General features: G+C 44.0%; 1 protein-coding gene across 1 annotated transcript; it reads right to left on the bottom strand.

Moving 5' to 3' along the window:
* Positions 1–89364: 89364 nt before the first annotated feature.
* quoa (quattro a) lies at positions 89365–218779 on the bottom strand. The gene is made up of 23 exons (XM_078236058.1): positions 218618–218779; positions 213024–213221; positions 193300–194611; positions 174299–174496; positions 169315–169438; positions 165937–166030; positions 162749–162835; positions 160495–160611; positions 151177–151275; positions 149293–149441; positions 146319–146457; positions 145618–145740; positions 134828–135019; positions 132539–133365; positions 130157–130409; positions 129092–129181; positions 125995–126219; positions 121485–121655; positions 114013–114190; positions 104690–104914; positions 99640–99857; positions 94298–94362; positions 89365–90108 (listed from the first exon to the last, which is right to left on the bottom strand). The coding sequence occupies exons 1-22, from the start codon at positions 218777–218779 to the stop codon at positions 94318–94320; spliced, it is 5226 nt and encodes a 1741-aa protein (XP_078092184.1). The 3' UTR covers positions 89365–90108; positions 94298–94317.
* Positions 218780–288358: the final 69579 nt, after the last annotated feature.

Below are 288358 nucleotides of genomic sequence, written 5' to 3'. Positions count from 1 at the left end.
TTGGGAGGTGGGGGTGGTGGGGGGGGGGGGGGGGGGGGGTTGGGGGGTGGAAGTGGTGTGCGGGAGAGGAGGGGTGTGGAGTTGGGGCACACAACTAATTCCATACTCTTGAATGCCCATGATCACTGAAGCAACAAGCAGCAAGATGTGAATTCGGGATAATTCCAAACAGTGCAAACTTCCAAGTGAATATTTATTTACAGGTGCCAAAACTGTTTACAATGATAATCTACCTCTGCTTCTCATGTGCCTTCTTTTTATCTTTCTTCCACTATTACTATTTTTGGGTGCAACCCTGACACCCGCAGCAGCTGAGGAGGCAACCTGCTAATTATTATACCTTGTTGACTGTGATGACTTTGGAGGGCGTCCTCTGGTGGCTGGAGGCCTAGAAGGCCCCGGTCTGTTTAGGGTTCTTCTGCACAGGTGCAGCTGTACCCTTTTCGGATGACCCAGTGGAGGCGATGGGTTAATTAGCAGAGGGGAGTTTGGGGGAGCGGCACCCTTGAAGTCTCCTGGACTGAAACGTTTTTCTGGTGCTCCTCCTCCTGGTGGGTGCCCGATGGCACCTCCCTGACAGCTTGAGGAGTAGGGCCATCTGGAGGGAAATTGAGGTGCCTCCTCCCCCCCTTTTGCCTAGCCACTGCACTGCACCCATCGCTAGAGGGAGGGGATGCAGGCCTGAGTGTAAATCTGACAGCCACTGTGGGTTCTGCTAGACCTGGGTCTCCTTTCCATGGAGATTCTCAAATGCCCATTAGCTGGAGCCACAAATTCAGACAGATAGTGGATAGGCTCCTCCAGTCTTTGGTCCAGTCTACACCCAGCCTCTGGCATCTCTGATGACTCACTGCCTGTCCAATAGGTCTCTCAAACCCAAGCCAAAGGCTCATTTTCTGCATGGGGCTGAGTAGGGGCCTGGTCTCTGGCAGTGCTCTTAAAAGTCAGAAATTTCAGCTGTCATTTCCTTTGCCAGCTGTGGACCTCTGTCCATGATGTGCTCTGCAGATTGTATCCTTGAGTCGGCTCTAGAATGTGGACCCACTGAGTTGAACGTGTCTGTGCTGGTGGGGAGTGCAGGTTGACGATAGTGATGGCTGGTCTCTCTTGTTGACCACCCCATTCACTCGATGGAATCTGGAGTGGAGGAAAGAAAGATTTAGAGGATACCAAAGCAGGGCTCCCTTCTTAAAGCAATGTCTCGTTCTGTGGGGGCATCTGACAACTGCAGACTGGAGGGATGAACAATAAATACTGGCCCAGCCAGCGACACCCACAAACTGTGAGGGAATAAAATACAATCCTTACTGGCTTATTGTGGGTGTCCTTTCTCATCATCAGTGCAAACAACATCCTGCTCCTTTCTGGTTTGTTCAGGGGGCTCCTTACGCGAAGGGAGGAATATTTGAATAACTGGCGTGCTAATATTGATTGTTTCACAATATAATTGCACGAGCTTTGGAGCATGCAATCAGGAATCATCTCCTTAGCAAGGTAAATCCAACCCAGCCAATTACCAAACCATCAGACTAGCCTTGATCATCAGCAAAGTGATTTAAGGCATCATCAAAATCACTATCAGGTGACACTTACTCAGCAATAACCAACCCATGGACACTGAGTTTAGGTTCTGCAAGAGCCACTCAGCTCCTAACCTCACTACAGCCATAGTACAAACATGGACAAAAGAACTGAACTCATGAGGTGCAGTGACAGTGACTACCTTTGACATTAAGGCTGCATTTGATAGGAGCCCTAGCAAAATTGGAGTCGATGGGAATCAGAGGGAAAACTCTCCACTGGTTGGAGACATACCTGATACAAAAGTAAATGGTTGTGGTTGTTGGAGGTCAATCATCTCAGTCTCAGGACATGACTGCAGGAGTTCCTCAAGGTCATATCCTAAGCTCAACCATTTTCAGTGCTTCATCAATTACCTTCCCTCTATCATAAAGTCAGAAGTGAGGTTGTTCACTACTGATTGCAAGATGTTTACCACCATTTGCGACTCCTGACATACTAAAACTGTCCGTTCCCATAAGCAGCAAGATCTGGACAACATTCAGGCTTGGGCTGATAGGTGACAAGTAATATTCATGCCACACAAGTGGCAGGCAGTGACTATCTACAACAAAAAAGAATACAACCATCTCCACTTGACTTTCAATGGCATTGCCATTATTGAATCCCCTACTATCAACATCTTGGGGGTTACCATTGACCAGAAACTGAACTGGACCAGCCATATAAATAATGTTATTACAAGAACAGGTCAGAGGCTGAGAATTCTGCAGTGAGTAACTCACCTCCTGACTCCCCAAAGACTGTCCATCATCTGCAAGGCAAAAATCTGGAATGTGAGAGAATACCCTCCAATTGCATGGAAGAGTGCAGCACCAACAATACTGAAGAAAAATGGCATAATCCATTTGTAGAAGAACTGTGGCTTGTTTATGAAGATCTGTTGGTGAGTTGATGCCCCCATTCAGGAAGGGCAGATGAGTTTGCCACCTAGTGTAGTCACAGTGTAGTCACTAGGTCTGCCACATGACCAACCATGCAGCAGAAGCTGCAGTGAGGGGAAGCTCTGCAAAGAGGGGGGAGAAGGAGAGCACACCCCAGATGGGCGTACACACCCTGGATTTTGTGACAACACTTCCCATACCTTCATCTGAGCCGGGAACAATGCCCGAGGTGACTCAAACTCACCAAACAGGTAGTTACAACACTGTGCCACCACCTTCAACATGACCTGGAGTTTCACACCAGGGCAGGACAATGCTGTTGGTGGTTGTTAAGCTCAAAGTTACATGAAACCTCTATGTGATCAGATCACTCCAGGCAAATGTGCTGTCTATCCAATATCACCCATTATGTCATCCATTGATGCAGCCTGGCGCTGTCCTGGGACTGTATGCGAGGAGATCTGATTACATTGTGTTCTCTCTCAGGAAGGAGAAACATGATGAAAGCACAAATGGATTTGCCAGGATAGTGGGATTCTTGATTGTGCAGAGCATCAGCAGCTGCATGTATGTGGCTCAACGAGCCTCCCCATATCAATGGAGAGATGTACAGGAATTGCAGGGACCATTCCATCAACATGCATTTTGTGTGTGACCATGCACAGTGCATTTTGTGGTGAATCTTTGAACCAGCCACAATTCCTTCATTTGAAGGCAGTCTGCCCTTTCTGCCATCTTTGTACCTCCGGTAATGGTTGAGGACTGCTGCTTCTAGACAAAGGCAACTCTCTGTACACATGGTTAATGTCCTCATTCTGTCATGTGAGGAAATGAGCAAATAGCACAAACCATGGATTAAATGGAGTTTACCACACAGAATGAAGCCATTCAGGCCTTCCAGTCCATTTTGGTTCTTTGTAAGAGCAGTTCACCTCCTCCCAGTCCCTGCCTTTTCCCTGTAGTCCTGTGTTTTATTCGCCTCTGGTACTTATCCAATTCCCTTTTGCTTGCCACAGTTGAATCTGTCTCTATCGCATGCTAAGGCAGTTCATTCCATACCATAACCACTCGCTGCACGAAAGAAAACATGCTACATTTGTTGCCTTTAGTTTTTTGTCAATCAGCTTAAATATGTATCCATTGGTTTTGGATCCTTCGCCAAAGGCCCAGATAATTGTATCATGATCCTTCATGAATTTGAACACCTCTATTATCTCTCAACCTTCTCCCCAAGGAAAATATCCTCACCTTCTTCTTCAATGCATCCACATCCCTGGACCCATTCTTGTCAACTTTCCACTAGATCTTCTCTACAGAGTGTGCAGCTAACGGAAGCCGAGATGGTGGACGTCGATTGGAACTGCTCGTGTAATCTTGGAGTTGGTCTTCACTTCTACACTGGTCAGGATGGGTTCCAAGGACTATGTGATCTCCTCTGCCACCTTGGAATCAGACACCTTCATGCTGCTTAGAGTAGAGGTTTATAGCATGGAAACAGGCCCTTCGGCCCAACTTGTCCATGCTGCCCCTTTTTTTAACCGCCAAGCTAGTCCCAATTGCCCGCATTTGGCCCATATCCCTCTAAACCCATCTTACCCATGTAACTGTCTAAATGCTTTTTAAAAGACAAAATTGTCCCTGCCTCTACTACTACCTCTGGCAGCTTGTTCCAGACTCTCACCACCCTCTGTGTGAAAAAATTGCCCCTCTGGACCCTTTTGTATCTCTCCTCTCTCACCTTAAACCTCTAGTTTTAGACTCCCCTACCTTTGGGAAAAGATATTGACTATCTAGCTGATCTATGCCCCTCATTATTTTATAGACCTCTATAAGATCACTCCTCAGCCTCCTACGCTCCAGACAAAAAAGTCCCAGTCTATCCAGCCTCTCCTTATAACTCAAACCATCAAGCCCCAGTAGCATCCTAGTAAATCTTTTCTGCACTCTTTCTAGTTTAATAACATCTTTTCTATAATAGGGTGACCAGAACTGTACACAGTATTCCAAGTGTGGCCTTACCAATTTCTTGTACAACTTCAACAAGACATGCTGAGCACTGTCTGTCAGACCTGTCAATGCACCCGAATTCTCATGTCAGCCACCCCATCAATCCTCATCTCCTGTACCAGAACTGGAGAACTGCCTCACCTCCCGGGAAGAGGGACACAGACTATGCTTTTCTCCTGGTCTGGCAGCAACTCATTCATCCCTGCTGATTCGCCACATGCAGATCCTGACTCTATACAAGCCTCGAAGGTTCACACAATATTTGAGTTGGCTATTGCAAGTGTCAGATCAAATGCTAAGTCTTCATCAGTGGTTTTATGTTGCTCTCTCTCTCTCTTCCTGGTGGGGCTTCTGGGGCTTAAGTTGCAGTTCCAGATGTCTTAAAGCAGGAAATAAGAAGGAGAGTTGGAGTGAGGAAACATGGAGGTGGGAAGTATAAACCAGAGGTCCATGGTCCATACCGTCATCAGTTTATATATGACGCCAGATAACAAAGTGAGGGTGAGGTAGGAGTTAAGGAAGGGAATCAGACTGTAAGGTACCATCATCCAGCATACACTCCACAACACTGGATGGTACAGATTCGATCACAGGCAGCCCCAGTCTGCTGAATCTGGTTCAAGAATTATTGTGTGCTGCTCCTCACTGCTTTGACTTTTCTCCTTTTAATTGTGGGCAGCATTTTCTTGCAAGAGAGGGCAAAATGATTGTGTCGCACTCTATTTGGCTGATGTGCCACCATATCTGAATGGCAGGAGGTACATGGAAGCATGTACTTAACTGGTTCCACTCAAATGCTATTTTTTTAATACCATATTTTGTGTAACTTGTGCAGTTGTCCACTGTATTCAGGACCTGAAATATTAATTGTGAATTTTTGATGCTTATTAGTGAAATGAAGTATTGTTCTCCAACTGCGGTAATAACTCCTGCCGTTGAGGACTTATTTCTCTCATGAAAATAGTTTTGAGAACATGACATTTCCTATGGGACCTATTTTTACACACTACTTTTCAGTACTTCACATCTGCTTAAAATAAACCAGGCAGGGCTCAAGTTAGAAATCTTTAGCTGTTAAATTCCAACACTTCAAGCACATGTCCTTTCACCTTAATATGAAAATGTAAGAAGCTGAATGGACATATTTGGTCACATTTAGCGAACTATCAGAGCTACCATTTCTATTGGTTCTGGCTTTGCATTCACAAAAATGCTGGCCTGCCAGCGACGCGCATGTCCCACAAATGAATTAGAAAAAATAAATTGTTCATTGTCATGTTTTAAATTGGATTTACTGTAACTGATAATATTACAGTTTAATATGGAAATGATATTTGATTTTCAATTCTACTTTCCTCCAACAGAATAGAGTCGGGGATACGATAAACAAGAGGTTGCAAACAGAGCTCATTTCCATTCGAACAGTCTCCTGTTCTGAGTAATGAAGGAACTTTACTTTCACTCGATTTTTGTCTGTAAAGGAAATAAATGTTGGTTTAAGAAACAGTTGAAACAAATTTATTTCCCATCATTATGACATAACAAAGTGCAAGATTACAGAATTAACTGGAAGTAACTGAGAAGGTGATTCACAATCCATGGAACACTGCGTCAGCACTGCTTCTTAGAAAAGGATTAATTTCACAATTTGAGGAAAAATGAGTGGGTTTGCAATTTTTGGAGAGCTGTTAAGATTGAAAGAACAACCTGATTGAAACCTTAAAAACTAGAAATTCCTCAGCTAGCACCCTGTTCAAGATGACTTCTGTAAGTTTAACCAATGAGTAATGACAGGCCATTCATATTTGATCAGAGCAGACACTGGTCCTACCCTACCTACCCTGGCATTTATCAATATGCACTCTGCAGCAGATGGCATGCATCCCCTGCACACCCCCCAACCAGGAAACAATGCCAGTGTGAAGCCAGTATGCTCCACACAGAGCCATTCCGCAGCCATGAAGGTTGTGGAATAGATTCACCAAGGCCAAGTGGGATTGCTGCTCCGCACGAGGGAGGAAGTCCCACCTTTTGGAGCTGGCAGCCAAACGCCTTCACCGGCCACTCCGTTATCTCAGTTGTGCCTATGGCCATTGCCAAGGCTGAAGAAGAAGAAGATCAAGGCCTGTGGGTTCCTGGAGCAGGTAAGTCTTGCACTGGGCAGTTCTGGGTAGGTTAGAGAAAGGGCAAGGGTGGGTTTTAAGGGAGGGATGAGGTAGGAAGAAAGGAGGAGTTCAACGTTAGTGGGGGCCACATTGCGAATGCCAAATCGCGACTCCAATCCTTTCCTTCTCACCTTTTAAACATTTCAGTGAAACAATTGGGCTGCCCACTCCTGCCCAGGCTGCCCACTCCTGCCCAGACTGCCCACTCCTGCCCAGACTGCCCACGCCAAATATTTATAGCACGAGCAGCATATGATCAGGGTCAGATCATTTGATAACAAACCTAATCGACCCTTGGTTATTCATTTGGATTTAGCAGGCAGGCTACCTGGCGCTGTCTCATCCACAAGGGCTGTCAAGCTTACGAAGCAAGGTGCAATGCTGAAGCACAACTTAAACGCGAGCTGCGCAAGTCCAGAGCCACCAGCGCAACAACTACAGGGCCTACACAAGTCTGCCCAATATATGCCAGGACATTCCGTGCCCGAATTGGCCTGATCAGCCATCTTCGGACACACCGCATCCAGCCTCAAAATGACTAATGGTGTCGAGGTCCTCACTGACGATGATGGACGAACAACAACAGCAGGCAGGCTGTTGATTTTGGCCCACCCGCCAACCCCATATTGTGGGGTTGGGTTCAGAGGTAAGTAGGAAGCACTACCATGGGAAACACACCCTCTGGGTGCATGTAGAATTCAGCCCTATATCAATATCAGGTTGTGGAACACACAATCTGAATGATCCTTGCTGGAACACACTGAAGGGCACTATCCAGGCGGTAAAGCACCTGAATCTCCTTTTGAGGAGGTACATGTTCTGCACCAAGGTGGCTCATTTCAAAGTTTGCCTCTTGTTATAGCATTCATCGACCTCAGTTCGTGGGTTCCTCACTAGTGGCACCAGCTGCCTCTTCAGTGGGCAATCTTTGTCAGCAAGTATCCATCCATGCTTGTAAGTGAGCAAGGAGGTGGGATAGTGGAGGTGAAAAACAATGATATCTGGGAATAAAAGGTAAAGTAGCCATAGTCCCAGATGACCATAGGCTGTTCTGGTGGTGATTTAACCTGAGGACCACCACGCCTCAGGCAAGGGGCAAGGTGGAGAAAGCAGGGCCTACATGAATAACCTCAGTGAGTATGGGAATTGACCCCACACTTTTGGCATCATTCACCAGATGTCCAGCCAACTGAGCTAACCGACCTCCACAAAGTAAGCTTCCTGGGACTGCCAGAGAATGTAAATGTCATGGCTGCTCCCACGCTAATGATTACACTTCTTCAGTGTGGTCACAGACAGGTTGAAGATTGAGGGAGTTAAGTCCCTTCTGGTTAATGAAGGACCTTGACTGGGGTGCAGAAGCCTTGATGGCCATGTGTTAAAAACCCTGTTGATGTTAAATGTGAGGATATCCCAAAACCCAAAAGGGTAACTTGTAACACCAGTTCTTAGTGGTGTCTATTTTCAGTTTGGTATACTGTGAAGAAAGATATGCAAGCTACGGAGGAACAGTTCAGCCTTGGATTCAATTAATAAAAAATATTTATTAAATTTAAAATAAACACAAGAAAGTCTACAATATACTACAACAGTTCACTTAACTACAATAATTGCAGCACAGTGACACAGTGGTTAGCACTGCTGCCTCACAGTGCCAGAGACCCGGGTTCAATTCCGGCCTTGGATGAATGTGACCTCGGGCGGGATTTTCCCATTTTTGGGGCGAGCACGGCTGGAAAATCTTGCCCTTAGTGTCCAAAGATGTGTAGGTTAGAAGCATTAGTGGGGTAAATGTATGGGGTTTCAGGGATTTGACCTGGGTATGAAGGTCTTTTGGAGAGTCTGTGTGGACTCGATGGACTGATTGGCCTCCCTTTGCACTGTAGGAATTCTACGAATGGCTGCATACACACAGGGCCCAATTTTACCATCATGTTGCGCCCGTTTTTGGGCGCGAAAACTTGGTAAAGTCGGGTGTGAAGCGAGTAGCACAATCTGCGCCGGCCTCCACGCCAGTTCCCCCTTTAGCAAGGCCCGAAAATGGCCACAATCGGGACCACGCCTGAAACGGGCGTGACGGCCATTTAAATGCATTTGAATGCATTTAAATTGAATTAATGGGCTGCACGCCAAACTTTACCAGCCTTCCCCCTTTACCACAGCGTCCGCCAATCCAGAATCGATGCGAAATAGACATGCTCCATATGGTTCCCATTTTCAAGAAGGGGAATAGGGATAGACCAGGAAATTACCAACCTGTGAGTCTAACCTCAGTGGTTGGTAAGCTTATGGAGAAGATCCTGAGGAACAGGATTTATGAGCATTTAGAGAGGTTTAGTATGCTCAAGAATACTCAGCATGGCTTTGTCAAAGGCAGATCGTGCCTTACGAGCCTGGTGGAGTTCTTCGAAAATGTGACTAAACACATTGACGAAGGGAAAGCGGTAGATGTGGTTTATATGGATTTTAGCAAGACGTTCGATTAGGTCCCCCATCCAAGGCTTCTAGAAAGAGTGAGAGGGCATGGGATCCAAGGGGCTGCTGCCCTGTGGATCCAGAACTGGCTTGCCCAAAGGAGGCAGAGAGTGGGTATAGATGGGTCTTTTTCTAAATGGAGGTCGGTCACCAGTGGTGTGCCCCAGGGATCTGTTCTGGAACCCTTGCTGTTTGTCATTTTCATAAATGACCTGGATGAGGAAGTGGAGGGATGGGTTGGTAAGTTTGCCGACGACACGAAGGTTGGTGGGGTTGTGGATAGTCTGGAGGGATGTCAGAAGTTACAGAGGGACATAGATAGGATGCGAGACTGGGCAGAGAAGTGGCAGATGAACTTCAACCCAGATAAATGCGTAGTGGTCCATTTTGGCAGGTCAAATGGGATGAAGGAGTACAATATAAAGGGAAAGACTCTTAGTACTGTAGAGGATCAGAAGGACCTTGGGGTCCGGGTCCATAGGACTCTAAAATTGGCCTGGCAGGTGCAGGAGGTGGTTAAGAAGGCGTATGGTGTGCTGGCCTTTATCAATCGAGGGATTGAGTTTAGGATTCCGGGGATAATGATGCAGCTATATAAGACCCTCGTCAGACCCCACTTGGAGTACTGTGCTCAGTTCTGGTCGCCTCACTACAGGAAGGATGTGGAAAAGATTGAAAGGGTGCAGAGGAGATTTACAAGGATGTTGCCTGGATTGAGTGGCATGCCTTATGAGGATAGGCTGAGGGAGCTCGGTCTTTTCTCCTTGGAGAGATGTAGGATGAGAGGAGACCTAATAGAGGTATATAAGATGTTGAGAGGCATAGATCGGGTGGACTCTCAGAGGCTTTTTCCCAGGGTGGAAATGGCTGCTACAAGAGGACACAGGTTTAAGGTGCTGGGGGGTAGGTACAGGGGACATGTTAGGGGGAAGTTTTTCACACAGAGGGTGGTGGGCGAGTGGAATCGGCTGCCATCAGTGGTGGTGGAGGCAAACTCAATAGGGTCTTTTAAGAGACTCTTGGATGAGTACATGGGACTTAATAGGATGGAGGGTTATAGGTAGGCCTAAAAGGTAGGGATATGTTCGGCACAACTTGTGGGGCCGAAGGGCCTGTTTTGTGCAGTAGTTTTTCTATGTTTCTATGTTTCTAAAAGTCAATTTGAGCGCTCCATCAGTGAAGGTTAATGAGGAGGTAAGTGCGTAGCGTCCACCGACTCTCTGCTGCTTACGGGTGTCCTTTCGTTACGGCTATTTTCTTTCTCGGATTAATGGCGGCTCTGCGATGTGTGGAGGGGTGGGGAGCTGTTGGTCAGCAGGGTTTCCAGTGTCCGATTTGCAGCACTGACCCGGGTCTGAGCACTGACCTCGGGTCTTGCAGTGTTGCTGGGTCCTAACGCACTCAGCACACTTCCAGCTGAAGGATGTACACAAAGCCTTTGCAAATTGTACTGCTGCAGTCTCTCAACCTTTCAAGGAGCTGTGATTGTGGGGAATATGTGGCTGGGGGAAATGGGGGGTATGGACAGTGACTGTTGATGTGTTGATGTGCTAGGGGCAAGCAGCATTCCTTAATCTCTACATGTGTTCCTCTCCAACTCCCCCCACCACCCCTCTTCAGAGTGGTGAGATGGCTTTTGAAACGCAATCAATTGATCTTGCTGTTCTTTTGGTTGCTGCTGGAGCTGAGGGGGAGGAGCTGGAGGAAGAATTGCGGACACAGGAGGCCCGGGCCTTACCACTTGCAGGAGTTGAGGGAGATGACCACCAGAGGCAGGAGGTGGCCGCCATTCACCCAGGGGAGGGGGGTCGGGGAGGAGGGGAGGCACATGAGAAGGAGGGAGCAGAGACCCCTGCAGTTCCATGCATGAGTGTTATTCGATCAGATGTTGGACATCGTGTGCCTCTGATGTCTCCGCCTCCGCAAGGAGACAGTACAACATCTGTTCAACCTGTTGCAGGACCTGGCACCTAGAGGCGGAGGCGGGGGTGCGGGGGTGGTTGGGGGGTGGGGCACCCACTCTCGGTGGCTGTCAAATTGATGGCCACTCTGAACTCTTATGCGATTGGCTCCTTCCAAACCCCTCGCGGAGATGTCCGTGGCACCTCCCAATCAACCGTGTCAAGCAGGTCACAGAAGCGCTGTGTGCCCGGGCTGGGCAGTACATCAAGTTTAACCTGGAGCAGGTGCAGCAGGAAGCCCGAGCTGCAGGGTTCGCAGCCACTGCGGTGATGTCTAATGTACAGGGGGCCATCGACTGCACACGCGTCACCCTCAAGGTCCCCCTACAGAATCCACAGAGATTCATCAACAGAAAGGGGTTCCACTTCCTGAATGTTCAACTAGTGTGTGACCATAATATGAACATTAGGCATGTCTGCACAAGACACCCAGGGAGTGTGCACGACAGCTTCATTGTCAGGAGCTCGGACACCCCGGAGGCATTTGAGGGGGAGCCCAGGCTGCGGGCGTGGCTCGTGGGTGATATGGGTTACTGGCTTCAGACATGGCTGATGACGCCTGTGTGGAGGCCTGTGACTGAGGCGGGGACCCGCTATAATGAGGCCCTTGTAGCCACCCGCGCAATAGTGGAGAGGTGCATTGGGCTCCTCACAATGCGATTCCAGTGCCTGGACCGATCTGGCGGGGCCATCCAATACAGCCCAGTGATCTTTACCTCATTGTGGTCATGTGCTGTGCCTTGCACAATCTGGCTCTACAGAGAGGTGGCATATTGGAGGAGGAGGAGGACTTGGAGGCTGACCAACCGGGCGTCGCTGGGGAGGGTGACCAGCAGGAGGAGGAGCAAGAGGAGAAGGAGGAAGTAGAAGAAGAACATGCCGAGGAACACCACCCAGGCGCTGGAGGGCTGGCAACTCAAATGAGGCATGCGAGGGTGGCTAGGGAGGCCCTGATCACCAGTTGGTTCAGTCGTTAGGGGTCTATGGGTTCCATCTCTGCACCCCCCACAAAAGTCCTTCTACCCCCCTCAACACTGTCACACCAGAGTGGTGGGCCTGGGTACTCTGTGTTAGCGAGTTTTGTGGCAGGCAGGAGGGTGATGACGACTCGCTAAGCACCATTATAATGATGCCCTGGTGCAAACTGACTCCTACTTGAGCTCCACGTGCATGCTGGCACCTGGGCCCATGTCTGAGTAGTGGGTAAGGGATCTGAAACCCCCATACAGGGCCTTGGGACGGGTGGGGTGGGGACAGGAGGGAATCGCTCATGGGGTCTGGGGAACCAATGGCTTCCTTTTCTCAGTGACACAGCATTGCGGGGCCTCTCCAACTGACACCAACATGAAGCATCCCTCCGGCGATCATCAATGGAAGAGGATTCCCATTCGAGAAAAATCTGAGACAAATTAGTCACAGGTGAGTGGTGAAAAAACGTTTAATTGCAATAAAGGTGTTCAAATAATACATTCTAACATATAAACTTGTGAACAGAAAACGTTAAGGTGCTTAAATATCTTTCGCACTAGTGCAGCCCTTCATCCGTGTCATCTCTGTGTAACCACAACTTCTTATCCTTACATGGCCTACCACTACATCTCAGTGACCCCCCAGAATGTACATCGGAGGTGGAGGGGGCCAGCTGCCTACCTTGTCCCCGTTGCCTGCGATGCACATGGCAGGCATCCTCTGGAGGCCCTGGACCTTGAGGGCCCTGGCCTGTTTCCAGGTGTCTGGGATGTTTCCATGACACTCTCTTCATCCCGCTGCGCTGAGAGGGGGGTCTGTCAGGAAAGGGGGAGTCAGAAGGTGTAGCCACAGCCACAATCACCTGGCTGGAAGGCCCCGGCATGGGCTCGAGCCCTTCCTCCTCTCTTGGGGTTCCTGTGGGCCCCTGGGTCACTCCATGGGACAGCAGTGCTTCTGCAGTGAGCTCCAGAAGCTCCGGCGTCATCTGGCACTGTCAGTCCTGGAGGACCACCTGCGTCCTACCCATGGTGGTTGAGCCCTCTGTGATGGCCACTTGAGTCGAGGGCCACCTGTCAATGGCCACAGCAAGTGCCCTCTGATGCTGGGCCATGCTCTGCAACCTCTCAGCCATGACCCTCTGCGACTGGGCCACTCTCTCAAAGGCTGCTGCCGTCTCAGTGCCTCAGTGCTGTCCCGCTGGCTCTTGAGCCTCTCAGCCATGAGCCGCAGAACCTCGAGAATCCTATTCAGTCCCTCAGCTTTGGCCTGCCGTGACTCGGCCATCGCTTGAGCCTGCCACCCCTGCCCCAGGCTTTCCACTGCAGACGACGCCACCCTTGCAGTGTTGGCCTGGGAAGCACGCAAAACAGGCAATAGCTGGTCTGTCTTAAAGCTTTGGGACTCCTCCCAACAACCTCGCAGTTGGTCCAGTGTGGCCATCAATCCCTCCTGCATTCCCTGGCTCTGTTGCTGCATCTGCAGCAGCTGAGGGAGAAGTGATCTCAGAGACCAGCATGTAGCCTGGGGCCAGCTGCGTCCTCGCCTCCGGCAGGCCCCTGCAAGCCAGAGACCTCGGACATTCCCCCCTCCACCCGATGTACATTATCAGACGTGTCATGCTCACCAGAGAGTGACCCAGAAACCTCACCACTAACTGGACCCACCGACGTGTTAGTATCTGGGATGGTGAGTTGTGAGGTAAAAGCTGACGGATAAATGGTGCCACCCTCGGAGATCCGTTCACCCATATCCTCTGAGGGCTTGTCCGGGCTGTCTGGACCAGGATGGGCGGGAGCTGCAGTTCGGGCCTGGAGTCCAGTAGGCCCCGGGGCATCCGGATCTGTCCCTGCAACACAGGACACAAGGTTAAGTGCAAGGGAGGGAGAGGAATCCGGGATGCCAAGCACGTGGTTCACATTTCTCCATTGAACATAGAACAAAGCCCAAGAATAATTACATTACAAGAACAGGCCCTTCGGCCCTCCAAGCCTGTAGCGACCAGGCTGCCCATCTGATTTGTAACCCCCTTCCGTTCTGGGGACCAAATGCCTCTATTCCCATCCCATTCACATAGCTGTAAAGATGCCCATTAAAGGTCGCTATCGTATCTGCCTCCGCGACTTCCCCGGCAGCAAGTTCCAGGCACCCAGTCTCCTCTCTGTGCAAATAAACATGCCTCGTATATCTCCTTTAAACCTTGCTGCTTGCAGCTGAAGCTCGTGCCCCTGAGAAGTTGCCTCGAAGTGAGTGGAGGAATGATAGGTGCTCATGTCTTGACGGCAGCCCGACCATGCTGTCGCTGACAGCCCGCTTCTCCCCTTCTCTGGAGAGCTCCAGCGCCCGCTCCTCAAAGGGGGCGAGGACCCGAGGTCTGGCTGACCACCCCCTGTCTTCACCCTCTAACGGGTGTTATGGTTGCTCTCCTCCTGTGGATACAGAAGGAGCCACGAAAGAAATGATGGCATGACTCCTGCAGAGTATCAGGTGGTGGCCCTTACAGGGCAAGCGCAGTGGGGCTCTTGGAAGGAGCTGCTTGGGGGTCAGGTGCTGGACGCATACAGGGTGCTGGGGATGGGAAGATCTGGGGGAGATTTGGGGGAAGATGAAAGATGGGGTTCAGCACTCACCCTTGCTGCCCGGATGAGGTCATTGACTTTTTTCCGACACAGCTTCCCGGTCCGGGGAGCCAGTGCCTTGGCACTGACCGAGGCGCCGACTTCCTCCCAGGCCGCATTTCCATCAGAGTCCCTGGGTCTGCGTCCTCCTCGGGGGAAGAGGGTGTCCTGCCTTGCCTCTGCTACATCCAGTAGCCTGCCCAGATCGCTCTCAGAAAACCGGGGGAGGGGGGGGGCGGGAAGGTGTGGTGTGGCGGGGGGCTGGCACGTGATTCACATTTCTCCATTGAACATAGAACAAAGCCCAAGAATAATTACATTACAAGAACAGGCCCTTCGGCCCTCCAAGCCTGTAGCGACCAGGCTGCCCATCTGATTTGTAACCCCCTTCCGTTCTGGGGACCAAATGCCTCTATTCCCATCCCATTCACATAGCTGTAAAGATGCCCATTAAAGGTCGTTATCGTATCTGCCTCCGCGACTTGCCCGGCAGCAAGTTGCAGGCAGTTTGGCAGAGTTTTCCAGCAAGTTACATGCAGTTTGCTTGTTAGCATTGAGGGGAAGGCATGTGAGCACTTGCAGTTGTGCTGATGGGGAGGGGGGGCAGGTAGTGGATGAGTGCCTCAATGATTGGGGACAGGGGAGTGAGAGGGAGGTGTCACACAGTCATCGGAGTCTAGGGGAGATGGAGGCCTTGTGCGGGAGGGTCTGGGGTGGGGGAGAGGGGGATCACTCTGCCTGATATCTGTAGGGTGGTGGGAGGAGGGTGGATCTCTCTGCCTGAGATTAGTGGAGGGGAAGGGGGGGTCCGCTGCCACTCTGCCTGAGATCAGTGAGGGGGAAGGGGGTTCCGGTGCCACTCTGCCTGAGATCGGTGGGGGGAAGGGGGAGGAGCCTGCAATCGCTCTGGGTGGCAGGGGGTGGGGGATAAGGGGGTCAGTAATGTTGTGAGGGGGTGGAGCAATGTCTGTGGGGGCCAGATGGAGGCCTTATCCGGCCTGGAAAGGATATGGCAGGGGAGCATTGTTCTATCTTTTTTTCTGCGCATGCGCAGTTGGAGGCGCCAATCGAAGCTGCAGGGTTCCAGGCGCGTTAAGCCCCGCCCACAGGCTTGTGCAGCGCGATTCGGAATCGCAGGCATAGTGTGTATGGGGGCGCCTGAAAACAGGTCTAAAAGTCGGATCTGAAACACTCCCAGTTTCAAGTCCACCCAGCATTTAGAATCAAAATGGTAACATAGGGCCCACAGTATCTCATGAAGTTAATCGTTGTTCCCAGCTCTCCAGCTTTCCTGAACTCTGAGAAATGCCCCTTTCTATGAGCTAAATCGAGCTGTGGTTACCATCTGTAAGTTCTCTTCCAATCTGGGAAAACCTTTCCTCAGTTTCGCGTAGTGTTTCTTCTCTTTGAGAGTTTTAAAACAGCCACTTTTAGCAACAACTTGTTTTCCAGGGAGCCTGCTTTCTCTGGCTGTGTGTGGCTATGGTGGCAGCTGCCCCTCTCCTCCTGCATCCAGTTATCCTGCTGTAGATACATGCTTTCCCTCCTTTCGTGTTACCCTATCGAGGTAACCCCAGGAACTGGATTTTTAGCAGAGAGGTGCAAATTATTTCTGTATCTCTCCACCTTGAACTTCCTCTTCTACAGTTCTAATATCTATTTCTAGACACCATTGTTCACCCCCTAATCACTTAGGTTAACACTTGTTTCACTACTGCTACACTAATTTGCATGTCAGAAACACCTTCAGACAGCTGCACTCATTGGGTCGCCTTTTATCCATTTTTTTATTTTATCCCAATTGATTTTATTCAATTCTTGAATCTTCCTTTTACTCTAGTATCTTGACAATGTGTGTATCTATGAGACCTTGGGACCTCCAGAAATGGTGCTAAATCCTCTGGCTCTCTCAGCCTGAATTGCCGCGTAAGATTGGAAATTGATGTGCAGGTTGACCCTCCTGAAGAGGGTATCTGGCACTAATTTGGAGTGATGTGCAGTTAACTGGGAGTGCCATACGTATCTGAAGTGCACCCCTAAAATGAATCTAAGGTCTATAGATTCAGGACCACTATGACCTTGAGAACCACAGGCATAGGATGCCCACCCCAATGCAATTGGAGCTCACTCCTCCTCCCATCTCAGTACACAAATCAAACTTGGCCTCTCAGGACATTTCATGTGTACGCACATCCCCCTTGCTGGAGGACCCTCCTCTGGTATACATGATGTCCATTCTAGCTGGAGACGAATGGTCTAACTGGAACACTCTCCTTGAACATAATTCAAGGTACCAGTAGGTGATGCAATGCTGCCCAGCCACTCTGCAACACACCGCTCCTCCCAAGAGATAAAGTGAAAAGCTTCACTGCATGCCTGCCAAGTGCAGCATTAACAAGAGTTACTGCCCTGCCATTGCCCGTAAATACCTGCCAAGGCTGACCACCACACCCACAAACTGAAAAATGTGGGGGTGCCCATAAAATTGGGTTTAATTGCTTCCTAACAACCACAGTCGCTCAGTTCAGAATCACAAGTGGTAAGACTGATATAATTGTGGTCCACTTTGATGGCATTGTGGGCTTGACCTGACACTACCCCATATAGTTTAATGGCCCTCTCCAGCCTACCTCTCCCCCCACCCCTGCATTCATTGCCATCCATTTCTGTTCCCTAAAATCCTGACCATAGAATCAGAAACTATTTGGAAATTCATCCCTAACAAAAATCCATCCAGAATATCATTGAATACTAATTCAGATTAGCACAAAGCTCCTCAGTTACAGGTGATTCAGAATAATAATGGTTTATGTCACTACAGTAATTGGCAAATATACAGAAAATAAGACTGTTCGAAACTCTTGCCATTTAGCGGTGGAGGATCGGTGGCACGGTGGCACGATGGTTAGCACTGCTGCCTCACAGCGCCAGGGACCCAGGTTCAATTCCAGCCTCGAGTCACTGTCTGTGTGGAGTCTGCACGTTCCCCCCCGTGTCTGCGTGGGTTTCCTCCGGGCGCTCCGGTTTCCTCCCACAGTCTGAAAGACGTGCTGGTTAGGTTGACTGGCCATGCTAAATTGACCCTAGCGTCAGGGGGATTAGCAGGGTAAATGAGGGTTATGGGAATAGGACCTGGGTGGGATTGTGGTCGGTACAGACGCGATGGGCCCAATGGCCTCCTTCGGGCCTGTAGGGATTCTATGATTCTATGATCAAATGTGCTTTACAAAATGTGACAGGGCTAAGGAAAACGAAACATCCTTCAGGTTATTTGTGTAAATGAAGCTGGCAAGTCTTGTGGAAAATTCCCATTGTCCTTTCCACAACTGAGAAACCACATTGTGCTTCAATCAAGATGACCTGCAACTGACCCAGTGCTGGTGCATAGCATCAGGTGGGATACAATCAATGCAGTGGGAGGAACTGAGTTAACAGTTTCAGTATTCTTTGGTCACTCAAAAATTCTACCTCAGTTATTTGTTAAATGCGATGAATCACTTCTGTTTCAAATCAGACACCGGGGTGAAGTCAGGATCATGTGATGGAAGTGTAACAGTTTGACATTTTTTGTACACAATTTGCTGTAATATCACATTTACGTATTTATAGCTCTGCTAAATCTATAATATAATGTGGAGATGCCGGCGTTGGACTGGGGTAAATACAGTAAGAGTTTTAACTACACCAGGTTAAAGTCCAACAGGTTTATTTGGTAGCAAATGCCATTAGCTTTCGGAGCGCTGCTCCTTCGTCAGATGGAGTGGATATCTGCTCTCAAAACTTGGGTTTTTGAGAGCAGATATCCACTCCATCTGACGAAGGAGCAGCGCTCCGAAAGCTAATGGCATTTGCTGCCAAATGAACCTGTTGGACTTTAAGCTGGTGTTGTTAAAACTCTTACCAAGTCTATAATACACTGTCATTGATAGAGTATCGAACATTTTTGTATATATTATTTGACAATTCAATGTATACTCAATGGTAAATATCATAGAAATCATCATAGAAACCCTACAGTGCAGAAGGAGGCCATTCGGCCCATCGAGTCTGCACCGACCACAATCCCACCCAGGCTCTACCCCCACATATTTTACCCGCTAATCCCTCTAACCTACGCATCCCAGGACTCTAAGGGGCAATTTTTTTAACCTGGCCAATCAACCTAACCCGCACATCTTTGGACTGTGGGAGGAAACCGGAGCACCCGGAGGAAACCCACGCAGACATGAGGAGAATGTGCAAACTCCACACAGACAGTGACCTGAGCCGGGAATCGAACCCGGGACCCTGGAGCTGTGAAGCAGCAGTGCTAACCACTGTGCTACCGTGCCGCCCGGTGAACAATGCCGCTCGATGAACAAAACCAAAGTGTTTGGAATCAAGTACAGTAAAGCAAAGTTTATTTATTAGTTACAAGTAAGGCTTACATTAGCATTGCAATGAAGTTACTGTGAAATTCCCCTAGTCGCCACAGTCCGGTGCTTGTTCGGGTCAATGCACCTAACCAAAATGTCTTTCAGACTGTGGGAGGAAACTGGAGCACATGGAGGAAACCCACGCAGACACAGGGAGAACGTGCAAACTCCACCCAAGCTGGGAATCGAACCCGGGTCCCCGGCGCTGTGAGACAGCAGTGCTAGAATAGTCTAAGGTATTGAGTTTTTCAGAATTCTCACGCATATACACATTGATCCAAGAATAAACACATCACTGAAGTTATTTCAGTAGTATCAAAACATATACGGATAAGAAAGAATGTAGAACTATAGGAACAACCACAGCTTTCTGCACCAGGCTTGACCATAATTCAATAAATCCACATGCTCAGGTTCTGTGAGAAACTCAGAACTTACTCCATGGTACTGGCAGTCACAGGGCCTGAAGTCCCAGGACCAAGGAGGATGCCACAGTCGTATGAGTCAATGAGAGGGAGAATTTGAGGCAGGGCTTGTTCCCACTGGGACTTCCTTCGTTCTTTGACATTAAATGTTGTCCAAAGCAGAATGGCTACTCTGGGCTTAAATTATGCCATTGATCCCATTGTTGGTTCAGGTAGAACATTGGACTTCTTCCCTGGGATAACAGAGGCGAAAGTCTACACCATCTTTTCTGCCTCCCTCTTTGAATGGATGCCTGACATGGCCTCTTAGTGGCACAGGCAGCCACTCAGATCATGGAGTTAGATTACTTCTTCTCGGCCTCAGCAACTTTCATTGTCTTAGGAGATCACCAGCAAGCACCTCCAGGTACTTCTTCCAGAATTAAAGAGCTGTGGGTGACTGTCTGCTGCCTTTCCTCAATGTAGTTCTTTTTTGACCTATTTTCTCACTTCCTGAAGGTACTGTTTCTACCTAGGACAGAGCACTATGGGTGAGAGTCCTTCATAGGAATGATGGCACAGGAAGTGGCAGTGAGGTGTGATTGGAAGATGTGGGAATTTGGAGTAACATGTGGTGACTCAGATAAGCATATCAATAGGAAGTGTCTCCAGCTGAAATTACTTGAGTCTGGGATCACAGATCTTGAGACCGAGTTGGAGAGAATCCAAGACGTTAGAAAAGGAGAGATGATTCTTTGGAATTTCAGAGGGTAGCCATTCTGCTGAGAGACAGGAACTTGGCATTGGAAGATGAAGGAGTGGTGATGAACCATGGGTCCAGAAGTGATTGATTAGGGAAGAAATATTCTTGGGAAAATGATCCTCTCCAACAAATCTGAAGCACTGGCTCCCTGATGAGAAGGTAAGGACACGGCAGGAGTAGCAAATGGATTATATAGGCTTCAAAGAACACAAGGTGACTCATGGTGGGGTTAGCAATTCAGTTTACAATGCACTGGAATTCAGAGATCATTATCTCGCGGAATGAATGTGGTTCATATACAGAGCTCCAGGTGTCTGTTACTTCCTAAGTGTTAGGAGAAGGGTCATTTCAAAAAGACTAGAAAAGTGTTATGTGAGGAGAGAGAGAGAGAGAGAGAAAACAGCAATCATGAAAGACAAAGATATAAAAAGGAATGGTCTGAAGATTCTGCTTAAATGGTGTTACAATCGAAAAAAAACCTGAAGTAATATGTGGATATATTGGATTTTAAAAGGACCTGAGTTGTACCTTGTTTTAAAATGGATATTGGACACCAAAGATGGCTGATAACTTCACCATTAGCCACAGACAGGAATGGCTGCAGAGGGGCTCAATGGAAAATTGGAACACCATTCCTGTGGGTCCAGGCAATTCAAGGTACTTGTAAAACACATTCTAAGCCTGGTTACAATCTCTAGTGAAGTGAAAGGGACATAATGATAATCTCATCTCAAGGTCCCTGGCTATAATGGCCTAACCAGATGAGTACGTACCCCTTGGGATATACATCTGAGGATTAGAAAATCTAAGCTGTCTGCCTGTCAAGTGTTATGATCACAGTTGATGTGATAACTGGATGGTAAGATTCCAGAAAGGAACCCTGGCTCAATGACTGTAACTTTTACTATTCTTTTAATAAAACATGGAGGAACAGAGTCACATGACCACTAATTAGTTTTAACGCCAACAACAAAGTTGGCTTATTATACAATATTCCTTTACTCCTCCTTGTCTTAACAAAACAACACACAGATTTTAAGATTAAAATGGATTACAAAGTGCATTTTAAGATACAATGCACTCAGTATCTCAATGTCCCTTTAAGCACACAGATTGGCTGTGGTCAAATACACACATTCTGCTCTGAACCCAAGTTAGTGTCTGTGAATTTCTCCCAGAATCCTCCCAGATGATTGCCACATGAGAGTTTCCAAACTCCATTCTCAAAAACACGCTTAAAAGTCTTCTCTCCTAATAATGCTTTCCTTTGGAGGTTTGCATTCTGAAATCCAGCCCAGGGTTTTCAACTCGCCCGTTAGGATTTATTTGCTTGACTACTGTACAGACTGTTCATAATTGCTTTAACTCTCAATTTCCAGTCTCTTATTAAAGTGGCATCAGATGTTTGAGTTACATCTGAAGTCTACTGTCCCACTTTAAATTTGGCTACTGCAATTGTCTCTTTAACTCAGAATCCTTTGTTTACTCTTCCTTGAATTCTTCTACCTTGGTCTCAATTTTCTAATCCCCAGCCATTTTAGACATTCTTTCTGTCCCAATTCCCTGGTTATCTGGACTGTATCCTGTTCCTTAGGAAACCTGTATCTTTGCAATTCCCTTGTCCTTTACAGCTTCTCCTGGCAAAATTGAGAGATGTTCACTCCTCAGTGTCCTGACTCCAACTGCAATATATCCAGCTAAAACTAAAATTAACAGCTTCTCAAACCTTACAAGGGCCTCCAGTTGCTAAGTAATACCCACATACATTTGCTGGCTTATTTATTCTTCATGCCACAGCCCTCTCTAAGCACAATGGAGACATAGTTGAACTTAAACAACCCTCACACATGCAAACACATTTGTCCAGGACTCTAACTATGGGTTTTACCTTTCCCAGGCACAGAAAGATTAAATTAAGCATGCATAAAACTATCCCTTATTTTTACTGTTTGACCAATACAAATATAAAACTATCTTTGTTTTCCTAACACAAGTCAGACATTGAGATATTCGAGGCATTAGGGCATTATTTTGGAACTCTCCCTGGATGTGTGTGCGTGCTGAGCAACAACAGCTAGAAGTTACTACACACTTAACGGCAATGCAATGATTGGGAAAAGTAATTTAAATCTCTCAATTGGACCACATGACATTTGAACCATAGGATCAACTATTCATCAACAAAAGCCAACTTTACTAAAAACAAATGCATCAGCCGCAGCCGTCAGCATCTACTCCTTGCAACCCAAGGACTTCTGCATAACATTTATTCATATTTGTTTCTAACCCATATTAATGTAAATGCATGTGTGTCATCATGTCTCCTTACCTTTTTTTAGTAAGTAATAAACTTATTCTCCCTTAACTCAAGAAAGCCTGGTTGAATTATTTCATTTTCAAACATAGCTATTGGGTCTGGAGAAGTTAGCAAAGGGGGAGGATACCTTGTTAGATTAAGGCTTTGTTGCTACCAGCAGAGGGTGGGTAAAATAAACTCACCTGAAGAAGGGGCTTGGGGCTCTGAAAGCTTGTGTGGCTTTTGCTACCAAATAAACCTGTTGGACTTTAACCTGGTGTTGTTAAACTTCTTACTGGGTTAAATAAAGACAGAGAACGAGTCATCCCTCCTCCCCTCAGGTTTGGAGTATCCCAGCCAGACAGTCACAAATTGAGGGATTTCACCTGAATCAATAACTTTTGGGGAACCCCACCTGGGGCTAGCTGTAACAATAGTGAAGGAATGGAAAATTAGGGAGTGCAATAAGTGTCTAAAAAGGGGTGGTCCAAGAAGTAGATTCCTACTTTATGGGAAATTGGCACTCGTTCTGAAATAAGGAATTGAAATGTGAGAATGTGCTATGACTGAACTAGCCGAATTCCAGTTTTTGTTATGCTTTTTCAATGCCTGTGTGTCTATTTTCACTGGATTAAGAGGTGTAAAGAGGATAAGAGATTTTTGTCACTAATCCTAGGAAAGACTGATTTTGATTAACGCTTTTTTAAAGTTGTAAACTGATCAATTCTTTCCTTAAAAGAGATTTTCAAAGTCTCTTTATTTATTGTGTCTGTTTCATGAGTACTGCCAGACTTGTCAGTCACATTGGTTCTGTACATAATGAACATTAGAAGTGTGGGTATGGAGAATGCATGTGGGGAATGGGGGTCATGGGAGAAATGAGAGGGTACGAGGTTTAAAGGCTTAAGGGTCTGACATTCATACTTACAACTGGGTTGATGTTCCAGTAAATGGAAGCGGGCCACCTAGCCTGCTGTTCACCATGTCACCTCAAGCCTACCTCTGGAGGCAGTGGTCCTGATTCCAACCTGCCCCATTGCCCCAGAATGGAAATGTGGTGGGCAAAAGTCTCTTTAGAGGAGATGTATTTGGGAATTTGGAAACTTTCCTGACCCCATGTACCCATTTCCTTGAAGCCTGACCACAAGTGGTGAATGGGAAAGCACAGGCGTAGATGAGCATGGATTACATATGAATATTCTTGAATATCAAAGGCAGAATGGTAACATGTTTTGATTCCATGCAGGTAGGACCTTATAATCGTAGCAGTACTGATGGTTCCATTATGTGGTTCCATTATTTAACAATCCTATTAATAGAATGTGGTATTCTACCATCAAGCAAAAGAGTTGGAAATTAGGACAGATGACAATATTTGTTACTGTAATTGATGACATGTCTGAAATCACACTTTCATGGTTATAGTTTAAAGTTTTAAAATCCTGAAACTGCCTGGGCTCTAGCAATTCTCTTCCATAAATTAATCTTGTGTGCCTTGGTCAGTGCATTTAAGTGTTATTGTTTTTAATTTAAGGATTATTTTATGCAGATGAGCTAAATGATTCATTGCAGATGAACAGCTTGTGCAGAAAATAATCTGACCTGGAGACTGTGTGACCTCCATTAATAAGTGATGTTCAAGGAACATTTTGAATGGGCCATTTTTATTACTTAATTTTTCCCTCAGTGGAACAGGGTCTTTGCATTGTACCATTGCAAAGGTGCACAGTATAATTTAGCTGTGACGTCACTCAACTTAACCTACTTCAGGAGGTGGCCTCACACTGCTTCAAGCTCACATAAGTTACATTATAACCCAGGCAATCTGGAAACATTTTAAATGTAATTTTTTAACATCAGGGGGTTGACTGTAGCATCTGTCAATGACTGACATTAAGCATGTACTTGGGCACCGGTGAATGAGCATTTGCATACACAGCCTTTCCTTGCCAGAGACCAGGTTGTGGTATTGTGAGGGTCAGACACCTTCCTCAAAGTTGTTCCATCTGAGCAATTAGCAATAATTAGAGTGTAGAAGCACATGAGTAGTACTGCGGCACATTCAGCTGTCTTTGTTTTGCACTTTAACTCCGCCATGTCTCAGTGCTAGCACTCTCACCTCTGGGTCAGAAAGTTGTGGGTTCAAGGTCACTTGCAATCCAGTACAACACAGAGGGAGTACTGCACTATTGGAAGTGCCATCTGCTGGATAAGAGGCCCTGTCAGGTGGAATGTGAGAGATCCCATGGCACTATTTTGAAGAACAGGAAAGTTCCCCCTCTACCCTGACTAATCATTAATCCCTCAACCAACAACAAATGATCTGGTCACTGTTGAATTGCTGTTTGCTGAGCCCAGTGTGCAAATCATTTGCTGAGTTTCCTACATTGCAATAATGACCAAATTTCAAAGCTTGGCTGAAAGTACTTTGGATTGTCCTGAAGCTGTGAAAGGTGCTGTAAAATGTAAGTTTTTCTTTCTTACCAAACTCACTCACTTCGCAACATAGAATCAAAACATTTATATAGTACAACAGTGTCAAAAACAAAGCACAGGTACAAATAAACGGGCTGGGTTTTCCTGACCTGACATGGGGCCAGCCCTTGTCAGGCCAGCTCAAAACGCAATGTGCAGAATCCAAGTTGAAGATTCGCACATTGATACATGATTCGTGACATTGATACATGATTGGAAGCTTATCTCGGGTTCAGTTATGGCATCAAGATTGAGAACAGTCTGGTTGAGTCCCAGACTGTTGCCAGGAGAGGGATGGAAGCCATGGCTTGGGAATGGAGTTTGTTACAGGGATCGAAAATGATAGCTTTTGTCTGCCCAATATTTAATTAAAGGAAATTTCTGCTCCTTCAAGTACTGGTTGTCTGAGTTAGAGACTAGAGAAATTGAGAGGTAGAGTGACCAAGCATAGATCCTTGGGGGACATCAAGGTAACGGTGTGGGAATGAGAAGAAAAACAGATGCAGGTGAACCTTTAGCTAACAATAGGTAGATAAGAATAGCCTCAGGCAAGTGCAGGCCCATCAATTAGACAATGATGGAGAGGCACTAGTGAACTGTGACAAAGGCTGCAGATAGAATGTTAGAAATGGATTGTTTACCTTTGTCACAGTCACATAGGGTGTCATTTATGATTCTGATAGGCCCAGATTTGGGAGAGGACAACATATTGAACAACTTTGGAAAGGAAAGGGAGATTGGTGATATGATGGTAGTTTGCAAGGATGGATGTCTTGAGGGTCATTACATTTTGTTTTGCGGAGACAGTCAATGGCAGGTTTAAAGAAGAGAGAGACTGTACATTAGTTGGGTGAACCAATAACCATTTGGCAGCCAGAAAGAGAAATTGTGTAATCGATGTTACAGTGGCAATAGGGTGGAGGGTGCAGGAGGTTAGTCTTATGGACAAGATCAGTTGAAGGGGACACAAGGAAAAACAGGAGTAAGCAACAGAAATATAAAAGTTCAGGTCTAATGCAAGGGGGGACCTGAGAGGAAATTTGATCCAGTGCAAAAGGACAAGAGGAAAGTGGTAGAGTCTGTTGATCAGATGGTCTTAATGGCAATATCCATAAGCTCTTCATACTACATGTGACTCCAGATGTGATTAACTCTTAACTCTCCCTGAGCAAGCCACTTAGTTCAATGGCAATTAGGGATGGGCAGCAAATGCTGGCCTAGCCAGTGACACCCACATCCCATGAAATAATATTTGTAAAAGGCAGGAGAGAGGGGTTAAAGAATATAGTCTGCAGAGAAAATGAGCCACTGTTATCTTTGTCTTTCAGGATGATCATAAAATAATTTTACTCCATTATCACTGGCCCTGCAGCAAGTGGTATTTAATATTCTTTGATTTATGCCAATCCTTACAGTCATGTTTCTTTTCATATTGTTGTTCTTTACATACTGTTGAAGTGCAAGTATGATCCAGCACTGCATGAATCTGCTAAATGAATCTGCACTCATACACTCATTACAGAACTAAAACTCATTCTGACCAGTATTAATTATGTGAACAAATTTATCATTATTTTCATCTTCTTCTGAACATAGAACTCTCTTGGCTATGTGTCATTTCAAGAAACCTGTTACATCTTTTTGTCACGGTTACATTACATCAATACCTAATTCATTTAATTTTGATATCATATTAATATTTACTACATGCACATGGATAATGGAATGTGTCAAAAATTAACAACTTAAGCAAATCAACATTCCTGGGAGCCAAAAACAAAGGCAAACAGCTGTGTAGTTATTCCCTCTGTGAGTCTATGAAATAGCACACAACCCAACAAGTCCTGACTATCTACAAATAAATGGGCCACGTCTATTCTTCATACAGAACCAACCGATCCATGATTAAGTTATTCTTCCTGTCCACAAACTGCTGAGAGGACTGATTTTGGCTTTTGTACTGAAATTTGAGCTGAATTCTTGCTGCCTTGCATTATCCAGCTAACATAACCATATCATATATGCAATAATCTTCCACAACTAATAGAAACATAGAAACTAGAAGCAGGAGCAGGAGTAGATCATTTAGCCCTTTGATTCTGCTCCGCCATTCATTATGATCATGGCTGATCATCAAATTCAATACCCTGATCCCCTCTTCCCCTCCCAATATCCCTTGATCCCTTTAGACCCAAGAGCTATATTTAATTTCTTCTTGAAATCATACAATATTTTGGCCTCAACTACTTTCTGTGGTAGTAAATTCCACACATTCACGTCTCTCCTTACCTCCATTCTTAAGGGTTTAGCCCTTATCCTCAAGGATAGCCCTAGTTCTGGACTCCCCCACCATTGGGAAAATTCTTTCTGAATCTACCCTGTCTAACCAAGTTAGAATTTTATAACTTTCTGTGAGATTCCCTCTCAGTCTTCTAGACTCCAGTGAACATAAGCCGAACCGACTTAATCTCTCCTCATATGACAGACCTGGAATCCCAGGAATCAGCCTGGTAAACCTTCACTGTACTCCTTCTATAGCAAGGACATCCTTCCTCAGATGAGGACACCAAAACTGCACACAATACTCCAGATGTGGCCTCACCAACGCCCTATACAATTGCAGTAAAACATCGCTATTCCTGTACTCAAATCCTCTTGTTATGAAGGCCAACATACCATTTGCCTTCTTTACTGCCTGCTGTACCTGCGTGCTTTCAGCAACTGATGCACTAGGACACCAAGGTCTCGCTGAGTATCCACCTCGCAGTTTACACCCATTCAAGTAATGATCTGTCTTCCTTTTATTGCTACCAAAGTGGATAACCTCATATTTATCCACATTGATCTATAGCATAGTGGCAATTTCCTCTCACCGTGTGCCTCGACTTGAGAGACATGGGAGGACCAATTTTAATGACATTAGATCAACATCAAAAAAAGAAAGTAAGGCTAACATTCCAGATCAGGCTCTTCATCACACCTGTTCTAATCCCCAGAGTTCGAGTGTGAATGTTATGACTGGCTATGTGACTGGGTTATCGACATAGGGGAGAAATGGGGTGGGGGAGGGCATCCACTTAATGATGGCATTGAGGTGAGTATATGTACATATTCAGTGATAATACAAGGATGCATTTGTTCACTAATGTTCCAGTTATTTGCGAAGATCACTGGAATCTAATTTGATTCTGTTTTATGAAGTTTTGCGTCTCTAACCTTTAAAGTTGAATTCCTGAAAGAAATCAGATTTGCTCTGGAGAGTTTTTAGTTTGAAAAGTTAGTGAGAGTTGGATAATAGAATATCTCATGTCCATCTTTAAAAACCGACTCTCCTATTGTCACCAGAAGCGCAGTAAAAAACCCAATTACTGTCCACTGCACTAAAAGCAATGTTATCGAGGCAGAGTGTGAGTAGCTCAGAGGGAATATCCAGAGTTCTTTGGGCAAACTGCTTTTGGCCTCCATTTAAAAAAAATACAATGATGGGGGTTATCATCTTGAAGACACTTAGGTCCCATCCCGACAAGATACATGACTGCTGTCACTTTGTAGTCACCATTTCACACTCCCGACTGTCCCAGTTGAATCGGGGCAGGTTTTCTGCAATCAGCGTTTGCTCCTTAACTTCCACTACAATTTCAGAAATGAAATTACCATTTGGAAGAGGCATCTAAGACTCTGATGAGCTGAGAAGCTGGAGTCTGACCACTTATTTGGCAGTAAACAAGATTCTAGCCACACACACACATACACACACACACACACTATAATTAGCAACCTTCATTTTGCTGAGAAAGCATTGGTTCTGATGCTTACCCTCGTCTTTGAAGACAGAAGAAATCTCAGACACCAAATCCAGACTTGAGAATGGACACCAGGCTGACAATCCAGTGTAGCACTAACAGAAAGCTGCACTGTCTGAGGTGCCACCTGAAACATCAAAGCAAGATCCCGTAGATCTAAGGTGGATGGAAAATATCCCATGGCACTATTTCAAAGAGCAGTGAGGGGAATTTGGGTTAGCCCATTGTTAATGTCCCAAGCAACACCAGAAACAGAAGATCTGGTCATAATACTTCATTGCTGTTTGTGGGATTCTGCTGTGTACAAAATTGCTGCTGTGTTTCTCCTAAAATACAGCAGTGACTACACTTCAAAACCATTTAATGGTAACCAGTTTGAAAGATTTATTAAGTATAAGAGTATTAAGCTTAATCAATTAGTTACTTCTACTTGGAAGTAGAGCACACCGGCTTGAATCCATCTTTGCTTTTTGCCATTCTAGTACCAACAAGAAGCTGTCTTCTATTATGTTCTTCTTCTTTGCCTGCAAACCTTATATCCTTAAGAGGTAGATGGACATGTTGATACTTTCAGAGGGAGATAACATAAATGGTTGTAAGGGACAGGCCCAGAGAACAATTGAAAGTGCAATGAAAATTCGTAAAGTTGAAAAGAAGAGAGAAGTGGTAAACATGGGCCAGATCCACACAGTTTTTACTGGTCAGTTTGCAGGGTTTTACTGAAGGACCCAATGCAGGAATTGCTACTGCTGAGGTTGCTTACTAATCTTGATGTCTCTCAGGCTAAGGTTGAACCCTTGTGATTAACAAGGCAGCCCGACTCATTAAATGTGAAGGTGGTCCTGTCACTGGAAACTGTCATCCTTCCACTCAGACTCAGTGTGCCTGTCAATGTGCTGACAGGTTGGACAATTCCAGCCGAACAAGCAGTGGAAAATTTTCCAGTAACAAGTTGAACACTTTCAGCTGATCAAACTCCTGCAGTACATGGGGCTAGAACCGATCTCTGTCTAAGCTCTTTACACTAGGGGTGTGTTCCTACGGAGACATCATATTGGCAAAAAGAAATGCTCCCTTTGTGGATTTCGCAATAGTTTGGAGACTTAAACATGGTCAAAAGGATTTCCAAGTGTGTCATGCGCTAGACTGACCAAAATAACCCATCCCTTCTGTTTCCTTTGCTTTGGGAGGGACATATTTTATTGAATATCAGATGACCTGAGTCATAATATTACTGTGTCCCCAGTATGTAGGAGTTGAATTAAGTTTTGATACACGCCTCAAGTTAATTTGTGGTAGCCAAACCCTCTGTCATACTGCTGAACTCAGTATGTCCTTCTACTCTGTTTCCCCAGTGATATCATTAATACTCACTGTTCAAACAAAATATACTGGGCAAATAAACAAAGGTGGCAGAAAGACAGCAAGCCCTGTGTATGGAACATTATGTTTTGCCAGTTTTAAAAACTGACTACTGCTGTGAGTCAACTATTAGTAGTGTTCTTTATTCCAACATTAAATAAATTCAGGTATGATCATTCACAATCTCCATCACTGTCCAATATAATAACTTGAATTAAGATGCTAGTGCATTAAGAAAGAAACAAAGACTTAAATAGTATCTGCATTCATTTAAACAGTACCTAGCTACATTCATATAGCACCTATCCACATTTAAAAAGACCAATCACAACCTCAGGGAAGCATTTCAAAGACAATGAATCCCTTCTGAAATGTACAAAATGCAGTAATATAGTTTTGTCAGTGCTATAATGTGGAAAACAAGAAAGGCAATTTGTGCACAGATTCCACAAACTGACATAATGACCAAATATCCATTTTAGTGATTTTTTTTCCAGGGGAATGAAGAGCCAACAGATATGCAGAATCAATCGGAAGGAAGAAAAAGATAGTAAGAAGAGTACAGAGGAGGATCGTTAGTCTAAGTCTGCTCATTCAAAAAAAACCAAGCATATTTAAAAAGCTGAACACATTGATGTTTTCAAATCCATCACTAACGCTGGAAGGTGATTACACTTCATATGAAATGAGTCTTCCTGTCATTAGTTCACATTTTACCTTCATCATTTGGAACCTATGCCCCATTGATTTAGTTTGAATGTTCCAGGTTTATTTTTTCTACATTGTTTAATATTTCATATACTCCTTACGGCGATTCTTTTCAGACTGGCTCCAGCTTCTCTCATCTATAATCAAAGGATTGCTCCTGCCTTCCTGTAAAGCTTCCAATGGTTGAATATCTATCATCTGTCTCAGTGAACAGAAGACAGCACAATATACAAGGTACAGTCCTTCCAGAACAGCAATTTTAGCACAACCTCTGATCTTTATGCTACTTACATGGCAATTTTACCCACTGATAACCTTATATTATTATAGCAATATCTATCAAAACTATAGTTTCCTTTTAAAATATGGAAAGGCATTAAGGGAAAGGCCATGGCCTAGCTAGAATATTAATTCAGAAACTCAGCTAATGTCTGGAAACCCAAGTTCAAATCCTGCCATGGCAAATGGTGGAATTTAAATTCAGTAAAAAAATTATCTGGAATTAAAAGTCTACTGATGACCATGAAACCATTGTCAATTGTCAGATAAACCCATCTGGTTCACTAATGCCCTTTAGAGAAGGCAGTCTGCCGTTCTTACCTAGTCTGGCCTACATGTGACTCCAGAGCTACAGCAATATGGTTGACTCTCAACTGCCCTCTGAATAAGTGAAACCAGGGATGGGCAATATATGCATGTCACCCAGCAACGCCTAGGTTCCATGAATGAATAAAAATAAATCTGGACACTTGAGAGCTGACCTCCAGTTTTTTTAGAGTAGGGTTACAAGTTCTCCATGGACTGTCAACAAGCATGTTTTTTTTAGGTGATCACCTGACCAACATGATACTTGAGGGAGAAGGGCTGTTTGTTTTGAACTGCAATCGCTTTAATTGATGGGGGGGAAAACTGGTAAAGGCAAAAGCTAGGGATTTACTGGGAATCACATGATAGAGACAGGTTTTAAGTTTTGGACCTTTTGTTTTTGAAATCAATGTGTTTTGGGGAATAGGCTAAAAAGGAAAGCTGCCCTAACTCCCCCTCTCCCTGCCTTGTCTGAAGTTCCATGTGTGGTTTGATGCGCTATCAATAAGGCGAAAGACTACCGGTGTGCCAATACAAGTGTAGGCTTTTATTCACAACAGAATCAGGAGCAGATCCCAACAAATAACCGACCTGGACTGAACAAGGGGGAGGAGACAGCCACCTTTATACTAGGTGCCGAGGGGAGGAGCCAAACTGGAAGGGGATGTGTCCAGGTATGACAAACACACACAACGGTGGTCCATATAGGACAAAGGCACAACTGAGGTCCACCACATGGTTATTGATTTGCTGCCAGAGAATCCTCACCAAAGTTAACTCAGCTTCATTTGAAAACCTCAAAAGCTGAGATGAGAAAAATTGATCCAGCTTTATATTCTCCTTCGTACTGAAGCTCCAGACAATTATGAGGACCAGGGGCCCACCTTCACACAAGGAAACTCCAGATCAACAGCATGAAGACTGTATGAAATTTATTCTTGATTTTATAAAGCCCATCCTCCAAAGCCCATCTCTGCAGAGACATATCTGTTTGGCCCTTGTTTATGTGTGTGTGTGTGTTGGGATTTTTTTTTAAAAGGGTAGATAGTTATACTTCTAGAGTACCGTTCTGTGTGGATAGACTTGCAAGCCTGTCAGTTGCTTGTAATAACAGCATCTTTTCAAGTTAAACATGAAAAGTTTGACAATAACACAATACTCCTTCACTCCCGCTTATCTTCACAAATGTGCACAAATTTAAAGGATAACATGGGTTACAAAATATATCTAATGCTATAATATTCTCAGTAAATACACAGTCCCTTTAAACTCACAGGCTGACTGTTGTCAGATACACTTTACTCTGAAATCAAGTGGAAGATACCACCCAAGTGAACCTTTGTGGATTTCTCCTCAAATCTCCCCAGATGATCACTACACCATAGACCACTGCTTTCACATGATTTATTCCAAACTCCAATCTCAAAAAGATATACTGTAGAATTTTCTTTCAAACAATGCTTTCTTTTAATTGTTCCCAACAAGGATCCACTTCCAGGTTTTATAACTCTCCTTACAGTATTCCTTTGGCTTGAATGCTTTCAAGCTTTCACATGAACTCTGAGAGATTGAGCCACAATTGCTTCACAATTGCTTCAACTAATCCTTCACAGGCTATATAAGATCTCACAAACCTTATAATTACTTCAGATATCTCTGGCTTTTCACTAGCCAAATCCTTCTCACTTTTTTCAGCTCTATCTTTACCTTCAATGAACAGTACTCTGTTCCAATGCCAGTTTCTCTCTGTCCCTTTGACTACTGATTTCCTGGAATGTATCTTTCATCCTTTCCTTCTGGAACTAACTGTTCTGTAGTTTTCTCTGGGACTTGCTTGCATGCCCATTCTTCCATTTTTTTTATCTCTGCTCCTGGCAAAACTGCAGGAGTTGTACTCTTTCTAGCTTCCTCATGTCATCTGCCTGGATCCAGTTAAACTAAAATCTTTAAAAGCCCCCCTACATGAAAGTTGCCCCCTGTTGCTAAGCAACAACTCATTCTTTCTCCAAGCTTATGTTTACTTTGCCCATCGTAAACTCTCTCTCAGCACAATAGACATTTGCACTGAAACCAAAACCCCCTATACAAACGAACACCTTTGTTTCACATGAATCTAACTAGAATTGTATCCTTTCCTGTACAAAAATACTAAATTTAACCCACTTAAATCTATACCTTTTTTCTAATATGTAATGATACAATTATAGGTCACATAAAACTATCTCTGTTTCCTGGTGCAGGTAACATTAAAACAATAATTTCATTTAACATTAAATGATGATAATTATAATAATATTATTATAATTATAATTGATAATATAAAAAGAAAGAAGTAAGAAGAAAGAAGGAAAGATAACTTTATTGAAAGAAGAAAACACTTCATATATACAAATATATAAGAAAAAGACTTTTTTTTAAAGCACAAACAATAACTCCAAATTGATCTGTTCTATGACAACTCTCCAAAATGGCAAAGAGAAACCTTGGGCAACATGATGGCACAGTGGTTGGCACTGCTGCCTCACAGTGCCAACGACCTGGGTTCAACTTTGGCCTTGGGTGACTGTCTGTGCGGAGTTTACACATTCTCCCCTTGTTTGCGTGGGTTTCCTTTGGGTGTTGCGGTTTCCTCCCACTGTCCACGGATGGGTGGGTTAGGTCAATTGGCCATGCTAAATTGCCCTTTAGTGTTGGGGATTAGCAAGATATCTTCATGGGGTTACAAGGATATGGCCTGGATGGAGTTGTTATCAGTGCAGGCTCGATATGCTGAATGGCCTCTTTCTGCACTGCAGGGATTCTATTCTGTGATTCAAATTGGTCTGTACTCCGACAGGATCCTAAATTGGTAAAACTCAGAGATATCTGAAGTAATTGTAAGGTTTGTGAGATCTTATAAAGCCTGTGAAGGATTAGTTACTAGTTGGTGTCTCTCACATTTATACTTTCCGTGAATCCATTTCCACTCTGTTGACCACCCCAAGTGTAAGGCCGTTCATTGCCCTGAGCTTGTAGTTCAAGGGTCATCAGAGTCAATACAGTAAAAACAGTTCTTCTTTGTAAGCAATGGTAAAAACAACTTGTTTTGTTGTGATGCGTTGATTATAAAAAAAAATGTTCAGTCAAAGCAGCAGCTGAGAATGTAGTGCATGGAAAAATTCTTGTGAAAAAGGTTCATGTCTAGTTAATAATATTGCCGATTAGATAATTGATCACCAATTAGCAACATATATTAAAACCAAACAAAGCACAATCACACCTAGGTTTAAATCAATGTCTACAAAGTAAGATTCAATTAAGATTTACATAAAAGTCAAAAGTGCAGCAGAAATAAAACTGCAAAAAATTGTAATTGCCAGCTGTATGCTACAATGATGTTGTATACTTTTCCAATTTCCTTTAAATGGGGCCCTATGTTGCAGGATTGGGGCTGGGATTGATGGTGAAGTGTCTCTGAAACTGAATGTAACTTCAGGATGTTAGGCATGTGCAGATTAACACTGAGATGGTGAAACTCCAGTCTGTTGTCTGCTTTAGCTCATCCCAAAGCCAGTGAGATTTCTAACTTTCTCAATGCCACAACCCAATTCAAAACACATTTTGTGTTCTATCAGGTAGAACTGAGTTTTTAATAGCAATGTGATCTATTAAAAATATGATGTACAATTAAGCTGGTCCTGAAAAAATAATGTTTTTCTTTAAGTTTTGGAATATTTAAGCTTCTACTTTCATCTTGTGTATATGAGTAAATCTTCAATTTATTCAATGTAAAACTTTTTAAAAATAATTTGACTTTAGTTTGTTTTGTTTCTTGTTTCGGGGGAGTAAAAATCTTTAATGTGATTGGCTACCTGAATAGCCAGATGACAGTACTGGCGGGGAGAGGGGCTGGTGGCATTGTGGTGGGGTATTGTTGCTGCGTTAGTAATCCAGAGACCCTGGGGAATTCTCTGGGGACCTGGGTTCCATTCTCACCATGGCTGATGGTGAAATTTGAATTTAATAAAATCTGGAATTAAGAGTTGAATGATGACCATTATGAATTGTAAAAACCCATCTGGTTCACTAATGTCCTTCGGGGAAGGAAATCTTTCTTCCATACCTGGTCTGGCCTACATGTAACTGCAGATCCACAGCAATGTGGTTGACTCTTAAATGCCTTTCAGAATGGACAATAAATGCTGGCCTGGCCAGTGATGCCACGTCCCATGAATAAATAAAAAATACACTCCAGCTGCATGTTGGAAAGGGCCAATAAAGGATGCTGAGATCAGTCGCAAGACCAGTGCCTGGTGCTCGAGGGGAAGTTCTCACCAGCAGGATCTCCAGATCTTTCAGCAAGACTTGCATTGACGTTGGTAGCAAGTCGCCTTGCCTCACTGTTTGTCTTTAATCCCAGCTCTTTTTCTCTGTCTCAACCATGTCCATAGCAATTGAATTTCAAGTTCCAACAACTGTCTGAGTGAAGAATATTGACTTGTACCTTAGCAGTAATTTCAAAATTGATGAGCGCTAGTCACCATTGCTGTATCACCTGGTTGGTTTAGCTCAGTTGACTGTGCAGCTGGTTAGTGATGCAGAGTGACGCGAATAGTGTGGGTTCAATTCCTGTACCAGCTGAAGTTATTCATCAAGCCTTATCAACCTTACCCCTCATTTGAGGTGTGGTGACCCTCAGGTTAAAATCACCAATAGTCACAGCCTATGTTGATTTGGGGCTATGGCCTTTACCACCTTAATGCTGATTATTATCATTTTTTAGTTATCTCTAATCACACTCAAACTAAATGGCTTGCTACTCATGTCAAAGGGCAGCTATGAGTCAATAACGTTGCTGTAGGTCTGGATTCATATGCAAGCCAGGCCAGGTAAAGATGGCAGATTTCCTTCCCCAAAGGGCATAAGTAAACCAGGATTGCTTTTAGGATAATCGATGATAGTTTCATGGTCACTATTACTGAGACTAGCTTTTAATTCCAGATTTAATTGGTCGTATTTAAATTTCACCAGCTGCCATGGTGGGATTTGAACCCAGCCTCCAAAGCATTACTAATTCAGACACATTGACACTGCCCTACCGTCACACCTTAATCAAAGTGTGATGTGGCCGGGTGGTCAACAGCAACAGCAATAACAAGAGTGGTTAAGTGCTACAATCAAGCATACTGGGAATTTGGGTCAAGTTAAGTTAAACACTGATACAGGTCAGAGAAGATTGAAGGAAGTCGTGACCTGTCTTGTAAAGACATGACCTGATCACTTCCTGTGTTGATCAAATATGGATGGTTGTTTGGACAGGTGCCAGACAGACCGGCAGTGTTGATTACTGCCTTGTTCCATATACGATGAAGCTATGTAACTACATGCAATTTAGAATGAACATTTGGGAATTGTTTATGAGAAACTCCATTGGCTATAATCAAACATTGTGATCATTTTCCGGTGGGATCATTGGTTGCGTGCCAGAGAGCTTTCTGGAAGGATGCACAAAGTTTAAAATAAAAGGAACTTTGAGTCTTTTACTGAGCAGAAACTTGAGAATCATGGTGCCGATTCTCCCATCGCGACCCGCAAATTTTCTGGCAGGTCTGGTCAGGAGAATCACGTGTCAGCCATTTCATGGGATTCATACATGCGTTCCCGACGCATACACGTCTCCCAGAGCCAGGGAACAGTCGCAGTCGGGTCCCCGCTGGAAACTGGCGGGAAGAGAAGTGAGTGATTTAAATCATTTTTTAATGTATTTTAAATCTATTTTACATGTCATTATCGGGCCCAGCATGGAACTTGCAGGGCCCGATAGCATCTCCCATCCCGCCAGGAGTACTTCACCCGGCGGGGTTTAGAGTAGCTCCCCACATTTGGGTAATGAGTGGGAGATCCCGCCAGAGTGAAAGGGGTCAGGCGGTGGGGGGGTGCCCCATGGGCATGGGCAGCCTGGCAGTACCAACCTGTGCCCCCTGGCACTGCCCGAGAGGCAAAGTGTCCATGCCCAGAGGGCACCTTGGTACTGCCCACCGGGCATCGGGCAGTGCCAAGGGGTGGGGCCTATTGTGGGTGGGGCCTAGGAGTGATTGGTGGGGGTGGGTAGTCCCGCTGCCACTCTGCATTGCGATCAGTCTGGGCTGGAGGGAGGCCAGCGATTGGGGCTGGGGGGAGGCCAGTCTGGGCTGGGGGGAGGGGGGGGGGCTGGGGGGAGGGGGGGCGGGTGGGCTTGGGGGGGGGGTCTGCCTCCTGCGGGTGTCTGATTCCGGGGGAGGGTCAGGGGGGAGGGGGGGTCTGCCAGGGTGAGGGAGGTGGGTGGATTGCCAGTGCTGGGGGGGGCGGGGGTGGGGTGGGGGGGGGCGGGTGGGCTGGACATCGGGGTGCTCTGGCCAGCAAACGGGGGGACTGACAGATTGGGGCCACTGTGCATGCGCAGAGTTCTGGAGTTGTCAGCCTCTGGGGCGAATATCTCCCCGCCTGCCCGGGTTTTTAATGATATTCATGATTATGACCTCTCCATTGCACAGAGTGGGGAGATTCAAGTCTGAAGTTGCGCTGCAAAAACAGTCGTGATCTAGAACAGTTTTCCCACAAATTCAGCACTTTTGGGAGAATCACCCCCCCCCCCCACATTTGCACGAGTGCCCTGAATATCATCTTCAGAGAAGAACAAAGAACATCATAGCAACAAAGGACCAAGAGGAAGGTCTACACTCAAGGGCGGACCTGGCCAGTTCACTCAAGCAGGTAGTATTTGTTTTCATAAAACTTAAAGTTGAATGAGTTAAGGTTAATTAAAAGTTAAACTAGAGTTAGAGTTGAAGTTAAATGAGTTAAAGTTTTGGTTGAAGTTAAATTAATTAAATTGAATAAGTTCAAGTAAGTGTTACAACTAATATACAATTATGTTAAGTAATGTTAAATATAGAGAGAGTTTTTAATGTGAAATCTAAGTCGACATTCTGTCTTTGTTAGTCACACAAGGGGAAAATATCTGGGGAGGAAAGGTTTAAGTATTCCAGTCAGATAACAGTGACCTAAGCTCTATGACAGGATAAGGAGAAGAATACAAAGGCCAAAGTAAAATGAGATGTCTCCATATTATTTGGTTAAATGGGACCATTTTCTAGCTTTCCATTTTCTATTTGCTGTGAAACAAACTAATTTCCTTTTTACAGAACCATCATTCATTCCATTTGGATCAAGACAACCTGAAAAATAAGCAGATTGCTTCTAGGGTTTTCACACTTGGGTTGTCCTAAACCCATTGATGTTGTGAGAGTGATTATGTTATCAGCTCAACGCAGGCAGTGTTTTCTGTAGATCTGTAGAAAACTACAGCAATTGTACATTGGTGTTTGCACCAGCTTGGTACAAACATTTTGCGTCAAATCACAGACCACATGAGCTCGAGAGTTACATGGAATTACATAGGATATACAGTGCAGAAACATGCCTTCAGGTGGTCAGTGCTGGCTTACTTATATGCTCTACATGATGGGAGATCTTTAGTTTCTGAAGATGAAAAGCACAGAGGTGGCTGGCATGTTGGTTTCCTGGCACTGTGCCACCCCAAATCTTTTTCCCTGGAGGTCAAGCATCAGTTAGCCAATCACTAGAAATTAAAGGCAGATTAAAGTCTCTTTTCAGAGGCTGATGGGAATTTTCCAGTTGGCCTCCAGTTGCCTGAGGAATCGGGACACGGGCACCTGCCTGATGGGAGGGGTGGTGGTAGGAGGGAGGCAGTTTGCAGTGCATCTGGTAGGCTTTGAGACCCTTCCCACTTGCTGGCTCATAGTTACAGTCACAGGACAGCCCAGGGGGAGGCTGTCCACCCCTCCTCCACAATGCTGCTCAGTGCACTTCTTGTTTTAAAATTTAAACACTTGGAGGACGGGAACTTCCACCCAAATGAAAAGACTCGGCTGACAGCTGACAGGAATCCCGATGCCCCGTTGGAAGAGGCATCGGTCAAAAATCGGGATTGCCGATGGGCGTTAGGACAATGGTCTTGACAATTGCTCAATAATTGGCCAATTTGGGAAAAATCACTGCTGGCTGACTATTCCCTATATGGTGTGGGATTGTGACTCCCATTTAGCCCTGTGCCTGTGGGGGTCCTGACCCCAAACCCCAAAGTTCTGCCCTGGAACTCCCCATCCTCATCTGACGGCATTTCTACTTCGCATCCTTCTGATATTAGAGGATAGTCACATCGAACTGCAGCACAGGAAAAAACAGCACTTCAGGTTTTTCAAAAGGAAAAGGCAGTGAACCAAAATATTTTTAAATAACTGCAAAACTGATATCATCTAATGAGATATCAATCTCTATAAACTGCTCAAACCCTTGATCTAAGGCTGCTGACTCTGGTGAGGAGCTGTTCTGGGGAAATAAATTATGACGTCCATTGCAAGCTGGAGGTTGCCCAGAACAAACAAACATTTCCTAGCTTGACCAAACAGTCTCCAGTCACAGGGCTATGGTTAGTGTTTTATGCTAAAAGGCAAATTGTTATCTTGTAGACAGGGTTTAATCTGTTAGTAACCACAGAGTTATGTGAAAAAACAATTTTGCTTTTGATGGACCAAAATATCCAATCCTGGCACCACTGGGCATCTACTGTGTGGGAATGTTGGCATTTCAGAACGGAGCCTCACCCTTCCGGGTTGGGTTGGTTTGTCTGGCAGAAGGTATCAAAGTAGCCAGGAGTTACCCTTCGGTGTTGCTCTTACAATAGCAACAGGAATATCGATCCCTCTGAGAGTAGGACATTGTGGGGCCCACATATTATCCTGTTCCGAAATTATCGCAGTAATTCTCCAGCCGTTCACACCTGCCGCCACTGCAAGCAAAGACGAGGAATTTGGCGTTCAGCCAAATCTCTGTCACTGCAGCAGGATGGGAGAATCCCCGGCTGTAAGTGAGGTTGAAGAATCTGGCCCTATGTCTATTCTGGTATAGCATGGAACCTAGCATGCAAAGACCCTGAGACAAAGAGGGCAATGGGGGGGGGGGGGGGGGGGGGATGCGGGGACGATGCAAAGAAACACCCTATGCTTCATTCCCTTCTCAGCAGAATCTGTCTACCTTTTTATAATGAACAGCTTATTACGATAGAATTAACAAATATCCTCTCATCCAGTACTTTGCACTCAAAATTGTAAGAAGTGTTCATTATAAACTATTGATCATTTTGACCAGTGAAAAAAAGAACATACTCAGAAATCACATATTTCAAGGTAAAACTATAAAACATTAATTTACGGTAAGGCATACATTTATAAAGAAATCAGGAACTGGTCTTCAGAGAACTGACACAGACACAACGGCCAGAATTCTCTGACCCTTCACACTAGTAGGATTCTCCAGTCCTGCCGGCAGCGTACTCCCGCCCGCAGGTTTCCCATCGACATAGGGTGACGTCAATGGGACATCACGTTTCTTGAAGTGAGAAGCTTTTTTTTGTTATTAGAGTTCATGGGATATGGACATCGCTGGTTGGTCCTGCATCTATTGTTCATCCCTAATTCCATTTGAACTGAGTGGCTTGCTAGGGCATTTTAGAGGGCAGTTAAGAGTCAAGCATATTGCTGTGGATGTGGAGTCACATATAGGCCTGACCAGTTAAGGTTGGCAGATTTCCTTCCCTAAAAGGTCCCTAAAGGACTCAATGAGATTTGTTGTACAATAATTGACAATGGTTTCATAGTCATTATTGGACTTTCGATCCAGATTTATATTGAATTCGAATTTCACCATCTGGCGCATTGGGATTTGAACCAAATCCCCAGAACACTACCTTGGGTCTTTGGATTAGTAGTCCAGTGACAATGACACTACACCATTGTACTGAAATGCATTAAATAATAATTGCAGGATATCATGTCCAAGTCAAGATGGTGGGCCCGATTTTACCAAAAGTACATGCCCGTTTTCGGGCGCGAAATCGCAGTAAAGTTGGGCGTCGGGCCTTTAACACGATCTGCACCTGAATCCAAGCAGATCGCGCCTTTACCGACACTCGATTCGGGCGCAGGCCGGCCCGTGCCCGAATCGGGCAGCCCGACGATTTAAATGCATTTGCATGCATTTAAATCAACTTAATGAACCACGCGCCCAACTCTACCGCCAAATCCCACTTTACCGTCTTCTGGCCCAATCCGCGTCCGCGCTGTAAGCGACCTGCAAAATAAAAGTCTGAAGTCGCCGCTGCAGCCTCCGAAGAGCGGGTCAGAGACTGCAACGGCTCCCTGACCCAGGTCATCCTCTGGTCGGGGGGGAGGGGGGTGGGAGAAAGGGGGGGTGTGACATTTCATCCTCTGGGGGGGGTGGGAGAAGAGGGGGTGATGCGCGATAAATCACACGGGAGGCAGGATGTACCTGGGAAATAAAGGCTTTTATTGCCAACAATAACGGTGCTACTATATACAATATACAATCCCAGACTAAAGGGTCACCAGGCAGAGCAGTGACCTTTATACCTCTCCCAGAAGGCGGAGCCAACTGGTGTGTACCATAGGACTATATTAACAGGTAGAACAGCCCAACCCTAACCCCAACAGTAACATATCTACAGACTCATAGTACTGGCCAAACCATGGCTCAGCACTCCTGGTGGGAACCAACAATGGTTCACCACAGGGGGTGTGACGTATCATCCTCTGGGGGGTGGGGGGGGGGGATTCCGCTGCCAGTCTGTGACCGATCCCTCCTCCCTACCGGAGGAACGATTCCCTCCGCCTGAGTGGCCGCATGCTTCAAACACCAAGACTGTCATCATTCACCTCAGCGGAATGCAACAGTGCCACACTTTCTTTGCACCACCTGTTCAGGGCACTGATGCAGAATGAAACAACCAGGTTAAATACCAAAGACTAAGTAGATTTGTGATATGAGCCATGTTCGTCCCGAAGGAGTAAATAGAAGGATAAATAATCTTGAGTTATTCATTTGGATCTGAGTTGTCTCTTGGTACCCCGGCGAGGATGGTGTGGTTTTTTTGCACTGTTGAAGCAGCTTTACATTGATAATTCCCACTGCTTGTTCAAGTTCACTCAGTTGACCAGTGGAACGCTGAGGTGAATGATGACAGTCTTGGTGTTTGAAGTATGCGGCTACTCCGGCGGAGGGAATCGTTCTTCCGGTGGGGAGGAGGGATCTGCCGCAGACTGGAAGTGGAACCCCCCCAGAGGATGATACGTCTCACCCCCCCCCTTCTCCCACCACCCCCAGAGGATGATACGTCACACCCCCCCCTTCTCCCATCCTCCCAGAGGATGATACATCACACCCCCCCCCCCCCCCCCTCCACCCATGTGGTCTGTGTGAGAGAGCCGCTTTCTCCTTTTTTGTTCTTTCGCGCCCGGGCGCGCTCTGTCAGGTTTTTTTCAAACTGCGCATGCGCAGTTGAGAGCTCCGATTGGTCTGCCAGCGCTAAGCCCCGCCCACAGCGCGAATCGGACCGGAGCCAGCAAAACGCGTACGGACGTGCTGGAAAGAGGATTCCGGGCTCGGATCTATTTGACGTCCGGATTCGGCACTTAGACTCAAAATGGTAAAATTCCCCCCGGAGTGTGATTTGGAGGGAAAGGATGATGCTCCTAAGATCCTGCTACTCATTTATTTCAGCGGGTGGAAGCCACACATTGGGAGGTGCAACATAATACTCAGCTTGCACTTATAATCAAAACCATTTTTATAAACCAAAGTCACAGACATTTTCTTCATGTTTCCGAGAGGCCCTATTCAGACGATATTCTTAACTAAACTTTGGATGAACCTGACAAGATGCCTTCATTAACTAGCATTCTACCTCACAGTCAGTGATATGAACATGCGGTTGGGCTGAGTGAATGTAATAACAGAGGCTGAGCAACAAATGCAGCTCTCTACATGGCTTATCCACCAAGCTCAAGGGGAAGCATTCAAACCAGGCAAATGCTCTGGAAGAAACTTCAAATCATTTTCCAACAGATTGGTGCTCAACTTCAATCACTTCATGGATCAGAAGGGAAAGATTTCCTCCTTACATTTGGGTAATATTTTTGCCAATTAGGAAAGAAAATTTGCATTTCAATTTTATCTGTTATGATCTTGACACATTACAGAACATCACTTCACAGTCAATGAAACTCTTCTGAAGTGTAGTTCCTATCATAACGGAGGCAATCTTGGTGGCCAGTTTGCATATCTCAAGGTTCTGCAAGCAGCTATGAGAAAAATTGACCAGGGAATTTGGTTTAGTGGAGATGATGACAATTAAATGTTGACCAGGACATGAGGAAAAATCACTCTGCTCTTCAGCAAAATGTGCCATGGAATCTCTTATGTCCACATGAATGAGGAAGTGAGGTCTTGGATTAACATCTCATCTGCAAGACAGCATCCCTGACAGTGCGGCACTCCCTCAAACACATGAAGTGGGTTGAAGCCACAACTTACTGATCTTGGGTTGAATGTGCTACAACTGTGCCAAGGCTGACATTCAGACCTGATTCAAAAGGCAAATTTTCCCACATTTTTGTCAGAGTGTCAGGCTCTGACTGAAAACCAGTGTTTCTCTCCAAAAGGTTTTCAGACCAGATCTTCTGGCACTCAATGTACAGAAAATCTGGGGGCGGGGTTTACACCATCAGTCTGGCAGAGTGGAGCCTGATAGAGCTGGCAAGGCTGGCTCCACAGAACAAAGAACAGTACAGCACAGGAACAGGCCCCTCGGCCCTCCAAGCCTGCGCCGATCACATTTACCTATCTTGACCAACCTCTTATATCCCTCTATTCCCCATTTGTGAGATTGGGACACCATCTCCAAAGGATCTTTAAAATAATTTTCCCCAAACACTCCACGGATATGGAGATCAACCCCCACAAGCATCGGGGCAATCCTTCCACCCACCACCATGTTTGTGTGTGCGGGGGGTGGGTGGCATGCCCCAATGCTTGTGGGAAGTGGGGGGGGGAATGACGCTTGTGTGGAGGGGGGTCACCCTGATGCTTGTGGGGGTGTCTCCCATATCCATAGGGGGGGATTTATCTTTTTATCGTAGATCGAGCGCCCCGATCTCTTTGGAGCCGGATTGGGTCCCATACCACCAAAGTGATGGCAAATACCACGCCCCCAGATTTTCTTTACAGAGTACACTAAAACCTGCAGAGAAAACAGGGCTGTGCAGCGTTTTCCAGCTTCAGCCAGCACGCTGCGCAACATTCTGCCCATCATCAACTTTCCCACCCATACTTATTCACAGGACAGATGGAGGGTCACTCACAAATCAAAAAGCTCTGAAGCTGCGTTACTTCAATCTTTAAAACATGTAACAGATCGCATCTGGCAAACTTATTTTCAGCAAGATATGGGCTGGATCAAAAACATCCAATCACCAGTCATGCAGTTGATCTCTGCCAGGTAATTTGGTTAGTTCGAGATCTGTATTCTATATTATTATGGGCCTCTATCACGCCGACTTTCCTTCAAATGTATTGTAATTTTGAAATACTCTGTAACAACAATACGTAAGGGCCAATAATTGAGTGAAAGGATATTTGTACAGGATGTATTCTTAGTGACCTCCACACAGTATTGTTCTTGCATGTAACCATATGGTAATAATATTAGTTTACTTGAACAGTTAATAGCTTTCTCCCGTAAATAATATGACGCAGTTTGTTGAAAGGTTCAATTTTTCCAAGGAAACACATGAAGAGCAAACCAAATGCCAGGGACCCGGGTTCGATTCCAGCCTTGGGTTACTGCGTGGAGTTTGCATGTACTCCCAGTGTCTGTGTGGGTTTCCTCCGGGTGCTGCGGTTTCCTCCCACAGTCCAAAGATGTGCAGGTTAGGTCGATTGACCGAGCTAAATTGCCCCTTAGTGTCCAGGGAAGTGTGGGTTCGGTGGATTAGCCATGGTAGATGCATGGTAGGGTAACGGGGATAGGGTGGGGGAGTGGGCTTGGGTGAGATGCTCTTTGGGAGAGTCAGCACAGACTCAATGGGCCAAACGGCCTCCTTCTGCACTGGAGGGATTCTATGGATTCTTAAGGGTAGAAATTGCTCCTTGTTCTGCCTGTTTTCCATTGTATTAAATCAGGACCTGAGTTACTCTCTGTGTTGTATGAGGCAGGCAGCTGTATACGTGGTCAGGGCTGTTGAATTAAACAAGTCTTTGTATCCTTATGTACATAAGTGAGGGCTTATTTTCACGCCCATTTCATATTTTCCTGTTGAAAGTAGTTGGAGTATGTGGTGTTTGGCTCCTTTAAGGGGTGATCCGCCAATAGGGTCACATGTTCCGGTAATCCAATTAGCAATCAGAATGGGGGATCACCCTAGTGGATCATGGGCTTTTGCCTCAGTTTGTCCAGGAGGCAGACTGGCAGTGTTAAAGCTGCACTGCAATTAGCATGTTGTGTAAATAAATGTTTGGTGTTTCTACCTATCTGGTGGAGCCAAGTTATTACAGAGTAAGTGCAAGGTCTGCTTTGATTAGCATTCTACAGCCACCGACAAACCATATTTTAAATTTTAGATCCATGAGTAATCAGGACTATAGATTCAGGGGGAGCTAGAGTGCATTCCCCAAGGCCACAGCACCCACAATTGGATCCTGACCCGTTGCTGCTCCATGCCCCACAACCCCATCCACCCCTCCACTTCTCCCACTCTTTGGGTAATTCAATCTTCATTTCTCAACTAAGTGAGTTGCCTGTGGTGGAGTGACCAGCACTAGTAACCAAGTGAGATTATTGAAACCAGGCCCAATTTTATTGACTTTTGACCTCCAAGTTAGAATTGCTGGTTGTGAATATAGCACTGATGCCGAAGCATTGTGGGTGAATGGCACTAATGGCTCGAGTATGGTCCAGGCCCTGAAACAGCCATCACGCCCTTTGCAGAGACCCTTTTGCTGAAACCTGGCTGCCATGTATGCAGCTGATCCAGCCTGAATGTGGTCTAACCAGCTGTCCTTAAAGGGAACGTTGGAGCTACAATCAAAATGGTGAATTTTATTTATTTGATAGATGCCTGAATCTGAAATCAGGAGGACCAGAAGTGCTGTTCCTGTGCTGCATTGTTCTTGTTCTTTGTTCTTTGATCCTTCCAACTCCAGAGTACTCCTCAAGATGACTGAAGGTCCACACTTAGCCCCTCCCTCCTGCCCATTTACATCCCTCCTAACTTCAAAACGTCCTGGTTCACCTGGAAATCTCTCCACTGAACTTAATGGCAACAGCGATGAATATCTCACAGCTACACCTGTGGAGCTACTGCTCCAGGAGGCGGCTGAATGAAGATCACCTAAGTTCAATATTCAAAGTCCCTCTTCCCCTACAGAACAGCAACTTGGCTGATTGGGACATGGTGCTCTGGTAAATGCCCCAAAAGCAGATTGAGCTGCAGAAGCAGCGACATTTATAGTGCAGACAGGGGCTTTTCAGGCCATTGTGACTGTGCCTGCACTTTTCCAAAACAATTCAAAAGTAATCCCACCGCTACCTCAAATACTCAAATACTTATCCCCCACAGTTTCACTTAGCATCATGGCCATGTCAGGCAACAGTGCTGAGACATCTGACAGATGTGACCATATTACATGTCCATTGCTGTCCACACAGAGTGGGAGAAGAGCTGTTGCTGGCTCCTTTTATGGTAGAAATGTTAATTGTATTGATAATGACAAGTGTGTGGAAGCTATTGATTGATTATGTCGCTGGAAGAAACATAAAAAGGTACACCCCCCCTCAAAATTATATTTTAATTTGATAAGTTTTTTTTGACAGTTTTATTTTAGTTACATTAACCCCTTTAAAGGGGGTCGATTATTTATTTACTTAGTTCCCAAAGGATTTTATAAAGATACAGCCCCTAAGTGAATTTCTAATTTGATCCAAAAGCAGAAAATGCTGGACAAACTCAGCAGATCTGACAGCATCTGCGGAGAGAGAATCGAGCCAATGGTTTGAGTCAGGATTATCCTTCATCAGAGGGTTGGCTCTATTCTCTCTCCACAGATGCTGTCAGACCTGTTGAGATTTTCCAGCATTTTCTGTTTGTGTTTCAGATTGCAACATCCACAGTATTTTTCTTCTAATTTGTGTTGAAGTTTTATTCATTCAGTTGCCATAATGTAAAGTGCCCACTTTACTCACCAGGTTCACTCCATTAGGGAAGGAAATCTGCCGTCCTTACCTGGTCTGGCCTCCATGTGACTGCAGATCCACAGCAATGTGGTTGACTCTTAAACACCCTCTGAAATGGCTGAACAAGCCACTCAATTCAAGGGAAATTAGGGATCGGTAATAAATGCTGGCCCAGCCAGCGACACCCACATCCCAAGAATGAATTAAAAAAGAAATAGTTTTATCTTCATTGCCCTCTCTCAAATTAGTATAAAAGGGGATAGCTGGGAGACTGGATGGGTTAAGTAGGAGATAGATATGGGTAATGCTGTATTCTGTGAATAAACCTGTTATCAGAAAGATATTCTCGCAGAACCGGAAAATCATACCCAAAGTTAACGGACCTTTTCTAATCCATCAAAATATACATCCCACCTGCGATGGGCAGGACCAGAAAATTTAGGTCTCAGTGTTTATATATTTCACCAACTGGCCGAGGATTGATTTAACAGTTAGATATAGCACTTGAGACAAAGGGGATCAAAGGATATGGGGGGAAGGCAGGATCAGGCTATTGAGTTGGATGATCAGCCGTGATCATAATGAATGGCAGAGCAGGCTCGAAGGGCTGAATGGCCTCCTCCTGCTCCTATTTTTGATGTTTCTATGTAACAGCGGAGATCCAATGGAGCCAGGTCCCCCAATAAATTCCAGTCCTCTGACCACATTTGGCCTGCTGTAGAACTTCCACACCCACCTACCCCCACCCCAGTGCGACAGGCCCATGTCTATTAAAGGGGAGTGACATGAGCTTTAAAACAGCAAGTCTACTTGCAGCCAGGTCTATTTATATTCAGTGGTGGGGTTTGCTGTCCGTCAATGGTTATAAGCTGACTTACATCATTTGGTCTCATGGTTAGCATTCATGGAGAAGCAGAGTGGAAAACATGAAACACCATGAAACAGTGGCTGTTTTGTGAATGTGTAAAGGCATGAATGAATGAATACCCTTATGTCAGTCAGTGAGCTGATTGACTAATTTGTTTCCTAAATAAAGTTGCACAGGAAGGGCCAATCCCACTTAAAAGTAAAATTGGTAAAAAGCCAAACGATTGGGAGTGTTTTCTGGAAACTGGAGAGTGTTTCCTGCGCTGTGCTTCTGGGTGTTGGTAAGCTGCTTTGTATTTCCCTCTGTACTGCTCTCTCAGCTCTATTCATGCCACACACCGCACTCCAGGCCAGTACACAGATGGTTCTTTCTATCACTGCCCTCTCTCCCCACTCCCATCATTAGACCTTGGCACTGAGTGCCTCACCCAATCCAACAACATGCGCTTGTAAGCTCTCTTTGGGCGAGAGAACCAACACAACCCTGATTTTTTTCCACGACATGATAAATTACAGCAATGCTGTGTAACTGGTATGGGTTGCATTTGATCCGACCATCCACACAGCACATGAAAAACAGGCCATTCATCCAAACTGATCCATGCTCAGATTATCAGGCTGCTTATTCTGACATTCCCGGGGGGTCTGCGAAGGGTCTCCAGGGGGTCCGAGGAGCTGGTGGTCCCGACATGACTGACAAACATTGTCTCAAAAGGAGCAAACACCAATTTCAGAAATAATTACAGCAATGAAATAGGCCAGTCAGAGCAAGACCTCTTGGAGCAGTGGATGCTGATAGGCTGACTGGAGATCCAAAAGGCATTCTTCTGATTGGCCCATTTGAGTTATTCCATTTCACTGTGGCTAATAGCATGGATTGATCCTGAGAATAAAGCCACGACAAAAGGAAGCAGCGAGAGACATGGAGAGACATGGGGTGGGGTTAGGGCGACTGTGTGTGGGGGGACGGTAAGTGTGTGTGTGGGAGGGGGGCCGGTTAGGACGACTATGTGTGAGAGGAGGATAAGTGTGTGTGAGGGGTGAGGGTGTGTGTGCATGGAGGCGAGATGTTTGAGATGGGGGGTGAGGTGGTGAGTGTGTGCGCGAGGGAGAGAGAGTTCATAGAAATCATAGAAACCCTACAGTGCAGAAGGAGGCCATTCGGCCCATCGAGTCTGCACTGACCACAATCCCACCCAGGCCCTACCCCCACATATTTACCCGCTAATCTCTCTAACCTACACATCCCAGGACTCTAAGGGGCAATTTTTAACCTGGCCAATCAACCTAACCCGCACATCTTTGGACTGTGGGAGGAAACCGGAGCACCCGGAGGAAACCCACGCAGACACGAGGAGAATGTGCAAACTCCACACAGACAGTGACCCGAGCTGGGAATCGAACCCGGGACCCTGGAGCTGTGAAGCAGCAGTGCTAACCACTGTGCTACCGTGCCGCTATGTCTGTCCAATGTGCGAATCAGCTTTTCAGCAGCATTCCTCCCATTTTAACGAGAAAAGGTAAGACTGAAGTACTTTTTTAACAGGAGAATGTTTTAATTTATTACCAGATTCTTCACTTCTGAAGCAACATCACTTCCAGGGTTAATGTCAAGGGGCCATGGGAGGGTGGCTTGGCCAGTGGTTAATGTGAGGGGGTCATGTAACTGTTGAATGTATTTGTGACTGTGTGCCTCTTCCTAATTCCTAATATATGCATAGATTTGGCTAGAAAAGACTTGTTCCCATTTGATTTCTGAGTTCACACCTATTCCATGGTCCAAGGGGTGTCGACATTATGAGATTGTGTGAGATTCCTCGATGTGATTGAAAGGTCACTAGGGACTCCATGGTATGAAACACTCTGGTCTAATTGAAAGCTGGAACAGTCTCAATGAGCGGAATGGCCCACAGCTGTTTCAATATTTCGACATGTGTGTGAGTCTGTGTGTGTGAGTGTGTGAGTCTGTGTGTGTGAGTCTGTGTGTGTGAGTCTGTGTGTGTGTGTTTGTGTGTGTGTGTGTGTGAGTCTATGTGTGTGAGGGTGTGTGTGTGAGTGTGTGTGTGAGTCTATCTGTGTGAGGGTGTGAGTGAGTGTGTGTGTGTGTGTGTGTGTGTGAGTCTGTGTGTGTGAGTGTGTGAGTGTGTGTTTGTGTGTGTGTGTGTATGTGTTTGTGTGTTTGAAACAGGTCGAGATGACGGCAGAATTAAAAGCTTATCTTGATTCTGCTTAAATTATTTCAATGTAATTAATCTCAGGAATGAGTATTTTATCTGTCTGTGATATATTGAGTGTGCAATGATACCTGCTGATGTGACATGTAATGGAGCATAATGATTAAAGATCATAATTAGCACATTTTAACAAGTCCAGGCCAGGCCACAAGTTAAAGATATAGGCCGGAATCTTACCACTGTTAACACTGGCGGGATTGTCCCATCCCGCCACTGATTTGGCTGGCCACCAAATTCTAGGACTTTGCTGCAGTGAAGATCGCGTCCAAAGTGCATGTGTGTTCAATGGACTTGGAAGTGGACGTGTATTCCACTTCTGGCCGCCATCACAACTGACACGCAATTTCATGCCAACTCACCAATTAAGGGCCAACAAGTTTGAAATACACCCAGGGGCACTGCGGGCACCGCGTCTAATGCAACCCGATGGATGATATAAATGCAGCAAAGGCAGCTTCCCGAAGGCTGGTAATTGTTAATGGGAAGCCTCATGGAGCTGTCCAGGAGAGATTCTGATAGTTGGTCTCAGTTATGGCCTCAGTACCCACTGGGTACATGAGGCGATAGGGCAATACTGGTGGGTCCCTCACTTCTCAGACGAGTGCCTGCACACTCTAATGGAGGCTGTGAGTGTCAGGTGGGACACTCTCATGTCGCGGGGTGGTACGAGGAGGCTATCTCACCAGCCAAAGAAGGCCTGGTTAGAGCAGGGTCAGCAAGCATGACATTGTGTGTCGTACTTGGATACAGTGCCACTAAATGTTTAATGATCTTCTGTGCTTGGCAAGAGTATTGAGTTGTCAGGGTATGGTGTGGAGATGTTGTGATGAATGGCCAAACTTCATAGTGCTCCAGGGTGTAAGATTCAGTGTGAGGAAAAGAGCATATACTTTGCCTAGAAGGGTGATGTATGCAAATTTGACAGCCCCTCAGCCTGGGGGGTTTTAGGGAGGTTGGTACAAGGTTGTACAGTGTAGGAAATAGAGGATGGACTAATGAATGCACTGTCCTGGAAAAAAGAAGACAAAATGCTGTGGAGCACTTGTGAATGGGTGGTGAGATTACCAACTTGCTCATACTCAGCAGGTTTGAGGTGGATGGCCTCGAGTTGGAATGCGAGCTTGGGGCAAGATCCTCAGGTTATGGCAAGGCAGGGAAAGGTAGGCGTCCACTGGACAGATGTGAGACTGGCGGAGAGTGTAAACAATGTAGGGTAGGTCTCATCTCAAATAAGGAGTTCTAATTAAGTGCCCAAGTGATCCAGCAATCATAATGCAGTTATCAATGTCAAGTAGAAAAGGGGGATTTTTTAAATTATCCTTTCATGGGGCATTGGTGTCGCTGGCTAGGCCAGCACTTATGGCCCATCCCTAACTGCCCTTGAGAAGGTGATGGTGAACCAAATTCTTGAACTGTCATGTGGTGTGGTTATACCTTTAGTGCTGTTAGGGACAGGGTTCTAGTATGTTGACCCAGCGATAGTGAAGGAATGGCAATATATTTCCAAGTCAGGACGGTTTTTGGCTTGCAGGGGAAATTGTAGGTGACGGTGTTCTCATTGTTGAGTTTCTACGACAGGAAGAGAAATCCAACACTGTATGTGAAAACTTTATTCTTAGTGCTATTTTTTGAATGGATTTTCTGCTGAATCAAAAAGGATGGCTGCTACAAGCCATATTAAGAAGTCTAACAACACCAGGTTAAAGTCCAACAGGTTTATTTGGTAGCAAATGCCACTTGCTTTTGGAGCGTGCTGTTCCTTCGTCAGGTGGAATGGGAGATGTGCTCACAAACAGGGCATACAGAGACACAAACTCAATTTACAGAATAATGATTGGAATGCTAATCAAGTTAATCAATGCTAATACAGCTAATCAAGTCTTAAAGGTACAGACAACGTGAGTGGAGAGAGCATTAAGCACAGGTTAAAGAGATGTGTATTGTCTCCAGACAGGACAGCGAGTGAGATTTTGCAAGTCCAGGCAAGTTGTGGAGGGTTACATATAGTGTGACATGAACCCAAGATCCCGGTTGAGGCCGTCCTCATGTATGCGGAACTTAGAACATAAAAACATAAGAAATAGGAGCAGGAGTAGGCCATCTAGCCCCTCGAGCCTGCCCCGCCATTCAATAAGATCATGGCTGATCTGACGTGGATCAGTACCACTTACCCGCCTGATCCCCATAACCCTTAATTCCCTTACCGATCAGGAATCCATCCATCCGCGCTTTAAACATATTCAGCGAGGTAGCCTCCACCACCTCAGTGGGCAGAGAATTCCAGAGATTCACCACCCTCTGGGAGAAGAAGTTCCTCCTCAACTCTGTCTTAAACCGACCCCCCTTTATTTGAGGCTGTGTCCTCTAGTTTTAACTTCCTTACTAAGTGGAAAGAATCTCTCCGCCTCCACCCTATCCAGCCCCCGCATTATCTTATAAGTCTCCATAAGATCCCCCCTCATCCTTCTAAACTCCAACGAGTACAAACCCAATCTCCTCAGCCTCTCCTCATAATCCAAACCCCTCATCTCCGGTATCAACCTGGTGAACCTTCTCTGCACTCCCTCCAATGCCAATATATCCTTCCTCATATAAGGGGACCAATACTGCACACAGTATTCCAGCTGCGGCCTCACCAATGCCCTGTACAGGTGCATCAAGACATCCCTGCTTTTATATTCTATCCCCTTCGCAATATAGGCCAACATCCCATTTGCCTTCTTGATCACCTGTTGTACCTGCAGACTGGGCTTTTGCGTCTCATGCACAAGGACCCCCAGGTCCCTTTGCACGGTAGCATGTTTTAATTTGTTTCCATTGAGATAGTAATCCCATTTGTTATTATTTCCTCCAAAGTGTATAACCTCGCATTTCTCAACGTTATACTCCATTTGCCATATCCTCGCCCACTCACTCAGCCTGTCCAAATCTCTCTGCAGATCTTCTCCGTCCTCCACACGATTCACTTTTCCACTTATCTTTGTGTCGTCTGCAAACTTCGTTACCCTACACTCCGTCCCCTCCTCCAGATCATCTATATAAATGGTAAATAGTTGCGGCCCGAGTACCGATCCCTGCGGCACGCCACTAGTTACCTTCCTCCAACCGGAAAAACACCCATTTATTCCGACTCTTTGCTTCCTGTCGGATAGCCAGTCCCCAATCCACTTTAACACACTACCCCCAACTCCGTGTGCCCTAATCTTCTTCAGTAGCCTTTTATGGGGCACCTTATCAAACGCCTTTTGGAAATCCAAAAACACCGCATCCACCGGTTCTCCTCCATCAACCGCCCTAGTCACATCTTCATAAAAATCCAACATGTTCGTCAAGCACGACTTTCCCCTCATGAATCCATGCTGCGTCTGATTGATCGAACCATTTCTATCCAGATGCCCTGCTATCTCCTCTTTAATAATGGATTCCAGCATTTTCCCTACTACAGACGTTAAGCTGACCGGCCTATAGTTACCCGCCTTTTGTCTCCTTCCTTTTTTAAACAGCGGCGTAACATTAGCCGTTTTCCAATCAACCGGCACTACCCCAGAATGCAACGAGTTTTGATAAATAATCACTAACGCATCCACTATTACCTCTGACATTTCTTTCAATACCCTGGGATGCATTCCATCCGGACCCGGGGACTTATCCACCTTCAGTCCCATTAGTCTACCCAGCACTGCCTCTCTGGTAACATTAATGGTATTAAGTATTTCTCCTGCTGCCAACCCTCTATCGTTAATATTTGGCAAACTATTTGTGTCCTCCACCGTGAAGACCGACACAAAAAACTTATTTAAAGACTCAGCCATATCCTCATTTCCCACTATTAACTCCCCCCTCTCGTCCTCCAAGGGTCCAACATTCACTCTAGCCACTCTATTCCTTTTTATATATTTATAAAAACTTTTACTATCATTTTTTATATTAATTGCTAGCCGAGCTTCATAGTCTATCCTTCCTTTCTTTATCGCTTTCTTAGTCTCTCTTTGTTGTTTCTTAAATTTTTCCCAATCACTTGTTTCTCCACTATTTTTGGCCACTCTGTACGCAGCTGTTTTTATTTTAATACTCTCCTTTATTTCCTTCGTTATCCACGGCTGGTTCTCCCTTTTCTTACAATCCTTGTTTTTTGCTGGAATATATTTTTGCTGAGAACTGAAAAGGATCTCCTTAAAAATCCTCCACTGTTCCTCAGCTATCCTACCTGCCAGCCTGCTCTCCCAGTCTACCTTAGCCAATTCATCCCTCATCCTATCATATTTCCCTCTGTTCAAACAGAGGACACTGGTTTGGGACCAAACTTTCTCCTCTTCCATCTGAATCAGAAATTCGACCATATTGTGGTCACTAGACCCAAGAGGGTCCTTCACAATAAGATCCTTAATTCTACCTACCTCGTTACACAATACCAGATCCAAAATAGCTCGTTCCCTCGTCGGTTCCGTAACATGCTGTTCAAGGAAACTATCCCGACAGCATTCTAAGAACTCTTCCTCCATTCCACCCTTAGCGACTTGAGTCTGCCAGTCAATGTGCATGTTGAAGTCCCCCATGATTATTGCCGTTCCGTTTTTACACGCATCCCTTATCTGCTTGTTTATAGCCCTCCCTACCTCAACATTATTATTTGGGGGCCTATATACCACACCTACTAGTGTCTTTCTCCCTCTACTATTCCTCATCTCTACCCATAATGATTCCACGTTTTGTTCCTCAGAGCCTATGTCATCCCTCAGTACTACCCTGATATTATCTCTTATTAATAGCGCGACCCCACCACCTTTTCCTTCCTGTCTATTCTTCCTAAACGCCTGATACCCCTGGATATTCATCTCCCAGTCCTGGTCACCTTTCAGCCACGTTTCTGTAATGGCCACTAGATCGTACCCACTTGTGCTGATTTGCACCATCAACTCATTTACCTTGTTCCGAATGCTTCGTGCATTCAGGCAAAGTGTCCTTATTCCAGCTTTTATCTGGACCCGCTTTGATGAGTCGCGAACACCCTCTCCCTCTACTCCCTTATCTAAATTACCGCCTTCATTCACTTGCACTCTCTCCTCTACCATTAATTTTGTAATTCCCCTTACCCCTGCATCCTCCACCCCATCAATTAGTTCCTTGATCCTAGTCAACTCTTCTAGCTCCCCTCCCCCCAACCTATCTAGTTTAAATTCTCCCCAGTAACCTTAGCCAACCTACCGGCCAGGATATTGGTCCCCGTGTGATTCAAGTTCCACCCGTTTTTTGTATACAGATCACCCCTGCCCCTAAAGAGGTCCCAATGGTCCAGGAACCTGAATCCCTGCCCCCTGCACCAGTCCCTCAGCCACACATTCATCTTCCACCTCACTCCATTCCTGCCCTCACCTTCCCGTGGCACAGGCAGTAATCCTGAGATTACTACCTTTGCTTTCCTCTTTCTCAGCTGTCTCCCTAATTCCCTGTACTCCCTTTTCATGACCCCTTCTCCCTTCCTACCCACATCAGCGGTACCAATATGTACCGCTACCTCAGGCTCCTCTCCCTCCCACCTCAGGATTTCCGGGACGCGACTAGCGACATCCTGGATCCCGGCCCCAGGGAGGCAGACCACCATGCGAGAATCCCGCCTACCTCCGCAGAAACGCCTGTCAGTCCCCTTCACCATCGAGTCCCCGATTAATACCGCCTTCCTCCTCTTTTCCTTAGCCCTCTGAGTTACAGGGCTGGACTCCACTGCGGAGACACGGCCACTGCTGCTTCCCCCAGGCGGGCTGTCCCCCCCAGCAGTACTCAAGCAGGAGTACTTGTTGTGCAGGGGCAAATCCACTGGGGTGCTCTCAACCACCCTAGCCTTACCCTTCCTGGCTATCAGTCTCTGCTCACCGACTCTGCGTTGTCGTGTGTCGTGAAGGCTACCTTGGAGAACGCTTACCTGAAGATCAGAGGCTGAATGCCCGTGACCGCTGAAGTGCTCCCCAACAGGAAGAGAACAATCTTGCCTGGTGATTGTTGAGCGGTGTTCATTCATCCATTGTCATAGCGTCTGCATGGTTTCCCCAATGTACCATGCCTCGGGACATCCTTTCCTGCAGCGTATCAGGTAGACAATGTTGGCCGAATTGCAAGTGTATGTACCGTGTACCTGGTGGATGGTGTTCTCACGTGAGATGATGGCATCCGTGTCGATGATCCGGCACGTCTTGCAGAGGTTGCTGTGGCAGGGTTGTGTGGTGTCGTGGTCACTGTTCTCCTGAAGGCTGGATAGTTTGCTGCGGACAATGGTCTGTTTGAGGTTGTGCGGCTGTTTGAAGGCAAGAAGTGGGGGTGTGGGGATGGCCTTGGCGAGATGTTCATCTTCATCAATGACATGTTGAAGGCTCCGGAGGGGATGCCGCAGCTTCTCCGCTCTGGGGAAGTATTGGACGACGAAGGGTACTCTGTTCACCGTGTCCCGTGTTTGTCTTCTGAGGAGGTCGGTGCGGTTTTTCGCTGTGGCGCGTCGGAACTGTCGATCGATGAGTCGAGCGCCATATCCCATATGACCAGAGGGTTGATCCCTTGTTGTGAGAGCTACCACGAGGAGTAACAAGAACAAAAAAATTCCTCTCTCAGCCTGCGGAATCTCAAATCTCATTGAACAGACCCCTTGTAATAAAAAAAACAGAATAAGTGTTGATGAATTGGCTACCCAATCAGAATTAGCACAAAAGAGAGAGATCAAAATTCATTCTACTGGAAGAGATGCTAATAATCATTTTGTCTCTCTCCTAAGGGGAAACAATGGAATTCTGGCCAGAAGCACGTAAATTGATTTTTAAGCTGCAATTAACCATTAAAACAACATGTCACATGTATTTTTGTGCGGTTTTTCCATTACATCCTTAGTCTCACAGTCTGCTGTTTAACATGCAACTGGTGAACCACCAAAAACTCCTCAAGCCTATCTTTGCTGGAAGATTTCCAACCACTGCCTGCAGAACCAACCCAGTTTCTGTGTACCTATTTCATCTGCTATATCTGCACCAACTGTAAAGTGAATTCTACCACCCCAGTCTTCAGTCAGCTGAACTGGAAACCCAACCTGAAAGAATTCCTCATTGAACTCTTCAAATTATGTGGAATAATCTCCATTTCTATGATTCTTATACTGTTACTATTCATAGCCGTAAAACTCTTTTTTTTCTTTCTTCCCCCTTCATAGCTCATGTGTGGCTGTGTGTGTGTTTCTGTGTATATGCGCACATTCTTGTGTGCATGAGTGCATTGTGTGTCTGTGTGTGCATGTGTGTATATGTGTGTACGTGCATGCATGTGTGTGTGCACACGCATGAGTGTGCGTGAGGCGTTGTGTGTATGTGTGTGCATGCATGAGTGTGTGTGTGCCCATGAGTGTCAGCGTCTCTGTGTACCTGTGTGTGGGGAAGTTGCAAACACTCCTCCCCTGGGTTTTGAATGTAAAATAAACCAACTTTCCGTATTAATAATAACACAAGTTCGCTGTGGACTATTATCATATTGAATCACACAAAATTAGGTTTGGGAAAACACGCCACCACATATTTAAAAAATAATTCAGAACACCCCTTGCTTATCGACAGATGGCGAGAGGAAATCAGTATCGGCTGCTGTCTCTCTCCTTTCCACCACATCAGGCACCTGCTGCTCCTGTCCTTCTAGGTGGTAGAGGTCGTGGGTTTAAAATGTGCTGTTGAAGAAACCTTGGTGAGTTCCTGCAGTGCATCCAGAGATGGTCCACACTGCTATCATTGTGCATTGATGGTGCAGGGAATGGATGTTGGAGTTGGTATATGGGATGCCAATCAAGTGGACTGCTTTGTCCTGGGTGGTGTCGAGCTTCTTGAGTGTTGTTGGAGCTGCATTCGTCTAGGCAAGTGGAGAGCATTCCATCACACCCCTGACTTGTATCTTGTAGATGTTGGATCACTAGGGAGACCTTAGTGCAGGACTTTGTGCCAGATATGCACACAGATGTATACTGCATCCCTATAGTCATGAGTGGGATCCAGCAGTGGTTAGGCAAGAGGGAAATGGGACAACTCTCCCAGCAACAGTCCTTACTCCTCAGGCAGAGAGAGGCCCGAGGGCACCCACAAGAAGGAGAGCACCATCTGCACACCCTCGGGAAGTCCACTGGGACTCTTTGCGATGACTAGCCATTTCAAGTCCCTACTGCCTGTGACCCAAGCAATTCCAGCTCCTCAGGTCGAGGAGAGTTCACTTGCTCCACAGCAGGAGACCCCAGAGCAGGCTGGTGCCCTCCAGGCTGAGAACTTCCAGAGGATGTCCATCAAGGTCATCATAGCCAAAACCTGCAGCAGACTGCCTCTGCCGCTGTCGGGGAAATGCTGAGATGTAGTGGTGGGGTCAGAAAATCTAAGAAATACGAAGAGCAAAAAGGTGGCATGGGTGTCCACACTTTGTATATACTTTACACAGGTGTCTGGCTGGCATGTCTTGACATTAACTTTATGTCAGCTCACCAATGAGTAGTCACTATGGTTCTGTGATCGTTAGAATGCCATCAGTATGATTGGTTTCTGTCCAGATGTCTGAGACTGCCGCAATTAAAATATGGCTGCCTCATAGGAGATCAATGTCAAGCTCAGCTACACCTGACATGTGCTCTTTATCATCAATGACTTTACTAATTAATGCCTAAATGGAGAGTCCTCATTTTCGGGCCCATAGATGGCAAAGCTAAAGCTAAGCTGGACGACCACATGCTCCAGTGGCTTCCAAGCTTCCCGAGGATGGGAACTTTGTAATGCACAAGTGTAACTTCTCACTCAGAGATTGATGCTCCTCATTGAGATGATGAGGATTGCGACAATATGCCAAAGATCTGTTCAATCCAGGATCATGTTGCAGAATGGGCAATGTTGTACCTCTCTTCTGAAGCATGTTGTGTCTGCCAAATGGGCATAATCAGTCACATCTTTTGTGGGTAACCTTTGTCTCCAACCCTGGATATGCTGAAGTCTCTCGATGACCTGTGGCACCTACAAGGGATTCAAGGCGTAAGAGTCATGGAAAATCCTCGGACATCTTACACAGATCTGATTAATCCACTTCTGGTGGTTACAGATCAGCTGTATGTTGAGACACTGTAACCCGTTTCTGTTGCTGAATTGTAGTAGCTGCCGCAGGGTGCTCTTAAAGCCACATGTGTGCAGCTGAAGGCATCCTGCACCTGTGAGGATCCAGAGTTCACTGCAAATTCCATTGCGGCAGTCTGGTTGGCTTCATCTAGGAAGAACTGGATGTAATTGTGTGCCTTGCTAAATAGGCCACCAAAAACCTCTCAGTTGCACTTATGACCAGATGCTTGAGTTATTCTATAGAGGTCCCCAATGGAGTCCTGGAATGAGCCACTCGCAAAACGTGTCACTTTGAGAGCCACTGGGAATGGATGTCACTAAATGTGACAGTAATCGGGGCAGTGGCGGGGTGGGGGGTTGAGTTCTTTGAGGCATGAAGCATATGAACTTTGCCCTTTACCCTTGTGTGGTGGACCTCAGTTGTGCCTTTGTCCTATATGGACCACCGTTGTGTGTGTTTGTCATACCTGGACACATCCCCTTCCAGTTTGGTTCCTCCCCTCAGCACCTAGTATAAAGGTGGCTGTCTCCTCCCCCTTGTTCAGTCCAGGTCGGTTAATTGTTGGGATCTGCTCCTGATTCTGTTGTGAATAAAAGCCTACACTTATATTGGCATATCGGTAGTCTTTCGCCTTATTGATAGCGCATCACCTTGAAAGTTGCATTTTCCAGGGAGAAAGGGTTTTGGGAACCCCATGAAAAAATCATACCAAACCGGGAATAGCTTCTCGCAAGAAAATGCAATGTGAGTTAAGGAGCCCCAGTGTCTCAATTGGCTTTTGAACGTTCCTAACATGTCTAAGCTATGTTGTGTTCTCTGTTGGTAAAACAGAAATGATTAGGATTCCCCTTCAATTGTCCAAAGATTCAGTTGACAGCTCCTCCCATAAACTCTGACAGTCCTCCCCATGTGACTTTTTACATAGCTTGATTTTCAACTGCGTGATTGTATGAGTTTAAAAAATGGTGGTGCTGAGGTATAAGACCAGCTTCCAACACCTCCCACTCCCTACCCTCCACCCCGGTGACTATGAAAGTCCCTCTTACCGTCCTTGTAGAAATAGTGTGCAGGTTCCCCTCCCTGTGATTACCCCTTTAACCCTGGAGACCACAGTGATTGTCATTAATATCTCTGTCCTCTCCCCAGAACTGTTTGATGTTGACGCCCCAATGCCCCCATGTAGAGCTGACCCCCTCACATTGTGCTGTGATCGACTGAGTGCCCCTGGTGAGAACATCGAGTTACCCTTCCCCCATCAACAGGCTCCAGATGCCTCCCCAACTGTGACTGTGCCATCTGCGGCCCACTATTTGACAAGGAAGTATACTATGAAAGATCTGACATTGGGAAGTTCTGAAGAACAAAGGGACTTGGTGTGTTTGTCCATAGACCTCTGAAGGCAGAAAGGCAGGTTAATAGGGTGGTGAAAAAGGCATATGGCCTTTAACAATCGGGGTATAGATTACAAAAGCAGAGAGGTCATGATAGAGTTGTATAGAACTTTGGTGAGGCCACAGCTGGAGTACTGTGTGCAGTTCTGGTTGCCACATTATAGAAGGATGGGAACGCACTGGAGGGGGTGCAGAGGATGGAAGTTATGAAGAGATGTTGGATATGCTTGGGTTGTCTTCTCTGGAGCAGAGAAGATGAGGGGACGAGCTGTTCGAGGTATTCAAGATTATGGGCGGCATGGATAAGATGGACCAGGAGCAGCTGTTCCCTTAGTTGAAGGGTCAGTGATGAGGGGACACAAGTTAAAAGTGGGGAATGGAAGGTTTCGGGTGGATTTGAGGATAAACGTTTTTACTCAGAGGGTGGTGACGGTCTGGAATGTACTGCCCGGGAGGGTGGTGGAGGCGGGATGCCTCACATCCTTTAAAAAGTAACTGGATGAGTACTTGGCACGCCACAACATTCAAGGTTATGGGCCAAGTGCTGACAAGTGGGATTAGGTGGGCAGGTCAGGGTCTTTCATGTGTCGGTGCAGACTCAATGGGCCGAAGGGCCTCTTCTGCACTGTCAGATTCTGTGATTCTATGAATTCCCCCATGTGTTTCAGTGCTCTCTTTACCAGTGTTACTATTTGAGTTGAACTGGACAGATTCCAGAGGGGGAATCTCTTTCCCTAAAACCATGGACGTAAGTTACTGAACAAATTCACAAGAGTCTACTGATAAACTTTTCACACAAAGAATGAAGCATTTATAAAACAAGAAAATGGATTATATTACACCAGACACAAAGGGTGGGACTTTACGACCTCGCTCGAGTGAGGTCATAAAATCCTGCCTGAGGCCAAGCGAGATTTCCGTTCTGAGAACCTCGCCTGCCCCGAAATCAGTAGAGTTTTGACCAAAGGGTGAAAATACTTCAGTATCAACACAAGATAAAGACCAAAATTTTCCGACTGTTCATGTCCCACTGCTAGTGGAAGTGAGGATGGCGAATTTGGCGCTCAGCCAAATCTTCATTCACTGCAGCCGGACTAGAGAATCCCGTTGGCATGAACGGCCAGAGAATTTCACTATTCCTTCAGCCCAGCTATATCTTTATGGACACATGTATATTCAAAAAGATAAAACAATTCATCATATCTATCTTATTCTCATGTGAACCAACTGGCAAACTGTGGTCGGACACACCACACAATGTTACCACAGCAGATTCAATGAATTTCTCAACAACCTACCTCATGAGCCAATCTGTCTCACTAAAACTCTGCCTTTCTCATGAGGGTTTCCAAACTCCACATTTGAAGGACTTGCCATGGAATCCTCTCCAAATGTCATTTCCACTCAGATAGCTTCAATATGAATCTACCTCCAGGGTTTCAATCTCACCTTCTGAGATTGCTTTCCCCTGGACCTCTGAGTACACTCAGGCTTCACCTTCTAAGCACAATTTCAGATCTTCGGCTGTGCCAAGCAAAACACCACTGCTCTAAAGAGTACCTTTGCACTTAAACCCACAACATAGAGTCACCAGCCTTTGGCTGCCCTCTTAAATCTCCTGGGCTTCTCTCAAGACCACTTTATTTCAAGTCTGCTCCTCGCAGCTCTCTGTTTAACTCAGAGCCTTTTTCTGTTGTTTATCTTGAATCAAAGGGATTTATCTCTGATCCTTGTCTTTGTTCCTGCCTGGGACTTAACTCTGGGGCCTCTTTCTGTCCCATTCCCTGATTTGGGATCTTCTACCTGTCCCCTTCCCCATGTCTTGCTCCCTGAGGCACTTTCTCTCTGACGGCATGCCGGTTCTGGGTTGCCTGACATGCAGTTTAGCACCGTTTCACCTCTTTGCTTCTTTTCCTTCTGCACATGTGCAGAAGGCTGGTTCATAGAACATAGAACAGTACAGCACAGAACAGGCCCTTCGGCCCACGATGTTGTGCCGAGCTTTGTCTGAAACCCAGATCAAGCTATTTCCTCCCTATCATCCCGAAGTCCTCCATGTGCCTATCCAATAGCTTCTTAAATGTTCCTAAAGTGCCTGACTCCACTATCCCTGCAGGCAGTCCATTCCACACCCCAACCACTCTCTGCGTAAAGAACCTACCTCGGACATCCTTCCTATACCCTGGCCTAAAGACGGGAAAATCAACTACAGGCCTGTCCGTTTAACCTCTTGTGGTGAGAAAGATTTTAGAAAAGACAATTCAGAGGAGCATTAACATTTACTTGGAAAAATGGGGATTAATTAAGATACACAGTACAGATTTGTTAAGGCAGCCAAACGTTCAGCCAACTTTTAGCTAAGTTTTTTGATGAGGTAACAGAAAGGGTGATTGAGGGTGATGCGGTTAATGTGTATCTGGACTCAGAAAGTGCTTAATAAAGTGCCATATGTATCATATATTTATATATTTGTGTACATGCGACCTCTTATGTTTTGATAGGAAGAATGAGGAGATATAATATAAATTATTCTAAAGATAGTTCAGATATAGAGAGATGTGGGGCTATATGTGCATGAATTGTTGGAGATGGCAGGGCCAATGGTGAAAATGATAAAGCAAACAAGTTCCTGGATTTTATAAACAGAGGCATGAGTGCAAAGGCAAGGAAGTTATGGTGAACATTGATAAAACACTGGTTCAGCCTCAACTAGAGTAGTGTGTCCAATTCTGTGCAGCACTTTAGGAAGGATGTGAAGGATTTACATAGGATACCAGAAACAAAAAGGGTTGCAAGGATCAACAATTTCAGTTGTATGGATAAATGTGAAAAGTTGGGGTTGTTCTCCATCAGGAAGAGATGAGTTTCGAGGAGATTTGATAGAGGTGTTCAAAATCATGAGATGTCTGGACAGAATAATAGAGAGAAACCTGTCCTTTTTAGCAGAAGTGTTGAAAACTGGAGGACATCGATATGAGGCAAATATACCAATGGCGATACGAGGAGGAACATCTTTACCAGTGCATGGTCACAATATGGAATGCACTGCCTGAAAGGGTGGTGCTGACACATTCAGTTGTGTTTTACATCTGAAAGGAAATCATTTACAGGGTTACAGAGAAGGGACTGAGGGTGAGAGTAGCTATGTTGTTCTTACAGAGAGCCAGTGTGGATTTGGTGGGCCAGCTGACTTCTCTCTCTGCTGTAAGCATTCTATGATTCTATAAATCCGCTCCCACACACTTGACATTGCTCCTCTAACCAGTTCAGCCAGTTTCCTATCCATTCCCCAGCTAATTGTAAAAACAAATGCAGGATTTTTTTCTATATTAATGCTTCTATGTTTGACTTTCTTCCCAGAATACAATGTGCAAGCATTGCACATCAACAGTAGATTTGAACAAGACGTGAATGAGTTATCTTTAGTTCTGCACTTTTAGTGGAGAATGCCTTTTACTGGACCCTGCTTGTGTCTAAAGTGGTGTTTTGCTGCCATCTGCTGGACAGCTCTGAAGGTGTGCATTCACCTCTTTGTAGATTGGTTCCAGTGTGATAGCTCCTTGTTATTTTATATATTTATAATTTCTAGATGCACCAAATTTTCCAGAAGATGACCATGCAAGGACTGAAACCACGGGAAAAAGGCAGCCAGCTCTGTGCTCGAGTTAGAAATAGTCTTGCAGATTTTTAAAGAATTTTCTGCAGTTTGAATTTCCAGCAGCTGAATTTCTGTTCCTGCAGCACAATAAGATGCCCCAAAGTGCAGGGAGAAGGTTCCCCCACCATCACAGAAGACAATTCGATGGCATCAATGTGTTCACAGTACGGTGGCAGAGTGGTTAGCACTGCTGCCTCACAGTGCCGGGGACCCATGTTCGATTCCCGGCTTGGGTCACTGTCTGTGTGGAGTTTGCACTTTCTCCCCGTGTCTGCATGGGTTTCCTCCGGGTGCTCTGGTTTCCTCCCACAATCCGAAAGACATGCGGGTTAGGTGTATTGGCCATGCCACATTCTCCCTCAATTGTACCCGAACAGGCGCCGGAGTGTGGCGACGAGGGGATTTTCACTGTAACTTCATTGCTGTGTTAACGTAAGCCAACTTGTGACACTCATAAAAAAAATAAACATAAACTAAATATTCCAGCTGGGGCATCCTCTGCAGAGCTCAAGGATGAAGAAAGTGAGGGAGGATGATTCTCTTGCTGTCATTACCTCTCCCTTTCCTCGCTGGCAGCCTCCTAAGTGATCCTCTCTTAGGGACTCAGATGAGTGATACCACTTTAAGGAATGGCCACTCTGCCCCTCAGTTGCATGCTGCCCAATATTTCTGTGTTCAGGATTTCCCGTCTGAGGGAGTCCCCACCCTCAGAGTGCCAGCTCAACAAGTGACAGCTGCTGCTCCTGCAGAAATGATGTAGAGATGCCGGCTTTGGACTGGGGTGAACACAGTAAGAGTTTTAACAACACCAGGTTAAAGTCCAACAGGTTTATTTGGTAGCAAATACCATTAGCTTTCGGAGCGCTGGTCTTTCGTCAGATGGAGTGGAAATGTGCTCTCAAACAGGGCATACAAAGACACAAAATCAAGTTACAGAATACTGATTAGAATGCAAATCCCTAGGCCTTCACGACACACGACAGCGCAGAGTCGCTGAGCAAAAACTGAAAGCCAAGTTCCACACTCATGAGGACGGCCTAAACCGGGATGTTGGATTTATGTCACATTATCAGTAATCCCCACAGCCTGCCTCCTGGGCTGTCCTGCCTGGAGACAATACACATCTTTTTAACCTGTGCTTAATGCTCCCTCCACCCACATTGTCTGTATCTTTAAGATCTGGTTGGCTGTAGGGATTCGCATTCTAATCAGTATTCTGGTAACTTGATTTTGTGTCTTTGTATGTCCTGTTTGAGAGCACATTTCCACTCCATCTGACGAAAGAGCAGCGCTCCAAAAGCTAATGGTGTTTGCTACCAAATAAACCTGTTGGACTTTAACCTGGTGTTGTTAAAACTCTTACTGTGCTCCTGCAGAAATGCAGAGGCCGCAGTCTGAAGGAGATCCCAATAGGTGCCTGCACAGTGACACCAGTCACCGTGCTGCTCATTGCTGTGTAGAATGGGAGATGAACAGCCTTCCTCCATCTCCATCAAGTCAACATAGGGGAACTTCCTAGGAGTAGGCACCATTTCACCTAGCCAAGAGCACTAATGGATTCACCATGGTTACACTTATCAATTTGGAAATATCACAACTCTGTACTGTTGCACAGTACATTTGTGGATGTCTCAGTCTGTGTTTATACACTCAATAAGAATGTTAACAGAGTGAATGATGTTCTCACCAGTGACACTGAGGCTGAAATGCTGAGATCCATCTCACAGTGGCATTGTCAGGAGCAAGGATGTGCTAATGTGGGGGGTGGGGCAGGAGGGACTCTCCGTGTGCCCCCGCAGTGTGTTTCGTGCTTAAGGGAGCAGGCACGCCTTTGGCTGGTGGCAGGATCCTCTAGTCCTGCCATTGTGAATGGGGTTTCCCATTGAATCCACTTCCGGCAATGCCGGAGCTTCACTGCTGGAGGGACCAGAAGATCCTGCCAGCAAGAATGGCTGGAAAATTCCAGCTTACATTTGCGAGGCAGTGGAAGCTTTGTTCATACTCTGGTCTTTCATACGAGGTTTCAGTGTTCAAAGCCTTAATGATGCTCCATGCAGCATTCATTGCCCAACCATACTTGACTTTAACATAACTCAATGATCAGACTCCACAAACAGCTGGAGGTCAGCAGCCGTATCTCAGACATCAGTATTGGTTACAAGGCAGTCATCCCACAAGTCAGTGTTATTCACTGGTCTGGGTGTAGGAAGCACAGCTTGCAATGCCATGTATGCTCCAGGCTTCAGCACCTCATTTACAGCCACTGGAATTAATGTGAAGGGGCCAGGTTCTGAAGGGTTTCTTATGATGTGTTGGAGCAAAGGATTATGATGATGAGGGTAACACCCGTTTTAATGTGACTGAGTGAAACTGTTGTTTTTTTCTTCCTTGTTGGGGATGGACATTCCTTTGGCTTCCATATAAATGGTTCTTTCGTTGGACACTGGTCTCCAGGGACTGCATGATAGCAAGTATGAGATCAGAGGATCCTTTGTGTATCTACTTTGCACTAGGAAGCGAATGGCAATGGGCCCCTCCTGCACAGAATCATCCCTGGCTACGTAGGCATACCTTCCAAATATGCTGCTATTGACTGCATCCTCACCCTCCTCCATTTTGGAATTGTCAGAATGAGCAGGGTCCTTCTCCTCCTCCTCTTCCTCATCCTGGAGCTCTAGTCATGGCATTTTCCTTTTGGGTTGAAGGTTCCTCTGCAGCATGCAACACACTGGGAGGAATTTTACCAGCTCGCCCTGCCCATCCTCCTCCTCTGTCCTTGTGCCCATGGCACTGCCTCTTCCTCCTGACCTTGTGTTCTCCTTCCAGTCACTGCCAGCTCACAGAATTGACTTGCTTCTATGGCACCGATGTGCGAGGATGCCATGTCCATCTTGTAGCTTGACACAAAGCACAGTGCACCCTTCTCAAGTGCAGTGTTATTCCTGCCACCTCAGAGTAAGAGTCAGTCCTGGGCGAAAACATTGCCATGCCAAGTCCAGCAGCGCCACCCACCTACTCCATTATTTTAAAGAGAAACAATTGCTACTGAATGTTTACCATTTCTGTGGCACTTAACACAGCTTTGGAGCAAATTAAAAAGGGGACCCTGCACTCTCTCTGTGGTGAACCATCGTTGGTTCCCACTGGATAGTACTGAGCCAGGGTCTGGCCAGTACTACAAGGATGTACATATGTTACTGTTGGGTTGTGCTACTTGTTGCTGTTGGGGTTAGGGTGGGGTTGTTACACCTTCGTACTGTAGTGTTGTGGTACATCCCAGTCGGGCTCCGCCTCCTGGGAGAGGTATAAAAGTCCCTGCTCTGGCTGGAACCCCTTCAGTATGGGATCGTGTATATAATTATTGACTGCTTCATTACAGTAAATAAAAGCCTTTTATTTCCCGAGCATCTAGCCTCGTGTTTGATAACGCGCATCATTCTCCAAAAAGGTGCTCCGACTATCAAAACCGATGCGCAAAGTTCAGATCTGCTACTACCAGATCTAATCTGCGCGCATTATGATTCACATATCTAGGTCACCAAAATCAATTATACTGGCAGGTTTCTCCACAAAGCACGTATGTGTGAAATGCAAGCTGTTCCCATTCCCACCCCTGTGAAAATGGGAAATGTTATGCTTGGAGGCGGAATTTCCAGATTGCGGCCTCCTCTACCATTTTTGTTCTGGGCTATGTGGCAATCTGGGCCTCGCTCTCCTGGAAGCTAAAAGGACTCTCATTGTTGATCAAGGAAACCATATATATGTTGCCAGCCTAGACTGGTTGGCTCAAGAGGCATGTGTGACTTTCAATAATTCAAGAAGCTGGTATTAAATCGCCTTGAATTGCATTTAAATTAAACACACGTGAGCAATTAGGCCGAACAGTCCTGCCACTAAAGGGTGTTTCCTGTTTCATTTCCTTCCTGCCCACTGACTTAACCGCTGATAATTCTCTGGAAACTGAGAGTCTGACACAGGGCCTCTTGTACAATTCTCTGTGTCTGCCACCATCTCACCCGCTCCAGCAGTCTCCAGTAAATCCAGCCCATAGCTTGGAAATGATCCATCTGGTCAGTATAAAACTACCAACAATAAGATGAATCAGACATCAGAACAGCACCAAGAAAAGATAGAGAAGCATTTCAAAAAGCTTAAAAACAAATGACAAGGATACAGTCCATAAAATAATAAAAATGAAGTTGAAGGTCCGGATAGGTCAGGTGTCAAGAAGGAGGTTATTTAACTTGAGCATCAAGCTGGGAAACACAAGTATACAATTCACCAACATAAAGATTAGGAAAAAACTTGCTGTCCTTGTGGAATAAAAGAGATGGGAACAACCTTGAGAGAAGATCAGTCATTTGGGGCCAATTGATGGTTGGAAAAGGAAACCAGATCAATATTTGTCGAGAAGATGGATTGAGGGTTTTATTTTTCCTGTGGATATAGAGGAAAAAGATTCCTTAAAGTATCAACAATTGGTAGTGTGTCAACGGAAATCATTGACGTAACATTCATGTGGAGTTTGAATGGAGTCGGTTCAAGGATTCCAGATTTCTTTATGGCCTGATTTTTAAAAATTTTTTATTTATGGGACGTGAGCATCACTTGTTTGGCCAGCATGCCCAGTTGCCCTTAAGAAGGTAGTGAACAACTTGAACAACTGCAGTCCCTGAGATGTAGGTATACCCACAGCGCTATTAGGGAGGCAGTTCCAGGATTTTGACCCAGTGACAGTGAAGGAACGCTGATACATTTCCAAGTCAGGATAATCAGTGACTGGAGGGGAACCTGAATGATGGAACTGACCTTTATTGACAAACCCGACAGCTGTGGAGAGAGGGCAGTTGGGTCTCTGGTTTGAGCTCTGGGGTTTGATGTACCCCAGGTGAAAATGGACTGGAAACTTGAATAGGGACGATCACTACATCACAAGAGACAGAAGTCATCGGTGTCTGATTTACATCTTAGAAATTTCCAGAAAGCCCCTCAAAAATAGACTGTCCAGTCTGGAACCTTAAATAAAGCAGTGCAGACAGTCAGAAAGTTGTTCAGTATAGCTGTAGCAGAAGGAAACATGACTTGGCCCAGGTTTCATCGCAACAGAACCTGTTCTGCAATCAGAACTGAAGCTGTCACTGGATTCTTGGAATTATGCAACCACCGTTATGCAACAACCCTGAAAGTTTAAGGCTTTGAAGTTTATTTTCTTAAACATTAAATAATTGCAAAAGATGTTTTTCCATTTTTAGTTTGGCCAAATGTGGGATCTATGTTGGAAACATTTCCGTTCGTTTTGTTCTTATAGAAATGAATTGCAAACAGGTACAGGATGAATATTAAGTTTAATAATGGTACCAAATTAGGATGGTCAGCAAAATGGTAAATTGGTGCCGGATGAAGGGTGGGATTCCCACCAGTGGGATTTTCTGCTCCCACCAAGCTCAACAGGGATTTGAATGGCTCATTGCATCCACGATGGTAAAATCTGCTGTGGTGGGATCGGGAGATCCCAGCTGAACTGTTACACTATGTGACAAAGAGCAATAAACAGATGCAAACTCTAAAAGTTAAGATTTGAAACAGTGTAACAGCAGCAATCAAGTGGTGCAGGTTTAAAGATGAGAGTGCATGAACAAGACCCGAAAAAGGAAAATGAGATTCTGTGCTTCATGTATGGCGAACGTTCTGGTTCACTCAGGAGGTCCGAGTTTCCATGACAACATGCACATTTTAAGATACATTTTGTAGTCTGGAGCTATGGGTTTTAACAATAGGGATTCCAGCTTTCTTTCCATTGTGTGAGCTGGGATTTCTTCCACTCTCACTGTCTATTATTGACATGTGTTGGAACATACAAACATATATATACGATCATACGAATTAGGAGCAGGAGTAGGCCTCTCGAGCCTGCTCCACTATTCAATAAGATCATGGCTGATCTGATTGTAACTTCAAATCCCACATTCCGGTCTGCCCCCAGTAACCTTCATACCCCCCTTGTTAATCAAGAATGGATCTAGCTCTGCCTTAATGCTTGCCACACCATTTGAAGAAGAGAGTTCCAGAGACTCTCAACCCTCTGAGTGAAAAGAATTCTCCCCATTTGTGTCTTAAATGAGCAACACCTTATTTTTAAACAGTTACTCCTAGTTCTAGAGTGTTCCACAAAAGGAAACATCCTCTCCACAAGCATCCTGTCAAGACGTTCAGGATTTTAAAAGTTTCAATCAAGCCTCTTCTCATTCTTCCAAACTTCAGTGGATGCAAGGCTCACCAGCCCATTCCTAGAATTAGTATAGTAAACCTCTGAACTGCTTCTAACGTATTTACATCTTTCCCTTAAGTAAAGACAGTAAGAAGTCTCACAACACCAGGTTAAAGTCCAACAGGTTTATTTGGAATCACAAACTTTCGGAACGCTGCTCCTTCATCAGGTGGGTCAAAGGCAAGTCAAAATTTCCTGATTGATAATCTGTTTTGCCTCATTATGAATGACATCCTTATCCATCAAGTCCTGGAACAGGACTCAGACCTAAAACTTCTGGCTCAAAGTTCGGGATGCTACCCACTGCACCAGACCCCAATTAAAGGTCCATTGAATATAAAAGCAAGAAAATGTATTTGATTTTGTACTGGGTAGGCCACAGTGTGAATAATTCCTTCACGTCGGGGCGATTCCATATGTTAAGGTTATTTAAGGAATGGAAAGGACTCAGAGAATAAATACTGGTATATTCACTAGAAGAATGAAAGAAAAGTTAGAGGAAATTGTTTTAACATGGGATTATTGTAAAATGTAATGTTTTGCCACAAATGCCTCATAAAGCAGAAATTATAACGAAGGAGAACTGGATTAAGTATTCGATAAACAAGAACATAAAAGGATTTGTCATGAATGTATGGAAATGGAATTGAAGAGATAACTCCTGTCAAAGAGCTCACACCAGTGAAGGCACAATGAACCATTACCTCCGCTATGCTATTATTCCTTCAATTAATGGTCAACTTGTTAGAGATGCATTTTTTAGCAAGTTATTTTCAGAAAATGGGAGAAATATCAGGAGATGTTGAAGGAGGTTATATAACTTTAATTGTGTGGCCAAATTCCCCTCCAACTCGATTTTCAAATTTACTGACGACACCACCGTCATGGGTCGGATCTCAAACAATGACGAGGCAGAGTGCAGGAATGAGATAGAGAATCTGGTGAACTGGTGCGGGGACAATAATCTCTCCCTCAATGTCAGCAAAACAAAGGAGATAATCATTGACTTCAGGGAGTGTAATGGGGGACATGTCCCTGTCTACATCAATGGGGATGAGGTAGAAATAGTCGAGAGCTTCAAGTTTTTAGGTGTCCAGATTACCAACAACCTGTCCTGGACCCCCATGCTGACACTACAGTTAAGAAAGCCCACCAACACCTCTACTTTCTCAAGACTAAGGAAATTTGGCATGCCAGCTACGACTCTCACCAATTTTTACTGATGCGCCATAGAAAGCATTCTGTCTGGTTGTATCATAGCTTGGTATGGCTCCTGCTCTGTCCAAGACTGCAAGAAATTAGAGAAGGTCATGAACGAAGCCCAGTCCATCACTCAAACCAGCCTCCCACCCATTGACTCTGTCTACACTTCCCGCTGCCTCGGAAAAGCAGCTAGCATAATTAAGGACCCCAAGCACCGCTGAAATGTTCTATTCCACCTTCTACCAACTGACTCAAGAACAGCATCTTCCCTGCTGCCATCAGACTTTTGAACAGACCTACCTTGCATTAAGTTGATCTTTCTCTACACCCTAGCTATGACTGTAACACTACATTCTGCACTCTCGCCTTTCCTTCTCTATGTACGGTATGTTTTGTCTATATAGCATGCTAGAAACAATACTGTACATTAATACGTGTGACAATAATAAATCAAATTGAATAAATAAAGGTGGGAGGAGGTTCATGCAGAGCATAACCACTGGCATGAACTATTTGGGCTGATTAGGCTGTTTCTCTGCTGTACATTCCACTGATATTGTTAAGTGAACAAAACAGGATCTGATAAACCCTGAGAACCACTCCACTTGCCTCAGGTAGCCTGACTTGCATGAAAAGTGTCAGCGACAGTTAAAATGCTAATTTTTGTACAGTGAACAAATGGCCGGTTTTAATGTAACAGAGATTTGATGGATGGCCCACAGTTGTTCAATTATAAAAACTCAACATGATTCTGAACATATTCCAATGTGTTTAGAATATTGAGTTGATCAGTGGGATAGATATCGTCTCAACATCATGTTGGAGGATTATGTGCTTTGACAGCTCAAATACAGTGAGATTCTCAAAATCAGAAAATAACCCCTGCTGGAAGTGGAAGTGTAATGGAAAAGCTACCTTTAAATGCATTCACCATTTGGGAACTTTCACCAGATCAGCATTTGTTTTCCTCACAATCTTCCTCTATGAATCTTCTCCCCCTTCACTGGACTCCCTCCTATTTGATGGATTGTGATTTCACCAGTGTCACACGTCCACCAGTGATTCATTCAAGAGCCCATTATTCATCTGTGAGCCTTGAATGATGAGCACTCCCGAGTAATTCAATCATCGGGGGCCTTCATAGCTGAAACAAATCCTGTTTTCACCCAATATTCACAAATACACGTTTTTAGCAAGCGACTTTTCAGGAGTAGGTTTAGGAGTAGTTTTCAGGAATAGGTTTAAACCTAAAAACATTTAGCCAGGTTTTCAATTTATGGCCAGCCATAAATCTGCCATTGTACATTGACCATCTGTTATAGAAACCATTTGGGTTTTTTTAACAAAAACTGTTTCTATGAAGGGCAGTCGAGTTGTAGTTTCTTACCAGGAAGCCAGTTGAAAATCTACCCCGTTGAATAAACTTGCATTGTAGGCCATGCGAGTGTTCATTCACTGATAGCAAGTGCAATGTTCACTGGCCATTAAGTTGTCTTTGTAGGTGCTGCTGTACAACTGGACCCAATCTAAAGAAAACTTAGACTGTGGAGACTGAGCGACAGGAGGGAGATTGGCAGGGCAAGACTATGAATGCAGTGTTTGCACAATTAATTTGTGCCTGCTGATCACAGACAGGTTGAATCGGTTGCCCAGTTGTTGACTTCATTCGCTTCTTCGCCTGCTTGCTGCCTTTCCTCTCTTTGTTGTTACATTCCCATTCCAAACAAATGGAAAGATTTTCACCTGGTAAAGCCCAATGGAGTTGTATCGTTCGGAGCTGCCCCCGATATGCATTGCAGCAAGAGTAGAGTTTGGAGATTGCTTCCTTCAGATGGTAAGTCTAAGCTTGCTGATTTGTCACTTTGATTGAGGTAAACAATCCTAGCTGTGTAGATACAAGAATATATCCTAATTGATTCATCCGCCAATTCCAGAAGCAGCAAATAGAGATGGTCACCAATGGACATACCAAGAGGGAGTGACCTCCCTAAAGCTACAGACACTGACAAAAGATGCAGTGCAGCAAAAAGACTCCAGGCAATTCCAGTTCCTTGCTTTGTATTACAAGACAAAAATAGAAATAACCACATTATCCCTTCAAGAACAAAAACAAAACTGAAGGAGATTGTCCTTCATAACAAGCACCTGATTTAAACAAGTATTGAACCTGCCTATCAAGTTTCATTTAGGTGAGGGGCTTGTTAGGCCGTTTCAGAGTCAACCACATTGCTGTGGCTCCAGAGTCACTTGTAGGCCAGGGCCAGGTAAGGAAGGCAGATTTCCTTCCCTAAAGGACATTAATGAACCAGATGGTTTTTTTTCTGACAATCGACAAGGGGTGGCACAGCGGTTAGCATTGCTGCCTCACAGCACCAGGGACCCGGGTGTGGGTTACTTTCTATGTGGAATTTGCACATTCTCCCCATGTCTGTGTGGGTTTCCCCTGGGTGCTCCGGTTTCCTCCCACAGTCCAAAGATGTGTGGGTTAGATGGATTGGCCATGCTAAATTGCCCCTTAGTGTCCGGGGGACTAGCTAGGGTAAATGCATGGGGTTGTGGGGTAGGGCTTGGGTGGGATTGTGCTGACTTGACGGGCCAAATAGCCTCCTTCTGCACTAGGATTCTATGATTATATGGTTTCATGGTCATCATTAGACTTTGAATTCCAGATATTTATTGAATTCAAATTCCACTATCTAGCTTTGTGGAACTCAGTCGGCTGAGCATTGCCCTGCATTAATAAAAACAGAAAATGCTGGAAAGATTCAGCAGGTCTGGTGGCTTCTGTGGAGAGAGAGAGAAACAGAGTTACCAATTTTCTGGCCCCGTCCGATGCGAGAAGGCCATCATGGGAATTGCACTGGGGCGATCTCAGAATGAGATCTTTCCCAGCCCCTGCTGGCGATGTCATCAGGTTTATGCCTAGTGAGGGCGTGAACCTAATTACCATATATTTAAATACACTTACATATTAAAAATCAGCTGAACATCATATCTTCTAGGAGTGATATTCCCACCTACCAGCATGACATAATGGCTGACGGGAATCACGACTGATCTCCAAAAATGAGATCAGCTGTGATGACCACGCCAGGGGTTTGGAGGGCAATGTGGCCCCTGGCTGATCAGGGACATGACTGGGCACTGCCAGGTTGGCACTGCCAGGGTTTGGCCTGAAGTGGGTGGGGCCTGAAGTGATAGGCTCTATAAGTGACCCTGTAGCCGGGGTTCGCTCCTGTGGGGGAGGGGGAACAATATTCCACCAGTGGGGATAGGGGTCTTTAACATTAAAGAGGAGCCAGACTTGCTGATGTCTCCATGCTCTTCCTTGCTCAATAATGGTGCAAAACACGCCCCGCTGCAAAATAAATGTCAAGGTGTTGGAAGATCACAATCGGGATTGCACCACCTGAGCCAACAGCAATCACACCAGGTTTCCCACCCGAGGTCATACTGTCATTTTTTACCCACCATTTTGAGTCAGTGTAACTCTTCTGTAGAACAACTACAATATTGGTACTATGCCCCTTTCAACTTTTTTGAGTTTTGAGAGGCAAAGAAGTAAAGGGTGTGCAGCAGCAGCCCTTACAGGAAACCCCTCCATGCGATATGAAAGGGCACACAGGGCATTTCCGTGAGGTGGCTCAGACTGCCGGGCTCCAGTCCCCGAGGGGAGGGAAGCGGTCGGGGTTTGGGGCTGATGTGAAATTCCATCCAAGCAGCGATGCACTCAGACCGAGTCCACCCTCGCTGCATCACCTCAAGACTACAGGTGACATCAGGTCTGAGCATGACCTTTTTGAGGTCATGAATGTCATCGGATGCTCCCCACCACGCGAGGAGTCAACTCTAGGGGCGTTCTCCAGCCCATTCCTCTGCCACCCAACATGTGCTTGACCCTGGTCACCCCAGCAGCCAGAACCCATCCCTCCGCCAGTCACCTTAATTGGGATTGGTGGAGGAGCGGATTCCTGAGCAGTGGCTACTTATCCCTGTCCAACCTGTCAAAACCTCCCCAGTGTTATTCCTCAGATCATGTCTCCTACAGTGCTTCACAGATTGGGTGGAATTTTGCATTCCTTGCACAGAGTGCTGGCTGAAGCGACAAAACCGATGTATGATTCACCAATTTCGCAGCCGCCTTTTCTCTCCACTTTGTGCATCACTCTGAGCAATAACAAGTGGAGGCTTGGCCCACACCAACACCCTGACAGTGCGGGGCTGGAAACAGCCTGCAATGCCAGGAATCCTGAGATTGGAGAACCTGATAAGGGGTAAGGGTAAGGGGAGTAAAGTAAGGTGTGTTTCCTCAATGGAGGTTCCCAGAGGGGCCACCCCCCCCCCCCCCCCCTCCCCGCTCCTTTGGAACTGCTCCCTGCCACTGCCCCCAGCATCGCTCCCTGCCAGTAGGTAGTGCAAGGATACCAGGGGCCCGTGGCAGGGTATTGCTTGCGTGTGTCCCCCTCTCCCCTGTGTTTATACTTACCTGGGCGCCTCCCCAGCAAGTTCCCATCACTTGCATCATATTTTGCAAAAACAGTTGTACACCTCGTTGATGTGACATCACACCAGTGAGGGGAGAAATTCCTAATGTGGGGGGATGATATAAGACCATAAGGCCATAAGACATAGGAGCAGAATTAGGCCACTCAGCCCATCGAGTCTGCTCCACCATTCAATCATGGCTGATATTTTTCTCATCCCCGTTCTTCTGCCTTTTCCCCATCAACCCTGATCCCCTCATTAATCAAGAACCTATCTAGCTCTGTCATAAACACACTCAATGACCTAGCCCCCACAGCCTTCTGCGGCAAAGAGTTCCACAGATTCACCACTCTCTGGCTGAAGAAATCCTCCTCATCTCTGTTTTAAAGGATCGTCCCTTTAGTCTGAGGTTGTGCCCTCTGGTTCTAGGTTTTCCTACTAGTGGAAACATCCTCTCCATGTCCACTCTATCCAGGCCTCGCAGTATCCTGTAAGTTTCAATAAGATACCCCCTCACCCTTCTAAACTCTAATCAGTACAGACCCAGAGTCCTCAACCATTCCTCATACGACAAGCTCTTCATTCCAAGGATCATTCTGGTGAACCTCCTACGATACGGTGATGAAGCCCTTTAATAACATGCTAGTTTATTGAAATGAGATTCCGACTTTTCTGGGTGTGAACCCCGTTACATCACTGGTGAAGGGCAGTGAAAATCCAAAAAACGAGATTTCACGAGCAAGATTCTTACTCTCTGACTCACGAGATATTTTGCGCCCACATTGCAGCCAACATGGTTCCAAAATCACGGCATTAAAACCACACACTGCTTTCCTTATTAATTGGCAAAATTAGTTCAAACTCAGTTAAATTTATGAACATTATTCCATCCTTAACTTATTTAACACTTTTTTTCATGTCCAGAGCTCTCCTGTTCTTTCCTTATCCATTTTGACTTCTCTGATACTACTCAATTTTGCACAATTCAAAATATCAGACTGAGATTAATGCTTCATGTCTCAAAGTGTCATCTATTTAGTTCTGTAAATATTATCCATCGGACTGGACCACAGATTTCAGTTTTTACATATTCTCTACATAGCTTTGGGGCATTCGTTTAACCTTTCAATTGAATATTATTTCTCTTTGGTAAAAGTCTAGATGCTGGGAATGGGTTTTGTTATATATTTATGTACACTGCTAGTCTTTGCTATTCATTCTTTTGCCAATCCCCCTCCCTACCTCTGTTGCTTGTATTTATTTCCCAACTGCAGAGGTCCTAGTGAGCCACTTCTTCTCTCTGAATGAGCCATTCATCAGCAAATACTTGAGGTTCTCCCCCTCCTTTTCCTCAGACAGGCCTGCCTCAAACTTCTCTCTCTCCAGTTTAGCTAAATACCAGCTGCTCTCAATACTCTCTCATTGCTAAAGTGCCAGGAGCACTTCTGTTTTGTCTCAACTAAACTTCAACAGTGAACTGAACCCCCACACTTTGGCAGCAACACATTTTTTCTCCTATTACCAAGGACTGGGAATCTGGTTTGAGTTTGCCCTTTTACAGGGTCATTAAAACGTATTGCCAAATTGTTCAGATTATTGCTCATCGTCTGACTTACTGTAAAATAGTGAAATTCATTATGTCCTCACCTCCCTCCAACTTCCCGTCATCTAGTACTCCTCTTATTGTTCAAACTTTGCCACCAAGCCCAACATTAATTATGTTAATGAACTGTGTACACCAAAGGAATGGGAAAGACTTGGAACAGATAGACCAATGCAAAATGGGTAAATATAACTTTCTAAGTAACACATATTAATATTAACATTAAGCTGAATATCAGATCATACAGATGTCAACTGTGGCTCAGTTACTGGCACTTTCACCTCTGGATCAGAAGGCTCTTAGTTCAAGTTCCAATCTAAAGACTTAGGCAGCTTGGTTACACAGTGGTTAGCACTACTGCCTCACAGTGCCCAGGTTCAATTCCAGCCTTGGGTGACTGTGTGGAGTTTGCACATTCTCCCCATGTCTGCGTGGGTTTCCTCCGGGTGCTCCTGTTTCCTCCCACAGTCTAAAGATGTGCCCATTAGATTGATTGGTCAAGATAAATTGCCCCTCAGTGTCAGGGGGATTAGCATGCTAAATACGTGGTGTTACGGGGAAAAGGCCTGGGTGGGAATGCTTTCAGTGCAGGCTCAATGGGCCAAATGGCTTGCTTCTGCACTGTAGGGATTCTATGATTCTATTCTATAACTTGAGCAGAAGATCTAGACTGACACTCCAAAGTTGCACTGAGGGAATGCTGCACTTTCGCAGGTGCCATCTTTAAGATGAGCTGTTAAATTGAAGCAAAGTCTGTTCTATCACGTGAATAGGTCCCATGCCAGATGAAAATAGATGGAAATCCTTTTCTTGAGGGGTAGTTTATGTATAGAACGCAGCATTATATTTTTCTGCCTCCTACCAACTACCCCAATTTTCCAGCAGTCTCTCTTTATACTCTTTTGATAAATCAACAAATAAGTTGAAAAAGTAATCAAATTGACAGCCCCTAAAGAGGCACCATAACAGAAACAAAACCCCAAAGGAAAACCTAATTAAATCAAGATGTTGTATCCGGGGCTGAAGAAGCACTCCAAATTCTGCGCTGTCCACAAGTCACAGAAGGCCTCAAGTGTACCAGTGAACACTGCTGGTACACTTGTAAGTCTCTCTGGTACAAATGTAAGTCTCTCTTTATAAGTGCTCTAAGTACTTAATTAATGAAGCAATGTTCTTCTCCTGTGTATCAAAGCAACATGATTAACACACTGTTAAAACCCATCGCATTATTTGAAAGAACAGGGTAACTATCCCCAGTATCTTGGCCAGTATTTATCCCTTAACCAATATCACACAAATAAAAGATCTAATTTCTGTTTGTGGGACCATGCTGTTTGCAGTTTGGCTGCTGTCTTTTCTTCAGTGCAATCCTTCAAATACATTCCTCGAAGATGTCCTGAGATTATGAAACAATCCAAAGATTGTCTTTTATTTAGGCAAAAGGTTATACTGAGTAATTTTAGTAACATCCTATTGTGGCGTTGATGCTATCTGCTGAGATATATGATTATCAAAGCATAAGATCCATTATTGGTGACATACTCCTTCCAAAGAATGTCAAACTACTAAAACACATCTGATAAGCAGCCCCTGCACCACAAGCAACAATTTCTTTTTACATATTTGTGTATTCCTGAGGCATTTTGCTCAATATAATAATTTAGTAAACTCAATTTAATTCAAATGCATTTTCATCAAATGGGTTGAAGGAACCAGACAGCTCTGGGACCATTTGATGTTCCAGTACCATTAATCTCAATGAACACTCATAACGTTCGCTGTCTCCAGGTTAGTTTGCAACTGAACAATTCATTTTAGAAGAGAAACACAAATGGGACACAGCTTCCAATACCAAATGGCTTGAATTAAACCTTTAATACATTTTCAGTTGCGTAGCAACAATGTTACAGTCTGCATAGAATGGAAATTACTCAGTAACTCCAGAAAATTCAGCAGTTATTAACAGGCTAATTCTAATTTACAAGAAAAAGACACAGAAGAGCAACTCAGGGTGTTTTTTTCTCTGCTTGTTACTTTTAACACAAAGTTGACATGAGTACAAAATGATATACTTTACACTCACTTTTTGATAAAATTAGAGGAAATTTATACCACAGGATATTAATCATTATCCAAATATCTACAGTACGTAGTGTTGTTGTTCAAATAACTCGAAGGCAGAAGAACATTTAGTAGGGATTGGGAATAACTTGAAGCAAGAATAGTAATGCAAGTGTGGATAACCAGAGAAATTGTGGGTCTAATCAAAAAGAAAAAAGAGGCATACATAAGGTCCAGGCAGCTAAAAACAGATGAAGCACTGGAGGAATACAGAGAAAGTAGAAAAGAACTCAAACAGGGAGTTAGAAGGGCAAAAAGGGGTCACGAAATGTCCTTGGCAGACAGGATTAAGGAGAGTCCCAAGGCATTTTATACATATGTTAGGAACAAGAGGGTTGTCAGAGAAAGAGTCGGACCTCTCAAGAACAAAGGAGGAGAATTATGCTTAGAACCCAAGGAAGTAGGTGAGATCCTAAATGCATCAGTATTCACAAAGGAGAGGGACACGTTGATTGGTTGTGTTTCAGAGGGACGTGTAGACCCGTTAGAACAAATCACAATTACAAGGGAGGAAGTGTTAGGTGTTTTAGGAAGCATTAAGGTAGACAAATCCTCAGGGCCAGATGGCATCTGTCCTAGATTTCTGAGAAAGACAAGTGATGAAATTGCTGGGCCTCTAACAGAAATCTTTGTTTCTTCATTGGACACAGGTGAGGTCCCAGAGGATTGGAGGATAAGGATCGCTGACCTTAGCCTAATCAGGGAAAATGGGAGAAAAATTGACAGCAGTTATAGGCAACTAGTTACACCGGGGCATCGGGAGAATGACACGTGGGTCACAGTTAGGAGGAGTAAAGGGCAGAAGGGTAAAGTACAAGGGAGGTCTCCAGAGGTGTCTCAAAATAGGAAGGGCTTGGTGACAGGTGTGAGAGGGGAGGGGAGTGGACAGTTAGAAGAAGGGTCACCTGTGGTTGTCCCACTCCAAAACAGGTACATTGTTTTAGATAGTGTGGAGGAGTGTGCCTCTCCAGGGGTAAGACACAGTGACCAGGTCACTGGCACACAGTCAGGCTCTGTGGCCCGGAAAGGGAAGAGAGGGGTTAGGAGAGCGATAGTGGTGGGGGATGCGTCAGTTAGAGGGACAGACAGGCGATTCTGTGGGGGCGAATGGGACTCCAGGATGGTAGTCTGCCTACCTGGTGCTGGGGTCACGGATGTCTCCGAGCGGATAGGAGGCATTTTAAAAGGGGAAGATAAAGAAACGGATGTCATTATACACATTGGTGGAAATGACGTAGATAGGAAGAGTAGAGGGGTCCTAAGGGAGCAATTCAGGGAGTTGGGAAATAGGTTAAAAAGTAGGGTCACTAGGGTGGCCATCTCTGGGCTGCTCCCAATGCCTCGTGCCACTGAGGATAAGAATAGGGAGTTGGTTCAAATGAATGCCTGGCTAAAGGACTGGTCCAGGAGGGAGGGCTTTATTTTCATAGACCAATGGGAGGTTTTCAGGAGAGGATGGCACCTATACAAGAGGGAGGGGTCACAACTAAGTTGGAAGGGCACAAATATCCTGGCTGGGAGCTTTGCTAATGCAGTTCGGGGGGGTTTAAACTAGTATGGCAGGGGGGTGGGGATCAAACTATTAGGTCTATAAGTGTGGTGGCTGGGGACGAGCTTGGGGCTGGGACAAGGCTGGCAAAGAAGAAGAGCACTCTGGGGGAGGACGACCTCACTGAGCCTGGGGGTCTGGAGTGCTTATACTTCAATGCAAGGAGCGTAGCAGGTAAAACAGACGAACTTGGGGCCTTAATGCGCACGAGGAATTTGGATGTGGTTGCGGTGACGGAGACTTGGTTGAAAGAGGGACAGGACTGGCAGCTGAATATTCCAGGGTACAAGTGTTTTAGGCGAGACAGAGGAGGGGCCAAAAGAGGTGGGGGAGTAGCGGTATTGGTTGGAGATCATATTACAGCGGTGCAGAGGGAGGACAATTCGGAGGAGTCGTGTAGCGAGTCACTCTGGGTGGAGCTTAGAAACAGGAAAGGCGCAGTCACTATGTTGGGGGTGTACTACAGGCCCCCCAACAGCCCAAGGGAAGTGGAAGAATGGATATGTCAGGAGATACTGGATAGGTGCAGGAAATATAGGGTTGTTGTAGTGGGAGACTTCAATTTCCCTGGTATAGACTGGAAATCGCTGAGGGCAGGGACTCTGGATGGTGAGGCATTTGTAAAATGTGTACAGGAGGGTTCGTTGGAACAATATGTGGACAGCCCAACTAGAGAGGGGGCTATACTGGACCTGGTGCTGGGGAATGAGCCCGGTCAGGTCTTCAAAGTTTTGGTCGGGGAACATGTGGCAAATAGTGACCACAATTCTGTTAGCTTTAGGATAGTGATGGAAAAGGATGAGTGGTGTCCCAAGGGTAAGGTGTTGGATTGGGGGAAGGCTAACTTTATTGGGATCAGGCAGAAATTGGCAGCTCTTGATTGGGAGAGGCTGTTTGAGGGTAAATCCACATCTGGTATGTGGCAGTCTTTTAAGGAACGGTTGTTAGGGCTACAGGACAAGCATGTGCCTGTAAAAAGAAGGATAGGAAGGGTAGGATTAGAGAACCGTGGATAACCAGGGAAATTGAGGGACTGGTCAAAAGGAAAAGAGAGGCGTATGTTAGGTCCAAGCAGCTAAAAACGGAGGGAGCTCTGGAGGAGTATAATGAAAGTAGGAAAATACTCAAACGGGGAATTAGAAGAGCAAAAAGGGGTCACGAAATGTTCTTGGCAGACAGGATTAAGGAGAATCCCAAGGCATTTTATTCATAGGTTAGGAACAAAAGGGTTGTAAGGGAAAAAATCGGACCTCTCAGGGACAAAAGTGGGGACTTATGCTTGGAGCCCAAAGAGGTAGGGGAGATCCTAAATGAATACTTTGCGTCGGTATTCACTAAGGAGAGGGATGTGTTGACTGGGAGTGTCTCGGAGGGGAGTGTTGAACCGTTGGAGAAAATCTCCATTACAAAGGAGGAAGTGTTAGGTTTGTTAGAGAATATAAAGACTGACAAATCCCCAGGGCCTGATGGAATCTATCCAAGGCTGCTCAGGGAGACGAGAGGTGAAATCGTTGGGCCTCTGACGCAAATCTTTGTCTCGTCACTGGACACAGGTGAGGTCCCAGAGGATTGGAGGATAGCCAATGTGGTCCCGTTATTTAAGAAGGGTAGGAAGGATAACCCGGGTAATTATAGGCCGGTGAGCTTGACGTCCGTGGTGGGGAAGTTGTTGGAGAAGATTCTTAAAGATAGGATGTATGCGCATTTAGAAAGGAATAAACTCATTAACGATAGTCAACATGGTTTTGTGAGGGGGAGGTCATGCCTCACGAACCTGGTGGTGTTTTTTGAAGAAGTGACCAAAATGGTTGACGAAGGAAGGGCCGTGGATGTTGTCTATATGGACTTTAGTAAAGCGTTTGACAAAGTCCCTCATGGTAGGCTAGTGAAAAAGGTTGGATCCCATGGGATAAAGGGGGAGGTGGCTAGATGGGTGGAGAACTGGCTTGGTCATAGAAGACAGAGGGTGGTAGTGGAAGGGTCTTTTTCCGGCTGGAGGCCTGTGACTAGTGGTGTTCCGCAGGGCTCTGTATTGGGACCTCTGCTGTTTGTGATTTATATAAATGATCTGGAAGAAGGAGTAACTGGGGTGATCAGTAAGTTTGCGGACGACACAAAACTGGCAGGACTTGCAGATAGTGAGGAACATTGTCAGAGGCTACAGAAGGATATAGATAGGCTGGAAATTTGGGCAAGGAAATGGCAGATGGAGTTCAATCCTGATAAATGCGAAGTGATGCATTTTGGTGGGAATAATGTAGGGAGGAGCTACACGATAAATGGAAGAACCATAAAGGGTGTAGAGACGCAGAGGGACCTGGGTGTGCAAGTCCACAGATCTTTGAAGGTGACGTCACAGGTGGAGAAGGTGGTGAAGAAGGCATATGGCATGCTTGCCTTTATAGGACGGGGCATAGAGTATAAAAGTTGGGGTCTGATGTTGCAGATGTATAGAACGTTGGTTCGGCCGCATTTGGAATACTGCGTCCAGTTCTGGTCGCCACACTACCAGAAGGACGTGGAGGCTTTGGAGAGAGTACAGAGGAGGTTTACCAGGATGTTGCCTGGTATGGAGGGGCTTGGTTATGAGGAGAGATTGGGGAAACTGGGGTTGTTCTCCTTGGAAAGACGGAGGATGAGGGGAGACTTAATAGAGGTGTATAAAATTATGAAAGGCATAGATAGGGTGAACGGTGGGAAGCTTTTCCCCGGGTCGGTGGTGACGTTCACGAGGGGTCATAGGTTCAAGGTGAAGGGGGGGAGGTTTAACACAGATATCAGAAGGACATATTTCACACAGAGGGTCGTGGGGGCCTGGAATGTGTTGCCGGGCAAGGTGGTGGAGGCGGACACACTGGGAACGTTTAAGACTTATCTAGACAGCTATATGAACGGAGTGGGAATGGAGGGATACAAAAGAGTGGTCTAGTTTGGACCAGGGAGCGGCGCGGGCTAATTGTTCCTGGTTTCTCGTTTCAAGGCTTCATTCTACGATCATCTTGCTGGTGCCAGTACAGAGTGAGACTGCGGATAGTTGGGAACCTGTCTCGGGGGCAGGGAATTCATATGGTGTTCGTGGAAGTGGAAATGACTAGGGTTGGGAAGCATTTTCCGATCGGGGCCATTGTGATCTCCTGGACTCGTTTCGATCGCCTCAGGGGGTCGGAGAGGAATTTCCCAGATTTTTTTTTCCCCATATTGGCCCTGGGGTTTTTCACTCTGGGTTTTCGCCTCTCCCTGGAGATCACATGGTCTGGAATGGGGGGGTGGGGGTAAGTTAATAGGTTGTAATGAACAAAGCATCGTAGCTGTGAGGGACAGCTCGGTGGATAGGATATTGGTATGTAGATAGGCTGGAAAATTGGGCGGGGATCCTGGATTCAGGATTCAATCCTGGACCGGGGAGCGGCGCGGGCTTGGAGGGCCGAAGGGCCTGTTCCTGTGCTGTATTGTTCTTTGTTCTTTGTTCTTTGATAGCAAATGTGGTCCCGCTATTTAAGAAGGGTAGCAAGGATAACCCGGGTAATTATAGACCAGTAAGCTTGACGTCCATGGTAGGAAAATTGTTGGAGAAGATTCTTAGAGATAGGATCTATACACATTTAGAACTGAATAGTCTCATTAGCGATAGAAAACATGGTTTTGTATGAGGGAGGTCATGCCTCACAAATTTGGTTGAGTTTTTTGTTGTGACAAAAATGATTGATGAGGGAAGGGCCGTGGATGTCGTCTACATGGATTTTAGTAAAGCGTCTGACAAGGTACCTCATGGCAGGCTGGTGCAAAAGGTTAAATCTCACGGGATCAAAGGTGAACTAGCTAGATGGGTACAGAACTGGCTTGGCCATAGACGACAGAGGGTAGCAATGGAGGGGTCTTTTTCTGATTGGAGGTCTGTGACTAGTGGTATTCCGCAGGGCTCTGTACTGGGACCCCTGCTGTTTGTGATATATATAAATGATTTGGAAGAAGATGTAGCTGGTCTGATTAGTAAGTTTGCGGACGACACAAAGATTGCTGGAGTTGTGGATAGTGATGAACATTGTCAGAGAATACAGCAGGATATTGATAGGCTGGAAAATTGGGTGGAGAAATGGCAGATGGAATTTAATCCAGATAAATGCGAAGTGATGCATTTTGGTAGATCTAATGCAGGGGGGAGCTATACAATAAATGGCAGAACCATCAGGAGTATAGACACACAGAAGGATCTGGGTGTGCAAGTCCACAGATCCTTATAGGTGGCAGCACAGGTGGAAAAGGTGGTGAAGAAGGCATATGGCATGCTTGCCTTTATTGGACGGGGCATAGAGTATAAAAGTTGGCATATGATGTTGCAGTTATATAGAACGTTGGTTAGGCCACATCTGGAATACTGCGTCCAGTTCTGGTCACCACACTACCAGAAGGACGTTGAGGCTTTGGAGAGAGTGCAAAAAAGGTTTACCAGGATGTTGCCTGGTATGGAGGGTATTAGCTATGAGGTGAGATTGAGTAAACTAGGGTTGTTCTCCCTGGAAAGACGGAGGTTGAAGGGCGACCTAATAGAAGTTTATAAAATTATGAAAGGCAAAGATAGGGTGAACAGTTGAATGCTTTTTCCCAGGTCAGAAATGACAAACACAAGGGGTCACAAGTTCAAGGTAAGGGGGGCAAGGTTCAGTACGGATATGCGGGGGACGTATTTTACACAGAGGGTGGTGGGGGCCTGGAATGCACTACCAAGCAAGGTGGTTGAGGCAGACACGCTAGGATCATTTAAGATTTATCTAGATAGCCACATGAACAGACTGGGAATAGAGGGATACAAACGGATGGTCTACTTAGGAACACATGATCGGTGCAGGCTTGGAGGGCTGAAGGGTCTGTTCCTGTGCTGTATTGTTCTTTGTTCTTTGTGTGTTGCACAGCTTTTATCAATGTGAGGTTGAAATCATTTCTAGTTTCTGATGCTCAGTTGGGCATTCCACCTGTTCTACCAGCTGAATTGCCAAGATTGGTACGCTCATCAAGGGAAGTTTATTTTATTAGTATCACAAGTAGGCTTACATTAACACTGCAATGAAGTTACTGTGAAAATCCCCTAGTCGCCTCATTCCGGCACCTGTTCGGGTACACTGAGGGAGAATTTAGCCTGGCCAATGCACCGATCCAGCAGGTCTTTTGGAATGTGGGAGGAAACTGGAGCACTGGAGGAAACCCACGCAGACACAGGGAGAACGTGCAGACTCCACACTGACAGTGATCCAACCGGGAATCGAATCGAGGCCCCTGGCGCTGTGAAGCAGCAATTCTAACCAGTGTGCCACCCTGTAAGGGTTGGAAAATGGTGGGAGTGAGCCGTGAGTGCAGTGTTGCTGGACTGATGGCCTCCAGACCTGGCATTAATGTAGAATCATAGAATCCCTACATTGCAGAAGGAGGCCATTTGGCCCATCAAGTCTGCACCGAACACAATCCCACCCAGGCCCTATCCCCATAACCCCACATATTTACTCCACTAATTCCTCTACGCATCCCAGGACACTAAGGAGAAATTTAGCATGGCCAATGCACCTAACCAGCGCATCTTTGGACTGTGGGAGGAAACCGGAGCATGTGGAAGAAACCCACGCAGATACAGGGAGAACATGTAGACTCCACACAGACTGTGATCCAAGCCGGAAATCGAATCTGGGTCCCTGTCGTTGTGAAGCAGCAGTGCTAACCACTGTGCCACCCTGTCTTCTGTCTTGTTTCCAAAATCATTCTTTTAGCTTCAGCATTTATTATTGTGTGACCATCCTACACCTAATTTCAGAAGTCCTTACAAATTTTAAATGCTCCCCCATCACCGTTGCAACCTCTATGCCAGGAATGCAACACAAATCCTGATTCCTTATGCCCAGCAGTGTCAGAATGCAAAATGTAGGGAATATATGAGATGGAGGAGTACAATATAAAGGGAAAGACTCTTAGTACTGTAGAGGATCAGAAGGACCTTGGGGTCCAGGTCCATAGGACTCTAAAATCGGCCCCGCAGGTGGAGGAGGTGGTTAAGAAGGCATATGATGTGCTGGCCTTTATCAATCGAGGGATTGAGTTTAGGAGTCCGGGGATAATGATGCAGCTGTACAAGACCCTCATCAGACCCCACTTGGAGTACGGTGCTCTGTTCTGGTCGCCTCATTACAGGAAGGATGTGGAAAAGATTGAAAGGGTGCAGAGGAGATTTACAAGGATGTTGCCTGGATTGAGTGGCATGCCTTATGAGGATAGGCTGAGGGAGCTCGGTCTTTTCTCCTTGGAGAGACGTAGGATGAGAGGAGACCTAATAGAGGTATATAAGGTGTTGAGAGGCATAGATCGGGTGGACTCTCAGAGGCTTTTTCCCAGGGTGGAAATGGCTGCTACGAGAGGACACAGGTTTAAGGTGCTGGGGGATGGGTACAGGGGAAATGTTAGGGGTAAGATTTTCACACAGAGGGTGGTGGGCGAGTGGAATCGGCTGCCGTCAGCGGTGGTGGAGGCAAACTCAATAGGGACTTTTAAGAGACTCCTGGATGAGTACATGGGACTTAATAGGATGGAAGGTTATAGGTAGGCCTAAAAGGTAGGGATATGTTCGGCACAACTTGTGGGCTGAAGGGCCTGTTTTGTGCTGTAGTTTTTCTATGTTTCTATATTGTACGTTTTTCCCTTCCCTGTCATTTGAACACTCATAATGGGGTGGGGCGGGGGGGAGAATCCCAGATGTGCAAGCAGAGCAAAACCTGGAGTGATTTCCCATCCAAGTCCACTTGAACCTAACCAGGAAACCAGCACTATGCCAAAATTCTACCCAAGCTGTCCAGTATAACTTGGGAGTCAGTTAATCATGCCAAACTTAGGTAAACTATGAAAGGTCATGACAAGAGTGAGGCAAACATGGCTTTGGCTGCACATCCACCAGAATTTAATTACAACTAATTTAGAAGCTTAAGATCAACAGAATCAATTCAACTGTTCTAGAGAAATTTTTAAACAGTTTAAAAATTAAATTCAACTTTCTGTGATATTAAAGGTTGAGTCAGTTTTTCGGTATCACTCGGAAGAGTCTACAGTGCATTCCTGCAATCACAGAGGCACAGACTGGATCATTACCTTGACTGGTCAGCAAATCCAGGAAGGCAGGTCTGGTAATTCTTTATTAGCTCTATAGCAGACACGTGGTAGAACTGGGGCACAAATTTAATATTTGAGAATAATGCCCAAGTTAGAATAATATAAAAATGACAAACTGGGGCCAAAAAAACCATCAACATCATGAAAATCCATAGTTCTTTTTAATATTGTAAACATGTAAAAATAGGAAACATAAGTACTGGCATCTTAACTGACACTTGTCTGCATTTTACAACAATGCTGTGATTAAAGTTAGCAGGTATGCAATAGAAGGCAATAGTACAATATACAAAGTAATATTAATTGATCATTTTAATGGGTATTAAATATCTTAATATATGATTTGATAGTTAAATGAAAATGTTGCAATGCCCTCCATCTTTAGACCTGTTCTCAGTGCCATTTTCTCCAAAATCAGCTTTCCCTGGATGAATATCCCTCCTGTACTTGATGGATCTTCCTTCTTTTGCTAGAACTTGCAAGCCTGAACCTCATGGAGCTGACAATGGGGATGGAAAATGTGACTAAATGTTGCATTACAGGTTCACGTACTGAGTAAGGGGCGCCAAAAACCCCTAGCATTTGTCCGTAGGGAGGTGTGTTCCCTCTTCGATATGACGATCTTGGGAAGTGCCACGGCCGAGGCTTACATCACAACCACCTGAGAATAATGAGGCTTTTATTTCAGAATTCTGCTACACGGCAGCATCTGTTTTCCAGCAAGTGAGAACAACAATCTGTCAGGACAAAGCCCAGATGGCACAGCAACCTCCTGCAAATCTGTCCCTTGTTGCAACTTGAACTGGAATTACATTTCGGAGCTCAGCAGCACTTGGAATACCAACAACCAGCCTGTTTCACCAGCGATTCATTGATTCTCAGGCCTAGAAAATAACAACATTAAAATTATATACTACCACTTTATAATGTGATTATGACACATTCCAAAAACCTTCCTTTTAACTGAGAATTCCTAAAATAATACGGTGCATGAGTTGGGGGGGACACATATAGATAGATGAGGGGAGCCAATGGCCTAGTGGGAATATCACTGGACTATTAATTCAGAAACTCAGCTAATGTTCTGGGAACCCAGGTTCAAATCCAGCCACAGAAGATGGTGGAATTTAAATTTAATAAAAAATATCTGGAACTAAGAACCATAAAACCATTGTCGATTGTCGGAAAAATCTATCTGGTTCACTAATGTCCTTTCGGGAAGGAAATCTGCCATCCTTTCCTGGCCTGGCCTACACGTGACTCCAGAGCCACAGCAATGTGGTTGACTCTCAACTTCCCTCAGGCAACTAGGGATAGGCAATAAATGCTGGCCAGCCAGCAATGCCCATGTCCCACGACTGAACATAAAAATGACACCCACATGTACATGCACGCATGCACACATATACAATTTTTCCATTGTGTGCAAGTTCACACTCTCCTGCCACTGGATGCAGAATCAACAAGGTCATATGTCCAATTTACATTCAATTCTGGTGCAGTTTTTCCTTTGACAATGATCATTCAGTTTGAGTGCAGAATTATTGGATTATACATGTGGTCATTTGTATCCATGTCAATTCTTTGAAAAAACTATCCAATTAGTCTCACTTGCCTGCTTTGTCCCGAAATCCAGTAAAAGTTTGCTTTTTAGATATGTATCCACTTCCTTTTGAAAGTTACTATTGCATATACTTCCTGTTCAAGCTATTCCAGATCACCTAGTGAAGAATCTCTCCTTTATCCTACCAGCTTTCTTTACCGACTACTTTAAATCCATTGTGGTCATCGACCCTCCTGCAATTTCTTCCCATCTATCAAAACACTTCATAATTTTGAATGCTTCTATCAATTCTTTCTTTGTTGTAACAAGCACCAATTCTCTACTCTTTCTAAACAACGGATCTTCAGAAACCTGAGTTGAGTGAGCAACACTGTGACGATAAGTTAGTGTGTGTTTGGAGAGTGTGCTATATTCCTCCCAGTTACTCCCATTTGTCAAAATGGAAGACTAAAGAGCTTCTGCAACCAGTTTAATTTACAGGTGGAGTTGCAGACTGGTGCTGCATCTTTGCTGTCATTTTGTTTCCAAATGTGATGATGCTGGTTCCATGATTTATACTTGGCAGTAATGGAAATGGGTTCCTGGAAAATTGACAATTCCCCCTTAGCTATCTCTCACGACAGATAGCTGCAAGGGCTAATGGTTTATATTCATCTCATGAATGCTGGCAAGATTAGTCTGGGGTACAATGATACAGGATGCAAGACATGGGTGGGGGGTTTGTCTTTATTTGAGCTGCTTTATAAAATCCTCACTGACCACTTTCAGTTCAAAATGGCCTACTCAGTGGTCAGTTCCAGATTTTAAAATCTAAACATGGTGAGAGATGAAATGGGTTGATGGATTTGTATAATTTTCCACCCATTACAAAAAACACATGGACTTGGGAACACAGGATATCGAAGGCACCGCTTATAAATCCAGGACTGTCCACCCAGGTGGAAAATTATGCCCGAGAGACGTAACTCAGGACAACATTTGTTCAAATGTTATATACCTCTATTGGCGTTCCAAAGTATATTCCACAGGAACACATTAGAACTCATATCAAAGAATACAAAATATAGCAGAAGCAAAGAATTGTCTTTTTAGTTTTTAAATGTTTTGAAAATGTAGGCTATATTAAAGAATACAGGGCTATTACTTCACGGGACTGGAGTCTGTATTATCTTCTCAGAGACTGTCAATTAGTGATATTACTGCATTATAACAGTTCGATCAGTGCTATTATTCATGTGAACATTCAATGGTAATTAAATGACAAGGCAAGCCATTGTAAAAGATGGAATATTCAAGCAATGACATTACATTTCACACACAAAGTACTGCCTAACTGATTTGTAGCAGGGTGTAACAAGTCAAATACAACACCTTTTTTGGCAAAGTGTGCATTTCATTGCTTAAGGATCTGTGTTCCTTCAATGAAAATTGTTTCAGAATGAGGATTAAACTGCTCTGACCTGGAGACTAAGCTAGTGTTGTTTTGGCACATGGGTGGCACAGTGGTTAGCACTGCTGCCTCTCAGCGCCAGGGACCCGAGTTCGATTCCCGGCTCAGGTCACTGTCTGTGTGCAGTCTGCATGTTCTCCCTGTGTCTGCGTGGGTTTCCTCAGTCCGAAAGATGTGCTGGTTAGGTCCATTGGCCATGCTAAATTCTCCGTCAACGTACCAGAACAGGTGATGGACTGTGGCAACCAGGGGATTTTCACAGTAACTTCATTGCAGTCTTAATGTAAACCTACTTGTGACACTAATAAATGAATTATCAACAACTTCAATATGCAGCCACCTAAAGAGATTTCTTTTGATTATTAAGTTTGATTATTGCTGACTAGTTACAACCTAAATGTATATTGTCTCTAATGCTTTATTTCATCTTTTCTTCCTGCTCCTTTATAATCAGAGTTCTGTATCAGTTCCTCCTCGCAGGGGCTGGATTATGACCACTTCCCCAATCTTCAACAGTGCCTCTTTTCAACCAGCTGTGGGGTAGCTGGTGGACACTTGTGATTCAGTCTTTGGAGATGAGTCTAGTTCATCTCCACTCATTTCCATCTTCCACCCTACCCCCACCCCCCATGCTTGGCAAATTGGGAAATTAGAAAGAGATTGACACAGACTCAAGGGGCGTGACAACTGAAAAATGACCCAGAATATGTCTCCAGTTATCCAGCTAGATTAAAGCAGGATGGGCCTGTCAAAGGTGAAGCAACAAATGCATCTAATATTTCACCTTTTATCCAATTATTGTGACTAAAATTGCAAGTGATTTCCTTTTTTTTCTTGCAGAGGAGCTGTTATATATTGGCACTTACAGGGATTATTTGCAACTAAATAGGATTATTAAATAATTTGCAGTTGTTTGTATGATTGTCTGCTGTCCCCTGTTCCGGTGATTGGTCACACTGGGACTTGGTAATACCATCTCTGTTCACATTCATACTCCTTTGTCAGACTGCCACACACGCTCTGCTTCCCATTCATATTGACACACTTCTTTCTCCCCTCAGCCAGTTCTGCCACGACTCACTCTCCTCAAATTTAAACTGGTATTTAATTGTCACCAAATTTCTGATTCCCCTCACCAATTCCAGCTTGCAATCTTTCTCCTAATTCCTCTCAATGCTGCTCTGGGCTCTGGCTACTCCAGGAGATTGAATGCCCCTGTGCATATTGACAGGGATCATCTTAGAAAACAAAGATCAGTTCCTGCCTGCGGGGGAGGGGTTTATGACACTCAATGGCTGGTGTTCTGCAGTCTCCTGTGCTCTGCCACCGCTGCCAGTGAGAACAGAATTTGGCGCTCAGCCAAAACTCCATTCACTGCAGTGGGACTGGAGAATCCCAGCCGCGGGCAAGGTCGGAGAATTCCAGCCAATAGTCTGGAGTAGCAGCAAGCTGGAGTTGGGAGCAGCACTCAGGGGAGGGATCAAAAGTGGCACTGAAGGGAGAAAACTGGGCGCTGTGCTGAAAGAGGGTAACTGGGGTCAGTGCGAGTTTTCATTTATTGATCCGCAACTGCTCGCTGCCTATGCAAAACAGATGATTGGCACGGATACACCCAGTGCAGTGCGTGAGATAATGAATGTTTTGTGTATGGAATTATGGGCAGACTTTCTGGCCTTTCCTGTCAGTGGGACCTTTGGTCCCATCGAAGGCGACCCCCGTGGCACACTCCCCGGTGGCAGGATGGAGGAGCCATGTAAAATGCCGGAGACATCGGCGGGAATGTAAGATTCCGCCAGCAGCCAATGGTGAGTGCTCTCGTCACTGGAAAACACACCATGGGGGCGGGGGAGGGGATCAGGGAAAAATCTCACCCCGAGTCTTCACCCATAAGAGAATTGTGGCAATTGTTTCTGGAAAGGTTTATTATTGTTGGTGACCATATGTGTGATGCTCCTTACAAATGATTCTTTGTTCTTTTAGTCCCAAGAAATAAGGAATAAGTTATTTCTGTGGAGCCACCCCAACAATGTGAGATTATTTTTTAGGTGAAAATAATTACCAAACTGTTTCTCCGGAACATTAGACAGCCGTCGAACGGTTCACAGCCACTTCTGATGGTTTATCCTGGATCAAAGTAAAGCAGTCAATTTAAAATCTAAAGCAAGCCAATAACAGTCAATCCACGTTATTAACATACCCACAGTGATCTTACATGTCTACTTATGTAGACTTATGTATATATACACACACACACACGCGCACGGCAACTATGGTCCAATTTGGTCTAAAATCATTGGAGGAAGTAGTATTTAACTAAACTTAAGAAAAGAAAAATAACTGAGTTAACTGCTCAATTTTATAAATCATTCAAGACCTCCTGAAGTATCAATGTAAAAGTCTTCAAAACACTCCAAGTATGAGGCCTTCCACCACTGGGTTCTCAGCCTCTATAGGTTCTTTCAGAAGTTGACCTTCTGGACAAAAGCTTCCATTTGGATTTATTTTCTGGAAAAGCTCATGCTTCTCAAGATAATGAATTTTGGTGCTGGGGAAATATATTGCACAAGGAAAAAGATCAGCAGTCACAGGACAACAGATAGACCATAAGATGTAGTCGGAGCAGAAGTAGGCCATTCAGCCCATCGCGCCTGCTCAATGAGATCATGATTTATCTGGTAATCCTCAACACCCCATAATCCTCGATTCCCTTACTGATTAAAAATCTGTCTATCTCAGTCTTGAACATACTTTTTAATGGCCCAGCCTCACCACTCTCTGTGTAAAAAATTCCACAGATTTACTCCCCTCACAGAAGAAATTCCTCATCTCTGTTTTAAATGGGTGACTCTTTACTCTGCGAGTATTCCCTCTGGTCCTAGACTCTCCCACAAGGAGAAACAACTTCTCAGCATCTATCTTGTCAAGACCCCTGGGAATCCTATATGCCTTAATAAGGTCGCCTCTCATTCTTCTAAACTCCAAACAGTGCAGGTCCAACCTACTCAACTTCTCCACATAGAATCCTTCCATAACTGGGATCAACCTTCTCTGGATTGCTGCCAATGCCAGTATATCTTTTCTTAGATAAGGAGACCAGAACTGTTCACAGTATTCCAGGTGTTATCTAACTAGTGCCTTGTATAGTTCTAGCAAGACTTCCCTATGTTTGTACTCCATTCCCTTTGAAATAAAGGCAACTTTCCCTTTGCCTTCCCTATTACTGCTGAACTTTCATGCTAGCTTTTTGGGATTTATGCACGAGACTCTCCAAACCCCTTTGTGTGGCAGCTTTCTGTAGTCCTTCTCCATTTAAATAATATTCAGCTCTACCTACCTAATATTCTTCCTACCAAAGTACATCACTTCACATTTTCCTACATTATGGCTGGAATTTTCCAACTAATCACGCTGACAGGACTTTCTGGTCCCATTGCCGATGGTACAACCCCACTCTGGTTCCCCAACAGCAGGGGGTGGAGTCAATGAGAAATCCCATTGACAGCGGCAGGACCAGGAGATCCTGTCGCCGGCGAATGATGCGCCATCTTCTGCTGCAAGAAACATGTGGTTGGGAGGCCAGAGAGTCCCCCCTTATGGGGATGATTCTCCGACCTCGCTGCACCTGGTACAGATTGCACTGATCCTGAAGAATAGCGGACGAGCCTAAAAATTGGTTTAGTGCCCGGCACCAAACAGTTTGTGACTCTCCCGGCCCCTTTCCAATGGCACAAACCGGATCACACCCTACTTTAAGATAGTATTTAAATATGCTTAGCCCGTTCAACTCCCAGCGCATGGAGTTCTCTGGCCTTTGGGCGCAGCGCAAGAACGACAAGAATCATTACTGGTCTCCACTAGCGGAGACGCAGTGGTAACCCTGGGGGCTCAGAGCCCACTGAAACTCTCCGGGTAGTTGGGGGCATGGCCAAGCAGCGCCCATCGGCAGTGCCCACTGGACATCCCGACAGTAGCCACCGGACACCCCTGGGAGAATTCCACCCTATACTTTTACGCATATATTTGTGTTTGTTAGTTTTGCATTCTGTTTGAAAACTAAATAACATGAAGGGAACATATTCAATTCGAGTCAGTATGAAAATCGCAATTTAGTGGTTCCACGTTTTAAAAAAAGCCTTCCTGGAGAGAAACTATATTGTATCACCCAGATTTCAGTTCATTCACCAAGTTTTTTTTTCAGTCTGGTGGAATACAGCTTGAACCAGACAGACTTTTTTTTTAATGGTTAATAATTATGGGTTAATATTTTATAACCCCTTTAGGCCTGCCTGCAAAACTGATAGAGACCAGTGGAAGAACACTGGTGTTAAGCTTTGCCAGCCAGCCAGTATGCCAGTTCTCCAGCTCCAACCCAGAAGCTGGATTGGGGAGTAACAAGGCAAGTGGGTCGTCAATTGACGCTGTTATTGTCTGAGGCTGACTGAAATTTTCCAATCAGCCTCCGGGTCTCTGGAGGCATCAGGGAACAGGGCAACTGCCTGGAGGTGACTTCACAGCAGACCAGGGGGTCAGCACTCCACAGGCAGATATGGGACTGTCTTAACTTCAGCTGCGGCCAGAGGCCTCCTCTGCACAATGGTGGCCCGGCTGCAAGTTAATAAAATGTTTGACATAGAGCATCTCAAAGTGGCAGCGCCCACTTTCTCTCACTTACCATGATAAGTCAGCACTTGCTACTTCACTGTTGGGTGGGGGGTACTCTACTGACCCTCCAGCTTTGAGAGTCCACATTACATCCTTAATTGGACAACAAGCCTGCCCTCTGGCCATTCCTTTGTGGACAATCACAGATGAGTGGTTGCATTCCAGGCTTCTGACCCTATCTGAGCCTGACAGCAGGGCTTTGAAGCCAGTAGAAAAATCCTGAACTTAGTCTACTTATATTAGATCGATTAATGAGGGTCAGAAAAATCAGCCACCCTTACAAACCAAGGGCTGAATAATAAGGCGGGTGTGGTAGGGGGGAGGGGGGAGGAATGTGGGGAGTGGGATATGGCTTGCTGCACCCAAGAGGCAATGTTAGCTGCCTGCTTTGGCATCCACCCCATGCCCCCTGTATTATGCGGGGGCGGGGAGGTGAGTAGGAAAGTTGCAGGGTGGACACTTGCCCTACTTTAGGTGCCTCCTACCCCCCATCAAAAACACATCCAGCCTAAACGCAGCCCAAAGCTTAGCTTGTGCCATTGTGTTTTATTCAAGTTATTTTGTTTTTTTACACCTATGATTCTAGAATCTTTGTACCACAGCTTCATGTAGCACTACTGTGTTGTGTTTTAATAAATAACATTAAATTCACGGTTTTATTTATCAGGGTGAAGTTCACTTTAACTACAGCACCTTCTTAAAAGAAAAATTTACAAAGCGGAACGTCGGAATAATAATTAAAAATTAAAGACAAGGTTCTAAAAACATTCGATAAAAACAACAGCAAAATGAATTTGAAACAAAATCTAACATTGAAAGATCCAGATGTTTCATTAAGCTCCCCAGAGAAGCTAGTTATCCAAGGCAGTGCCCAATGTAGAGTTAAGGCCATGCAGATCATAAAGATCAAAGGTTCAATTTCTAGTTTGTAGTAAGATAACTGATTTTAGCTGGGGCAGCAATTGGGATCTACATCTGGCTTCTGTGCCTTTCGGCTAAAAGTTGAAAATTAATTAGATTCCTCGCTCTTGACTGATGTCCTGTGACTGTTATTGCAATGCTAACCGTTCTAAATATATGGTGATGGCAACATTATGCTCAGCTTTCATGGTCATTGAATAACTTGCTTATACCTACTTCTGGGGGTAATTGCCCAAGACCCATGAAATCATATCCCAAGTTTAGTCAACATCTTCCAAGAAGGGTAAAAATTTGGAAGGAAAATCGCTTCTCAGTCTTTTGGCTTAGATCAAGGGCCTGATTTTACCATTTTGAGTCTAAGTGCCGAATCTGGGCATCAAATAGATCCGAGCCCGAAATCCTCTTTCCAGCGCGCCCATACGCGTTTTGCCGGCTCCAGTCTGATCCGCGCTGTGGGCGGGGCTGAGCGCTGGCGGACCATTCGGAGCTCTGAACTGCGCATGTGCAGTTTGAAAAAAATCTGACAGAGCGCGCCCGGGCGCAAAAGAAAAAAAAGCAGAAAGTGGAGAGAGCGGCTCTCTGACGACCATCCTCTGGTCGGGGGGAGGCGGGCCGCAGATCATCCTCTGGTCGGAGGGTGTCCGCCGCCACTCTGTGGGCGTCCCATCCTCCCCACCGGAGGAACGAATCCCTCCTGCCGGAGTGGACGTGCGGCCATGCCATCCCACAAACCTTCAGGATGAAGCGATTCCTCGCTAAGAAGATGAAGCAGAACCGGCCGATTCCACCGTGGGTCCGCATGAAAACCGGCTACAAGATCAGTACAAGTCCAAGAGGAGACACTGGAGAAGGACCAAGCTGGGCCTGTAAAGAGATACACCATCACTGGTACACTACCAGCCACAGATTACTCTTCCCTGCAGGGGCAAGAGAGCGGGAGAGATGGCTGTGGCTGGTAGTGTACCAGTGATGCATGCAAATGCATTTAAATTGTCGGGCCGCTCGATTCGGGCGCGGGCTGGACCCGTGCCCGAATCGGGTGTCGGTAAAGCCGCGATCTGCTCGGAATCAGGTGCAGATACCAGTATAGGCCCAGCGCCCAACTTTACTGCGATTTCACGCCCAAAAACGGGCGCGAAGGTTTGGTAAAATCGGGCCCCAAGTGTCAGATCAAGCCCAAGATCGGGTGCAATGCCTCATCTCATCAGCTTGGACCTTGTTTGTCTCTCTTGTTGGGACCATGAGTTGGATTCAATTGCAATTTGAATTTGATTTTTGGAGCAAGAAATGGATTTGCGTTTGCCCGGTCCATTCTGAGCATTGGCTCTATAGCTTTAAGGATGGAGTAAAACACTTTTTAAAACAAAATAAATAAATAAAATTGCTATTGATTGCCAGTGGGTGGCATGGTGGCACAGTGTTAGCACTGCTGCCGCACAACGCTAGTGACCCGAGTTCAATTCGGAGCTCAGGTGACTGTGTGTGGAGTTGTCATGTTCTCCCCGTGTCTGCGTGGGTTTCCTCCGGGTGCTCCGGTTTCTCCCACAGTCCAAAGATGTGCAGGTTAGGTTGCTTGGCCATTGTAAATTGCCCCTTAATGTCAGGGAGACTAGCAGGATAAAGACGTAGGATTACAGGTATTGGGCCTGGGTGGGATTGTTGCCAGTGCAGGCTTGTTGGGCCGAAGAGCCTCCTTGTGCACTGTAGGTATTCAATGATTGGCTTTATTCTGAATGGGGATTTGGCAGTATCTTTCGGGCCACCGCATGGGAAGCAGGAAACGATGATGCAGAAATCCATCTGAAATAAAACACTTACTTTATTGATCAAATTTCCAAATGGTAGCTCTTCCTTTGGCAGTGTTGAAGGTGCACAGAGTGAGTACGGATCAGAACTGGGTTTGTATGATGCTGAGCACAGAGAAATCACTTCCTCAGTCTCTCCTCCAGTTAGCGAAAGGTTGCTCTGTTCAGAACTGCTGAAACCGCTAACACTCTCTGTCGAGTTACACTGGGAAGATGCTTCCGAACTCTCAGCTGTGAATGGAGAGAGAAGCTAAGTCACATTATCGTCAACCGCTCCTTCAAGCTGCCTGTGCCGCGCTCAGTGAAATCTCCTCACACAGCAAGTTCTTCCAACAAAGACGATGAACATGTTCATCACACATTTCCATTCATTACTCCCTCTAGTTTAGGATTCACTGGAATACGAATAAGTTATTATGAGGGAAGGTTTCCTCCTTTGTCGGTGCAACCTTGAAGAAAGAGCTGAAGAAACGCCCAGAAAAACAGCGTTATTGGTTTTTACACCATTTTTGTGTGATTCCACAGCTCTTCCACCAAGGTTAAAGTAGATGAGTAATAAAATAACCCACACCCAACGTTGGAAATCCATCGCCGAGTTCAGTAGAATTAATAAACATAAAAATATTAAGCCCATGATGAGTAACTGGTGTTTGTAAAGTTTTCAAAATCATTCTTCATTGACAGTGTCACTTGGAGTCAAGTGGCACAAGATTTGGGATTGAAATTATTTAGATGGTAAACACTACAAAGGCAATCTTGAATAGCCCAGATCTGTGCTGCAACTTAAGCTACTACTCTACATGGTCTACACCTCAATTCTATGAAATGACAAAGTACTAAGCAGCCTTTATAACACATTTTAAATTAATTCATGGGATGTAGCCATTACTGGGTAGGCCAATGTTTATTGCCTATCCCTCATAGCCCTTGAACTGAGTGCCCATTTCAGAGGGTATTTTATTTTTAAGAGTCAACCACATAGCTGTGGATCTGGAGTCACATGTAGGCCAGATGAAGTAAGGACAGCAGATTTCCTTCCAGATGGGCTTTTATCACAATCAACAACGGTTTCATAGAATACCTACAGTGCAGGAAGTGGTCATTCGGCCTGTCGAATCTGCACTGACTCTCCAAAAAGGCATCTTACTCAGACTCCACCCCTGCCCTATCTCCGTAATCTCCTGCATTTACCCCGCTAATCCCCCTAACCTACACATCTTGCGACACTAAGGGGCAATTTAGCATGACCAATCCACCTAGCCTGTACTGGACTGTGGGAGGAAACCGGAGCACCTGGAGGAAATCTATGCAGATGCAGGGAGAATGTGCAAACTCCACACAGACAGACACTCAAGGCCGGAATTGAACCTGGGTCCCTGGCACCATGAGGCAGGAGTGCTAAACACTGTGCCACCATGCCACACTCCTCTTTAGACTTTTAATTCAAGATTTTTATTGAATTCAAATTGCATCTGCCATGGTGATATTCGAACCTGGATCACCTGAGCATTACCATGGGTCTCTGGATTACTAGTCCAGTGAAAATACCACTGTGCTGCTGGGATACCATATTATATAACATAACAGTGGGCTGTGTCCAAATGGGGAAAAAAAATGCAAAGAGTATTGTTGCAAGCCGATGATGAGGAACATGACAAGAGATCGTTTTGGCTTTGAGCAATATTTTAAAAAGTGAGACTGGATCAACTGCCTATTATACTTCCCCCCTGATCTTTACTTCAATTCACTTCAATTAAAATGACATTTAGGAGGAATGTGGAATTCTCCCATCCTGTCCACGGCAGGTTTGGTGCCAGGCAGGCGCAAGGAATCTGGTGGGAGCCAAACAGTCAGAACCCACCGGCGTAAAACCATGTTGCAATTTTCCCAATGGTGGGTCGATCTTCCTGCTGGCCGGTGGTGTAAATGCAATTTGCATTAATGAATGTTGATTAAAACAGCTGCCTGTCGGAATCCCGTCAGGCCTTCCAGCCTTACCAGTGGGAAATCATGATGGCATCAAAGCTGATTGTTAAAGAGTGACATGCACAAGGCAGTCCTCAGTTCACTACATACTTTGGGGTGAATGCCACAACTTTTCAGCCATTGTGCTGCACTGCTCCTGGTGTGCTGTTCACCACTCTGCTGGAGCAGGCTGGTTCCTACCTCCATCTCCATGCTGAGCTGGTCTTCATGGACAGCACTGTGCTGCTGCATCCATGGACCCTCCTGTGTCACCATCTCAGATCAGTCCTGTGCCTGGGATTGGGGAGTACAGGGGTCTCCTTCCCCTTGGTGTCACACACCATGTCTATCTGGATAACACTAAGGGGGTGGGGGTTGTGGGCTGATGAAGACAAGGGGGGTAATGTGGAAGGAGGGCTGTACAAGGAATGGGGGGGGGGGTTGGGTAAGGGCTCATGATGTCAGGTAGAGGGGCAAGGAGGTGATAAAGAAGACAAATAATGGAAGAAGATTGGAAGGGTGGGGGGAAGGACAGAAGCTGAACCCTGACATTGCTGCATGAAAAGGTCACAAACAAGGGAAATACAGGGCTAGCATGTTGTTTACTGGAAGGGGATGGATGAAGACTCCAGATGCGGTGGGTAGAAGTCCAGGTGGGGCATTGGTTCCTCACAGGTGATGGGCTCAGGGTTGAGGAGGGGGTGGTTAAATTGAGCAACAGACTTGAGGCTGCTAACCTTTTTCCTCTGGGTTTCTGACGTTCTACAGAGTCCGGTAAAGACAGGTGGGCAGGAGAGAGTGATTCGTGTCTGTTGGATTGGTATTTAAATATGGAGTCGGAAAATTTGAACTCATCAGCTGAGGGTGAGCGGGTGAACCTGCCAGGAAAGTCTTTGATTTTCATTTGATTTGATTTGATTTATTATTGTCACATGTATTAATATACAGTGAAAAGTATTGTTTCTTGCGCGCTATACAGACAAAGCATACCATTCATAGAGAAGGAAACGAGAGAGTACAGATTGTCGTCTTACAGTCATAGCTAGGGTGTAGAGAAAGATCAACTTAATGCAAGGTAAGTCCATTCATAAGTCTGACAGCAACAGGGAAGAAGCTATTCTTGCGTCGATTGGTTCGTGACCTCAGACTTTTGTATTTTTCTCCCGACGAAAGAAGGTGGAAGAGAGAATGTCCAGGGTGCATGTGGTCCTTAATTATGCTGGTTGCTTTGCCGAGGCAGCAGGAAGTGTAGACAGAGTCAATGGATGGGAGGCTGGTTTGCGTGATGGATTGGGCTACGTTCACAACCTTTTTTAGCTCCTTGCGGTCTTGGGCAGAGTAGGAGCCATACCAAGCTGTGATACAACCAGAAAGAATGCTTTCTATGGTGCATCTGTAAAAGTTGGTGAGAATCGTAACTGACATGCCAAATTTCCTTAGTCTTTTGAGAAAGTAGAGGCATTGTTGGGCTTTCTTAACTATAGTATCGGCATGGGGGGGGACCAGGACAGGTTGTTGGTGATCTGGACACCTAAAAACCTGAAGTTCTCAACCCTTTCTACTTTGTCCCCATTGATGTAGACAGGGGCATGTTCTCCTTTATGCTTCCTGAAGTCGATGACAATCTCCTTCGTTTGTTGACATTGAGGGAGAGATTATTGTTGCTGCACCAGTTCATCGGATTCTCTATCTCATTCCTGTACTCTGTCTCATCATTGTTTGAGATCCGACCCACTTCGGTGATGTCATCAGCAAACTTGAAAATTAAATTGGAGGGGAATTTGGCCACACAGTCATAAGTGTATAAGGAGTATAGTAGGGGGCTGAGAACACAGCCTTGTTGGGCACCTGTGTGGTGGAGTCAGAGGGGAAGTCGACACTGCATAATTAATGAGGTCCCAAGTGCAGAATTTGGGATCCCACCATTCTGGTCAACGGGAAAGGCACTGCCGGAGCCACCCACTACCTCACTTAGTCTCAAAATGGGAGAATTCCACTGGCAGAATGGGCAGCTGGTCCAACATCATCCATTTTACACTGCTGCTCAAAGCCAAAATTACCCCAGAAAATGCTGTGAGGGGGGTAATCTAGCAGCTCCTGGCTTGGTTCCAAAACTGAAGAGCTTAAGTCTAAAAACTCCAGTTATCTGACACTTCCATTTCCTCAGGTCTCAGTCATAGGTTGTCAGTTAAAGTATAGTCTGGTAATAGAGGGTTCCAGGAGGCAGGAAGGAAGATTGGCAATGATCTGCCGTTCTCTTAGCTACACCAGCTGTTGACCCATCACTAAGCAGATATCCAAAGGCATATCCTCCTACACGTGGAAAAACATGTGTGACCAACATTATTGCTGTCAGACTTCTTCACATCTCCCATTCTCTTTTCATTTTTCGGAAATATCTCAGTCTCCCTGTTAAATTTCTACACTTCAGGTATTACTGCTCAACCACAAAGATAAGTGAGCTCGTGCAACGTAATGAAGTGAGAGGATGTATCAACCCTTTGCGTGAATTCCTTTATCTCTGCTTTCCAGATGTGACTCATAGTTCTACTTCAACAATCAGCTTAACCACAATGATAAAAATCCTGTTCTGCCAGCCCTGTGTTCGACCCATGAGGGTGCTTGGTCAAAAGCATAGCATGGTGTCTTATAGTCCAGATGTTTAATACCATTCATTGTCTTCAGTTGTTAACATCCTTCCTCCCAAGGAATGCATCAGGTGAAAGAACCATAGAATCCCTGTAGTGCAGAAGGACGTCATTCGGCCCATCTAGTCTACAGCGATCATAATCCCACCCAAGCCCTATTCCCGTAACCTCACTTATTTACCCTGTTAATCCCCTGACACTATGGTCAATTTAGCATGGCCAATCAACCTAACCCACACATCTTTGGAGTGTGGGAGGAAACCGGAGCACCCGGAGGAAACCCAAGCAAACCCAAGAAGAATGTGCAAACTCCGCATAGAGACTGACCCGAGGCCGGAATTGAACCCGATCCCTGGCACTGCGAGGCAGCAGTGTTAACTACTGTGCCACCATGCCATCCATGACGTCATGCTGAATGTCATGAAAATTACTTATGATCTTGTCACTCACTCATGAAAGGTCTTCCACTGGGGTCATTCTCCAGGTCATCTTCCTCAATGCGTGTCCGTGCACTATAAAAACAGTTGCTGATACCAGCATTGCTTCTTGAAGTCGACGGTGAGGCGCAAATGGGCACATTGAGGGAACCGATGCCAGAAGAGGAGGACGAAGACTGGCTTCCCGAAGAGGAGGCACTGCCATTAGAGCCTATGGAATTCGGTCTCTTGGTCTCCTCTGCAACAGACATAACTGACAATGTTGGCTTTCGAAAGGAAAAGACAGAATACACTCTTGCAAAAATGTAATCAGCACAAGAAGTTAGACTATATATTTTGCAGAATTTCTTCATTCTATGAATAATATGCATCCTCCATGCAATATTGGAGTTAATCCAGGTTTGCACTGATTATGGGGAAACCATGTACTCAGTGAATTTGCATAATAATATTTTCACATCAGATACTTTGGGTGTAATGCATTTGGCATCTTGTTGCTATGCTGTTACACACACCCGGAACAAAAATCTGCTGTAACCCTTCAATAAGACCTTAATCAGAGTCCTTAACCTCATACTAATAAGAATATAATGATTGCTCACAAAGATAACAAAACTAATGAAAATGCAATGCGTGAAGCATTTGGCAGAAGTATGGATTCAGTATTCATTAGGTGCCGTTAGATGTTTTGATATCAGCATGTGGGGCGTGATACTTCCCCTTTTATCCAGAGGATGAAATAATCAGAACCCAGTGTACAAAAATCTACCCGCAATTTTAGAAAGCAACAGTAACAACACTGTTACTAATAATCAGTAACACACTGATTATTTTAATCTGCAAGTTCTGCAGGAATACTGGAGCTACCATGAAAGGCAAAGTTTAAGAGCAGAGAAAGGTATTCCTGGCAGGGGAGAGTGAGCTGCAGTTTGGGGGTGGCCAGTCTGTATATATAACATGGGTATCATGTCTCGTGTAGCACCACCTTCAGTATCTGACTTCCAAAAAAAACACAGCAAGTACATAGTTCCAGGCTAGGATTAGCTCCAATAATGTCTGAAGGCTGCTGAAAACAGAAAATGTGGACAACATATATAAAATAATAAATTTCCACTTGGCCATAAAGATTTTATATGCAAGAGAATTAAAGAAAAAAAATGACTATGAAAACAATATTATTTAACAAAATTTACATCTGTCAATCATAATAGTGCAGTCTTTCATAGCAATAGACTACTGTAATTTCTCCATTATGAATGAAGCTTTATGCTTTCTACATTTTAGTGAACATGTGTGTTTCTGAAGCCATAAACAGCACAGAGCAAGTTGCGAGGAATGAAATATTTTTCTATTACATATCTGGTGATGGCAACAATCACATCAAGGTTAGCTGTGGCAAAGGTCAAATCCATTCTGAACATCCTTATGTATAAGGTACCTTAACCTCAATCACAGGGGAGCGTGGCATTTCAATTTCTAAAATTTTGTTCTTGCGATCTTGCAGAAAGCTCTCAATTTGATACCAGCTACTGTTCAGCTAAAATAAACCTTTTTTGCATCTTTGGATTTTTACTGAGTTGAGATTACCAGAACTCCCTTTTCCTGAAAGTGCTTGGAGAGAAGGCTGTGAACTCAGGTCCCAAAGGCAAAAGGACAATGTTCTGACACACTGCAGAAGCCAGTCCCTCGCAGAGTTCAGTTAACCTCCGAGTTAAGCTCATACCTTTCCCTTTTGTGACGTAGTCAACCGATCTGTCACTGATGGCTGCTTCGCTAGGTTTGATGTCCATAAATGGCTTACTGCCAATGCCCATGAACACCCTCTCCTGCATCTGGAGCTCTAAAGAAGGAATTTCAACATCGACAGGGACTGTTTTACATTTTCTTAATGCATAAGCTTATTAAAAAAACTAATGAAAAGAAACAATTTTCAGACTCTCAAGAGTGATGCAAGGTAAGTTACTTACAACAGCAGCACAACCCATGCCAGTTAGTGGACATCCTGTTATAATGGAAAAGTTAAAGCAGGCACCAATCCCCTACTTTCCATCATATACCCAGATGTTTTAATGCAAGCACTTAGACTGTGATTTATTTTCAGAGATGATTTGTAGTCAGTGCCACAACTGACCCATGACTAGATTTGCACTTCAAACAAAAACCGTCATAAATTAAAAGGCTTCTAGAGTATATTTTCTTCTACTGGTGAATGTTGCTGGAAAACCTCATGTTTACAGTCATTCTAAACTCTCATTCATGTGAGCAAACATTTGTCTTCTGTAGACCAATTACTTCTGTTTAAATATTCTAGATTTATTTCTGTACTTAAATTGGCTCATTGCTGTCTGCAGCAGAAACATTCCAGATTAGTTTATAATTCTCACATGTAATCATAAAACTTTGGGATGGATCAGAGGGCCCTTTGGAATCTTCTGAGGCATTGTTTTATATTTACTCCTTAAATATTAGGAACAAAAAGCTTTTTGGGTTTTGTATATTTCCTTTACACTTGCAAAAAATATACTAATAAGGGAATGAGGGATAAGGGTTGGGCAGAGAACAGAAATAGTGGAAAGTAATGGGAGCCCAACAACAAAGTTACCATGGTTAGGGAGATTGCTTCCATGAGGGATGGGATTGGATTGATGGGAGGGATGTGGATGGCAAAAGCAAGATGGAGAGGAGCATAAGAACATAGGAAATAGGAGCAGCAATAGGCCATTCAGCTCTTCAGGCCTGCTCTGTCATTTGATAAGATTATAGAATCCCTACAGTGCAGACTGAAGCTATTCAGCTCATCAAGCCTGCACCAACTCTGTGACAGAGTATCTTATCCAGGTCCTCTCCCCCTGCCCTATCCCCGTAACCCCACACATTTACCATGGCTAATCCATCTAACCTAAAAATCTTGGGACACTAAGGAGCAATTTACCCTGGCCAATCCACCTAACCTGCACATCTTTGGACTGTGGGAGAAAAGCAAAGTACCCGGAGAAAACCCATGCAGACACGGGGAGAATGTGCAAACTTAGGGTTCTGGCTGATCATCTACTTCAACACAATTTCCCTACACTATTCCCATATCCCTCAATGATTTTAATAAGTAGAAATCTATCAATCTCAGCGCTGAACATACTCAACGAATGTGCCTCCCTCTGAGACAAAGAATTCCAAAAATTCACCATCCTCTAAGTGAGAAAGTCCTCCTTAGCTCAGTCCTAAAGGGCCTGCCCCATATTCTGAGATCACGTTCCTTGGTTCTAGACCTCCCAGCAATGGGTAACATCCTTCCTACTTCTACCTTGTTGAGCCCTGTAAACATTTTGTATGTTTGAATGAATTTACCTCACACAGATGGTATGGGAGGGGTGGAAGGAATGGGATCTAGATGGAATGACAGGAATGGTATGGGAAGGATGGGATGATATGAAATGGGAATGATATAGGAAGGGCAGAGGAGATGTGACACATCGAAAAATGGTTGAGACAATTACTTGATAAAAAACTTATTCTTCAAAAGCTATTTTCCGTGTTATAAATGAAGAGTCACTAAATTTGAAAAGGTTTTAGAAAAGTTGTTAGGAGAATTAAAAGAATACATCAGCTTTGATTCTATAAATGAAGATGATAATAGACTACTCCTTCCAGAGTTTCTATACCGTTTAACTCCAATGGGTAGACCACTACACAAACTTCGAATCAAGAGAGGAGCCAACATAATGTTGCTCTGAAACTTAAATCCGAAACAAAGACTTTGGGCGGAATTTTCCAGCCGCGCTTTTCCCAGAGTCGGAAATTCCTGCCCGAGGTCAACTAACCTTTGCATGGTCCACTCCCACCCGCTACGGTTTTCGTGGCGGGCGGGACAGGAAAATTCCACTCTTTGTCATGGAATAAAATCAAGTAGTTAGGAAACAGTTTTTGTCGATGATAGATGCAGAAATTATTAAGGAGAAATAAAGATTTAGAGTATATATTCATCAAAAAATACTGCACTCATGAGATGTAAATCTGTCATTTCAACTCAGGAGAAAAAAAATCCCAATGAAATTTCTATATTCTATGGGTAGGATTTTGTATCCTTTCCCGCAGGCAGGATCATCTGGTCCCAGCATAGGGGATTCCTTGCGGAGAGCCACGCAAAATCCCGTAGAAGTCGGCAGGACCGGAAGATACAGCCGGCGGCCAATGGCAAGCTGCCTCTGCCACCAGAAAATACGCCATGGAAGTATCATCAAATCCCACCCTATGACTTTATTATAGTCACAAACCCAGATTCTGGACTAATTTTGTATTCATATCTTGAGCCTCATTTTAACACAGGTAGCCCCCTCACTTTTTCTGGAGTGGGAGGTCTTGATTCTGTTCAAGTCCGGCAAAAAGAAAACAAGAAATCTTGTATTTAAAGAAGTACTGTTGCAATAACAATACTAATTTGATCACAAATTGTTTTACAGGTCACTGCCAGTTTTTAATACTGCACAATACTCCACCGATGGTGGATATAATCTTGGGATTCACATTTTAATTTGGAATTCCATGGGAATTTATTAAGTTATTTCAATTAATCAAAGTCATTAATTTATTAGTGTTTACAATGATAGTTCAGAATGAGTATAGGGATGCTCATACTCAAACATTCTAATTGCTGACTAGATCCTATGCTTAAACAGTTACTTAATACTGCCAGCACAATTATGGAAAAATGAAACATGCATAGATTTTTTAAGAAAGGCAGGCATATTAAATATTTTCCTTCCCTTATTACACGATTGCAAGCTAGAACTCATATTGGGGTAACATCACTGGCAATCCTCCTGGCACTTACCCCCTATTTCCAAAATGTGCCTTGGCGGTCAGTGCCAACCAGTCATTTGATCATGGCAATGTCACAGCCAAGTTTAAGCTGCTAATTCCCTTGATACCCCCACATCGGCACTTCAAGTAGACTTCAGCGACATATAGAGTTGACAATCTGGTTGGTCGCCCCCTACCGCAGCCACCACCATCTGTCTATGGGATTCTGAGACTAACTGTTGAATTCCCACTGAGTTAAGCCAGCGAAACTCAGCACCAACATAACCAACTGGACATCACTGGAGCTCTTTTAAACAAATTAGAGAAGAGCATTCTTAGCCTCTCCCGGCTAGGCTTGGAAAGACTAACACGACAGCAACTACAACTTATACTTTTGGAGCACCTTCAACATAGCAAAAACATCCCAAGCCGCTTCAGGGGCACATTATCAGGTATAATTTGGCACCAAAGCACATAAGGAGATATTAGGACAGGTAACCAAAAGAACAAAGAACAATACAGCACAGGAACAGGCCCTTCGGCCCTCCAAGCCCGCGCCGCTCCCCGGTCCAGGATTGAATCCTGAATCCAGGATCCCCGCCCAATTTTCCAGCCTATCTACATACCAATATCCTATCCACCGAGCTGTCCCTCACAGCTACGATGCTTTGTTCATTACAACCTATTAACTCACCCCCACCCCCCCATTCCAGACCATGTGATCTCCAGGGAGAGGCGAAAACCCAGAGTGAAAAACCCCAGAGCCAATATGGGGAAAAAAAATCTGGGAAATTCCTCTCCGACCCCCTGAGGCGATCGAAACGAGTCCAGGAGATCACAATGGCCCTGATCGGAAAATGCTTCCCAACCCTAGTCATTTCCACTTCCACGAACACCATATGAATTCCCTGCCCCCGAGACAGGTTCCCAACTATCCGCAGTCTCGCTCTGTACTGGCACCAGCAAGATGATCATAGAATGAAGCCTGGAAACGAGAAACCAGGAACAATTAGCCCGCGCCGCTCCCTGGTCCAAACTAGACCACTCTTTTGTATCCCTCCATTCCCACTCCGTTCATATAGCTGTCTAGATAAGTCTTAAACGTTCCCAGTGTGTCCGCCTCCACCACCTTGCCCGGCAACACATTCCAGGCCCCCACGACCCTCTGTGTGAAATATGTCCTTCTGATATCTGTGTTAAACCTCCCCCCCTTCACCTTGAACCTATGACCCCTCGTGAACGTCACCACCGACCCGGGGAAAAGCTTCCCACCGTTCACCCTATCTATGCCTTTCATAATTTTATACACCTCTATTAAGTCTCCCCTCATCCTCCGTCTTTCCAAGGAGAACAACCCCAGTTTCCCCAATCTCTCCTCATAACCAAGCCCCTCCATACCAGGCAACATCCTGGTAAACCTCCTCTGTACTCTCTCCAAAGCCTCCACGTCCTTCTGGTAGTGTGGCGACCAGAACTGGACGCAGTATTCCAAATGCGGCCGAACCAACGTTCTATACATCTGCAACATCAGACCCCAACTCTTATACTCTATGCCCCGTCCTATAAAGGCAAGCATGCCATATGCCTTCTTCACCACCTTCTCCACCTGTGACGTCACCTTCAAAGATCTGTGGACTTGCACACCCAGGTCCCTCTGCGTCTCTACACCCTTTATGGTTCTTCCATTTATCGTGTAGCTCCTCCCTACATTATTCCCACCAAAATGCATCACTTCGCAAGTTTCAGGATTGAACTCCATCTGCCATTTCTTTGCCCAAATTTCCAGCCTATCTATATCCTTCTGTAGCCACTGACAATGTTCCTCACTATCTGCAAGTCCTGCCAGTTTTGTGTCGTCCGCAAACTTACTGATCACCCCAGTTACTCCTTCTTCCAGATCATTTATATAAATCACAAACAGCAGAGGTCCCAATACAGAGCCCTGCGGTACACCACTAGTCACAGGCCTCCAGCCGGAAAAAGACCTTTCCACTACCACCCTCTGTCTTCTATGACCAAGCCAGTTCTCCACCCATCTAGCCACCTCCCCCTTTATCCCATGGGATCCAACCTTTTTCACCAGCCTACCATGAGGGACTTTGTCAAACGCTTTACTAAAGTCCATATAGACAACATCCACGGCCCTTCCTTCGTCAACCATTTTTGTCACTTCTTCAAAAAACACCACCAGGTTAGTGAGGCATGACCTCCCTCTCACAAAACCATGTTGACTATCGTTAATGAGTTTATTCCTTTCTAAATGCGCATACATCCTATCTCTAAGAATCTTCTCCAACAACTTCCCCACCACGGACGTCAAGCTCACCGGCCTATAATTACCCGGGTTATCCTTCCTACCCTTCTTAAATAACGGGACCACATTGGCTATCCTCCAATCCTCTGGGACCTCACCTGTGTCCAGTGACGAGACAAAGATTTGCGTCAGAGGCCCAACGATTTCACCTCTCGTCTCCCTGAGCAGCCTTGGATAGATTCCATCAGGCCCTGGGGATTTGTCAGTCTTTATATTCTCTAACAAACCTAACACTTCCTCCTTTGTAATGGAGATTTTCTCCAACGGTTCAACACTCCCCTCCGAGACACTCCCAGTCAACACATCCCTCTCCTTTGTGAATACCGACGCAAAGTATTCATTTAGGATCTCCCCTACTTCTTTGGGATCCAAGCATAAGTCCCCACTTTTGTCCCTGAGAGGTCCGATTTTTTCCCTAACAACCCTTTTGTTCCTAACGTATGAATAAAATGCCTTGGGATTCTCCTTAATCCTGTCTGCCAAGAACATTTTGTGACCCCTTTTTGCTCTTCTAATTCCCCGTTTGAGTATTTTCTTACTTTCATTGTACTCCTCCAGAGCTCCCTCCGTTTTTAGCTGCTTGGACCTAACATACGCCTCTCTTTTCCTTTTGACCAGTCCCTCAATTTCCCTGGTTATCCACGGTTCTCTAATCCTACCATTCCTATCCTTCTTTTTTACAGGCACATGCTTGTCCTGTAGCCCTAACAACCGTTCCTTAAAAGACTGCCACATACCAGATGTGGATTTACCCTCAAACAGCCTCTCCCAATCAAGAGCTGCCAATTTCTGCCTGATCCCAATAAAGTTAGCCTTCCCCCAATCCAACACCTTACCCTTGGGACACCACTCATCCTTTTCCATCACTATCCTAAAGCTAACAGAATTGTGGTCACTATTTGCCACATGTTCCCCAACCAAAACTTTGAAGACCTGACCGGGCTCATTCCCCAGTACCAGGTCCAGTATAGCCCCCTCTCTAGTTGGGCTGTCCACATATTGTTCCAACGAACCCTCCTGTACACATTTTACAAATTCCTCCCCATCCAGAGTCCCTGCCCTCAGCGATTTCCAGTCTATACCAGGGAAATTGAAGTCTCCCACTACAACAACCCTATATTTCCTGCACCTATCCAGTATCTCCTGACATATCCATTCTTCCACTTCCCTTGGGCTGTTGGGGGGCCTGTAGTACACCCCCAACATAGTGACTGCGCCTTTCCTGTTTCTAAGCTCCACCCAGAGTGACTCGCTACATGACTCCTCCGAATTGTCCTCCCTCTGCACCGCTGTAATATGCTCTCCAACCAATACCGCTACTCCCCCACCTCTTTTGGCCCCTCCTCTGTCTCGCTAGGTTGAACAGGTGGAATGCCTAAAAGAGGAAAGTTAGGAAGGGAAGAGCTTAGGACCTGGACAGCTGAAGGCACAACCACCAATTAAACCCGGGGAGATAAGAGAAAAGCATCAGAACCTGATTTTAAAACTTTAGGCCACATGTTCATTAAATAAGCACACTTCACATTGCTAAGGGGAATGTTCTGCCTTTTAGTAGACATTTTGAAATTGTTTTGAAATAATATTAGAGGTAATTCAGATTGCGTTGTCACCACAAAGAGCACAAGATACAATGCTTTCTGTAAGAACCTCTTAAAGTGACCCATCACCAAACAACTTCATGCAACTGCAGTAAGATTCTTGTGTGGCTGCGTTGCTGTAGGTTTTCTTTCTGTTGACATTTTCCACAAAAGATTCATAATGTGATAAGTCTGGACAAGCTTGATCCAATAGAACTAAATTTAGGTTTGTGAAGCGTGTTGGTCAACACTCAATGAGAAATGATGTCAACCCCACATCCACTATCTATACGTTTCAGAGAGAAATTGTTTAGAATAATGGTAATGGTTGTGCTGGCCCTCTGTACCTTGTTGGGAATGTTGCAAGGGATTGAACTATCTATTCACCAGAAATCAGAAATTTTCTTCCACCTTTCTCTATCAATAGCCACAAAAGCATGCATCGTGTGTTCAATGACATTACAACAAAATGTGTTCAAGCCATCACCAAGTACCAAAAAGATGACATTGTGAGAAAAAAAAAGATTACAACAATACAAAATATATTAATCTAAATGGGGGGTGGTAGGAGGGTTGAGCTTGCTCTAGATTATTACAGGCCTTGCAGCAGTCACCTACTTATCAATTAAGTCTTATTAATTTACTGACCCCTGTTTCTCTCAGCTTGACTGCGCAATATCTTATCCAAGTCATCTATCCAGGCTTGTTTTATCTCTGGAGTTGGAGCATGAAGAATGTAAGTATCCCGGGATTTCTGTCTTCTGAACCAAATTTCAAAACACAGGCCACTTTCACCAGAGTTATGAGTCATTCCGATTTCAGAAGTCTGGAATGCAAAATGATTTGTCACATCACACCATAAGTCAACATTAATTACGTCAATTACAGCAATCCATTTTAGTTTACTTTGCATTTCTTTATCCATTGGTGGCTTACCCACCATCTTCTAAACAGGATCAGCATCTTCTATATTTATGGTATAGTTCTAACACAACAAATAATCTCCTGATGTAAGGAATACAGAAAAGTCTTCCATCTATCACACTCCAGAGATCACAATCAATCAATGCATCACATTTCAAAGTGTCTTTTTCTTGTAATTGCAAAAACAAAAACAATCTTTTAGCAAATTAATGGCAGTTTTTGGATCAGGAACCAGTACATACTGCAGTAGTCCTCAAATTGCCTTCAGACTGCCATATTATAGACTTCCCCCACAGACAGAGGAACAGAGGTCAGATTTGACAAAATTGAGCAGCGCAACTGTGTTCCAGACTTTACATGAGCAATGATACAGTTCACCTACAGATTAGTAACTAATCCTGATAGTATGTAACTGTATTTAATTAACATACAGGACATTACATGTACTTCATCTTGTTAGGCACAATGCATACAAGGATTCAATCTTTTCTAAGTTGTGACTGAACTCTGCTGTAACAGTTCACAGTGGAGTAAAGATCAGTGCACTTGATTCACACGTGATAACAAGTTCAAGAATATTTCAAGTCAATTCACCCCATCACGCCCTGTAAGAATTTTGTAAGTTTCAATGAGATCAGAGATAGACAGACAGATACATAGACAGAATTGTTAAAATATTCTTCATCTGTGTGTGTGGGATAGAATTCAGACATTATCCTTTGTTGCAGGGTCATAACAATCTTAGAGTGCTGGATGTTTTCTGCCTAAACCCTATGGGTGGCACAGTGGTTAGCACTATTGCCTCACAACACCCGGGACCTGGGTTTGATTCCCGGCTGGGCCACTGTCTGTGTGGAGTTTGCATGTTCTCCCCGTGTCTGCGTGGGTTTCCTCCAGGTGCTCTGGTTTCCTCCCACAGTCTGAAAGTCGTGCTGGTTGTGTGCATTGGCCATGCTAAATTCTCCCTCAGTGTACCCGAATAGGGGCCCGAGTGTGGTGACTAGGGGATTTTCACAGTAACTTCATTGCAGTGTGAATGTAAGCCTACTTGTTACTAATAAATAAACTTTACTTCTGTCCTGCAACTTGAGACTGACAAATGTATTCCAAACAGCAAAGTTCACTGAGCGAAAACAATTAAACTCCAACTGACTGGGTCTATATTTGTTGAGCAATGAAACTTGTGACCCTTAAAGTCGACAATATTAGCACAGCTAAACTTCATAGCATCTGACAGCACAGCAGGAGGCCATTCAGCCCATAATGCCACAGTGCTGTCTTTTTTGAAAGACAGTAAGAAGTTTAACAACACCAGGTTAAAGTCCAACAGGTTTATTTGGTAGCAAAAGCCACACATCTCCACATTTTTTGAAAGAGTCAGCAACTAATTTTACTCGAGTATTAATTTTACTTGGAAAATGGATGACTCTTACTCCACCCATACAACCCCTTTCCACTTTTAGATTCTACTCAAGTGGATGCTGAAGAGATGGTGTCATATAGGTTATAGATAGGCAAGAAGAAGAATATATTGCATGCTTCATGTTACTATAGGTGTTATGTTAAAGTTTTCAAGTGTTTCAAAGTTTTAAAAGTTTAAAGTTTATGTATTAGTGTCACAAGTAGGCTTACATTAACACTGCAAATAAGTTATTGTGAAATTTCCCTAGTCACCACACTCCTGCACCTGTTCAGGTACACTGAGGGAGAATTTAGCATGTCTTTTGGACTGTGGGAAGAAACCGGAGCACCCAGAGGAAACCCACACAGAAACAGGGAGAACGTGCAGACTCTGCACAATCACCCAAGCTGGGAATCAAACTTGGGTCCCTGGTGCTGAGGCAGCAATGCTAACCACTGTGCCAACATGCTACCCCAATATATGAGAAGTGTGTGGTAGGTCTGCTAATATATGTTGTTTTGTGCAGTGCAGGCTGATGCGTGACAATCAAGCACGTGGAACAAGGCTTCAGCTATTGAAGGCTTTTATTAGCAAACAATGGAACTAACTAACACGAGTACACCAGTTCAGACTGGAGGGGTCCCGCCGGAGCAGAGGGTCTTATACCTCTCCCCAGGAGGCGGGGCCCGACCGGGATGTGCCATAACAACATCTACCACAGGTAAACACCCTAACCCAACAACATTATACAACCCCCACAGTGGCAACCAACGATGGTTCACCACATTCACCCCTCCTTTAAAAACAAAGGCCAGCGGGGTGCGAAAACAGGTCACATATGTACAAAATTCACAAGTCCAGACGGTCTGGAGGACCGCACCGTCGCTGTGATCTCCTCAACACCGGTTGCGACACCGGAGCAGGTGCTTGCGGTGGCGTTCTCTCCAAAACAGCGTCCGGCTGTCCCCTCGAGGACTCCCGGGCCGGTTGACCCTGGTGAGGCGATGGTGCAGGGGATCCTGGAACCTTCTGTGGTGGCGCCGATCTCCAAGTCTCAGGCAAGCTGTACATGGGAGTATAACTGTTATGCACTGGTCCCGGTGCTGACCGCGCCACGTCTGGGGAAGAAATAAGTGATAGGGGATTCGTGACAGGGGGTATGGGAGCGACAGGAGTTGCTACGTCCCCTGCGGGCGCCAGGTCTCGAATCGAGACTGTGTCCTCTCGCCCGTCAGGATATGCTACATAGGCATACTGAGGGTTGGCGTGGAGGAGTTGGACCGGTTCGACCAAGGGGTCGGACTTGCGGGCCCTCACATGTCGCCGCAGAAGGACGGGTCCTGGGTACGTCAACCAGGCTGGTAAGGAGATCCCCGAGGACGACTTCCGAGGGAATGAGAACATCCTCTCGTGGGGAGTAGCATTGGTTGCCGTACACAGGAGGGAGCGGATGGAATGAAGCGCATTTGGAAGGACCTCCTGCCAACGGGAGACTGGAAGGCCCCTGGATTTCAGCGCCAGTAGGACAGCCTTCCAGACTGTAGCATTCTCCCTCTCCACCTGTCCGTTACCCCGAGGGTTGTAGCTCGTGGTTCTACTAGAGGCAATCCCGTATGAGAGCAGGAATTGCCTCAAGTCGTTACTCATGAACGACGAGCCCCTGTCGCTATGTATGTAGCAGGGGTACCCGAACAGGGTAAAAAGATCACTGAATGCCTTAATCACTGTGGCAGTCGACATGTCCGCACAGGGGACAACAAACGGGAACCGGGAGTACTTGTCTATTATATTGAGAAAATAGACAATTCCGGTCCGTTGAGGGAAGGGGGCCCTTAAAATCCACACTCAGCCTCTCGAAGGGGCGAGTGGCCTTGACCAATTGTGCCCGGTCCGGTCGATAAAAGTGCGGTTTGCATTCCGCGCAAATCCGACAGCTTCTCGTCACTGACCTGACATCCTCCACCGAGTAGGGCAGGTTGCGGGCTTTTACGAAGTGGTAGAGTCGGGTGACTCCAGGATGACACAGGTCATTGTGGAGGGCCTTCAAGCGGTCCTCCTGCATGATGGCGCATGTTCCGCGCAAGAGGGCATCCGAGGGCTCATTGAGCTTCCCTGGACGATACATAATATCGTAATTATAGGTGGAGAGCTCAATTCTCCACCGCAAGATCTTATCGTTCTTGATCTTGCCCCTCTGCGTGTTACTGAACATAAACGCCACGGATCGTTGATCCGTGATCAGGGTGAACCGCTTCCCCGCCAGGTAATGGCGCCAGTGTCTGATGGCCTCCACAATGGCCTGAGCCTCCTTCTCCACCGCTGAGTGCCGAATTTCGGGGCCTTGAAGGGTGCGGGAAAAGAACGCAACGGGCCTGCCTGCCTGGTTTAGTGTGGCGGCTAGGGCGAAATCAGATGCATCACTTTCCACCTGGAAAGGGATGGATTCATCCACCGCGTGCATCGTGGCTTTCGCAATGTCGCTTTTCAAAGCCTTGAAGGCCAATTGGGCCTCCGGCGTGAGTGGGAGGGTCGTGGACTTGATGAGCGGACGAGCTTTGTCCGCGTAGTTGGGGACCCACTGCGCATAATACGAAAAGAAGCCGAGGCATCTCCTCAGTGCTTTTGTGCTAGCGGGCAAGGGAAGTTCAGTAAGGGGGCGCATACGATCTGGATCAGGGCCAATGACCCCGTTTTCCACCACGTATCCAAGGATAGCTAACCTGCGCGTACGGAATACGCACTTCTCCCTGTTATAGGTCAGATTCAGGCGAGATGCAGTGCGCAGAAAGTGTTGGAGATTCGTGTCATGGTCCTGCTGGTCATGGCCGCAGATGGTGACGTTATCCAGGTACGGGAAGGTAGCCCGCAACCCGTTCTGGTCCACCATTCGGTCCATAGCACGCTGGAAGACCGAGACCCCATTGGTGACACCAAATGGAACCCTGAGAAAATGGTATAGACGACCATCCGCCTCAAAAGCCGTGTATTGTCGGTCCTCTGGGCGGATGGGGAGTTGATGGTAGGCGGACTTAAGGTCTATGGTAGAGAACACCCGGTACTGCGCAATCTGATTGACCATATCAGAAATGCGCGGGAGAGGATACGCATCCAGCTGCGTATAACGGTTAATGGTCTGACTGTAGTCGATGACCATCCGAGGTTTGTTCCCGCTTTTAACCACCACGACCTGCGCTCTCCACGGACTAGCACTGGCCTGTATGATCCCTTCCTTGAGGAGCCGCTGAACCTCAGATCTGATAAAGATCCGGTCTTCAGCGCTGTAACGCCTACTCTTAGTAGCAATGGGCTTGCAGCCTGGTACCAGATTCTTAAATAAAGAAGGTGTGGTGATTTTTAGTGTGGAGAGATTGCATGCGGGGCGCTTTGGGCAATTTGGAGGCTGCGGCTGATTCCCTACTGCCAGTGAAGGGAGTGGCCCACCGTACTGTAGGATCACACTCTTCATGTGGACCATAAAATTTAGTCCGAGGAGAATTGGTGCACAAAGGTGCGGTAACACAAGGAGCCTGTATTGCTCGTAAATTGTGCCCTGTACCTCTAGGGTTACCATACAACGTCCTTGGATCGGTACAGACCGGGACCGTGATGCCATGGAAATTGTCTGTTTGGCAGGTAGAACCCGGAGTCCACACCTTTTTGCAGTGTCAGGGTGAATAAAACTCTCGGTGCTCCCACTGTCAAACAGACAATACACAGTACGACCATTTACCTTGATGTTCATCATGGAATTATCAAGCCTGTGATGCTTTGTCTGGTCCAGAGAGATCGACGCCACCGTTGGCCCCCGGGCGTCACTGCATGCAGCCGAGGTTGATGCTGAGGACCCCTGCTGGTCGCTCCTAGTCGTCGTTGACCATGATGGCCGCCCCCATGAATCGCACGTGGGTGAGGGCGCCAAACGTAGCGACTCCTGGTGGTCTTCCTCCTCCTCCGTCAGCCACGATGGCGCCGTCCTGGATTCGCATGTGGTCGGACCTCGTGGGTACTGCGACGCCGAAGGAGATTGTCTCCGCTCTGGAGGGTCACAGGCTGCACTGCCGTTTTTGGGCTTCGACCTGCAAACTTTAGCATAGTGGCCCTTTTTACCACACTGGCTGCAGATTGCCGTTTTTGCAGGACACTGCTGCCGTGAATGCTTGGCCCCGCCGCAAAAATAGCATCGCTGGCCGCCTGGAGCTGCCGCCGTCGTCGGATCGATATGGGAGCGCGAGCCCGTGGGGCGAGGAGGGATTTGTGCTTGCTCTTGCCACGTTGTCTCCGCGTGGTCTTCGGGGTACAGAGCCAAGCTTTTCGACGCTGCTTCCAGCATCTCAGCCATCTCCATCGCTTGGGTCAAGTTGAGGTTCCCTTTCTCTAATAACTTAAGCCGGATGTACGAGGACCCTACCCCTGCTACGAACGCATCTCGAGCGAGGTCGTACATATATTGCTCTGCTGACACATCTTTACAATCGCAACCCCTGGCAAGCTGCAAGAGCTCATTGGCGTAGTCCTCCATGGTTTCGCCCGACTGCCGACGTCGTGTAGCGAGGAGGTAACGAGCGTGTATCTCGTTGGGTGGTCTCGTATATCGTTTCTTCAAGAGCTCGATGGCCCTCGGGTAAGTGGTGGCCGCACGAATCGCAAGATAAATCGTGTCGCTTACCCTCGCGTGGAGGACCTGGAGTTTGTCATCGTCTGTAGTAACAGCTACAGAGGCTGCCAGGTAGTCTTCGAAACACTTCCACCAGTGGTCGAAGGTGTTAGCGGCACCGACCGCACGTGGGTCCAGCGCCAGACGTTCTGGTTTTAATATTTGTTCCATACTCCCTTTTACTGTTGAGAGTTTTATGTTTGCTAATAAAATTGATGCGCGACAATCAAGCACGTGGAACAAGGCTTCAGCTATTGAAGGCTTTTATTAGCAAACAATGGAACTAACTAACACGAGTACACCAGTTCAGACTGGAGGGGTCCCGCCGGAGCAGAGGGTCTTATACCTCTCCCCAGGAGGCGGGGCCCGACCGGGATGTGCCATAACAACATCTACCACAGGTAAACACCCTAACCCAACAACATTATACAACCCCCACAGTGGCAACCAACGATGGTTCACCACACAGGCCCATTAGGTTGTAGTATCAGCCACCATTTTGTTACAGATGCAGCTAGAACAATCTGTAAAAACCGAGAAAGCTACTAATTGATCTAATGTTGAAATGAGCATGCGCCTTACACTCTGACCTTATCCTTGCTTACAGAAACTAAACTTAAATTGCAATGGTTCTAACTCAGCCCCCCAAAAATCAACCTAACCTGCTGTACCTGCAATAAAACATAACATTCAACTTCTCAAGAGAAAAGGCAATAGAATTTAGCCAATATTAACTAATTATAAGTTTGCCATAATTTAATTAATGCCTTTAACAGTACTTTATCAAAATAATTTTATTCCAGCCAGATAGTTTAAAGTCTTTAAAAACTCTAAAGGTCTTGCAGGAAAATAGGTTAAACACAAATATACAAGCATGAGATAAGTAGTGGTGTTATAACATCATAACTTTGCTTGTTAATTAAAGCTTTCATGCTAATGTATTGAAAAGGCTACCTAAAGGTTCAAGCTAATTCATAGGCTATCTTCACAATATCCTCACACAGTTTATATGTCGTCCCAGATGCAAAAATTCCCAATTGGGCCATCTAATATTAAGCAGAATATTTGATATTCTATTAAATATATCTTATTTCCATCAAACAGTATAGTTGAGAAGACTAGAAAATGTACAAACTCTACCTTAAAGGACTGTTTATAAATATAGATGCCATTGCTTCCTTCTGCTTTTCTGGTCTTGCTGAAGAGTATGAGTTCGTCAAAGAGGAAGATGTGTCTGTACCATTTCCTTCGCCCGCACCATACAACAAATTCATCTTGACGTAACAACTGGCCCTGCTCCTTTAGGTTCACCTAGGAACAAGATGTTTGGCATTAGCACTCTGTTCCATGTTGCAAGAATTGATTAATTCAAGCAGAAAAATGAGGTCATTCCATTGTAGTTGCTGCTGGATTTTCCGGTTTGTGACTTGCTCTGACAATCAATCAGCTGTTTAAAATTTGGACAAAATGGAAAATTGGTAAGAGTGGTGTGATTTCAAAATAGCTTCTAGCAAGTTTGAGAAGATATGAAGATGTACTCAGGGCTGCCATGGTGCTGTTATGAACACTTAAATTGAACTGATAAACGAAATAGATGGGAACTCCCTGTGGGTTAATGACAACTGTGCAGGCTCTAGTGAGTTTCGGCACGGTGGCACAGTGGTTAGCACTGCCGCCTCACAGCGCCAGGGACCGAGGTTCCGTTCCCAGCTTAAGTCAATGTCTGTGTGGAGTTTGCACATTCTCCTCGTGTCTGCGTGGGTTTCCTCCGGGTGCTCCGGTTTCCTCCCACACTCCAAAGATGTGCGGGTTAGGTGGATTGGCCATGTTTAGTTGCCCCTTGATGTCAGGGGGACTGGCTAGAGTGAATGTATAGGGTTGTGGGGGTGGGGCCTGGGTGGGATTGTGGTCAGTGTGGACTCGATGGGCCGAGTGGCCTCCTTCTGCACTGTATGATTTTTAAAAAAGACAGAAAATTACAGATCATAAAAGTTCTCTGGTTTGTGCTAAGCCAGTGGATATCAGCTCAGATGAACACAACACACTCAAAAAAGGAGAGTCAGGTATGATCCTCAATCTTGATGGTTATTCACAGGGTGGAATTTAATTGTGCCAGCGTGGATCCTGGCAGCAGACCCAGATGTAAAGCGGCATTACCCATAGCGAAGGGAATCGCTGGTTAACCACAATTATGGGGTGGACAGCCAATAAACGCAGTAGAGGCATGAAGCCCACCAATTAGGCAGCAGGGGCGAAAGGGAAGTATTGGACCTTCCATTACTTGATGGGATCGAATGTCCGGGTGCCATTTTTAAGCGACACACTGACATTTCTGCAATGACTACAAGGCAACAGTTTTGGTGTTACAGAGGCTGAAAGGAATCTAACTCATTAGTAACCCTCCTGACTCGACCTTCCTCTTTGTCACCAAACGCCCAAATTCATTGCTGCCCTTCTCCACAGATGGTATTGAGAGACTCTCCCAGCTGACTAAGACAGCGTGGACAGAGATTGCAGTGGAGGCGAGGAGCCTTGGGTCCATAGATACACCTGGATGCAATGTGAAAAATGGGTCAACAACCTTCTCCACATCATCAGAGTCTGTAACATTGCTTTGACAAAGGGTCATCTGGACTCGAAACGTCAGCTCTTTTCTCTCCTTACAGATGCTGCCAGACCTACTGAGATTTTCCAGCATTTTCTCTTTTGGTTTCAGATTCCAGCATCCACAATAATTTGCTTTTATCCAGGGTCAGTAACATAGTGGCCAAAACTTTCCAGCCTTTCCCGCCAGTGGGATCTTCTGGTCCTGCTGACCCCCCCCTCCCGCCCACCCCCCCTCCACCCCCCCACCCCACCACCCCCACCCCCATCCCCCACTGCATGTTACCCAGTGGCAGAGGGTGTGAACAACAGAACAATTCATTGACAGCAACAGGACCGGAAAATTTCAGCACTGGCCAAAGGCCTCCACCAGCACAAAACATGCCTGTGGCAGGGGGGTGGGGGCTGAAAATCCCATCCATTGTCATTAGAACAAAGTGCCTCTCATTAGGGCAATAAGCAATGGGTCTCAGCATGGGGAGGGACAAAACAGGAGGAAAAAAGAAATATAATCCCCCTCCACAGGCACATCATGAGGTGTGGCTCCATGTGGGATCGAAGATACGGACTCTTAGTTCCATTGTTGTGCAAGTGTTCTGGGAGTGGGAGTGTGGATGGATAACTTGGGAGGCCCCATTACCTGTCAGAGGAATGCATGCTGATAAAGGGGTTACTTGTCCATTAAGCAGAGACTCATTCTGCCCTTCTGACTGCAAGCAAAAATGGCACACAACAGCAGAGAACAAGCAAAGCTGGGTGGGGGAGTGCCCAACATTAGGATGTTCCCAGCTGCTGAACAGGAGGCAGTGGAATAGGCTGGAGGGCAGAGAGGATCCTGGTACTCGTGATTGGAAAGTAGGACTGTGGAGGGGAGAGAATGAAGAGGCCTCAAGTTTTGGTGTCAGCTTTGGACAGACACAAGATGCTCGGCAGGGAGAGATGGGAAGAGGATTTATGAATAAGCTGAACCTAATTCTTTGTGTCCTCATATTCCAGTGACACAGCCTGCTCCATGATCCATGTCACTGCAGAGGTCACCTTCAAGAAGTGCAGCGACAAGCAAAAGAACCTCAGGCAGAGCTGCCAGGCACAATGCACAGCCATGTGTGGAGCCTGAGAAGTCCATCCAGATCAAGTGTCCTGCCATGTCTCAAGTACCTGTGTGCACGGCTTTCTACGTGGACAGATTGGTGACTATCATGGAGAGCCAGATTGAGTGGACCACAATAGCTGCCACCGATATACCATTGCACTAGCCATAATCTCTATCCAGCAATAGCCAAGTGAGAGGGGGATAACATGCCTAGACATCAATCAAGGTGTCCCTCCTCCTCAGGTAGTCTGAGAAGCACTACTGGACACTGAGAGGGAGGAGGAGTGCGAGCCTGCCACTTATAGGTGCACCTCTCAGGGTACTCTGGAGGTGAGCAACCACTCCTGGGCCCCTCTGTAGTGACCCCAGTGCATTGACTAGCCATGGCCAGAGATGATGCACCTGTGCAGGATGCTCCTCAGCATGCTGGGGCCTCCAGGCTGAGGGCAACCAGAGGATGGTGGTCAACATCATCTCAGGCAATGGGGGCAGCTTCCAGCTTAGTTGCAAATGTTGGGATTGCACTGTGTTGTAATGTTTGTAAATATATGAGAAAGAGTGAGAAAATTGGTGCGCCATGGTGTTCAACCCTCATGTTATAGTTTGAGATTAGTCTTGTCCCCTTTATTTGTATGGATTGAATGATCCTAATGTTGTCACCCAATTTTTACTTTCTTCCCACAGTGAATCACAGCCTTTGCTCCCCGCTTCAAAGAAAATGGCTGAGTTGTGACAGGCAGCTCCAAGCGCCTCACTTCCCTTCATAGACTGACCCACCTGTTCACTGCCAGAAATAAACAGCTGGGGATCGATCTGAAGGCCTGTGATCCTCATGCACCTCACACTTAAATCCAAATATATGATTTAATCGCAAAAAGTTCCACATTTATGAACAATAATGAAATACAAAACCATTAAAATTATCTTCTTGTCACATTGTGTCAGTATTACTCTTCCACTTCCTCCCCGTCGCCAGGATAATTTTATCCCAACCTTGGAGAATTGACTCAGCTCCTCCTGCACAATTCAAGCCTCACCCACCTCAATCCCCACTCCCTCAGGCAGCATTGTATTCTGCCCATCGTGAAAAATGCCCAGATGTAGGTATTGAAACATGAAACCACAAACGGTCACGAATGTAGTCCAATCCGTCATACAAACCAGCCTCCCATCCATTGACTCTATCTATACATTCTGCTGCCTCAGAAAAGCAGCCAGCATAATTAAGGACGCCACACACCCTGGACATTCTCTCTTCTGCCTTCTTCCTTTGGGAAAAAGATACAAAAGTCTGAGGTCACGTACCAACTGACTCAAGAACAGCTTCTTCCCTGCTGCCATCAGACTTTTGAATGGACCTACCTCGCACTAAATTGATCTTTCCCTACACCTTAATTATGACTGTAACACTTCATTCTGCACTCTCCTTTCCTTCTCTATGAACGGTATGCTTTGTCTGTATAGCATGCAAGAAACAATACTCTTCACTGTATACTACTACATGTGTCAATAATAAATCAAATCAAATATTGGGGGAGGACAACATTGAGTTTGGCTATGCCACCCTCACCATTGAAACTTACTTTCATTGCTCACTTGTGAAGGATGGTTACATGGACAAGGTTATAGACATTTGCATGTGTGAGAGCCCTCAACCTATTCCAGCAAATAATAGAAAAATGTGAAGTGACAACCTAAAATATATCATCCTATCCAGATGACATAGTATTGCGAATAATCATATTGTACCCTTGCATTATTGATAAATCAGATGTCTCACAATTTTGAAATACTGAGGAATTTGGAATTGTCATAATTTACAGAGGAAGTGATAATCTTTTTGAGACGTTCATAGTATTCCTCTTAGTAGAATAAGTGATAAGAACATGGTTTCTAAATTTAAACAAAAACAGCGTATGAAACTTCACCATTCTAAAGTGAATCTCCACTCACATCACACTCCTGTATAGCATCCATTGCAAGCAAATCATTTCCATGGCGTAGCTGGAAACACACAATCTGATGGGCTGCCTGGATATCCTTGCACTCTTTCTCCTGGGCTGTGCTGCACGCTTTGAACATATCCCTCAGCAATAAGTTGTACTTGCTGATTCTCTGAATAGGCTTCAGTAGGTAGGATGCCAGGTCCATCTTGTCACCCAATTCCAGCTGTTTGGTCTGTGCCGAGGGAAAGGAAGCAGGTTTAAACCATTTCATTGCATGAATTTGTCGGGGCAGATTTTCAGATAGTAGCGTTCGAACGTTGTCACGGGAGATTTTGAATGTTTTGAATACCCATCCAGTGAATTTTACTCAGACTGCGGTGGGGAGTGGGGGTAGATTTTGTACAAATGGCAATGTGGGCGCAAGTGCTGGAAAACAGGAATCTTGTTGGCAAGGTCTCATTTTCCGATATTCCTCCCCCCAACCCCCCTCTCCCGCCAGTGAAGTAACAAGGTCCCATTCAGGTTATGATGTAATAGAAAACTTAGTCCATTGTACTCTTGAGGTTTCCCCATTTTAAAGGAAATTGAGTGTTCCTGACCATGATATGTTCGTGGCTCATGCTCAAAATTTTGAGCTAAATTCTATACAATGCAGACATGTTTTGCCATTATGCAATGAAATGACTTTATTTAAGCCCTCCACTCTGCTATTCAGCACTCTCTTCTGATGCACATTGGAAAATAAAGTGTTGATAATATTATTCCAGTTGCTATAGAAAACATTCTACTTCCGCACCAAATCCCCTCTGATCACGGGAGACAAAAGTGGGATTTTCCAGCTTCGCCGCTGCATGTTTTCTAGTGGTGGAGACGGCTCACCATTGGCCACCAGCAGGACCTTCTGGTCTTGCTGATGTCTACGGTCTATGTCTGCCGGGGAACCCACCACATTGGCTTCCTTCGGCAGTGTGGTGAACCATAGATGGTTACCACTATGGGTACTTGTACATATGTTACTCCTGTTGCTGTTGGGGTTAGGGTTGGGGTGTTCCACCTGTTGGCATTGTTCTGTGGTACACTCCATTTGGCTCCGCCTTCTTACAGGGGTATAAAGGTTACTGCTACTTCCTAGTAGCCCTTAGTCTGGGATAGTATTGTTAAGCAGTGTGCTCTATTCTTGTTGTGAATAAAAGCCTTTATTCCTGGGTACGACCTTGTCTCCCGTGTGAATCAATCGCGCATCAGGCAGGACAAGATGATCCCTCAGGAAGCCTGCAGGAAGGACTGGAAAATCCCACCTGTAGAGTATTGTCATCTCAAGTCAAATATTTGCACATGACTGCCAGATTATTATTTTTCTCATTGCCTTCCTTTTCAATTGAAGGAAGGAGGGATTGGCCACAGCATGGAAAATGTCATGGGGCAATTCTAAGCGATGTGTTGAAATACTTCATAATGCAAGTTTTTTTCTTGCTGATCGATACATTGGGATGTTTTACTCTCTCCGACCTTCTGAGGTACCAACACACGGACACAAAATATCTGGTGTGAACTAAGTTCTGAGAATAAAACTAGCGAAACAATACATTAAACCTGTGTTGAGAACTTCACCTAATTGTTTATCAGAAACTGAAAAGGCAATCAAAGAAACCTTTATAAATCCTTCCCCATAGTGTACAAGTCATTTTCAGACTGCTATCCGATATATTCCAATAAATAATTTCTCAATGGGATTAGCAAAATTCTGGGTGCAGATCTGGTGCTCAGAAAAAGCCTTGGTAAAAGTGGAAGGAATAATTAAAGAATGAAAAAATAAAATCAGCATTACTCCTTTATTTCCCAAACAGGAAACCTCACAAAAATCCTAAGTGAAATGGGTTTTGCTCATCTTATCTCCAATTTTTTTTCATTCATTGAACGGACATGGGCTTCAGTGACAAATCCAGCATTTATTGCCCATCTCTAATTGTGCATGAGAAGGTAGTGGTTGGTGAGTTGCATTTTTGAACTGTTGCAGTCCATGTCATGTAGGTATATCCACAGTGCTGTTAGGGAGGGAATTCCAGGATTTTAACTCAATGAAGGAACAGCGATATATTTCCAAGTCAAGATGGTGAGTGACTTGGAGAGGAACTTGCAGGAGTTGGTATTCCCATATATCTGTTGCCCTTGTCCTTCTAGATGGTAGTGATCATGAGTTTGGAAGGTGGGTACAGCACCTTAGAGTTTGGACCAGTATTTTTATTTCCCAGTTTTTACTGGTGTCTCGTTTAAGGTACATAAGACCAGATTGGACCAGTATTTCCCAGTTTTATTGCTTTTCCTTGCTGAGTTCCTAAAGAGTGCATCTTTTAGGTGGAACACTGCTGCTACTGTGCACCGGCAGTGGAGGGAGTGAATGTTTGTGGATGGAGGTGCCAATCGATCTCTCAGACAGCCAACAACTTTCATTTGTACATATATAGAAAAATCAAAATTGATGCTCCTGGAAGTATTACTGGGATACTATAGCGGGATGTTTAATTTCCATCAGACTGGTGTGATGCACCAACTTGAAACACTTGTCAGGAGCGTGGAGCTGAGAAATTTAAACTTGGTTTCTCCCATGTTTGGAAGCAAAATTGGATTTTGGCTAAGATCAAGTGTAGTATCGGATCTGCACTTGGTTGAGGTCATGAGGTTACGCTGAGGCTTCATATGTTTCATATGAAGCAATTTTTAAAAGCGGCATCTCGGCCTTTTGGCTAAGATGCAAATGAGCTCAAGTCTTGGAGGAGGATCCTCCCGCTTCTCCAATCAGCTTGACTCATGTAGATCAGGCCCAGGACAGGGTGGCTTAGTCACCCGCCCTGTCTTGTCAGCCTGGATCGGAAATGTCTCAACTTGTTGAGACTCTGAATTGGATTTGATTTGATTGAATTGAAAAAGTATTAAAAAAAAAGAGAGAAATTTTGAATCGCTGTCTCCAGTCAACACAAGGAAGTGTGTCAGCCTGGATATTGCTTTGAGTTATCTCCGGGAGACCTGGCCAGAAGGCTGAAAGCAGTGAGTGTCTCGGTAATATAAGGGTCCTACACAACTGCACAGATAATTGAACCACATACTCTGAAGAAGCTGTTGCCGTGGTTGCTGAGTAGGAAATCGGATTGTGGCTTGTTCTTGCTGTACAACGCATACAGATCAAACTGATCCTTCTGGAATGAAAGAGAGTAGGTGAAAACTCTTGTCAAGAACAAAAAAATCACTTTTGACTCATTTGCTCTATTTTGCATTTCGTTCTGAATGTCATAATCAAATGAATAACAGTTTTGTTTCCAAATAAAACAAGGCTTTATTTTTACCTAGAATTAGAGATTCAAGGCAAGAGTCACTTCATGGAGGCAAATTAAGCAATAAGATTACTAAAGATTTCCTGAGTTTTTCCTGCTGACAGCACTGCTGTAATTTGTTACAATGGGAAATTGTTCAGGGCACAGAGCTGGCAAGACATCGTAGCCGCAATGTGAATCAGAGAGAGCTACATAAGCCAAAATAAAACTAAAACATGAAAGGAAATGGGGAAAACCTAGAGCTTTGAAATAATAGTACTAATGCATTTAAGGAGACTTGATGCATATATAACAAAAAAGAAATGGAAGAATATAGAACTAGGGTGAAGAGTAAATTTTCCAGCCCAGCCTGTGGGGCAGAAGATTTCATAGAATCCCTACAGTGCAGAAGGACACCATTCAGCTCAACAAGCCTGCACCAACCACAATCCCACCAGGCCCTATTCCCATAACACCATGCATTTACCCTGCTAGTCTCCCTGACACTAAGGGGCAATTTAGTGTGGCCAATCCACCTAACCCACACATCTTTGGAGTGTGGAAGGAAACCAGAGTGCCAGGAGGAAACCCACGCAGACAAAGGGAGAATGTGCAAACTCCACATAGTCACCCAAGGCCGGAATTGAGCCTGATTCCCTGGTGTAGTGAGGCAGTGTGCCACCGTGCCACCCATTTGACAGGCTATTGAAAGGTTCGTTGACCTCGGGCAGGGATTTCTGGTCTCGGGGGCAGATGGTAGGACCAAATAATCCTGTCCATAATGTTCATGCTGATAAATAATGCCAGGGGAAGCCTGCTAGTACAGAAACTAAGATAAAATAAATCTTGTTACCAACGCACATGTTTAAGGAAGCAGCGTCCAACTCTGATGGGCTCCCTTGCACAGCCCTCCAACTCTTTCAGAAAGTAATGGCTGTGGAAATCATATAGCTTCTCCAGGTTTCCAAAGATAACCCCTCGTTGTCCCCGCAGATCCTGGGGGAGGTCCATGCGCTCCATCTCAGGGAAGTAGTGTTTAACGACATAACCAAGGGAGCGGACATACTCTCTCTCCGTAATTAATAACTCTTCCATAATGTGCTGCAGTTTATTACTTGGAATTAAGAAGGAACAAACAGAAAACAAAAATAAGCCTAAAGAAAACCTTATTAACAATTATTCTTACGACTTAAAAAAACATTAACATATTTATGGATCAACATATTAATTGCCAACTAGGATTTCATTATTCAGCATGTACATTTTAAAATGCAAAATGTTATTGCCAGGGAGGTGAAAATCTTCACATTTTGAGTATTTCAGACTGGATTCACAGGGTCATGAAGACTCTACAGAGCTCCCAAATGATGGGTGTGACCCAGAGGTCCCACCCCCATTTCTGACTGATCCTATTGTCACCTACTGGGAAAAGGTGCGGGGTATTAATTTCACATGACGGAAACCAGAATTCGGCAGCAGTATTTGAACTCGTGCTAATTTTCAAAGTAGCAAGGACCTTAACCTGCAGTATCAGCCTTACCAATTTGCAGAGTAGTCATAAATGCTTTTGAAGGATGGATAAGGTCTGTAGCACTGTCATGATATAAAGTTTTTAAGTCTCCTGCCTGGGAAAATTTTAAAAAAACAGCTCGTCTGTGTCAGTGAGATTTAAGTAAAAAAACTCAATGAAGTTATTTAAATCCCTGGTCCTTTAAAAATTGAAAGAAGGCTGCCTGTGCCAATGAGAGTTGACAAAATCTGTTCGAGCATGCAAACAGAAGCAGAAGCAGCTAAGATTGGTCATTATCACATTGTTAACCACATTCGTAAAATGTTGGCGGAATGCAGATTTCAGTCTATGATGCTGACACAACTTGAAGCAGAAGAAACAAAAAACAGAAAATGCTGGAAAATCTCAGCAGGTCTGGCAGCATCTGTGAAAAGAAAATAGAGCTAAGGGTTCAAGTCTGGATGACCGTTCATCAGATATGAAGCAGAAGAATGTCTAGGAGGCATAAGGAGTGAGAGAGGGAGGAACAGAATGGAAGATAAACAAAGAGTGATGGAAAAATAAATAGTAGAAAAGTAAGTAAGGAGTTGAAGTAAGTTGCAAAATTTCATGCCCCTCCAGCGATTCTGCTGTAGCTTTCAGCGGAATGGTTGAAAATTAGATCAAGACTTGAATGTGTTGTAAGTTCCTGTATTCCCACACTGAGACTGACATAATGTTCACATCTGGTGAGAACAAGGCATACTGCACCAGAACAATTCAAGCTGGGTTCATGACCTGGATCCCAACTAAGAATATAACCACCTCACAAAGGGAGGCATCAGGAGCAGTTTTCATTTGATTTCCAGGAGATATTTGCCAAATAAATCCCCCCATGCCCGACATACCAGAGTTTCTGATTTCTTCCCCTACAGTTGCAGACATACCCGTGGGAACAAAAAACAGAGGCTCTCCTCAAGAAATTATGAACTTGGGCCAATGTCTGAGGTCCTGAAAGGGTACATCTGTGCATCCCACCAATTCAACTCCAAATTGGCAAGAAACTTCTGCCATCTGATTATCTAGGGATCTGGCAGAGGAGTTAGGGACGGGGATCCAGTCACACTGGTTCCACATCCCTTTTCTCACCACAGTGGGTAGAGGTCCAGATGAATATTTGGACAGCATGGCAGCACATTGGTTAGCACTGCTGCCTCAGGGTGCCAGGGACCCGGGTTTGATTCCAGCCTTGGGTGACTGTCTGTGTAGAGTTTGCACAATCTCCCTGTGTCAGCGTGGGTTTCCTCCCACAGTCCAAAGATGCACAGGTTAGGTGGATTAGCTATGCTAAATTGCCCCTTAGTGTCCCAAGATATGTAGGTTGGGGGATTAGTGGAGTTAATATGTGAGGTTCCAGGGGGTTGGGCCTGGATAAGATGCTCTGAAAGTTGGTGTAGACTTGATGGGCTGAATGGCCTCCTTCTGCACTGTAGGGATTCTATGATTCTATGAAGCTGGCAAATATGGTGCCCATCAAGTGAACTGCTTTGTTCTGAAGGCTTTTTCATTGTTGCAGCAATTGCACCCATCCAAGTGAGTGGACAGCACAACACTCCAGATTTGTGCCTTTTAGGGGTAGATATGATTTGGGAATTGAGGAGTTGAAATGTAATTGTCCCAAAGTTCACCTCAGGGAACAAAAATGTACTGGTTTCTTATATTAACATATAATGGAAAGGAGTTAATATCCTTACTAGGAATTTCTCTTTGTTTTCTTCTTCAATTCCTGCATTGTCCCATGTTCTGAGCTTGGCCCTGGAACTCTACTTAGGTCAGGACTCATAGCTGCAGTAACGCCACTGCTATTTCTGTTCATTGGAGTATGCCTTGGGCCTTTGTCTTCAGAGCAGAAGCTTGCATGCCGGGACAACTGAAAACCTTGTGCTGCCTGCAGAATCTTCTTCGAAGGATAACTTTTGTGTCGAATGGGAGGAGAGAAGACATGATCAGAATACGAAGGGAGAGAACAAATCTGTGAGCTGCTCTTGTCGCTGGAAACCTCACCTGAATGCAGCCACAGGGGCCAGTTAAATGTTGAAGAGTTTGCAGGTGCTCTGTTTGGATTATTTGTCGTGTTTTCTTTACGACTCTGAATGTTCCTGGGAGGCAAAGGCTTGCAATTTTCCTTTCTTTGACACATTACATCATCTTCAGGCCGAGAGCTCCCACACACATGAGAGCTACTTGTGACAATATCTTTATCGTCCTTCTGAACAGTGCCCTTTGTCTCTCCATTGATGTCCAATGATGGAGTTGTAACAGCTTTCAGGGTCTTCCGACAAAATTCCAGCTTTTCCTCCAGGAGTTGCCGGACCTCCTGACACCTCAGCCAGGTCACGTTCCACATCTTCATCCCTTTAGTACTGTTTAGGCTATGAACCTGGCTCTTCACCTGGCGGAATCTTTCCACGGAGTACTCTGCAAACCTCTGATGATAACTCTCAAGATAATCCAACATTGTTTCGTTGCATGTTCCTGACTGGTTCAAGTAATATTTACAATCCTCGGCAAACTTTGTGGCCTAACGAAAGAGGAAAAACATGCAATGAATGTTCGTTAAAAAAGAAAATACTGCAGATGCCGGAATTCTAAAAGGAAAAAAAGAGTAAATACTGGAAACAAACAGCACATTAGTGAATAACTGTGGAAGAAGCAGATGATCAGGTTTGAAGAAGCGAATTTATTTGCTCTCTGCACAGTTACTGACTGACCTGTTGCATGCTTCCAGCATTTTCTGTTATTTATATTGAATATACCTTTACCATGCAGAACAAAGTTACCAAACCTATATCTTTAACTGTTTTCCTTGGGCTTCTATTGGCTATTTGTGTATTTAGAATCATAGAATCCTACAGAGCAGAAGGAGGCCATTCGGCCCATCCAATCTGCACCGACCATCATACCACTTAAGCCCTATCCCCATAACCCCATACATTTACCCTAGCTAGTCCCCCTGACACGACGGGGCAATTTACCATGGCCAATCCACCTAACATCTTTGGACATCCTTTGTCCGAGGAACGTGGATTTTAAACACGTAACATAGGGTTGTCACTTCCCTTATCCACCACATTTTGGAGGAAACAAAACATGCAGGCCAAAATTCTCCACTCTCATTCACTCCACCATCACTGCCAGTGAAAATGGAGAATTTGGCATTCAGCCAAATCTCCATTCACAGCAGCAGGACTGGAGAATCCCAGCCACGGACGAGGTCAGAGAATCCCTGCCACAAGCTAACAGGTAGACCTGCTCCAGTTATCATGTGGGGATTCCCCCAAAATGTTGAATTTATCTTTGACAAGAGGTTCATGGAAACATCAGAGAAAGGAGGTAAAAGTCACTCCATTTCTCAAGTGTTTCTGTGGAATGGCTTCTCAAAGCGAGGCTCAAACCCAACTCCTGGTTGAATTCCCAAGCAATATTTGAATGTAAATGACCCAAATGGCCCAGAGGGAAGCAGTGACACCCAATTAGAGGCATTCCGGGATGGGAGAGTTGAATTCAACTGGGGTGTCAGAATAAATCCAACAACTACAGCCAGTCAGATTAACATCAGGTGAAAGTTGGTTGCAATGATAATCCGGGACAAAATTAACAGTTACTTGGACTCATAAACTTCCAAACAGGTCAACCCTCTTCAATTCTATGGCTGGAGGTTTACCGGCACACTGCCCTGGAATCGGGGTGGGCGAGGCTCGCAGAACAGCATCCTCCGTTGGTCTTGGGTGGGATCTTACAAGCCTCGGGTAGGTGAGGCGGTAAAATTCCAGCATATATGTTGGTTAGACCTCAGTGTAGCTGCTCGAAAGTCTTTTACTCTGGAGTGCCAGTCAGTCCTGGCAAGGAAAATTGTGGAATGGTAATTATGGATTTTATTATACTTTATCTAACTCATGCAATTTTTAACATCACATGAAGAAATCTCGTGAATAAGCCATTTATTTTATAGTTCTTCGAGTTACGATGGTCTTGATGCAAACCTTATCACAGTAGCTGTATAAGTTAACTAGAGCCTCCAGTTCCACCTGACGTCTCTGAGCTCGAATGTGAAAATTGTTCAGCCGTAGTTTGAAATTTTCCACCATATCTCCGAACGCTGCAAACTCAGGATACGAAAAACCATCCAGCTGCTTTGCTTCTTTCAACAGCTCCAAGCCCTTTTTGTGTTCCTGCTGTAATGAACAATTGCGGGGAAATTAAGGAATAAAAGATGACTAATTGTAGGACTCGAGGTGAACAACTGCATTTACATAGCACCTTTAATGAGCCAAGACACTCCACAAGAGTATCGTTAAAAGTTTGGCACCAAGCTGCATAAGGAGCTATTAGAAAGTTGTTGTGGGTTTAATCTCAGTTGTTTGGATTGAATCTCAGTTGTTTGGGTTTAATCCCAGTTGTTGTGGGTTTAATCTCAGTTGTTTGGATTTAATCTCAGTTGTTTGGGTTTAATCTCAGTTGTTGTGGGTTTAATCTCAGTTGTTTGGATTTAATCTCAGTTGTTGTGGGTTTAATCTCAGTTGTTTGGATTGAATCTCAGTTGTTTGGATTTAATCTCAGTTGTTGTGGGTTTAATCTCAGTTGTTTGGATTGAATCTCAGTTGTTTGGGTTTAAACCCAGTTGTTGTGGGTTTAATCTCAGTTGTTTGGATTTAATCTCAGTGGTTTGGGTTTAATCTCAGTTGTTTGGATTTAATCTCAGTTGTTTGGATTTAATCTCAGTTGTTTGGGTTTAATCTCAGTTGTTTGGGTTTAATCTCAGTTGTTTGGGTTTAATCTCAGTTGTTTGGATTTAATATCAGTTGTTTGGGTTTAATCTCAGTTGTTTGGGTTTAATATCAGTTGTTTGGATTTAATCTCAGTTGTTTGGGTTTAATATCAGTTGTTTGGGTTTAATATCAGTTGTTCTGGGTTTAATCTCAGTTGTTTGGGTTTAATATCAGTTGTTTAGGTTTAATCTCAGTTGTTTTGGGTTTAATCTCAGTTGTTTGGGTTTAATATCAGTTGTTCTGGGTTTAGTCTCAGTTGTTCTGGGTTTAATATCAGTTGTTTGGGTTTAATCCCAGTTGTTTGGGTTTAATCTCAGTTGTTTGGGTTTAATATCAGTTGTTAATATCAGGGATTTGTTCCCAGGAGCAGGCTGAGGGTAAGAGAGTGGGTTTTCTGACTTTAATTAATTATTTATTTTTTCAGTTAATTTTGGGTTTAAAATCGGAGGTTTTTTTCAAAACCGGAAGTCGGGCCAGGAGAGGCCTGGGGAAGTTTTTGGAGGGTTTAAAAGCGCACCAAAGTATACAGCGGGCAGCATCGTAGCGGGCGGCAGAGTGAGTGGGAAGTTGAGTGAGCTGTCAGGGCTTTGGCTCACAGGGCTTGGACGAGCAGGGGTGAGTTTTTGTTTCCTTACACTCTTATTAACTTTTCACTGTCTTACTTGACATAAAGTGTCCAGTATGAGTGTGAAACCAGTGTGTTGTTCCCAGTGTAGGATGTGGGAGGTCCTGGAGGCATCTGGCCTCCCAGACATCCACATCTGTGAGGGGTGTGTCGAGCTGCGGTTCCTGAGGGACCGTGTTAGGGAGCTGGAACTGCAGCTCGAGGATCTTAGGCTGATGAGGGAGAATGAGGAGGTGATAGACAAGAGCTATCATCAGGTGGTCACACCAGGGCAACGGGAGGAGGCCAAGTGGGTGATGGCCAGGAAGGGTAAGGCTAGGGTGGTTGAGAGCACCCCAGTGGATTTGCCCCTGCACAACAAGTACTCTTGCTTGAGTACTGCTGGGGGGGACAGCCCGCCTGGGGGAAGCAGCAGTGGCCGTGTCTCCGCAGTGGAGTCCAGCCCTGTAACTCAGAGGGCTAAGGAAAAGAGGAGGAAGGCGGTATTAATCGGGGACTCGATGGTGAAGGGGACAGACAGGCGTTTCTGCGGAGGTAGGCGGGATTCTCGCATGGTGGTCTGCCTCCCTGGGGCCGGGATCCAGGATGTCGCTAGTCGCGTCCCGGAAATCCTGAGGTGGGAGGGAGAGGAGCCTGAGGTAGCGGTACATATTGGTACCGCTGATGTGGGTAGGAAGGGAGAAGGGGTCATGAAAAGGGAGTACAGGGAATTAGGGAGACAGCTGAGAAAGAGGAAAGCAAAGGTAGTAATCTCAGGATTACTGCCTGTGCCACGGGAAGGTGAGGGCAGGAATGGAGTGAGGTGGAAGATGAATGTGTGGCTGAGGGACTGGTGCAGGGGGCAGGGATTCAGGTTCCTGGACCATTGGGACCTCTTTAGGGGCAGGGGTGATCTGTATACAAAAAACGGGTGGAACTTGAATCACACGGGGACCAATATCCTGGCCGGTAGGTTGGCTAAGGTTACTGGGGAGAATTTAAACTAGATAGGTTGGGGGGAGGGGAGCTAGAAGAGTTGACTAGGATCAAGGAACTAATTGATGGGGTGGAGGATGCAGGGGTAAGGGGAATTACAAAATTAATGGTAGAGGAGAGGGTGCAAGTGAATGAAGGCGGTAATTTAGATAAGGGAGTAGAGGGAGAGGGTGTTCGCGACTCATCAAAGCGGGTCCAGATAAAAGCTGGAATAAGGACACTTTGCCTGAATGCACGAAGCATTCGGAACAAGGTAAATGAGTTGATGGTGCAAATCAGCACGAGTGGGTACGATCTAGTGGCCATTACAGAAACGTGGCTGAAAGGTGACCAGGACTGGGAGATGAATATCCAGGGGTATCAGGCGTTTAGGAAGAATAGACAGGAAGGAAAAGTTGGTGGGGTCGCGCTATTAATAAGAGATAATATCAGGGTAGTACTGAGGGATGACATAGGCTCTGAGGAACAAAACGTGGAATCATTATGGGTAGAGATGAGGAATAGTAGAGGGAGAAAGACACTAGTAGGTGTGGTATATAGGCCCCCAAATAATAATGTTGAGGTAGGGAGGGCTATAAACAAGCAGATAAGGGATGCGTGTAAAAACGGAACGGCAATAATCATGGGGGACTTCAACATGCACATTGACTGGCAGACTCAAGTCGGTAAGGGTGGAATGGAGGAAGAGTTCTTAGAATGCTGTCGGGATAGTTTCCTTGAACAGCATGTTACGGAACCGACGAGGGAACGAGCTATTTTGGATCTGGTATTGTGTAACGAGGTAGGTAGAATTAAGGATCTTATTGTGAAGGACCCTCTTGGGTCTAGTGACCACAATATGGTCGAATTTCTGATTCAGATGGAAGAGGAGAAAGTTTGGTCCCAAACCAGTGTCCTCTGTTTGAACAGAGGGAAATATGATAGGATGAGGGATGAATTGGCTAAGGTAGACTGGGAGAGCAGGCTGGCAGGTAGGATAGCTGAGGAACAGTGGAGGATTTTTAAAGAGATCCTTTTCAGTTCTCAGCAAAAATATATTCCAGCAAAAAACAAGGATTGTAAGAAAAGGGAGAACCAGCCGTGGATAACGAAGGAAATAAAGGAGAGTATTAAAATAAAAACAGCTGCGTACAGAGTGGCCAAAAATAGTGGAGAAACAAGTGATTGGGAAAAATTTAAGAAACAACAAAGAGAGACTAAGAAAGCGATAAAGAAAGGAAGGATAGACTATGAAGCTCGGCTAGCAATTAATATAAAAAATGATAGTAAAAGTTTTTATAAATATATAAAAAGGAATAGAGTGGCTAGAGTGAATGTTGGACCCTTGGAGGACGAGAGGGGGGAGTTAATAGTGGGAAATGAGGATATGGCTGAGTCTTTAAATAAGTTTTTTGTGTCGGTCTTCACGGTGGAGGACACAAATAGTTTGCCAAATATTAACGATAGAGGGTTGGCAGCAGGAGAAATACTTAATACAATTAATGTTACCAGAGAGGCAGTGCTGGGTAGACTAATGGGACTGAAGGTGGATAAGTCCCCGGGTCCGGATGGAATGCATCCCAGGGTATTGAAAGAAATGTCAGAGGTAATAGTGGATGCGTTAGTGATTATTTATCAAAACTCGTTGCATTCTGGGGTAGTGCCGGTTGATTGGAAAACGGCTAATGTTACGCCGCTGTTTAAAAAAGGAAGGAGACAAAAGGCGGGTAACTATAGGCCGGTCAGCTTAACGTCTGTAGTAGGGAAAATGCTGGAATCCATTATTAAAGAGGAGATAGCAGGGCATCTGGATAGAAATGGTTCGATCAATCAGACGCAGCATGGATTCATGAGGGGAAAGTCGTGCTTGACAAACATGTTGGATTTTTATGAAGATGTGACTAGGGCGGTTGATGGAGGAGAACCGGTGGATGCGGTGTTTTTGGATTTCCAAAAGGCGTTTGATAAGGTGCCCCATAAAAGGCTACTGAAGAAGATTAGGGCACACGGAGTTGGGGGTAGTGTGTTAAAGTGGATTGGGGACTGGCTATCCGACAGGAAGCAAAGAGTCGGAATAAATGGGTGTTTTTCCGGTTGGAGGAAGGTAACTAGTGGCGTGCCGCAGGGATCGGTACTCGGGCCGCAACTATTTACCATTTATATAGATGATCTGGAGGAGGGGACGGAGTGTAGGGTAACGAAGTTTGCAGACGACACAAAGATAAGTGGAAAAGTGAATCGTGTGGAGGACGGAGAAGATCTGCAGAGAGATTTGGACAGGCTGAGTGAGTGGGCGAGGATATGGCAAATGGAGTATAACGTTGAGAAATGCGAGGTTATACACTTTGGAGGAAATAATAACAAATGGGATTACTATCTCAATGGAAACAAATTAAAACATGCTACCGTGCAAAGGGACCTGGGGGTCCTTGTGCATGAGACGCAAAAGCCCAGTCTGCAGGTACAACAGGTGATCAAGAAGGCAAATGGGATGTTGGCCTATATTGCGAAGGGGATAGAATATAAAAGCAGGGATGTCTTGATGCACCTGTACAGGGCATTGGTGAGGCCGCAGCTGGAATACTGTGTGCAGTATTGGTCCCCTTATATGAGGAAGGATATATTGGCATTGGAGGGAGTGCAGAGAAGGTTCACCAGGTTGATACCGGAGATGAGGGGTTTGGATTATGAGGAGAGGCTGAGGAGATTGGGTTTGTACTCGTTGGAGTTTAGAAGGATGAGGGGGGATCTTATGGAGACTTATAAGATAATGCGGGGGCTGGATAGGGTGGAGGCGGAGAGATTCTTTCCACTTAGTAAGGAAGTTAAAACTAGAGGACACAGCCTCAAAATAAAGGGGGGTCGGTTTAAGACAGAGTTGAGGAGGAACGTCTTCTCCCAGAGGGTGGTGAATCTCTGGAATTCTCTGCCCACTGAGGTGGTGGAGGCTACCTCGCTGAATATGTTTAAAGCGGGGATGGATGGATTCCTGATCGGTAAGGGAATTAAGGGTTATGGGGATCAGGCGGGTAAGTGGTACTGATCCACGTCAGATCAGCCATGATCTTATTGAATGGCGGGGCAGGCTCGAGGGGCTAGATGGCCTACTCTTGCTCCTATTTCTTATGTTCTTATGTTCTTAGAACAGGGGAGGCAGGTTTTTTTTTAGAAGTGTCCTTAAAGGAACAGCTAAAGCTAGAGAGGCAGAGAGTTGTAAGGCCAGAATGCAAAAGCTTAGAACAAAACTTTAGTTTTACTAAACATTATTTTGCCCTGTGCCCTCCATTCATTTTGTGCCATTATTAAATTTTCAGCCACATTCTTAACACCTTACACATAGCTGTTATTCATCCACTCATTGACAAGCTACTTGTAACTCAGGGAGTGAGTGATTAAAGTAACTGAAATCAGTCTTAACATTGGAGACGGATTGAATGCAATGTGCACAGAACCACAGATCAGCTCAAACATTCCTACAACAAAGTTGAGTTATTACATAAAGTCTGCCTATATCTGATTTTATCAATAATGGGTTCCTAACACTAATTTTGATCATTTCATTGACTTTTTTAATATTGTGAATACAAGAACCAACAAGAATTTTGATTTTTTTTCCACCAAGTGAGTTAAAATATACATGAAACAAACAGTGGGTTTATTTTTTTTTAGGATTTTCTGTGGTTACTGCCCATTAGAATATCATAACATCATGGAAGGTCTCACAAATTGTAATTTATTTCCTGGCCTCGACCACAGACCATCAACAGAGTCTTATCAATTCCATTGTTAAGGATTGTTAATGTTAATTACATAGTTAAAGTTGAAACAGATATAAATAGGGGGTCAGGGATAGTTTAGCCAAGTTGCTAGATGGCTAGCACACAGTTCAGAGCAGGTATGAAGGGCTGAGTGGCCTACTCCTGCCCCTAATTTGTATAATAATGCCTACAGTGCAGGTTCGATTCCTATACCGGCAGAGATAGAATTGGGGCCTACCTCCTTCCCGGAGTGTGGAAGGCAATGGTAACCAGCACTGACAAAAACTGCCAAGAGCTCAGGATGAAGCATCAGCTGACAACGGGCCAAGGGGCTACTTCGGGGCAGGGCACACATAACATGTACATTTATAATTAAGTACAGGTTCATCCGTTTCTTAAAAAGAGCATATAAGAACATAAGATCGTAAGAACTAGGAGCAGGAGTAGGCCATCTGGCCCCTCGTGCCTGCTCCGCCATTCAATAGGATCATGGCTGATCTTTTCATGGACTCAGCCCCACTTACTCGTCTGCTCACCATAACCCTTAATTCCTTTACTGTTCAAAAATGTATCTATCCTTGCCTTAAAAACATTCAATGAGGTAGCCTCAACTGCTTCACTGGGCAGGGAATTCCACAGATTCACAACCCTTTGCGTGAAGAAGTTCCTCCTCAACTCAGTCCTAAATCTGCTTCCCCTTATTTTGAGGCTACGCCCCCTAGTTCTAGTTTCACCCGCCAGTGGAAACAACTTCCCTGCTTCGATCCTATCTATTCCCTTCATAATCCTATATGTTTCTATGCGATCTCCCCTCATTCTTCTGAATTCCAATGAGTATAGCCCCAGTCTACTCAGTCTCTCCTCATAAGCCAACCCTCTCAACTCCGGAATCAACCTAGTGAATCTCCTCTGCACCCCTCCAGTGCCACTATATCCTTTCTCAAGTAAGGAGACCAAAACTGTACACAGTACTCCAGGTGTGGCCTTACCAGCACCTTATACAGCTGCAACATAACCTCACTGTTTTTAAACTCCATCCCTCTCACAATAAAAGACAAAGTTCCATTTGCCTTCTTAATTACCTGCTGCACCTGCAAACCAACTCCTTGAGATTCCTGCACAAGGACACCCAGGTCCCTCTGCACAGCAGCATGCTGCAATTTTTTACCATTTAAATAATAGTCAATTTTGCTGTTATTCCTACCAAAATGGATGACCTCACATTTACCAACATTATACTCCATCTGCCAGACCCTCGCCCACTCGCTTAGACTATCTATCTCCCTTTGCAGACTTTCAGCATCCTCGGCACACTTTGCTCCGCCACTTTGATCATAGTGTCATCTGCGAATTTTGACAAACTACACTTGGTCCCCATCCAAATCATCTATGTAAATCATAAATATTGATCCCTGAGGCACACCACTAGTCACTGATCGCCAACCAGAAAAACACCCATTTACCCCCACTCTTTGCTTTCTGCTAGTTAACCAATCCTCTATCCATGCTAATACATTACCCGTAACACTGTGCACCTTTATCTTATGCAGCAGTCTTTCATGCGGCACCTTGTCAAATGCCTTCTGGAAATCCAGATACCCCACATCCACAGGTCCCCATTGTAATGTTCTCAAAGAATTCCACCAAATTAGTCAAACATGACCTTCCCTTCATGAACCCATGCTGCGTCTTACCAATGGGACAATTTATATCCAGATGTCTCGCTATTTCTTTCTTGATGATAGATTTAAGCATTTTCCCTACTACAGAAGTTAATTTAACCGGCCTATAGTTACCTGCCTTTTGTCTACCTCCTTTTTTAAACAGTGGCGTCACATTTGCTGTTTTCCAATCTGCGGGAACCACCCCAGAGACCAGCGAATTTTGGTAAATTACCACTAGTGCATTTGCTATTTCTCCCTCCATCTCTTTTAGTATCCTGGGATGCATTCCATTAGGACCAGGAGACTTAGAACATAGAACATAGAACATTACAGCACAGAACAGGCCCTTCGGCCCATGATGTTGTGCCGACCTTCATCTGAAACCAAGATCAAGCTATCCCACTCCCTACCATCCTGGTGTGCTCCATGTGCCTATCCAATAACCGCTTAAATGTTCCTAAAGTGTCTGACTCCACTATCACTGCAGGCAGTCCATTCCACACCCCAACCACTCTCTGCGTGAAGAACCTACCTCTGATATCCTTCCGATATCTCCCACCATGAACCCTATAGTTATGCCCCCTTGTAATAGCTCCATCCACCCGAGGAAATAGTCTTTGAACGTTCACTCGATCTATCCCCTTCATCATTTTATAAACCTCTATTAAGTCTCCCCTCAATCTCCTCCGCTCCAAAGAGAACAGCCCCAGCTCCCTCAACCTTTCCTCATAAGACCGACACTCCAAACCAGGCAGCATCCTGGTAAATCTCCTCTGCACTCTTTCCAGCGCTTCCACATCCTTCTTATAGTGAGGTGACCAGAACTGCACGCAATATTCCAAATGCGGTCTCACCAAGGTCCTGTACAGTTGCAGCATAACCCCACGGCTCTTAAACTCCAACCCCCTGTTAATAAAAGCTAACACACTATATGCCTTCTTCACAGCTCTATCCACTTGAGTGGCAACCTTTAGAGATCTGTGGATATGGACCCCAAGATCTCTCTGTTCCTCCACAGTCTTCAGAACCCTACCTTTGACCCTGTAATCCACATTTAAATTAGTCCTACCAAAATGAATCACCTCACATTTATCAGGGTTAAACTCCATTTGCCATTTTTCAGCCCAGCTTTGCATCCTATCTATGTCTCTTTGCAGCCTACAACAGCCCTCCACCTCATCCACTACTCCACCAATCTTGGTGTCATCAGCAAATTTACTGATCCACCCTTCAGCCCCCTCCTCTAAGTCATTAATAAAAATCACAAAGAGCAGAGGACCAAGCACCGATCCCTGTGGCACTCCGCTAGCAACCTGCCTCCAGTCCGAAAATTTTCCATCCAACCCCATGAACACCTTTAGCCCCATTAACTTGCCCAACACTATCTCTTTTGTGATAATGATAATTTCTAGGTTCTCATTTGCCATAGCCTTCCTGTCATCAATTTTTGGCATGTTATTTGTGTCTTCCACTGTGAAGACCAACACAAAATATCTGTTCAATGCTTCAGCCATTTTCTCATTTCCAGTTATTACATCCCCCTTCTCGTCCTCTAAAGGACCAATGTTTACTTCAGCCGCTGTTTTTCATTTTATATATTTGTAGAAACCTTTGCTATCTCTTTTTATATTCTGAGCTAGTTTACTCTCATAATCAATCTTACTTTTCTTTATAGCTTTTTTCGTGGCTTTCTGCTGACCTTTAAAAATTTCCCAATCCTCTAGGTTCCCCTAATCTTTGCCACTTTGAATGCATTTTCTTTCAATTTGATACTCTCCTTTATTTCCTTAGATATCCTGATTATCTCTTTTTCTACAGTCCTTCCTTATCATTGGAATATACTTTTGCTGAGCACTGTGAAAGATCACTTTGAAAGTCCTCCACTGTTCTTCAATTGTCTCACCATAAAGTTTTTGCTCCCAGTCTACTTTAGCCAACTCCTCCCTCATTCCTTTGTAGTCTCCTTTGTTTAAGCACAAGACACTGATATTGGATTTTACCTTCTATCGATCCATCTGTATTTTAAATTTAACCATACTGTGATCGCTTCTTCCAATAAGATCCCTAACTGCAAGATCATTAATTATTCCCATCTCATTACACAGGACCAGTTCTAGAATAGCTTGCTCCCTTGTAGGTTCCATTACATACTGTATAGATAGGAGAGAGCTGAGACATTGGGTATAATGGGAAGAATGCTGAGGTTGAACAAGTCAATAAACTCTCAGTAAAGAAAAGCTCTAGATCTTGGTTTCAGCCTCACCAGCCAGCTTGGATCCGGTTAACAGTCCATTTAATCAGATAGTTCTCATTTCCTATCCTGCTGTTTGCATTGCTTCTTGGTAGTGTGGCTATTCAAGGAATATTTATTGTATAATACGTTTTTCTATGTACTGTGCACATAAACTGACAGTAGCTGCTTATATTTTAAACAACAAATGGAATCAAACTTGTCCATATATGGAGTAACCCCATGAACATCTGTCATATTGAGGATTATCTCTTTAGTTTAATAACTAAAAATGCATGATTTTAAGAAGCTATTCAGTGAACACATACCGGGGTATATTTTCTGATTGGTGCTACTTCTATAACAACATTACATGATTGTTATAAACTAGTATTCATTTTTATTCAGGTGTTAACCCATTTCAAGGCCAGACATTTGCACCTTCTGATTGGAGAAGAAGAACTCAATATTTAAGAGTTTAATCAAATGTCTACTGTTGTTCTATATTTAAGTGGTTTTATGATTGTTTTAAGAGCCAGTCATATGATTTAATGGTGATGTAATTGGATGTTACATAGGCAGTTTTTTAGTTTCATTTCCTACACTGCACAGGCAACAGCTCCTGAAATAAATCTGTTATTATTTTGAATCCACCTGTGCAAACCATATCTTTTTCTTTAAAACCCACAACCCCCCCACATAGTTAGGACATTACAATTACACAATAAAACATATGGGTACAGTCAATTGAAGCAATGCTAAATATAACTTACTGTGGCCAGCATAAAGAATCCAGAAAACTTATGCTGTTTTTGTTGCATGGTATCGAGTGAATCTCCATTTGTAATTAAATCCTGCAAATACGATTCACCTTCATTAAGAAGCCAATTGCTTTGCTGTAGAAAGAACAAAAAGACGATGTCAACGGGGTTTTGCATTGCTCACTGCCTGTGCCGTTGGGGAACCTGATGCAAGGACCAGTCACCATCGGTGGGACCAGAAGATCCTGCCAGTGGGAAGCCCAAGAAAATCCAGCCCCACGTCTATTGTTTTCCCTTCATCCATCAAATCAGTCATCTCTATGAAATTTGCTACATTGGTTTTGTTACAATTCAGGAAAAGAAATTCCCCATTCTGGGGTGCTGTTGCCTGAAAGGATAAGGGTTAAATAATATGGAATTAATACAGGAATATTAGAAGTTACTTTGGGTGTACTTACAGTAAAACATATTTTAACAAGAGTCAAAACTAGCTAACAAACACATGGTTAACTCCCTTCACAATAATGTGTATTCATTGATGAGAAATAGATACACCTAAAAAACACTATTCTTGCTACTACACTGGCTGTTACATTAACATGTAAGCATACAAATGATACCCCGATAATTAAAACCACAATCAGATAAAAGAACACTAGTCCTCAAGTCTTATTATCTTGCTGAACACTGCCTTGAATAAATTAATCTCAAACCTGTTTGAATCTCTCCTCCAGTCTCCTCAAATCCTGCAAGAACTCTAGATGCTGCAGACAATGATTGGACCTCATTACTAGAGTATGGACATTCTCCTCCAGCATATTGTAGAGACATGTTACGGAATCAATGGTGTCCCTGCAAATAAACAGGATGAAAGTTTATAAATCCTGCAAGTGAGAAGCTTTAAGTCATATACATTTACAGTTATTAGTGTGGGAAAAGAGGTTGTATGCTAAACAACCAGCAAGAGCTTAGTAAACATGAAAACATGTCCAAGTACCAAGTTACTCCACATTTCACTGGCTGGCGGATGATATAGTGAAAAAACCATGTCTGCTTTGTAGAAAGTTTGGGGTTGGGAGGGTACTTTACCTGACCTCCTGGAAATTGAGGGTGAGGGTGGGGGGGGGACCTGACAGAGCACAGGGGATCTGGAATTCAGGACTTCCCCCACCCACACTCAGTGGAGTACAGCATGCAAATGACGTCAATGATGAATACCATGCCCGGACCCCTTCCTGATTAGCAAGCTAGACTTCCAGCTAATTGGAGAACACTGTGGAGAAGGTCAGAGGACAAAGTTACGTCTGTGTTCCAAGGATCAAGGGATCAATCCCAGGAGAGGGAGTGATGAATTGCAGGAGAGGGGAATCCAACCCCAAATCCAGGGGCATGGGTGCTCCAGTCCCACGGATGTTGGGTGTGAGGTCAGAAGCCTTAATGGGGGGAGCGGGAGATGAGTGATGCAATCAAAAGTCACAGATACCCAAAAAGGATCAAGAAATCACAAGTGGTTTATTAAGAAGTTACTGTTCAAAACCACACAACATCAGAATAGACTGCGTAGATATACAACCTGTGACAGGTGCGATGGTTTTTAAAAATTATTCATTGATGGGATATGGGTGTCGCTGGCTGGCCAGCATTTATTGCCCATCCCTAGTTGCTCTTGGAGGGCAGTTAAGAGTCAGCCACATTGCTGTGGCTCTGGAGTCACATGTAGGCCAGACCAGGTAAGGACAGCAGATTTTCTTCCCTAAAGGACATTAGTGAACCAGATGAGTTTTTCTGACAATCGAAAATGGCTTCATGGTTATCAGTGGATTCTTAATTCCAGATTTTTTTTCATTGAATTTAAATTCCACCATCTGCCATGGCGGGATTCAAACCTGAGTCCCCAGAGCATTAGTTGAGTTTCTGGATTAGTAGTCTAGCCATAATACCACTAGGCCATCACCTCCCATCTGTATATAGTGGATAGGTACTCCCAGGTCAAAAAGGTCATAACAGCTGACAAACAAAGCTGTGGATTGTTGGTGTGGCCCTGGAGTAGTCCATTGGCCAACACTCTCAGCTAAAGGAGGGGAATAAGTAAGTGTGCATCTGGAAGAAGAGGATAACACTTCAAGCAGCTGATCACCTACTTTGATTGGGTTTTATTTCAAATCATCTTTTTTATGCGAAATCCTCTGCAACTAGGGGATTTTTACAGTAACTTCATTGCAATGTGAATGTAAGCCTACTTGTGACTAATAAATAAACTTTACTTTACTCCCATATTATTAACTCATTTCACCAATAAAGGATGGATGTTTCTGACTTATTGGTGAATGGGGGGGATTACAAATGGAATTCTTCTCATCTAAACATTGCAACATTAAAATTCTCATGTTCTTACTCTGTTTGGAGTCACATTTTCCCTGAGGTATGGACCATAAAGTGAAATGTAAAAAGAAAAATGGGGGGTGTGAGGTGGGTGGGGGGGGGGGGAGAGATGGTGGAGATGGTTAATGCCCTTCTCCACACTTATCTCCCTGATGTCCCTCTGAATCTCTCTCCAGAGTGATCTGCCTGGATAAATCTTTGTTTTTTCCTGCTTCTGGTCTCACAAACCTAATCTAGAAAGGCTGAGAGGCAATGCTGGGAAATGGAATTGCCTCACGCTACCAACTAATCTATTTTCTACACTGGTTGGAGAGCACAGCATCGGTGGAACAACCCAATGGCCTACTATCAATCCTTTTCACTGATAATAGGACTGAACAGACCACCATGAGTACAGTTGCAGACTAAGGGACAGATAGATCAGCAACATTGTGGAAGATTCAATAAGAAAGAACAAAGCAGGAAGAACAGCGAGCACTCCAGAGGAATCATGGAACACAATAGGCACAGGAAGCACCAAGGGTAAAAGGCAAATGCAAGTGAGTAAGAAAGGATAAATGGCAGATGGAGTTAACTCACTGAGAATGTAATTATCTTTGGTATACTTATATAAAGCCTTAAGCCTGGCAAAAATAATCCTGTTACACTTCATCAAAAAGATTTTACAAAATGGAGCTAAAATTAGTGGAAGTAACTGAATATGTGTATGAAGTTTGGATTTTGAGGAGGGTTTTGTAAATCGAATGTGTGTGAGTGAGGTGGAGGAGATTAGGAAAGGAATTCCGAAGGGCGGCGTTATATTGCCTGTAGGCCTGGTCATCGCTCACTAGGTTAGAGTGAGAAAAGCAGGGAGAGCTAGCTGAGACATTCAGGCTGCAGAGGGATGGGGGAGGGGGTAGAGGTGAGGCTGTGGAGAAATTTATAAACAAGTCAGATTTTCAAACCAATTCTTTGAAGATTGAGAGATAGGTAGAGACCATCCAGATGAGAGGTGATAGGTAAATAGGTATGGAGTAGAACGTGGCTGCCACAGTTGTGTTCAGATTGAAACAATGTAGCATAAAAAACCTGGAACTTAGCAAGGAGTATATGTTAAATCTAACATAGAAGTGATGAAAGTGGAAATGAAGGTTTCAGTGGCAGTGGAGGTGTTGTACACTACCTGAATATTCTCTGCATTAATTCATTGTTTGTTAGTAGTTTCAAACAATGACTATGCAGCTGATAATTGTATTGATGTCAATACAATAGATGCCTTGGCAAAAATTATAATCAATAAACATCCTTAAATTGTTAGGTTCCTACCTGTAATCCTCAGAGAAGCTGAATCTAGATTCCTCTTTCTTGAGCCTGGCAAGAATTGCTCCACCTTCCAACTGTAAAGTAACTAATCGGGCATCTTGCAGAACATGTTTCATCGTCAGCTTGTGCTTACTGATGCAATCAATCACTTCCTTAAAACAAAATTAAAGATAAAATTGCAGCTGCAGAATGGAGATTGTCAAAAAGCGATAATACTATGGGCACATCAAGCTTACAAACAGAATAGAAGATCTTTGATAATATTGCAGGCTGGCAAAAGGGCAATTGAGATGTGTTAATAAAGTAATTGTCCCTGCACAACTCAGTTTGCAATTAGTGAAGGCGATCTATGATCGATATTTGTTCAAATGCTACCGGTACTTCAACTTTCTCTCCGCTCCTCGGCGAACTGGTGGGAGAAATGTTAAAATTCCTAACTTAATGCAAACACACAGAGGGAAGGATCAATGTACAAAATCTAAAAGAGAACATAAAGGCTGGAGAAGATTTAGGTTTTCTAGAATGAGAGGTCAGAGTTTTAAGATAAGAGGTAGCAGATTTAAAATAGGCATGAGGAGAAATTACTTCTCTCAAAGGGTCATGAATCTGTTTTTAATTCAGCCGTGGGACATGGGCGTCCCTAGCTTATTGCCCATCCCTAGTTGCCCTTGAGGAGGTGGTGGTGACAACTGAATGGCTTGCTAGGCCATTTCAGAGGGCATTTGAGAGTCAACCACATTTGCTGTGGCTCTGGAGTCACATGTAGGTGAGACCAGGTCAGAACGGCAGATTTCCTTCCCGGAAGGACATTAGTGAACTGGATGAGTTTTTCCAACAATCGACAACGATTTCATGGTTATCAGTGAATTCTTAATTCCAGATATCATTTATTGAATTCAAAATCCACCACCTGCCGTGGCAGAATTCGAACACGGGTCCCCAGATCATTAGCTGAGTTTCTGGATTTATAGTCTAGCGATAATACCACTAGGCGATTGCCTCCCCCGTGGAATTCACTACCTCAGAATGCAGTAGATACCAGGCCTTTGAGTAAATTTGAGGAGATAGACAGATTTTTAAATTAGTAATGTGTTGAAGAGTTATGGGGAATGGGCAGGAAAGTAGAGTTGAGGCCAAGATGAGATCAGCTGTGATCCTATTGAATGGCAGAGCAGGTTCAGGGGTTGAATTGACTACTGCTACTCCAAGTTTTTATGTTCTTAATATGTCAACAGTAAGATCCTCTTGGGTTACCACAATTATTCACAAAACCATCACAAGCAGGTAACAATTTATTTGTACAACTTTCTTTCAGATACTATTTTAATACAGGTGTGAAACTGTTTACTTCAGTAAGTTAACGTCTTCATTAAAAGGTTGACGAGTGGTTTGAATTCCTCAGTCTGAAAAACGGAGTCCAACAAGTTAACATTGGAACCAATTTTCACCCAAACATTGAGGTACAGTTTCAGCTTGAATCAATTATATATGAACATCAGACAGCTTTGGAAGGATACTTGATCCACAAAACTGGTTTTACACCTGGCTGTAATGCTCAGGTAATTACAACAACTGATCATCAACCTTCCCTCTAGGAAGATGTTTCGTTATCATTACATTGCCTGATTTGCACAAGCCTGACTCCATCATCATTTACCTACGGCTGACTGGTCAATGATTATATCTACTCATGTAGAAGTGAAATAGCTCCATGCATTTTTGAACCATTTCCATCAATTGCTCATATTTTCATGTTAGATCCAAATACGTTTGTCAGCATTTTGAAGAATATGTCAGAGAGTTTTGTAATCATGTTATCTCTACTTCCTCTTTTTTTTATTTTCTGGCACATTCCTAGTCCATTTTTGTCTTTTGTTTGATATGTACCTGTGCGCTGATACCGGTTTTGTCAAATTCAAATGTTCTAATGGTGTCCAGCAACAAAGTGGAAGCTTCTCTGCAGTTTGTGACAAACAACTCCAGTTTCTGTAACAACAAAAAGTACAATTTATATTCAACAAATATCCTTTGTAAATGGAGCCAAGTGTAAAATTCAATCAGCCTCCTTTACCTCTTATTTAACAATCCTTTAAATATTACACTTGAAGAAAGTTAAAGAGAGCTGCAAACTTTTGCCTGCTTATCGTCGAGTGGAATTTTGGGCCCTAGAACAAGTTAATGCCCCTGCATTAGTGGAGGGGTTAGAGTGATTTTGTTTTTAATAAGTGTGGGAGGCAGCGACCGGATTCTCTCTCTGAAGTCACAGAGTCATATTGCACAGAAACAGCCTTTTGGCCCACTATGTCCATGCCGACCATTAAATACCAATCTATACTAATCCCATTTACCAGCACTCCCAGTGCTCATCCAGATGCTTCTTAAATATTGCGAGAGTACCTGCCTCCACCACCTTCTCAGGCAGCGCATTCCATGTTTCCATCCCCTCTGGGTGAAAACATTTTTCCTCAGATCCCCTCGAGACTACTGACTCCTCACCTTAGATCTATGCCCTCTGGTCTTAGACACCTCTGCCATGGGGAAAAATTTCTTATAAGCTACCCAATCTATGCCTCTCATAATTTTGTATACCTCTATCAGATTCCCCCTCAGCCTCCTCTGCTCCAGGGAAAACAAACCCAGCCTATCCAGTCTCTTCTCAGAGCTGAAACTTGCCATCCCAGACAACATCCTGGTGAATTTCCTCTGTACCCTCATGTCCTTCTGATAGTGTGGTGACCAGAATTGCACACAATACTCCATCTGTGGCCTAACCAATGTTTTATAAAGTTTTATAAAGTTTTATAAAGAAGGAGTAGCGCTTCGAAAGCTAGTGGCTTTTGCTATCAAATAAACCTGTTGGACTTTAACCTGGTGTTGTGAGATTTCTTCCTATATTCTATGCCATGGCTAATGAAGGCAATCATTCCATATGCCTTCATCACCACCCTATCTACCTGTGCTGCCACCTTCATGGATCTATGGACTTGCATTTTGGGAGGTCTAGTAAAGGTAGGATATATACAATGAAAGGTCAGTCCCTCAGGAGTATTGAGGAACAAAGGGACATTTTGGACCATCCTTCCATGTGGGACCTTGTCAAAGGCCTTACTGAAGTCCATGTAAACCACATCGACTGCACTACCCACATTAATGTATTTAGTTAACTTTTCAAAAAAGTTATTAAATTAGTCAGACAGGAACTCCCACCATTCTATATCCAATCAATCCCTGCCTTTCCGGGACCTGGGTTTGATTCCCGGCTTGGGTCACTGTCTGTGTGGAGTTGCACGTTCTCCCCGTATCTGCGTGGGTTTCCTCCGGATGCTCCGGTTTCCTCCCACACTCCAAAGATGTGCGGGTTAGGTGGATTGGCCATGCTAAAAAATTGCCCTTATTGTCAGGAGGGCTGGCAAGGTAAATGCATGGGATTATGGAGATAGGGCCATAGAGTGAGATTGTCGTCAGTGCAGACTCGATGGGCTGAATGGCCTCCTTCTGCACTATATGATTCTACGGATTCTATGACCCCAGCCACAAACGAGGATGGAAGGTTTTGACCAGGATAACAAAGTACAAGACTGACACCTGGTGGCAGAAACTCAATACTGTCAATTTTTAGAAGAATGTGAATTCATTCATTTGATGTTTCCAGTCGGTTGGATGCCTGATATCAGCATCAAGAGAGATGGTAGGAGCCCTCCCACACTCTGACCAGTTGAGGTCCTTAAGTGGCCAGTTAAATGCCACTTAAGGGTCTCTTCCCACTGCTGCTTGTGTTTTATTAGAGATGGGTGGCATCTTACCAAACGGTGAGGCCACCAGGTATCCCCTGATGGCCTTCTTGCAGGCTAGGTGGGGTGTCCTTCTGATCAGGCACTCGAGCCCCATGGAGAGCTCTCAGCAGCAAGGGCTGAAATGTTCCCCTACCGCCTTGAGTTGGACCCCCACTCCCTTCACCAGGTCCTGCCTCACGGGCCCTGGCGAGCCCACCACACTCATTTCCCTTCCAATTGTTCTGTAATGCCTCTGATCCTGGGCCTTCTGCAGTGTCAATGTGGCCACCTGGCCTCGTGGTGCTGCTGAGACTGAGGAGCAGCCAGCCTTTTCATTGGCCCACTGTTCTAGGAGGTATGACATTCTGCCTCAGTGCTGTGCAAGCCACTGGCGCAGGCAACTAATTATCTGAACACTGTAAAATGGAGTTACAGCTTCCAGGGCTGGCAGAGGCAGAGCTGCCAACTCTCCATTAAATCTTGGCCCAAAAGTGCCTGGTTAGAATTCAGGGGTTGATGTCAGTCGGTCCTTTGAATATTTCAGCTATTTATTACAAGGACTTTTAAAGCTTTACCCTTTAGTGCAGTAGTAAGCTAGAATGTTACCCTTGTTACTGCGTCCCTGCATTAATTCTGTAACATGCTAATATACCAACAAGCATTATTATACAAGCGTATGATCTCTCTAATGCTTTAATGTATGAACAATCTACTTCTTCAGCATATTAGTGTATGTCTGTGCTACCTCCACAGCAACTAGATCAGAACTTAGCTAATAAAAAAAAGCAGTGGGACCCAGGACAGGAAGCACCTCAGACTGGGGTTAGGTGAGATTCCATTGCAGTTAGACCTGCGATGCTGAAATAAAAATAGGAAATGTTGGGGAAATAAAAATAGAAAATGCTGGGGAAAAAACTCAACAGGTCTGGCAACTTCTGTGGAGAGGAAAACAGAGTTAGGCCGGAATTCCCTGAGTTTGTCTGTGGCTGGGATTCTCAAGATTCTCTGCAGTGAATGGAGATTTGGCTGTGTGCCAGTTAGGTGGATTGGCCATGGTGTATTGCCCCTTAGTGTGAGGGGGGCTAACAAAGGTTACTTGGGGTTACAGGGATAGGGCCTGGTTGGGATTGTTGTCGGTGCAGGCTCAATGGGCTAAATGGCCTCCTTCTGCACTGTAGGGATTCTATGATTCTAAGTTCTCCATTCCCACTGGCAGAAATGGAGAATTCCAGCCTAAATGTTGAGTCTGTATAACTCTTCTTCAGAGCTGAAGAGAGCTGGAAATGTGATGGATTTTATGCTTTTGAAGAGTGGGTTGAAGAGCAGGCACAGCAGGTATTGGTGGCAGCACAGTGGCACATTGGTTAACACAGCTGCCTCACAGTGCCAGGGACCCTGGTTCGTTTCCCAGCTTGGGTCACTGACTGTGTGGAGTCTGCACATTGTCCCCGTGGGTTTCTTCCGGGTGCTCCGGTTTCCTCCCACAATCTGAAAGACGTGCTGGTTCGGTGCATTAGCCATGCTAAATTTTCCCTCCAAACAGCCGCCGGAGTGTGGTGACTAAGGGATTTTCAAGTAACTTCATTGCAGCCTACTTGTGACTAATAATTAAACTTCAAACTTTAAAATATGGCAGGGATTGGTTGGGGGTCAGTAGAAATTAAATGACAAAGATGTCATGGACACAAGACAAAGGGAATGGCAATGATAGTGTTAAAGAGTAAAGCAAGTGTTAATAGTGGCATAAAGGTCAAATAACATAATGTGTTCAAAGCAGAACAAGAGTCACTTTCTGAAACTCTGTTGCCCCAACCCACAATAAATAATTATATTCTTGAGGTAGGTTTATCAAATTTGCTGGCAACAAGACAACTGGAAATTTGAACAGGGGTAAATATAAAGTATTGCCCATTATTTAAAATATATCTATATAACTCAAGTATACTCCAAATGGGAGTGAGTTTACAGAGAGATGTACTAAGAACTTGAGATTGGTAGTTACCTCATCACTTTCAGCCTCATGACGATGTGACTGGATTATATAGTAGGGCAATAAAGTTATACTGGAACACTTAAATACATTGGTCGGACCACACTGGGAATAGAGTGTTGAATTTTGGTTACATGCCAAAAAGAGCAATATAACCGTTTCCACATAAAAAAGAAATTGAAATATAAAGTAAGATTAGAGGGACTTAAGGGAGGTCTCACTGACGTATTAAATATCTATTGGTAAAGATTGGACAAGTCCACAAGATTACTTCAAGTTGGAAAAGTAGAGCCAAGAGATTGAAATTGGACTGAAGTGGTTTGAAAACAGATGTTTGAAAAAAAGTGTTGTTACTCCGTGCTGAATGTTTGGAACAAATCCTTCAGCTTGACAGTAAAGTTTCTGACATTGGAGATGATCAAAATGAGCTGCTGTTTCTGTCAGAGAAGAGTTAGAAGGGTTGTACTTCAACTGGTCAAATGGCCTTTCTTTTGTCGTTTTCTCAGGAAAAGATCATTTGACTCATCAATTCTGCCCCATTCTCACCATGTTTGTTGCATTATAATTGAATCCTTCTAGACCCACCCCACCCCCATAGGAATAAACTATCTGTGGCAGGTAGGAAAAAAGGAAAAACACTGACAATAATGGGTGGGGAGGAATAGGTGCATCGGTCAGAAGGAAAATACCTCAAAACTAGTCTGGGAGATCAAATTGATCATAAAAGGAGCAGGAATGTCTTTCAGTTCCATAAAGTCTCTGAAATCTTTTCACAATGTTGTAACTATTCACATGAAAAAGTTACGCATGGCTTTTCTTCCATCAACTGATTAATTTTATTCTCATGTCCCCTGGCATTTGAATCTTTCATCACAGTGAGGATTTGAATATGAGTAAAGCAGGGGATGGCAGTGGCATTATATTTTCCAGGGCATGTTTATTCATAGAGATTCTAGTGCATTCAACATGATGAAGCGACAACATCTGGCACTGTTGTACTGACGCTTTTGACACCCGGCTGCATTACTGAAAGGTATTGTACTGGCATTAATTACAAGAACTCTATTAAAACCATTACCCTGTAGCTATTTGATTCAATAAACATTTATTCGTGCAAACTGTTGCACTCCGTATGATGGAATAGAAACATCTGGCATCATTATATTGAAGATTCAATACTGTAAAATTGCAATTTCCTCCATGATGTGGATCACTAACAATTATCAACAAATTGTTGCAATTGTATCTCCTGCCAAATAACAACCTGTATGAAAAAGTATGGGTGGTAAAGTATATAGCTTTTGCTTCTCAACATTATATTGATATTTTCACTTGCGTGAAGGTTTCATAAGCCAAGGACACAAGATAAGCTTTAAAGATTCAGTCTTCTATAGAATTACAATGCAGGGGCTGTTTGCTTAGCACAACTCGCCTTGGTGTTTACTTTCCAAGGCAGCAGTTGTCTTAATCCCAAATGGCCAGTTGTGTTCCCATATCCCTTGTTCCCCTGTTCCTTGAACTAAACCTAGCCGACATGGTCACTGCTATAAATAGCGTCATCATACCACAGCTTCATAACTCTGTATTGAAAGCAGCCCCATCCTGCCTCACCAACAGACTTTTTTCCTCAGTATACTTGGTTCATAAAATTTGTAAAATAAAACAAATACTAAAAACATTTCAAATTTAACATTGCAGAAAGTGCAATCAAATTCAACATTTCTCCATGCTGCATTCTGAGATGCCTCAATATAATTGCAATGCTCAATGGTCCAGATCTTCCGAGAGGCAGCAGACACCCTCAGATTGCTGCTTTCCTGCACCCCACCAGAACTCCACATTTCTGGTTGGGACTTCTGATCCTGGTTTTTTCAGAAATACGAAGCGTACTTCAATCCAACTGCTTCCTTGTAGCACTGGATCACTGGGGATGGAGGACACAATCCAAGCCACCCCTCTCTTTGCAGCACCAACTGTCCTATTTTGATAAGTGTTCACTAATAACACACTGAAAATCTGGAACATTTAAACTGCTTTTTGGTGTGGTAGCATTTGAGTGTCTGAGTTCCTGAGTGAATATGTAGGTGGGTAAGGAAGTAGAGTCTAAGGTAAGTGAGTTAGACTAGGATTTTTCTATCTAACATTTCCTGGGTAACTATTAAGTGAAGTATGTTGGAACTATTCGAAGTCGTTGACTCTAACTCAGGGTTGGAGACTTTTTCAGGAAGAGCAGGGGAATTGCTTTTGGAAGGTCAGACTTCTTGGGCAATTCCCACAAAGTTAGTACACTGGGACTTCTGAGGGAAGCCGACATATCGGCCTGCTCTGCCATTCACTTAGATCATGGCTGGCTATCTTCCTCAAATGGCATTGAGTGACATTTATCAAATGTCTTTTGGAAGTCCTTGTACACCATAACAACTGTACTACCGACATCAACCCTCTCCGTTACCCTGTCAAAAAACTCATTCAGATTAGCTGAACATGATTTGCCTGTAACAAATGCATGCTGTTTCTCTTTAATGAATCCATGCTGCTCCAAGTGACTGTTAACTTTGTCCCAGATGATAAACTTCCTCACCACTGAGATTAAACCAACTGGCTTATAGTTACTGGGTTCACCCTAAAATCCTTCTCTGAACAAAGATGTAACGTTGCAATTCTCTCATTTTTCTGGCAAAACTCCTGTGTCTAAGGAGAATTAGAAGATTATGGCAATGCTTCCACAATTTCCACATTTACTTCCCTGAGCATCCTCAGATGCATCTGACCAGGCCCTGTTGACTTAGCAACTTTAAGTACAGCTAGCCTTTCTCATTTTTCCTCTTTTATCAATTGTTAGCCCATCCAGTGTTTCAACCACCTTCTCTCACTATGACTTGGGCAGTATCTTCTTCCTTTGTACAAACAGGAGCAAAACACTCATTTAGTTTCTCAGCCACCCATCTGCTTCCATGCGTAGATCCCTTTTCCATCGATAAGCAGTCCCACTCCTCCTCTGACAACTCCTTACTTTTTATTCCCTTTTCAATTGGTTGTCAGCCTTTCCTCACATTCCTTCATTGCCTCTCAATTTCTTTTTTCACTTCCCCTCTGAATTTTCTCTATTCAGCTTGATTCTTTTTGCATTTTCAACCTGATATATCCTCTTTACTGTCTCTTTCATCATCCAGGGAGCTCTGGGCTTTGGCTGCTGCATCCATTTTTCTTTCATAGGAATGAACCTTGACTGTACCCTCCATCATCTCCTCTGTAAAGGCATTTATCGTGCCTGCCAACCTTTGGTTCTAATTTTGGGTGAGGACAAAGCGGTGACCCAGCTACAAGCAGTGGATAGCCAATGAAGATGTAGGCACCTCTCCCATGACAACTGGAATGTTTCACTTGGCAGACTTGGCTGCGATGGCCAAAGCACAGTCAGTCAGAGAAGAGTGCACCCCGGTGATAGAGCCAGCAGAGATCCTTAAACCATCCCTCCCACAGTCACCATACCATGATGGCTCCAACCATGACCTCAGGCTGCCCTGTGGAGGGGCTTATTCTCCACAAGGATGACCTGGCAGCTGTGGCCTCTTCTGCGCTGAGACAGAGACACCCCATCTCTCACTCTCTCTCCAGTATTGCTGGAAGGTCTTCAATAGATCCTCCAGCCTTATGTGCCATCCTTAACTCGCCATTAAGTGGCGAGGCACCAAAAAGAATGTTTGATTCCATCTCAGTTTCGGGTTGGGGCCTGGAAGTTCTCCAAGCTCCTGACCTCAGAAGAAAAACCTAGGAATATTTAGTGTTGTGTCCAGGTTTTTTTTGAGCAAGGTCTCTGTCATTACCACAAAATGATATTTCCCATGTGGCTATCTGCACTTCATGTCAAGATCCTCTATAAATCTGAACATTCAGGAAAAACTGCCTTTTCTGAACAAGATTTTTTTTTTAAGTTGACAGAAAAGCCTTTACATTTCCACAGCATTTCTCAGGAGAGGCATTGTGGAAGTGAATTGGAGGGTACAGAAACGATGTGGTTCAGTGATATAGTCTACAGTGTAATTGGGCAATTCTCTAAGGTTTTGTGTTGCCTCATTGCTCTGGTAACCATCATTTCAAATTATATATAGTTCCTTTCACGTTCCCAGGCTGTTCAAAAGCTATTCACACTGAACAAATTGTTTGTAAACTATAGACACTGTCATTTTATCGGCAAATAGATAGAAAATTTCTACATAGCAAGGTGCCACAGACACAATGTAATCCATGACCAATTAATTCATTTTTAGACGATAGATCCTCCCCGGGAGGTTCAACAGAGAATCAACTAGGCCTATATTTACACCATGGCTACGAAAGCAGGATATAAACTAAGTGCACAATAATGAATAGGTCAACCCTGAGCCCTCCCAGCCCAGAAAGAAAAATCAAGTCAATGGCTATGCAATGTCTCCAGGGACTGGGGATTACGTTAGATGGGGTGGGTGTTCTCCCAGTTCAATAGCTCACAGTTGTCCAGATACAATATAAAAGGTGATTGTTTATTTACAGGTCTTCAGACACACACCAAAACAAAAAAAAGGAAATCAATACCTAATGTATCCCCCCACCCCACCCCTCAGGGTAGCCCTCCTCTCATTCACCAATGGGCTTCCCATGTCAGAAATCAGTACTCTGCTTATACAGTCTGAGAAGGCTGCACAGTTGATCCTCATTGCACCAATTCCTCATCAGTCTTTCATGTCACTTCCTGTGGCCACCTTGGCAGGGAAAGCTCTTAGCCAGAAACTGGAGGATATTATGAGGGAAACACTGCCCTTCCAGCACACAATCACCTGTCTCTTCTGCAGCATTTACCACCAAGAAGAATAAGTGTGGCAATGTTATGGAAAGATCACAACTCCAGCCTCCACTCCAAGTCACGCACCAGCCCGGCTTGGGCCCACATCACTGCACTTTGTGTCCCTGGGTCAGAATTATACAACTGTTTGCCTAATACTATTGCAGGAGTCAATTTGAGGACTGCATTTGTTCAACGAGAAGACCCACATCCTCATACAATTAGGGATGAGTTATAAATATAACCTTATCTATGACTCCCACATTCCAAGAAAAAAAAAGTCATCTTGTTCCAAAGATGTTACTCTGTATGGCCTTTTGCACCCCAGGTCGACAAACATTCCTCACATATTCACCCATGATCCTTCATGGTCCAGACTAACCAACCCAATGCAGGCCCAATTTGGACAACATAAGAAGTATAAGTGATGTGCCAATGGTACATAATTAACTGAATTATGATTCAAACAATAGGGTTTCACATCTAAAGAGGTGCAATCAATAAAAGAAATATATTTATCATTGTTTTGGAATGATTGATATGAATACAAAAATGTAACATAATCTATGTTTTTGTGATCTATTGAGAGTAATAAAGTTTCTTAGTGATGTATTACTGACCGTACGGAATTGAATCCACTCAGAGTGATTGTAAGGAAATCTGCCCTCAAGATTCTCAGTTAGCTGGTTGCTGTCAATGAACTTATGCATGGCTTTCCAGGAAGTCAAAACTTCAATCTGATAAAGCAAAAACAATATGCATCATATAAGTAGAAGTTATACACTAAAGAACAGCTAAAGATTAAAGAGAATGTCTTAATCCTATAAAGACCAATTCCTTAACCTGGACTGAGCTGGGAAGTAGTGGGTCCACAAACACTGAGATTTCATCAATTTAAATTAATGACAGGATCATCAGGGGTTACAGACACACGAGATTCCAAATGGATATGCTTTCATTGTGTTCAATCAAATAGAACAAAATACCTAAATGTCTGTGCAATGCTGTAAATGCATGACAAATGACAGACATTTCTTGAGAAGATGAAATGTCCCAATTATCCTTCCCTTACATTTTCCAATTACCCAATTTCAAAAATAGGCGGGAATGAAGAGAAATTAAATGGGACTTCAAGATGGAGCCCATTGAAATGAATCTTCTTTTGATTTCTTCGTTCATGGGATCTGAGCATCGCTCCCATTTATTGTCCATCCCTAATTGCCCTTGTGAAGGTGGTGATGAGCTGTCTTCTTGAACCGCTGCAGTCTATGTGGTGTAGTTACACCCACAGTGTTGTTAGGAAGGGAGTTTCAAGATTTTGACCCAGAGACAGTGAAGGGACGGCCATATATTTCCAAGTCAGGGTGGTGAGTGGCTTGGAGGGGAACTTCCAGGTGGTTCTGTTCCCATGTGCTGCTGCCCTTGTGCTTCTATTTGGTGGAGATCAAGTGTTTGGAAGATGCTGTCGGAGTTGAGTTCCCTCAGTGCATCCTGTAGAGGTATACACTACTGCCACTGTGTGTCGGAGGAGGGAGTGAGTGTTGAAAGTATTGGAAAAGATGCCTATCAAGTGGGCTGCTTTGTTCTGGATGGTGAAACGTTTCTTGACAGTTGTTGGAGCTACACCCATCCAGGCATATGGAGAATATTCCATCACACTCCTGACTTGTACCTTATAGATTGTAGGCAGGTTTTGCAGAGGCAGGTGCTGTACTAGAATTCCCATCCTTTGACTTGCTGTTGTAGGCACAGTAGTTATATCATTGGTGCAGTGATCCCCAGGATGTTGATAGTGGGAATCAGTGATTGAGCCGATTCTATACCATTATTGTTGCGGTGCTCGAGAAATCAGCTGCTGGAGTTCATTCAACTGTCTTCCCACTTTGAGCATCTTGGGAGAAACACTGATGGAAAATTCCACAGCGTCAGAGTGCCTCTGCTGGATGACACAATCAGTCTCACTGCCATCTCTCTCTCTCTCTCTCTGTTCCCATATCTCGGCAGCTATCTTTCTCAAAAGACCACCATCAAAGAGGAGAACAAGCAGAGAACCAACTGTGTCAGCAAAGCCATCCAAACATTGCATAGCCAGACCTTTGCAACAGGGATCTCTATTACAGGACAAAGGACAATGTTGTTTTTGTCACACCACTCTTCTTATATGACAATGAGGCTTGGCTCACCGACCGTAGGCATTTTATCATTTACATTTAGAGGCAACTTTTATTTGTTCTGTTGCTCTCTCCTTTTCCCTTGCACCCCATCAACCCTTCTGTCTCTCTTGTCTAATAGCCAATCATACTTTCCCTGCCTCTACCTCTTACATCTTGAAATCCAGCTCTGATGAAAGGCCATCGGCCTGAAATGTTAACTCCATTTTCCTCCCTCCACAGCTGCTGCCGAGCTTGCTGAGCCAGTATTTTCTGCCTTAACTTCATGTTGTTGGCATCTGCAGCATTGTATTCTAATGTTATTGTAGCAAAATATACCATTTGGCGTCCTCCTTTAAGTCCTAACCCTTGCTTCAAGCACCCTTTCCTAGACAGTTTTCAGTTGTATTGCTCAACTCAGTCCTGATGATTGCTGGGATGCATTGAAGGGTAGGGGTAGAGAAGTTGGCACAAAAATATCATTGCCATGATGCCAAGCTAGTTTCGAGTAACATGGTGAGTGACTATTGCCCAACTCGGATCAACTCCTGAATGAAGGGTAGAAATATGTAAATGGAAAGCACAAAACGCCAATATTCCTGCTCCATGAGGAACTAATAAATACCATTTTCATTTTAAAGAAACATTCTTTCACAGGAGAAGTCAAGTTAAAATTAGTTTACCATTCTACTTGGATTTCTCAAGTAGTTTAAACAGCACTTACAGATACTCCTGGACATTTCTCCAGTTTGAGAGTTGCCTCCTTGTCTGTCAATACCAGGACACAATGAATGGAGTGGGGAGCATGTTCCTGCAGAATTGAACAATATACTGATTGACGTAATGGAAACATCAATACAACATATATTCAGAGCACCACTTTAATATTAACAAGTATAAACAAACTCAACTTAGATTGTCAAATATTCAGTTTCGTTTGGCCCTTGGTTGCTGCTGAAATATTTCCTGAGTAGGGTAGGATTCATTTTTACTGCATGGGGTGGCATGGTGGCATGGTGGTTAGAACTGCTGCCTCACAGCTCCAGGGGCCTTGGTTCAATTCCTGGCTTGGGTCACTGCCTGTGTGGAGTTTGCACATTCATAGAAATCATAGAAACCCTACAGTGCAGGAAGAGGCCATTCAGCCCATCGAGTCTGCACCGACCACAATCCCACCCAGGCCCTAACCCCACATATTTTACCCGCTAATCCGTCTAACCTACACATCTCAGGACACTAAGGGGCAATTTTAGTATGGCCAATCAACCTAACCCGCACATCTTTGGACTGTGGGAGGAAACCGGAGCACCCGGAGGAAACCCACGCAGACACGAGGAGAATGTGCAAACTCCACACAGACAGTGACCTGAGCAGGGAATCGAACCCAGGTCCCTGGAGCTGTGAAGCAGCAGTGCTAACCACTGTGCTACCGTGCCACCCATTCTCCCCGTGTCTGTTTGGGTTTCCTTCGGGTGCTCCAGTTTCTTCCCACAGTCCAAAGATGTGCATGTTAGGTTGATTGGCCATGCTAAATTGCCTTTTAGTGTCTCGGGGTGTGTATGTTAGAGGGATTAACAGGGTAAAATGTGGGGTTTTGGGGATAGGGCCTGGGTGGGATTGTAGTCAGTGCAGGCTCGATGGGCCGAATGGCCTCCTTCTATGTTTCAATGAAAAGCTTCATCTCTGTGGAACACTGAGAGGAAAATCAGACTGTGAGGATCACACAGAAACAAAAAAGCTGGCCTAATTGACTTTCTGTTTAGAAGGAAAACAAGACAGATTCTGTTATGGACATGCTATCCAATTTATCTTTACTGCAACTTGCCTGTAGTTCAGGCAAGAGAAGGCGGGGGAGGGAGGGAAACCTCCAACCTCAGGTGCCCTCTGAGCCAACTCTTCTAAGTTTTGAAATAATTAATGGGCTCAGTTGCCGGGCCACCATTGTGGAGGGAGAGCCCCTCCATGGGGTGACCTACAGCTGCAGCTGTGGCCAGGCAGGTAGGGAAGACCACAAAGCCTGACTTCTGTGCTGGCCCCCTGGTCTGGTGCTGGCAGGTCACCTCCAGGCAGCTGGCCTAGTCTCGGATGTATCGAGGAACCTGTAGGCTGACTGAAAATTTCTAGTCAGCCTCTGCCAATAGGTCTTATTAGGCCATTAATTTCCTTTAATTGGCAATAGCCACCAGTTGCAGAGGGTAGCCATTCTGGCCCTCATTCCGCCTTTGGGGAGATGACTTGGGGATCCGATGATGCTGGTAAACATTCGGCCATACAAATCTTCATGCCTGCCCGCCTCCGTCTTGCCCCCATACAATTCAGCCTTCTATTTCTTTCATTTCTATTTTCCTGTCTTCTGATCCTTATTGATTTTCGCAGTTACTTTGTTTACGCTGTCAGTGTTCCTCTGCTTTCCTGATTTCTTTCTCTCTGCCAGTTTTCTCTGTAACACATTTTGACCAATTTTATGTATTATTCACACTGCTACACGGAGGAAGAACAGACTTGAATGAAGATTAGTGAAATGATGTACAAGGCAAAAGGTGCCTGGAAGATTCAAGTGAGATGTGGCGGATTGGAATTCAGCACCTATACCCAACAAATGATTTTTGCTTCCTATATAGCAAATGCACTTAAAAAATGAATTTTGAAACTGTGATGTGGGAAGCTGGGTGAGTAATTGGGGAAGGCAAATTTGGTGACAAATCTTGGTACATAGAAGTGTCAAAGAAGACAAAAGAAATTTAGCATGCCCGCTACAACTCTCACCAACTCCTACAGATGCACCATAGAAAGTTTTCTTTCCAGTTATATCACAACTCCAGCTCTGTCCAAGACCGCAATAAGCTACAAAGGGTTGTGAACAAAGCCCAGTCCATCACGCAAACCAGCCTCCCATCCATTGACTCTGTCTACACTTCCCGCTGCCTTGGAAAATCAGCCAGCATAATCAAGGACCCCACGCACCCCGGACATACTCTCTTCCACCTTCTTCCATTGGGAAAAAGATACAAAAGTCTGAGAACATGTACCAACCAACTCAAAAACGGCTTCTGCCCTGCTGCCATCAGACTTTTGAATGGACCTACCTCTCACTAAGTTGATCTTTCTCGACACCCTAACTATGACTGTAACACTACATTCTGCACTCTCTCCTTTCCTTCCCTATGTCCGTTTAGCGCATAAAAAACAGTACTTTTCACTGTATACTAATACATGTGACAATAATAAATCAAATTAAATCAAATCAAATCATACCAGACCCAACTGTTGGGAACCTTTGACTTAGGTAAGTGGTGTCTTCAAATAGAAATGATGAAAGTTACCTCAATTTGTTTCAGATTTCTAAGATAAAGAAGAGATAGGATAGTGTTTGGGTGGACAAATAGCTTCAAATAAATAAACCAGGGAGGACCAGCAATCAGAATCCCAAGTGGTGTAAAGGGCAACTAGGTTAGATGTTAGGAGAAGATGCTTCTTTGTTCAGAGAGTAATGGATTTGTGGATTAGGATGTGTAATGAACCGAGATGCCGCGAATCGCTTCATGCCAGAACTGGAATAGTTTCTGGCTGGATTTTAAAGCACCTCATACAATAGGCAAACCTGCTGTAATGTAGAACAAGGCCAGAGTGATCTCTTGGACTAGGTTTCAATCATCTCGAGTTGGAAACGAATTTTCCAGATTTTCTTTCCCCCAAAATTCATTGGTGTACTTTACCTGTCCCAGGAGATCACCTGTTTTGCGTGTGAGGAGGAGCAGTGTATACATTGTGAGGCATTGTTCTGTGAGTCAGGATGAATGGGCTAGTTTCCTGTCTGTCATAATTTGTATGCTCATAACAATGATGAGAAGGGGAAGTGGGTCTTTAAAAATGTCCTGGGGACATTCCGTATCCAATTTTATCCATATTCACCTGAAGAGATCCAAAAGCTTTAAACAATGCAACATGAGGTGGACGTCTCCGGGCATCTACAACGATTGTTAATCCCAGATCCCGAACTTCCTTCCTATGATAAGAAAGGTTAAGAATAAAATTAAAGAATCTTTGCTGAACAATTAAATTTTCACTTCAGCTTTTGTTTACTATTTATAATCATTGGAATAATTAACCACGGGTGCCCAAAAGATTGAAGTGAGGTACGATGCCCAAATATATGTGTGGGAACCCTTTCACGAATCTGTCCCCTTCACAATTAATAGCAGAAATTTTCACCCTCTTGTTTTTCAACTGTTAGTTAATTTTGTGACTAATGTGACTCCAGAGCTACAGCAATATGGTTGACTCTTAACTGCCTTCTGAAATGGCCTAACAAGCATTTCAGTTCAAGGGCAACGAGGGATGGGCAATAAAATGCTGGCTAGCCAGCAATGCCCATGTCCCAGGAATGAATAAAAGAAATTAGAACACCATCAGCTTCAAGACACACATCACCTTGATGGGCACTTGTGATGGTTTCTTTATTGTCACTGGATCAAAATCCTAAAATTCTCTGCCTAATACTGGTGTGACAGCTTCATCAACCAGAGACACTGCAGTAGTTCAAGGAAATGGCTTATTTCCACCTTTTCGTATCAAGCAAGGGTGGTTAATATATATCACCATGTCAGCACAACCAAATCCCATGGACAAATACATATAAAAATATACCTGACAGCTTAAGAATGTTGCTGTTGACTGGATAAGTTATAGGAAATGATTTTATGGTCTCTGGTATAACTCTCGCCTCTAACTCAGGAGGCTGGTTTCAAGTCTCACTCTAGCAACTTGGGTAATCCAGGCTGACACCTCAGTGTGGTATTGAAGGATTGCTGTATGCTCGAGGTGCTGTTTTCGGATGAGGCAATAAAACACCCGGGGCACAGTTTCAAAGATAAGTCGAGCGGTTCTCTCCAGTGTCCTGGCCAATATTTAACTATCAACAAATATCACTAAAACGATAATCTGACCATTATCACATTGCTGTTTGAGGGACTTTGCTGCCTTGTTTGCCTTCATTACAGGAGTGACTATGCTTTAAAAATACTTGGTTGACTGTTAAGTGTTTTGAGACATCCCATGGCTGTGAAAGACATATAGAAATACGAGTCTGCCTTTACTTTCGAATGGGAAACTATGTTGCAAATTAGAACTTTATTGCCATTAGGTGGCACTGCTAAACAGTTAATTTTTGACTTGCACATTGCCAACAATGGCACAGACAACAGATAACTGGAGCAATTGGACACTTAGAGAAAGATACTGAATAAAGTTGGCACATCAGGATCAATGCAATTTTACCAGCTTTCTGCATCATTTTGATAGTATTTACAAAGATCACTTTTCCTCTAACTGAATGAAATGATAACACAAAGTCTGCTTTATATAAAGTAGAACCCCACTCTGCCACTGACTGCCTTACTGTACTGAATACCCACTATATCCCAGTAGTCAGGCCTAGTGCGCGGACAGCTTAATGTTTTCATGTTTCAAATAATCTAAAAAAGTCAGCATTTCCTGCTCATCCCTAAGTGTTCTTGAGAATTGTGGTGAGCTGTCTTTTTGAACCACTGTGGGCCATCTCGAGCAGGTACACCTACTGTTAGGGAGGGAGTTCCAGGATTTTGACCCAATGATGGTGAGGGAACGGTGATATAGTTGAGTCAGGATGATGTGTGGCTTGGAGGATAGCTTGCAGATGGTGTTCCTATGCATCAGCCGCCTTTATCCTTCTGGATGGTAGAAGGGTTATGGGTTTGAAAAGTGCTGTGACGAGTTGCCGCAGTGCCTGTTCTGTACAGTACAGTACAGAGCTGAATCAGTGGTGGAAGGAGTGAATATTAGAGGTCGTTAATTGGGTGCTTGTTATGCAGGCTGCTTTGTCTTGCATGGGTGTCGAGCTTGAGTGTTGTTGGAGCTGCACTCATTCAGGCAAGCGGAGAGTATTCCATCACACTGTTGACATGTGCCTTGTTGATGGTGGACAGGCTCTGGGGAATCAGGATGTGATTTGCTCTCTGCAAAATTGCCAGCCTCTGACCTGCGCTTGTGGCCTGTGATTATATAGTCCAATTCAATGCCAGGTCAATTGTGAGGATGTTGCTGGTGGGGGATTCAATAATGGTATTGTTGAACGGTAAGGAGAGATAGTTGGATTATTTCTTATTAGAAAGTGTCATTATGTAGTGTGAATGTTACTTGCCACTTTCAGCCCAAACTTAACGTTGTCCAGGTCGTGCTGTGGCATGGACTGTTTCAGTATCTGATCATAACATTGTGAAATCATCAGCAAAGGTCCCCACTAATTCTGACCTTATGATGGAACGAGGTTCACTGATGAAGCAGCTGAAGATGGTTGGTCCTAGGTCCTAGGACCTAGAACTTCTGCAGTGATGTCCTGAGACTGAGATGATTGATCTCCAACCACCATAAACATCTTCATTGTGCTAGGTATGGCTCCAACCAGTGGAGTGTTCTCCCACTCATTCACATTGACTTCAATTTTGCCAGTGCACCTTAATGCCACGCTCAGTCAAATGCTATCTTCATAGCAAAGGCAGTCATTCTCATCTCACCACTTAAACTGAGCTCTTTTAGACAAGGGCTGTAATGAGGTCTGGAACTGAGTAGCCATGACAGTTATATGTAGATCAAGTCAAGGAAGGATGGCAGATTTCCTTACCTAAAGCACCTTCATGAGTCAAAGAGATTTTTACAACAACCTGGACATTTTATAACCATCATTAATTAAATTAGCTTTTTTAATTACAGATTTTATTAAGTAACTTTTTTAATTCCCCAAGCTGCATGGTGGGATCTGAACTCAAGTCACCAGAGCATTATTCCAAGCTTCTAGATTACTAGCCCGGCTGTGTGCTAGCATGATCCTGTTCTTCACGACCAAGCATTGGAGGTGCTGAGTTCTAAGTCAACAGAACAAATGATAACATGCCTCAGCTTTGAGTTTCTCATTGTTTCAGCATTGAACTTCTTGAACCATAGAGCATTCTTTTTAAAGCAAGGATCGAAATCCAGCCAAGCCAAGTTGATTAAAGCTCATTTCCTGCCTGGTCTGAACAGTCCAGCCAAGTCTGAGTGGAGCTGGATTGTTTCTTGGCTGGCCAGCACATTACCACTGTTTTGACTAGATGTGATTTTCCTGCTATTAAATGCACCAATCTGTTTGCAATCTGTCCAGTAGAGAATCAGCCTTTATTTCTTGCAAAAGTCAAACAAGAGCTGAAAAACGTGCGGTCCCTCAAAGTTTGCAATGGTTTCCTGACATCAGGCAACAATAGAGAAGGAAAGTTTCACCTGGGGATGCTGTACAAGTACAGGAGGAGTCTGGCAAGGTCATCACTGGTGCAGCTTGGACTCTGTAAAAGCCAGTTATCGTTGCAGACTTGTAACACAGCTCTCCCTGCCTTATCCCTGCTTCCTGGAAAGATCAGAAAAGAATGTAAAGTTATTTAATAGGCACTTGGTGCACCATTCACCCAGCTCTCTTATTAAACCACTTTGGCACTTGCTTAATACTATATATATTTAAAATGTAAGCTCCAGTCACTGAATGAGAAATTTCTTCATATCTTCTATGATGCCCAGTCACAGAATGAGAATCTTTCTCTGATTTGCTATCATGTTGAGAGGAGATGGCATTTCCACAATTCACAGAAGTAAAATGTAATTTATCAACTTCCTAACCATTTTGTTACTGGATCAGCTTTAGTGCCGTTTTCACACATACGTATTTTTAATGTCTATGGAATTAACTAAACTACTCAGTATCAAATTTGGAAAATTATCTTAGTACTTTAGCATGGATGGTTTCCTCCGGGTGCTCCAGTTTCCTCCCACACTCCAAAGATGTGTGGGTTAGGTTGATTGGCCAAGCTAAATTGCCCCTTAGTGTCAGGGGGACTAGCAGAGTAAATATGTGGGGTTACAGGGATAGGGCCTGGGTACGATTGTTGTTGGTGCAGGCTCAATGGGCCAAATGGCCTCCTTCTGCACTGTAGTGATTCTACGATAACCTGCCACAGTCCCAATAGTTTATAGCAGATATATTGGTGTTAATGTGATTTATCTGTTATATGTGGGGGAGGTATGTAATGAAAATGGTTAGTCACCAGCATATTTTAAAAACACAGAAAGGCCAAACAAAGGCTGAAAAGTCAGGGAAAAGTCTGCCCAGGAAATCCTCAGCTAATTTTATAACCACTTAGATTGCAGGCATATCTGCAGTCCACAGCCAGTTCCCCACGAACTGGAGGCCATGACTCCCAGGTTAAGTGAGGGTCAGTCAGGCAGGCCCCAACAAGACGATGTAAGGGCCATGACGGGTTGACCAGTGAGGAAGAAGGGGGCAGTGATCACCATTGGGGGTTGCCTCTATTGGGCACAGAATCTCTGAATAGAAGGGGTTGATCCTCAGTCTGCAGCCAGACCACTAGCGTTTACCTGGCAGCCTTATTACATGGGGTGGGCATCATAAACTACGAACAATGGCAGGCAGAGGCCTTTGAGTGATCATTAAGGGCCTCAGTTGGCCTAAGAGCAGGTAGGACAGCCCTCCCCACCCACCACCTTCCACCCCACCCCACATCACCAACTCACCATTGGTAAGAATCCCAGTGGAGGCAGATAGCAAAGGGCATGGTGCCTATCCCATCAAGCCACTTGTTTTCTCATCCCCTTGCCCGCCAGCCCACCCCAGGTGCTCTGCCCTGATCTCCAGTTAGCAACCGTCTATCCCACATGTTAACAGTTGTATCCTTAATCTCAACACTGAGCTACTTCAACTGAAGCAGGTTGGTGGAAATCAGCAGAGCTTTTTAAAAAAGGACTTATTAAACTTCCTGGAATAGTCAGCATCTTCAATACGTTACAAACAGTGCCTTTGTAATTAATGGTGAACAATTCATATCATTTTCCCAATATGCAAGGCCACCAGTGATAAGGATGGTGTAAATGTTGGGGCCTGACATGATATCCCAGCGCAGTAATGGACAATCTGCTTCGACACCATCAAGGCAAGGTTACTCCGACTTGCTCTTTCTCCAGTACCACTGCCCACTACTATCAAGATCCTCAGCCTGAATTTCCTTTCTAGAAGACATAACCACAAAAAGAAAACTCCAAAAAACATATCATTGAATCATAAAATGATACAGCACAGGAGGCCATTCAGTCCATCATCCTGGTAAAGCTGTCCAATTAATCTCACTGCCTCTCTTTCCTACGAGTCCTGTACTTTTTCCCTTCAAGTATTTATCCAATTCTCTCCTGAATCTGCTCCCAGCATCCTTTCTGGCAGCACAGTTCCAGATACCAACTTTCTATGAAAAAAAAACATTCCTCATGCCACCTGCTTCTCAATCACCTCAAATCTGCTTCCTCTGGTTAATGTCACCTCCCTATTTACTCAATCAAAACCATTCATGATTTTACACATTGATGTCAAATCTCCTCCTGACCGTCTCTGCTCTTAGGAGGACAACCCCAGATTCTTATGTCTCACCACATAACTGAAGTCCTTCAGCCTTGTTCCCATTCTGGTCAATCTCCCCTGCGCACATTCTAATGTTAATATGAATTAAGGTTAAGTGTGTACAGGTGGGACACTCATTGGACAATTGTACACTTAACAAGAGGCATTTGTTGTAGAGTTGACATTTGCAATGTCTCACTGTGAGGAAGCACATGTTTGATTATCTGCATCTCTGCATCAACTGACTGAAAGTTGATTCACAGAGTGTGGAAGAGAGGATTTATTTCTGGGTTGCAAGATCGCTGCTCATAAATCAACTAGTGGCTGCCATGTTCATCGAATCATAGAATTGTTACAGCGAAGAAAGGGCAATTTGACCCACTGGCAGGAATTTTGCCATCCTGCCCGCCACAGGAATCGGAGTGGTTGAGGGGCAGACCATGGAAAGTTCTGCTGACCTCTGGCGGGATTTTACAGTTTTGGAAACAGCGAGACCATAAAATCCTGCCCATTGTGTCTGCATCAGCTCTCCAATTCAGTATTCCCTGCTTTTCCCCCATATCCCTGCACATTGGTTCATCATTTAATATCCACTTGAATGTCCTGATTGAACCTGCCTCCACCATACTTCTATGCAGTGCGTTTCAGACCTGAACCACCCGCTGTGTGAAAAGGTTTATTCTCACATCACGTTAGCTGTAGTATCAGTTGGTCACTTTGCTTCCTCCCCGAGTTTTGTCATCAAGTTATAGGAGACACTAAATTTCTACCTGGACAAAAGTGTGCTCTGGATCTCTGCTGAGGCACTGAAATCCCGCTTAGGGAAGACAATCTGGCTCTGGCGTTTCTTCACTCCTAGTGGTGACATTTTGCCTTCAGTCCAAGCAGAATTACCAACACACCCCCTCCTAGATGGTGTATACTGGTAACACATTCCTTCCATCAGTCAGCTGCACAGCTTCAACTATGACACACAACTCTGGTTTATAAATCTGGGGAGTCCCATACATCTTTGCAGGTCTTTTACCGGGAACTGATCAAGGTCTGGAACCTGGGTCGGGATTTTTCAGACCTGCCGTGGTGGGAGATGCCATGGAGGGTGCGGGGAGGGGTGGGGTGCGGGGGAGGGGAGTGGAATGCTGCAGGCCATCCAAAAGTCCATTGGCAATCTTCCTACAGTGTGGTGCTCTGAATTTAACACAATACTCAAGCTGAGGTCTAACCAGCATTTTATAAAGCTTTAACATAAGCTCCTTGCTTTTGTAATCTGTACTCTTCTTTATAAAATTAAAAGTGCTACCTGCTTTCTAACAACCTTCTCAAGTTGTCCTGCAATTTCTCATCATCTCTGACCCTCTTAGAATCTTTTCTGTTTCACTTCACTTCACTTCACTGAACCGCTTACTCTGATTCAGGGTCATGGGGAGTCAGAGCCTATCTCGACGGACATCGGCATCAGGCAGGATACACCCAGGACAGCACGCCAGTCCATCACAGGACAGACAGACAGACAGACAGACAGACAGACAGACACACACAGACACACACAGACACACAGACACACACACAGACACACACAGACACACACACACACACACACACACGACTCATAAGACAACCCCTCAACCTTGGAATCAATCTGGTGAACAGAGTATCAAAAAGAGCGGTGGACCATTGAAGAACATCACTGTATACCCCACTCTTGTCTGAAAAATAACCATTCACTATCATTCTCTGTTAATCCCTCAGCTGTATTTTTATAATAAAATATCTAGGAGCATATTTCAATCATTGGGCTACAATTATGAAATGCATTTTGCATCTGCTAATTTTACTGCACTGTAACAACTCCCAGAGTTATCAAAAGTGAATAATCTATGAACTAATTTTGCTCAGTGTTTGTTGAATAGCATTTTCTTGATATTTAGAGAGATGGCATATGCCTTAGAGATTTAAAAATGCACTGGGCTTGAGAACTTCTGGCTCCAACACTGTTAATTTTAGAAAATAATGCCTTCAATGTTCTTCATGTTATTCTGAACATGTTATCATACATAGGACTCTGGGCTAAATTCTCGAAGGGACTTTGGAGGAAAGGTTGGGTGCAAAATGAGAAAATATGAATTACATTGTCTCCTTGATACATTCTTGCCTCTGGGTGATCTTGCCAGGGGTTAGTTAAACTGGCACTAGTTACCTGCCCAACAGCAGTGGGTAGACAATTAGGAAACTTAAGTGCCTACTTGGGTGCAAATTGCTGAAGCCGCCCAGACCTTCCGGATTCAGATGGGCCACCCAATGAGGCTGCAGCCTGGCAGCTAACTGAGGTAGCCACCCCAAGGAAGGCCAGGGGGCTATAAACACCTCCTATGACTCACCCTGTAGCATTGCTGCTCTGATCAGAGGGCTGCTGTCACAGCCACAAGCAATCCTGCCCCATCCACAGTGGTGGCCTGACAGTTGTGGGCATTATTCAGTTTTAACTTTGCCAAACTATTCAGAGAGCACCTCCACCTTGCCATGCCCTCACACTCCTCGACCTACATCAGCAGCATTCACTTTTCCTAGTGGGGCTGCCAGCTGGCCGGCATATGCTGCAGGCTCTCAGAGTCTCCCATCTCAGGATCCCACTATCCTGATTGATGGTGATGCAGAAGTGGCCGCCTCTCCAAAGGACGGAGTGAAAAACACCCTGATGGGCGCAGGCTCAGGACACCCGTGTTATCCTGAGATTTGCTGGAAAATTCAGACCCAGTTTCCCTGTGCTTTTGCATTTATTGCTGATAGTTTGACTGGAATGAAGGGTACCTGGTAAACAAGCAACTCCTGAATGTAACAGATCACTGTTGAGATCCAGCAACCGTGCAGCAAACCTCTTTTGGTGATGTTCTGATGTGGAGGAGTCACTGGTTGGTAAACGAGTAGTAGGTGATGGTGAGATTTTATCAGCTCTTTGACCCAATGGAAGGGGTGCATCTGATTGTGTTCGAACCTCTGTACTGAAATCTGTTGGGGAAAAGAAAGGATCGCTGTGTTATTCCACCAAACACTACACCTGACTGCACCGAGAATCAGATTTCCTTAGGGCTGGATAAAACAAATACATATCATTTTCCCTACAGAGTCCAATACCCCTAGACAAACATACAACTGACCCCAGCTACTTTTCACATTCAAACAATATTTTTAATGAAGTGACTAACTGGCAAGGCTGGTATTTACTGATCAGTTTCCATTGACATGTGATGATGTTGGCGGTGATGATGGGCCTTACTCTTGAGACTATAGGGAGTTGATTAGCCATTTTAGAGGGCAGTTGACATTGGGGTGGGACTGGAATTACAACAAGTAAAATACTGCAGCCTCCCCAGTGGCAGAGAAGTCTAATCCTGGGCCACAAAAGTCAGGAAGCCACCAAGGGGTCATTTTCACTTGGATGTGGGCGGAAAACTAGCTAGATATGCTCCAGTCGAAAGCATGATTGGGTCAGGTGTACAAGGGGCAATCCATCCATAACCACTGACCCCTAACTTGGACCAAAAGTGATTGTTGCCCCTTGGCCTGTTTGAAGGCAGCTGATTTGAAAAGAGGCACAAGGACACAAATAAATAACCATTGGAATAGTCCTCACTCCAGATTTCCATCTGTTTAAGGCTGATGGAAAGTATGACCATCAATAAAAAGATAGATAGATCAGGCTCGTCTCTGATGCCTCTCATGGTTGGACTCTGTTTGGACTCTCACATGAAGAAATATTACTTCAGCAAAGTACCAGATAATAGCCAGCAACAGCGAAAACCAAATATGACTTGTTACCTTCAGAAAGAAAGATAATTGGGAGGAAATAGGGAAAAATAGATATTTGAATTCTAAACATTCTCAGCAAAAATGAAGTGTTGAATTAATAAAATAGACCTGTGAGGCTATTAGTTCCAGGGAGGAACCTATTTGTATATTGGACAATGTAGTTTAAACATACAATGCTTCTTAGTTTTTTAATGTCGATAGCAACCAGCTGCAATTTATTCTGTATAAATCTGGTGTGTACCTTTCGTTTCTCAAGATTCAATCTGATTAAAGTGGAACATTCATTGTTAAATTAGTTATACATCCATTAAGATTCAACTATTTTAAAATCAAACTTCAGTAGCAAATGTTACCGTGCAATGCATATCCCCAGAAGTAGAGACCGTCCTTAATGTTGACCTAGCTGGTTTCCGTAAGGGACACAGCATATGATCAAGTTCTGGCACGCACCATCCACATCAAAAATGGCTTCCAAAAGAACCTGAAGGCAAGCATAGTGCTGTTGGACTTCACCGCTGCCAAAGATACAGTGTGGGATACTGGCTTCATCCTAAAGCTGTCCAGAATGCTTCCAACCTGCGTTGGGACAATTGTTGAACCACTCCTTCTCAAAAGACAATGCAGAGTGAACCTTGGGTAAGGAAGTAGTACACGGAGGACAAAGGCCAACAAACTACCAAAGGCTTTGGTGCTAATCCAGATTCTAGTCAACGTATATACTGCCAACAGCCACGTTCCTCAAGTTCATTCATGCCAATGATGTCCATAGTGCCACCAAGCACTAACCTTCAGTGTTCTAGACTAGATCCTTAATGAAGACATTACAAAGTTGCTGGACTACTGCAGCACGTGGCATCTCACAATGAACCCCACTAAAACCATATCCAGCGTAGCCACCTCAAAAATGCCAGTGCCACACGAGATCTGCATATCTACATGGATGGCCAGAGACTAAAGCATAATCCCAACCCAACATACTTGAGAGTGACTCTAGATAGGACTTTGTCCTTCTGCGAATATGTGAAAAGAAAACAGCAATAGTCAAAACCAGAAACAATCTACTAACCAACCTTGGGCCTCGGCACTTGTCCAAAGCAGAGTACTGTACATTATTTGGCAAAGGTAATCACACCCAAATCTTGTTGTAAATCATTACTGGAACTCTCCACTCAATACCCGTCCCCTGGCTTCCTGTCCTTGCAAACATCACTCCCCCAAATAGCCACCGAAAAACCCACAAGCTGGCTGGAACTACCCAGTGATCTTTGCTAACTAGATTTGGGGCAAGCCAGGGCAACTTCAACTGCTGGGGTCTCAGTTCAAACTCCTTATGCACTTATGGAAAGTCACAAACAACGCTGCACATTGCCAAGGAGAATTCCCTCTACAGGCTCAGTGGCAGACTAATCATCTTAAATTCAACAAATGAGGAGGCTATCACTTGGCTTTGGGGATTTGCATTCACTAAATAAAGTAGCAAGGAACATAAGGTCATTTGTAAATCTCTGTTCCTCCTCGAGGCTCAAGATGAACTGTGCGAATGAATACCAAATCAACACTAAAATTCATTCAGTTCAATTACAGACTGTTATTAAAAAGTAGCCTGCCTCAGCTGCCAGTTCCTGAATGCTACCCCACTAGCTTGAGACTCAAATTGACCTTGCTGGAATTTCTAAAGGGAGGGAGCCCAAAGTGAAATCTGGATCATAAAATAACACAGGCATCCAGCCAATTAGAATAAATCCTGCCAGTTATTTTAAATGCTGCAAACAGATCCCAAACCGATAATTCAAGCTCTAATCAGATATTCAGGTTTGTAACACAGAATAAACATCAGAGAAAACATTTTGCAGGCATTTATAACACAGTATCGACAATTATATAATCAAGAATTGGTTAATTTTTTATCAGCTGTTTATGTGAAGTTTTATGTTCGCTGTAAATACATTTGGGAAAGTTCGATGGTGCAGGCTCAAATCAACTGAACAAAGTTCTTGGGCTGAATGAATTGGTTTACACTCACTCTATGGAAATGTACTGTTGACAGTCCAGCTTTGATAGTTTCTCAATTTCCTGGTTGCAATATGCTAGCCCATAGTATCTTTATTCACTTAGCTGTGAGCTGTTGTCTGAAACAGACAACTAAAAGTGCGATGCAGAATTTGTGTGTGGTAAATGGAACGCCCAAGTTTGCTGCTTGATGTGCGAAGGACAAAAATGTGCGACATTGTTGTATATATAATAAAACTAAGATTTTTGACTTGAGATCTTACAGATTAACTACTAGAACACACAACAGTTAAGTCTTTTTGACTTTAACAGAATACACATGACTACATGAGACTGTACTGTATAACAGAATATTATAATGAATGTTCTCTGCGATACTGTTGCTGTCTTGGTATATTTTACTATGTTAAAGGCACTATATAAATGCAATCTATTGCTGTTGTTGTCCTTTATAAAGTAATGTATCCTTCAAAGCACAGCGAGGGGGGCGCAATGGTGCACACACCAGTGGCACAGTGACACAGTAGTTAGCACTGCTGCCTCTCAGCGCCAGGGACCCGGGTTTGATTCCTGGCTTAGGTCACTGTCTGTGTGGAGTTTGCACTTTCTCTCTGTGTCTGCGTGGGTTTCCTCCGGGTACTCCGGTTTCCTCCCAAGCCCAAAGATTTGCAGGTTAAGTGGATTGGCCAGAATAAATTGCCCCTTAGTGTAAGGGGGACTACCTAGGGTAAACAGGTGGGGTTATGTGGATAGGGTCTGAGTGGGATTGTCAATGCAGACTTGATGGGCCGAATGGCCTCCTTCTGCACTGTAGGATTCTTTGATAAAGTGTTGCATCTAGCACACATCGGTCACACTCAGGGGGCACAATGCATTGTAAATGTAAAGCAATATTTTTAAAACGATAAAGAAAGCTGGACTGGAGCTTTTGCACAGGGAGAACCTAAGCAGTGACATTACAAGGACAGGCTAGACTGACAGCTGAGCATCAAAACACAGCAGTGGAGTTGTACAATAAAATGAACACAGGTCAGAGTGTGCTTACGGTAGGAACCCATCTTGAGGAACAGCAGATGTGAACAAACGGTTTAACCTTTGTTCTTTTAGTTTATGATATTACCCGATCTGTTCAATGGATTGCTGTTTTGTATCACATGCTATATTGTCCTTTATATAGCAACCTACAAAGAGGGTATGGATGTTTACATCAAAGCAGTCTAGGTGATAACTAGTAGTAACTTGTATACCAAGCTTGAAGTTTTCTGTTATGGGTGAGCCTAGCCTTTGAGATTTGACTGTGCCTTGAGGGTATGTTTACTCTCAATAAATTGTCTTTTAAATTTCCACGTGCCTGAAAGCGAGATTGTTTCAGTTTTTCGTGGGGAGGGGTTGAAAATAAAGCATTAAACCTGCATTAGATTGCCGATTTGCACACTTGTTTCCAATGTGAAGTGATTGTCCCAGTACCGCCGACAACTTGGATGAGCTCAAGAAACAGCTTTTTGAGTTCTGATGAAGGATCTAACGAAGGATGAAAGCGGCATGGTAGCACAGTGGTTAGCAATGCTGCTTCACAGCTCCAGGGACCTGGGTTCGATTCCCAGCTTGGGTCACTGTCTGTGTGGAGTTTGCACATTCTCCTCGTGTCTGCGTGGGTTTCCTCCGGGTGCTCCGGTTTCCTCCCACATTCCAAAGATGTGCGGGTTAGGTTGATTGGCCATGCTTAAATTGCCCCTTAGTGTCCTGAGATGTGTAGGTTAGAGGGATTAGTGAGTAAAATATGTAGGGATATGGGGGTAGGGCCTGGGTGGGATTGTGGTCGGTGCAGACTCGATGGGCCGAATGGCCTTTCTGTACTGTAGGGTTTTTATGATTCTATGATCTAACATTAACACACCTTTCCTCCTTTTAGATGTTGACAGATTTGCTGGGGCAATTTTCTGTATTTATTTATTTGTCACATGTAGGCTTACATTCACACTGCAATGAAGTTATTGTGAAAATCCCCTAGTCCCACATTCTGGCACCTGTTTGGGTACACTGAGGGAGAATTTAGCATGGCCACTTCTTTGGATTGTGGGAGGAAACCGGAGCACCTGGAGGAAACCCACACAGACACGGGGAGAACGTGCAAACTCCGCACAGACAGTGACCCGAGGCCAGAATTGAATCCGGGTCTCTGTGCCTCCTCTCTGTATTCTGTACTGATTTTAAACAAAACTTTACTACTTTATTATAAGGAAACAGTGTGTCGTCTAACAGGCAGTAATCTCACAACCCCTAATCTCCCAAGCTCAACTCTTTCTAATTTCCTCATACCTTTACTTGTCTTTACTGCCTTAATGACGCAGCTGAAATTTCCATGGGACTCTCTGACAGGAAAAACCAATGGAACCTTCCCAAGGAGCAATGTTAATAACTCGAAGCAGAATTCTGTCCTCCACTTTCATCAATAATCTGAAGACATTTAAAACGAGGTTTAATTATTTCTTGATTTACTTTGTCCTTACTTCTACTCTTTTTACCTTTGGTCTCTGTTCTATGAACATGGAACTTCTAGGTTCCTCAATGAATAAAAAAACAAAGCAAGCTCAAAACTCCCACTGATGCAAAGCACAGAAGGCAAGTTCTTGCAGGGCGGGGAAAGTAGGCAAGTGTCAGGGGCAGTCAATCCATCTCAGGCCAAGAGACTTTGTGGTAGTCAGTGGCAGAGTTACTAGGACTAAGTGGTGGTGCAGGCAGAGGTTGGCAGCAAATGAGATAGCTAAACTATGTCATTTTAAAACATATTTTGTATTGTCTTAGCAAAACACTGGCCAGGATTCTCCCAAAAAAGTTCTAAGTCCCCAATTTGCATAACTCCTGCTGTTTTTTTTTAAGCGGGATTTTCAGATTGATTCTCCCACACTTTGAGCACTGCAGAGTGCCCTAGTGGGATTCACTCTGAAAGTCAGGAGGTGGGGCTTATACCCACCTGAGAGGCCAGCAGCATAGCAGTGAGTGGGCCACTGCACATGCACCGAGAGATTGCCAGCCATCAGATCACTGGTCAGCCCAATTGCTGGCAAGCCCCACGACTCCCCATCGCTGCCTCTCTGACCCCCCCCCCCCATCCCCCAATCGTTGGCCTTCTGGACCTCTCCAGGCTATCCCTGATGTCCCCCCCTCCGTGGGCAGTGCCAAGGTGCCCCTTGGGCAGTGCCAGGAGGCCACACTGGCACTGCTAGCTTGAAACTACCCAAGGGCACCCCCCCTTACCCCCAACCTCCTTGGGGAGGGGCCTCCATAGGCTCTGTTCTCTCCAGCGGGGTCGTGTTGCCTGTTCCCCGCTGGAGTGAACCATTCCCAGCAGGTGGGGGGAGAGACGCTAGTGGGCCCAGAGACTTCAGTCCTAGGCCCACTAATCAGATGGAAATACTGATTTAAATATAGAAATCACACGAAGCTGATGACGCTACAAATCTTGGCCCCGGAGATGCGCAGAGGCCCAGGCGCCCAGCAGGAAGCCCACAAAACGGTCTCTGCTGATATCTCCCAGCCCGTTGCGCTGTTAGAGCACTGCAGCGGGCTGGGAGAATCGTCTCCCCTATGTTCAAATATCTGGTAGTCTGCACAAAACAAAAAGTAATGGACAAATGTGTGTTAAATAAATATATCACAGATTTCTGAGCAAGAATAAGAGGAATAATGTACCATAGAAAACATCAAGCTCGATTCACAAGTTGCTACTATCAATGGGGTTGCACACAGCAATTCGGAATCCATCTCTTTGTATCTGTGAACTTTTGACAAGTTGCTGTTAGTTGAGCTTTCAATTCCAATTTAATATTCAAGAAATTCATGCAGTGGATAGATTCTGACTAAGAAAGATTTTCATTCCTGTAGCTCTTATTAGGCAAGTGATCTTTTGAAAGACATTAATGGCATGAGAAGAGAGGAGTGAGGAAAGCACATCTTATCTTGGGAGTTCATGTGCTGAACTGGATTAGATCAATATGGGCCGGAATACTCTGACCTCACCCGGGGCTGGGATTCTCCAGTCCCGCTGCTTTGAATGGAGATTTGGCTGAGTGCCAAATTCTCTGTTCTTGCTGGTAGAGGTGACAGGGCGTACGAGACTGGAGAATTCCGACTATGAATCCTCTCCTGTCAATCTCACATTGAATAAATGTGTCTTTTAACAATGAGAAAGGGTACAGAGGTTCTTTTTGCGCTTGTGTTTCTTTAGATCTGCGAAAGCAACCCCCACAATCAAACACAACTGGAACAACCTTTCTTTCCCCCATTTCTTTGGACAAAACCATGCCAAATGTAGCAGCTCCAAATGATCCACTGTTAATCTCATCTTCAATCATATCCTGCCTTGTTGTTTGCATGCATTAAGATTTATATATTGTTAATGGCTTCAACTGGTGCAGAAATGTACAAACAAATGACACCTGCTCTTACGGCAAATGCAAACAGGACTTTGTTTCAGGAATAAGACTGAAAGGAAAGTTTCAGGCTAAACCCGCCAAAAAATAAGAGTGGCAGACTGGACATATTATTGACATGGCTGAAGGACTGTAACTAATAGGGTGGAGTTTATAGGCACAGAATTTATTTTTGATGAGTCAACTTTACAGATTTCCAACGGTGAGGGTATAATTGGCAATAGCGTTAAGTTTCTTGATGTTAAATTTAACCTCCGTTTAGGACAGTGATTAATATTAGCATTCATCTGAGTAAGATCCTATGCTGACTATGTGGGGCTCCTGCCAGGATCGGGCCTAGCGTTTCCTCTGGCGAGAGCCTAATTTCTACCCCAGTCCAAATCATGGTTTATACTTGGGCTGCCTCAGCAATGTTGGTTTGTCAGCCTTGGACAAATTATTTGAGATAAAAGAAAGTCTCAAGGGTCCAGGATGTCTGTACACAGGAATGCACCATCCATTTGACTGAGAGAAACATTGGAAGAGATTTTAAAAAAACTTCCCCACCTTAAAAAATGGTACGAGTCCAATAAAAGAGAATATGCTGGGGTGGAGAGGAGAATGGGAGGGGGGTGGGGGGCAGGTGGGAGACAGGGGAGGGTGGGGGGGGGGGGGGTGAAAGTTCCTGCTTGTTTCTATTTCAATTAATTTGTGTCCAGATTCCAGCACAATCAGAGTGTGATCAGTCAAATCAGTACGTAAGATTGGGGAATTTCAAACATCAATGCACCTACACCCAAAATTATTTACAGGAACCTTTTCCATGATTTTTTGCATTGGTGCAAAATGGAATCATAAAAGCCATAGGAGCTAGCAGCAGGAGTAGGTAATTTAGCCCCTGGAGCCTGCTCCGCCATTTAATATGATTAAGGCTGATCTCTAATTTGCCTAAATCAAGCCCTGCCCACAAAGCTGGCTACAACACCGGGTTCAAATCCTGAGATTCAACCCCTGGCACCAATTTGAAGGGAAAGGCTCTTCAAATTGCACTCAACTTCTCAGGCAAGTTAATGGCAGGTGGACGACTGGACACCATGAATAAAATAAACTGCTTCCTTGTGTTGACAAACCTATTTTTAAGCTGGATTAACAATACCGATCAACACACCAAGAAATATTTTAAATTGAAATAAAGGAGAAATTACACTCTGTCACGCTGCCCGATTGAGCTGATGGAACTTTTTATGCTTATGGTTTTGCAACTGTATTTTAGCAGTAACTTGAATGTGTCCTAACCAGCCCAATTTGGAATTCCCTAAAAGTGACGTCACAGGTGGATAGGGTCGTAAAGAGTGCCTTTGGTACATTGGCCTTTATAAATCGGAGTATCGAGTATAAAAGTTGGAGTGTTATGGTAAGGTTATATAAGGCATTGGTGAGGCCGAATTTGGAGTATTGTGTACAGTTTTGGTCACCTAGTTACAGGAAGGATGTAAATAAGATTGAAAGAGTGCAGAGAAGGTTCACAAGGATGTTGCCGGGACTTGAGAAGCTGAGTTACAAAGAGAGATTGAATAGGTTGGGACTTTATTCCCTGGAGCGTAGAAGATTGAGGGGAGATTTGATAGAGGTGTATAAGATTTTGATGGGTATAGATAGAGTGAATGCAAGCAGGCTTTTTCCGCTGAGGCTAGGGGAGAAAAAAACCAGAGGGCATGGGTTAAGGGTGAAAGGAGAAAAGTTTAAAGGGAATATTAGGGGGGGCTTCTTCACGCAGAGAGTGGTGGGAGTGTGGAATGAGCTGCCGGATAAAGTGGTAAATGCGGGGTCACTTTTAACATTTAAGAAAAACTTGGACGGGTTCATGGATGAGAGGGGTGTGGAGGGATATGGTCCAAGTGCAGGTCAGTGGGACTAGGCATAAAATGGTTCGGCACAGACAAGAAGGGCCAAAAAGCCTGTTTCTGAGCTGTAATTTTCTATGGTTCTATGGTTCTAAATGGATGTTGGGTGCAATTGGGAAATTGCAGCTGAGGAAAAATCCAAACCCCATGATATTTAAATGCATCCATTATCTCAACTGGCTAAATTATTGTGATTAGATTTCCATTTTCTGTTATTGCTCTGATTTTTATTCTATTGCACTTCTTAAGAGAGCAAAATTTCACCGTAAGGTTATGATATATTATTTATGTACCGGACAGTGGATAACATCACTTACAGTACATGCAATCATCATCTATTTGCCCCTGTCTGATTTGGACACACTCCGGTGCCAGGAATTGGAAATGTATCTCTTATTCTTGTTTCACAAGACTCCAGGACATGACCTCTGCCATTGAATCTATCTTTCTATACTCCGAGATGAAGGGCTGCTACTGCTTCACTGTGTCTTGCATTTATCATCATCAAAAGCACCACATTTACACTGCAGTATAAAACTGTCAGTGCTGAACTCTCTTCCATCTGGCAAAATTGATCACAATGTAAGTAAGACTGATGATTGGGGAGCTAAGGGCAGGGATGATGAAACAGTTGGTTGCCAGCTTCATTCTCAAAAATGTCATCAGGAATGCAAGCTAAGAATGCTGAGTATTGAAAATAAACCACAGAAGGGAAAGAGCTGCATTTTAAAAAATGTATTTTGCCTCAACGCATGGTCATTGCCTTTGTTGCCTTTGTAACATACACAGTGCAAACATGTGAATGAAATGCCTAAATATTTCTCTGAAGCATCTTGTCTGACATAGTAGTCATATCCCTTTGTTGTATTCTGACAATTCAGCATTATTAACTAATTCTAAACTATTACCAAATGTGCTGCAGCTATTATGCATTGAAGGGGAAGCTAAATAAATATATGACGCAGAAAGGAATGGAGGGGTGTGCTGATAGTGTTAGATGAAGAGGGATTAGAGGAAACTTGTGTGGAGCATATAAACACCAGCAAGGACCTGTTGGGCCAAATGGCCTACATCTGTGCTGTACATTCTATGTAAGTTTTCTGATAGTTATACAGCATGGAGGCAATACTCCCAGCCCACCTCCAGTGCTCTAGTAGCACAGCAGGCCAGGAGACATCAGCGGGGGCCGTTTTGTGGGCTTCCCGCTGGGCATCACGGCCTCTGTGAGTCTTCACAACCAGGATTTCCAGCGTAATCATCTCCATGCTGGAAATCGGTGCGGAGCTGATTACAATATGGAAATAGCAATTTGCATCCGATTAGCGGGCCCGGGAATGAATTCTCTGGGCCCACTAGCATCTACCCACCATCAGGAGTGGTTCACTCCAGCAGGATTTACTCCTCCTCCCCACTGACGGAGAACAGGCCTCCAGACCCTGCTGGAGGGAAGAGAGGTCATTGCATCCCCCCTGGGAGGTTGAGTGGAAGGGGGGGGTGCCCCTTGGACAGTGCAAGGCTGGCAGTGCCGGCCTGGCACCCTGACACTGCCCAAGGGGCAAACTGGCAATGTTAAATGGGCACCTTGGCACTGCCCACTGGGCATTGGGCAGTGGGAAGGGGGTGGGACAAGAGCGGGAGAGGCCTATTAAGCGGGCAGGACCTATTGGGGGGGGCAATCAGTGGGGGAGCCCTGCTGTCACTTTGCACTGGGCTTGGTGGCGGGGGGAGTGAGCAGATCAGGGCTAGCCAGCGAACAGGCTGGCCAGCAATCAGGAGGGTGGCAGCGCGGGGCCACTGCGCGTGCGGTGATCTCCGCACTGACAGTTCGGCGCATGTGCTGTGGCCCGCTCAGTGTTATGCTGCCAGCCTCTTGGGCAGTAATAGGCCCCATTTCCAGAGTGAATCACACAAGGGCACTCTGTAATGCACAGTGTGTCGGAGATTTATTCTGGAAATCAAGCTAAAGAAACTAGCAGGATTTACTCACATTTTCCTGCACGTTGGGGACTTAGAATTTTTTTTAGAGAATACAAGCCCATATTTGAACGAGGGCAAAATAGTATTCACTTGTAAAATACAAAGTATAGATGTCAGATTTCTTGCCAAACTCACATTTGTGGATTGCTTGTGACCACATAATAGAGTTGTACTCGCCTCTGATATAACAAATACAGGAATGAGGCAGAATTTTTAAACCTTATCTTTCAAGGCAATTTTGGCGATCATAGAACGGTTTAAAGTTTCCAGTGACAGAAATAAAGCTGACCACCCTAACTTTAAATGTTTACTAACAATTGGAGGTTGTATCTATTTTAGTAATGGGGGCAAAGAGTTCTACTTTCCTACATTTAAAAGTGGCGTGACCAACTGTGTAATTCTTCATTGCTCCAAAAATGGTTTGGGTATGATACTGGTATCAAAAGTTTTAACTGGGGCACAGGTCATTGACGAGCAGTGTGTCTCGCTCCAGTAGTAACTTGATGCTGACTGTTCTGAAGATGATCAGCCCGCTATTTTTGTAGTTGCTCCCAGAGATCCTGAATACTTCCCATTCCTCCTTTTTTATCATTGAAGTTTAGAAACATCTGCAATGTGATTTAAATGACCACAGGTTCACTCTCCTACAACTTTGTGTAAAGTAAAAGTAAAGCAAAGTAAAAGTAAAGTTTATTTTTTTGTGTCACAAGTAGACTTACATTCACACTGCTATGAAGTTACTGTGAAAATCCCCTAGTCGCCACACTCCAGCGTCCGCTTGAGTACACTGAGGGAGAATTTAGCATGGCTAATGCATCTAACCTGGACATCTTTGGACTGTGGGAGGAAACCGGAGCACCCAGAGGAAACCCATGCAGACACAGAGAGCACGTGCAGACTCTGCAAAGACAGTGACCCATGTTGGGAACCGAACCCAAGTCCCTGGCACTGTGAGACAACAGTGCTAACCATTATGCCACCAAGGCTGCAGTGAATTAGCTTAATTTAGTTGAGATGAGAGTAGTGATGTGACATTAATGCCCCCAGGGAGGAAAGGAGGCATTAGCCAGGGTTTCCACTTGGTATTACTAACTAGTGCCCCAACTGAGAAGTGTGTGCACTTGGGATTACAGCTGAGAACATGTATGGAATGCCACCTACAGTTCAATAGCTTATTTGTACTCATTGTCTAGATTTATACATGATGATAATGATCAGTGAGGTATTGGAAAATAGTTGGTTTCCACAGAGCCCTACCAGGGCAGCAACTAATGTCTTTGGTTAAAAAAAAAAACTGGAACTAAAAATGTATGGGGAAATAAAATTCTCTTAATGCACTCTTTTCATTTGTGGGCCAGAATTGCAGCTGGCTTCATTGGGATTATCTCAGTTACACATCTAAAGGAAGTGCTAAAATGATATTGTGATAGACTTTTATTTACAACATTACAAGGATATTGCTTTTGTTTTTCAAGACAATGCCATATGAAAGGAGTAAGATACTAGTTAACAGTCTTTTTATGTAATATGGTAGCCCATATTAGAAAAGATTGGTTCAAGCATGGTGAAGAATTATTGAAAACTAAAGCATGGAAGGAAACTTGTGCATTTGTCATTCTAAGCCATTGTCTCTACTTGTAGCAGCCTGGAGCATTTGTACTGGAAAACTGGAACATGGCCAAATAGGAAGAACACTAGGCGTTGGCTGGATGCAGCCGTTACAGTTTGATTCTAGATAATAAATGTGAGGCTAAATGAATGGCCTAGGGCTTGGGTGTTTGATATTAAAGCGCACACTGCATTATCATGCTTTACAAATCACTGTTGCTCTGTTGTGATCTCAAAAAGTTGAAGGCAGCTTTAGAAGTGATGAAAGGGTTACTAAAGTCTGAGGTGGGCTTAACAGTCTGTGGATTTGCTTCAAAGTGTTTTCAACAAAATCGTTGAACGATGAAAGATTCATTTGTTGCTTGATGACAGCACTGAGGAATAGAATAAGGGAATGATTTATCCAATTTGTACCTGGAGCATTCCTAGTTTGTGTAAGGACATTGTACAATGTTGCTTGCTATAGCATCAATGCAAATTACATTTACAACATGCCTTTAATCCTTGCTCAGAATAGCAGCAATATTGTTCTGATAACGCACATGATTTATTAATTGGGCCTCTCGTTCCTAGGTTCCTTCGTAACTGGTTTTAATTTTGCGTCAGTTTTATTCATGAAGTTTCACTTTCCAAGAAATTGATTAACTGTTTGATGGGTTTTACTATTTATTCCTTATCAACTTCTGAGACAGGGGTTCAGCAAGCATAATTGTGCAGCTCAAGGCATAAATAAGAGGTCATGTTTTCAATATTTATTGAAGACAGCTCCCCATCATATTATATATCACATCATATTATGTTTCGGTTTTGTTCAGTACTTCCCACTCAATGGCATGACTTAGATCAATAGTATCCTGATAATTGCATCATAACGCAATACGATCGGCATCAATGGACATCACGCTGAGTACACACTGTGTTTCCTGTAGCTGGACAATAGGCTCCTGGCAAAAAGTTGCTTCTGATATTACGTACCAAAGGATATGGTGCTATGAAAACTGGGGAAACACAATGTTTGATCCCACAATCTCAGCATCCAATCTTTAGTGGAAACTGGGCTGGGGGAAAGGGTTCAAGAAAGGGCAATGACAAACTGTACAGTCCTGTTCTCAGATCCAGATGTCTTTCAGTTGTGCTCCAGTGTTAACCTGCTCTTTCCAGCAAGTGAACTTGTCCCCCGGGAAGAAAATGTGGTCCTAGTTAAATGTGCAGATTGAATCCTAATTATGTCATTTGCACCCAATCTACAATTTTAGTTGAATCTTTGGGTGGGGGAGCAGTCATATTTCTATATTAGGACAAATTTAACATGATCAGTAAAAGCCTTAGCAGATAAATCATTACATTTTCAGGGTTGTTTTTTTGAATGGCAGGAGGCTGGGACGCTAGCCTCCTTGTCGAGGACTCTCCACCCATTCCAATCACATCCTGGTGTCAATCACATCATTGGAGATGACGGTGGGGTAGTAATGTCATTGGACTAGTAATCTAGAGATTGAGGCTAACGCTAGGAGGACAGGGGTTCACATCCTACCACAGGGGCTGTGGAATTTGAATTCAATTAATAAATCTGAAACATAAAGCTAGTCTCAGTAAATGTGGCCATAAAGCTATCATTGATTGTTGTAAAAACCTACCTGGTTCGTTAATGCCCCTTTACGGAAAAATATTTGACATCCTTATCTGGCCTACATGTGCATCTATCTCATAATAATGTGGTTGACTCTTAACTGCCTTCTGCAATTGTCTAGCAAGCCAGTCAGTTCATGGGTAATTAGGTTTGTGCAAAACAAAATGCACATAATCCATTAAGAAAAGAGCGCAGAAAAATAAAATCCTGAGACCTCCCATTACAATTTACTTGACTGCCAGAATGCTTCCCATGGGCCTATGGCTGCAACTTCCTGCAACCAAATTCCCACTCCTGCCTATTGGCCAGTTTCTGGATCGGACTATTTAATCTAGAATCAGGAAACCAATCATTTCTGGCAGCAATCATATCAATGTCTCATTCGACGCAATCGTCAAATGTAAATGCCCTAATTGGGCCAGCAGTCCAAAAGACGTGCTGGTTAGGTGCATTGGCCATGCTAAATTCTCCCTCAATATACCCGAACAATATACCCGAGTGTGGCGACTAAGGGACTTTCACAGTAACTTCATTGCAGTGTTAATGTAAGCCTACTTGTGACAATAATAAATAAACTTTAAACTTTTTGTCAGCTCGGCACCCAATTAGTGACGCCAAGAGATGGGAATAAAAATGGAAAATGCTGTAAAAACCCAGCAGGCCTGGCAGCATCCGTGGAGCATGAAACAGAGTTAATGCTGAGTCAACTCTGGAAGAGCAGTCGAACAGATAACTCAGCTCTGAAGACGAGTCATATGGACGCGAATCATTAACTCTCTTTCACTCTCCACAGATGCTGCCAGAAATGCTGAGTTTGTCCAACATTTTCTGTTTTTAATTTAGATTTTCAGCACCCGTAGCATTTCGCTTTTACTACCAGGTGATAGGAGCTGCCTGCAGAGCATGAACAGCGCAAGCAAATGGCAGCCATGATGGGGCCTTCCACTGTCTTGCAGAAAAACAAAGGCAGAACATTAAAGGACCACATGCACAGAAGTGGCCAAACGCAAGATACTGCATATGATCTACAGCATAATTCCCTCTTGCCAAAAGTTTCCATCATTAAAAAGACCTTTAATTTCTGCCCCAATTGAACTCAAGATAAATAAATTGAAAATTAATTTCTTGCCCTCCCTAGCCTACTCACAGTCTCTGCAAAGTGGCACACCATTAATTGGGAGCGACTGGGTGACCAACAACCCTCCTCGACAGGCCTTCAATTTGAAATTTCCAGCATGTGTCAGAGGTTTCAGCACATTGACATGCCATCCAGGGACGCTATTTTCAAAGCATTCCCAATCCTGTTTGGCTGCAACAGGTTTGCCTTCAGGCAAGTTACCAAGAAAATGTAAGTTAATGAGGTGTAGTCATTATAATCAGCTAGCCCTTGCTATCCCCAGGCTCTGAGTTCACTGGCCACTTTGGATCTTGCAAGCACCATGTCAGCACCACCAGCAACCCCACCCACCGCCCCCTTCCCCCCTTTAAAATCATGCTATATGCTTTCTTAATGCTGGGTGTAAATCTGCTATCACAACAGAAAAGACCGGGTTCAACATTCGATATAAATGAGGGCATGCATTTCTTCCAATATAAGGCACAAAATAACAGGGCCGATGATGAACGTGACAGAAAATGAATGGTTCAAATCATCACTGGCCAAAGGGAACAACTTTATTTATTTTATAATAAATTTGCTTCAAATGATTTGTTCAAGCAGTGAATGTGACCAAGAATAGGAACAAAAAAAAGGAGGAATTTGCAGGGCTGGGGGAAGGCGCAGGGGAACGGACTAGTTGCAGCTCTTTGAAAGAGCTGGCAGAGACTTGATGGGCCAACTGGCTTCTTTCTGCGCTGAATGATTCTATGATTCTAAGAACATAGGAATGATTAGGGACAGGAAAGGACTTGTTACGCCCAATAATTAATCCTTCTTTATTCACACTACTGTTGAAAAATATGTGGGTCCTCCCATTCCGTCACCATAATTTCAAATGTTTAGCAGGAATTCCATTGGCACAAAAGTTATAGCGGCAGTGTAGAACAGCCCCAAGGAATGTCAGCCCCATAAATATTTTTGCTCTTCAGCTTAATTGCTGATACTTAGCGTGAAAGGCAAAAGATTACGCAAATTTTCTCATAAATAATCTAATACAAAATCATAAAGTAAATTGATAAATTAGAATTTAAAACAGTTGCTGCTGTCTTATGAATGTTAATATTCTAGTAAATTAACTGGAAAATATCTACAATATTACTTCATGTTACATATTAAAACTTGAGATAAATATTTATAACTTTGATAAATACTGCGAAAATTCAAACGCCTTCAATTCCAATTCTCTTCCCACACATAGTGGTGTAGTAAGGCAGACTTCAAGTGCTTCCATAACTAGGAATTTTCAGAACAGGTCAGTAGTCTGTCACCAGGGGCTTATGGTTTGAGGAGCGCCACTCCACAGCAAGCGTGGTTGACCAGGAGTCTCTCCCACTCTTACCACCAGCCATTGGCGTGTTGGAAGGATTTGTAGGTTGACACTCAACCTTTTTGCATCTTCCTTAACCATTAATTCCTGGGGTGGGACTCGAAGCTGGAGCTTCTGGCTCAGAGGTAGTGACGCTACCCATTGTGCCACAAGACCTCCAAATGCTTTCAAAGCACACCAAAATAAAACTGAATGGACAGAACACTTTGCAGGGGGGCATGTCCTGGCTGAAACTGTGATGCTCCTTGCAGACTGTGACCCAAGTTCCAGCTTGAGTGCTTTGGGAGAGCCATGAATTTCAAAGTTGAGGAACTCTGAACATCATCACTTTCATCTGGACAAGTGCTTGCTTTTCTTCCTCTTTCATCAAGTGATTTGCAAAAGAAAACCTCAGCCCAATTCTAATCAATATTCATTTCAGAGGAATATTCATTCCAAACAGAGGAAAACAAAGTGATTTTGTTTCATTTCTACCCAACAGCTAAGGCCAGAAGTTGACAGCCTACTTTACGGGAAAAGCTCTTTTTTAAAAGAATTGCCGAAAATAAAAATTACGAGCAGCTGCAAGATGAAAATTTGGCCAAATACTTGGCAAACTGCCAAGAGCCCCCTGTAGACTGCATAATTTGCATATATGATAAATAAAATGACTTTGTTGAATTTATGCATCTATATAGAAAAGAAAATCAAAATTAGAATAGACCTACTCTGAATGATCACATTTTACTTTCTTAACAATGGTAACGTCGGTTAAGTCACCTATAAAACAAAATCTAACTTTACGCATCAATAGATTTAAAATATCTAAATTAAAATAGACCTAATTCTGAATCATCACTTTTTTCTTACCTTTTTACCTATAATTTTGTCAGTAAAGTCACCTTTAAAACAAAATCTAACTTTATGGATCAATAGTAGAACAAAAATCCAAATTAAAATAGACCTAACTCTGAACTTTCGCCTTATTTAACTTTTTTAACAGTAATTTCTCAATAAAGTCACCTTTAAAACAAAATCTAACTTAATATACTCAGAACCGGAGATTTTTTTCAGCTATTGATTCTTGTGATCAGAAAGCTTTGAATAATCGTTTCAGAATAATTGATAATTGTGGCTGCATAAGAAGCAATGCAAGCGTAAAACTTGTTCCCCAAATCAAAGGGACTATCCATAAACATGTAAATAAATGGTTTTATTTCGAATATGATGATGCTTTTGTTAAAATAATCATTTGCAAACATGAAGTGTAGGGTAAAGGTTAGCTTTTAAACCTCACAATAGAAATACAGCTTCCCATTTTCTTGATCTTTTGCTTGCTTTTTTTAATACCATCCAACTGGAAAAGGTTGGGAACCGCAAATGAGATGTTGAAGCTTGGTATGGTTCCTGCTCTGATCAAGACGGCAAGAAACTACAAAGGGTCGGGAACGAAGCCCAGTCCAAACCAGCCTCCCATCCATTGACTCTGTCTATACTTCCCGCTGCCTCAGAAAAGCAGCCAGCATAATCAAGGACCCCACGTATCTCGGACATACTCTCTTCCACCTTCTTCCATCAGGAAAAAGATACAAAAATCTGAGGTTACGTAACAACCGACTCAAGAACAGCTTCTTCCCTGCTGCCATCAGACTTTTGAATGTACCTACCTTATATTAAGTTGATCTTTCTCTACACCCTAGCTGTGATTGTAACATTACATTGTGCACACTCTCCTTTCCTTCTCTATGAACAGTATGCTTTCTCTGTATAGCACGCAAGAAACAATACTTTTCACTGTATACCAATACATATGACAATAATAAATCCAATCAATTCAAGTCAAATTAAGAACTGCATGCGGCTTCAGAGCCATAGGTTGCAGAACCCCCACCTCCCCCCCCCCCCCCACAACCAGCCCCACCCCGGCTGAGGCAATAGCTGTGACAAATATGTACTCTTAGATGTTACACACGTGTATAATTCTGTATATCTTTACCTTTTCCCTGGGATTTTTGTCTACGGATTCTTGGAGACATATAACCAACTGAAGACTTTTTTGTAACTTGCATAGCTTTCCTATTAGTCACAGTTTCTGAGGATACAGTGTCACCGGTTGGTAAACATGACCTTTGACCTTCAGGAAGTGAATGTCTGTTGGTAATGTCTGAAGATGGTGAACATATATGAAGATCACGTTTGGCTGTAGATCGACATGATTCCCTGAATGAGGTAGGACGCGGAATGGAATGTCCCAATAATCTGTCCTCATTTGTCATCTTAGATGGTGATGGGACAGGAGATCTGCTGGGTTTCATAGATTCCAGCTTTTGCCTACAGCAGACTGGAGTTTTTGAACCACTGTTAAGCTTGTGGTTGGTCAAGACTTCCTCCTTATTCTTTTTAGAAGGTTCTGTCTCTTGAAAACTGAACCCAAAATTCAAAGGGTTTTGCAGAGCTTCTATGTAAGATTCACGATAGCGACATTTCATCTCTTTGTGTTCCAAGTCTCTGCTTGACCTTCTGTTTAAGCATGGTGTACAAGGTTCTGCAGCAAACCTTATCGACCCTCCACATGCCCATGTGCCATTCATTGGAACTACTGAAGACGGAGGATGTGTAGTCCGCTTATCAGAACACTTTTCTTTAGAAAACATCATTAAATCTACATAGTCCCCTTCAACATTTTCAGTCGAGAGTTCGCATAGGTTTGGGGAGACCTTTCCCAATATCAGAGGCTGGTGAGTCAGACATTCTGCACCTTCTACCTGAGGCAAGTTAGGGGACAAGCTTTTATCATCTTTAGTATCAGAGTCTGGCTCGGAAGCGTTAAATAAACAATTAGTTTCCATTCCAGTTTGTAATGTCATCTCAGTGGGACCAAAGTCATTTTGTGTTTCCTGAACGGAACACATTTTGAGTCCAGGTGCTGGTGTTTCTTTGACTTTTGTTACAAATTCAGGATTCACTATTTTAGTCCAAAGTACTTTCACGACCCCATTCTCTGTGGCTAACAGGCACGTGTGTAATGGTATGCCAAAACGTTCACTGTTTATCATTTCCAACCATTCCGCTGTAAAAATATTGGTGTAGGAGACTTCTGGTACCAGCTTTTCCTCCACATTGCATAGGTCTTTGCTCAGGCATTTCAGCACGATTCGTGTAGATTGCCTTCCAACAGGTCGTATTTGTAGATAGAAATCACCAGGGCGCAAAAGGAAGATGTTGAATGATGACAATTGTATCACTATCCTCTCGTGGAGACACAAAGGCCAGCCTTCATGACGGAACAGGAGACTTGAATACCTAGTCTGAGGGGAAAGAACATGCAGGCTGCATTAATAGGAAACTTAGTCAAGCAAAATACTTACATGTAACTTTTTCTGTGAGCTACCTAAGCAAGTTATCCTTAATATGAAGATAGATATAAATCCTGCCTGTCAGTGGGCTGTTAAAACACCCAATATGCACTATCTGTGATCTTAACCTACAGGCTTCTGAAGTGTCAATAGGGTTCCAACTGCACTATCAACCTGAATAAGGAAACTGTCGCAGGAGGTTTTTGGCTGATTTTATTCATTTTAAACTCGGATAGCCAGTGATGTTTGTGCACTTAGGCTGGTTAAGTTACATAACTTGAGAACACGAGAATTTTGCACATTCAAATGCCAATGTTTAAAGAGCTTAATCTGGATATGGATGCTATTGTTTTTAAGTCAGTGTGACTTGATAGGGAGGATGACAAGAAAATGAATATCACCTGGGGGTTCAGGGAATTTTCATATTCACGTAACCAGTAGGTTTCTAAGTGCTTGGTGCATTAATGAAAACAAAACGTTAGCATATAACCTTTGATCATTGAATGAACGGGCTCTTGTACCATAATGTAATTATCCTTGTGCTGTTCCTCCAGTTTAAATGAAGCATTGAGCAAGATTCTTTGGCCTTCCCTTAGCTTTTTTTTCTCGGCAGCGGGAAGCAGGGCACCATTCACTGGTGATTGGAGCCTCTGGTACTGCCAGGAAACACGCAATAAGAGCGTGTGCCACTGGCGGGATCAGAGAACATCATCATCATCGTGAACAGCCGGAGAATTCCAGCTGGTAATTGTACATGTACCTAATTATTAGACATAGAAACATAGGGAATAGCAACAGGAGTCGGCTATTTAGCCCTTCGGACCTGTCCTGCCATTCAATATGATCATCCAACTCAACAAACTGCACCCACCCATATCCTCTTTTTCCCTTTTTATATCTATATCTAACACCTTCTTGATGTTTCAGTCTCAACTACTTTCTGTGATTGCGAATTCCATAGGCTTACCACTCTCTGGATGAAGAAGTTTCTCCTAATGTCAATCCTAAAATGTTTACCCCATCTCCTTAGGCCAGGACCCCTGGCTCTGACTCCCCACCATCGGGAACATCCTTCCTGAATCTAGCCTACCTAGGATAGATTGTTGGAATTTTATAGGTTTCTACGAGATCCCCCTCATTCTTCTGAACTCCAGCGAATATAATCCTAACAGACTCAACCTCTCCTCATATATCAGTCCCGCAATCCCAGGATTCAGTCTGATAAACCTTCTCTGCGCTCCCTCTATAGCAAGAATATCCTTCGTCAGATAATGAGGCCAAAACTGCACATAATATTCGAGGTGTGGCCTCACCAAGGCCCTGTATAATTGGAGCAAAACATCTCAGCTCCAGTATTTCAATGTAGACAATACTTAATTAAACAGACAAAAGCATTTAACAATCTTTTCTTAGCTAAGATTATAGCTTTGGGCTTTCTTAAAAATAAAAAAAAATGCCTGTAATCCTTAGTTTCAATTGAACTGATTTTTCTGTGCCTAAATTGAACGTGCTACAAAAATATATGGCTAGGGTTCCCACCACTTTGTGCTGGTTTTACTGGTAAAGTTCGTCAGAAAATAGACCAAACCAATTATCAAGGAGTTATAAGTGTTGGTTTATTTTGAGCGTAAATCGAGTTTTGCAATCTTTATTGCTAATTTTTAAAAATTTACATCAGAAGCATGGTGCACGGGCAGCACGGTGACACAATGGTTAGCATAGCTGCCTCACAGCGCGAGGGACCCGGGTTCAATTCAATGTGTGGAGTTTGCACGTTCTCCCCATGTCTGTGTAGGTTTCTTCTGGGTGCTCTGATTTCCTCCCACATTCCAAAGATGTGTGGGTTAGGTTATTGGCCATGCTAAATTGCCCCTTAGTGTCAGGGGGACTAGCTAGGGTAAATATGTGGGGTTACGGGGATAGAGTCTGGGTGGGATTGTGGTTGGTGCAGACTCGATGGGCTGAATGGCCTCCTTCTGCCTAGGATACTGTGAAAGCCAGTTCTCTATCACAAAATCAGCCATGCCCCCCAGTCAATATAACGAGAAGGGTGAGCTTCAAACCATTTGTGAAGGCTTGTCAAATTATGCTTTTTTTTAAGGTTCTCAGAAGGTAATAGGAACATTTCAAAAGTTCTTAAATACTGGAAAAGATGCAATTTACTAAGAAACTGTCTATTCTCCACCAATGAAACTTGTGAATGTTTCAGTACAATTTGCTTAATTCATCTTTTGTGTTTCAGTAAACATTCTTACTAAAAATATTTATATGTTATGTATGAATTCATTTTTGAATTTGCTTATTAAATTACAACGTTTTACTTCTCTTAAATATATCAAGGAATATATTTATTCCAAAGACACAATTGACACTCTCTACACTTCCCGCTGCCTCGGAAAAGCAGCCAGCTTAATTAAGGATCCCACGCACCCCGGACATTCCCTCTTCCACCTTCTTCTGTAGGGAAAAAGATACAAAAGTCTGAGGACACGTACCAACCGACTCAAGAACAGCTTCTTCCCTGCTGCCATCAGACTTTTGAATGGACCTACCTCACATTAAGTTGACCTTTCTCTACACCCTAGCTATGACTGTAACACCACATTCTGCACTCTCTCCTTCTCTATGAACGGTATGCTTTGACTGTGTAGCGCGTAAGAAACAATGTTTTTTGCTGTATACTAATGCCTGTGACAGAAATAAATCAACTCAAATCAAAATCAATAAATAATTATATTCCATTATGCTGCCAAATGGCTCATGGAATATTTTACATTTATATTTTTGTAAATAAGGTTGAGCAGAAATATGAAATATTGACCAGGTTCTTCCAATCTTCAGATGGTCAGAGACCAGATAGACCTCCCAAGATGCATGATGGAGCCCCTTGGAAGTCCTAATGCAATGATTCCAAGGGACTTAGCCAGGAACATTGAGCTTCTGAAGGGTAATTCCACTGCTTCCTGGGTCTCCATGAAGAAGTCTCCAATTCGGAGTTAGAATCAGAGACTTCGGACAATTCTGACTTACTTACCTGAATAGTTGCCCAGAAAATCTCACACAGAAGTCCTAGAGTAACTCTTGGGTAACTATACAACCCACCACCGTGTCCTTCCCTAAACTCCCCCCCCCCCCCGACCTCTTGATCCCTCCACTAATTCCCTGACTCCCCCACCCCTCAGTTCCCTCCTGACTGCCCGACTCTCCCCAATGACACCTAACAGGACCTGACCCAACCTCATCACCTGACCTCTCCCTGATTCGACGTCAGATTTGTACCCAGTTGCCACCCTATCCCCTCCCCCAATCTACCCCATTACCCATGCTGTTCCCTTGTCCACACCTCACCTATCCAACTCCCTTACCTTACCCACCCCATGCAGGAAAGACATTGCTTGATTGACAGCTGGGTTCTCTGATCAATACTGTCAATTTCACAATATTTGTTTACACAAGATAAAGAGATCTCAAATGCATGCAGTTTCAACTATTTATACTTGAAAAGTTCTGGATGATTGACACTTTTATTAGGTTGTAGTAAAAATTCGTTTTTTTAATAAAGCTTTTTTTTTACTTCATAGAAGCATAGAAATCATAGAAACCCTACAATGCAGAAAGAGACCATCTGGTCCACTGAGTCTGCACCGACCACAATCCCACCCAGGCCCTACCCCCATATCCCTACACATTTACCCACTAATCCCTCTAACCTACGCATCTCAGGACACTAAGGGGCAATTTTAGCATGGCCAATCAACCTAACCCGCACATCTTTGGACTGTGGGGGGAAACCGGAGCACCCGGAGGAAACCCACGCAGACACGAGGAGAATGTGCAAACTCCACACAGACAGTGACCCAAGCCAGGAATCGAACCCAGGTCCCTGGAGCTGTGAAACAGCAGTGCTAACCGTGCCGCCCTGACACATGCAACCGACACTATGGGTTCATTGCTGCTATACAGCATTTAGTGGCTTAATGGGCATGGATGTGCTATAGTTTGGCATAGGAGACATGTGGGTCATTGGGGGTGGGGAGCGGGCATACTTTGGCATGGGGGCATGATGAAACCCTTTGAAGTTATTCTTTAAACAGTTTACTGCAGAAGACTATGGATTACGGCACCTCTAGGGTGTCGTGAACCATGATTCTTTAAAAACAACTGGCCTGACTCCTTGACGGAGACTAGGACGTGCCTATCACTGCAATGGAGCTGGCCCGGTTGGCAGTGTAGGCTGCAGGTTCACCACCCAAATCAGCCCGCATCTTTAAAAGGCACTCCCGAAAATCGGAAACTCTGTGAATGGAGTCGGGAATCCTGGAATTGGGATCTGCCCGGCATTTATAAGAGGATTGCAAGTCATCCTGACCCTGCAACAATCAAGCCCCTCGTGTTCCAGCATTCAATGGGGACAAAGCCAATGGAAAAGAACAACCAATAATGAAGTAGTGAGGATTGATCTTCACCCAGAAGAAGAGTGTTAAGGGATGTGTGGCAATAGCTACCTTTAGAAGGTGATGCAGTAGGTCTCTTGTGCATAGATTTACATTGAATATACAGCACAGAAACAGGCCTTGTGGTCCAATTAGTCTATGTTGCCAGTTTTGTTTCACACAAACCTCCTCCTGTTAATTTTATCTAAATCAACCAGCATATCGTGCTATTCCTTTCACCCTAATATGACCATAAAACCATAAGAAATAGGAACGGGGGAGGCCATTCAGCCCTTCAAGGCTGCTACACAATTTAGGAGCATGGCTGATCTGACATTTCTCATGCCCACTTTCCTGCCCTTTCTCAGTAATTCTTGATTCCCTTCCTGATCACAAATCTATCTACCTCAGCCTTAGCTATACACAAGGACTCTGCCCCCATAGCTCTCTGTGACAGGGAGATTTTTTTTTCTAAAAACTCACAAAGAGAAGAAATTTTTTCACATCTTAGTCTCAAACTGACGTCCTTTATTCTGAGACTATGGCTTCCAATCCTATACTCTCCCATAAGGGGAAACATCCTTTCAACATTTACCCTGTCAAGCTCCTTAAGAATCCTCCATGTTTCAATGAGATCACCTCTCATTCTTATAAATTCAAAGAAGGAGAATCCCAACCTGTTTAACTTTTCCGCACAAGACAATCCCTCCATACCAGGGATCATCTCAGTGAACCTTTTCTCAACTGCCTCCAATGAAATAATGGGACGATTTTCACAAGAGAAAGTGCCCAAACGGCAGGAAAACAGGAGATTTTCCCACCTTAATTTTTGTGGGATGGATTTCTGTCACTCTATGCTTCACAGGGGGCTAAAACGGGTTCAAAGGCGCGTGCTCACTGCTCCCCCCCATCACTGGCCTCCCAATCACCGGCCTCCATGACCCCCTCCCCCACTGATCTCCGACCTCCGTGACCCCCCCCTTCCAATCATCGCCAGCCCCGATCTCTACCCTCCCTCCCTTCCTCCCTTTTCAACAAATCTCTAATGCAGAATGCGCAGCAGGACCTTCCCCCACGACCACCACCCCAGTAGGCCCCACCCCCTCATGTTCCAGCCCCCTCCTTTGTCAGTGTCTGGTGCCTGGTGGGCACTGTCAGGGTACTAGGCTGGCACTGCCCACTTGGCACACCACCCACCCCCAACCTCCTGTGGTGGGGAGGGGAGGGAGCTCAAAGCTTCTGTCCCCACCAGCAGGATGATTACGTCTGGTCCCCGTTGATGAGGCCAGACGTGATCCCCGCTGGTGGGAACCTCTCCTGGCACTGATGGCGGGGGGGGGGGGAGAGAAACGATACCGTCCCAGACTCACTTATGATATGGAAATGACGGTTTCCATATTGTAATCAGCCTCGCTTAAAGAAGAGCCCTCGCAAACTTGTGATAGGCTGGGCATCCCACTAAATTCCACTACACTGACATTTCCTGGCCCACTGCGCTACTGGAGCGAGACCGGAAATTCCCACCCGAAGTCAATGGAGATTTCCATTGTCGGAGCCTCGCCCGCTCTGATTCCGGGGCGGGTGAGGTGGTAGAGTTCCGGCCAATATCTTTTCTGAAACAAGGGGACCAGATTTGGTCTCACCAGTACCTTGTACGTCCTCTTAAATGCATCCAAACGTCTTGCTTCAAGAGAAAGTGTCTTCCACATTTGGAACACTTTTCTCACAATTGCAAAAAGACCAGACAAAAGATCAAATCTGAAATGACATGCTGCGAGAAAAGGAGGACACAGATTTAAATCAGACAGTGGACAGAGAACCACAGGGGCTGGCAGAGGGAACACATAATAGTAAAGTCTTGTGGCATTTGTGGCCAGTTTGTTTACGATGGTTGTCTGACTGAAATAAACCTCCTCTGTGTTCACAAAAAATATTCTAAACCGTTTCAAGAGAGGAATCTCAATAAATAACACACAATGAAACTGAATAAGCAAATGCGTTGTAGAATTGATAGCGCAACGCGATCATCTGCTGCCATTTTCCCTATTACAAATCAAGTTACCCTGTCGGAAGATGAGGCATTGTATTCAAATATCTGTGCCTCCTGGCAAAATAAGACTTTTAGCAGATTTAGATAGCGGATTTGGTGAATCTATGCAAAAATGTGTTTCTGCTACCATACTAGTTTATGTCAAACTTACCTCTTTAACTAAACTTTTATTAACCTGGTTTAATGGGTGGGATTTTTCACACCCCCATGGCATGTTTTGCCACAGCGGAGGCAGCCCGCCATTGGCCAGCGGTGGGTCCATCTGGTCCCACCACTGTCAACGAGGTTTGCCATTGTTCGCACCCTCTGCTGGCAGGAATTCCGCAGCACGGGATCACCGTCAGCGGGACCAAAAGATTCTGTCAATGGGAACGGCCAGAAAATCCCACTCATTGTCTCCTTATGTAGTTCAGTTTCAAATTCTGTTTGATATTGCTGCTTCGAAGTGCTTTGGGATGTTTTGTGACATTAAAGGCACACTATGTGCAAGTTGTTGTTGTCAGGATTTAAAGCCAAATTCTCATTTTACGGCCTGCACTCTCGACTGGTTGAGAGCAATGGACTGGTCATCTTGAAATAGGGCAACAAAATAGAATGTTCTAGAAATACAGTGCAGATTCATCAGCGCCTGATCAGAAAAAAAGAAAACTAACATTATAAATGGAGCCTTCATCCGAAGCCAGAAGGATTGAGGCGGGTTTGTGCCAATGTGGGCTCCTGGCACAGTTCAACAGACCGCAGTGTTTGATGCATCAAACAGATCAGAGTGTGAGAAGAATTAGCATGCAGATGCAATGCTTGCTTTCTCTTGAACACGTTATAAAAGTTCTGCTAATCTATGGGATTTAGGCAAACTTCAACTGTTCACAAGCTGTAAAATGTTCACTTCCTTCGGGAAAAATGCAGAACTAACATTCAGTCAGTGAGAATTACTTGGAAGACTGAAGAATCATTTAGAGCAATACTTTTCAGTTCTCTATTTTTGAACATTTGGCAGAATTCTTATTCAGAGTCGTTAACTCATATTCTCCCAGAAGAAGTAAGGCCTCTTTCCAACACACACAGCAAATAAACTTTCACAGTTGAGGGTGGATTTGAACTGCACATTCATGCTAAACAGTTATATTTCTGTGGGGCATCTGTAGAAAAACAAATGAATCACATGGATGCTGCACAGTTATTATCCTCCTGTTGGGTAGGAACAGTGCCGAAATTCAGTTCCAAGTGACCAGCTGTTTATCCCACTAACAATGTCTGCATTCAACATTCCTCTGGTCATGGGCCAGGACGCAAGAGCTTTTCTAACACACCCACCTCTCGTTCACAAAGAAATAGGGCGAATGGCAGAGGCGGTAATAAATCTGTAGGTTGGTCACTTAGGAACTAAACATTTTTTTTTTCCTTTGATAGACATTAAGGATCATAATACTAAAACTAGTTTAGGTCAATCTCAATCATGATGTGGGTCTCAATCAGGTCAGGCATCCGCAGCACAAAAGGAAAGTTAATTTCGAGTCAGGCACTAATTTGACAGGTACAGTTAAAGAGGTCACAATGTAGAGGCTAAGAAAAGGAAATAGTAGGCTGCAGTGAGGGTTATTAACATGCAGTGGAAGCATTTTGTTAATACAATGTGTGAGTGCACTTTCCTTGCAATCAGCTTGTGCCATAATTGAACTGAAACTGCCACGATCAGGATGAAAAGTAAATAAAGGGGGTCGAGATACAGCACCATTATCTGTCACTTCTGCATTCAAAGAAAGAGCTAAAGCAACATTGTCTTCTGGAGTGACAGTGCAATATGGTTGATGGTTGCATTGCATAATTTTAAGTATTTTTACATGGGTGTGCTTTTTGATTATACAATTTCTGATTTTATCTTTTTCTGGCTGGACTTAAAACTGGGACCTTTTGCAGACAATAACAAAACTGCCCAACATGCTGCAATACACACAAGTTTACTAAACTTCCTGGGAGGCATGAAAGATCCCATCTCTTGTTGATTCACCCCATCCTGAGACATTTTAAATGTTTCTGAGGTGAGATATCAAAATGCAATTAGCTGTTCTGAAACAATAATTGCAGCAGGTATGAACTAATAGAATTTCTTTGGAATATACATCCAACAAGGTGCTTCAAGGACCCTTACCAAACAAAAGAGAGATGAACAACAGACAATGCTGACTGAACCCAGGTTGTTTGAGGCTGTGAACGCTTTCCGTCTGTCTATCTCAGAGATGCTGTACCCAATTCGCAAAGTAACCATCCTGCGAAGACAAATCTACCACAACCTGAGATCTTTTCAGAAGAAAGTGTGGAGATTTATTCTATACAACATCCAGGAGGGCAGCTGAATAAAACAGCTGGAAAACTATTGCAACAAGACCAGCCAAGGAACAGCTAACCCTACCTGTACTCATATGCTTTATCTTTCATGAGCTGCAAAAATTCCTGTAAGCCTATCCTGTTACTCTATCATCTATACTGATGAATGTGAGTCCGGCCAAATGTGTGAAATGTGGTTGTGATTTATCTTTTTTTTTAGTTCAGGAAATAGTTTCAATAAACTTATCTTGTTCTTTGTTTAACCTAAGAAAACCTGTCTGACTAATTCTTTACACCCTTAAGTGTAAATTGTAGCAATCTTACAGACATGGTGAAGTGTATCCTCGCTAAATATACTACTAAATATGTTACGATCAAACCTGGAATGGGAGAATAATCATTTCACCCCCTCCCTCACATGGTTGTAACAGTATTCATATCCCTACGACATAACCTCCACCTTACACTGAGATTTAACAAACTATCAGCAGAGCTTGCCAAATAATCTTTTGTTCCAGGATCCTAAACTATGAATTATCGGCTGTTTAATTTTCATTGGCTTTAACAATACGCGCACTGTAAATTAAATGGAGGATACAGTTTCCCTGTATTTTTATATCATATTTTACTGGTCTTAATATCTTTCATGACTTCTTTGCTTTAAAAAGTGAGCCAGACTTATTCACAGTAATAACAGATGCATGGGAGTACTAAACATCTTGAAATGTTGCATTATCAAAACAATTTTCACTCCGTGAACTCTTTCAGCTTTTAATGATGATTCTGTTGGTTTGTTTGACAGAAATGTTCTGGCCTCGAACATGTCAGGACTTATTTGGAGCAAAATCCTCAGAGTCTGAAGCTATTTCTTTATTCAAATAGAAAATTAAACTTGGTAAAATTTAAAGTGCATTCCTCAGACTCAAATATTGTTTTTACCTCAGTTATCGATCAGATACTAGGGAAGAAAACAAATTATGTTTTTCATAACTCCATCACTTTTACAATCTGGTAATCAAACATTTCAAATTTTGTTAGACTTTTAATTATTTTGCACGATCTGGAAATTACTAATCTGCTTATAGTACTCATCAAGATATTTCTGTGTTAAGAATCTTAGATGACTTGTGTTAATTTAAAGTTGAATTGTGTTATTTGAAACAATAAGCTTTTGTATTGATTGAGGGTGTACTTAGTCACTCTGGTTTGTATTTTTTTTTATACTTTTCCAATTCAATCAAATCAAATCCAATTCAGAGTCTCAACAAGTTGAGACATTTCAGATCCAGGCTGACAAGACAGGACGGGAGACCAAAACCACCCTGTCCTGGGTCTGATCTACATGAGTCAAGCTGATTGGAGAAGGGGGAGGATCCTCCTCCAAGACTTGAGCTCATTTGCATCCTAGCCAAAAGGCCGAGATGCCGCTTTTAAAAATTGCTTCATATGAAACATATGAAGCCTCAGCGTAACCTAATGACCTCAACCAAGTGCAGGCGATCCATACTACACTTGATCTTAGCCAAAAGGCCGAGTTTATATTTTGAGGCCATCGGGAGGCCATAGCAAGCCAATGCCTGCTGCATGCAAGGCTCAGGCAGTATGGGACCATGGAAGGTTTAACCCTATTTTTGTAAAGTTGCTCCGATTTTGAGCTCCCGGCGAGGAAGTGCAAGCGCATTGCAGCAAACCATGGGGGCACAGTTCATGTCCCTCTGTTGTGTTCCAATGCTGACACTTAAAACTGCTAACCACAGGGACAATCAGGAAAGATACAAATTAACCTGGTGTCCAACTTCAAGCCTAACTCACGTGAAAGCACCCAGAGGCCTTAGGCCTCATTATTAGGGTGAACTGGTGATGTCTCTTGTACCTTCATGAGCTGTATTCAGTTAAAAGCAAGAAGCACTTAAATATGTTCCTGTTATCCAAATTTTTATTAGAACATATTTGAGGTTTTTCTTTCAAACAACACAATCCTGTCAGTTTATTTATTGAATTTCAATTTAATAAATGTTTCTTCCACCATGTACATTACCTAAATGCAATGAATATTTACAAGTTAAATGCGATAATGTTATCAACAATGAATTCCAGATCCACTGGAGTCCAGAGGGAAAACAGCTCACAATACAAACAATATAATCCGCAGTCATTTTCCAAACAGGGATCTGACTAGAATGTGCACCATGTAGAATGGCTCCATCTTTCCCAGTCGACCGTAGGGCAATATTCCAGCCACTCCTACCAGCGGTATCTTCCGGTCCCGCTGACGACAATAACCCGCCGCTAGTTCTCCAGCAGCAGGGGTGCAAATAACAGGAAACCCTGTTGACAGTAGTGGGATCAGAAGATCCCGTCACTAGTCGATGGTGGGCAGCCTACTCTGCTGCAAAACATTTTTATGGGGAACGCATTAAATCCCATCTGTAATCTATGAAGCAGACTGAGTTGTTCATGTTTGCGTCATTATAGCTATAGATGAGGAGATAACACAGAAATTTTAATTGAAAGGCTGAGTTCATTAGAATACGTCTTTTCATGTCTGAGATCTGAGTTATGTTACTCCAACAAATAGGTAGAATAAAACCTGGACAAAATTGTACAGCTGTTCCTGTTGGTGGGATCTTCCAGCCCTGCCGACAGCAACCCCCCTGCCATGGGTGCCCTGGCAGCGAAGGGTGCAAAAAACAGGAAAACCCACTGACAGCAGCAGGATGGGAAGATCCCAAAACCAGCCAATGCCACAGAGTGTGAGAGTGAGGGTGTGAGTGTGTGAGAGAGTGTGAGTGTGAGAGAGTGTGAGTGTGAGAGTGTGTGTGTGCAGATGATCCCGCCCATTGCTTTTCTCCCAAGTGTGTAGGTTAAAATTACTTTGCATGGCGTCCACTGCACAAGTCAGATCATAATTCAGCACTGTCGCGCAGAGAATCAGAATTCGTCCTCCTCTAAAATGAATTCCAAATAGATTTTTCAAACAAAATTAATGGAAATTGGGATGCTTCAGGTTTTTTAAAAAACCACAAACTATCATTTGGCCCAATTTCAATGCTTCTGATTGCTTGGGGCCAAAATTGGACAGCTCTTGAAAATGGGCTCTTGGTTCATGATGCATCTTTAACCTGCACATGTTGCTTCCAATTCAGACACCATGCTCATCTCATGCTGTCCACTCATTTAAATGATTGCGGCATGCAGCCCTGTGTCAAACCTGCTTTTAAGTGGCTGCATGACTCAGGGGGCCCAAGTTAGTCTCCAGTGTGAAAGTAGTGGCCAGCATCATGAGAAAATTCATCCACAGTGCAGCATCTGATGTGACGTCTCACTTTCCATCACAGTACAAGGAGAAATCACCCCAGATTTGGGTGCCACCGTGGAAGCTGAGCCTGATGCAAGATCAGATTGTTGCCATCATAGCTGTGGATACCTGTGCTCAAACAAGGTCTACCGGCTATCCTCAGTAATCCAGAAACCTGCCCTCCAAGGCACTGCGAGGGCTATTGAGGCATTACTGTAAGAAAGCAGTGGCAGCATGGAGCAGACTTGTTCACAGCCTTCATGTTCCCATCACTGCCGCTTTGCCAGGCCCCTGGTTCTTTACTGTTAGCTAACCAATGCAGACTTGCTGCTGTTCATGCCGTGATGATGCAGTTTGCTGTCTGGTTTTCTGGCGGTTCAGACATGGGCGGTGCAGTGGCACAGTGGTTAGTACTGCTGCCTCACAGCACCAGGGACCCCGGGTTCAATTCAGCCTCAGGTGACTCTCTGTATGGAGTCTGCACATTCTCCCCGTGTCTGCGTGGGTTTCCTCTGGGTGCTCTGGTTTCCTCCACAATCCAAAGATATGCAGGTTAGGTGGATTGGCCATGCTAAATTGCGCCTTAGGGTCCCAAGATGTGTAGATTAGATGAATCAGCCAGGGTGGCAAGGGTGGGAAAAAGAACAAAAGAGAAGATCTGTGATAGGGTGGAAGGCAAGAAAGGCTAAAACCAAAAATGTTCATGATGCAAAGCAAAAGGGAGTGGCAACGGGATAAACAAAGATTGAAAAGATGAGTCGAGGGGGGAGAGAATGGAGAATCATAAAGAGCGGCAGTCTGAAAGCAAAAAAAAACACAGTAAAAGGAAGAAGTGTGAGGAAAAGCAGCAAAGAAACAGGAAACAAAATAGAACTGAGGTTCTGATCAGAAACAGTTGAACTCAATGCTGAGCCCAGCAAGCTGTATATTTCCCAGTTGCAAGATGAGGTTCTTTGCTTCAAATAAGTTAATACTCTATAATTGTATTGCTGGTGGTGATGGGGTTGTGGGAGGCGGGGGGGGGGGGGGGGGGGGGGGGGGGTGGAGGGCGGTGGGGGGTGGGGGGAGTGATTGGGAATATTCAGCTGGGTGAGGTTAAGAGAGGACACTAATGTATTAACTTATTTCAAGTTAGTTGCTGATTGCTTTCAAAGTTGTAGAAGCGTGGTTTTTACTGATATTTAAAGTTTAAAGGGAATTATGTATGTACTGGGTGACTGGGGCTATCGACTGACCATATGGCCACTGACTCCGATAACAAAAGCCAAGCTATGCACAAGGGGCATGATCTTCTGGCTCTCCATGCCAGCTGGATCTTCTGGTCGCACTGCGAAACCTCGCTGCGGGTTTCCTGGCAGTGTGGGAAATCCCATTGACAGCGGCAGGACCAGAAGATCCCGCTGCCGGCCAATGGCTTGCCGCCTCCCACCACTGAGAAAAGTACTGCGGCAAGGCCAGAGAATCTAGGCGAAGATGTTGTGGGATAGATCATTTGAGTGCCCAGCAACATGTCTGCTGTGTTGAGGCCCAAATCAGCAGCACTGGCATCAAATGCTCGCTGACTGTCAATTAGTCTGCCTACACTACATCCTTCCAATTTCCACTCCATGCAGCCACAATAAAAAAACAGTAGCTGCATAAGTGCATTTTGTGGCTCCTATCTTTTTGTGAAAATTATTCTGCATGTGTATATATTTATATATATATTCGCCGCCAGCATCGTGGATGTGGACTATGTAAAGCAGGCACCTCAAAACCCTGGAGTAGTTCTACCAGCGCTCCCTCTGCAAGATCTTGCAAATCTATTGTCAGGTTAGGCATACTAACGTCAGTGTTCTCACTCAGGCTGACATCTCCTGCAATGAAGTATTGACCACACTCGTTCATCTCTGCTGGACAAACCATATCATCCACATGCCTGACACAAGACTCCCAAAACAATGCTTCGGAGCTTGACAAGCAAGCCCCAGGAGAGCAGAGGGAACACTTCAAGGACATCCTCAAAGCCTCTTTGGAGGAAGTGCAACATCCCCACCAACACCTGGGAATCCCTGGTCAAGACCACCCAAAGTGAAGGAACAGCATCCAGGAGGGATCTGAACATCTTCGAGTTTCATTGCCAAGCGTCAAAGCGGCAAGTGAAAGGAGCGCATGGCAAACCGGCACTCCTCCCACCTCCTCCTCCAACCACCGTCTTCCCCACCTGTGACAGAAACTGTGGGTGGGATTCTCTGGTCTCATCCATAGCGTTCCAGCCAAAACTCCATTCACTCTCAGTGACACTGGCAAATCCCAGCCACAAACAAGGATGGAAGATTTTCATAGAATCATTGAGTCCCTACAGTACAGAAGGAGGCTATTCGGCCCACCGAATCTGCACCAACAACAATCCCACCCAGGTCTTATCCCCGAAACCCCACATGTTAACCCTGCTAATCCCCTTAACCTACGCATCCCGGGACACTAAGGGGCAATTTAGCATGGCCAATCAACCTAACCTGCACATCTTTGGACTGTGGGAGGAAACGCGAGCACCCGGAGGAAAGCCACGCAGAAACGAGGAGAATGTGCAAACCCACACAGACAGTGACCCAAGCCGGGAATCGAACCCAGGTCTCTGGAGTTGTGAGACAGCAGTGCTAACCACTGTGCCACCGTGCTGTCCATAAATTGGTCTGTAGGTCATGCATTGGTCTCCTCAGTCACCTAAGAACTAATTTTTAACGTGGAAGCTAGTCATCCTTTATCCAGAGGGACTCTCTGAGAAGATAGATAGATATATATATATATATATATATAAATACAGTGGAGCCCCAATTTTACACGCCCCAATTTAGTGCAAAATTGGATATTACGCAATCGCGCAACGGATCCTTTTTTTTTACTATTTCCGGTTTAGTGAATTAGCGTGACCCCGATTTAGCGCGACCCCGATAACATTCGCGATCACATTTTATGGACCCCAACCATCGCGTTAAAATGGGGCTCCACTGTATATGTACCATGGTAAGAAGTCTCACAATACCAGGTTAAAGTCCAACAGGTTTATTTGGTAGCAAATACCATAAGCTTTCGGAGCAGAGCTCCTTCGTCAGATGGAGTGGATATCTGTTCTCAAACAGGGCACAGACACAGAAATCAAATTACAGAATACTGATTAGAATGCAAATCTCTACAGCCAGCCAGGTCTTAAATGTACAGACAATGTGGGTGGAGGGAGCATTCAACACAGGTATGTACCATGGGACAGCTTCCCGATAATCCTTTCCATGCAGGATATAACATTTCAATATTGCTGACAAAAATATTTATCTATTTTCATGTTTCAAAGTCCTGGTGCTTGAAGGTGACTGGGATGGATGGAATGCACTATTTTAAAGTATATTTATTTACATCTGCTCTTCCATCCAACAGTCAAGGTTGTGTGATAATCCTGAGTCGAAATTAGTTGTTTCCCAGTGCAACAGAAAAGTTGTATTTCAACCAACTCTGGTTTGCCAGAACATCACACAATGCTGGATAGAAGTATAAAATGTTTTTCAGTGCTGTAAGCCACTCCTTCTACAGTATCTGTATAATTGTGCGCATGTTCAATTAACTGACTCTATGAGCTTGCTGAATCTTCTAATGGAAGATTCTTAAGAATGTCTCCATGGCCCTCAAAGGTAATTAGGTGAAACTTCAGACAGTCTACTTCATCTGTTCAATTCTCTTTGGCTGCTTCATATAGATGATATATTCTCAGTTCCATAGCAACGTAGGAATCACTGTGTTCCATGGATAATATTATTAACTTCGTCTTATCTTAAACCTTTATTCCTCCAACCCATTTGTGATCAGCTGTTTACCCTTTATTAAATAAGAAGAGTTAATTTGACACAGCCTTGGGAGTCTATCCTAATGCACAAACTGATGAAAAATGACAGCAAAAGGTCGTGAATGTAGCCCAATCCATCATGTAAAACAGCCTCCCATCCATTGACTTTGTCTACACTTGCCGCTGCCTCGGCAAAGCAGCCAGCATAATTAAGGACCCCACGCACCCCGGACATTCTCTCTTCCACTTTCTTCCATCGGAAAAAAGATACAGAAGTCTGAGGTCACGTACCAACCGACTCAAGAACAGCTTCTTCCCTGCTGCCATCAGACTTTGAATGGACCAACCCTGCATTAAGTTGATCTTTTTCGACACTCTTACTATAATTTTAACACTACATTCTGCACTCTCTCGTTTTCTTCTCTATGAATGGTATGCTTTGTCCGTATAGCACGCAAGAAACAATACTTTTCACTGTATGCTAATATATGTGACAGTAACAAATCAAACCAGCTGGTCCATTGAGCCTGTCACATTTTGGCACAATGTAACTTTCACGCCAATTCCATCATTTGCTGGCTACCTCTACACAAATATGCAATCTCTTGGAACAAGTGGAAAAAAAAGAGAAAAAAACCTCGAGGCTCATCCACTGCCCATTTAAATCTTTATTGTAACCTCAGGTTTATTAATCTTGCATTTGTGCCTCTTAGTTTATGCTTACAACCCCATGTTAATATCCTGCTACATCTTGAATATTGCTCCTATTGTATCGGTCAGCTGCTTCACCTATTTTCAGGAAAGAATAGACCTACCCTCTGACTTCCACTGTGATGCATTACATTCACTGAATCACTATTGTTATAAGCGCATTTCAACTTCCTATGAGTTTTTTTTTCAATTAGAATGATGAATAATGGTTGTTTAGCTGGTGGAGTGATTGCAGATTCCTGCAGTTTCCACACAGGTTTCGAAATATCATTGGTTTCCATCTTCTCTTACACAGGATCTCTAAGTTGTAGCAGTTCAAACCAGGTAGATGCTCAAAGCCTCTGACTTAATCCATTTATTCCTTAACTTTCTATACAGAATGTAGTAAGCAGCAAATGCATGGTTTTGAAATCTATTAAAGTAATAGATTGCTAAATCCTCTCTAAATAATAATGTGAATTGTTCATTGATCTAATTCTGTAGCTCATTATTCACTCAGCACTAAAATCTTGGCAGTGTAAATTTTCTTAGAATATTTAAGTGAACATAGAAACCCTACAGTACAGAAAGAGGCCATCTGGCCCATCGAGTCTGCACCGACCACAATCCCACCCAGGCCCTACTCCCTTATCCCTACATATTTACCCGCTAATCCCTCTAACCTATGCATCTCAGGACACTAAGGGGCAATTTTAGCATGACCAATCAACCTAACCCGCACATCTTTAGACTGTGGGAGGAAACCGGAGCACCCAGAGGAAACCCATGCAGACACAAGGAGAATGTGCAAACTCCACACAGACAGTGACCCAAGCTGGGAATCGAACCCAGGTCGCTGGAGCTGTGAAGCAGCAGTGCTAACCACTGTGCTACCATGCCGCCCACCCCTTAACTCTTTTACTATATTTATGATAACCATGCCTCTCAAAGCAATCGGAAACCATCTGAACCAAGCAAACACGGCTTTAGTTTAATATATCAACTTATGGAGACACCTTCAGCATTTCACTGGAGTATATATTCAAACATATATAGTGGAACTGAGGTCAAGGAAACTGGAAGTGGGTCCAATGGTCAAGTTGAAAAGACAAGAGGAGAAATAGAAGAGAAACAAAAGAAATATGGGGGTTCAGGGTGAGGACAGGAGGTGGTCAGGGTAAAGGGAGGGAAGCAGATTAATGCAGCTGAATAAATTGTCTCAACCTTACTGACAAGAAAGTCCATGAGCTCCTGGCATGTTGGGACATGGGATATGGGTTTAGAGAAAGTCAGTCATGAAGAAAATGACACAAAGATTATCTTTGCTCCGATAATCCTGAAATAATGAACGATTGTATCAGGGAAAATTAAAGGCTAATAGTGTTTGACAAGATCCAGTCAGATGTATAGATGAAGCAATTGATTGTCAAATTAGTTCAAATGTGTCTATTTTATAGCTAAATAGAGAGTGTTGTGAAATTCCATCACATAATGCCTAAAGCAAATGGATTCAATGGCCCAATCTATGACCATGTAGAGGAATGCTACAGGTTGTGTAGTTCATTAAACAGAATGGTCCACCCAACATATAAAGGGCAGGAGACCCAGATTATTTTAATAAAGAGAATACCTTCAGAAAGAAGGTAAACAGGTTCATATTAATTCAGATCGCAGCAATTAACCTGTCTTCCCGCTCTTTGCGATTTAAATAAAGACAGGCAGACAAGCACATTGTCATTCGTCACACTTACACAAGCCTCTTGCTGCACAGTCTCCAGGATACGCTTTGCCGGAATTAGGAAATCCAGTAAACAGCACAGCCCATCTCCCTTGTACACTGTGTCAATGACCCTGAAAATCTGGCTGAGAACCGTGGGAGCAGTGGCATCAAACGGAGGATACAAAGCAGAGAGGATGCGTTGAATGCAGGTGTCCAGCGATTGTGAATTCTGAGTGAAAGAAGAAATATTTATCAGTAACTTCTTCCAAACACAACTGTTCAATTTCACGGACTAATTATGAGTTCTGGTCAAATACAGAAATGGGTAACACAGGAGAACATAAGTGGAACATATTTCCATGGGTTTTGTATTATAAACATATGAACTAGGAGCAGGAGTGGGCCTCAAGCCTACTCCATCACTCAATAAGATCATGGCTGCATTGTGGCCTCAACTCCACAGTCTATCTACCCTCAATAACCTAGCTCCCTTGTTAGTCAAGAATCGATCTACCTCAGCCTTAAATATTCAATGACCCTGCCTCTAACACTCATGGAAGAGAGTTCCAAAGACTCATGACCCTCTAAGAGAAAAGATCCTTCTTATCTCCATCTGAAATGGGAGACCCTCTATTTTTAAACTATGCCCCCTAGTTCTAGTCTTTCTCACAAGGGGAAACATCCACCCTGGAAGTCCCCCTGGGATCTTCTATGTTTCAATCAGATCACCTCTCATTCTTCTAACCTTCAACGAATACAAGCTCAGCCTGACTAACCTTGACTCATAAGATAACACCCACCCCCCCCATCGCAGGTATCAGTGAAATGAATGTTCTCTGCACTGCTTCTAACGCAGTCATATCCTTTCTTAAATAAAGGGACCAAACAGTGTACACAACACAGATGGAGTCTCGCCAACATTCTCTACAACTGTAGCAGAACATCCCTACTTTTATATTCCATTCCTTTTCCAATAAATAACATAATTCCATTTGCCTTCCTAATCTCTTGCTGTACCAGCACTTGTGTAAGAAAACTATAAATAAATGGTTATAATTTCAACAACAACTTATGGTTACATAGGACATTTAACATAATAATGTTTCCTAAGACACTCCACATGAATATTATAAAACAAAATATGACACCACGCCCCATATTTGTTTGATGACTAAAACCATGGGCTGGAACTCTCTGGCTGTTCACACCGGCGGGATCTTCCTGTCCCACTGACGACACACCCCAGCCGCAGGTTTCCCGGCAGCGTGGGATGGAATAAATGGGAAATACCATCGACAGGGTGGGACCAGAAGATCCTGCCAGCAGCAAGTGTCATGCCACCTCCCACTGTCGATAAACACACGGCTGGAAGGCCAGAGAGTCCTGTCCATGTTCAGAAAGGAAGGTTTTATGTGGAAAGTGAGGTAGAGAGTTGGAGAGGTATACAAGGGAATTCTAAGCCTTGACACAGAGACAACTGAAGGCACAGCCACCAATTAATGAGTGATTACATTTTGGGATGTTCAAGGGGTCAGAATAAAATGAGTGCAGATACCTCCAAGAGTTTGGGGGCTGCAGGATATAACACAGAGAGGGAGGGAATGTGGCCATGGAGGAATTTGAACAGAAGGATGGAAATGTTAAAATCAAGATCACAGAATTGTTACAGTGCAGAAGGAGGCCATTTGGCCCATTGTGTGTGCACCGGCTCTCCAAATGAGTATCAAAGATGTTGTTTGAGCAAGAGCCAACGTAAAAAATGTTCCACTGGAACCATCCGCCTGAGCTCCTTGGCAAGTTGAGGTGTCTGGGGATGCAGGAGCAGCCAGCACAGGGATCCCCGCTGTGTAATGTGTAATGGCACAGGAGAAATTCTCTGTAGATGGCTCCAGTTGCGAGGCATAGATTTTAGCCAGAGGTTTCAGAGGTGGCTGACGTGGGAGGAGGTAGCAGAAAGCAGACAGGATTAGGATAAGTTGTACTTGACTTGCCAAGTACACATAGTAGCTATCTGTGTTTCTAGAAAACCCAGGTGTGCTGGATTTGGAAGACTTAATTTTAATTAACTATGCCCAACGAAGATTGTGTAGGCATACAGAAGCTTGTCACTTCATGTTCACTTGCTGTAAAATTTAACCTTTCAGGATGCAGTCCTTAATCAAATCAGGTCATAGAAACCATAGAATCATAGAAACGCTACAGTGCAGAAGGAGGCCATTCAGCCCATCGAGTCTGCACCAACAACAATCCCACCCAGGTCCTATCCCCGAAACCCCATATGTTAACCCTGCTAATCCCTTTAACCTACACATCCCGTGACACTAAGGGGCAATTTAGCATGGCCAATCAACCTAACTTGCACATCTTTGGACTGTGGGAGGAAACCCGAGCACCCGGAGGAAACCCACACAGACAGTGACCCAAGCCGGGAATCGAACCCAGGTCCCTGGAGTTGTGAGACAGCAGTGCTAACCACTGTGCTACCGTGCCACCCACTCAAATATTAATTTATCAGAACAAACCAGATTAAAATTTTCAATGGTAGACCTTGAAATATTATATTTTAAGGATTATGGAATTAGAGGGAACTTTCAGAAGGGGGTTAACAATTGGTTTTGAGGTATAGACAATGTCGGGATAAAGGGAGTGTGACATGTGGTGTTGCCTAGCGAAATGTACCAGTGTCTCAGCCTTTCATCGTATATACCAATGACTTGGATGAACAAATACAGAGTTTATCGACCAAGTTTGAAGTTGGCATTAAGTTAGGAGGAGCAATAAGATAGAATTGCAAAGATGTCATAGAAGGATCTGGTACATTAAAGGTTAACCTGGGTCTGAGTACAGTGCTGCCTACCTGTGATGTAAGAAGGCACCTGACCTAAAGTGTAGGTTAGCAGTACTGTACAGAGCTAGGTAGCAACATGCAAGGACATGCCATGCCGCCTTTCCATACTTGTACCCTCTACTGCAAATGTGTACATAATTCAGCAATGTTAATAACACCTTCTTGGTAACTTCTACAAGACTGCTTAATGGTATCTAAGTGGCACACACCACAGGCAACATCAACCCAACAAAACAATAGGCAGACTGAGTGAGTAGGAAAAACTGTGGCTGGAGTTTAATGTGAGAAAGGGTGAGGTCGTCCATTTTGGATCCAAGAAAGGCAAATCAGAATATGGTCTTAATGACGAGAAACAGGAGGAGCAATGGCATCTTATTCTTTAGGTACATGAACCACTAAAAATTAGTGCACAAGTACATAGAGAGCAACATTCAGTTCATCTTTATCTCATAAAAGATGAAAGATAAAGAAGAGGAAATAATGCTTCAGTTTTAGAGAGTCTTGGTCAGAGCTCCTCTGGAGAATTGCATTTAGTTTTGGGCACTGGACCACAGGAAGGATATCGTGGCCTTGGAGGGTGTCACAAAACAGAACATTCAGCAAATTGATTCATAGAATTTTACACACAGGAGGCCATTCGGCCCATCATGTCTGCACCAGCTCCCAAAAAAGCTACACAGCTAGTCCCATTCTCCAGCCTCATTTGTATCTGTATCTGGCATTGCACTGGCACTGAAATTCATATACTGTACTATATTTGTATGGTAGGCAGAACTTCCTTTTGGCTTGACAACAGCATTGTGATACTGGTAAATACCACCTATGTGAAATGCTAACTTCACCTCTTTCTCACATTTTTGTGATACTCTACTCTTCCAGGTTTATTTGAGAGAGACTGGGCATTTTTCTGGTCTGAAATCGATGGCCTCGGGATCAGCGCATGGCATCTCCCTTCAGCTGCTGGCAATACACAGAGTACTGACTATACTCTAAAAGCCTGGGTTTGCAATGCTCAGAATGTAACATCTAACATTAGATGTGATTCCACACTTGGGCAGCACTTGCTGAACAATCCCGAGTCTGCAAAGAATTACGCTAACAACCAATTTAAGATTATCAGTTGGGCTCACAGAAACTACATAAAATCACATGCAGGAACCTGTCGATTGCCGGCAAAAAGAAACTACCCAGGAATTGTGACTTTGTTGAATTAAACAAAAGCATAGGGAACAATAGTTTCCTGTGCATTTGCCATGGCAACACCTTAACCAACCAGAGTTGACTTGTACCATTTTCTTCATGCAATATAAATTGCTGCTCCCTTTGAACTTTGACATTCTTGCATCTGTCCTAGTGAGTTCAAAATGAAAAATCTTAACACATGTCTCTTTTTTCAGCAATACCCAAAGCTCTGTACTACCAAACAACTTATTTATTTTTCATTCCTACATATTCCCAATTAACCTTCCTCCTTCTTCTTTCTAGCTAGGTATCTTCTTCCATTTCCATTAGCTTGACTGCTTTCTCAATCTCAGTGAAATAATGACTCTTAAACCTTAAGGATGACAGCCTTGATCTATGCTCAGCTCATTTTTACATGTCAGATCCTCACTGTTACACTGTTTAGGCTAGCCATTCATAATGGGTGGCACCATGGCACAGTGGTTAGCACTGCTGCCTCACAGCACTAGGGACCTGGGTTCGATTCCCGGCTTGGGTCACTGTCTGTGTAGAGTTTGCGCATTCTCCCTGTGTCTGTGTGGGTTTCCTCCGGGTACTCCGGCTTCCTCCCACAGTCCAAAGATGTGTGGGTTCGGTGGATTGGCCATGCTAAATTGCCCATTAGTGTCAGGGGAACTAGCTAGGGTAAATGCATGGGGATATGGGGATAGGGCCTGAATGGCATTGTGGTCGGTGCAGATTCGATGGGCCGAACGGCCTCCTTCTGCATTGTAGGATTTTATGGTAAAATAACATAATTGAGCACCACTTCCTGTATGTTTCTTCACTAATTTTTCTGGCTGGTTGTTTTTCTTCAAGTAACTCACAATAGCTCAGGGGCTAAGAAAGAATCAGCCTTCATTGGAAATCTTAATGGAACATCTGCATTTGCATGATCTGCTGTTTTATGGTATTTAATATTGTACTAATTGGTGGACCATCGAATTCCATGCCTACTTCTGAGGCTGTGCCATCTTGAGGGATTTTGCTCCCTTCTTTGAATCACATATAATCGTAAGGACTTGATGTTCGGTTAATAAAGTGAACCCATAGAGGTATTTGTGGGACTTTGTAACATCATACATGATCGCTAATGTCTCTTTCTCAACTTGAGTAATTTTGCTCCGACTTGGTTAAAGTATGTGAAACATATGCTACGGACTTCCCCACAGTATCTTCCATTGTGTGAGATAACATCACATCTAATCCTTGTGGTGAGGCATTGCACGCTCAAACCAGTTGTTTCTTGGGATCATAGTGGGTCACGACAGCATACTGGTCAGTGCTTTCTTCACTCTTTCAGATGTTTTCTGACACTCCACAGACCACTCCCAATCTATTCCATCTTTCAGCAGTTGATTCTGTGGAGCTAATAGACTAATAGCTCTATTAGCTATTAGTTAGACTAATAGCTAAGTCATAGAATAATACACAATAATTCCGATGAATGTTTTAACTTCCTTCTTATCTGCTCTCTTTGCTTTCAAAATCCCCTCAACTTTCTCCTGTATTGGGTAGATACCGTCACCAACTATTTGGTGACCCAAGTGTATTACACTTGACGCCATGAAGCAACATTTATGCTTTTTAGCTTTGGTGCCATACTCTTGAAGTTCATCTAAAACTGTGTTCAACTTTACACTGAGCGCTTTCTCTGTCCTACCGATGATGTCTAAGAAGCAGCACACTCCTTTCATCCCACTTAGTGCCTGACCCATGATGCTCTGGAACATTACAGGAGCAGTAGGCACTCCAAATAGTTACCTAACTGTACAACCCATTTTGTGCATGAATAATAAACAGTTCCTTGACCTCTTGTCAGTTAATTCTAATTGCAAATATGCTGAACATCTTTCCATTGACTAAATAAAAAAAAAACTGTTAGCTTATAATCTTCATAAATCCAAAATAACCTATTTGGTTTTTGAACTACCTGAGCAGCCCATTCACTGCTCCTCACCTTCTTAACTGGCCCTGTTCTTTCTAATCTAGTAAGAGTTTTAACAACACCAGGTTAAAGTCCAACAGGTTTATTTGGTAGCAAATACCATTAGCTTTCGGAGCGCTGCTCCTTCGTCAGATGGAGTGGAAATGTGCTCTCAAACAGGGCATAGAGACACAAAATCAAGTTACAGAATACTGATTAGAATGCGAATCCCTACAACCAACCAGATCTTAAAGATACAGACAATGTGGGTGGAGGGAGCATTAAGCACAGGTTAAAGAGATGTGTATTGTCTCCAGACAGGATAGCCCGCAAGTCCAGGAGGCAAGCTGTGGGGGTTGTGCCCTGTTTGAGAGCACATTTCCACTCCATCTGACGAAGGAGCAGCGCTCCGAAAGCTAATGGTATTTGCTACCAAATAAACCTGTTGGACTTTAACCTGGTGTTGTTAAAACTCTTACTGTGTTCACCCCAGTCCAACGCCGGCATCTCCACATCACTTTCTAATCTATCCAGCTCTTTATTTACTTACTGCTTTGGATTGTGCACAAACACTGGCTTAGCCTTGCCAAATGTTGGTTGTACATTGCCCTTTATCATGACTTCAGCTTTGTGATATCTAATTCGATTATTTGAGTCCACTTATTCAAAGACCACTCTTAGTACTTTCCCAATGCCAGACATACTCTTATTGATCCCTCCCATAAATAATTCAGCACAGTTTAACCACTTCTTCTAAAACCATTTTTCCTATCCGGGAGACTTTGTTCCTTCCTATTACCATCAATTGCACCCTGATACTAACTTGACCTGATACTGCAATACTGTTTATTGGAATTACTAGCTAGTTTCACATTTGTTTTGTTTTGTAATGAAACGTGCCTTGGTAAGGTCCTGCATTCTGCCTCTGAGATAACTGACACTTTTGCAGCTGTATCAACAAACAAATGTAAGTTGTGAATCTCTGACTCTTCTACTAACTGCTAAAATTATTTCTTCAGCCCTATTACATTCATTTTCCATGCGTTGTTTTGCTTGTTCTCTTGGATACAATTTCTTATCTTCCTGCTGAATAACACCAGCTTCTGTTTCCATCTCTATCATATGTGCACTTAAGAACTTCCAGGCTGCTGAACTAGTTTTAGATGTACTGTGCCCGTAATCTAGTCCATGGCTGCAACCTGCTGTTTAACACAACCTGGAGCTTTAGATTTCCCTGTTCCTGCATGCATATAAGCAACTTTCCCACAGGCGCAGCAATTAGACTGCAAATAGACGCATTTAGATGATTGGTGGCTACCATGGCTTGTAACATCTGAATTCCTGACTTTGAGCCTGTGAACTTGGTTTCTGTGGCCTGGATCCCACTGAAAAGCAGTGGACCTCTTCTGCCAGTTCAAAAAAAGAACTTCCTTGCAAATTGCAAATATCTTTCTGCCATTTCCATGGTTGTGGCCTCATCTCTGGCTTCCTTCCATGTTATCTTATTGCCTTTGCTCAAAAGCGTGGCCTGATTTGTATTTTAGGCCTCCTATAAAGGTGTCTCTAAGTTTGACTTTTAAGTTCACATCACACATACTTTGCTGAGAGAGTTTCCTTTACGCAATAATGTAATCTGCAACTGGCTCATTTGGCCTCTGTTTCCTTTAATGGAATGCAACTCTCAGTGTAATTTCATTCTTAGTCATGTTGTAACAGGAGTCTAGGATCTCATTCATTTCAGCATATTACGGTGGCATAGTGGTTAGCACTGCTGCCTCACAGAGCCAGGCGTCCGGGTTCAATTCCCGGCTTGGGTCACTGTCTGTGCGGCGTCTGTACGCTCTCCCCGTCTCTGCATGGGTTTCCTCTGGATGCTCCTGTTTCCTCCCACAATCTGAAAGACGTGCTGGTTAGGTGCATTGGCCATGCTAAATTCTCCCTCAGTGTACCCAAACATGCGGCAGAGTGTGGCAACTAAGGGATTTTCACAGTAACTGCATTGCAGTGTTAATGTAAGCCTACTTGTGACACCAATAAATAAACAAACGAATACGACATCTTACTGGGAGGTCATGATCAACACTGATTAAGTGCCACATCTGCCCCCATCATGGGAAGGAAAACATTTACTTTATTCTCATCTCCTATTTTATTCATTTTAAGCCAAATATGATACCTTTTTGGTAATTATACCTCATTGTTAGAGTTGAATTCCGCATTGTCCCCAAACATGCCCTAAGTGCCAATTTAGTTCTTTGAATTGTGTACTATACTGTCTCAGTGAGCTTAACACAATCTTTCACACTGATCAAACTTCCTCCAAATCAACTTTAGGAATTGCAAAAATGTGTCACAATGTTCTTCAGTCCTTCATTTCTCAAAGGAAATGTAAAATGGAGCAGCATGGTGGCACAATGGTTCGTACTGCTGCCTCACAGCGCCATGGACCAGCGTTCAATTCCGGCCTCGGGTCACTGTCTGTGTGGAGTTTGCACGTTCTCCCCGAGTCTGCATGGGTTTGCTTTGGGTGCTCCAGTTTCCTCCCACAGTACAGCGATGTGTAAAATTGCCCCTTAGTGTCCCAAGATGCCTAGATTAGCAGGGTAAATACATGGGGTTACAGGGATAGGGCCTGGATAAGATGCTCTGTTGGAGAGTAGGTGCAGACTCAATGGGCCGAACGGCCTCCTTCTATACTGAAGGGATTCTCTGAAAACAGAATTCCATCTTATCCTTGTCACCATCGTTCTGTTGGGTAATGCAATGAGAAAGGACCAGTGGATTCATCACAAGCAGCCATTGAACTAGCGACACATCCTCAACAGACAGGGTAGCAGAGAGCCAGCTGTACAATATGTTGCACAAACTTAATGTCACATTTCACCCTGAGATGTGATTCCAACTGTGTTTTCACTCCATCACTAAAACAGTGCATTTCCATTTCTGTAACAGCATCCAACTCCATTCCTGCCTCAGCTCATCTGCTGATGAAACCCTCAACCATGTTGTTGTTACCTCTAGACTTGACTATATCAACATGCTCCTGCTGGTATCCCACATTCTACCCTTCATAAACTAGAGGTCATCAAATCTCATTTGTCCCTGTCCTACTTGGTACCAAGACCTGTTCACCTATGACCCCTATGCTCGCTAACTTATACTGTCTCTCAATTAACAATGCTTCAATTTTAAAATTCCCATCCTTTTTTCAAATTCCTCTGAGATACCTACACTTCTCTAATTCTAATATTTTGACTATCCCAGTTGTAATTGCTCCATCATTAGTGGCTGTGATTTCACCCACCATAGACCCCAAATCACTCCATCTCCCTATCTCCCTTTCCCCCTTTAAGATGCTTCTTAAAATACTTTTTAAAGCCTACTTCTTTGACCAACCATTTGCCCGAATATTTCCTTATGCCATTCAGCATCAAATCTTTACCATGCTTCAGTGAAACGCACTAGATAAATACAAATTATTGCTGTGCTGTTGCTCCTTGTGAGTTAGAGTTCATACCATTTTAAAACAATAAAGTTGTTTTGGCATTTAGGGGGCAACGCCTCATGGTATTTTAGGGTTTTAGTGAATGTTTTGTGATGGAATTCTACAACCTTGTCCATTAGGAAAGATTGTAAATCCTTTAATACATACCTTCCTTTATTTTTGCACTTAATTTTCACTCATTATCCATTTTGAGGACTGAGGATACAACGCAAGATTATACAGGAGATACATATATTTGATACTTTATAATACTGAAAGGGGAGGTTGTAACTCTGGAAGTATACCATTGGCATGATCATGTATTTTCATCACAGTGGGTTGATTTTACTGGAGGATTCACAGAACTATAGAAGGGATCATGGAATTTGTCATCCTGGGGGCAGGGTGCTGGAGTTTGGTGGATGGCAAGAATGTGGAGAAGATCTGAAATGTCAGAGAACTAGGGTGTCAAAGAACTGGGGTCATGGGGGTGGGGGGAGTATCGATGCTTTAGTTAGGAGGGAGGGGGACAAAAGGCAAGGAGGAAGACCCGGGTATCACAGCAATGGGAAACGCAGCATTGCAGCTATGACAGGACTGGTTTGAGTGCGAGAGAGAGAGAGGAGAATGAAAAAAGGAATTAGGTGAGTGACTAAGAGAAATTTAACGAGGAGCTCCCCAGCCCAGGAAGTGTGGCTGTGATATAGCAGAAGTCATCACCAGGTAGAAGTTGAACATGGATATGATACATACTTAAGTACACAAACACACCTTTGGCTTTTAATGCCACTGCAATGACTACATTACACAATTCATTCTGACTCACAACTCTGAAGCAGTATTTGCAACAATTTGCAAATTACAGTGTTACAATGTTGCCTCCGGGTTATGAAGGCAGTTTTGATCCATGCCACAAAAATGTCTTTGGATTCGGCTATCGTCCCGACAACCTAGGCTTTTCACATACAGCTCATAAGCAACTAGTATTTCAAATGTAAAATTTGGAATTCTTCTCATTCATATATTATTGGGAGAATGGTCTTCAAGGAGTTAAATTGTTGCATTTCTAAATAAAATTAAAACTCTACGTTATGCATAAATTTAAATAACACTGACTGTATTCAAACCAGTTCATCTGGTGTTTATGTTCCACATGCGCCAACTTCCACTTTATCTAATTCTATCATGTTATACAATTTATCTTACTGCCAAATGACAGATATCATCAAGTACTATTTGTTTTGAAGTGTATTACTGATAGTTGTTATCACTTTGCTGCTATTTCATATACAGGTCATTTTGTTTATATTTCTTGTCCTTTACCCGGCTCCTTCTGCCCCCAGAACAGACAAAATCACCACAACAGTTCGATTAGAAATTCCCATCCCAATTTCTTCCTCGTGATATTTTGAGCTGATTCCAATTTTGAATAAACAGTGTTACCATATTTTTTTTGTCCATACAGAACAGACCCAGCTTCAAGAGGTGAATTTTGAAGTGGGAAAGTGCAGTAGATTCACCACAAAAATCAGATGGTTTCTGGTACGCTTTGGCAAGAAGTATTCAGCTCTTTATTCCTGCTCATTTCACACACCACATATAATCTGCACGATTGTAGCTTCAATGCTATTTAAATAATCTCTTGAGGTGCAGTATAAAAATACTCTTTGATCCCAATAGCAATCAAGCAGTAATTCCAAATTACCTACCTCCAACCCTACTCTGCTGCCCTCCGTAGGCAGCCATTTCTCCTGCAGCCCCAATACCTTTGGAATCATCTGGTCCAGTGCTTTTTACAAATAGTTCAGCATTGAAACGCTTACAACAGTGGGAAATGCTGGACGAACGTTTCTAGTTGAAAATTGGACCCAGCAAGTCCTTTTAACTTCAATTTATGTGTTGCTGTAACAATACGATGCCCCAAGGGATGAGTTTTCACCTGTGATTCACCACACGCCTGCATGAGGCACGAAAGGTAAATTAAGTGCTTTCAACACTGGGAGGGGCAGAGATTATCAATCAGGAGCAGCCAGCTGCACGATGTTGTGGTTTAGAGGGCAGAATTCTCCCCCTCTTGAATCAGAAATTTCTGGATTCAAGTCACACTTCAGACACCTGGGGCTGAGTTTTCAGGGTTCCCCAAAGATGGGAATGGAGGTGGGGATAGTCCTGTAAATATCGGCACCAGGCGTTGCCAATCCTGGTGCCAGTAATTGTCACCAGAGTGGTGGAAGGTGGGACATCAATCCCACTCTCCTCGCCTTCAAGGTCAATTGCACTTGTTCGAGCCCATTGAAGTCAAAGGATGGAATACTCAAGGGACAGATTCAGAAGCTGTTAGTTTGAGAACGGTTGAGGAGAGGTGGGTAGACAGTGGGGAACCAGTCAAAGCTGCTCCAGGTCATCACTCTCACCCTATAAGAGAGTCACCTGACATCAGGCAATTAGGTGCCCTTAGTGCTGCACAGGCGACAGGGAGAGTGGACATACAGCAGTCAGTATTGTGTGATCCCCACCCCCTCCCCCTGCCCATCGACATCACGGGGGCAGAGGAGCAGGGGGCAAGGTTGTCATCGCAATAGGACAGCCACCTACCTAAAAGGCTACAACTGGCAATAGGGGCATGACTGTCAGATTTTGGACCAGTGGTGCTGAGAGGCAAGAAGGCATTGTGGGGCATGAGAGAGGAGCAAGGTGCAGAAAGGCAAATGGAGGCCGAATCCTTTCAGGATCTACCACCAAAGATGTAGCTACCGTGACATGACTGAGACCCAGTGCCAAAGGTGGCAGTGATTCTCCACACAGATTGGCACTGACATCTGTGCCCTTGTTGCCAAAGAACTCACACCTCACAGCTTTGGTCACCATGCCCTGTCAGTGGCCATCAAACTCACTATGGCCTTGAAATTCTTCACTCCTGAATCCTTCCAAAAATCAACTGCAGACATGAGTGGCATCTCACAAACAGCTGTAGACCAATGCATCTTGCAAGATGAAAGACTTTGGCACAAACCACTGATTACATAGACTCATAGATCCCTACAGTACAGAAGGAAGCCATTTGGCCCATCGAGTCTGCACCATCTCTCCAACAGAGCATCTTACCCAGGCCCTATCCCCACATATTTACTTGCTAACCCCCTAACTTATACATCTGGGGCACTAAGGGGCCCATGCAATGGCCTTTGGGCAGGGTTGGCACACATCTCCCACAGCAGGTTCCATCACAGTGAGACCAGAAAATTATCTCCATATCAATTCAGGGCTTTCCTGACACGACAATATGTACTTTCATCAGGGGGCCATTGTTTCTGAGCCAAAAACTGATCCAGCTCCTGTTTCCTGCCTTCCGAACAAAAATTCAGTCCATGGCCAGAAAGGTTAAGAACATAAGAACTAGCAGCAGGAGTAGGCCATCTGGCCCCTCGAGCCTACTCCGCCATTCAATAAGATCATGGCTGATCTTTTCGTTGACTCAGCTCCACTTACCCGCCCGCTCACCATAACCCTTAATTCCTTTACTGTTCAAAAATTTATCTATCCTTGCCTTAAAAACATTCAATGAGGTAGCCTCAACTGCTTCACTGGGCAGGGAATTCCACAGATTCACAACCCTTTGCGTGAAGAAGTTCCTCCTCAATTCAGTCTTAAATCTGCTTCCCCTTATTTTAAGGCTATGCCCCCTAGTTCTAGTTTCACCCACCAGTGGAAACAACTTCCCTGCTTCTATCTTATCTATTCCCTTCATAATCTTATATGTTTCTATAAGATCTCCCCTCATTCTTCTGAATTCCAATGAGTATAGCCCCAGTCTACTCAGTTTCTCCTCATAAGCCAACCCTCTCAACTCCGGAATCAACCTAGTGAATCTCCTCTGCACCCCCTCCACTGCCAGTATATCCTTTCTCAAGTCAGGAGACCAAAACTGTACACGGTACTCCAGGTGTGGCCTCACCAGCACCTTATAGAGCTGCAACATAATCTCGCTGTTTTTAAACTCCATCCCACTAGCAATGAAGGACAAAATTCCATTTGCCTTCTTAATTACCTGCTGCACCTGCAAATCAACTCCTTGAGATTCCTGCACAAGGACACCCAGGTCCCTCTGCACAGCAGCATGTTGCAATTTTTTACCATTTAAATAATAGTCAATTTTGCTGTTATTCCTACCAAAATGGATGACCTCACATTTACAAAGCTGACATTTCATGTTTAGATGACCCTTCGTCAAAGCTCTGAAGAAGGGTCACCTAGACTCGAAAAGTAAGCTGTATGCTCTCCCCACGGATGCTGTCAGACCTGCTGAGGTTTTCCAGCTTTTTCTGTTTTTGTTTCAGATTCCAGCATCCGCAGTATTTTGCATTTATCTAAGGTTAGGCTGATGGTGTAGTGCTGAGTGAGTGCTGCACCATCAGAAGTGCTGTTTTTCAGATGACTCATTCAGTCAAGACCACATCTGCCTTTCCAGGTGGACCCTCTGCCCTTTTCAAAGTTCTGCCGAATGTGTCCTGACCAATCTTTATTACTCAATATTTATTCATCATTCAAAAAAATAGCCAATCATTACTGTTTGCAAGAACTTTGCTGTCTGAAAATTGGCTGAATGCTTCATTCATTACAAGACTGGCTTCAATTGTTATGAAGTGCTTTGGTTTGTTCCAAGGTCGTGAAAGGCTCTACATGAATGCAACTCTTTCTTACAAAGCACGCTATCACCTACCAACCAAAAATAGTGCAGAACAAAAGATTTTCGTTCAGATTCATCATCCCCAGCCATTTTTTAAAGGTATTTCCTCAGGAAAATAAATTGTTCAGTAAAATGCCCATGACTGAGCAGCATCAGAAATCATTCTTACAAGTGTCATTGCACACAACTTATACAATTAAAGATTTCATAGAAACCCGACAGTGCAGAAGGAGGCCATTCAGCCCATCGAGTCTGCATTGACTCTCCAACAGAACATTTTACCCATGCCCTAACCCCGTAACCCCACATATTTATCCCATTAATCATAGAAACCCTACAGTACAGAAATGGCCATTCAGCCCATCGAGTCTGCACAGACCACAATCCCACCCAGGCCCTACCCCCATATCCCTACATATTTACCCACTAATCCCTCTAACCTACGCATCTCAGGACACTAAGGGCAATTTTTAGCATGGCCAATCAACCTAACCCGCACATCTTTGGACTGTGGGAGGAAACCGGAGCACCCGGAGGAAACCCACACAGACACGAGGAGAATGTGCAAACTCCACACAGACAGTGACCCAAGCCAGGAATCGAACCCAGGCCCCTGGAGCTGTGAAGCAGCAGTGCTAACCACTGTGCTACCGTGCCGCCCAACCTCCAAACCTAATCCTCCTATCCTACACATCTTTGGACACCAAGGGGCAAATTAGCATGGCCAATCCACCTAACCGGCACATCTTTGGACTGTGGGAGGAAACTGGAGCACCCGGAGGAAACCCACACTGACGCAGTGAGAACGTGCAAACTCCACACAGTCGCCTAAGGCCAGAATTGAACCCGGGTCTCTGACACCATGAGGGAGCAGTGCTAACCCATACTTGAATGTGATTTACACATTTTTAAAATATTCAACTGTTCAACTTTTGGGAGCTTCTGGAAAATTCTTTGGCTTCCCATTTTGGGGCAGGACCAAGAACACAGCAGTGACTCAGTCTACTTCCAGTGTATTGTGGAGGACTGTGTACTGAGCGAGAGGAGGTATTCTGGTTTCCAGTGGAGTCCAGCCAGAGAAGCAGTCCAGGGACCAAGAAAAAGCTTGAACCCCTAAGCATTGTGGGCCTTGGAGACGTAAGTAAGGGGGAGGTAGCACCAAGCAAACACTCCTGCCATCCTGTACTAACAAGCACAAGCAGTGGGAACTCCACTTTTGGCTGCTCCGTCTCAGTGCTGCTTTAAAAGAAAATTTCAAACCTCAGTGAAATGTTACCTCTGGACGCACTTTATTCTATAAATCCTGCAGAGAGTCCATTCAAAACACAGCTTACTTGACATTTTAATCAGTAACAAATTTGCATCACTACAGTATTCTGTGAAGTATCACTAGATTTGCCAACTGTGATTAAACTTTTTCTTGGAAATTTCATCACATGACTTGCCCCCACGCTCCAGTCATTGGTCAGCCAACACATCCATCTTTCTGATCTTTCCCTACACAAATTGGAAAGCAAAAAGACCCATTACCCAATTGAACGATTTTTGTTTTGTTCTTTCATGGGATGTGGGCATCGCCGACAAGGCCAGAATGTGTTGCCCATCCCTAGTTGCCTCTTGAACTGAGTGGCTTGATAGGCCATTTCAGAGGGAATTTAAGAGTCAACAGTCTGGAGTCACATGGAGGCCAGATCAGGAAAGGATGGCAGCCTTCCTTCCCTAAACGACATTAGTGAGTTTGAATGAGGGTGAACCGGATGTGCCTTTACAACAATCGACAAAGGTTTCATGGTCATCATTAAACTTTGAATTTCAGATTCTTATTAAATTCAAATTCCTTCATCTGCCATGGTGGGATTCAAACCCGGGTCCCCAGAGCATTATCTGGGGTCTCTAGATTACTAGCCCAGCGACAATAACACTATGTCACCACCTCCTTGTTTGACTGTCAGCCAAACCGGTTTTTTTCCCCCAATATTTTTATATCTGAGAGAAATGTTCGAAGAAAATGACAAAAGAAAACTTTTTCAGTGTCCCACTGTTTTTTCTCCAGGGTTGTACACAGTAGTGTCCTGCAAATCTATCTTCAATTTTTGATGGCTCTACGCCAATCCGAGAGGATTGGCAACCCTAAGTATGATTGATAAATGTAATTTACTGCAGATCAATAGGCTATTCAGCAAAAGCCAACTGAAGGCCCTATTTTACAATTTAACCACACTGAAAGGGCTTTACTGCTGGATCACTCGAGGATGTACATTAAAGAGTGTTTCATTTTTCAGCCTCCAGCAGTTGACCTAATCGCTTCAATAAAAAAAGTTCTGACCCATAACTACTGACAAATTTACATCAAAATCTGTGATCTACATTGGCAGCTGTTATTCACTGTTCTCTAGCTCTTCCCCAAAACAGAGGGGAATAAAACTGATTCAAACTCTTCGTCAGAATTAGATTTATCGTGGTCAATTCTGAATTGAAGGTATTTCTGAATTAAAAATAAGCACCAGTAAACGAAACATATAGCCAAGCTCACATCTAAACAGCAACTGATAGGTGGTATTTAATGTAGGTGACAGGCGTCTCAACCACTGGCGAGAGCTTCCTGTCTTTTAGGGAGGCACGTCAAGATAAGTGCCACTCGAAGCACTTAATAGGACAGCGGCAGGCCTATCTCGAGATCGAGGACCAGATGGTGACAGTCCCTCCTGCCTCTGGACAATCAGAGGCCAACAGCAGGCCATGGCTCCAGGTGTTATGACACCTGTCCAAGGCCTAAGATCACCACTGGATCCCAGGTCACATGTAAGTGACGGTGAGAACGGGATCATGAGGAGGGAGTCGCAGGGGAAGGGTGGGTGGAGGAGGGGAGTTGCAGAGGGAGATGAAGTCATTAGCAAGGACAAGTGGTGTAGCTCTCAGTCAGCTCCTCGTCCTGATGCTTGGTCACAAAAGACACAAAGTGCCTGACATTGAAGGACACTACCAATGACTCCCCCCCTCCCCCCAACTCCAGCCCCATCAGGAGCCTGCAAGCAATCATGCAAGGTTTGCTGTTGTGCTCCCCCAAATGAGCCCCCCACTTACTGTTGGGTTAATGTCAACAGTGGTGGAATGAGACTCTAAAGTGGGTATTAATTGATGGCTGGGTAGGAAAGTCGACCATGGGTCTTCCCACCACAGACTTAACCAAAGTGGAGGCGGGAAGGTAGTGGGGTCCCCATCTGCCATCCTCTCTCCTGATTAAATGCCAGCCCATCACCAAACTCACCATTGGAGAGGGCATTAAATTCTGTCCATGCAGTATGGCACATGCTGGTCTTCTCTGTTATGCATTGTTATTTTGCATTAAAACGTACAACCCTGTCATTGGAAGTGGGAATGAGGAATCCATATGCCTATGGATATGCTTTGCGGATATTCTTCTTGCAATTTCTTTTTGAGAGGGGCTGTACAATTGATCTCTGGAGTTCTGATATGGATATGGATTCTGGCTTTCCCTGGGAACCTGGTGAGGATGTTATCTTTCATGATTCACCACCTGCTTTGTAGAAGAAGAGGACACAAGAAAAAGCATAACCTACACCTTGTCTGTGATAATATAACTACAGTAAGAAGTCTCACAACACCAGGTTAAAGTCCAACAGGTTTATTTGGTAGCAAAAGTCACTAGCTTTCGGAGCGCTGCCCCTTCATCAGGTGAGGCAGCGCTCCGAAAGCTAGTGGCTTTTGCTACCAAATAAACCTGTTGGACTTTAACCTGGTGTTGTGAGACTTCTTACTGTGTTTACCCCAGTCCAATGCCGGCATCTCCACATCATAATATAACTAGTCAAACGTTTCTCAGTCCTGGGCTTTAGTTGAGGGTGAAAGGTAAAGGACATTATCAGCTGCAATTAAGTGGGATATACGTGTAAATTCCAGTCCCAATAATGTACTGGAACCTCTCTATTTTTGCAATGACCACTTTCACATTTTAGCTGTTCTGAACTGTTGTATTCCCTTAAGCATATTTTTTAATTTCTCTCAAGCAATGGTATTATCATATATTAACATCAATATTCGAGCCGAGTAGTATTGAGAGGAGAAATATAGTTAGGAGAGGCCAGACATTTCAGCACACACATAGCAACTACTTTTTTTAAGAAGATTGTATTTGTGTCTATTGTAAAAATCTACAGTCGACTCCTATCCCAGCACCATCGCTTAGCACGCCATACTCATGAATGTTTACACAGAGGAGCGTTGAGTCAAACAAATCCATCTGCACAATAAGGCAAAGTGGACACCAATCACAAGCTTGTACAAAACTATTGACTCATAGAATCCCTACAGTGCAGAAGGAGGCCTTTTGGCCCATCAAGTTTGCACCAACTCGCCGACAGAGCATCTTACCCACGCACTATCCCCATAACCTCATACATTTCCCATGGCTAATCCCCCGAAATAATACATCTTTGGACACCAAGGGGCAATTTAACATGGCCAATCTACCTAGGCTGCACATCTTTGGACTATGGCAGGAAACCAGAGCACCTGGAGGAAACCCATGCAGACACAGGGAGAATGCGCAAACTCCACGCAGTCACCCAATGCAGGGTGGGGCTGTGAGGCAGCAGTGCTAACCAAATTGAAGGCAAATGAACCTCTGCATCTTTCAAAATGTCAGGAAGAATAAAGAGTGTCTCTCCAAATGTTTCATTTAGTTCCTGAAGTTGAATTCAAATCTCAGTAAGCGATTAAACATTTTAGTTTGAACCCTATCACTCAGCCTCCTTTTGGCTGGGATCAGGTGTGGTGTGGGGAGGATGCTGCGCTTGGTTGGGGCCATTGGGTTGCATTTGGGCTTCGTATTCATATGAAGCAATTTTTGGAGGCGGCATCTCGGCCTTTTGGCTGGGATGCAAATGAGATCAAGTCTTGGAGGAGAAAACCTCCCCCTCCTCCAATCAGCTTGGCTAGTGTGGATCAGGCCCAGGACGGGTGTGGGGGCCCTGTCTTGTTGGCTTGGATCGGGGATGTCTGGACTTGTTGGGACTCTGAATTGGACTTGATTTGATTGAATTGGAAAAGTATTTTAAAAAATCACTCAGCCTAGATTAATGGGGTGAAAAACTTCCATATCTCACGTTTGTAAAACAGCAGAATCTTGAATATGAAAGACAACTTCAGTCAGATTGTCAATGCAATATTGCTTTGCCATGATGGGAATTAAAAGTTCTTATAGCTTTGGATTCTATTGTCAGAAGGATGGATTGGATGGGGCTGGAACATTGACTGGAATCAGCTTTACTCAACAATTGACCTTCGATAAAGAGCTAAATGTTAAAATGCTCCACAAGCCAACAGGCAAAACGCTTGGTCCAAGTACTTCTGGCTGCATTGGTGGGGGTAGTATTTCAAATAGCTTCTGAATATTGTCTGTGATATTTAGACATAGTCTATTTATTTCTTTATTATATATAAATGAACCATGACAGACTGGAATCCTAAACCCAAATTAGCATTTCCTAATATTACCTCACGATTTAAATATCAGCAGACTTCTCTTCAGTGGTCTAGCATGCAGCTGCGATAGACTATTAAAAGCCTCTCCCTAATAGAGTCCAATAATCAGCAAGCCAGTAATAAAGTTGGTTTTTAAGTCAGATGGTGTTCGAGTCCTCTAAGCCAGGCTCTCCAAAGTATCTTAGCACAGGTAGAGGTAGAGGGAATATTGACAACCCTCCTACTATAAAGTCTGGGAGAGTCTCGAGTGAAGTTGACACAGCAGCAAATTATAAACCTGCCTCACAGTCAAAAATTGCAAAATTCACTATGCTGACAAAGTCCCTTAGCATGACTACAGGGTGGAATCTTCTACCCCCTCCTGTCATGAGTTTGATGGTGGTGAGGTATTTAAACAGGTGGGAGGGTCGCAGGTGGGGTCTCCACATTACCACCTCCACACTACGTCTGTGGACAACCTTCCCGGCGCCATTGAGAACTTTAAGTGGCCAATTAATGGGTGGAAGACTCACCATGTGAGCAGCATGACACGCAAACCCTGCCTGTGGATTCCCAGGGGTGGGGTGTCTCTCATTCAAAAACACTAAGTGCCTGATAAAGGGACCCTAACATCAAGAATGGGGACCCCACTGAGAGCCATTTCCTGTGCTTGCTGCTGACCCCAAGCCTCCGCTGTGGGCCCAACCCTGTAGTCCCCCTTCTCTTTCCCTCCTCATCCCCCCCCATCTATCTTTGACCTGGGATATTTCTGTGTGTCGTACTGACGGCAGCCACCACCTCCCCAGTGATGCTACCATTGAGCATGGGTACTCAGGGCACATTGCAAGACTATGTACAGGGTAATTATTTATATATTTGCTTCAGCACACTGACGTAATGTCAGCCGCACCAGCACAGTAAAACAAATAGCACCTCTTCACATCCTGAGCAGACAAAAGTGCTTGAGCCCTTTGTTTACTCATTGCCTGATAACATAAGATTGTTCTCCGATTCCTCTCTCGGTAGTGATGAAGCATTTGCATGCAAACTCAATGAGAAATTGTGCCAGGGCCTGACATTTTCAGCCATTGATTTCTTTATTAGAGGTTACTGACATCTAGTCATGTTATTAGATTTAACACCACTTATGTAATGTTTATAAATTTAATTCTTTAGCGACATAAATGTTCCTACATAAAAGAGGTCGTTGCACAGTTAAACATGTTACTATCAGCAACTCAAACAAATGAGCACGCAGGAAGCTGACCTTTGGCTGATATTCTATGGAATTTTTCTCTAAGAAAATTAGTTTGCTTTTGTCCAGTGAAGGAACAGTGTAAATAAAGATATTGTGAAATGTCTAAAAGTTTTAGATCCGAGTAATTTCCACAAGGTTCACAGTATTATTTCCTATAAGGTACATGAACACTATACGGTTAACTATCTCGAAGAAAACCTGAAGCCAACCAGCAGAAGTCGGAACCTAACCAAGTATCAAACCTTCATCTTGAAGCTCTGAATCAATAAATTGTCTCACTCAATGTACATCTATTCGTAATCCTCACATTTCATTTAACATTACACAAAATAGATGCATCAAAGATAGGTTAGGGTTGTATAGAGTCATGTGCCTCATTGATAGAGTATACAAGATTTTAAAACAATTCTGTTCTGAACAAGCTAAGCCCCTGATCCCACTCTGAGGGCTGTGATAATCAAGAAGACACAATCAAGTTGGGCAATATCTTGGTATATGCTTTAATACTAATCTCAAATACAGGCTAAAATATTTAAAATTAAACGAGCACAAATGCCTGAGTCTACTAGCCACCATGCAAATATATATATAATATTATGACATTGTATATGGAAAGCCAGATCTTAGCCCAAAATTAACCCCAATTTTACAAGAAGTGAATTCATGCTGCCATCGCACGAATGTGCCGGTAACAAATGTAAAGTGGAATGTAGAAAGGCCTTCTTCACAAACTGTCTAAACGACAAGTTGTGTGAAAACAAAGCTTAGTACTTACCTGGATCTCTTTTCCTTGCAGACAAATAATCAAAACATTTGGTTGCAGTGGCTAAATCCTCAGAACATGAGCTGCTACATGTCTTTGACTCATTCAGTATTGGCCCCACCCCCCACTCCCACACAATCCTGATTCAGATTAGCAAACACACCTGATAATGTAACAAATACATATTGGCTGAGATCATTCTGTCCCAATAACTAATTCCTACCTGCAAAGTAACACTGTCTAGGATTGCCTTGCAATCATTTTGCTCAGAGAGCTCGTTTGGCAAATTTTGGCAATCAATATTAATGCTGTGAGGCATCTAAAACATTCATTATTAAGTAACATTTTGGGGGGATTTTTACAATAGATAATTTCTCAGATTCAGTGTTGCTATGTACTACCATAAGCAACCTCCTTGCCTCTGTGAATTAAAATGCAACTTTTACCACCTCTTATCTAGATAAATTATAACCTGAGCCCAGAATCATAACAACAATTTACATTTATATGACACCTTTAACATTCCAAGGATCTTTACTGGAACCTATTCAAACAGAAAGCTGACAAGGGACATAAAGACCCATCAGAACAAGTGATTCAAGGATTTGACAAAAAGAATTGACAAAAAAAAGGATAAAGAGATAGAGAGATGGCCTTAAGGAGGGAATTCCAGAACTTAGGGCGTAAGTATTTCAAAATAAGGTTGTAAGTCATGGGGTGACAGAAATTGAGAATGAGCCAAAGGCTAGAATTGGAGGAGAAAGTTTCTTTTGTTTATCAACTATTGCAAGAAATCAAGTGCCTCCAAGTGAATTCTCCTTGCTGCACTGACCACAACCATGATGCAAATCGAGAGGTGGCACTGGACCATTTTGAAGACACAATGGGTGCAAGATTCGCTGTCATCATGCAGCTGGAGGCAGAGCTACAGAGACACTGTACTGCTTCACTGGGGCAATACGTGCTTGTCAGTCATTTCCTACGTGGACAACATGGCAATTCCATCAGGAATAGGACGCAGGTAGTGACAACCCCAGTGCATGGTGGAACGTGGTGAAGGAGCCTGCACATCTGACACAATGCGGGGATCCCAAATTTGGACCATGCTGAACAATGTAATAAATTTGTCAATCACTCATCAAACAACAAGCATTTAACTGTAAAAAGGGTTCTTCATCGGCGTGACCCAATTGCAGGCATGGTCATTTTCAAGAAACCCAGCTCATGGGAAGAGTCTGGAAAAACTCGAGGGTAATTTTAGGTGTGTTGTACTGACTTGTTGGATCTGGCGAAGATTATTACTGCATCCTCACAGGGTGGGCCAAGGATTTGGTGACCTGTCCACACACAAAGGCTGTCTTGAGGGTACTGTAATGACAGGGAGATGGGTTCGGAGAGGGTTACTGATGCCCTCTGCTAAAAGGAACTGGAGTCTCATGCTTCTTAACAATGGTAAGAATTATTTTGGCAAAGAAGCCAATGTATTCAGCATCTCAGCGTGCAGTATATAAGTTTTTATTGTCGCTGCAGGTTGGTGTGAGACTGGAGCAGGCTGGAGAAGACAGGTGGAGAGGATTGGGGATGATACACATTTCAGGATTGGTGAATATACCATTGTGCTTATCTTCCTGGCTCTGATTCAAAACTTAATATACAGGCATGGCACGGCATTGCTGTCGCTAATCTCATGGGCAACTATAGTTACTCCTTTGTTTCACTGGCATGATGGCCTAGCCCGCTTGACGGGCCACTGTTCCACTGAGCTACATCCAAGTGCTCTTAAGGGAGGAATACGGGAAGGGCACAAGAAGAAAAATGGTGAAAGGGGACATGACGGAGGAGGTTCAGCACAAAAAGCCTCCACTTCCCATCGTGCCAGTCAGTGGCCCACCTGCTGCCTTATCTCCTGACCACTGAATCTGCCCCTTCACAGATGCAGGTGGAACATTCTCTGACAGGGCTCTCACGATCATCAAAACTCAAAAAACATCAACCAAGAGCATCTCCACACTCACAGCAGGAATCTGAGCAACCTGCCTCTATCTCTGCTAAAGTCACAGAGGTTGCAGCACCTTGAAGTGCTCGAAAAATGTCGAGTAAAGATTTGCCTGAGGGAATGTACATGGGCATATCACATGATGTTAGAGTTGTAAATTTGTGCTTTATGTTTGGAGCCGCAGAAATATTTCTTTCCACCACTTCCTCATTCTGCCTGGTCACTTTCTGGCAAGTGGTCTTTTCACTTGTGATGAATGGGCAGAGAAGAACTGACATCGAGCAATGTTAGAGGGTGGATGGAGGGGATGGTGATTTTAAGAACTGCTTTGTATTGGCAGAGTATGGAGGTTGGCATAACTGGGGTGGCAGCGGAAAGTGCATGTGGTTGTCAGATGGGTGGACTTTTGGAACCTAACTAATACTCACAATAACAAAGGCATTTTGAGCAGCAATGTGTGTCACTGTTGACACACTGACCAAATCATTTTCCACCTCCTCCTCCTCAGAATCATATGAAGATCTATGCCTTGCTCTGGTTTAGGTTCAACCCACATTGCTGTGCAATATATTACCGTGGGAGCAAACTACATCACTGCTGGAGATTCTGGTTGCTCGGTAATGAAGGATGCTTCCAGGTCGGTCCAGGCAGCTTTAGCACTTCCTCAGTCTGTCGATGGCTTGTTCAAAGACACATCTGGCTATTATGTGGCTCTCATTGCATCACTCCTGTGACTCATTGGTTGGGTTTCTATGGGTGTTGTCAGCCATATTTTAAGTAGCTATCCATTGTCTCCGAGCAGCCGGCTGGTAAACCTGCTTTGATGTGCAAAGAAATGAGGGAGTGGGAGCTGCCACGGAACAAAAACATTAGGGCAGCTGTCCAGCAATCTTTCTCACACATGCATGAGCATCTTTTTGTGGACGCCCCATGATAAACACTCCAGGATGATGAGTGGGTGGCTTTGTTTCCATTAGTATGCAGTTGATGACACCCTGCACCTGTGGGAAGCCAACCAGCGCTGCAATCCCAAGTGCCTGCTTATTCTGACTGGCATCATCCATGGCAAAGTTGGCATAATAGGCCTCCCCAGTAAACAAGCCATCAGTCTATCAGTCTTATCAGGCACTCATTACAAGGTCCTGTAAATGTCTCCATCTCTGGAAAGATACATTGGCAAAAAGACGAGGCTGGTAGTGACTTTGATAGTCATTGGTGAAGCACAGCCACTAGATCCACCTGACAGCAGGTCTTATTCCAACAGGCTGTTAATGTCTCTCGCCATCTGACACGAGGACCTGGAGCCTCCCTGAGCCGCTGGCGATCTGACACATTGAGTAAGATTATCCTCTGCCTGTACATCCTGTGTGACTGCTATCACTTCCTTTCATCTGCACCTGCAGCTCCACAGGAGAGATTCCCTCTCTCCTGTGGAGCTGCAGATCCGAGAGTAATGCACCATCGCAGCTTCCACTTCTTCATGCTCCCAGCGATGCTGTTGCTGCTGCCACTGGTCACTTTGGTCATCTTCCAAAGTCCAAAGTAGAACAACCTCAGCAGCACCTCTGCAGATCAAATAGATCCGAGCTCCTAAACAGGAGATCAGGCATACAAATCTCCAAAGTTATTCAAGTAACCGCTCAGCACAGGAATTGTGAACAAAGCCTTTCACACAAGCAGGCAAGGAAGCAGCTGTGAGGTTTCAGCACTTTTTGACTTGTTTCTCAGACATGTCTTCAACGCTATCAGTTGCCACTGTGTTCTCACCTGGCTTTTATCGGCAAGTTCCAGGAAGCCCATGAAATCCCTAGACCCACAGTTAAAGAGCAAAAGCCATGTTAATGTCTTAATGATTGTGAATTTAACATTGTGAAACAGACAACACACGTCTCCCAAGGAAGCTGCTCACAGGTAACCCAATGCACTAGGTTACATGTGGTTACAGTTACACTAGGTTACAGTTAAGTGCAGGGGTTGGCAGGTTTCAGCCATCTTCCTGATGCATTGCCAATTTCCCCAATGTTAACTTCCATCCGTACCCAAACCCATGTGCTCCTGTATAAGAAAATTCAGCCTGGAGTCACGGCTCAATTACCTATCAATTACAAAGGGGCCCATCTAATTCCGTCGCTGTCCCCCAGATTGGTGGTCATTCCTTAGCGGTGTGACTGGTGATCTTCCAGAAATCCGAGTGACAATAATAAAAACAGAAGATGCTGGAAATATGGGTCGGGCAGCGACTGTAGAGAGAAACGTCAAATGACCAGAGTTTGGGTGAAAGGTCATCGACCTGAAACAGCTATTTCTCTCAAATGCTGCTGCCAGACCCTCTGAGTGTTTCCGGCGTTTTCTATTTTACTTTCAGGTTTCCAGCATCCACAGTGTTTTGCTTTTCGCCTTGCGTCGCAATGATATTTATGTTTAATGATAGGTCATGTCCGGCTATAGCACGAGGTAAAAATAATGGGCCCCTACCCAGGATCATTAACCAATTAACACTGCAAAAGAGCATTGTTTGGGCTAAAACAAACTTGCCTTGCTCACACAGCTGTCTGGTCCCAGCTGCTCGGTTCTGCTGACGTGAAGAGTTTGTGTGATCTTGGGTGGTAAAGAGTTACGATGCTGCTTTAAGTAGTCCAAAAATATAAAAGTATGGGAGTAGGCCATTCAGTCTCTTAATCCTGTTCCTTCATTCAGTTGGGTCATGGCAGATCTATATCCCGAAGTGCCGGAGTGTGGTGACTAGGGGAATTTCACAGTAACTTCATTACAGTGTTAATGTGAGCCTTACTTGTGACTAATAAATATGCTTACTTTATCTTACCTCCATTCACCAACCTTGCTCCAGTAATCTCTAATGTCCTTACCCACTAGAAGTCTAGCAATGTTAATTTTGAAATTTTCAGTTTACTCAGCCTCAGCTGTCTTTTGTCGAGAAAATTTCAGATTTCCACCACTGTTTGGATGAGATTTAATGCCCTCCCCTGAGGCGAGTATGGTGGCGGGTGGGGATGGGGGCAGCATTTAATTGGGTGGGAGACAGTTAGGGACCATGCCATCTTTCCATCTCTGCCCTGAATAAGTCTGGGGCAGGAAGGATTGTGGACAATCAGTTGAGGCCCTAAAATGGGCAATCAATACCCACTTAAGGCACTCATCTCACCTCCATGGGTATTCAACCAGCACCGGGTGCTGCACTCACCATGCTCGTAGCCAAAAAGTAAACTCTGCCATGTTTGCTTGCAAGCTTTCATGGAGACTCCTTTGTTCAAAGACAATCAATACCTGATCGAGAGCTTGGCACTGAAAAAGAGGAGGCCACTGAAAACTAACTCTTGCCCTTGCCCTCTTCCCCATCCCGCCATCACTCACTTGTGGCCTGGGTGCCACGGTGATCCTGGGCCTCAGGTGGGTGTAATGCCAGCAACTGCCACTGCACTCTTGGTGACACTGCTGGACAATGCACAGCCTCTGGCTTCTGACTTGGGGAGCGGGATTTCTGCCTCTGGTGTCCTTGATCCCAGGGCAAGCCAATCAGTGCCCATTTGTGCTTAATTTGGCGGGACTTCATAAAAGGAGATGACACAGGCTCTCACTTGCTTTCCAATGGATACCTCACACATTCCCACATTTAACTCTATCGACCACAGTTCTTCCCATTCATTACTTAATCAATTAATGTCCTGCCACAATTTATATAAAAGAAAAATACTGTGGATGCTGGAATCTGAAACAAATTTCAGCAGGTCTGACAGCATCTGTGGGGAGAGAATAGAGCCAACGTTTTGGGTCTAGATGACCCTTCATCAGTCCAGCATTTTCTGTTCCTGTCACAACTTCCTGCTTCCATCTAGACTATGGTGTCATCTTAATGTTATAGATCTCTATTCCTTCATCCAAATCACTCAAAAATCTGGTGAAAAGCTGAACTCCAGCACAGATTCCCTGGGGAACCCCAGCAGTCACATACTGCCAATTGGAGCTCAGACCCATTTTTCTAACTCTCTGCTTCCCATCTGTTACCAATTTCTCATCCAATCCAATTGGCTGCTTCCATTTCTATGTACTCTCATCTTTATTAACAGTCTCTTATGTGGAACCTTGTTAAATGCCTTTAGCAAATCCATATTAATAATGTCCTTAGATACTCCTTTGTAAAAATACATCGAAACATTCTCTTTGCCGTAGCAATCAATTCAATTTGACATAATTTGGCATTTAAGACTTTATACAGGATTCTTCAATTTGAAAACTAGGGTCAGCTCTAACCTGCCAGCGGTAACCACCATTGAGCACAATATCATTGTCACTTTGTAGTAGAATTCCCCATGGCAATGCTTGAGCCAGAGTCAACCCGCCTGGTTTCAATTTAAACAAAAACTTGGCATTTAACTGTTCACTGATGCATTCACCATGGCAATGCCTCTACCAATCTTGCCAACAATTAAACACTGTCTTCTCATGCAGTATAAATTGTTTCTGTTAGATTTAGTATTCTTGCAAATCTGTCCTGATGAGCGCAAGACTAAAAGCTTCAAATATTTAATATGAACATGGGAATTACAAACTCTAACAATAGCACAAGAGTCATCTGCAGTATCCAGTGAAGGAGTAGCAGTATCAACTGTGACTATATTTTGTCAATGGACAATAGAATAGCTACATTTGCCATACTGCTGATCCCAGTGCTCACATTTCAGCTTGTAATGCTTCCACTAACTTGCTGGGCTATCAGTTTATTTGCATTGATTGCCAGTGTAAGGTGTAAATTGGACTGCTACTTCTAACAGACAAAATGCCTGCACACGAACAGGTCCACATATTATATGAACTATGCATCGTCCTTAAAATAATTCTATAATATTATAGAAACTCTCTGACTGCACTTTATCACATTAAAATTATACCACAAACCAACTACAGTCTAACTATTGAGCTTAATCCAGTGAGAATCTGAGTGATACAGAGCACCAACATCCCAGGTTAACGCCAAATACCTCCGATCTCGTCCACGCCTGGGATTCTCCAGTGCTGCTGAAAGTGAATGAGGTTTTGGCTGGAATGCCAAATTCGCCGTTCTCACTTACAAAAGGGCAGGATTGGAGAATCCCGCCCTAAATCTCTGGCTTTGGAGGGTGTGAGTGTGTGTGTGTGTATGCATGCAACAACACCTGTGCATGCATGTATATGTACATGTGTGTGCGTCTGAACATGCTCATGCACATTTGTCCCATGCAAGTACATGTATGTATGCATTGCCATGTATGCGTGTTTGTGCATGCATGTGGACATTGAACAAGGGTAGGATTAGGCTTGGCTGTGACACTCTGGTGAAAAACTCACATTAATAATGGGTATTTTAGCATAGTGACAGAGAGTGCCCAGTAACTATAACTCAGTCAATATTTGATTCAATACAGAAGAGGAAAGTGGTAAATAAGAACAAGATAACTTTTACCACGGATCAATGTCCAATCCCTTAACTAACACCATCACTGAGAGTCGGGGAGTATTGCAACATTTTTACTCACCAGGAGTATGGGAAAGGGGAAAGGAGCTGCAATTAGTAGGTGGAAAACCTGGAAACCCAGGTTTCCCCAGGTGCTGTGGAGTTTGAGTTCCATTGTTGTAACATCATCAACAGCTTTCCTGCCCAGAAGTCAGCTTCATTGACAAGTTTAGCATCCAGTCGAGCAGGACCGCTGGAGAAGAGGCTACAGGACAAGATAGGTCAACGCCCAAACTCGTGTGAGGCCTGAAGGGGGGGAATTGGAGACTGTAGGTGGGAGCATCGGGGTGGAGGGAATCAGAGACCTTGGGTGCAGGTTGGGAGGGGTCAGAAACCTGAGGATGGTGACATCAGAGGGCTCTGGGATGGTTTCAACTCTCAGAATCAGAGAATCATAGAAACCCTACAGTGCAGAAGAGGCCATTCGACCCATCAAATGTACACTGAGTCTCTGACAGTGTATCTTACCCAGGCCCTCTCCCCGCCCTATCCTGGCAACCCCACACATTTATCATGACTAATCTACCTAACCTACACATCTTGGGACAATAAGAGGCAATTTAGCATGGTCAATCCACCTAACCTACACATCTTGTGACACTACGGGGAAATTTAGCATGGCCAATTCACCTAGCTTGCACATCTTTGGACTGTGGGAGGAAACTGAAGCACCCGGAGGAAAGCCATGCAGACAGGGGGAGAACATGCAAACTCCATGCAGACAGTCACCCAAGGCTGGAATTGGGTCCCCGAAGCTGTGAGGCAGCAGTGCTAACACTGTGCCACCAGAGGATTGGAGACCACAAGAGGGCATCAAAGCCCCAAGGGGTTAAATTGGAAGCCTCGGGGTGAGACGGTGAAGATCAGGTGGGGGTGGGGGGTGTGATTATGGATTTACAGAGCTGGATTCAGCAGATGATGGAAACCCATTCACCTCCTGGATCCAACAGCTCAGTAAACCCGGCCACCCAGAACTAAATTCAGAATGGTGCCAAAATAAGAGGCTGCTTGCCTCACTATAATTATTTATGTTTTTTCTCAGGGAGGAGGTGGTGTGCCCTCCTCCTGTTTCCACCTCTGTTAAAACCAGAGATCGGCTGGTTATAGGCACGTTGGGGTTTGGATAGAGATTTTTAACACTTGAACCTCACACCCAACCCAAACCAATTTGGAATTAAAATCTCCCCACTCACTGGTGTAAATGAAACATTCTGCAAATTTCCCTCATTTATCATATTTGATGTTAGACACTTAAAGAAGTTCAATACTGTAAAATGAAACTCCATAGCCTTAAGCAATAAACTTGTGGAGTGAATTAAGAGGACAGCTGTTCATGTTAGACACCAGCCTACGTATCACATGCCACTTAATAGACCCAAGATTAATCAGCTATAATGTTTTGTGCGCTCTTCCCAAAACATAGGCGTTTTGTGTTGTCAGCTGCTCTTCAACAAAGAAAGTCAATCACTAGCATGGCTCACTGACAATAACAGGCCAGGCATGAACAAGTGATGCGGTGAGTTCATCCCTGCCAAACAAATCTAATATTAACAGTAGCAGTCTGAAAATTGGCCTTTAGTTTATCAATTAGATTCACAAGATAGAAGCAAATGTTTACTCAGTTAACTTATTGACTTGTCTTGCCATCAGAACTTGCTATATATTTAAAACAAGAAAAATGAGTGTTCATAAAATCTCTACAATGCAGAAGGAGGCCATTTGGCCCATAGGTGGCACAATGGTTAGCACTGCTGCCTCACAGTGCCAGGGACCCAGGTTCAATTCCGGTCTCGGGTCACTGTCTGTGTGGAGTTTGCACATTCTCCCTGTGTCTGCGTGGGTTTCCTCCAGTTTCCTCACACAATCCAAAGATGTTAGGGTTAGGTTGATTGGTCATGCTGATTTGCCCTTTAGTGTCCCAAGATATGTAGGTTAGGGGGATTAGCAGGATAAATACGCAGGGTTATGGGTATAGGGGCTGGATGGGATCGTTGTCGGTGCAGGCTCAATAAGCCGAAAGGCCTCCTTCTGCACTGTAGGGATTCTATGATTTTATGATTCTAGTCTGCACCGACTCTCAAACAGAGCATCCCACCAGGCCCTATCCGCATAACCACACGTATTTACCCTGCTAATTCCCCTAATCTACACATCTTGAGACACTAAGGGACAATTTAACATGACCAATCTGCACATCTTTGGACTGTGGGCAGAAACCGGAGTGCCCGGAGGAAACCCACGCAGACATGGGGAGAACGTGCAAATGCCACACAGACAGTGACCCAAGCCTGGAATTGAACCCAGATCCCTGGTCCTGCGAGGTAGCAGTGCTAAACAATATGGCCCCATTAAACTATAGGATGTTAAACTACAGGATGCCAATAGTATTCCGACAATGGTTGCGACAGTGAGAAGCCGCTAGACACATTGAACTTTTTGTATAAAAGCAAAATACTGCAGATGCTGGAAATCTGAAATAAAAACAGAAAATGCTCGAAAAACTCAGCAGGTTTGGCAGCAACTATGGAGAGAAAAACTGAGTTAACATTACAAGTCCATATGACTCTTTCATAGAATAGAAACCCTACAGTGCAGAAAGAGGCCATTTGGCCCATCGAGTCTGCACCGACCACAATCCCACCCAGGCCCTACTCCCATATCCCTACATATTTACCCGCTAATCCCTCTAACCTATGCCTCTCGGGACACTAAGGGGCAATTTTAGCATGGCCAATCAACCTAACCCGCACATCTTTAGACTGTGGGAGGAAACCGGAGCAACCGGAGGAAACCCATGCAGACACGAGGAGAATGTGCAAACTCCACACAGACAGTGACCCAAGCCGGGAATCGAACCCAGGTCGCTGGAGCTGTGCAGCAGCAGTGCTAAACACTGTGCTACCGTGCCGCCCCTAACCACTGTGCTACCGTGTCGCCCATTTAAAATTACTCTTCTGCAGAACTGTTCCTGCATTTTGTGTTTCAATTTATAATTGAGCTTTTTTTAACTGTGTGAAATGAACTTGCATCAGATATTAAGCTTTTCAACACTGATAAACATTGGGTGATAGAGCAGAGAGAGAAGAATTGCGACAGTCATAGCAACATGTTTCCACTGCTTGGTAAAAATATGATTACGATTTTACTGGCAATACCAACCAGTTGAAATATTTATGAAAACATCTGCACATATCCACGTGTAGCAATCTTTTCCTCCACTGCTTTTGAATTTTCTCCCCAAGGGAATCTATTTTCTGTCAACGTATAACAACCTCAGAGATTAAATGTAAATCTGTCATCAAATCCCTCAGATCGACATTTACAGGCTCAAGGAAAATACCTTCAGGGCATCTTAAACCTGCAATGCTATTAATAAAAAATGCTTAACACTGTTGTTGGGTGTTGGTTACAGTTCAGTAGGTCTGAAGAAGTCTTCATAATCATAGATAGATTAACTGTAAATCCTTATTGATTAGGAGAATTATTTACAAATATACTGTAAAAGGTCCTGTAGTAAATTCAAAGGCAAATCATTGTGCCTTCAAGCAATAATTGGTTTATTAACAAATATTATATATATATAAGTATAGAAATAAGAGTCTGACCGAACTGCTCAGTTCTTCCCTCTTCTCTCTTCTCCTCCCTGGCTCCAACTGAGAGCCTCCCCATCCCAGGACATGTGCCCTTGCTCCCAACAGGCTGGGCTTCCCGTGCAGCCTCTCTGTAGTTCCAGCCCAATCACGAGGCCCTCAAAGGATCACCCCCTTAAAAGGGGCCACATTACCACACACCTTCCCCTCCTAACTCCTGAGTCCAGCTATGAATGAAACAAAAGGAACATCATTAAACATTGGCATGCTTGCCACAACAGCATGTCGGGGGCACCCCAGGAAAAAACTCATCACAAAGTCAATCGGTCTGGAGACTTCCAGACTCTGGAAGAACATCTGAACTTGGTACTGGGTCCTTCAGTGAGTAAGGAATCCAGGCAGGCAAATTCAAAAGGCAAACTCATCAATCCAGGGTTTACATCCTCCTCTGTAGCTATTGCCTCCTCGGAAACTGTGGGTTGTTCCATCTCCACAGGAATCCTTGGATCAGTTACTGGCAAACACGAGTCCACTGTAGGACATACCTGTTGGTCTCCTGTATCAGACACAACTCTCTTCCTCGAATGATCCACATGTTCTTTTTACATGCCCATCTTGTACTTCTGCAATGTAGGAGACTGGTCCCATTCTTTCCAGTCTTATCGACGACCCATGTCGGTCCAGCTGCAAAGTTCCTGGCCATAACTAAATGATCAACTTGGAGAACTCTGTCCCTTTTTCTTGAGTCATGGTTTTCTTTCTGGGAGGTTTGTCTAGCCTCCACCCACCCCGCCAACACTGGAAATACTAAATCCAAACGGGTTCGAATGCAGGGTCACATTCAGCTGGCATAGCCCCTGTGGTTGCATTCAGTATGGTATTACATGACAAGAAACTTGCCAAACGTAAAGGCACTGGCTTGTGAACTTGCTTTTTCATCAATGATTTAAACGTTTGTACGGTTCATTCTGCTAAGTGGTTCCCAAAGGGTGCGGCGCGCCACACTGGTGCAGCGAGAGAGGATGGCGGGAAGATTCAAGGACAATCAAAGAAACATTTAAACATTCATGTATAGAAACCCATAGAAGTTTCCAGATTTCATGCCATCTCTCTTTGTGTTCAGACTTAACACCAGTGTGGCGCGCCGCACCTTTTGGGAACCACTAAACCATTGGAAATTGGCTGGTAAGGAACTGACCGAACGTGGCGAATACTGCTTGACTTAACAAATTTTCAAAAGTCCTCTACTGCGTGGGTTTCCTCCAGTTTCCTCCCACAGTCCAAAGATATGCTTGTTAGGTTGATTGGTCATGCTAAATTGACCCTCGTGTCCGGGGAATTGGCGGGGTAAAAATGTGGCATTATGGGAATAAGGCCGAGGTGCGATTATGGCCGGTGCAGTCTTGATGGGCCGAATGGCCTCCTTCTGTAGGGATTCTATGATTCTATGAGAAATGCTGCACCATTGTCTGACACTAAGACCTCTGGGATGCCATGGATGGCAAAGATCTGCTATTGCTGTGGCCTTTGTAGACTTGATCAATTCATCCAGCCATTTCGATTAAGCATCAACCCCCAGTCTGAAGTACATATGTCCCGTGAAGAGTCCTGCAAATTTTATGTGCAGTCTTGACCACGGCTGACCACTCCCACGGATGCATATAGCCAGTGGTGGCAATGACTTCTGGGCTTCACAATTCAAGCACTTTTACTGACCATTCATTCCATTTCTTTGTTGAAGTTCAGCCACCAACTGTAACTTCAGGCTAGTGCTTTCATCTCACTTTGTTCGGGGTGTGCATCATGCAATTCTTATAATAAAAGCCTTTGGCCCAGGGGTGACACTATAACACGAGCCCCCCACATGTTATCTCGATCCTATGCTGCTGGCAAGTTCTGATTTGCATTGCCTTATCATAGCACCATCCTTGCATTACCATGCTCTTAACATTTGACAACACTGAGTCCCTTTTGGTCCAAGTTTTTGTGAGTAGCTGAGACCAGCCAAGTCTCTATCAGGTACAATGCCAATACTACTTCTTATGGCACAGGTGGTACTGTCTCTGGCAGAGAGAGGCTGCCAAGATTGTCCGCATTCGACATTTGCGTTTCTGACCTATGCTGGAAAGAGTAGCTGTACGCAGCTAGAAATAGAACCCATCTCTGCACCCTCGCAGAGGCAATTGGTGGCACTGGTTTATCCTTTTGGAATAATCCTAACAACAGCTTGTGATCTGATACAATGGTGAAATGTCTGCCGTTGGGGTGGCACAGTGGTTAGCATTGCTGCCTTACAGCGCCAGGGACACAGGTTCAATTCCCGGCTTGGGTCACTGTCTGTGCGGAGTCTACACTTTCTCCCCGTATCTGCATAGGTTTCGTCCGGGTGCTCCGGTTTCCTCCCACAGTCTGAAAGATGTGCTGGTTAGGTGCATTGGCCATGCTAAATTCTCCCTCAGTGTACCCGAATAGGTGCCAGAGTGTGGCGATCAGAAGATTTTCACAGTAACTTCATTGCAGTGTTAATGTAAGCCTACTACTGACACTAATAAATAAAATAAATAAATATATAGATGAAACTTCTTCATCACATAAATTTCCACCAGACTTTCTTTGTCAATCTGAGAATATTTTTTCTTTGCATCTGACAAATGCAATTGGCCACTGTACTCTATCTGACATCTTATCGGACAAGACTGCTCCGACTCCAAATGGTGATGCGTCACAGGTACTACCAATGGTTTGGTGGGATTAAAATGCACAAGTGATGTAGACGACTGTAAAGCTTGCTTTACTTTTGCAAATGTCTCTTTTTGTGCTTCTCCCAATTTCCATTGCTGATAATTCTTTAAAAGCTGGTGAAGTGGTGCTAAAATTGTAGACACATTTTCTAAGCATCTCCTGTAATAATTCACTATTCCAATGAATGATTTTTATTGATACATTTTTAGGCTGCATTACATCCTTAATGGCTTTAACTTTATCCTCCAAAGGATGGAGGTCTTTAGCATTTACCCTGAAACCCAGGTATGTAACTTTATCCACCTGGAAAGTGCATTTCCCTCATTTTGAATGGACGCCCGCTTCTTTAAATCTTCTCATAACCTCCTCTAAGTTTGCCCTGTGCTCCTCAGGGGACATTCTGTAAGTTTGTGGATCACAGACTCAGTCATATCACTTTTCATTTTTCATCCACTGTGATCTCATTAGCTACAAAGAAATAATACAGCTCTTTGATATATTTCCACTCAGTTTTCCACTTCTGGATCAAATGGCTCAACCTTTCCGATTAAAGGCATTTTTATATGGCATATGTACCTGTCTCTTTGTAGCTTCGATGCTCCTCACCTCCCCATCAAACTGTGCATTGCGATCTCCTGATGACTAACAGGGTTTTTCCTCATCGCCAGTGTAGCAAATTCAAAGGGGAATTGTGGCTTCAAGCAATAATTGAAATATTGAGATATATATATATATATATATATATATACACACACAAATAAGAGTCTCATAGGATGTTTTCTCTTCTTCTCCCTGGCTCCAACAGACATTTTTCCCTGTCCCAGGATGTGTGTCCTTGCTCCCGATTGACTTGTCTTCCAGCGTGGTCTCTCCATTGGGTCCAGCCTGATCAAGTGGCCCTCAAAGGATTGCCTCCTTAAAGGGGCCATGTTACCACAGGTACAAGCTAGTTTACTGGTCTCCAAGTTTACTGGTTTTTGAGGCTCTGTCGAACACTAGACTAACCCTGAGTCCGGGTCTTTTCCTTTCACTGTGTGGGTAATGCTGTAATTAGTCCCATATTAACCCCTTAAGTGCCGGACCTACAAATACCATAATTAAATATTGAAGCAGGATGACATTCACTGAAGGAAGTACAAAATAAGTTTTTTTTAAAAAGACAGTTCATGGAGCAATATGATTTTAGAGAATCCTTTAAGTTATAGTAAAGCCAAAGAAAAGAAAGTTAAAGTTTATTTAATAGTCACAAGTAGGGTTACATTAACACTACAATGAAGTTACTGTGAAAATCCCCTCGTCACCACATTCCAGCAAATTACATTAGCCTGCTTAATGTATGGCCATTTAATGGTCATCTATACAAAAATTGCTTTTGCTGTAAACTCAACTGGCAATCTTGAAACAGGCAGCTTCAGCCAACTCCTATACTTGCCTAATGTTTAAATTCATTAAAATAAGTGGAACCACACCAGTATTGTGGTTCCTCGCCATAACTCACATAAGTGCACCAACTCTGCTGGGAAAAAGACCTGGAATAAAAGGTCTCTGTGAAGGCAGAAAATCAATAGCATTTAAACACAAAGAATCTATTAAAATATTTATATTTACAGTTGACAGGAACTCACAGCTTGAATCTAACACAACCTGTCAACTCTTTTTCTCGTGTACTTGCATGTTGCATTCAGCATTCCCCTGTCACACCACAACATTGGAATGATTGCTGAAAAGGTTTGAAAGTAAACAAAGCAGAGGATTGAGCTGTTCCTTCTGCCAAATCAAACTAGCCTGAAATATTATCTTAAACTAAGCTTATCTCAGGATGTCATGAGTGGTGCTTGACTGGTTTTAGAGTTTTAATAGTTTCTTCACTGTATTAGATCATGTGATGGAAAAGGGGGCTGTTACAAGGATGTTTTTTTTTTAAATTACAATTTCTAATTTCTCTTTTTCTGGCTGCATTTTAAAAATCAGCTGAAATCCTCTTTTGATTTGATTTGTTATTGTCACATGTATTAGTATACAGTGAAAAGTATTGTTTTTTGCATGCTATACAGGCAAAGCATACCGTACATAGGGAAGTAAAGGAGAGAGTGCAGAATGTAGTGTTACAGTCATAGCTTGGGCGTAAAGAAAGATCAACTTAATGCAAGGTAGGTCCATTCAAAAGTCTGATGGCAGCAGGGAAGAAGCTGTTTTTGAGTCGGTTGGTACATGTCCTCAGACTTTTGTATCTTTTGCCTGATGGAAGAAGGTGGAAGAAAGTACGTCCGGGGTATGTGGGGTCATTGATTATGCTGGCTGCTTTTCCAACACAGCGGAAAGGGTAGACAGTGTCAATAGATGGAGGCTAGTTTGAGTGATAGACTGGGCTTCGTTCACAACCCTTTGTAATTTATTGTGGTCTTGGACAGAGCAGAAACCATACCAAGCTGTGATACAACCAGAAAGAGTGCTTTCTGTGGTGCATCTGTAGAAATTGGAGAGAGTTGGAGTGGACATGCCAAATTTTCTTAGTCTCTGAGAAAGGTGGGCTTTCTTAACTATAGTGTCTTCATGGAGGGACCAGGACAGGTCGTTGATGATCTAGACACCTAAAAACTTAAAGCTCTTGACCATTTCTACTTTGTCCCCATCGATGTAGACAGGGGCATGTCCTCCACTTCGCTTCCTGAGGTCGATGACCATCTCCTTCGACATTGACATTTGTTGACATTGAAGGAGAGATTATTGTCGTCACCAGTAGTTCACCAGATTCTCTATCTCTTTCCTGTACTCCGTCTCGCCATTGTTTGAGATCTGACCCACAAAGGTGGTGTCATCAGCAAACTTGAAAATCGAGTTGGAGGGGAATTTCATCATAGGTGTTTATGATGTTAACCCTTTACTCGTAGTTTACTGGACATTGTGGGGTCAGATAATGGTCCTCAATTTGCTAAGAAATTATTCCACAACTTTACACAGGAATATGGTTTCATGTGTGTGACTAGTTTGCCTAGATTCCTCAGTCGAATGGAGAGGCAGAAAGAGGAGTTCAATCAATCAAAGAACTGATAAAAAAGGACAAAAATATTAACCTAGCCTTTCTTAACCACAGAACCTCACTACTGAAAAAAAGCTTCTCATCATTGGAATTATTGATGGAAAGGCTGTGGACACTACAAGATGGCTCCAACTACACATCAAACTCTAAAATCTAACATTACCTCAGATGAGCATGAGAAAGTTAGGAAGCATAAAGAATAACAAAGGGACGGTCAAGTTCATAACTTCAATTTCAGGCATAGAGCATGCGAGTTGGAAGTGCTACAGCCCGAGGACAGAGTATGGATATGAAATCAACAAAAATAAGGCATCGTAATAGAAAGAGCTTCGCAGCCGAGATCTTATAGAATTGAGATTGACCAGGGATATACCAGAAGAAACCAAAGAACCTTAAAATCATTTGGAAGGAAACCAATGGAAGCTTGGACAATGCTATTTAGATCTGGATGGAGACAGTGAACCAAAACCAAATAGAGATTCCGCCAGGTGGAAGACACTTCACAAGAGTACAATTCATTCTAAACCATGAAACTAAGTCAGGACCAGATCAGGGAGATTGGTCAATGCCAGAGGTAGACTTAGTGAAACACATAGTGCTGCAGTGCAGGGTCCCAGCCAATAGGGGGGCCTCATACTGAGAGATGGGACTTGCCCAACAGCCCGAAGCCGAGTGGCTCTTCTTCTATTATCACCACTCATTTTTTAACAATCATTCCACTGGACCCTAATCCCCCACTGATCAAAGTGGCTTCAGCATTTCCCCCTCCCCCTGACTTCTCAGCAGCAAGAGTGAGGGAAGGGTACAACCCACAGTATTCGCCTTTAATCTGATTTCATAGAATCTACAGTGCAGAAGGAGGCCATTTGGCCCATCGAGTCTGCACCAATGACAAATCCACCCAGGCCCTATCCCGTAACCCCATATATTTACCCTCCTAATCCCCCTGACACTAAGGGGCAATTTATCATGACCAATCTACCTAACCCGCACATCTTTGGATTGATTGAAATGATTTATTCATTTCACACTGCCTGACTCATTGTTTGGTTTCCCTGCACCAAACACTCACCATTTTAAAAAGTGATGACAGTTCAATGCTGTTTTTGCTTTATATTAAAAAAATCAAAGCTGTTTTTGCTTTATATTAAAAAAATCAAAGCCCGTCATCCCGGTCATCAAGAGATAAACATATGGCTGCTGTTCAGGTATTGTGGCTGATTTTGACTTCAGCAGCAGTTTGTAACCGAGCACCCCCACCCTCCCCGCCCGACCCCCACCTCAATCTCTGTTCAGATACTGACGGAGCAAGGGGGTAGAGGTTCAGAAAGGTCATGCCGTGACCCCAGTGGCCACCAGGAATTTACAGAGCCCTCAAACTACCCTAGTCGCAAAGTCAAGGTGCTGAATCACATCAGAGAAAACAAGGCACCGAAGGTTAGGAAGTGGTGAAGGAGAAACTCAAATCAAGATGGTGTCCACTTGCTGCACTGCTCCTTTCCCCCTTTCAGATTGAGTTTTTTTTAAAAAAACATACTCCACTGAGTCTGAAAGACACTGAAATACTTTCTGCATTGCTCAATTTCTGACCTGGTTAATGGTGTATGAGCATTTTTCCAGGACACGCTATTCCTCAAAGTGATAACACTGAGCTAGGAAACAGCCCCCAAAAATACCCACACACCCCAGCTCCAAGCCGCCGTCTCAGCCTCAGGAATCACACTGTTTCTCGCCCCAAAGTGAATGTGCCAAAGAATGGCTGTGGGTGGCCCCCGCTGCTCTCAGCCTGAGTCAGGGGCCATCTCTGCCAATGTGATGTGCCATTCACACACATGATGCATCAGAACCTCTGAAACCAGTTCATTGACTGGGAGAATGGACCCATTCCAGTACAACACTCGCAATAAACCATCTCTTACTGCTACCCTCATCCATCCATTAGTATGCAGCTTTTCAGATGGATAATGATCTTGATTGCCCCTAACCCGGTGCTAAAAGTAGGGGGGCGGAGGGGAGCTATTTGAGTGCATTGATCAGTGATTTGATTTGATTTATTATTGTCACATGTATTAACATACAGTGAAAAGTATTGTTTCTTGCGCGCCATACAGACAAAACATACTGTTCATAGAGAAGGAAACGAGAGAGTGCAGAATGAATTGTTACAGTCATAGCTAGGGTGAGAGAAAGATCAACTTAATGCAAGGTAAGTCCATTCAAAAGTCTGACAGCAGCAGGGAAGAAGCTGTTCTTGAGCCGGTTGGTATGTGACCTCAGACTTTTGTATCTTTTTCCCGAAGGAAGAAGGTGGAAGAGAGAATGTCCGAGGTGCGTGGAATCCTTAATTACGCTGGCTGCTTTGCCGAGGCAGTGGCAAGTGTAGACAGAGTCAATGGGTGGGAGGCTGGGTTGCGTGTTGGATTGGACTACATTCACAACCTTTTGTAATTTTGTGTGGTCTTGGGCAGAGCAGGAGCCATACCAAGCTGTGATACAACCAGAAAGAATGCTTTCTATGGGGCATCTGTAAAAGTTGGAGAGAGTCGTAACTGACATGCCAAATTTCCTTAGTTTTCTGAGAAAGTAGAGGCATTGGTGGGCTTTCTTAATTATAGTGTCGGCATGGGGGACCAGGACAGGTTGTTGGTGATAATGGACACCTAAAAACTTGAAGCTCTCGAGCCTTTCTACTTCATCCCTGTTGATGTAGACAGGGGCATGTTTTCCTTTACGCTTCCTGAAGTCGATGACAATCTCCTTTGTTTTGTTGATATTGAGGGAGACTATTGTTGCCACACCAGTTCACCAGTGGGCAAGGGGATGCCTGATTTTATCTTTAAATAATCACATGGAATCGTGACGTTTGACTTCCAGAAATCAAAGCTCAGCCCAGCACTCTGCAAATTATTATCCATCCATTACCACCTCCAAACATTTACTTATTGCACCGTGGTCCAGGAATGTGAGAGAGTGCTGGAGAATAGTGAACTGAGGCACACAAAACAGCAACTGCAATTTCAGACCATTTACTTTTGGGCTTTTTTTTATTAATGATAAGGCATCTGTGGAACCTTTTTTGTAAATATTAGGTGGAATTGCAAAACTCAGATGAGCAGCAGTAGTCAGGTGGGGCTAATGCATTCAGTTCAAATGCTAAATGTGTCTATGAGTGAAACAATTTAGCAAAAGTAAATGTAATACGCCCTATTTGGGGCTCACTGTCAGGAGCCAATGATGCCATTTGGGGTGGGGCTTGATGTCACTGGTGGGCAGGGCTTGACATCACTGGGGGTGGAGTGCCACATCACCAGGGGGTAGGGTGTGGCATCATGGGGGGTCCCTCATGGAGGCAGAGTGCGGGGCCCCCAAAGTTGTAAGTCCACCTCTGATCAAGGTACCAGAGAGACTAACCCTGTGAAGCCTGAGACTTTGAGAGGAGATGTAGGAGTAAGTACACAGTTGGGATAAAGACTTGGGGGGAGAAGATGTAGACTAAAGAATTAACTTCAGGAGCACCTGATACTGATGTACCTACGATGCACCTGTGATGTAATGTTACATGATTAATTAACTGCGTCTGAAAGGAAACAGAAGTACAACTGGTGTAAGGTCACTGAGATACACATAGATCTATAAATAAACAATAATTTTTTTTATAAATTACATGCAAAAATAGCTTTTTTCAGGAAACATGCAAACTGTAAAGAAACCCAATCTAGACACAAAACTCAAAACACAATGGAAACAGTTTGGTTTGACTACTGAAACCATTTTCCCAAAAAGGGAAGGCAAATTAACAGCAATGTCCTGCCAGACGCCAAGCATGGCTAAGTATTCTCTCAAGCAACATCATCAATCAAAGTAGACCGACTTCCATAATGTTCTCCCAACTGAATCCCAAGTGTCAAATTTAAATTCATGAAGTTAATCAATAAGTGGCTTTTCCATGTACAACCATAAACTCAACAAACGTACTTCACAACAATCACCACGCAATCAAAATATTCAACAGGTTTAAGACATGTGTTTGAATCTAAGTCTACATTTATTTGACACAGAGACTTCTGATGTTGCCAAATTCTGAAATGTTTGTGGAAGGTATAAATTGTTGTGTATACGGCAGAGGACAGAATATTCCAGTACTAAGTCAATATTCTAAGAATTGTTGACATGTCTTGTCAGAGATATCAAGAAAAATCAACCGCTAAGTGTAAATTTTTCCATTTCAGTTGAGTAAACTCAATCAATTTTATTGACTTGGTAATTGAGGCTTTTATAATGACTGGTTTACTGTTGTTGTTTTTTTGGATATGTAGCATAGAAATTAAAAAACAGATTTATCACAGAAATATCCAGATCCTTGAAGGAAGGAAAGCACAACTTTAGGTTGCACATAATGGCTTCAATATTCCCAGTGAGAATGAAGATTGACAGATTCCCCCGTCAGTCATGACTGGAGTCAATCATTGTTGTAAGTGACTGGGATTGACTTTACACATAACCAGAATTTTATGCTCACCCCTATCCCAAGCACCACCAACCACCACCTCACCCCAAGTTCTGAGGTGGCGGGGGGGGGGGGGAGGGAAGAAACGTGAAATTGCACAGATAGGATTTCCTCCAGGATCCTGCCGACTTGAATGGGATTTTATGGTGGGGCAGACATTACCTCGGGTGGGAAGCCTGCCCTGCTCCAATCAAGGCCCTACAGGCCCTTTCCTACCCAGTTTCAATTTTTAGGCTAACAGACGCCAGATTGTGAAGGTGGAAGTAACCCCACAGGTTACTTCCACCTCCCCTCGCTAGGACCACTAGTACTTACCCGAAATGCAGTCCTGGGATGTTGCCTCAGGCACGGCACTGCTGTACCTCTTCTGGCCACTGCAGGGCTGTGCCTGGGTGGGCAGAGAGTTGTTGGTCACTCTGAATTCCTTCAAAGTGAAGATGGAAGTCCCGCCTGCTGACAATCAATGCTCAATTGGGTATAAAATGGCAGCAGGCCTGTCGGAGATCCGTTCCCCGCTGACTCTCCAGGTGACGGATGCTGGGCCTTCACCATCTTAAAAATTCCAGCCATAATTTCTATGCAACTATCCTCCACTCACTGCACCACACTGCAGAAATCACGTTATACCATTGGGAGATACTGCTGCATTTTGATCCATGAGTTCTTTGACATTATTTGTAGAGATCCTTTTTAAATAGACTCTGTAGACTGTTTGCTGTGGTGTATATTTGAAATGCAGCATGTTCACAGAATATTTAGTTTGTTGCTAAAAAAAATTGTTCATCGTGAGGTTTTTCTTCTCCTTTGCTATTTCAGACAGAAGAAATTGTCTGTTCTTACATCTTGCTGAAGATAGAATAACTCAGGTCTTACAGATGTATAACTCCACTTTGGCAATTCCCCTGTGAAAACGTAGACTGCAGTGTAAACAGGAAATAAACTAAATTAGAAAGCCTTTTTGAATTAACCTGGTGAGCCCGAACTTCCATGTGAATGGCTTCATTCAGTGTGAAGAAAATGAATCCAAAGATCATGCTTAACGTCTTTTGAGTGTAGTGGAAAAGGCCAACTTTTTAATTAATGACATTGCACAGAGAACGCTGCTGCAGATCTCAAGAAACAACAATCCACTGAGTAAATAAAAATTCTCCTCACAGAATTGTTGGAAACCGTTAGGCTTTTCATGCTGAAATGTCCTTGCTAGTCTAAACACTAACAGCTTTGTCTTAATAAGTTCCATTCAGGGCTGTTATACCCACCTTCTTCATTTACTGTTTGTTGTTGGATAGCCTGTTCCCAACAGAGAGAATAAAGAAATCCATAAGAAGACCAAGGAATTAATATTTAATACGTTATTTTACTTCTCAAATGAAACATTAGGGGTGGAACTTAAGGCCCGGGACACCTCCCCTGGAGGCGAGTACCATATTACTCCAATTAAATTGAAGGTGGGGAGTTTTGTGGGTGAATTTCCCTCCTAGATGCCAATTGAGGCCTTTAAGTGGCTACTAATGCCCACTTAAAAGTCCCGATCCACAGCCAGTCCAATTTCCTAGTAGGGGGGGGTTGTGAGGCTTGGGGAAGAGAGTGCGGAGGTGGGGGGGGGGGGGGTGGAGTGGTTATGGGGTGTCCAAATAGAATCTCTCACTCAAAGGTTTTCAGCTTCTAATTGAGAGCCCTGTCACCATGGTGAGTTGCCGATCTCTAATTGACTGGAAGCTATCAGGAACAGGATTTCCACCCTACTGTGTGAAGTCCCACAATTCAATGTCCACCCTGGAGCAGGGAGGCCCACATTAATATATTCCCACTGCCAATTCCCCATTTAATTCCCTCAGGCTCCCAGGGATCAGGTTGGTGGGGGTGTCGAAAGGCATTGGGCATCCCACCAACCTCATTAAATCCTTTCCTAGGATTCTAATTATACTTTTGTTGTCAATACTTTAAAAGCATAAAAGGCACAATGATAAACAATTTAGAGGTCCAGAGATGGCCCTAGCCATTCCAGTCTTCAAGAGCCTCATGAATGATCCCACCATCATCCCCTGTCATCTTGAGCTCTCCCAAAACTGTCCAGATTCTAACTGATCCCTCACCCAGGTATTCACTGATGTACATTGGCTCCCAATGCGGCAGTGCCTTGATTTCTCATAGAATCTCTACAGTTCAGAAGGAGGCTACTTGGCCCATCGAGTCTTCACCGACTCTCTGACAGGGCATCTTACCAAGGCCCACCACCAGTAAACCCACATATTTAACCCAGTAATCCCCTTAATCTACACATCTTTGCATATTAAGGGGTAATTTAGCATGGCATCCACTCAACCTGCACATCTTTGGGACTATGGGAGGAAACCAAAGCACTGGAGGAAACCCACGCAGACACGGGGAGAACATGCAAACTCCACAGAGATCTTAAAATTCTCATCCGTGTTTTCAAATCACTTCAAGGCTTCATCCTTCCATATCTCTGGAACCACCCTTGCTCTTCCTTCCAATCCTGCCAGACCTAGCTCCAAGGCCTCAAAGTAGGCCGAAGTTCATAAGGCCCAGACAGATAATGCTTGCTGCCTACAATTCACTTTATTTATTCTCATGAATCACAAAGACAAATTGACTGAGTTCCTAGGGGACTCGGCATGAACTGTATTCGGCCCCCGGGGGTTGAGACCAGCTTATGCCCACATTAAACTGGGCATAAACAGGTCCCAATGTGGTTTGAACTAAAATGCTTAAAACTTCTGGTCTATCTCATAGCAAATCACATTAACCCATCACTTCTCTGCTTTCTGACCTTCACCGAGTCCCAGTCTAGCAATGCCTTACTTTTAAATTTTCTTCATTGACTCACTCATCCCGATCATTTCAACACCTCCAATCACATAAATCTTATATAGAGCCCTGCATTCTTCCACTACTGACCATTCCCTGACTGACTGCACACTTGCCTCACCCCCTTTTGACTCTCTCCCTTCCTTCAAGAACCTCTGAAAACCTGCCTCTGTGACCAAGCATTTAGACACCTATCGTACTGTCTCCTTCAGCCATGATCTTATTGAATGGCGGAGCAGGCTCGAGGGGCCAGATGGCCTACTCCTGCTCCTAGTTCTTAGGTTCTGTGGCAATTTTTGTTTGATTCCACTCCTGTGAAAGGTCTTGCAATATTTTACCATGTTAACGTTGCTATTTAATGCAAGTTATTGTTGTTGATTCCTTCAGGTTACAATAGACAATTCTGTTGGGGAACCAAAAGTAATAGCAGCAGGATAGATGAGAAGAAAATTGTTAATACAACTTTTGAATACAGTTAATACAGTGAATTTACAGAGGATATAAGCAGAGAAAGAATTGGCTTGGCTTGTTTCAGATTGACAAGTATGCCAGGGGCTTAATGTCTTCTGACCATGCACCTTGGTGTAAGATTTTTTAATGGGTTATTATTTTACTGTAGGTATCAAATTAAAATTGATTTTATTTTATAAGCAGCTGAAACAATACATGACTACACCCCGGGTCTGATGGAAAGAATTAGACATTTGAATGGCAGACAGATTTAATCAAGTTTATTGCTACATGAAATCTTCCATGTCAGCTGGAACAACATCAGTTGCTTCAGAAAGAGCAGAAGAGTCAAAGATACTAAGAATACTGGGCAAATATTTCAAGGGAACTATGTCAGCTGCAGGGATGTCAGACTGAATCAAAGTACAGACATCCCTTTAGGATTGAAATTTAAGTTGAAAATCTGTCATTAATATTGGAAAGAGAAGTCAGAAACTGGTGTGACCTGAGTTTCGATAAGGAACAAGAGCCTTGAGATAAAATTGACAGGAATTGGATTTGAAGAGATGATACAAATGTTGAAAAATGTAGGATAAAGGCAGTAGACTGAATGGTTTAAAAATGAAATAATATCGAGAGAAAGGTAAAAAAAAAGCTGCTCCTCGACATCAATTTATCAGGATTTGTAATTCAGAAATATTTACATCTAGGAATACCAATCCCACAATCTTAAGCTGTCAACAATCCTCAAACTGAAGAATGCTTTCTGCCAGGACAACGCATTGCACTTGCATGGTTTTTAAATGTCAAGAGGGTTTTATAAGTGACAATTATAAACTTTTACCATCCTAATGCACATTTTACACTGAGTTAATTGGTGGATACAATGATTCAAAAAACAATCATTCAAAAAACAAAAAAGCATGCTATGCGAATGGATGAATTCTAAAATGATCATAATGAAATTCAGACCGTCCATGTTTTCATATTTTTACTGCATCCCAAGTGACACACTGTGGAAACATGGAAGATGAAAAGAAATTTTCTTTCAAGGGACCAGCAGAAAGCAACGATAGTCTTGTTCTATTTTATAAGTACTGGTTGCCAAAATTCTACTTAACACAAACAGAATTCATTAAAAGTATCGGATTTTGTTTCCATCATAACCCTCATCCACTGGCTGAAACGTATGATTTGAATAATGCACCTTCTGCAAGATGGGATTCACTTGTAGATCAGATAAGTTTTGGTCGAACTCCCTTGCTGCAGTCACTTTGTAAGCATCAATGCAAGTGAAGTCTGCACAACATTGTTAATGCTGCTGCACGGTATGTACGATTCCAGTGCAATCCAGTACAATGTGGTTGACTCTCAACTTCCCTGGGGCAAGTTGGGATGGGCAATAAATGCTGGCCAACCAGCGACTCCCAAGTCCCATGAATGAATAAAAGAAATCTTGCCTAATACATTAGCCATATGATGCTCATTGGGGATCTGGATGTGACTAATTCAAATTTCTGATTAACAAATGAAAAAAGGACAAGTAGACACCATTGTTGGGTCGTTATTCTTGTGCATATTTCTGCGCATGTGTTGATAAAATGTTAAGGAACCAAGGAAAGTGTGTGGGTATGTTTCAATCACCATTGTGAGTACTTTACTTCTTTGGTTGTTAAATGGTGCTGGATGTTTAAGTAAATACATAAATGTGTTTATCTTTATCTTTAAGTAGCGCATTTATCTTTAAGTAGTGAATGCAAGTGGGTGTCTTCAACTACAATTAGTGAGGAAAACCATGTCACCACAGCCACACCTATGGCTAGTTACCAACCTCTACTGGACAATACTGTTTAAACATGGTTTGCTCTGATCAGCTGAAAGTTTTGGAAACCCAATGCACCCAAAGGACCTGATTCACTAAGTTCCCAATTCAAACTTTGTACTTTTCCCTAAAGCAAAATTATAGCCCAGGTGGAAATTTTTGATTTTTGTTCCTACATGTTGTCTTAGGGGGCAGCACGGTGGCACAGTGGTTAGCACTGCTACCTCACAGCGCCAGAGACCTGTGTTCAATTCCAGCCTTGGTTCACTGCCTGTGTGGAATTTGCACGTTCTTCCCATGTCTGCAGGGGTTTCCTTTGGGTGCTCCAGTTTCCGCCCACACTCAAGATGTGCAGGTTAGGTGGATTGGCCATGCTAAGTTGCCCTTCAGTGTCAGGGGGACTAGCAGGGTAAATACGTGGGGTTATGGGGATAGGGCCTGGGTGAGATTGTTGTCAGTGCAGGCTTGATGGGCTGAATGGTTTCCTTCTGCACTGTAGGGATTCAATGAAAAGCAGCTGTTTAAAAGTCCCTTGGTGCTCCGGGACTTGTGCCAGTTACAATAAAACCACAACATCAAAAATCAAAAACAGAAAATGCTAGAAAATCTCAGCAGGTCTGACAGCATCTGCAGAAAGAGAATAGAGCCAATGTTTCAAGTCAGGATAACCCTTGAAGGGTAAACCTGACTCGAAATGTTGGCTCTATTCTCTCTCCACAGATGATGTCAAACCTGCTGAGATTTTCCAGCATTTTCTATTTTTGTTTCAGATTCCAGCATCCACAGTATTTTGCTTTTACATTAAAAGCAGCTTTTTAACCCTCACCCCTCACATCCCCTCATCCCCCACACACTCCCCATTCCCCAAACATGCCAACACATGCCTTCTATGCACCACTTATGGCTCCTCATGGCCCTCTACCCAACCCCATGACCCCCATATCCTTTGTGCTAAGCTATTCCCTTCAACCACTGATAAACCTCATGCCAACCTATGTCCCTCCAGTCAGAGTTATCAAACAAGCAATGTTTTCCCAATGGTACAGTTATCCCAACAGACTAATGAACAGCCAAACCTTGTTGCAAAATGTTTACTTATGAAGAAAATGGAAAATTATGAATGACTTATTTTTAAATCTTGTTCCTACATCCTTTTGTTTCTCTATGTTTTACTGATTCTGTATAGAGTACATAGTGGGTGAATGAACATGGGAGTGCCGCAGCTTGACATGAAGGGTTTGAGGGGCTATGGGAGATGGGGTAGGTGGATAGCTTGGCATGGGGTGTATTGCTATGATCTTTTGAACTTAATTTTAAAAAGGGTTTCCTCACCCAGACTATGGTTCACGACAACTCTGACGAACCATGAACCATTAGTCCTCTAAATCTGACCCAACTCCATGAAAATTGCAATGGACTAGGAGATGCCCATCCCCACTATGGAGCTGGCCCACACCCATAACCAACACTGGTAAACTTTGGGGACATCAGGAAATAAGATGGGAATCCCAGAATCAGGTCCCGGTCGCCATTTTGCCACCTCCATGGAGTCTCCCTGACTCCATGAAAATCCAGCCCCATATCACTAACATTTACAATCTGTAAGAATGGATCAGATCAGATTGGAATCATGTCTCAATAGTGTAGGATGTTGCCCTCACATGCCGAGAAAATACATTTATGTTGAGAGTCTGAACTTAACATTTGGAGTTCAAAGCCCCAATTCAAAACTAAGCCCATTCAATGCCTCAGTACATTTGTTGGAAATGCTGTTTTTCAAATTAAGGATTAAATCTGTGTGTTCTGGTGGTTCAGGTGGATATAAAAGATCCCACAGCATTGTTTAAAAATAAACAGGCTACTCTCCAGGTCAACTGGTCACAAAGAATCCCTCAACTAGCGCCACAAAGAGCAGATTAATTGGACATCTAATTATCTGTCTCTGGGAAATTAGTTGCCATGTTTGCCTGCTTAAGAAAAGTGACTGCCGTTCACAAGTAATTAATTGATAGTGAAGCACTTTGTGAGATCTCCAGATGATGAAAAAAGGTGCAAAGAGTTGTTCCTTTTTATTGATAAAGTTCACATCCTATCAGTCTGTGGAGCACCATCATTGGCTGAGTTCCTTATGATGTACAAAAGTATTCTTTATTTACTTAAACAAAACAAATCAAACCAGATTTACAATGGAGATTTTCACACTACATTTGATGCTCTGTTGTAACACACGGGTTTTCCTGGCAATCAGTTTGGGCTTTCCAGGAATCAGGCATTTCCAAAGCCATCATTCTGAACAGTGACAACCATTTAAAATGCTAACACGATTTTTTAAATAGTTGTTTCCACAAAGCATTTCAACTATTTATGAATTAGGAAGAGACAAGTAAATTAGCTCACACTTGTCTCAGAATGGGATCATTGACTCACAGAAAAAGCTGAAGGCAAGATAGGGATGTACAAAACTTCAATCAAGTATTAACTCAAGGGCTGGCGTGAAATGTACACAAACTCACTGAGTTCTTTGCACAAAATGTGATTCCACTGAGAAAAATCCATAACCATGTTGCTACAACGTCAGTCAACAAGCCTTATCTGTGCTTATCGGCCATTCCCTGAGCACTTAACTACCTTCAGGTTAGCTTACTGCTCCCAACTCATGAGAAAGCTTTTCCTGCCGACAGTTCACATTTCCTCATTTTTCATTCACGTAGTTAATCATTTCCCTGGATGTATTTCTCTGCATTTCTGTTTGTGAAGATATGCCAAGCATGGAAACAATAACATTGTTAATAATTTGCTGAATATTAAAGAAACACAATGGGGGAAGCTTTCATTTTTGGCCACGGCAGAAATTGAACTAACTTGCATTTATTGTGGTAAAATGTCACAAGGTGCATTGCAAAAGTGTTATCAAACAGAATTTGGCACCAAGCCACATTAGGAGACATTAGGACAGATGACCAAAGGATTAGTTAAAGAGGTCAGTTTAAACGAGTGTCTCAAAGGAGGAAAGCAAAGTAGAGAGGCAAAAGGGTTTAAGGGGAGAAGCCTAGATTGGAAGGTCACCAATAGGAAGTTTTGAAGTCTATTTTCTAAGTCTTCTTTTCTAAGAAGGAGGAAAGCAAAGTAGAGAGGCAAAAGGGTTTAAGGGGAGAAGCCTAGATTGGAAGGTCACCAATAGGGTGAACACAAAACAACCAATAAAATAGACTTCAAAACTGAAGTGTAACAATGGTTAGAGATTTCTTCATGAACCCCTTATTTTAGAGATGTGGAAGACTGGCAAGACCTCATTTATTGCACATCATTAGTTGCCCTGAGAAATTGGTCCTGAACCATTGCTGTCTTTTAGATTGTGTTACTCCAACAATAGTGTTAGGTAGGGAAATCCATAGCGATCCAATGATAATGAAGGTACGGCAAGATATGTTTGGGTCAGGATGGTGTAACACTTACATATCAACTTGGAGGTGAAGTGTTTTCCTGTCCTTGTCGATGGTCGAGGTCTCAAGATAGGAAGGTGGTGTTGCAGCAACCTTGGTGAGTTGCCACAGTCTAGGACTAACAATAGCCACTTGGTTTGGGGTTATATTATATTCATATTATGCTAGGCGGCATGGCGGCACAATGGTTAGCATTGCTGCTTCATAGCGCCAGGGACCTGGGTTTGATTTTTGGCCTCAGATCACTGTCTGTGTGGAGTTTGCACATTCTCCCCATGTCTGCGTGGGTTTCCTCCAGGTGCTCCGATTTCCTCCCAAAGTCCAAAGATGTGCAGGTTAGTCAGATTGGCCATGCTAAATTCTCCTTCAGTGTACCCAAACAGGTGCCGGAATGTGGCGTCTGGGGATTTTCACAGGAACTTCATTGCAGTGTGAATGTGAGCCTACTTGTGATTAATAGATAAACTTTTAAATATTGAATTAAATGGCGGTTTAATCAAGCAAACTACTCTGTCTTAGATGCCACTGAGCTTGCTGAGTGGCGCTGCTGCTGTACCACTACAATGGTGACAAATCAATACTGCACAGGACACAATTTTAGCCACTGAGGACAGCATATATTACTGAAGAAAGTGGAGCCAGGCAGCATTACTGACACTGCCTTATCCTGCAGAATAAATGTGAACTGGTTCACTATGGAGCAGGCTGAAGATCACTTTGTTTCTATCAGCACTGTGAGCAGCTGAAGCTTCACCTCCTCCCTAGACAGATTAGAATGTTCCCACTGGCCTGTACAAAGCTGTGCCAGTCATTGTGGAGGAGGAGGAACCGCAAGGATATAATTACAGTTCGGGCAGTTTTAAAATGGGATCTGGCTACTATAGAAAGCAAACAGCAATACTGTACAAATTCAATGATCTGTATAGTAGCAGGAGCAGCAATACACAGCAGTATTGTTGAAACAGTTCTGCTGCACTGAGCTAACTGCATTCCTATTGTAAATATAGTGAACTGTGCACTCTGAAAGCGTTGGGTGTGGATAGTAGAATTAACACTGAACTCCACAATTGTTTTTCTAAACTGGAGATGATGAGCAAAATCAGCTGCAAGCATGCTCTCTGAGATATGGGGCAGCACGGTGGCACAGTGGTTAGCACTGCTGCTTCGCAGTGCCGGAGAACCGGGTTCAATTCCGGCCTTGAGTCACTCTGCGTGGGTTTCCTCCGGGTGCTCCGGTTTTCTCCCACACTCCAATGATGTGCAGGTTAGGTGGATTAGTGGGATAAATGTGTGGGGTTATGGGGATAGATACGGGCTGGGCCAGGGTAAGGTGCTGTGTCAAGAGAGTCGATGGGCCAAATGGCCTTCTTCTGCACTGTGGGGATTCTATGATTTGCTCCTGTTTCAGACATCAGCAGGAGCAAACCCATCAATGTAGGCAGGAGGAAGACCACCACCCAGCCTATTTATGGTATCATTATTCAAAATATCCCATTAAAATAAAAAGATGCATCCTATTAAGTTGAACTTGGAAAACATCTTGAATTGAACAGCTTAAGGATGGCTAAGTCACTGTGACACTATCTATTTATATCTTTCACATTAGCCATCTGGAACGGATTCAACCCAACACAAAACAGGTACCACAAACAAAATCTGTACCATGCATTAACACAGTAGCAAACACAATAGTATCATTGGCAGTCACCAGAACCAAATTCAAGGTCATCCAAGTTATTTTTGGGAGATGAAACCCCAGAAATAATACTCCCGGCATTAGCAGAAGCATTTATACGAGATCCCTCAGCTTGCTATTTCAGCACAGGTGTTATTCTCTTCAACAGAAAAAAGTTTTCATCTTCTTTCCAAAATAGCAGACTTTGTCAATTGGGCACCTTCCAATCATTTATAGAACGTTTATAGAAACGTCATCATTATGTAACATCAGACTCAAGAGAGATGATTTCATTGTAATTGTATTTCAAAACTGAGGAAGTGCAATTCAGGTTAAATGGCTAAGCGCACAGTCTCCTATATCTTTGCTTCTTAATGAAAGTTGTTCAAAAGAAACTACTCTAAAAGTTTTTAACTTGCATTTTACACGTGAACCTCCCTAACTAAGAGATATAGCTGAGGGCAATATTTAGTTATTAAGGAGTATGAGAAGTTTGGACTGTTAGCATTTACCATGACAATAATACGTTGAAAATAAAGTCATAGAGACTTGAAATGTTAATTCTGTTTCTTTCTCCACAGATGTTGCCAAACCCACTGAATTTTTCCAGCATTTTGTGTCTTTATTTCAGTAATACATTGGACCATGGCTAAATGACATATTTTTAATACTCTCATCATTGTTTTCAAATCTCTCCATGACGTTGTCCCTCCCTATCTCTGTAAACTCTCCCAGCCCTACAACTCTGCAAGATATCTGTGCATCTCCAATACTGGCTTATTGGACACCCCTGACTTTAACTGCCCCAGCATTACTGGCCATGCCTTCAGCTATCTGAACCCAAAGCTCTGAAATTCCTTTCCAAAACCTCTCTTCTCTTTATCTCACTTTCCTACTTTAAGATGATCATTTAAGAAGAGACTTGCTATCTAAGCTTTTCATCTTGTACTCATCAGGAGAGCTGGCAAGGAATTAACAATCATCGCTCCCATTTTGTTTACCAGTAGCTGTTGCTAATGATTCTCCCGTGGACACTTACAGCATCTTTAGACCAATCCTTTTCTTTTCCATCACCAACCTCTTTTTGCCTTACACCATCATCCCTTCTGTCATTCACATTCATTCCACTGCACTCCTTTACTGCCTTCCATTCTATCACAAACCTTCCCTTTTGTTCTTTCCTCTCTTCCCAGCCTTCCTGCCACTGTATGTGCTTAAAACCTATTTCACCTCCATGTTTTCCAGTTCTGATGAGCAGTCATTGGCCTAAAATGTTTACTCTCTTTCTCTCTCTACAGAAAGTGCCTGATTTGTTGAGCATTTCCAGAATTTTCTGTTTTATTCCAGCTTTTCCCTGTTTTTATTTCCGTTGTAATTTATTTTTCTGTGTGTGATAAATGCTAGCCCAGCCAGTGATGCCCGAATTGTAAGGGTGAACAAATTAAAGTGAGAAATAATTAAGCAGACTTTCAAGATATTGACAAGAAGAAATTTTGCAGACATGAAGTGGAGGAAAACATGAAACAGTGACGTGAACTTTTATTGATAGAACAAAGCAGGACAACTACAGGATTATTGACTGCAAGTCCAATAAATTAGGCCCCTTTAAAGTGAAGTTCATTTATTTGTCACAAGTAGGCTTATATTAATACTGCAGTGAAGTTACCGTGCGAACCTTCATTCAGTACCTAATAAATTTATTAAACCAATCCCTTAAACCAAATCTTAAAATGGGACAATATAGATGGATTCTTCAGGGTACTTAAGTGTAGTGCACTAATAATAGTGAGACAAATAAATATAGTTACAGGAGTTGATAACTATGCTTAAAGGTAAAGCAACAATCCCAAGACACTTCACAATGCATTCCATTGGAGTGCAGATTATGTAAAATAGGTAATTCTTACTGATTTTTGCTTCATTTAAGAAGCTCAGCAACATTACATAATGCTCATGATCATACTTAAAGAGCTGATAAAACATTAGCAATCTGTGTTGAATTGTGTACTATTCTTTGTAGTGGTTTTATTTGACTGTGTGACTTGCTAGACCACTTCCAAAGGCAGTTAAGAGCCTGCCAAATGGGCTTGAGACTGGAAGTACATACAGGCCTGAGCAGGTTTATTTCCCTAAAGCAACCTGTTATTTTTATATGAAAATCTGATAGCTTCAAGACCACTTTTACAGATTTTAAAAATTCACTTCAAATTTTCAAACTGCGAAGCTGAGATTTGAACACATGTTCAACATCCTGGCCTCAGCCTGCCTTCATGCTTACCTTGATCGGCCGGGGCATCGAGTATAAAAGTTCGCAAGTTATATTACAGCTGTATAAAACTTTAGTTAGGCTGCAATTGGAATATTGCATGCAGTTCTGGTCGCCACACTAACAGAAGGACGTGGATACTTTAGAGAGGGTACAAAGAAGGTTTACCAGGATGTTGTCTGATCTGGAGGATTTTAAGTATGAGGAGAAGTTGGATAAACTCGGACTGTTTGCACTGGAAAGCTGGAGGCTGAGAAGTGACCTGATAGAAGTCTACCAAAATTATGAGAGGCATAGATAGGGTGAATAGTCAGAGGCTTTTTCCCAGGTGGAAGGGTCATCTACAAGAGAGCACATGGTGAGAGGTGGTAAATTTAAGTGAGATGTGCGGGGAAAGTTTTTCCACAGGGTGGTGGTGGTGTCTGGAATGCACTGCCAGTGAAAATGGCAGAAGCAGGCATGTTAGCAACGTTCAGGTGTGTTTTGATAGACACATGAACAGGAGGCGAACAGAGGGATAGAAAGCAAGTATCGGTGCAGGCTTGGTGGCCTCCAAATGGCCCGTTCCTGTGCTGTATTGTTCTTTGTATCCATGTAAGAGTTTCTGTTGATTCAGGGGACATTCACATAGGTTAAAACCAAAAATGCAGCAACCACACTTATTTTACTTCTTATTCATGATGCTGAGACCAATTATGGGATCCTCTCTGATCCTAAGTGAGGTCATCTTGGATAAAGCATTGAACCTAGAAAATCTTGCTCTCCTCAAGTCCCTGCTCTTACTCGCTGGCTCAAGGGGCTGAATGGCCCATTCCTGCTCCCAGTTTGTATGTTCCTATGTATATGGTAACTCCCAATGGAGACTTGGGCACCCCTATTTACTAAAATGTTAAGGGAAATGGATCAGCTCGACTGATACAGGACGTGGCTAGAGAGTTGTTGGTATAGCCCCTTGTTCCTGCAGCATTATCAAAGCCTATAGTATCTTAGGAGACTAAGCATCAGTGTGAATTGCAAATAATGCAAGAAAGCCCTCACCACTCGTGGCGCTTAAGAGGAAATTGGATTATTATCTGAAAAGATCAAATATGCAGGGAGAAAACAGGGGAATGACACTCTGTGCTTTGTTCATTCGGAGAGCTGGTGCAGAAACAATGGGCTGAATGGACATTCTGTGCTGTAACAATTCTGTGTAAAATCAGCAACTGATCTTTAAAGAAACTGTTAACCCCAACCTCAAAGCTGTACCTTGGTGTAACACTGAAAGGCCCTCTCTCCTGAAGTTACATTAGAAAGGTTCCAGGGATTTTGGATTCCAGTTACATGGATATACTAAAGAATCTGAGTTTGTTCCCCTTGCAGTAGAGAGGGAGATTTAACAGCAGTGTTTAAAAACATCATGTGCATAGAAAGAATGAAGAAAGTGAAATTTTTTCCAACCATTGAAAGGTCAATAAGCAGAGAGCACAGATGTGGAGATGCTGGTGTTGGACTGGGGTGGGCAGTTCATCACTCACCTGATGAAGGAGCAGCACTCAGAAAGCTCATGTTTCCAAATAAACCTGCTGGACTTTAACTTGGTGTTGTGAGACTTCTTACAGAGGGCACAGATTTAAGGTGATTCAGTAATTCACCAAATGAATATTTACATTCTGAGGGAAATGGTCTAATGGCAAGTAACCTGGATTCTGCAGTTGTAATAGTAGCAAAAGTGGTTGAACGGAATCTCCCATCCCGCCTGTGGCAGATTTGGTGGCAGGTGGGAGCAGAGACAAAATCAGAAACCTGCCGTAGACAATCACATTGCAATTCTCCCAATGGCGGGTTGATGGTGGGTTAGCCTTCCCGCTGGCTGGTGGTGTAAATGCTATTTACAATCATTTGCATTTCATGAATGCTCATTAAAACAGTTGCCCACCAGCATTCTGTCAGGCTTTCCAATCTTACCTCATGCCAGATGGCAAATGGCATGAAAATGATGTCGGTCTAAAGTGCGACATGCGTAAGGCGGTCTTCAGTTCACTAGAGATTTCAAGGTGAGTGCAGCAATTTTTCTGCCATAAGGCTGCATTGCTCCTGATGCACTGTTCACCACTCTGCCGGGCAGACCAGTTCCTGCCCTTCATTTCCATGCCGAGTTGGTCTTAATGGACAGCACAATACTGCTGGGCCCACGGACCCTCCTGTGTTACCGTCTCGGATCAGTACTGTGACTGGGTTTGCGGAGTACAGGGGTTTCCTTCTTCCTGGTGCCACACACCAGTTTCTGTCTGGACAGCAGTGTGCTGCACTCATGCAGCCACTGCAATGAAGATTTGAAATGGCCTGACAAAGACAAGGTGGACAACATGGATGGAGGGCTGTGTAAGGGGGGTGGGGGGTTGCTGGAAAGGTGAGGCCTCACAATAACAGGCAGAAGGGAAAAGAGGTGGGCGAAGAAGATGAACGGTAGAAGGCAGATCATGGGGACAGAAGTTGAACCCCGATAAGGCTGCATGAAAAGCTCATAAACACGGGGTTCAAAGGGATACCACATTGTTTACTGGAAGGGGGTGTGGTGGGCAGAAGTCCAAGTATGGCACCTCACGGGTGATGGACTAGGGGGAGGGTGGTTGAATTGAGGGGTAGGCTTCTTCATGAGGCTGCTAGCCTTTATCCTCTGGACTGTTGACATCCTGCACAGTGTGGTGGAGACAGGTGGGCTAGAGTGAATGATATGAGTGTGCTGAACTGGTATTTAAATCTGGCACCTGGACCTTCAAATCCACCAGCTGGTGACGGGCAGACCTAGCTGCTGACTATCTGGTGACTCGGAAGGGAACTTGCCTGTAAATAATTAATGAGGTCTCTTGCACAAAAGCCATTCTGATCAGTGGGAAAGGTGCTCACCACTGCACTTAGTCTCAAAATCAGAGAATTCTGTCCTTTGTCATTAAAGGTGTGAAACTAAGAGCAATTTCTGCCATCCGTTCATACACAGTTAAACACAAGAAATCCAGAGGCTGCTGTCAGTGATTTCCGTCTTCTCCACAGGGTGCACTGTTAAACTCCCCACAGATGGAAGTCTTTAGAAATCATTTGAATTGGCATGAACATTCATTTATGCACCATTAGCCTCATGCTGCCAATAATATCCCACCCAAGGGATCACTGTCCACCTTGGCTTAGCATCTGCTTTCAGTCACAGTGATGGGATAACCAGGTAAAATTTCGCTCCAAATCTTCTCCATCAGAAAGACTGACTATTTTCACGACTGTAATATCACCCACTTTCACTCCGACCTCAGTCGATTTGCCTCTGAACCCAACAAGGTTCAGATGATGACTATTTCAAACAAGAGAGAATCTAACCACCTCTCCATGACATTCAATTACCATCAATGAATTCCCCACTTTCTGAATCCTGGAGTTTATCATTGATCAAAAATATAAGTGGACCAGCCGCATAAATACAATGATTGCAACGGCAAGTCAAACATTGAGAATTCTGAGGTGAGTACACCATCTGCTGACTTCCCAAGATATATCCACCACCTAAAAGCATATGATGGGATACTCTGTGCTTGCCTCAATAAGTGTGGCTCCAACAACAATCAAGAATCTCCATACCATCCAGGATAAAGAAACACATTTGAGTAGAATCCCATCCACCACCGCAAACATCAATTCCCTGCACCAGCAGCATTGTCAGCCGTTGTGTATCATCTATAAGATGCAGTAAGAAGTCTCACAACACCAGGTTAAAGTCCAACAGATTTATTTGGAATCATGAGCTTTCAGAGCGCTGTTCCTTCCTCAGGTGAGTCACCTGAGGAAGGAGCAGTGCTCCAAAAGCTTGTGATTCCAAATAAACCTGTTGGACTTTAACCTGGTGTGAGACTTCTTACTGTGCCCACCCCTGTCCAATGCTGGTATCTCCACATCATCTATAAGATGCACTGCGCTGCAGCAGCTCACCAATCTTCCTACCATCATCTATAAGATGCACTGCGCTGCAGCAGCTCACCAATCTTCCTACCACAGCACCTTCCAAACCCACGACCTCTGCCACCTGGATGGAAAAAGGCAGCAGGTGCATGTGAACACCACCACCTGCAATGTTCCCCCCAAGTTATGCATCATCCTGACTTGATAATTTATCACTGATCCTTCACTATTGCGGTTTCAAAATCCTGGAACTCCCTCCCTAGTAGCCTACACCACACAACTGTCCTTACCACTGATGGCCATATTCCCACAAATGACTAGAAAAAAATCATGTTCCAGATCAGATTACTCCAAAGTTTTCTTTGCTAGCTTCCCATGCTCAAGCTTTTTTCTCATTTCTGCTATTTGTACTCTATCCATCTGATGAAATTCTATCAGCAATACGCAAGGTGAGTAACCTACCCTTAGTCATTGACAATAACCAGCATATATTTCTGAATGCACAAGGCATCCCAAAGATGAATTAGTCGATTCCCATTAAGTGTCTAGATATGGTATTCAAAATAACAAGTTAAATATGAAACAGAAATTTACTCTCTATTAATCTTGAAATGTAATTATCTCCAACATTAATCTGCCAAAAGTGCTCACTCAAGTTCAGTTATTTTGCAAAATTAGCAAAGATAAATTTTTAGTCTAAAGTTAACAGACAAAAATACAACACAGACATCTGCAGTCAATCAAAAGCTTAGTCAACAGTTTTCTTACACCCAGAACATTCCTTCCTGTACTTTTCCAATACTGAATAATACTCCAAAGAATACTTCTTAATGTGTTAATATTTGCATTCATGTCCTCGATGTTTTTTAGGTTTATAAGTAGTATTCCAGTCCTCGGTACATTAAAGTGTTGCACATCCAGCTAAGTAACTTCTCTAAGCCAGCGTTTAAACATTTTGAAAAAGAGATCTTTACCATTTTCCTCAGAGTATTGCCGACATCCCATTGAACAACTGCATTGCTTGAGGATGTATGATCCGCCTACACCGTCTGTATTCAGAAGAACAAGCCTGTGCTAAGGGTCAGCACTCCCCACTCATAAACGATCAAAGTTCTGCATTCAGCCGCGCACACTGTAAGGGCAGCAAGCGCAGAGAATGCAGCATGACCCGATGAATTCAGAGCTCTGTTCGGCTCAGAACACTGATTAGCAGTGGGAGAAGTAATGCATGAATGTGACTCCTTCAGTGGACAAAGTAGGCTGATAAAAAAGGGGAGGGATGGGAGGGGAGGGAGGTCTGGGAAAATAAATCCTGTCTTCAGAAATTCCCAAAGCTTGAAGCCTCTTTACCAGTTCAACAAAAAACACTTCAACTGAACATTTCAGCCAGCAGTGAAGTAGGGGCTGAGCATTCATACAGCTCTTGAAAGGTTAGCAAACGGTTTCCATGAGAGATCTCCTCCCTCAAATATATTACCTTACTTTATTACGCAGAAGTTATATTTTGTCACTTTATTCGCAGGGGTCCTTAATCTTGAAACAACTATTTGCACTTGTCATCGAGAACCCGTGCTTCTCCCTTTATAGTGCTCACAGAGCCAAGGGGGAAAAAAGTGTCAAATTCTCTCTTTCACATTGTAAATAGGTTTTACAGCTTGTCCAAATACAAAGCCTCTTTCATAGAACATGCCCCATTTTTATGCTGTGCCCCACCGCTGTATAGACACCAGGTTAATTCTGGAATATTCAGTACTAAGTTTAGAAGTGCCTGCAGCCAGAGCTCAGTCTGAGCTACTGTAGCTCACTCTGTCGCTGTACTGTCCAGAACGCCTCTTTCCACTCACTAACCCAGCAACCCCGCCTCCAGCACTTCCTGACAAGGGAACGGCCTCCCTCTTCTAAGATATATAATGAAACTGTTAAATAAAAAACCCTCAAAAGGATTCATCCTTGGGCATTTTAGTGACCTTTTCCCCATCTTCCGGGCCCTATGTGGCATTTGTGTGACGTATGGAACAACTTTATGGGCTTTTAACATTGTGACAGCCCTACTGTGGTATCCTTAGCAGCCCCTGAATCAATGAGTGCACCGCTTGGCAACATGATCTCTGCAACTTCTAAATGGTCTGAAGATTGAGGGTGATGCTGATACTCAGCAGTGATTGCTAATGGCATTATCGTGTTGCTTGCAATTCTGAAATATCAGCATTTGCAATATTTATAGGGCTCTTTGAATTGTTGGCCTGCAGGACACAATATTCAGATGCACGGGGACATTTACAATAGATACCGTAAGAAGTCTCACAACACCAGGTTAAAGTGCAACAAGGTTTATTTGCAATCACAAGCTTTTGGAGTGCTGCCCCTTCATCAAGTGAGTGTTACATAATTGCTTCAAATATGAATAGCTTCTAAACATGTTGATTGATTTTATCTCCCCATTTGTCCAATTTTCATCCTTCCTCACCTGATATTCACTGTTCAAAGAGCATCAGCAGCCATCAGCTATCTCACCGAAAGTTATTATTCTTTATGTAGGACTCCTCAGTGATGAAGCTAGGACTTTTTTTTTCACTTCTATCACTGAATCTTCAGCAACACCGGAATGGACAGCAGGAAATAGGTTTGGTGATGCCCACTGCCATATTTCAGCCTTATTTACCTTGTTTTGATGTTGTGCCAGAGATGCCAAGTGATGTACAATATGCCTGCCCATCAACAGGTAATTCATTATAATAAATTCATTCATTCAATATACCTGCCCATAATTAAACAATAGGAGATGTGGTAACCAGAGGACACAGATTTAAGTTAATTTGCAAAATGTATTATGATCTGCAAGGCACTGCCCTAAAGAAGCAAATGTTATAGTAACTTTCAAAAGGGAATTGGTTAAACATTTAAGAGGATTTTTTTGCCAGGGATATGGGGAAAGAGAGGATTACTAGCTCATTCAGAGAGCTGGCATGTACAATGGGCAGAATGGTCTCCTTCTGTGCTGTCAATTAACTTCCTCAGCTGCACTTTCCAGCCAAAGCTTTTGGACTATCGTCTGAATGTTCCTTACAAGGTATTGGGGAAAAAAAACCCTTAAAGGGTTCAGTTTTGAGATGTTATAACACAAGACCAGTTAACACCACAAATGGTCTTTAACAATGCAGACTTAATGGGCTGACTTCAATGCCCTTCCCTATTGCAAGGTTGGAGGGAGGTATTTAATCGGGTGGGAGGGTGGCAGGTGAGGACCCCACCACCTTTCAGTCTCTGCCCCAATTAAGTCTGTGCAAGGATGCCCGCGCATGGCCTTTCTGCTCCCTGCCCTCAACCCCACTACCTGAGGCCCTTAATTGGACAATTAATGCATATTTAAGGGCTGCACCCTGTCACAGCTAGTATTCATCCAAGGGGACTTCCCATGAGAGAAGCCCAAAAGTGAGGGGTGTCCTATGTTGTCAAGCACTCTGTACTTGATCTAGAGGTCCAGCATTGGGAACGTGGGGGGTGGGGGCTGCAGATAGCTTTGCCGTTATTACCCCCTTCCCCAGTAACTCCCACCATGCAATCCACCTCCTGCCATCATTCACCTGTGGCCTCGGTCTCAGTATTTCTAGGTCCTGGATTGGTGCAATACAGGCAGCAGCCACCAAATCTGTGGTGTTACTGAGCAACAAAGAGCTGTTGACCTCTGATTGGCAGGCAGCTCTTGGCAGCGGGACTTCGAGCCCTGGGGTCCTTGACCGAGGGAAGGTCTGCTACTGTTTAATATGGAAGGCCCCCATTGTCTCCCTAACAGGTGAAAGGGACCCCACATCACCTATATATTAAACTCTGCCCAGCGAAGTGATATGTTATACAAGAGATTGAGTCCATTCAGAGTATTGAATTTCTGTATTCATGAAATTAAACAGCACAGGATGGTAACTACATCAACTCTTTTTCTCAGAAAATTTATCAGTAAGACTTCATTTGTAAGCAGGAGATAACATGGCAATTTTATTAGCTGCTGAATGTTTTATAAACTAGCTGACATGTGTGAACATTATGGACAAATGCAAGTTTCACTTGCATCATGAGATTAATCCAGTCAACAAACAGGCACCTTGAAAAGCTCCAGTGCTCATTTGGCTATCTGCTTCTGCTTTGTTAATAGTCCTCAGTGCCTGCCTGTGGATCTGGAATGCGGTGAATTGTTTTCCATAAGTTCTTTGCCAGATGTCTGCCTTTAATTGTCAAGGTTGTTTTTACTCTGAATCTAATCAACCCTCTCCTGTCACATGTAGAAATTTCTATACCCATTGGATAAACAATAAGCATTAGATTTCAGCCTTAAAAATGACCATTTCCAAAAGTTTTTATAGTTTGTTGATTTTGATTACCCCCATCATTTGTGCATGTGTCCTGAACACTTACATTTTGCAACTTAGCAGTCCCAGCAAAGAACAAGACAATCAGTGGGACCAATTAGTGCCTGGATTCTGGACATGCAACATTCTCAGGTGAGCAGGTTTGCCTAGACTGCTAAATCACTACATTTATTCCTATAATCTAACAGACAGCAGAATCCTCGAAAAGTAAACCAGGATAGATTTTTCTTCAAAAGATTCAAGTGTTTGTTATGATGTCCATGTGTGGGAATGTGTACTGGGGTTTATAATATTGTGGAGATGATGGGAATTTTGGCCACCAGCTGGAGTGCCAGCCACACACTTGCATTGGGCAAGGGAGGGGGAGACTGAGGGAAGGGTGTTTGTGAGCGAGAGTGAGAGACTGATGGAGTTCAGCAGGAAGGATGGGTGGTTGGAGCTTTCAGTAGGTAGCCGCTTCTCAGTGCTGGGTGCCGCAATCAGGCACTGAGTGCCTTTGAACTACGGATTCCCCCCGAAGTGCCCACCAGCAATCATGCCAGGGTTTGCTTGTCATGCTCAAGCCTGGTGAGTCCCCTGCTCGTGATTGGGTAATACCAGCAGCGGTGAGATGAGCCACTTAAGTGGGCAGTATTTGCCCAATTAGCAGTGGTGTGGGAAGAACATCCACGGGCCTTCCTGCCACAGGCAAAATTGGAATGGGAACAGGAAAAAAGCGAGATCCCACCTGACACCATCCCACCACCACCAAATTCAACATAAGGGAGGGTATTAAATTCTACCCTATGGGCATAACCGTACGACCACGTGCCACACATCTTTCGACGTGGTGAGGTGGTATAATCGGGTGAGAGACAAAAATGAGTACCATGCCTGATTTCTCTCTCCCCAATCGTACCAGCCTTGCTTTGCCGGTGAAAGTGGCTTTGCACCCAGAAAGGGCGTGAAGCCAATTTAAATATTAATGACATAATTTAAATCTCATTAGTGAGTCCCAGATGCCATTGCGGCTTATTGATGCCCGAAAGGGAACTCTGCACTCTGCTGGGATGGTGATCGGGGACGGACGGAACACTGCAGGGGTGGCAATTGGTGGGGAGAAGGAGGGAACTCTGCAGATGGGGCAATTGGCAGCGGGGTAGACTGGCGCAGAGGGCAACCCCTTTGACCTCTGATTAGCCAATGATTTACCCTTTCCAACCCTATGACTATATCCCCAAACCTCCAGCTACCCGCTTGACCCAATTACCAACTTAGCTATCAACCCAACCTACCCACTTGCCATCAACCCATCTCACGCACTTCACTCACGTGTCCACCTCAGACATCTACTAATTTACCTCACCCACCCAAACCCAGTCTACTCACTTACTCACGTCACCCACCCTTACCCACCTACCAATTCACTCACTCATACATGAATTAGAGTCTAAGGTGCTTTCTTGTGCATGCAGTATTTAATATATATAATATACATACAGAAGTTAAACTGTTACAACACATTGATATTCACTGAGTGAGCTATGTAGTAAATCTCCCCGCTCTTGCCTCTGTGTAATTGTTACACCCATACATTAACATTCAAAGACTGGACATTTAGATCCATGCTAGGACAGGCATGCCCTGCCTTCCCCAATGGATGGTGCACATTTCTGGAAAGCCGGCTTCAGAAGGTCCCGAAAGAAGTGAGGAGCTGTATCAAGTCAGGGGAATTTATGAGCGTAGTGACAATTTGGCTATCATTGCCACTGCTCAGATATTCAGGCCTAAAATTCATTACTGTTGCTGCAGTGAAGCATCAAATTATATTTGAGTCTATGTAACACCCAACTTTTCTATTCACATCTTGTTCAATGTTCCTTTTATCCACGTGCATTTTCACTTTTGTTGTCTCATTTTCTGATTCAATTTTTATTCATCATATTTTTGCTCATTTCTCTTTCCTTTGATCTTACCTCTGCTTTGTACTTTGCTGTTCATAGAAACCCTACAGTGCAGAAGGAGGCCATTCGGCCCATCGAATCTGCACCGACCACAATCCCACCTAGGCCCTACCCCCACATATTTACCCGCTAATCCCTCTAACCTACGCATCTCAGGACTCCAAGGGGCAATTTTTAACCTGGCCAATCAACCTAACCCGCACATCTTTGGACTTTATCAATTGGGGCAAATTACATCACATTTCACTTTGCCCTTTATTTTAACCTTCAGCTTCCTTTCTTGTGCTCTCCATCTGTCTCCTTTAATGAGTTACTGTATCGTATCTTTTGACACTGCCCCCGCTCCGCAGCTTCCTCCCTTTTTTCTTCTTTTGCTTCACTCTTTTCATTAGTCCACTGAGGATAGGCAAACCCAGCTGAAAAACACTTTAACCCAGAAACCAAGAGTGTGAGGTAAAGGAAACAAGATTGAGGTAAATAGTTTGCTGAGGGAGCCAATCTAATTCGCAGCAGCATGGTGTGGAGGCAGCAGAGGGCTTGAACTATATGCAGAGACAAGTGGAAACAATTACACAGAGGCAAGAGTGGGGAGATTTACTACGTAGCTCACTCAGTGAATATCAATGTGTTGTAACAGTTTAACATCTGTATGTATATTATGTATATTAAGTACTGCATGCACAAGAGAGCACCTTAGACTTTAATTCATGTTGTGAAGTGATAGTTATGGAAGTATTTTTGCCAAATGATTTTGAATTTTATTCAACAATTTGTGCTCACTATTTGTCCAGGAACTCAAGCATTCTGAACACATTTCTTCCTTCCCCATATTTCCCAACTCTTACCTCTCACTTGTCCTTGATGCTGGCAACACATTTTCCCCTGAGGTACATTTTGAATGATTCAGTTTTGTGCCTATATCATGCAACTGAACAAATAATGATTGATTCTTTATCATGTTTCCAGAACATCAGAGTTAGAGAAAATAATGGACCATAATAACAAGAGTGAATGCCCCCCGACAAATGGAATCAATGTATGTAAGTATATAAAACACTTAGAACAAAATTAGAGTGAGAAGCATGCAACTTAGATTTGCATGGGGTGGATTTAATGTTCCAAGTTATAACATTTTCAAAGGGATAGGGAGAGTTGCAGTATGGATACCAGTGTAGTTGAGGATCGTTTCACTGCAGTAGAATTTAAGGGTTGTGCTAAGGCAGAACCCATATGGATAGAATTAAGAAATAGGAAGGGAAATAGTTCAATTCTCGTGTGCATTACAGACCACTACAACATATGGAGATGAACTAGAGGGAGAGATCTACAAACAGTTCAAAGAACTATGCAACAACAACATGGCAAGAAAATTGGGTGATTTTCACTATCCCAGGGTAGACTGGTGGGTTTTTAGAATATATCCAATACTGCTCTTTGATAGGGGGAAAACATCAAATGTGGGCTGTATGTTTCTCTTCTGAAAACTTGGAGGCCAGCAACTGAATGTCCGATGTGGATATTATGCATCCATTTTCCGTCTGTATCAATTCTAGGGCAGGATGTTAAATGGTTCCTCAAATCAAGTGGGAGACTGATCGGTGTGCAATCTGAGTCCAATGCCTATTACAGAAGAATGCTAGGCTGCTGGGGGTTCAGCTCATGCCTGCCCTATTTCTTTAACTGTTGAAAGGTCTCATTAACAATCTTCAATGGGATTGTTGGAGGCTACTCCCAGAAGCAAAGGGTTGTTAACCTTTATAGGATCTTTGAGAGGGCAGGAAAAGTACCAATCTTCCACAAAGATTTTCCAGGGCATTCTTGACTTTGCACCTCAATCATATCCCCCACTGGTCTTACTTGGCAGCTTAGTCAGCACAAGGACAAAGGTTTGGTACATGCAGCTCACCAACAAAATGTTAATAAAGGCTATCATGACCAGTATTTCATAGCGCCTCTCTCTGCTTTATTCCCCCTTTACACCATTTTAATTTCAGTATGACCTTCTAGCATTTATTATATTTATGTCAATGATGTGGCCTCCACCTGTTTTGCCCTCGCTACCCAACCTTTCCGCTGAGGCCCCAGCATCAATCTGTCCCAATTTCTGCCTTTTATTCTACTTTCTTCAAAACATTCTGTCATCATTTGCATCCTCAAAATATCTCTCACTATCATGTTGATTTCTGTTAAAGTGCTTGAGGTATTGTTCTAGCTTTTTTCACAGTAAGTCAGGAATAACATTGACATTCCCTGTTTCCCGAGGCCTTTGCAGTGGCTGTAATGCTATCGTGTTCCACCTTCCTGTAATGACTTTCCACTCTCATCCATTCCCATGCCACTGCTCTTTCAAGGTTCTAGTAATGACTTAAATCAAAAATATTACAGGGTAAGTATTTTTAATTTGTGCTCCTGACTTGGATGTTGATCTCTGCACCTAAATTTCCCATGTGTGCACCAATGCACGAAGCTCCATGCTGGAAGTACAAATTCATAGAAACTACGTTTATGTTTTCTCAAAGAAAGTGCTACATATTCTAACTAGATAAGTGACTTTGACCAATTTAATTGAGTAAAGCCAAAGCCAGTCTTTATTGCTCCCTGCAACACTTACACATCCTTGTCATGACTCTTACAATCTTTCTGGGTACCCCTCAGGTTCAGGCAGGAGGCTTGGCACCTCAGTGAGCTCTTTGATCCCACAGCAAGATTCTATCCCACATCTGATGTCATTGAGGTTATTTTATTCCAACTCCAAAATGTCTCCTGTTTTCAAACCTATCTTTCATCCACCATTGCTGAGATCTCGGGGCACCAATCTCGGAAAGTCTTCCAGCCAACATCCCATTTTCCACCCTCCCCTAATTGCAACCCAGAGGTTGTCTGTCACCTCATGCACAAAATATCCATACCCACTCACTATCCTGGTCAGTCACATGCTCTTCAGCCCCTCGATGCCCAGAAAGTAACTGCCCCTCACTTTGTTGTCCATTCCTCCAACAATAAATTATTCCTCATACAGTGGAGTACAGTGCAGAAGGAGGCCATTCGGCCCATTGCATCTGCACCAGCCACAAACCCATCACGGCCCTATTCCCATATTTACCCTGCTAATCCCCTGACACTAGGGTCAATTTAGAATGGCCAATCAACCTAACCCGCACATCTTTGGACCATGGGAGGAAACCAGAGCACCCAGAGGAAACCCACGCAGACACGGGGAGAATGTGCAAACTCCACACAGACAATGATCTCAGGCCAGAATTGAACCCGAGTCCCTGGCGCTGTGAGGGAGCACTGCTAACCACTGTGCCACCATGCCGCCTTCACCCTCCAGCTCCCCACTGGTTACTGTTCTTACAGTCGCTTTGTCCCAGTTCTCCGAATCCCAACTCTTTAATTTTTTTTCACGTTAGTACCTTACTCCTTGATTTCAAAACTCTTAAAACCTTCGTCTTTTGTCTTTGTCACCACCTCCAATCATACTGAAGCCCTGCCATCATCTTTGACTTTCTTTGATAATGTGATAACATAAGAGCACGTGATAATGAGTCAGCAATCTCTTTGCAAACTCTCTCAATTTTTATTTCCATTGCAGTAATTATAAATGTAGAGTAATGTATTAATATATATAATATAGTAATATTAGATATATTATATATATAATATATTATATTATATATAATAGTCAGCTGATTTTTTATCACCCAGGTTTCGCTGTCACACAAACATGGAATTTCTTCAGACAGAGAATGGTGAATCTGTGGAACTCTTTGCCGCAGAAGGCTGTGGAGGCCTTTAAGACAGTGTCTTTAAGACAGAGATAGATAGGTTCTTGATTAATAAGGGGATCAGGAGTTATGGGGAAAAGGCAGGAGAATGGGGATGAGAAAAATATCAGCCATGATAGAATGGCATTGCAGACGCGATGGGCCGAGTGGCCTAATTCTGCTCCTATGTCTTATGGTATGGTCTTATCAACCTTCCTATTTTTCTCTTTTATTCAAAAATTCATTCTTTTCCTCTTTTATTTATTCATTGTAGAGGAGTGGTTGCAGAGGGTTGTTTTTCAAACTGGAGGCCTCTGATCAGTGGTGTGCCTCAGGGATCAGTGCTGAGTCCACTGTTATTTGTAAGTGGAGTCACAGGTGGACAGAGTGGTGAAGAAGGCATTCATCATGCTTGGTTTCATTGGTCAGAACATTGAATACAGGAGTTGGGACATCTTGTTGAAGTTGTACAAGACATTGGTAAGGCCACACTTGTGTATAGTTCTGGTCACCCTATTATAGAAAGGGTATTATTAAACTAGAAAGAGTGCAGAAAAGATTTACTAGGATGCTATCGGGACTTGATTGTTTGAGTTATAAGGAGAGGCTGGATAGACTGGGACTTTTTTCTCTGGAGCGTAGGAGGCTGAGGGGTGATCTTATAGAGGTCTATAAAATAATGAGGGATATTGATCAGCTAGATAGTCAATATCTTTTCCCAAAGGAAGGGGAGTCTAAAACTAGAGGGCATAGGTTTAAAGTGAGAGGGGAGAGATACAAAAATGTCCAGAGGGGCAATTATTTCACACACAGGGTGGTAAGTGTCTGGAACAAGCTGCCAGAGGTCGTAGTAGAGGCAGGCACAATTTTGTCTTTTAAAAAGCATTTAGACAGTTACATGGGTAAGATGGGTATAGAGGGATATGGGCCAAATGCCGGCAATTGGGACTAAAAAAAAAGGATGGCATGGACAAGATGGGCTGAAGGGCCTATTTCCATGCTGTAAACCTCTATGACTCATTTGTGGGACATTGGCATCACTGGCTGTCCAGCATTTATGCCTATCCCTAGTTGCCCAAGGGCAGTTGAGAGTCAACCAAACCACTGTGGCTCTGGAGTTACACGTAGGCCAGACAAGAACAGCAGAATTCCTTCCCTAAAGGACATTGGTGAACTAGATGAGTTTTTCCAACAATCGACAATGGTTTTATGGTCATCAGTAGATTCTTAGTTTCAGATTTTTTTATTGAATTCAAATTCTACCAGCTGCCGTGGCGGGATTCGAATCTGGGTCCCCAGAACATTAGCTGAGTTTCTGGATTAACAATCTAGTGATAATACCACTAGGCCATCACCTGCCTTGTAAAGAGCTAGAAGCCATTTTTCCACACACGAAAAATGCTACATGAAGAATGCTCTCCAATTGTTGTCTGTTATTGATATCTACCCTTAAAATATAAGGAATGTAACAAAGGAAAAAGTGGAAATGAGGCAGTAATTGCAGTGATAAAGCAGGGCGTATGTAAAGACGCTCTTGGAACACCCAGGTAAACTCAATTGTAGTGACATTTGCTAAGTGCACTCCCTGGTGACCATGTTTTATTACTTTCTAAGGAAGTTATTTGTCTATTGATTTAATCTATCTAAATAAGGTCATTACACAACAAAGCTGTAGCATTATTTGCAGAAGGTCATTGATCAACTAAACCTTTGAGATAAGAGTAAAGCGGAAATGGATAAAACTTATTGGATTTCTTTAATAATTTACAGAGCCAAACAATTTCTATCTCCCCTGAGCTATTACAAAGTTGAATCTGGTTGGAAAATTGTAACTTCATACATAACTGCTGGAATTACTACCAGCAAGTTCAGGTAAAGAAGAGGTGATTTCATTTGGAGCTTGCTTTCAGGCAGTGCTCAGTAAAGTTGTTACTCTGCCCATCACCAGGAGGACCACCGATCAAATTAAGGTGATCAATTTTCATTTAAATAAAATCAGAGAGTTGTCTGCACTAAATCATTTCTAATGACTGTGAAATTTGACAGTGTTTCCACATAACTGAACCAACAGGGAGACCTGGGGGTGGGTGAGTCTGAACCTGACCTCCATGTAACTGGCCAAGGAGAAATGTACTTTCTACATTTTGAGATGGCAACACTGTATGTCAGGACGTCTTCTGGTGCAGTGATCGCATCCCTGCCTCTGAGCCAGAAGCTACGGGTTTGAATCCCATCCCAGGAAGCAGCGGCAAACAGGTTGAATGCGTCATCCTGCAAATCCTTCCAACTCTCCAATGGCTACCGTTAAGAGCAGGAGAGACTCCTGGTCAGCCATCCTTGATGTGGAGTGGTACCCCTCAAGCTATTAGTCCCTAGTGACTAGCTCTGGGAATCACTAGCAATGGAAACAGGTGAAAGTCGGCCTTAGTGCACCACTAGGTGCAGGAAGAGAATTTTCCCACCCTGCTGGCGCGGGGATCATAGCGGGAAAGGGGTGGACCATGCAAAGGCCCGTTGGCCTTGAGCGGGATTTTCTGGTTTTGGGGCAAGCACGGCTGGAAAATCCTGCGCTGTATGACACTACAGATATTTTACTTTTCTCAAGAGAGAATATTCTACCAGCATAGGTCATTCCTTATCACAACTCCTCTGTGAACATTGTGCATGCAGAAATAAGAACTTAGAAAGAATTAGGCAAAGGAGTAGGTCTTTCAGCCTCTCGAGCCTGTTCCCTTATTCAATTAGGTCATAGCTGACCTGCCACCTTAATTCAAACTATCCACTTGATTCCATTACTCTTGCCAATTAAAATTTATTAATCCCAGTTTTTAAGTTCTCGATTGAACTGGCCTCAACAGTGTTTTGGGGGAGAGAGTTACAAATTTCCACCATTCTTTGTATGAAGTGCTTCCTGACATCGTCCCTGTAAGATCTGGCTTTAGACTTTGTTCTGGATTCTCACATCAGAGGGAACAGATTCTCTCTATCTAACCTACCAACTCCTTTGATCATCTTAGCCACCACAATTAGCTCACTCCCTAATCTTCAAAATTCAAGCAAATGTATAAACATTTAATGTTTTTTCACAATTGTGATGTCAAGTTTATCTCCAACTTTTTAAAAAAGCAGACTCCAATGTGTAATTTTGTTGGCACAGTAAGAAGTCTCACAACACCAGGTTAAAGTCCAACAGGTTTATTTGGTAGCAAATTTGCTACCAAATAAACCTGTTGGACTTTAACCTGGTGTTGTGAGACTTCTTACTGTGCTTACCCCAGTCCAACGCCGGCATCTCCACATCATAATTTTGTTGGTCCATGGACTGCCCAGTAAAGCTCACCCAAGAAAATATTAAGAGTGAAGCAGAAGGTATTCATAGAATACCTACAGAGCAGAAAGAAGCCAATCAGCACATTGAACCTACATCGATAACAATTCCACCCAGGCCATATCCCCATAATTCCACCCTGTTAATCCCCCTGACATTAAAGGTCAATTTAGCATGGCCAATCAACCATACCCACACATCTTTGGAGTGTGGGAGGAAACCAGAGCACCCGGAGGAAACCCGTACAGACACAGGGAAAATGTGCAAATTCCACACAGACTGTCATAAGAGGCCAGAATTGAACCCGGGACCCTGGCACTGTGAGGTAGCAGTACTAACCACTGTGCCGCCCACACCCATATTCTAGTGGGTTGTCCCCATGGTCCTTTAGAGCTCTGATGCCTACTTTGTGCCAGCTCATGTCAATCCAGGATACCCCATCTACTGACCTTTACCCTTACACCCCTCCATGCAACTCACCCAAGATTCATTCAAAAGACACAATGAGATGAACATCTTCCAACATAGGGTTTTCCTCTTCTGCGGGTTATTCTCTGGAGTTTCATAGAAATCATAGAATCATAGAAACCCTACAGTGCAGAAGGAGGCCATTCGGCCCATCGAGTCTGCACCGACCACAATCCCACCCAGGCCCTACCCCCACATATTTACCCACTAATCCCTCTAACTACACAACTCAGGGACAATTTTTAACCTGGCCAATCAACCTAACCCGCACATCTTTGGAGTGTGGGAGGAAACCGGAGCACCCGGAGGAAACCCACGCAGACACAAGGAGAATGTGCAAACTCCACACAGACAGTGACCCGAGCTGGGAATCGAACCCGGGACCCTGGAGCTGTGAAGCAGCAGTGCTAACCACTGTGCTACCGTGCCGCCCCAGCAGTTTCGCTGCAGCAGGTCCTGAATCTCCAATTCTTATCTTTTTGTTAGCTCTTCTAAGATATTCTGCCTCTTCGTTATTGGTTCAAACTTCCTCACTTATTTCGCATTTTCTCCCATTGGACCTAGCGCAAGGTCCTAGGTTGGATTACCTCCTTGCTCGCTAGCTAAATAAGGGCTCATGCCTTACAATATTTCCTTTGTAACTAAGTAAGCTTAATCAGTTCAAGCCAGTTTCAAGTTGTAGGTTACTCCAGTTCAAGTAGAATTTGCAGACCTTAGCTGCCCCTTTTCAGTTCCTGGCCAACACCCTTTAGAGCTCTTATGCCTACTTTGTGTCAATCCATGATACCCCATCTACCAACCTTTACCCTTACATCCCTCCATGCCAACTCACCCAATATTCACGGGCAGACCTCAAAAGACACAGTGAGATGAAGTTAACAAAGGACAAAAATCAAAGAACAAAGAAAACTACAGCACAGGAACAGGCCCTTCGGCCCTCCAAGCCTGCACCGACCATGCTGCCCGACTTAACTAAAAACCCCTACCCTACCGGGGACCATATCCCTCTATTCCTATCCTATTCATGTATTTGTCAAGACACCCCTTAAAAGCCACTACTGTATCCGCTTCCACTACTTCCCCCAGCAGCAAGTTCCAGGCATCCACCACCCTCTGTAAAAAATCTGCCTCGTACATCTCCTTTAAACCTTGCCCCTTAAAACTGTGCCCCCTATTAATTGACTTTCCACCCTGGGAAAAAGCTTCTGACTATCTACTCTACCTATGCCTCTCAATCTTGTAGACTTCTATCAGGTTGCCCCTCAACCTCAGTCGTTCCAGTCAGAACAAATAAAATAAAGTTTTTAAGGCCTGAATTTTTGTACAGCCATAGGGGCAAGATCTTGTTTTCTGATCTTCCCCACCCCTGCAGGTGAGATAGCATTCTGGACGGGAACCTCAGTTAAATACATTTTAATAAATTTAAATACACAAAAGACCTCACCGCCATATGTTCCTCTCCCCCAAATTAAGAATTCCCCTCGCGCCAAACATGATGTCTTATCAGTAAGGTTTACAACTGTTTTTGAAATATATGAAGCAGTCAATGAGAAGCCGCCATGGGTGCAATGGTAAGTATAGGTTCCGGGGGGGGGGGAAGGGAACATGCTTGGGAAGGGCAATTCGGTACACTACCACTATACGAAATATAATAGTGAACTAAAATAGGGTATCCATGAAGTGCTGTGAACCAGCAACAGCAGAACTATATTCAACCACAATGTGTAACCTCATGGCCCAAAATGTCCCTCACTTTATCATCACCATCAAATCAGAAGAACTACCCTAATTCAACAAAGAGTGCAGGAGAGCAAGCCAGAGGCAAACCAAGCATATCTAAAAATTAGGTGGCAACCTACTGAAGCTACAACACAGAACTTCATACAGGCTAAACTGCAGAAACAGCATGTGAATTACAGCATACTAAACAATACTGCAACCAATGGATCAGATCAAAGCTCAGCAGGCCTATCACATCAAGTCTTGAATGCTGGTGAACAATAAAATTAACTGAAGGGGGAGGTT

Source organism: Mustelus asterias, chromosome 20 (genome assembly GCF_964213995.1).
Source record: "Mustelus asterias chromosome 20, sMusAst1.hap1.1, whole genome shotgun sequence".
In the NCBI taxonomy this organism is placed as follows: domain Eukaryota; kingdom Metazoa; phylum Chordata; class Chondrichthyes; order Carcharhiniformes; family Triakidae; genus Mustelus; species Mustelus asterias.
The sequence above is the reverse complement of the archived record's forward strand: the minus strand, read 5'-3'. Positions and strand labels throughout refer to the sequence as shown.

Excerpts from the sequence above, each read along its gene's own strand:
- quoa (XM_078236058.1), bottom strand. The coding sequence starts at position 218,779 with ATGGGTCAGGCACTAAGTGGGATGAAAGGAGTGTGCTGCTTCTTAGAC. Across the intron at positions 169,439-174,298 it reads AGGAGTTGCTTGTTTACCAG|GAAGCAGGGATAAGGCAGGG; the intron begins GTACCCTTCATT and ends TGATCTTTCCAG. Across the intron at positions 114,191-121,484 it reads TTTATAAACAGTCCTTTAAG|ACTTCTGAAATCGGAATGAC; the intron begins GTAGAGTTTGTA and ends TTTGCATTCCAG.